Source organism: Coffea arabica, chromosome 4e (assembly GCF_036785885.1).
Source record: "Coffea arabica cultivar ET-39 chromosome 4e, Coffea Arabica ET-39 HiFi, whole genome shotgun sequence".
In the NCBI taxonomy this organism is placed as follows: domain Eukaryota; kingdom Viridiplantae; phylum Streptophyta; class Magnoliopsida; order Gentianales; family Rubiaceae; genus Coffea; species Coffea arabica.
The window spans coordinates 5,819,800-6,052,265 of record NC_092317.1 but is presented as its reverse complement, the minus strand read 5'-3'; the positions used below and the strand labels follow the sequence as shown (position 1 = coordinate 6,052,265).

The 232,466-nt window shown below is 35.9% G+C and overlaps 15 protein-coding genes, 3 long non-coding RNA genes and 1 pseudogene across 41 annotated transcripts; 12 read left to right on the top strand and 7 right to left on the bottom strand.

The window, feature by feature from the left end:
- Positions 1–11,229: 11,229 nt before the first annotated feature.
- On the top strand, positions 11,230–11,680 carry LOC113741857 (uncharacterized). The gene is made up of 2 exons (XR_003460738.2): positions 11,230–11,285; positions 11,388–11,680. It is a non-coding gene; the product is annotated as an uncharacterized lncRNA (long non-coding RNA).
- Positions 11,681–16,437: 4,757 nt separating this feature from the next.
- LOC140003933 (uncharacterized) lies at positions 16,438–23,584 on the bottom strand. 3 transcript variants are annotated; one of them, XM_072047384.1, is made up of 10 exons: positions 23,311–23,580; positions 23,023–23,145; positions 22,239–22,359; positions 21,003–21,131; positions 20,635–20,744; positions 20,366–20,549; positions 18,750–18,953; positions 17,643–17,873; positions 17,308–17,512; positions 16,438–16,810 (listed from the first exon to the last, which is right to left on the bottom strand). In XM_072047384.1, the coding sequence occupies exons 1-10, from the start codon at positions 23,331–23,333 to the stop codon at positions 16,707–16,709; spliced, it is 1,434 nt and encodes a 477-aa protein (XP_071903485.1). In that variant the 5' UTR covers positions 23,334–23,580; the 3' UTR covers positions 16,438–16,706. The 3 variants fall into 3 exon arrangements, with proteins under 3 accessions (XP_071903485.1, XP_071903484.1, XP_071903486.1); XM_072047383.1 differs by having other exon boundaries at positions 16,792–17,146; positions 23,311–23,584; XM_072047385.1 differs by lacking the exons at positions 22,239–22,359; positions 23,023–23,145; positions 23,311–23,580 and having other exon boundaries at positions 16,792–17,146; positions 20,993–21,133.
- Positions 23,585–25,160: 1,576 nt separating this feature from the next.
- LOC140003931 (transcription initiation factor TFIID subunit 2-like) lies at positions 25,161–43,287 on the top strand. 4 transcript variants are annotated; one of them, XM_072047378.1, is made up of 25 exons: positions 25,161–25,474; positions 26,806–27,139; positions 27,638–27,783; positions 27,883–27,949; positions 29,152–29,351; positions 29,435–29,588; positions 30,543–30,627; positions 30,707–30,798; positions 31,867–31,992; positions 32,112–32,165; positions 33,417–33,485; positions 34,313–34,410; positions 34,514–34,861; positions 34,956–35,043; positions 35,998–36,123; positions 36,213–36,269; positions 36,836–36,915; positions 37,004–37,046; positions 37,363–37,449; positions 38,004–38,093; positions 39,989–40,047; positions 40,129–40,219; positions 40,295–40,460; positions 40,586–40,769; positions 41,410–43,287. In XM_072047378.1, the coding sequence occupies exons 1-25, from the start codon at positions 25,359–25,361 to the stop codon at positions 43,019–43,021; spliced, it is 4,572 nt and encodes a 1,523-aa protein (XP_071903479.1). In that variant the 5' UTR covers positions 25,161–25,358; the 3' UTR covers positions 43,022–43,287. The 4 variants fall into 4 exon arrangements, with proteins under 4 accessions (XP_071903479.1, XP_071903480.1, XP_071903483.1 ...); XM_072047379.1 differs by having other exon boundaries at positions 25,234–25,474; positions 27,622–27,783; XM_072047382.1 differs by lacking the exon at positions 26,806–27,139 and having other exon boundaries at positions 25,234–25,474.
- Positions 43,288–68,354: 25,067 nt separating this feature from the next.
- Positions 68,355–70,048, bottom strand: LOC113741434 (uncharacterized). The gene is made up of 2 exons (XM_027268961.2): positions 68,804–70,048; positions 68,355–68,662 (listed from the first exon to the last, which is right to left on the bottom strand). The coding sequence occupies exons 1-2, from the start codon at positions 69,887–69,889 to the stop codon at positions 68,594–68,596; spliced, it is 1,155 nt and encodes a 384-aa protein (XP_027124762.2). The 5' UTR covers positions 69,890–70,048; the 3' UTR covers positions 68,355–68,593.
- Positions 70,049–91,344: 21,296 nt separating this feature from the next.
- On the top strand, positions 91,345–100,432 carry LOC113743000 (DNA mismatch repair protein MSH2). Of its 3 annotated transcripts, XR_011813517.1 has the most exons (15): positions 91,345–91,655; positions 91,757–91,806; positions 91,900–91,932; positions 92,879–93,952; positions 94,594–95,148; positions 95,216–95,326; positions 95,431–95,520; positions 95,608–95,679; positions 96,342–96,452; positions 97,122–97,248; positions 97,450–97,652; positions 98,488–98,637; positions 99,410–99,653; positions 99,965–99,991; positions 100,085–100,432. XR_011813517.1 is itself a non-coding variant. In XM_072047377.1 (14 exons), exons 1-13 carry the CDS (start codon positions 91,613–91,615, stop codon positions 99,608–99,610), a joined length of 2,820 nt encoding a protein of 939 aa, XP_071903478.1. In that variant the 5' UTR covers positions 91,345–91,612; the 3' UTR covers positions 99,611–99,653; positions 99,965–100,432. The 3 variants fall into 3 exon arrangements, 2 of the variants coding, with proteins under 2 accessions (XP_071903478.1, XP_027126854.1); XM_072047377.1 differs by having other exon boundaries at positions 99,965–100,432; XM_027271053.2 differs by lacking the exons at positions 99,965–99,991; positions 100,085–100,432 and having other exon boundaries at positions 99,410–99,848.
- Positions 100,433–104,714: 4,282 nt separating this feature from the next.
- Positions 104,715–112,453, top strand: LOC113742549 (uncharacterized). 2 transcript variants are annotated; one of them, XM_072047376.1, is made up of 14 exons: positions 104,715–105,211; positions 106,387–106,477; positions 106,581–106,665; positions 106,962–107,046; positions 107,943–108,012; positions 109,119–109,188; positions 109,607–109,652; positions 109,744–109,990; positions 110,085–110,290; positions 110,426–110,500; positions 111,140–111,212; positions 111,380–111,460; positions 111,863–111,942; positions 112,040–112,453. In XM_072047376.1, the coding sequence occupies exons 1-14, from the start codon at positions 105,096–105,098 to the stop codon at positions 112,116–112,118; spliced, it is 1,404 nt and encodes a 467-aa protein (XP_071903477.1). In that variant the 5' UTR covers positions 104,715–105,095; the 3' UTR covers positions 112,119–112,453. The 2 variants fall into 2 exon arrangements, with proteins under 2 accessions (XP_071903477.1, XP_027126205.1); XM_027270404.2 differs by having other exon boundaries at positions 104,724–105,211; positions 111,143–111,212.
- Positions 112,454–113,142: 689 nt separating this feature from the next.
- On the top strand, positions 113,143–117,698 carry LOC113742760 (uncharacterized). Of its 7 annotated transcripts, XM_072047373.1 has the most exons (6): positions 113,145–113,621; positions 114,036–115,114; positions 115,199–115,724; positions 115,910–116,102; positions 116,864–117,242; positions 117,339–117,698. In XM_072047373.1, the coding sequence occupies exons 2-5, from the start codon at positions 114,133–114,135 to the stop codon at positions 117,083–117,085; spliced, it is 1,923 nt and encodes a 640-aa protein (XP_071903474.1). In that variant the 5' UTR covers positions 113,145–113,621; positions 114,036–114,132; the 3' UTR covers positions 117,086–117,242; positions 117,339–117,698. The 7 variants fall into 7 exon arrangements, with proteins under 7 accessions (XP_027126511.1, XP_071903474.1, XP_071903476.1 ...); XM_072047375.1 differs by having other exon boundaries at positions 114,036–115,724; positions 116,966–117,242; XM_027270706.2 differs by having other exon boundaries at positions 113,146–113,621; positions 114,036–115,724.
- Positions 117,699–121,376: 3,678 nt separating this feature from the next.
- On the top strand, positions 121,377–122,989 carry LOC113742898 (transcription factor MYBS1). The gene is made up of 2 exons (XM_027270913.2): positions 121,377–122,057; positions 122,174–122,989. Exons 1-2 carry the CDS (start codon positions 121,636–121,638, stop codon positions 122,649–122,651), a joined length of 900 nt encoding a protein of 299 aa, XP_027126714.1. The 5' UTR covers positions 121,377–121,635; the 3' UTR covers positions 122,652–122,989.
- Positions 122,990–130,592: 7,603 nt separating this feature from the next.
- On the top strand, positions 130,593–133,296 carry LOC113742511 (putative receptor protein kinase ZmPK1; annotated as a pseudogene).
- Positions 133,297–149,842: 16,546 nt separating this feature from the next.
- On the top strand, positions 149,843–152,401 carry LOC113742510 (uncharacterized). The gene is made up of 4 exons (XM_027270338.2): positions 149,843–150,313; positions 150,431–151,678; positions 151,889–151,978; positions 152,045–152,401. Exons 1-4 carry the CDS (start codon positions 149,843–149,845, stop codon positions 152,399–152,401), a joined length of 2,166 nt encoding a protein of 721 aa, XP_027126139.2.
- Positions 152,402–156,882: 4,481 nt separating this feature from the next.
- On the bottom strand, positions 156,883–166,010 carry LOC113742645 (histone deacetylase 15). Of its 2 annotated transcripts, none has more exons than XR_011813516.1 (18): positions 165,809–166,010; positions 163,881–164,167; positions 163,580–163,756; positions 163,317–163,431; positions 162,988–163,064; positions 162,677–162,752; positions 162,477–162,541; positions 161,593–161,648; positions 161,301–161,424; positions 161,057–161,182; positions 160,865–160,915; positions 160,556–160,624; positions 160,347–160,455; positions 159,644–159,723; positions 158,575–158,628; positions 158,412–158,458; positions 157,787–157,958; positions 156,883–157,116 (listed from the first exon to the last, which is right to left on the bottom strand). XR_011813516.1 is itself a non-coding variant. In XM_027270532.2 (18 exons), the coding sequence occupies exons 2-18, from the start codon at positions 164,163–164,165 to the stop codon at positions 157,004–157,006; spliced, it is 1,824 nt and encodes a 607-aa protein (XP_027126333.1). In that variant the 5' UTR covers positions 164,166–164,167; positions 165,809–166,010; the 3' UTR covers positions 156,883–157,003. The 2 variants fall into 2 exon arrangements, 1 of the variants encoding a protein (XP_027126333.1); XM_027270532.2 differs by having other exon boundaries at positions 158,412–158,457; positions 158,546–158,628.
- A 1,175-nt stretch (positions 166,011–167,185) lies between these two features.
- On the top strand, positions 167,186–169,773 carry LOC140005971 (uncharacterized). The gene is made up of 2 exons (XR_011813515.1): positions 167,186–167,673; positions 167,937–169,773. It is a non-coding gene; the product is annotated as an uncharacterized lncRNA (long non-coding RNA).
- A 582-nt stretch (positions 169,774–170,355) lies between these two features.
- On the bottom strand, positions 170,356–174,425 carry LOC113741801 (uncharacterized). Of its 7 annotated transcripts, none has more exons than XM_027269433.2 (7): positions 174,187–174,425; positions 173,937–174,099; positions 173,607–173,700; positions 172,995–173,215; positions 172,488–172,711; positions 171,157–171,780; positions 170,356–170,891 (listed from the first exon to the last, which is right to left on the bottom strand). In XM_027269433.2, the coding sequence occupies exons 1-5, from the start codon at positions 174,244–174,246 to the stop codon at positions 172,605–172,607; spliced, it is 645 nt and encodes a 214-aa protein (XP_027125234.1). In that variant the 5' UTR covers positions 174,247–174,425; the 3' UTR covers positions 170,356–170,891; positions 171,157–171,780; positions 172,488–172,604. The 7 variants fall into 7 exon arrangements, with proteins under 7 accessions (XP_027125234.1, XP_027125235.1, XP_071903473.1 ...); XM_027269434.2 differs by having other exon boundaries at positions 171,590–171,780; XM_072047372.1 differs by having other exon boundaries at positions 170,356–170,882; positions 171,590–171,780.
- Positions 174,426–176,428: 2,003 nt separating this feature from the next.
- Positions 176,429–179,425, bottom strand: LOC140005970 (uncharacterized). 2 transcript variants are annotated; one of them, XR_011813513.1, is made up of 3 exons: positions 177,263–179,425; positions 176,908–177,025; positions 176,429–176,791 (listed from the first exon to the last, which is right to left on the bottom strand). It is a non-coding gene; the product is annotated as an uncharacterized lncRNA (long non-coding RNA). The 2 variants fall into 2 exon arrangements; XR_011813514.1 differs by having other exon boundaries at positions 176,908–177,445; positions 177,667–179,425.
- Positions 179,426–187,529: 8,104 nt separating this feature from the next.
- Positions 187,530–194,943, bottom strand: LOC113742575 (uncharacterized). Its single transcript, XM_027270439.2, has 9 exons — positions 194,653–194,943; positions 193,018–193,191; positions 191,686–192,082; positions 191,122–191,399; positions 189,972–190,040; positions 189,830–189,886; positions 189,200–189,252; positions 189,012–189,087; positions 187,530–188,827 (listed from the first exon to the last, which is right to left on the bottom strand). Exons 1-9 carry the CDS (start codon positions 194,697–194,699, stop codon positions 187,879–187,881), a joined length of 2,100 nt encoding a protein of 699 aa, XP_027126240.1. The 5' UTR covers positions 194,700–194,943; the 3' UTR covers positions 187,530–187,878.
- A 1,953-nt stretch (positions 194,944–196,896) lies between these two features.
- LOC113742708 (carbon catabolite repressor protein 4 homolog 3) lies at positions 196,897–202,079 on the bottom strand. 2 transcript variants are annotated; one of them, XM_027270625.2, is made up of 13 exons: positions 201,639–202,079; positions 201,365–201,528; positions 201,197–201,262; positions 201,033–201,085; positions 200,844–200,925; positions 199,574–199,660; positions 199,264–199,356; positions 199,145–199,177; positions 198,943–199,055; positions 198,077–198,188; positions 197,908–197,993; positions 197,745–197,829; positions 196,897–197,562 (listed from the first exon to the last, which is right to left on the bottom strand). In XM_027270625.2, the coding sequence occupies exons 1-13, from the start codon at positions 201,832–201,834 to the stop codon at positions 197,467–197,469; spliced, it is 1,266 nt and encodes a 421-aa protein (XP_027126426.1). In that variant the 5' UTR covers positions 201,835–202,079; the 3' UTR covers positions 196,897–197,466. The 2 variants fall into 2 exon arrangements, with proteins under 2 accessions (XP_027126426.1, XP_027126427.1); XM_027270626.2 differs by having other exon boundaries at positions 198,077–198,176.
- Positions 202,080–207,513: 5,434 nt separating this feature from the next.
- On the top strand, positions 207,514–210,425 carry LOC113743015 (ATP-dependent Clp protease adapter protein CLPS1, chloroplastic-like). Its single transcript, XM_027271071.2, has 3 exons — positions 207,514–207,732; positions 208,652–208,799; positions 209,944–210,425. Exons 1-3 carry the CDS (start codon positions 207,669–207,671, stop codon positions 210,203–210,205), a joined length of 474 nt encoding a protein of 157 aa, XP_027126872.1. The 5' UTR covers positions 207,514–207,668; the 3' UTR covers positions 210,206–210,425.
- Positions 210,426–211,021: 596 nt separating this feature from the next.
- Positions 211,022–216,668, top strand: LOC113742509 (actin-related protein 4A-like). The gene is made up of 12 exons (XM_072046797.1): positions 211,022–211,159; positions 211,302–211,393; positions 212,281–212,427; positions 212,516–212,589; positions 213,174–213,254; positions 213,650–213,668; positions 214,357–214,419; positions 214,518–214,580; positions 215,172–215,234; positions 215,539–215,603; positions 216,059–216,127; positions 216,218–216,668. The coding sequence occupies exons 1-12, from the start codon at positions 211,147–211,149 to the stop codon at positions 216,261–216,263; spliced, it is 795 nt and encodes a 264-aa protein (XP_071902898.1). The 5' UTR covers positions 211,022–211,146; the 3' UTR covers positions 216,264–216,668.
- Positions 216,669–223,043: 6,375 nt separating this feature from the next.
- Positions 223,044–224,946, top strand: LOC113742697 (protein ASPARTIC PROTEASE IN GUARD CELL 1-like). The gene has a single exon (XM_027270609.2). The coding sequence runs from the start codon at positions 223,185–223,187 to the stop codon at positions 224,667–224,669; it is 1,485 nt and encodes a 494-aa protein (XP_027126410.1). The 5' UTR covers positions 223,044–223,184; the 3' UTR covers positions 224,670–224,946.
- Positions 224,947–232,466: the final 7,520 nt, after the last annotated feature.

Sequence of the window (232,466 nt, the reverse complement as noted above, 5' to 3'; positions counted from 1 at the left end):
TGAGAAGGTTTACCATATTAAGCCTATATTGTTAAATTCTGGCTTTCAAGTTGGCCTCCTCAGCTAATCACCATTCTACTTCTCATGATTTTCGAAGGTCCAAGAAAGAGACCAGTTGTATTTCAGACACACTGGATTGGATGCTACATATGTTCCTCCCCACTCGCATCGAACAAATTCAATTGGAAAAGCTTGTTATTGATAGGTTTAATGGCTGCAAGTTGCAGATATCTTTTGCTTGGCGAAGCAACCATGAGCATTGCAGAACAGAGCTGCCTCTCTTCTCAGCCTCATCATCAGGGAAATTTTGCCTACACTTTTTTTTCAAGTCTACTTATAATCACACTGCATAGAAATTGAACCCAACTTTGAACCTTGGTTCCATATCCTTTCTATATCCCCAAAAGTTAGGGTGCATCTCATGAAACTGAAGTCTGAAATTTGAAATCTGAAATCTAAATCCATTAAATTATTGAATTGTTAAGTATTAAATTTAATACATTTGAGTGCATAACATATTCCATGATAAGTAAATAACTTATCACTTAATTTTGGAAGCAAGTTTTGCTTAGAAAATTTAGTATTATTTAATTAATTCAGATGTTCAATTTTTTGTTATCAAACGATATGAATATGTTAATATCTGATTCCATTAAATTTAAGTGCTAAACTAAGTTATCAAACAGGGTCTTATTCTTTATTCGATTTGTTCATGGACCTTTCATCCACCAAAGGATCGTTTGGATGAGGGGAAAGAGACCCAAAGCTGCACAAGCGATAGACAAAGTGTAGAAATTGAACCCAACTTTTAATCTTTGTTCCATCCTTTCTGTATCCCCAAAAGTTGGGCTTTGTTCAATTTCTTCCTCGTGAACAGTGTAGTAACAGTGTTGTGGGGATAGTGGACCACTAATTCAGGAAGATTGGGCCAGTCCATTGCAGTTAAGTGTGCTACATTAAACTAACCCAAAGCACCAATCCTAGAGCAAGCAGAGGCATGGGGTTTGATCGCATTCTGATATCTCACCTCTTCTCTTATTAGGCATTTGATCAGCTTATATCTTGCCCCATAGAAAATGATACCCAATTGCAGAATGATAGCCGCTGCTAACAGTTGAAGATTGGGGTATGCACAACCCCACCATTCGCATTTCCCGCCCCTCTCTTTGGTGGCGTCAACTAACGACAGGCCTAATAGGCTGTTATATACAACCATAAGTTGCACCAGCTTGGATGACATATCCATTAGTTCATCTTTGATACGGTTATACCTATCATGACACACTTTCGATCAATTGGTGATGCCTTTCAAGCGAAAGCGTATTACATCCCCACCTCGTGTCAGAGGTGGCAACAGTTCTTCATCACCTACTCCTCTACTGTTTTCTACTACTATGTCCGCCGCTAGTTACGGTGGCTGCGACAGTGTCGAACCCCTGGCACCAACTTCCCTGTTTTCCACGTCAGATGTCGACAGCAATGATGGTGGCAGCGTCGCATCCTCGCCTTCTACTCTACAGTGGCAGTGGCAGCCCCTCGCTCCTAAGTCCCCAATTGCTTGCCTTGAGACACATCTTTAACTATCAAATCATACTCATGGTTTGCTACATATTTTTGCATAGTATTGGAAAACGATCAAAATCCGCAACAAAATTTGATAGTATGCATATCCAATTGGCTTTGTAATGGTTAATCAAATTGCTGCTTTGTAATGGTTAATCAAATTGCTGCTTTGTAATTGTTAATCAAATTGCTTAGCCGTATTTGTACCGTGCATGGTATGTGAACTATCTACGCCCTCTAATGGAAAACTAAAAATTTATTCCTTTACTATAACAAGCCAATTTAGACCATCTGATGATAAATTAAAAATGAGTTAATACTGTGTACAACAAAGTAGTGTGCACATGTTGTGCACAGATGTGCACCATTAAAAATAAGCATTTTGTTCCATTATCATTAAAATCACTTCCAATTTTGTTCTTATATGTCACTACATACTCGTGCATGCATGCATGTATACATACATACATAAACATATATATATATAATACTATTTTTTATTTCAAAGATAGACTTATAGTGCACAGAACCAACTCCATTAGGGTTCTCTAATTTCCCATTAAATGTCCTATATGGACTTTGTATTATGAGAATGAGGGTTTAAATTGTTACAAAGATAAAATTAGATACAACTTTGAAAATCATGGACTAAAATAGTCATTTTTAATAGTGCACATGTGATTAACTTTGTTAGAAAATTTTAATTTTCCATTACAACTTCTAGATTAGGATTTTTTTTTTAATAAAGATAAGAGACTAAAATGATCACAATCCCAAAGATAGAGCTCCAAAATATCATGTCTCAAATACCATGGGGGTTATTTGTATTTTAGCACAGAGGTGTTTTGTATTTTACCCAATATTTGTTCAAGTTTCAGATTTAAAGATTGGAGGTGAAGTTGGTAATATAGCTGGCTCATTGAGTTATACTGTTCACGTATTGTTTGAATATTTGTTGAAGAAAAAATGGAATGGAACTGAAACTGAAGATGGGATTGTGAAGTGATTAAAGAGTTTTTAAAATACTCAAAAACATGCTATCCACTGTACACCTATTTACTTTTTAAGTGAAGAATAAAGACACACTAATATTAATGATCTAAACTTAGAAAATATAATAATATTTTTTAGGCAAACAAATATAATAGTTGAAATCCTAATGGTTAAAATATTTTTTTTTAGATTATAGAACATAAGTATAAGCTAACTAATATTTTCAAATTATAACAATTCTATTAAGATATATGGTTTATAATTTTGGCCCATTTCTCAAAATTTTCATACTACTAATTTTTGTAATATTATTTCATCTTGGATTTAATTGAATAACAAAATAATATTAGACAAAGAATTGCATCTTGGCAAGTATGAACACTGGAGGTGATTTTCTAAAAATCGCACCCTTCAATTTTCATCTTGGCAAGCATGCGCTTGGACAAAACCAACACTTGAATTCATGATCTTTCCAATTTTACAATGCCAAATCTGCCAATTGTATGCTTGCTTTAACAAGCTAACATAGACTAATATTTAAAATAAAACTGATTCAGAGTCTTCAACCGATACCAGATATGAGGGTAGTGGCTGCTGATATTTTTCTATTAGAATTATCAATAGGCAGTCAGAAAACATCATTCAACCTTAAAACACGATGTAAAAATAAAAGCCATTTCAGAATAACGTAATCAGACTCAACAATTTGACAGAATACTAATTATTCTCCAATCACATACCAATAAAAATGAGGGCTTTGCTTTCGAGGAGAGGGAAAGAGCAAGACACTTTAGAATTACTACTTTAAAGGGGAACAAATTAAACAAGGCGCTGGAGCATGCTTCTCAATTGATCAATGGAGTTTGAAAAGAGATTCATCAAAGCCATAGGAATACCATAAATGACTTTCTTCTTTTCAGCATCAGCCAATCATGCCAAAGGTCATCATTCGAAATAAAACCGGCAAGCTGGTGCGATGGCAAGCATGCTTCTCAAGTTCAGTCGCACCAAGAGATTCTGATTGTATTCCCGACCACTCTCGTGCAAAAATTGATTGAACCTGGCGAAAAAAACCAAGTACCCGGCGAGGAATATATATCTAGCAAGCCCGCGGAGGTACACGAACCTACCCTACCAGAAGTTTAACGTGCTCATTGAAAACTATTTCACCAGGGACTTTGAAATTCAAGCTTGCATCTGGGCAGAAGATCTAAAGAACGCAGAAGAAATTGTATTGACCTGTCCTAGAGGAAAGGTACTCTCCTGCAAGAAAGAAAGACGTGGTTGTTTCCCATAAGTCCAAATTAGCCAGATAGAAATCCTCGATAGAATGTTAGTTTCTGTGGTATTTCAAGGATTATAGTTGAGTATGCTTTGGCATGCAGGTGGTTTTCAAGTCCTTGGAAGTAAAATTATGGAGCAAATGGGACTACCCAACATATGGTCATGCGCCAGATTTTTATGTTGTTATATTTCTCCATCCCCAACAATTTTCATGGGAATTTTTGTCTAGGCAAAAGTTTGCTTGTTCTATAATTGATTTAACTTTTACTGGTAATATGTTCTATTGCCGTGAAAAAGGAATCACCCTCCAAGCAGTCATCACAGCAACTGATTAACAAAATCAAAGTAAACTTGCTTTTTCTGATTGATCAACCATTCAAGCCCTGCTTAATAAATAAAACAGGGAATAAAATTAAAAGAAGGTAGGTTTGCATATTTGGTTAAACTTCTCAAATTAATTGCTTAGATCAGACACTAGTTTCCTTTTCTTAACTTAATTTGGAAAAGCATTTGACGCCAATTTCCCCCTTTTTTTTTCCCAATTTGTTTGGTTTAGAGTTTTGCCACCACCCGACAGAGTCTATCAAGATTCAAGAGGGGGAAATAATGTACCTTGTAGTCAACTCACGTACCACCAGTTTTTGACAAATGTGCAATTTGTTAAAGCATTTGCTCCATTATTCTTAACCTTGACTACGGCTTAATTAATTTAATGGTTTGGCTAACTAGTACCTCAAGGCAGAGATCTTAGGCATTAATTATTATTATTATTTTTTTTTTTTTTTTGCAAATGAGAAGGTATTTAAATAAAAGGAGTGCAATAAATTTGAATCTGTACATTCACATAATAAGTTAATTGTAATGTATGTGTTTAAAACGAGTATGCATGAAGCATCAATTAAATAAATGTTTAATTATTTGTGCAGAAAGTTCAAACTATTATTATTATTTTTAGCTTCCCGTGACAAGACGTGCCGTCGCAACTAAACACTGCATGTAGTTTCCCGAATCTAATGCACATAATAAGTAAAGTGACAATCACACACACACGCGAATTAATTAAGTAATCAATCTGCATTGAATATATCAGATTGCATCTAAATAAACTATCCCGGAGAACATGTATGAATTTCTTCACATAATCACTAAAAAGATGTAGAGAGTTAAAGTAATTATCCAAATTAGTGACGCAACATCTAATGATTCGATGTGAACATCAGGTTGATAAATACTGTGTCTGAGATAGTAATACTACAATTCAATGAAGAAAATCAACAATATTCAGCACCCTTTTGCTCGGTGAGAAATAACAAAAAGGAAACAGTGACAAGCTCAATGGTGTAGTGGATTGGGACCAGTTGGAACAAGACGTTTATCAATACCATAAAGTGGATCGAGCCCGCTTCCATCATCAGGCGGCTCACGCTCGACCGCAATATGTCTATGATGATGATCACGACGGTGGTGGTGGTGGCGGTGATGATGATGAAGAAATGGGGTGAAGTCGAACTTGCCTGGCGCCATTGCTTTCCTGTTGTAGTGAGAGGTAGAAAATTGATGCATCTTTCCACTCTGTAGCCTGATAAAACTGGTGCTACTAGCCTCCCAACCGTGGAAAAGTAACAAGAGAAAATAGAGCCAAAGAATGATCATCAAGAAATGTCCAATATTCTTCAAAGACATGTTACTGAAAGAAGAAAAACAAGAGTTGAGAGGGATATATAGAACAAGCATGGAAGATATGGAATTAAGAGGGAATATAGACTTTGTTTCTTGTAGTTAAGGGGTAGCCTAAAAAGCTCAACAAGATTGACATATTGAATATTTGTTGTAGACTAGCATGAAAATTGATGATGCTGAAGATTGCTTCCATAAGACTCACATTTTGCACTTTTCGTTGATTTAATTCAAGGCTGGATGAGAAGAGAAGGGGTTAAGGGGGTAGGGGGGAGGGGAGTTGAGAGGAATGTGAGGTCCAAATGCTGCGGAGAGGGAGCAAATTGTCGACCATTTCTCCAATGAAATCATGCTTTCCGTTCAAGAAATGTAGGTGAATCAAGGGCTTATAGTCAAACATTGAATTGTATATATGCATGGGGAATGGGGATTAGGACGTCCAAATAGCTAAAGGGTAAATTGATGTAGTGCCTATTAGCCGCTATCCTTTTTTAAGTTCTTCAAGTTTGGTAATTCAATTTTGAGTTTATACTCGTTTGTCCATTTCAAATTCTACGAATTAGATGTTGAGTGGTTATCCATTCCATCTTTCTCCATCATGCTACAAGGAAGTAGTAGTTGCACGGTTGTTGGGTATTTTTTTTTTTTCTTCATGCCATTGTTACAATTTGTCAACGAGGCATTATGTCCTGCCTTCAAAGAGAAAAATTGTTGAGCATTCTGCTTTAATATATGCTAGTGACAGAAAACCAGGCAATTTTTCTTTCTTCTGATGTTTCAAATCATATTAATTTACAAAAGAATGAATCAGCCAGTGAAGTATACGTGAAAAGAAAGCTGGATTAGTTTTGTCTATTTTTAGTCTTTTTCTTCTATCCTCTTCATTTTTGGATCAAATTAAGAAGCTGCAACATGAATAAGTGGGGAGTTCTACAGCTCGTGAGTTAGTAGTTGTCCTATATTATCAATTTTTGACATTTTTTGAAAGGACAAAGTACGATGTTAATGGCCAGCAGGAGTATATACTCTTCAGTCCTGGCATCAGAAGTCATGTTTTGAAAATGTTAGCCTCCTTATTAATAGTTCTAGCTCTATATTTTGTTCAAGAAATTATAATTCATTCATCCTGGGGTAACAAGTGTGTGATTTAACAGCTATTTTTTCTACTTTTACTCATATAAACCATCAATGCCTGATTCAAATTTGTAATTTATGATCCAAGGCTCATCAGATGGACTTTCTAAGCGGAATTGAGAGTAAACAGATCTACTAAGAAGCTTCAGAAAATGAAGGGTTGCAAATGAATATTGTAGCCCAGAAAAAAAGTACATTGTTTTTTCATATTTTGACAGAAATTTTTAGAGCTAGGACTCTGGTTGACCTGCTCCCAAAACCTTTTCTTTATCTTTGTTTTTTTTTTTCCCCGGTAGCATTGACCCCAATAATTCCATAGACCTTTTGCAACCTCCCTTATATTTTATGTCAAAGTCCTGAATATTGCCCAACTCCAGCTCATAATGTTTCATTTTTTTTGTTCATGATGCAGACACAAACCCCAACATGCCAAGAACCAAAAACGTCTAAAATTGGTGGCTTGTACTTTTTAGTTTCTTCTCCCTCTCTATTTGTCTCATTCTTTTTGTTCGAGGATAATGAGATTGTGGGAATCCCATGTCTTCTGAAGTGATGGAAAAAAACTTTGAAATTTTTTAAGACCTTCTAGAACCCGAGATTGAAAAGACAGAGTTCTTATCTAATTCGCACAAAGGGGACGAACAAGGGGTCAAATTAAACATTCATTACAATCTAACAAGTTAACAAGAAGGGATAATTTCAGATACCTCCCTTGAGGTTTCTAACAATTACACTTATATACCCTCTAAAATTAAAAATTACACTCACCTCTCATCTAGGATAGATGTGACAACATGTCAGCACCAAAAGCCTCCTAATGACCAACTTGCCCTCAAAATGTTGTGGCTAATGTTGTTGCAAAAATGTGAGAAAAAAATTGCCTACAACAATAATATTTTTTTTATTTGCTTCTTGACGCAAGCATCTGCAAAAGAAAAATTGATTTTGTCATTTCTCAACTGTTATCCTGAGAAGTAAAATTGATTTTATTATTCCTCAACTGCCACTGAGAGGAAGAATGCCAAGTGTTAAAAATAGTATTCATTTTTTTACACTTGATCCATCTTATATACTGCCAAGATAGAGCCATTGTAACTTGTCTAGCCCTTCTTGCTTTTAACAATCAAAAGTGCAGAATTGTATATGCATTCTTTGTTGTATTGAGAGGATCCCTACTATTTTCATGCTTTTTTTTTCTCTTTTTTAATTAATTTTTATAAACAAAGTGGCAAATGTTTCGTTCAGAATATAAAGAGGGTAAAGCAGGAAAGAACTTGTGTGTCAGTGCCTTTTTCCCACTTTTTTAACTTTCTTTTAGGGACAGCAGCTGCAATGTTTATCAAATGTGTCCATCGAAGGGATGTGAGTGTAATTTTTAATTTTAGAGGGTATTTAAGTGCAATTGTCAGAAATATCGAGGGAGGTATCTGAAATTATCCCTAACAACAAAGATGAAATAATATATTGTACATGTTAATTTCTGATAATACGAAATGACGTTCTAATTATATTGTCTACTGCAGTTTCGTTTTAACTTTTAAGCTTTAACATTTCAATGCTACATGAAGTAGTAGGGAAAGTGCAATATGCTCGAAAAGCAGGTACTGGTAACGAATTTGTACCTCACTTTTATGGTTATAAATATGGATATTTTAGGAATTTTTAACTGGTGCAATGTTGATTAGAAGTTAAATTCACCTCCCATTTCCTTTCATATTACATGTGGATATTGCTTCAATATTTGATAGAATATTACCAGGGAATTAAAAAAAAAAAAAACTATAGTATCCTTAACGTAGACAATTTTTCCATTAATCCAATCCCTGTTATTACAATTGTGAAACATAGCTTTGTTTGTACGAGGGAAAAGAAATGAAAATAATAAAACAGACGGTTAAAAGAAACTTGGATCAATTTGTAGGAAATAAAATATGAATGCAAATTAAGTTGAAATGTATAAAATAATCATACATTTACAGATAGAAATTTGTATTGCTGCCTTTACTTTCAGTTATACGGTTGAAAACCGCCTGAATTGAAACAAAAGAAATTCTTTTATAAACTGTTGAGAAAAAAGCAATAAAAAACAATTTAACTAGTCCAATGTTAATTTCATAAAGTAAATCATATGGAACTTCAAATTCAGATTTCCACAAAACAAAACTCGAGTACGTGTCTCTTTATTAGTGATGGTTCCAAGAGTCAATTGAGGTTCATGCTCGTGTATGATTTGATGGCTAATACTGATAAAAGCTTTAATTGTTTACCCAAAATAATTTGAAAACAAAAAGAATACGATTTTTGGTGGTTTTGTAAGTATAGGGACCTAAACTATTAGTGGGCTCCCCTCATTAAAAATATTAAGTTTGAGATTCTAAAATTTCTCAATTTTTTAATAAATATATTGACATTCCCAACTTTATGTTTAGAAAAGTTCACACTAATTTTTTTTTTTTATAATAAAAAGTTTGGATGGATTTAGTTCCGATCATCACCATGGATAGGACATGTCTCCTGAAGATTACTCACAGAAAGAATTCTTACAAATCGCTAATCAACACTTTTCTCACATCTTATTACTGTCTCATCTATAACATTGTGAATCTTGCCTCTTAAAAAAGAGAAAAAAAAAAAGTCAGAAAGAGATATGATGATTCAAACATTTACCATAACTATTTCTTTTATTAATATAACATAAAGAACAAGTCATAATTTAGTATGACACTTCTGACTAAAATTTGAGGCCAGCAAGAATGTTGAATAATAGGAAACGAAAGCCCAACTCCTCAAACTGATCAGCTACACAAATACAAACTTCTTATGGCAACAACTTCACACATTAAAATTAATTGGAGTATCTCCTCCATTGATGATTGCCACTTTGCCCTTGGAGGCTCCCTGGTGCATTTCTGTCCTTCTCTTTTGGATTGAATTGTATTGCCTCTTTCATAGCCGAAAATAAGAAGCCGCCATTTACACTTAGCTGCAGTGCAACTGGAAATTAATATACAGTTCGAGAATCAGGTATTTTGACACAGTTGAAAGTAATGCATCAAGAACCCCCTAAGAAACCTTCTACAAAGGTAAAAATCTGATATCACTGGTCATACAACTTCTGTATAGCCTTATAATAAAAATCATAAATCAGAAAACCTTTACATGTACAGTTCTTAAAACAAGCATTCATTGGATAATAAGATTGAAACTCCAAAAATTAGAGTTCTTACATTCAAATCTTTCTTTTCCCTCCCCTTACTAACCACTGGGCCAATGGCTCAGTGGCCACCAGGGAGGGGCTTAAGTCCCTCTCTAAGGGTTGTAGGGGTGAGCATATTCGGTTCTTACCGAATTCATAACCGATTTCAAATTCAATTCGGTAATTTGAAATCGGGAATTTGGTAATTTGGTACAAATTCGGTACGTACCAAATTCACCGAATTCTAATATGGTATGAAATAGGTAATGAGATTATGAATTAGGTAATAACCGATTTCGCATTCCAATTCGGTAATTGAAATCGGGTACCGCATTACCGCATTCGAATTACCAAATTGGCATATAAAATTATATAATATATAGATAAATGCTATTTAGTATTAGTATATACTACTAATACTTTATTATATTATATAGGTAAATGCTATTAATAATAATTAGTATATGGTATTATCAATTTATCATCATATCATGTACTTATAATAATAATAATATATAATAATGTACAATATATTATTTTAGTATTTGTTAATTGTTATATGACTATAATAATACAAATATATAGTAATACATAACAATATAAGATAACTATAATACTTATTATTTTATACATGAGTAACATGACTAGAATTAGATAATAATTAACACATATGTCATATATGCATATTGCATAATACTAAATATTAAACAATAAACATAATTAGTAATTAAATTTAGATATTGGTAATTTGATACATCATTCATGTTTGAATTATTGAATATTTGAATGCGTAATCTCTAACTTGCAAGTATTAGTGCACTCTACATATTTAACTTAAAAATTCATATTATCTATTCACTAATCTTAATTCTTAAGACTTTAAGTATAGATAAGACAGCTAAGTAGTTAGCACTTAGCAGTGTAAGTGAATGCATATGAATTGCAAATGAATGTACTAGTGTATTGACTTTCACAATAACATGTGTAAGTAAATAAGTTTTTATTTTGATTTGAAATAAATTATAAGTTTGTAACTAATATAAGTTATCACTAGTCATTGTAATTTGTAAGTTTGTAACTAATAGTACTTATTATTAATCAGTGTAAATTATAAATTCATTGTAACTACTAACTAATATTGCTTATTATTAGTCATTGTAAATTATAAATTCATAAATTATCACCAATCATTGTATAGTCTAAGGTTTATTCTAGTTTAAGTTAATCACTTTTTATGTGTTTCTTAAATCATAGACTAAGGATTGTAGGTATAAGTGATCAAATAAATGCCAATTAAACCACAAAATGATTAGAACATAAGTAATGTGTTCAATTATGAATAAATTTGGGGATCAAATTAGTAATAATTTATAAATCATTGAGGATTCTAAATTGAATGTGGAAGAAGAATTGGAGGATCTTGAAGCTTTAGAATCTGGTAACATATTTCTTATCTATTGTATATGCTGATTATTGTAAAATTTCATTTCTCTATTGTTTTAAAGTAACTACTATATTTCATTTTTATGTTTTGTTGCAGGCTTGACTAATGGAGGTGCTGAAACTTCAATCACTCTTTAAAGATAATAGAAGTCTGGAACTAAATTATGTTGCAGTCAGTTTTCAGATTTTGATTTCTGATTTCTGGTTTCTGCATTCAGTTCATTGTGACTTGTGAAATGTGAACTTGAAAAATGTCTGTTAGTGTTACTTTGAATAACTTGTCGTTGTATTGTCTATTGGCAGTTGGTACTTGGTACTCCAGATTTGTATTTGATGGATTTTGGCATTTGTAATGTGTGTGTAATAATTTGGATGTTGATTTCCTTTGAATTGGTGTTGTAGGCTTGTAGCCTGTAAGTTTGCAATTAGAATTAGTTTGCAATTAGCCTCATAGCCTGTAAATTGTACGGAAGCAGCGTTGCAAACTTAAGCTGATAACAGGTTTTTTTTTTTTTTTTTAAATAGATGAATTCGGTTTAACCGAATTCATTACCGTTTTCAAATTTGAAATCGGTTTCGGATGAATTCGGTTATGCCCCAATTCGGAATTGAAAACGGTTTAAAATTTTACAGGTAGAATAACCGAATTCACCGAATTCAGTGCACCGAATTACCGAATATGCACCGAATGCTCACCCCTAAAGGGTTGTCCCATAGCACTCCCTTAGCATTCCCCTCCCCCTAGATTAAGATAGAGTAGGTTATACAAATGTATCGTTGCTGACAAAAAAAAAAAGGATATCCATACCTTACTGGAATTTATAATTTAAACGCCTAAAATTTGGAATTTTCAACCAAGATTGATAATAAACAAGCTCTACATAATTATAAAAAAAAAAAAAAAGAACACTTCAGAAATCAGGAGTTGCATATTTACATCATTCTTTGGAATCAACCAAAAACATAAAACAAAAATAGCACTAGTATTGGATTCCATTCTTTGTAACCAAAATTTTTTACAACCAAGTTTGTGGTTGACCCGCCCCAAAAACCCTTCCATTTATCTTTTTCAATCTCCTTTTCTTTGGTAGTTTTGCCCCTATTTCTACTATAGACATTTTCGACCATCTCCTTTTGTTTTATCTCAAAAGTACTACAAAACGTCCAAATAAAAAATGTTGAAATTTTTTTGTTGTTCGCGAAGACACAATCCCAAACAGGCCAACAAGCAAAAACACCAAAAAAGTGGCTTGCTCCTATTAGATTTTATCTCTTTTCTCTCTCATTGTCTCAGTCATCCTCTTTGAGGAAAATGGGATTTATTGGACTCTGTTTATCTTTATCCTAGGGAAGTGGTGGCATTCGACTTTGAAATTTCTGAAGAAACCCTCCAAAAACGGAGTTTAAAAGGACAAAGTTTTTGTCGGGCTGCCATGCGTCCCTATGAATTTGGTCACAGCATAATTTCTTAAACTAGAGGAATGATTAGTGTATTTTACCACTGGACATCACTAACCAGTAGCCATCATAAACAGCAACTTGACCTCTTCTTTTTATCTTTTACTTGTGTTTTGGCATGTTATCTGTGGGATGTTATAAGGACAAGGGACTAAATTAGAATTAGGTACTCGAGATTTCATGGATTACCAAAACCCATTGCTCTCTTCTTTAATCATATTATTGATCTCCTCTATCTATTTTTTTTTTTTCAAGTTGTGGGTTCTATTTTAATTTGTCCTATGCTTTGAGTTCAAATATTCTCCCACTCTATAGTAATAACTTTTTCAAGTATAATTACCACTAGTTTCTCGCTAGAATTAACCCTTTGTACACTGATATGGAATTTGAATGGAAATTTCGGAGACTTGGAAGTTGAAAGAGACATAAGTATAATTATAAAAACTTTTGGAGAGGCCAATGCAATTTAGCGAAAAGATAAACCAAGAAATTGACCCTTTCGGGGGACAGGACAGTTGCAGCTACAATCAATGGCATGGTTTCTTGCATTTTCTTTCTTCGCAATTATAGGATATGATCTGATATTTCGTTGTGGTTTATTCAGATTTTGGGAGTTTTCTTCGATACTACCAACTCGGCCTGCAGCAATCAAAAGCTAAGATTGTTTTTTTCTTCGATGGAAGAGCATAATCCAGTTGACATGTAGTGACTTGTCCCCTTCTTGGTGCTGAATATGCCATCCTTAAAGATTACCATATAAGTTCTGTATACTCAGATGCTACGTTTCAGACAAAGAGGGCACAAAAAACATCACCAACCAAAGTACCAAACCAAAACCAGAGCAAATGAAGCCTACTTCATCACCTACCGATGATGGTGTACGAAGCAGGAGGAAAACGTCGTCCAGAGGCCACCACCGGTACGTCGGCGTCCGCCAACGGCCATCCGGGAGGTGGGTTGCTGAGATCAAAGACTCCTTGCAAAAGGTGAGGCTTTGGCTGGGAACTTTTGACACTGCAGAGGATGCTGCCAGGGCTTATGATGAAGCTGCCAGAGCACTCAGGGGAGCAAATGCTCGCACCAATTTTGAGTTGCCTGAGAACGATGATGATGATTTGCCTGACAAGGGTGAACCATTCTCCTTTGAAGAAGCCTGCAGGACTGAAGAGCCTGAAGGCCTTGTTGGTGCTCTCAAGGCTAAGTTATACAGTGAAACCAACAAGACTTCCTTAGGAATACTGAATATCAATTCTCAGGCAAACACAGCTTCTTCGCAGCAGAGTACTCCTCAATCCACTGTCAATCTTCCAGTCTTTTCCTTCAATAACATCTCCAATGCCGCGGCCGCGAATAAGCCACAAACATCTGCTGCTCCAAGCTTGGCAAACAACATTGGATCATCATCTGTTGGGAATAGCATTAATCCAATGGTCTTAGGACATAATTATGATCATAGTTTGAGGCAGAACCATGATCAAGTTGAAGAAATGGTGCAAAATAATTCAGCTAGTGCTATGCAATGGCAAATAGGATCCCCGGCCTCAGGCATGATGTGGGCTAATAATCAGCATGGAGTTGCATGGGCAGCTCAAATAAACCATGTTCAAGAACAGGATCCCCTGTTCACTACTTCCACAACTACTAGTGCATGGTCAATTCCAAGTACAACAAGTCAATCAAGTGTTGAATTGCCTTATTCATTCCCTGCCAGTGGTTCAAGTGGGCAGTTGATGACAAGTAATACAGGAAATGTGGACATGTTACATGTCCAGGAGGTTGTGTCTCAAATGAGCGGATTAAACTCGGGAGTGGCTATGCCCTCAGAACAACAGATTTTGCATTGTGAAAATACCAATTGGGGTAGTGGTGTTAATGCCACTTGGGACCCTTTTCTTTACGTTTCCTCTGTCTTAGGCTGAAAAGAAATTAAGGGAGGAAAACCATTAGGTTGTAGCTTGACAATCATGAGTTAACCAAATTCTTTGAATTTTTATCCTTCTGCTAAAATGGCAATTCCTTCCTCGTTGTCAAGCCTACAAGTTTTTAACTGCTTCTTGTGATTATTTGTGAATACGCAAGATCTGTGATTCATTGCAACCCTTCTTGGATTTGTTAAACAAAAGACAAATTTGGTATTGATGAAATTGCAAAATTTGTGCTTCATTTCATAATTCAAGGGGTTGTGCCATTTTTGGCAAGTACCACAGACATTTCCATTTTGCAGCTCAAAACATATACAAGATCAATTGACAGTGACATTAAAGCTCTAAGGTGATTTTGTCTCGTCTTTGCTTCTGATGTTTCTGCTGTGAAGTCCTTAATTTATTGTACTCCCATAACGAACTTAATTTCTGCCTAAATAAGCCAAGCATTTTAGCAGTGAATAAAAAAGACAGAGTCCGATTTGACTGATTTTAATCCTACACCAATCTGCTTTTTGCCAAACTAAGTGGAGCACCATTAGGAATGATAAACATCAGCAGCAAAGTTCTCTTGAACTGAGAAAGTTTGAACTTTGGGATTATTTCTTCTGTTGTACAAATGAGTTCTTTTCTTATTTTTTTTATTTTGCATGCAGTTCTTCATTGATTCTAAAGCTAAGCAATAATTTGCTTCCGCCCACAAGAACCCTGTATTATAAGAGTTACATGATAATTTCTTTAAAGGGTCTTGCTCTTAATAAAGTTAAATTCCTCTAATAAAATTCTTCGTCCCCCCCAAAATTTTTGGATAGTGATTCTTCAAATTTTTTTTTTTTAAACTACACCAGGTTGCTTTCTCCCCAGATACAGGAAACAAGTTTTTTTTAAAAAAAAAAATTTGTGGATCAAAGTCTCCTGTACTAAAAAAGTATAAATTCTTAGATTGAATGGGTTCTGCATAAACTTTTGCCTTTTCTTTTTGGCGTGAAGCTGTGTTAAGCCAAGATATAACGCAATCTATTCTAAGGTAATGTATTATTTATTTAATAACCACCAAAAACTAGCATTGCTGTGACCAAGGTAGGTTTTCCCGATACTATCTTCTTGTTTTCATACATCTGCTGCCTTACCAAAGAAAACACACTTATCCATCAACGTATTCTCTCATTTAAATTTGCCAATTGTCCTTCTCTTTTGGAACTATTATGATTCCACGTCATTCACCATTGTTGTACGGTTGTCCTTAGAAATTCAAGTTCGTCCTAATTGTGCGTCATTTACCCACACTTTAATATTCGTATGGCGTACGTATTTGGTTGGAACTTGGAATGGTCAATTTTTGGCGCAGCCCGCTTCCGATTTTCGAACAATACAACCAAGTACCATTTTTCCTTTTGGTTTTAGTCTTTGAGCTCTATCATTTTAGGGCTTTTCCAATATTCAAAGTAATCCTAAACTATCAATTTCAACACTTCGGACAATTTGATTTGTGACATATTCTTCGAACAAATAAAAAAGCAATAGATTTTTCCAAAAAAAAAAAAAAAAAGAGAGAAACACGGCCATTTGTCGCTAATTTCCATCTATATTTGTACTCTTTTTTTTTTTAAATGAAGTTGAATTCCATGTGCAAAACAGAGTTGATACATGCTCGAGGAAAAAGTCACGTAAAATTTGTGAGAGAGAAGACGGTAGAACGTGAGATGAAGAAAGAACCAGGAAACATTTGACCCCAAGCGTTTGTATAATTCTACTTTAACTCCCGAGTTTGATTAATTCTGCCTGGCCAAAGGGCATCATATCACTCAGCTATTAATTGACTTGAAAAGTAACTTTTCTTGTTCAACATCATACCGACCTAACAAATCAACTTTCTCTAAACAATGGGTAGAATAGAATGTGGGTTTCAAAACTGTAGGGAGATAACGGATATGTTCGCTCAAGCACTGGGACTTCAGTATCATTTTGCCCATTTCCCTTTTTTACACGCCTGATACTACATCAGAATAAAAAAGTCAACAATTTTTTACAAAACATCAGCCTTCCTCCCAATCCAAGCCATCGTCTTCGTCATCATCTCCTGAAGCATCCGCTTGGACATTTAAGTCATTAACCTTGAAATTTTCGCTCGTCGTGTTGCCTGGGGATCGACAGTGTAAACCTCATTGACAATGGTAACCAGCAAAGGTTTACAAAATACCAGAAGAAGTTAAAATGCCAAATAATTAACACACAAGTGATTTCAACAGCATATGCATTTCAGTGGTGATGTCTAAAGTAACCAAATTTGGAAGATTAGAGCACTCTGGAAAGAATCTAAAAAGTTAGATCACGTAAACCAGCAGAAAGAATTAGAAAGGAGAGGAAATGGCTAAAAAGAGCAGGATATGAAAGCCTTTGCACGACTTTTTCTGGTACAAAATAATCTCACACAGGAAGACTTGTGTTCTCTTCCCATTGAATAACTTAATCAGATCTGCATCAAGCATGCAATAAACAATTTATTTATAGAAGTTTCACACTTTGCTTAAGGCAGTCATTGACCATGCCTAGCATATTATCTTCAGATAAAAAGCTTTAACAAACAAGTATCAGATATCCTTAGAATTTAAAGTAACAACTCGGAAAATGTTTTACCTGCAGGAGCTGCCTCCTCCCATTCAACGTCGTCTCCATCATCTTGATCATCACGCTTAGATTTCATTCCAACTTGTCTTTCAAATGATGTATCAGCAGCACCATTGGAAATACTAGAATTTGGCAATCCCTGTTCCCTGAGGGCAGCTTCTTGTTCATGTTGACGCTGGAGTAAAGCAGCATAATATGCTTTGAAATACTCGTCCTACAAAAAGTAACAAGAAAATTCAATTAAGAGATTAGGAACTTGAGAGAGAAATAGTGAAGCTTGTGCCAAAATTAATCAGGAGAACTGAGCCTAAATAAAAAAGCACCAGACTTTTCATTTTTCTAACCTGTATATTCTTCACGTCTGTTTCAGCTGCAGATTTCTTCTCATCAGATGATCCAGCAGGTGCTGAAGAACCATCCATCTTAGCCTCCTCCTTGACCTCGCCTCTTTGCTCCTTTGTAAGGATCATGCCTTGCTTAATCATCCATGGGGGCAAAACTTTCATAGGTTTACTTGCACTCTCAGTTTTAATATTCTCTCCTTTTTCTTCAGTACCAGAGAAATCAACTTCAACCTGCCAAAAACCATCCATAAGCCTCTCTAATTCCTAACTATTTTATTTTGTGTTTTGGTGGATTCTATTTTTTTTAGAAAGGAGAGGAGGGGGGGGGGGGGGGGGGGGAGGGGGGACAGGAGAGGGATGAACAACAGGTCTTTCCTGGTATTATCCCAAAATGTATATAGACCCTTCTCACAGGCTGCGTGCTAATGGAAGTGACCACAATAAGGACAACAGTCAAAGATTTGTCTCATTCTCTAAGCAACAGCAACAGCAACTTCTTGGACTTGGACAATAACAAGTACAGACTAATTTCCCTTGCAATATGCACCAGTATATGACATTCAAAAGGACTAATTTAATTCAAAAGGCTATGTTCTTTCAAAGATTTTCAAAGTGCAACTAGGCATAAAAGCAAAAGCAATCCAAATACAACTAAGAGCATGAACAAAAACAGCTGCACTGAAAAGTGAAACAATCTCCAACACATACTTGGGAGCTTGGACTTTGGAAAAAGACATCCAAATGTACTATGTTGATCAATGTCCTTGGATAAAGATTGGAAAACCACTACACACGCAGATATAGTCAAACTCCATTATGAAATGCATCAGGAATTTGAGAATGACTGGAGCAGAAGTGACATGTAAAGGAGCATATGGGGCCAAGGTATTCCTTCATTTTTGATGCACCATATTCTGATTTTAGAACTTTACATAACTGTATCTCCGTCCCTAGCTCTTTAATCCTTTCTAGTTTAGAAAGCCAAAAGTAAACATACATGAGCTAGGCTGCTTCATGAAGAACATTGACAACAGCAAACCCTACAAACCCCTAAAATCAACAAAGAACTTTTAACACATAAGCACACAGGTCGGTTTAAGAGGTAACCTTTGTGTCACCCAAAAATGGCATAGGCGTTCCTCCAAACCCAAGTCCCTGTCCAGATTTAGAGGGATCATTTCCATTAAGATCTCCATTTGCTGCCCGAGCAGCAGCACTTGCTCGAGCTTCCCATGCTTGGAGATTACCAAATTCAGGAACTGGCAAATCTTTTACTCTATTGAGTTGATCCATCAATGGCTTCAGCTGTGTCTGCACTCAGATATTACTATCTACTCAAATTACAGGAACAAGAAAACTAAATATAATATACTTAATAGAAAAGGGAAACAGCTTATGGAATATATGATTAAATATGAGACCTACAGAGAGACAATCAAATCCTTGGAAGTACAAAGCAAAATTTGCAACTAGGCATAACGGAAAGAATAAGCTAAAAAATGGGTGAAATGAAAGTATTAAGGACATCTCAAATCTAAAGTTACACTGTAGTAACTTCATATAAATTGTTGCTCCGAAATTACACCTTAATACCTTCATGGGTCCCTACTATCTAGACAAAAGACGGCATAAAAAACTTATAAATTGATGCCAAGAAAGGGAAAATCCACAACAGATACATTGTAAGTGAACCAGAATCTACATGTCTATATCCAATTCTACCCACTACAAAAAGCCAAATGATCACAGTGCCTGCATGTCTCTAGAATCACTAAGACCACTTCTTCATACACAGAGTGATTGCTTCAGGCAACAGCACAATGAAATAAGAATATTTTTCCATGACAACATAACTGTACAAATAATTTCAACTACACTCTTTGGGAAACAGACATTTGCCATTTGGGAACTAAGAAAGGTGTTTCACACTGTAAATCATGTTTGGAACACATACAAACGTACAATACTGCAAATGAATATAAAATAAAATCACTACTGTCATTAGCAGCATGTTGCATAAAGGGAACGTAAAAACCCACTCGAATATGTCTTTAAATTGCTTTCAGCATTAAACCCTCCTAAGAAACTCAGTTTCAGTAACCTCAACTGACTCTAATGCCCATGGTTCTTGATGTAATTAACCACCAGAAACTATCAGCAGCCCATACTTCAACCATTATGGACACCTTCTTTTAAGTGGATAAGTAAGAAAATCTATTTCTATCATAATACAACTATATATAAAACAATATTGACCTGTTCAAGCAAGTGAAAAGTTGAAAATGGCTTGGTATAGCGGCAGTGATCTATCCACCTTGTAAAAGACATTTTGCAACTCACACAATGCCAAATTGGCTTCAAGGTGCAAACTTAGTGCCAAATTATCCATCACTATGAGTTACTCTATAGGAATGAATAGGCCCCCAGATGTGAAGTTTCAAAAAGTGTACCAATCAAGGATCTTAAATTTCAGGTCTAACTTTAACTAACGAGCGCCGAGACTTAACAAGACTGTTTGCCTCTCTAAATATTGTAAAAGAAGCAGTTCTCTTACTTTACAGCAACTAAAGAAAAACAGAAAATTTTGCCATTTTCCAAAATTAAACCATTTGCAAACATATTGCACTAAAGGCATTAGATCCCTTCTACAACTCCAAAATTGCATAACAAGGATAATCAAATCACACCAGTAGCATGTACATCTAGCAAGCATGAAGACAAACCTCCATCTTTTTGAGCATGTCCTCTAGTTTATCACGTCGCCGCCTTCTTGCATTGTCGTCTCCATCTCCCATCTCTTGAGCAGTTAACTTTTCACTCTCTGCCACAAGTTCTCCATTGCAAATTTCACAGTGGAAATACTCATCAAGCATAGAAACCAGCCGCAGGGCATCCAAAGCATTATATCTGGATTTTGAATACCAACTGATTCCTCAAAGCCTTCAAGAAAATGTAGATACATGATTTTAAAAAATAGCAGCAGCTATAAAACCTTTTTCCACAGTTCGGACACACGTATTCCTGAACAGTATTCTTGTTATCTAGCTCATCCTTTAACTTTTTCCTCATGCGGTGTAACCTGTACCTCACAACATCGTATATCTGCAACAAAATCCTCACCTTAAAGTTACCCAACTAAAATCAATTCATTCATGATATGTTCTGTTACAGCCCATTACATCAAGTATATATATCACGTGGACAGTGTAGTTTTAACTCTTTAGTTGAAAAGTCCAATATTTAACAAAACCATCATCTGACAAGATAATGACTTATGCAATGGAAACATTGATGTATCAGTAAATGCCCATTTTAAAAAGTGGATAAAGAAAGAGACATTAGGTCCTCACACAACAGCACCTGTGCATAGTCCAGACAGCAATAAGAGTGGGTATGCATCTTAATTTTTTCATCTCCTTCTCTCCCATTGTGATGACCATCAGCTGTAGCAGCTACAGCAGCATTGTAAACTTTAGCACCTTTTGCTGTCTGTGCATTGTTATACAAGGAAAAACAACTTTTTCCATCAAAAGAAATGTACTAGAGAATATCAGTACAAATCAATCACAAGCCATCAGAGGCAAAGAACATCTACTATCGTTAAAATTAAGTTGCACATATCCAACAAAACTCGGGAACCATCATTTGGTTGTCTCTCAACAGAAAAGAAAAGCACCATATCCAATCAAAATATCCAAGCAGGTACCAAGCAAACCCAAATGAGAAAAGTAGAGGATTACAAGGTTTCTCAGAAGAATCTATACCTATGAAACTGAACCAAAATTACACTATCTTTTGAATCTTTTATAAAGTGGAAATTATCCTCTGAAGCACCTTAATATGAATCAGTCATGAGAACAAAGATGTCTACTGGTAGAAGTAATGAAATATTATAATCACAGATTCTCTGGGCTCTTTCATGATACTAAATGAATGCCAAGAAGCAGGCTTGGGCTTATTGGGAGGGCTGATTATCTGAGAGGAGACTGTTGGAGCTTGATATGCTGAAAGGGGACAGTCAATGGTTCTTATATTACTAGTTACCCAATAATTAACTAATGCCGAGAGAGGTTTTTTCAAGGTTCTGAGCTGCAAACTACATAAATATTAGGTCCAACAATCAAGATCCAAATAAAACCAAATGTGTTGCGGTTAGACATGAAAGAACCTAGGCATTTTCATATTCAGCGAATTCATTTTGCAGACTGTCACATATTGTTGATATCTACAATCTCCATCAGACAGATATGTGATTAGGAACAGCAGGTTAGAGATTGTTTTCTACAAGGTCCATAACTTCAGAAACCAAAGTGGCACTAAAAGGACTTGAGACATCAGCTCCACATTACAAGAAAGAATTCAACAAATGCCAGAATGCATCATGGAACAATAAGAAGACATTTATCCCAAGCTGAAGGAACGCGGTCAGACGATGCAGAAACTTTGGCAGCCAAAGCTCAATAATCAGAAGGGATATCATATATTTGCAATTAAATGTATTCCAAGGGTTAATTAACAATACCAGTAATATATTATAAGGCAAACAATAGAAACAATATAGAACTTAGGGCAAGAATTAAAAACTGGAAACCTGACCTCTTTCCTATGATCCCGTGTAACCAGCTTCTCTTCTTCAAAGAACCGCAAAGTCCGGCGAAGTTGCTTGGAATGCAATTTCAGATCCTTTGCCAAATCCTCTTCCCGTACCCATTGCCGCCTGGAATTATGTCGGAATTATAGTTAAAAAAATGACAAAACCCCCATAATCATCCAAACACACTACTCCAGACACCAAAAGGCCAGACAAAAAAGAGTAAAATGTGTTATAGGAAATACAATTGAATCAGAGATGCACCTCAAAACGTAAGCATATACACACGCAAAAGTAGATTAACAAATACAATTCCTACATGCCATGGAAATGTATATTGCTGAAGCATCATCTTCAAAGTGAAGTTTTAGATCTTTCATATCCAAATTGATATTAATATTTTACCTTGCTCGACACCATCCGTCTTAAGAATTACCCCTTACAATAAAAAGATAATTTGCCACCATGTATTCCAGACATAAATTGATTTTCGCATTCAGTTAAATTTTCAAGCTTTAAACCAACAGCTATACTATGACTCGCAGTTCAAAAACCACCAATGCAAACATAAAAATTGCGTTCACGATAATTCATCTAATCCAGGTATGCTGATATTGACACAATCTATTTAATTAACCAACACCAAGCTTCTAAATTTCCAGCACTTCTCAAGTTCCATTCTATTCTCAATCGGTATAAGCAACAATATAAACATACATAATTTTTCCGATCAAAATTAGCGGCTTGAAAGAAAATTTTAAATCAAATAACCAAAAAAAAAAAAAGAACCTGGTGAGAGCATCAAGAACCACAACAGCAATTCCTCGATTGTCACTTCGTCCGGTCTTGGGCTGATTATCTCCTTTCGTCGTTATATCATCATAAAATGCCCTAGCAGCTAACTTGACCAGTCTATCCAATTAAATTACAATAAAATTAAACAAATCGCATCGAAATTAAACCGAAATGAGCTATATAACTGAAAAAAGATTACAATTTTACAATATTATCGATCACATATGTGAGTTCATGAGCTCAATGGTTCTTGATTTACAGTTCGTAAGATATTCCTCTTACCGATTGAACGGCTCCACGCTCATTCTCGTTCAATTTAATTGCGTTTTATTGAAAAGTATCCGGTCATTATCCAGTAAAAGCTCTGAGAATTTGACGACAGAGGAAAGAGATCACCAGCTTGAAGGTTCGAGAGAACCGGGGTAGGATTTCTGGCTTTTTGGCTGCTGCTTTGCAGATTATGACTGCTGATGCGACTTGCTTGCTTCGATTGTTTTAATAAGGTAATAGTGTAAAACTTAACAGTTATATTATTACGGTTTAACACCCCCCCCCCCCCAGCTTGAACGCCTGAAGTATTCACACCATCGTGTGTTGCAGGCTTGCAGCTACTATTTTTGTAGCTTGTGACATGTTATTGGGTTATAGTTCTCGCTTTAATTGGATTGGATTAAAAAAAAAAAAAGTGTACTTCACCAAAGGTAAAAGTTACAATCACACAACATTTTAGAAGTAAATTTACGTGTCTGTTTGAATTTCATAATAAAATCCATAACACCTAAAAGTTGTCACACTTAATTAAGGGCAGTGCTAATCAAATAGTTACATCTGGATATAATCTCTAATATTGACAATCAATCCATTTCGTCTTATAAACGGGTATGACATTGTTATTGTTTCATTAAATTTTTTAACCTGTATAATACTTCTTGAAACAAATAACTCATGTGGATAGATTATTTAGTTTTAGGTTTTACTAACAGATGTCCTACAAGCACTCTCGTTAATTAGTACATCTATATTTTATCCAACTTACCATTTGATACACATACTAACAATTATCATTTTTCTTGTATTTATACACTTTTTCTAATTAATCCCTTTACATTTATACGCTTTCCCTAATTATTCTTATATTTCTAAAAATCTAACATATAAAATATATTTTAATAACTGCCCATATGGCACCCGTTACACTTTTTTTTTTTTGTCGACACAGGGGTGCTCGGGTCAATTCTTACGGAGCTCGACTAATCCCCTGCGGCCTGAGTCCCGCGTCCCAACCCGACCAAGGTACGATAAGTGCACAGGCGCCCCCATAGCGCAGTTTCGAATCCGGGACCTGAAGGTCCCAAGGAAACGCTACTATCATGTGGCTAAACCCGTGGGAGCTTTATGGCACCCGTTACGCAGACGGTTGGTTTTTATGATTAGCAATGAAAAAGGTAACACCGTTTTTGCTTAATGTGGCAAAATGATCAAAGTCCCATGTATTCACGGAATAATCAAAGTCTTTTTCATAATATGTATATTGAATCAAACTTTAGGTACGATACTGATACCAATATTGTTTGAACTCATCATCATCATCATTTAAAATGAAAATTATGCTTGCTCACTTGACATTTGTCATAATTACAAAACTTTATAACTTCTAAAACTACGACGCTGTTTCAAATTTTTAATTTTAACATAATATGTATTTTATATATCTAAATAGATGCTTATGTGAAATAAAAGTTATTATATTTTATGATTTCAAAATAATTTTGAGAGGTAATATCAAGGTGAATTGTTGTTGGAAATATAACATGTAGGTTTAATGGTTGAAAACTAATGCCAACACTAACGTAATTCTATAAACACGAACGAAATTTGTATTGCATTAAAAGCTAAATGACAGATGATACCAAAAAAAAAAAAAAACTAAATTAAAAAATTTTTCCCCCGGTTTGGATTTTATTCTTCAGAAAGCAAAGACTGTTTATCACGAGTCAATGCACCCGTGTACAAGATCCATGAAAAATCTAGTCGCAGATTTAATACCAAAACCAACATCTAGCCGTCCAGTAAATTATCTCCAACATTCAACGGTCAAGGTTAAATCACAGAGCCTAGGGCACAAACTTTCCACGTTGATCCAAAACACAGAGATACTCCCCTCTTCTCCTCTATAAATCCTCCCCCGTCTCTCCCACTCTTTTCAGAGCGAGCGAGAGAGATTGAATTCACAGTACTGTCTTTCTTTCTCTCTCTGAATTCATTTCATCACTCAAATTTTTGTTCTTTTTTTTTCTGAATCCTTCCAAAATCCGTAGATAAATGCTGGCATGGCGAAGCCCAAAAAGTCTAAAAATGAAGAGCAGAAACCTGATAATTCCGAGGCAGTGGTCAAGCACCAGAAGCTTTGTTTATCAATCGATATGGAAAAGCGTCGAATCTACGGGTACTTCTTTTCTTGAACTTTCCAAATTGTACGCTCATTTGAGCGATTACTGTTTTTGTACAGTAACCAGATTTTTATTGGATGGTGATTAGATAGTAGTAAATTTTATGGTGACTGAGTTAAAGGAGCTGTTTTGAAAATTGAGAAATGTAATTAGTGAGAAAAAGTAGATTTAATTCGTAAAAAGGTTGAATTTTGTTGGTCTCAAGTTGCAGATTGTTATTGCTGAAGGTACCGGCTAAATGTGGGAGAGTTTTTAAGTTGGTAGGGATGGAAGGTGTGATAGGCTTCGAGTGCTGCCACCTTGTTATATGTTCAATTGGAAGGAAGAAATTTGCTAACTTGAGTATGTTTACGTTGGAGATCGAATGATTTGGATGGTTTGGGATATTAAACTGATTGACAAAATTTAGGTGGAGATTTTGTGTAGGAATCAGCTGTCACTAGAGTGAAAGAAAATTAGGATGGGGGGAAGCTAGTTTAGTTTCTGGCAAGGTTTAGCCAATCAATTGGCAATTAGTTCAGTCTATTAATGTAAGTTAATCAGTTTAAAATTTGTTGATGAGATCAATATCCTACCCTTACCAGAACTTGTGGAGGGAGGTGCTAAAATGTAATGAAGTAAAATTTCTTCTAATTAGTAATTATGGGAGCGTGAATCTTTGATACTTAAGAGTCATTTGTTGTAATGTTGAAGCTTATTGTTATTGACCAAATACACTCGTAAAGTCATATATATTGAATCAACAGCATTAGAGTACAATGAAATTCCTATAGATATTCTTGGAAAACAATTTTTGCTGCTGTTATTACTTTTGGAAACAAGAGCGTCATTTTTTAATAGCTTGGGTGATAATGTGCAAGTAGTACTAGTGAGGGTATAGCAAAAGTATATTAACTTATAGAAACTCAATTTAAATGTGTTGATAGGATTTACAATTTCCGAGGTTTGCAGTTGGTGTTGGATCAGTTTTTATTTTTCCCTGCCATTCTGTGTACCCAATCTAGGGTTGTTGCCATTCAGGAGTCGGCTAAATACAGAATGTGGTCTGTACATTCAACAGTGGTAGTATTCTGGGTTTGCCTTTGAAAATGAGATTCATATTTGTGGTTTACATATTCTTTTGTTGTTCTTGGGTTGAGGGTGTGCATTTTGAGTGTATTTACAATTTAACGCTCTTTACTCATTGTGGAGTTTCTTGCTGTAATTCACTTTTAAGCGATGAAGAAGAGCTTTGAACCAAAATTATCGTATGCCGTTAATCCTCTTTTTCATAATGCATTGTTTATTGGAAGATGACTAGGGAAATATGGTTTCTGTGATTATTCAGTTACACTGAGCTTGAAATAATCGTACCGGAGAATGGGATAGTGGGTTTGCATGCAGATAATCTGGCAATCGAGAGTGTAACAGTTGATGGAGAGCCAGCTCATTTTGAAGTTTTCCCTCATTATCTAAATCTGGATAATGGAGATAGATGGTGCTCTGTCTCAACAGCTACTTCAGCTGCTGATGCAGCAGGATCTGTTTATCTATCGTCTCTTGAAAGAGAGCTGGTTCCTAATTTGCTGATAATGTGTAGTAAGTCTGCCAAGCCAGATGGGGAACGACAAGGACAAATAGAGCTTGACAATGAATCACAACCATCAGCTGAGAGCACTCAGGTTTATGACTAGTATTGTGAATTCCTTGGCTTGATTGTGTATGGAGATGAATTACTAAATGTGCTTTTATCATTTGAGGAGTCTATGTACTTGAATAAGTTTCATATATAGAAGCAATTGGGGACTTTCTATTGCTGTTCAATTTGCTTCTTTGAATTTTTGCTTTTTTTTTTTTTTGGTAGATCACTTGGTAACATACATACATGTAACTGAGTTTGTGTTGGTGACATTTCTACTGAATTACATCATTTCTTTCAAAGATGCTCTGAACAGAGAATTGGTAGTTTTTTTATACAAAATTGTTAATTCTGTTCCATTGCAAAATAATTGAATTGTTACGTACTGAGATTTGGTAATAATGTCCAACCCTTGCAGTTGGTGGTGAAATTTAGTACCCTTTCCATTCATGCTATAAGTTGATTGTTTCCCTTGCTTTTTAATCTTATGCGAAGAGGTTTACTTTCCTATGATTCCTCATGTAGGTTATGTTGAATGCAGAATTTAAAGATGGTTCGGATTGAGTATTGGGTGGAGAAAGCAGAAACAGGAATTCACTTTGACCATAATGTTCTGCACACTGATAACCAAATCAGGCGTGCCCGTTGCTGGTTCCCATGCATGGATGACAATTTGCAGCATTGCAGGTAAGAATGCGATTCTGATTCTCTGATCCAACATATGGTTGGTAATTATTGTTGTGAAATTTCATGCTAATCATTCTATTCTTTGTGACTCTTGTCCAGCTATGATCTGGAATTTACGGTGGCTTGCAACTTTGTGGCGGTCAGCTCAGGAACTTTACTCTATCAGGTGAAGTAGAACTCTATCATTTTGTTTTATGCACAGTTGTTACGAGATTCTTTTAGTTGTAGATCAGCTGATTTATTGGAGGCTCCATATTTATTGTGATTACTTCCCGTGGTATAGGCTTGAATTGATTAATGTTATCCAATTGTTCCAGAGACTGTTGCAAACTGTTGTTTCTTGTTGTAGGTGTAATGTTCTTTAGGTTCAGGGTCTTATCATTAATTTTAGTTGAAACAATAATACCAGGGCTGTATTTTGCTTCTTAAAACCTGCTAACTCCCTGATTGTAAGGTTTACGGTTTGCAAATAATTCAGTAAATAGGAAGTTGGTTGTCATTTGCAAGCACATAGTTTGCCATCATTAACAGCAATCAAATAACTTCAGTTCAGTTTTGATAATTGAAGAAATCTAGCTGACACATGAAAATTAGTTTTCCGTGCTTTTGAACTGTTTATGACCCTGTATCAGCTCTGGGCATCAGTCTCTTAGCCTTTCTTATTATGTTAGGCTGATTTATGTATTGACTCATATGTATTTATCATGACAGTAGCGATCTTTACATATTCTAATCCATGTCAGGTATAGGATTTAATTTTTGAATAGCATAAACAATGAAGAAGAGTAGAATTTTTACCATTGTTGTATTTACTTAGTTTCACTTTAACTGCTATACCTTTGGGTAATATCACTGTCTACATCATTGAGCGTTCAATGCGTTGGACCTGTCTCTCTTGATATTAGGGAAATGCAATTACTTTCTGATAGCATCCCGTAGCTAGGAAAACTTTTTAATTTCAGATAATTGTCACATATTTTTACCATTCATCCAACCTAGCAACTAATTTGCTCTCTGTTGAAAGTTAGAAATGATGCTAGAGAAGGGATGAACTTCTAGTGATGCAGGGATATCGGGCACTTGATACTTTTGGTAGATTTAAGTCATGAATTTTCATGCTTCATCAGATTTTGTTGCGCTAGAAAGATGATATATCTACATGGTCATTTGACAAGATCCTTGCATGGTCGACTTGTTTACATTAATTTGCAGAAGTCTACACTAGTTCTTCTGGGATTTTATGCACCAATTTTCCTCTCTTTTTATTGGGATTTGCTTTGAAGTGTCTTAGATGGATGACATGTAGTTTGTTTAGAGAGTTAATTTAGTTCATTTTTTTCAATTTTCCAAAATTTGTTTGCTTGGCAGGTCTTGAGCAAGGAGGATCCCCCACGGAAAACATACGTCTACAAACTAAATATTCCTGTTGCTGCTAGATGGATATCCTTGGCAGTTGCACCTTTTGAAATTGTTCCTGATCGCCACAATGCATTGCTGTCACATATCTGTCTACCTACTAACTTGTCAAAGTTGCAGAACACTCTGGGATTTTTCCACAGTGCTTTCAGGTAGTTTTTCTATTTTTTGGGGTGTGTCATGACATGTTTTGCTTTGTTGTGTAAATCTCCTAATATTTAGTTTTTTTTAACAGCTACTATGAGGAATACCTCTCTGCCTCGTTTCCATTTGGGTGCTATGCACAAGTTTTTATTGCTCCTGAGATGGCAATATCCTCTTTGAGTCTGGGAGCCTCTATTAGCATCTTTAGTTCTCAATTGCTGTTTGATGAGAAAGTCATTGATCAGGTATGACAATATGGGACATTGAGTTGTCAACCATTAGCATTAGCAATTAGCAGACTTGGCATGCCTAAATGTGGAGTTTTTGAAATTGGATGGTGTCTTATGTTTTGTGATTTTTCAGAAAGCATCAGAGTGTTGAAGCAACTGAGTGACTGTCTTGGCAAGGGACATTTGTTTTTATAAAGCGATGATAGTTTAACAAGTACAGATTATGCAAACTTGAAGAGAGTTGTAGAATGAAGTTGGGGCCTTTTTGTTGTTTTTGAACTATGAAGCTAAATCCTACTCATCAAAATGTTCTCTGTGTCAAAAGCATTATCAAGCCCTTTGCTGTACTTTTTGGTTGAGGATTTGATGATAATTTTGACTTGGTTGGATTATAGATCTATTTCTTGTTTCTTAATTTTAATTGGTACTTTTTGAACATTTTCCGTAGTTCCTCCAAGGAGGTCAAATAGACAACACTGTAGTAAAATCTACGTCCCTTGAGCTGGTTGGTTGTGTAAGTTGATCAATTATTACACTGAAGCGGAACTTCCAGGGGACGTAAGCAAATGCTACCTGACGTAGTAAAGGACTGCTTTTCCCTGATAGACAGCCTCAATTGCTATTATCAACATCCTAATAGGTTGTGAGCATTTTTATGACAATTTTTGAACCACTGATTGTCTAGTTTGACCCTTTGTGGTCCTGGTTCTCTGGATTTTCTAAAGCTTGTGATGTGTTTTGTGAACTGGTGGTTTGATTTGACTGATTTTTAAATCCCTAATTATACTGGATGTTGTTTGGACTTAACCTTGCTCATATGTTAATTATGAAGACAGAAAATCACATCTATTGGGTTATTAACAATCTCCCCATCAGTGTGCTTTCTTTATTGATTTTAAGTTGTGAATTATTCTTCATAGTTCTCTATGTTGTTTGCTATATCTGCTAATGGGTCAGAATTTTAAACAGACGATTGAAACCAGGATTAAACTAGCTTATGCTCTTGCAAGACAGTGGTTTGGTGTATATATCACCCCTGAAGCACCAACTGATGGTGAGTGTGTAAATGAGTTATTTCAATGATAATGATTAGACACTTGCATTTTGATATCGTTGCTTGTGCTTACCGTCAGATTGGTTGCTGGATGGTCTTGCTGGGTTTCTGACTGATTCATTCGTTAAGCGTTTCCTGGGAAATAATGAAGCACGTTATAGGCGATATAAGGTTTGCTTTCCAATGAGAATTTCGTTTTTTACAATAGTTATTGACCTTAGCCAATACAGCAACAAATTTGTTGTGGAGTACGGTCAGTTGTTTGAAAATAGTGGATTCAATCTTCTTGTAAGGGGTCATGATGAAAATCCTTGGAAAACTAGTTAGTTGTCTACTGCAATTTCTCACGTTCCTAAAAAAGCTGTAAGTTGTTTATTTGAATCATTTCTAGTGGTTCACCAAGGAAACAGGGTATGTTGGAAATTTTACTTAAATGTTATGGAATCGAAATAAATGCTCATTGATTCATGTTGGGGTGTCGGAAAATTTTTTTTCTTTGACATTAATGTTATTAGTAATTTCTTGTTACTTGCTCCCTCCATCCCATTGTTAATGTCATGTTTACTTTTTTGACATCCCAAAATAAGTCTCTTTCTAGTTGTCAACACAACATTTTATTAGCTTTCCCACTTTTGCCATTTGAAAAAGTAACTTTACCTGCTTACCAATGCATTCCTCATAATTTGGAAATTTTGAATTTGAGGACAACATTGTAAATTCATCCAAATCCTCCTCATCCACCTCACAGTGGTTACATGTTCCCCTTAAAAATTTCTTTTCCAGAAAAAACTTCTCAAATTATGGGATGGAGGGAGCTTTTTTAAGGTTTGTTTTATTTCGCAACAGAGATGTCCTTTTTCTGAAAGATATTAGTTGTTCAAATTGGGTGCCTGATTTTATTTGACGTATTATTTTTAATGTGCTTGATGAGAAATAGATCACTAAACAAGTTGTTGACATCCACAAGGCCTTGTTATACAAATAGATTCTGAAGGTGAATGTTGCTTTAGGAGGGTATTTGGCGTCTTATGAGGAACAATTTTTTGTACTCTAACCTAAAAGTGAAGATAGAAAGCCAAGGAGACCAACTCTTCATGCTTTTTGCTTAATAATAGCTCAAATCAGCTTATAGCTTATTTTAGGCATATGGTCCCATACTAGCTTCTGACCATGAGGTGTTGGCTGTAAGGTATAGTTTTCCATGTCGATCTAATATTGTCCTTTTTGCTTGACTTGCAGGCCAATTGTGGTGTCTGTGGGGCGGATGATAGTGGTGCAACTGCCTTATGCTCATCGGCTTCTTCAAAAGATCTGTATGGAACTCAGTGCTTTGGTTTCTATGGAAAAATAAGATCATGGAAGTCTGTAAGTTGTTATCTCCCATGATACTTGATAGTTGTTTGTTAGTTTTTTAGAATAAATTGCACTTGTTCTTCTGTTTCTAGCATCCCTATGTCTTGACGTATTATGTCTTCATGTTACAGGTTGCGGTCCTTCAAATGTTGGAAAAGCAAATGGGTCCTGAGTCGTTCCGAAAAGTAAGAATGTATACATCATTGTGATATATGTCTACTTTTGACTTTGTTCATGCTGAAAGACCTCCTTTTTTTTTTTGCGCTACCCTACTGGTAGCATCAATTAGAAACTAATTGAGATTAAAGGTTGGTTCTTGGTTCTAATCCCTGAAGTATGTGCTTTATTTTATTATGCAAGTTTTTTTATGGTTAGGCTAAGTGGAATATTAATGTCTTCTGCGCAGCAATTTCCTCTTTCTGATAAGACTGCTTTTTGTGTGGCTTGATAGTCTAGTTTTCTTTGGTCTTTTTCACAATATAGTAATTCATCATATTCTTTTAGTCATTTACAATTTTTTGTTATATTTTGTTAAAAATATATATAATTGGACTTTCAAGTCTAGTGCGTGGAAAGGATGGATATATCCTGTTGAAGCTTGTAGTGTTTTTGAGGCTGAATGTGCTACAATTGTTAAAAAAAAATTGACACTACAAAAAGTCAGTGGACAATTTCTCGTCATTTTTCAGATGTGGTTTTATATGCTCACCTTTATGAAGCTTGAACCAATCATGCATGAAAGAAAATTTTCCATATTGAATGTTGTTAGTTATGGGTTTTGATTGTAAGAAAAGGAAGGCATTCGTCAATTAAATACATTCTTTTTAAATTACAAGAGCTCCTCCTCCCACCTTTTTTCTTGGGGGTTGGGGTGAAGACCTGTGATAAAATATGTTGAACATTCTGGTTGCATTCTGATTTTTCCCAGTAAGGACAAAAGCTTTGTGTAGGGCCATAGTTTTTGCGTCATATAGTGGTTTCTTGTCTCTGTCTCCACTGGTGCACTGTTTTCTTGGATGCTATCTGGGAGAGTTTTAATTCCTTGATGTGTGGTTGTAAATAAGGTGCTGAGGAGATTGTGGGGAAAACTTATCAAATGTTCTTCAATCAATTCTTATGTTGCACAATTTTTTTTGGTTCTTTATTGTAGTTTTCACTTCTGGAGGTGGGTGATAGGTGCCTCATATCTTTTATTTCTTCTATTTATAAAGTAGTTATCACATCGATGCTGAAAATATACCACAAAAACAAGTATTTAACATGCAATATGCATGACAGCTGCTTTGTTGCTAGCTTGATTGATTTTGCTCATAATATCATAATTTGATCTTCTCATTTTTAACTGCTGATATACTTGCTTGTTAATTTGTTGGTTGAGCTGCATCAACTTGCCAAATATTTTTTTTACTTACATGATCAAATCTTTGTATTTGTAGATTCTTCAAGTAATAGTTGTCCGTGCTCAAGATACAAGTCGTCCTTTGAGAACTCTCAGCACTAAGGAGGTATTCATAATTATACCACAGTACCTAACCTATGTTATGCTTGATTATGATTTTCGAAATCTTGGACTTCCATATGGGAGATGCCAAAATAGACAATGTCTAGAGTTGAAGAAAAAGTTATTTGCCCCATCAGGGGAGGAATAAAGGTAATTTGAGTGGAGGAGAAGAGGTTGATTGTAGGGCTTAGCAAGAAAGACCAAACGTGGTTGTATTAGTATTTACTAATTAGCTGGGACTTAGATTAAAAATAAAGGTAGCTGGTGGTTGTTGGTGTTGTTTTATTCTATTTCTTTCCCGTCCGATGAGTTCTCTCTCTCTCTCTCAAATTTCTGCTTTATACTCTTACTGCTGGGGTGAGCACTAGATTTTTTTTCTATGGTATACGTATTTCTGAATTTCCTTGTCGTCGCCTCATTGGATATTGTACTTCTGCTTTTAAGTTGTAGTGCATCCATTTGAAATTCCTCCTTATCTTATTCAAAGACAGTCAAAGTTCTTCCTTTTACTATGTGTCACAGCCTACTCCAGCAGGACTGCTGATGCAACCAGATCCATCAAATACATCTTGGTTTGGTTTTTTGTTGTGCTGGCCAAATTGATCAAGTTGTATGGTAGAAGTTAGATCACAAGTATATTGTATTCCAGATATTTCTGTCAATTTGGTGTGGAACGAGTTAGGGTCTGAAAATCTGATAGTAGCATAGCAAAAGACATTAATGCTCCTTTGACAAACGTTCTGGCAGAATTTGTCTGATTCTTTGATAGTTTTGGTGGTTCTTCACTGATTATTCTAGAGTTGATGTCTTTCTTTCCAACGTGTATTGCAGTTTCGACACTTTGCAAACAAAGTTGGTAATCTTGAGCGTCCTTTTCTTAAGGAGTTTTTTCCTCGTTGGGTTGGATCTTGTGGCTGTCCAGTGCTTAAGTATGAATTTTATGGCTCAAATTTTATTTTCTACATCTTTGATGTTGCTTGTATATGATGATGCCTCCATTTGATATTTGTCCTCCTATTGTGCCATGGAAAGGATGGGATTCTCATATAACAAAAGGAAGAATATGATTGAATTGGCTGTACTGAGGGGGTGTACAGCTAGGCCAGATCCAACTGCAGCGCTTTCTAATGCAAATCCTGATTCTGAAAAAAGAGAGGGTGATGTTGGATGGCCTGGCATGATGAGCATACGAGTCCATGAGCTTGATGGCATGTATGACCATCCGATTCTACCAATGGCTGGAGATTCCTGGCAGCTGCTTGAGATACAGTGTCACTCAAAACTTGCCGCTAAACGCTTTCAAAAACCTAGAAAGGGTTTGAAACCAGATGGTTCTGATGATAATGGTGACTCTGTGCCAGCTTTAGATATACGTTCAAAGTATGTTACTTTGGATGATGGCATACATTATTATGTTAAACATGATAGCATTCTGTGTTGCCATGTCTCAAATGATTATTGCTGTGCTACGCAGTTCAGATTCACCCCTTTTGTGGCTGAGGGCTGATCCAGAAATGGAATATCTCGCTGAGATTCACTTTAATCAACCTGTACAAATGTGGGTAAGTTTGGAGTGATCATCTTTACTAGTTGCTCTTTTATTGATTAATATGTTCCATACTGGTGAATTAGCAACATTCTGAAAGCAATTTTAGTTTTGTTATAAGGAACTTTTTATGTTGGATATTTTTAGGATTGTGTCTACCATGGAATTTGTGTGTTCTTGATGTGTTTGGTCAATATTTTGAATTAAAATAGGGGGAAAATATTCTTTTACTTTTCACTTTTAAGTTTTTAAGGTCCTTATTTTATCTCTCATTTGTTGGTTCCTTGTAGTTCTTTTAGAGTATGAGTTTTTTTTTTTTGGGCTTTTCTTTCCCGGTTTGAGATGTCATTCAACTATTCCCTCATTGGTTGATCTTTGTGCAGCAGCAGTTGTATGCTTTGTCTTCAGTTCTTTCCAATAAGATAGTTTTGACATTATGAAGTTGGCAGTTGGATTTCAAACCTCATAATGAAGGCATTCTGATGTTATTCTATAACTCCATTATTTTCTTACAAAGTACCAAGTTTGTCACCTTCTATGATTCTTGATACTCTTTTTCTAATGGCAATCAGCAAACTTATCTTTTGAGCAATTAAATTTAAAAATTTGTTGGTTGTCCATTGAGACATTACCTACCTTTTTATTTTTGTCAAGTAATTAGCTTTCTTTTAATTTTCTGTGTGGATGCGATCTTTATACTCCCGACATGATTAGTGTGTATTGTTACACGTGTCAAAACATGATATATGTGTATTACACATGCATCAATAATACAGGGTCAGTCTAACCTCATGTTTACTATTGCAATTAAAGATGCTTCTTTCAAGAATTTTGTGTTTCATTCATTGTGTTGGGGTTCAGACTGGGAGATTGCACATTTTGTTTCCCGAGGCTTGAACTTCCTGAAGGATGAATGCTCCTTGCTCATTTTATGCTTATATTAGTAAACTAAATGTGCTCTCTTTTTCAGGTAAATCAACTGGAGAAGGACAAAGATGTTGTTGCACAGGCACAAGCAATAGCTATGTTGGAGGCATTGCCACAACAGTCCTTCTCTATTATCAATGCTTTGAATAATTTTCTTACTGACACAAAGGTTCTCTTCTGCTTCCCTTTGATAATCCCCCATTCTTTGTACACCCTTCTTTGTTCCATGAACTTGAAATTCTTCATTTTACTTTCAAGGCTTTCTGGAGAATCCGGATTGAGGCGGCATTCGCATTGGCTATTACTGCTTCTGAGGTATTGTTGCCCTCTTCTTTTTGCATCAAAATTGGAATGCTTTTTTTTTTAAAACTGATACAAAATTCATGTCTTCTGTGTTTAAATATCAAAGCATGTTTTAGAGGTCCAATCTCAATGCTGCTTTGTCCAGTCTGTTTGGTATTTCAAGTGAAGTTTCCTTTTTGTGGTCAGAAATCTGTCTGAGTAAATTTTCTTTAATTTGAACAAACAAGTTTTCTCTGCCAAGATCTAATAACTTTATGAAAAGCACTCATTTGTGATTACATCCATCCATCTGGGCCCAGGTTCTTCCAATCCAAGTGGTGAATAAAAAACTTTGGTGTTTGTTTATTTGTCATGGTAGATTCTTTAAATTTGTGTGTCCTCATCTGGGCAAAAGAGATAATTTTGTAAATAAATTAAAGGCCTTGGGTTGATACAAATTCTATGGTTGGTTCAGTCCTGGGAACTCATAAATGTTCCTATTCATATATTATAGGTTCTCTATCTTCTAGTTTACATTCTTGTGCATTTCTGACAAGTACGCATTGTCATATTGATGTGCTGTTATTGGGTATAAATAGGAAACGGATTGGGCTGGCTTACTCCATCTGATTAAATTTTATAAAAGCAGGAGATTCGACCCTGATATTGGACTCCCCAAGTGAGCCTCTTGCAATTCCTGCTTTTAGTTCTATTCAGTACTGCAGGAATCACTATAGCTCAGGCTTATGCTTTTCATTGCATTGCAGGCCAAATGATTTTCATGATTTTCAGGAGTACTTTGTACTTGAGGTAATGATATGAGGTAGGATGTGATTTGTGTATGATTGTCTCAGTGCTATTTAAATTCTTATATATAACATGGTGATAAATGAGTCAGGTTGTGTCTAAGGGAATTTTCATGATAACAAACTTAACCCAACTTTCCATATTTTTAAATGCATTCTTTGTCTTTGGTTCTCGGGCTTTTTCATAGTTGGTCTGAATATTCATAGTCTATATCATGATTAATGTGTCACTGCAAGTCATCTGTCCCTTTTTGTAACTTCAACTGGATTTACTTAATATCTGGACTTGACTTGTGTTTCATACTTTTGCGTCCTATCAGGTTATTCCATTAGCAATAGCTACGGTCAGGACAGCAGATAAGAAAAGTCCCAGAGAAGCTGTGGAATTCATTTTGCAGCTTTTGAAGGTAAAAACCTCTTTCATAATTATAAGCTATGGTCATCTGATGGGTGAGGGGGTTGTGGCCATCATGCTAGAATGTAGTTGAATATGCATAAATTGTGCTCTGGGTAATGAATATGCATAAATTGCGCTCTGGGTAATCTCTTTTTCTATGAAATCCTTAGATAGTATGCAACGTAATGCTGGAGAACTGCTATAAATGTTACTTGACTGCTATAACCACTTTCCTGGGCTGGACGCTATTCTGTATTAAATCAGTAGTGATCAATTTGTTAATGAAGTTTCACATATAGGAGGATGTATCTATCTGAAATTGTGAGACATTGTTGATGTCTTGCTGCTTGTACTTGAGATATACTAGATTGCTCGTGTTGCTATGTGTCGTGTTTTGTTGGGATTCTAGGTGTCTGATACTTGTCATATCTTCACATGTAAGGGGCATCTAGTTTTTCGTACTCCATTCTTTGACTTCTTGCTTAGTTATTTTGAAATTTTCTTTGCATCATGTGCATATACTTTTTCTGTTTTTCCCTTTTTCTAATTTTGGTTTCTGCACAGTACAACGACAACAATGGGAATTTCTACTCTGATGTCTTTTGGCTTGCTGCATTGGTTCAGTCCATTGGCGAACTTGAATTTGGGCAACAGGTGCTCATATCTTTTTTGTGGTTGTCTGTAGTTATTCAGTTGTTTATTTTTCGATTGATGAATTGTACATGTGATGCATATGTTTTTTCCTTATAGATATGGGCCCTGTTTCTGCCAATTATTTGCTCTCGACATAAGTGTGTGTATTAATTTATTTGTTGCTCTCATATGCCTTTAATTGCAAGTTCTTGTGCTTTAAGTTATTTTGGTAGTTGAATTTACGATCTAGCTGCCTATTTGCTCCTGTGGACATTGTTTTTATTAGACACGATATGGGTTATATTTAATAGGTAGTAGTGTGGAAACACTTCATTATAGTTAAAGATGGTTCCAATCTGGAAACCAAACCTGACTGGATTTGATAGATTTAAATCTTTTTCTACCGAGGAAATATCTCCGATTCGAGGCATGACAGGATACTGATATAATTGTACTCTTTGTCCAGCTTGGATAATACTGCCTTAGTGAACAAAATGCATTACAATGTGTACCTGTGGATTTGATCTAAGTGAAGATTACTAACTCTGGTGTTTACATAAAAGATCATTCCCCTGCCAACTTCTAGGACACTTGAGACAGTTATATCTGCTTTCCACCTTATTTGGTTTTCCCCTCATTCTCTTTTCTAACTTGAAGTACAAGATGATACTTCTAGAGGGTTTAGTATACTTTAAGCATCCTGTTACTACGCTGAAACCTGATTACTCGTGCACTTTGACAGTGTTACTGGTAGGCTTGTTTCCAATGCAGATTATCAAATATAAGAAACTCTAGAATCTTGGGGCTGAGCAAACTATTAGAAGCTCTACCTCTATTGGGCCTGGAAAAAGCTTATTATACTTTTGGTATTAAGATCTCAGATTTTGTGATCTAGATGTGTGAAAGTGTAAAGGTGACAATTTACAGCATGAACTTGACTCTTCTTCTATTTGATTAGTTCCTGTTAGCAGTGATGGAACAATAACCAAATTGAGCTCTAACTTGACTTTAAGATCTTTGAGAAATCACTGTACAGTGGAATGCATAAATGTGGCTATAGCATCACCTTCTTGGGGACCCAGAGAATTGACTGCTTCACACCATGTGCTAAGCTTTGTTGGTCGAGTTGCCTGTTCTTGAAGATATTAGTGCTTGGTTTTGCTTATTAATCTAATTTCCTGTTGCATTATTCAGGGATATAGTAGTCAAATGTGCAGAAAGCATGAGGTTTACTGCACCTCTGTTTAATTGGCAAAGAATCAATTGAAGTTCAAAAAATTGCAACCTAAATAAGTTAGCTGGGAAACAAAGTAAACAATCTCATAATTCTAAAAAATAATTGGATTGATGAAGCAGTAGTATATTTCATGTTTACTGCATGTGCTCTTTCAATGGTAATTTTCTCATATTTGCATATGCTAGTTTTGCTGGATTTACTACTAAGCTCTTTTTCCTCTCTTGATTGACCAAGTGGTTCTGTACTTTAATTCCAGAGATTAACCTGGTTAGGTAAACCATAAAATTTATTTCAGCTCCTATGTTATTTTATGTGAAGGCCCGGCATTGGTTTTCTTCAAGCATATTGGTTATGATGTACATTTGAATGACTACATTGAAGATTCTCTTCATCCTTGTTTGTCTGTTAAAATTTTTGAAAAGTGAAAGCGAATTCCAATTAATCTTTTACAGTTAAATATTTGGTGTATGTGAATTTGTGCCAGACTGATCTACTTGTTCACCTTTGAAGGCCTGCCATGATTTTCATCATCTTGAATTATGCTATCTGTGTAGATATGAAGGACTACATTGAAGATTCTGTTTGACCTTGTTTGTCTGTTGAAGGTTCTTTGAAGCATGATAGCAAATTCCAATTAATCTTTTATGGTTTAATATTTGTGTTTGTGAATTCGTGGCAGACTATAATCTACTTGTCCTCCCTTCTCAAGCGCCTCGACCGACTTTTGCACTTCGACAGGTGCCTTAACTCACTGAATACTGGATATAATCCTTTATATGACTCTGGGCTTCTCATTTGCTATGGAAAATGAATATACAGGCTAATGCCAAGCTACAATGGAATTTTGACTATCAGTTGTATTCGATCATTGACTCAAATTGCAATCAAGCTTTCAGAATTTGTTCCTCTTGTAAGTATTTTCCATTCTGATGTATATTTACTCTACAAACTAGTTATTCTTATGTTGAAATGCTGATTATTGCAGGATCGCGTAATTGAACTAATTCAGCCATTCCGTACTTTTAAGGCTGTATGGCAAGTTCGTGTTGAAGCAGGTAGAGCACTCCTTGATCTTGAGTTTCAGTCTGCTGGCATTGATGCAGCATTGACGTTGTTCATAAAATATTTGAATGAAGAATCATCTTTAAGAGGTTTGTATTCTTTCTAGTGTTTCAAGGTCCATTTGATTATTCAGTTTAGCATGTAGTGATAGTTGTTTGTTCTTTTAGAAAAAATAAATGCATAATATACCAAAATTTCTAATCTTACATCACAGGACAAGTAAAGCTAGGTGTGCATGCTTTGCGATTATGCCAGATGAGAACTGGATCTGATCCTGACAATGATGTAAAGAGTGATACTCTTGTGGCTTTGCTTCGCTTGCTTGAGAGCCCCATGTCATTCAACAATATTACCCTTCGTCATCACCTTTTCTGCATTTTGCAAGTCTTAGCTCGAAGGTTCGTATGCCTCATCCTGCCTTATCTTTTCTGAGCTTAGCAGATGAAATCTTGCCATAATGTGTCCAAATATCTCTGACATGCAGTTCGATGTGTTTAAGCCTTTCCAGATTATGGGACTTTTAAGTACATCCAACTGTACTTTAGGAGCACGTTTATTTTATGTAGTTATCTGCAAAAAATACATCTCAATGACTACCTTTTTTTTTGGTGGGAAAATGCCTTCTAATTATGTAGAAATGTTCCTTAGTTGGAGACACATAATAAAGGTGTGATGCTGATTATGCCCCATTGAATCTTAGAGAGACAAATGATATGCACTTGTCATTGGAGCTTATTGTATGGTCTGGAAAAAGGAGAATTCTTTGTTCATCTCAATAGCAGATGATAAGCATTCAATTGGATAAATGGATCTCCTTAGGTATTTAACTGAGAGTGGTGTCCCTTTCCTTTTCCTGGATAAATATGAGTAGCCTGGTCATCAGAACTTGGTAATTTTTATAACGCTAAGATGATGTTATTCTTGGATATGCTGCATTCTTGCTATATCTGGTTGCTCGCTATCTGTTTGAGGAAGAAAAATAGGTTACGTCATCAGCTGCTGCAAATTTAAGCCTGTTTCTGTTCATCACTCTATTAGGGCACCTACCCTTTTTGGGGCACCAAGGGATGAGACGCTGAGAATGGGGCATGCAGAAACTTGCAGTGAACTTAAGAACATTTTTGCTGCTCTTGTCAAACAGTCTAAGCCTCCAGAACCCTCTCTGGAGGCTCTTGACCTTGAACGTGATGGTGATGGTTCAGTATTTCCTGAGGCTTCTCAGGCGCGCGATGTTCTCTCCAATGGTCATGATTTGACAAAGGCTATTGATATTGCTGAACCTGATGGTCTGCTGGCTCCTGAAGCTAATAGAGAAGCAGATACTCATCTTGGAAACAATGAGCAGCGGAATCGAGTGGCTGAACTTGGAGAAAGTGATATTTTCCTGCCAGAACCTGCAAAAGAACTACAGGCTCTCTCTGGAAGTGATGAGCAATCAAAGCCAGTGATTGACCAAGCAAATGAGAACATGGTCATTGCCAAGGCCGTTGACCCACCACATGGGAACATGGTCATTGCCGAGGCCATTGACCAACCGCGTGAGAACATCGTCATGACTGAGGCTGCTAAAGGAGCAGAAACACCATCAAACAGTCGTGAACAAATGAAGCCAGTTGCTGAACTTTTGCACGATAATTTAGTTGTTGCTGAAGTTTCCAAAGAGAATGATACTGTTTCCAATGGTCTTGAGCGGAAGAAGCCAGTGTTCCGGTTTAAGGTCAAACATTCTGCTGCTTCAAGCCGGGCAGAGGATCCTGATAATGCAATTCTTGAAAAGTCTCAAGATGGGCATGCTGATGCTGATAGAGGTGCAAGCAGTTCTGTCTCTGTTGACGCACCTCAAAAAATTGTTGCTGAGACATTTAGCACAGGCAATCAGAACCTTGAGGATGTGAATTCGAGCCATGATGTGGGGTCTCGGGTAACTGCTAGCATAGGCAGTGCCAAACTTGCAGCTGATGATGTGAAGGAACTGCAGTGCACAGCTGATTCAAGCAAAGTTTATCTGGTATCACCGCCAGGTGATCACATATCTACGAGCATTGTGAAAGATGATCATTTAGAGATGATGAGTAACAAATATGCAAGTTTAAAATCTCTGACTGTGAATGGACCCGGTCCCGAGACCAGTTCTTTGGTCAAAGAGAGGGACAAGAAAAAAGATAAGAAGCAACATAAAGAAAAGAAGCGGAAACGGGATGAGCACAAAGGTCACCGAAATGACCCAGAATACTTGGAGCGGAAGCGTCTAAAGAAGGAGAAGAAGCGGAAGGAAAAGGAGTTGTCAAAGCTCATGAGTGATGAGGCGAAGGCATCCTCGTCAGTTGAATTGCAGAGGAAGAAAGGGATTCCAACAGGGATTAGTAGGGATGAGCAAGCGAGTCAAGTGGAGCACGAGAGAAGTAATTATGATAGTGAAACTAGGTCAGCTGCAACTGGTGGGGAGGGAAAGGCACCTCCGGTGGGTTCGTATAGGAAGAAGGACGATTCCGGATCTGGGGCAAGCATGCAACCGAACCCACCAGGTGAGACGAGTGGAGCAAAGGTGGTAATAAAGCCATTGGATAGTAGTGTAAATGCAACCCAAAGTAGTTCTTCGCATAGACTAAAAATTAAAATAAAGAAACGGACGCTTGAAAAACCATCATGAATGTAATCTAGTGTGAAAATGAAAAAGCTATTTTTTGTACTTTTTCTTCCTCCCGTGTAGTATGGGAGCAGGGCCCTGATTACATGAAGCCCCCACCTGGCTTATATATTCTATTCTCATCCCGTGATTATTGACGATTGTAACTTCGCTTTCCATGCAACATCTTAATTGCTTGGGAAACTATATGTAATTATTGGTCAGTGTCTATTCAATGCTAGATAAGTTTTGCGGGGGCTAGGGCCGCAAGATGGCGCATTAATTCTTCAGCTGATAATGCAGCCAGACATACTACTACACAATAGTACAAATGTTTTCGTATGTATGCATCCAGCCGCTGCATTTGCTCACCCTTTTCAAGTGCAGTACGAACATGTCCATTATTTACTACTAGTTCAAAGGCGCGTGTCACAAGTACATAAAAGGTTGGGGGCCCTGTTTTCATGCTTCAGCTGCTGCTTATCCGCCTTGCCTTTTTGCCCTCCCTCCCTATTCCTTCCTTTCTCGAACTACATTTGGAATGCGGGCAAGGACATAAAACAAAAGCGTGCTGCTGGCTGTGCAGAGAACTCTCCTACGTCCGGGCAAGGTTTCACATTTGCACCAATGTGGCGTGTACCTAACCTTTGATGAGAAGATGGTAAAATTATGGTTATGGTTTCAAAGTTGAACTTTTATTTCTCGCTGTAGAAGTACTTTTTGAAAAAGCTTGAAACTTTTGTGTAACAAAAAGAGAGGGACCAGAAAGAGCTTCCTTTAGTAATTTTTCTCTCTCTCTCTCTTTTTTTTTTTTTGTCCGATACACAAAAAGCGTGGTAAATTGAAGAAAGAGTTTAAGAGGTGGCTGTGGCTTGCGGGACTCTACTTAGTGTAGCAGAAAGATCCAGTAGGATTTCGCCAGGCAAATCAAAGGATCCCCATCCATCCATCCATCCATCATCCATGCATATCATAGGTTGTCTTTCTTTGTCTTTCTTCTTAGTGTTCTTGAATTGCACGCATCAATCAAGACCAAGACCTGAATAAGAGTAGAGATGATGGTCAAAAAGTAACAGCGGATATGTTTCTCCACTGGGTCCCACCTGTTCAACTCTCCTCCTAGGTACAACTTCAATGCTGCTGTCTGTTGGGGCTCATAAATCTGCTTTTGACTTTATCAAAAAATTAAAAAAAAAAAAAAGATTCTTATGAATCCGCAGCAAGCAACTGTACTTCGGTATGAAGCCCGGTTTAATCAGGAACTATTGATGGTCTTTTCCAAAGTTAATTAAGTAGTGGTCGAGAAAAAGAAAAGGAACAAAAAACCCAGCCTAGACGGAAAATTGCAAGTTTGGACACTATGTCGTCATTTTTATTTTTTTTTTCCCCCGGTTACTTAAACATCATACTAATGCTGTTCATGAAACTTATTCAATTTGCAAATTCGTTGCAGGAATTTGTTTGATTGCATGTATTGGACAATTTAACACTACTAACATCACTCGATTAATCAGCTCAGCTGGTATCGGAACTTGTCAAATCATTGAGCTTTTGCATTGTTTGCCAATTTGGCTGGATTGTACATCAGTTTCTCCGCCTCGTGTCCATTTTTTCCTTTCGAGTTGTTACTACTTCGCATGTAACTAAGCTAAATATTTTTTTTTCTTTTTTATCCTGTCTTGTAATTTCAGCAGAGGAGACCAGGAGAACGCCAGTTTGCCAAATTTCACTCATGGTCATGATCATCGTTAGACCCCTCCAGCCAAAGAAGAAAATCATTTCAAATTGTTTGACCGTTCAGACAAATGTATTCTTCTTGCAGCTAAAAGGCTCAATATAAAATGAAGGAAAATTGTTGGAATATACAACTTCTCTGTAGATTTTCTAGCACTAGGATAAATAAAATAGTTATTGAATAAATCTAATTATTAGGACTTGTTCTACATTTTTAGTATTTGGTTATAAAATGAAGGGAAAATGTTGGAATATGCAACTTTTCTGTAGATTTTTCTAGATTTTCTAGCACTGGGATAAAAAATATAGCTGTTGAATAAATCTAATTATTAGGATTTGTTTCACATTTTTAGTATTTGGTTATTTCTAGTTTATTAGAAATTTAAGAATTTTGTTATGATAGTTCGGGAGATTTGTTAGCGCAAGATTGTGTTGAATTGTTAACAAGTATTTTTTTGGTTAAGATTTGTTGGGAGATATTTATGGTTGATTTGTTATTCTACCTCTATAAAAGGGGAAATTGATAAGTGAAAAGAAAGCAATTTTTTTGTAACACTAACTTAGGTGTTGTTTCTTAGTTTATACCCTAAAATCCAATAAAGTGGTATACACAACCTATATTTTAAAGGCATGTGTTGTTTTTTGAGAGAATTAAAAGCATGTGTTGTTTTTTGAGAGATAGTGCATTCGGTGAGATTCTTTTATCAATTCAAAGCCATAAAATAGTAGAGATCTTTTTGTCAAATGCTTCAATTTTTAGTGGTGAAACTTAGCAAATTTAGACCATTAAATTTTGAACTTATTTGGTAGTCAATGATCTATGCATTATGGTGGAGACAAATTTTGTTTCATCACTAATTGAAGAACCAATGGGTAGATAAATTAGGGAACATAGAGTTGCAATTAGACAAAGATCCAAGGCCACTATCCACATATCATTTTCTGATGACTTGTGATTTGATTAAGAGTAAACTATTCTCAATTAAAATGAAAAGAGAAAGTTTCACTACTAATTGGTCGGATTTTGACAATTCTAAAGTGGAACATGAAGAAATCAAGAATTCAAATACATATAAAATTTAGGAGAAGATTATTGATAAACCAATCGAAGGAGCTTATACTCATGAAAAATCCAAGGATGATGGTGATGACAAAATTTGTGAATAACCATACAAAAGTTTTAGGGTTTGTCTTATATATTTCATAACAAGCATTGAGGGTGTTCCACTTTGAACCTATAAGAAACGTAATTTAGATACATTAAAAAAGTCATCTTTTATTTGGAATTTGGCATAAGAAGCCAAAAAAAAGTGATTTTTTGCAGGACTAATCCTCATCTTACATAAAAAGCTAAAAGAATAAATTCATTGCAATGCTAATCATCAGTTCCAAAAGTTCTTATAGTCCAAAACAAGGTTCATATATTTCACAAGATAATTCAAAATGTGCAACAAAAGTAGCAAGGAGAAGTGTTGAAATATATAATTTCTCTGCAGATTTTTCTAGATTTTCTAGCACTAGGATAAATAAAATAGTTATTGAATAAATCTAATTATTAGGATTTTTAGTATTTGGTTATTTCCAGTTTGTTAGAAATTTCAAAATTTTGTTAAGATTGTTCAGAAGATTTGGTAGTAAAAGATTATGTTGAGTTATTAACAATTATTTTTTGGTTAAAATTTGTTAGAAGATATTTATCGTTGGTTTGTTATTCTATCTCTGTAAAAGCGAAAATTGATGAATGAAAAGTAAAACATTTTTTTTATAACGCTAACTAAGGTATTGTTTCTTAATTTATGCCTTAAAAACCAACAAAAATTAAAAGGTGTTCAACCTTGCTCGGTAAAAGCTTGGAATAAAATATTGCTCATCGACCTCTTCTCATTGCATACCTTCTTGCCTCCCCCTTTTTCCCTTTCCTAGCGTTATCATAACAATGATTTGCATACAATGATGACCAGGGTTTGTTCTTAAATCTCAACCGTGTGAATCCAAGGCCCTTAATTACCGGACTATTAATACCCCCGGGCCTGAACATTTCCGTACAGAAGTGAGAAGCCAATGATGAACAACCTACGGTCCTAGACCGAGATGTGCAACTTGATCACGCAATTATACACATACATAATATCTCTCCTTTTTCTTGGGAAAAAAAAGCAGAAGAAGTACTGTATCCCTTTCTACACATCCCAAAAGCCACAAAAGTACAAGGGGAATAAAAGGAAAATAATCGGGATACTTCAATCTTAGGTTGCCTCCTGTCCAAGTGTCCCAGCTAGTATTCACAAAAACCCTCCCATAAGAATTTCTTGATCCAGTTTTTATTTTCTTCTCTCATTTTCTGAATTTTTTGATGTAAAGACAAGAAGAGAAGCTAGAGCTGTGCTGTGGTCGTAGCAGGCGGCATGTTAAGGAACAGTTGCACCATGCTAGCTGCTGCATTCATTGCTAAAATCTTCCTTTTGGGGATTTGTCGCTTTTCACTTCTCCCTTGATTACGCCCTGCACGGGATTTTTTTATTCCTTTGCCAGAATTCCATTTAAATACTCTTTGAGTCTTCTTCCCACGATCAACACTTGTTCTTTCAGACACTGAATTCATTCAATCAGTCATCATTTCTTCCTTGTGCTCTCTCTATCTTTGTTTCTTGAGGAGGAAAACGGCTGCGGGAATGGATGGATTCCAATAAATGGTGCAGAATAAGAGGTCTGGAATTTGTCTAGCTCCTTTATTCTCCAACGCATTATATATTAGATATAGCAGTTCTTTTTTCAGTTCTTACGGCCATTTTGACATGCCTCGATTTTTGTTTTTTGCAATTTCTCACTTGATTTCTGATAAAAATGCTTTAAATAAAATGTCTAATCTATATAGAAGGTTTTAACTTATTTATAGAAGGTTTTTATCTCTTTCTTTAAAAAAATTTAATGTCACTAGATGATTAGGTTATGCTTTTTTCATATTGTTTCCCAGTACGTTGCTTCGTCCACTTTTCTCAAAAGAAACTTTTTCCCCATTTTCCAGTGCATCAGAAATATATCTATACGGCTAATCCTAGTTGGTGCACTTCTGCCATAAGTCTAACCGCCAACTGAGTTAGGAATTTTGGGCTTATTAACCTTTTTCAGAGAGTTGATCATAGACCAGACTCGAAGTGCAGCTAGTGCCCCAGCTGGACTAATGTCATATTATGTGTGATAGAGCAGGCTGAATTTACAAGAGTAAGGTAACCTGATCCTGCTCCCTTTTCTAGCGTCTCTTCCTATTCCACTTTAAAGACTCTGCACCTTATCTCCCTTTATGTTACAAAAGCAATATATATGGAGGAGTGTTTTTACTTAGTATATCTAAAGATAATATCATGTCACTAGTCATTTTTATGTCTATAGAGCGAGTGACCACTTGTAGCAATGCAGCTGCTCATCAATGCTTAGTTTTCTTTTTCTTGTGTTGATTTGAAAATCACTCTAATGCCTATCAAGAAGGACAAAACCAACATTTGAAGAAAAACCAAGACACGGACTAGAGCGAAACTATTCTGATAGAAGAACAGCTTAAATCCATATATAGTAAGTTGATACCTGAAAATTTTTACGAGACCAAATACTCTACTTCTTTTTTTTTTTTTCTGTTCAAGTTTTAAAGGTTTTAAGTTTCCTGATAAACTGCTGAAAAAGGCACTAACGCATACTTGCTGCTCAGTTGGAATAGGCAATATTTGCTTTCGGCTCTGGTCTATTCTTTTGAACTTGAAAGATTGAAGAAGAACGAATTCATTCTTTCTGGTCTCTGATGGCGTTGACTATGTACACGAGTCTTACCATACTGAACATCTCCACGAATTTGCATTCTTTTATTGCAAAAAAAAAAGGGAAAAACCAATCAAATCTTTGGTGTATAGCGAGGGAAAAAACTTTTCAGCACGAAATCTTCCACAGTAGGGAATTGATGGGTATACTGTTAGAAATTTTTTTTAAAAAAAAAAAAAAAAACAAGGGTTGCGGTCCAGCCAACTTGCCCTTGACAACCCAGAAACCCGAAGAGTAGAAATCACCAAAACCAATTTAAATATCCAAGCAGAATAGAGAAAGGAACTTCTGGGTCACTAAGAAATTTAGATACAGATTCAGCAATAGCCTGAATAGTGTGCTTATATATGGGACCATGCCTAGATTTGTTCCCTCTGCACAAAAGTATATATAGCTTTTGTGTGCTTATGTATATATATAGCTTGTTTTCCTGAATATCTTTGGCTATCTATTCCACTGCCTAAATATAGCTAGGAATTCTAGTAGTACTATTTGCGTTGCTTATCTCGTTATGGCTATTTATTCATACTGCAGAAAGACAGAAAGAAAGAAGAGAAACCTGCGCACTGATTATTTTAGTTGATTTTGTCAGTTTAGTACTCTGCTCGGAATTTGAAGATGTTAGTATGCAATTCGGTATCTTCTTGGTGCATCTTTTCCGGTCCCTTTTTTTTTTTTTTTTATGAAATTTTCAGGTTAGGTTGAGGTAGAAGATAGATAACAAGTACTAGTATTCGATAGGTGTGCCTGTACAGCCTAGGCATAATTCCACGATTTGGCTACCCTCTAGTCCTTTTCAACCCTGATGAAACAAATATATCTAGACAGCTGTTTGTGATATTTTGAGCTTTCAGGTGGAAGAATGGATTATAATTAGTAGGGATAATTTCAGAAACCTCCCTTGAGGTCTCTCTAACAATCTCAGGAAGCTCCCCTTAGGTTTCAAAAATTACACTCACCTCCCTTGCTTTCACTATTTATGCTTCAAAATAGGCTCAATAGGTTACCAATTCTTTCAAATATCCTAAACTGCCCTTCTTGTCAAAAAGATAAAAAGGAAAAATAAAAAGAGCTTTGTCGATTCTTTTCTTCCAACACCAAAGCCAACAAACACTTTCTACCAAAAATAAAATTTTGGAAAAAAAATTCAACTATGATGATTGCCTTCTTCGAAGCAACGCCGCCACAAAAGCCAAGAAAACACCCCAATTTAAATCAAAATAAACTCCAATAATTCTAGCACTGAAAACACTACAAACCTAATTTTTGTCCGGTAGTCCCAACCCGACATTTACTACACAAGTCAATTAAATCCGTCACTTGGTGCTAAAGTAGATAAAACTTGACCTTCAATTTTACCCAAAACAAACACTACATCAACAATCAATGGCGCAGCTCTTTCGTTTTTCTCTCTTTACAGCCTCCTTTTTTTTTAACCACCTATTTCTAAAGCCCATCCATCCCTCAAATTCTTGACTTTTGACATCACTAAGTTTTATCACCCATAATCAGCCAATATTGGATAAAATAAATAGACAGAAAAATCAAACCCATTACACTTAGAATTAAAAGGACAAAAAGGATGAATCTAATCAGATTTGCAAAAAAAGAGGTGAGAATAGAGATGAAAAAAAAAGAAGAATAAGAAAAAGGAAAGGAGGAGGATAAATACGGGTACACGATGATAAATAGAATTTGGTCTTGAATTGGAGGAAAAATATTAGGTAGAGATGAATAGGTGGCATGAATTTAGCAAAAAAAGAAATGGAAGAAAGAGTAAGGTAGAAAGGAGGAAGTGTGAGGGAGAGAGAAAGATAGAATAAGTCAATTTTGATTTTTCTTGGAGTTTCTGAAATTTTCAAAATAAAAATGTCATTAAGTATCCTATATAGGGGTAGAAGAGTACTTTTGCAGCAATAGGGGAGGTATATGTAATTTTGAAATATTAAGGGGAGCTTTGTGAAATTATTAGAAATCTCATGGAGGTTTCTAAAATTATCCCTAATTAGTATACATATGTATCTTCTTCTTCTTCTTTTTTTCCGAAGAGTCAGACAATTAACCCCCCACAGCATAGTACTTTGATAATTAGACAATTTTTATGCTTTAGGAGTTACCAAAAGTTGGAGATTACCATGAAGAGGGACTGAAATTCAACACTCCATTAGACAATTATATACTTTGATATTTCATGCTTTAGGAGTTACCAAAAGTTGGAGATTACTATGAAGAGGGACTGAAATTCAACACTCCATGAGACAGCCATACATAGGTATTCCCTCTTTCTTTTACCTTTTCTATTTTCCAGTTATGCAAGCATTTTGATAAAAAATTCGACCAGTGATTATTTTAGTTACAGCATATTTTGTAAAGAAACTACTATTTTGACAGATACATACATGCACCAGTTCTTCAGATAAATTATAATTTTTTTTTAAAAAAAAATCAACATGGTGCTGGGTATATGACTTCCTTACATGTTTTATGAACTTTATTTTATTGGTGTTTTCTTCTTCATAACGAAGAATTTGTTGTGAAACAACTTTGGTTTAGAATATTTTATATTAAACTGTAAGTAGATGTCAAGTTTGAATCATTATGCCAAAGAAATAGAAAAAAATTAATTCACGATTTTTTTATTTTCAAAATTACGCTTGAAAAACAAAATTTACTGTCAATTATATGTTGCACCCCCATGTAAGAATCCTGACTCCGCCACTGCATACCAGCCTGCGGTCATGAACAAGGCTGAATTGCGGTCCTGGTTCTCTATATTTGACATGCTTTAATGTCAATGCCTTTGGTCTCTTCTATTTATGGTTGCTACAGATTTGTGCCAAGCCTGAACGTTAACAAATATGGTCCGATCTCTTATGTTCATGCAACTTCGATCGTTTGGAGTTTGTAGAAAAAGTCCCCAACTAGTGACATTTCAGAAACCAAAATCGCAAGATGTACAAATGAAACCTCAAACCATAAGGATGATCACTTTACCCCTATAAAGTATAGTCTTATTATCAATTAATGTTATTTTTTAGGTAATTTATTTCATCATTAAACCAACTTAGCGAGTTAATAAACTTTAGAAGAAAGTACCCCTCTTTTTGTATAATAAAAATAATAAAAAATTTAGAGTAACTCTTTTCTTTTTTAATATCAAGAAAAAAGTTAGAACATTAATTTCTTTCTTCTTGGCAATCTTATTAATATTGAAAAAAATAAAAAGGTAGGGATGGAGAAAGAGAGAGAGTTCAATTTTTTTTAAAAAAATATAGATACGATATTTTTATTATTTTAAAATTACGTTACTTTTCTATTTACCATCTAATTCCAATCCTAATTCTGACGACTTTAAAATAATACGATAATATTATTTTTTTTCTTATTTTCTTTCTTTGCAAAATCTATTTTTTTTCCTTCTCTCCTATCTCTTTTTCTTTTTCTAGTATTAATAAGTATGAAAAAAGAAATTTGAAAAAAATTCTTTTATTTTTATGTTTTTTTTGAACTGTTGGAGTGAATAAAAAAGAAGAATAACTATTTCTAATTTTTTTATATTTAATTATATATCAAAAAAGGGTATATACATTTCAAATTTTTTGAACATACTGGTTAGCTTAACAATTAGATAAAACACCTAAAAAATAATGTTAGAAAGTAAAACAATTGTACCACCATAATTTAAAGGGATAAAGCGATAATAGCAATGTAGTATTGCTATAAAATAAAAGAGTCTTTTATCCAAAATTTGTTAACATACTGAGTTGAATTACCTATGTGAATGAAGTGATTAAAAGATAGTTTTAGGGAATAAATTGATAGTAGTGATATAGTTTAAAAGGGTAAAATGATAATAATCCTTAATTTTTTATACACAATTACCATTGAATGCATGATAACTCATCTAAAAGGTAAATAGACACATACTTCAAGTATTAAATTTTAGGAAAGGTAAAATTAATTAGACAAAGTATATAAATACAAGGAAAAATAACAATTGTTAGTGTATATATATGTGTGTGTATATATATATATATACATGGTAGATTAGGTGTAATTCAATTTTATTAATTGGATTGGACACCCGTTAATATATAAATGTATATGTATATGTATATGTGTACACACATATGTATATATATATATATACACATATATATTGAGAATATTCAGTTACAGTAGTCGTGCACTAGAATAGTTGATGCAGCAACGGGATGATGCATTGAGATGTTGTTCAGCAAAATATTGGCTGCTATGCTTTTCCATTTTAGCCCTTTGCTATATTACGTTCTCCTGTAGTTCTACGAGATTAGACATGCCATTTCATTATCTTTCCTCCAGCCGAATAGACTCACCCATTCTATTTTGATAGTTCCATTTTTCTTTTTCATCTATTTCAAATTATAGTTCATATTTTAATTGAAAATATAGTTAGTTTTTAACTTCTCTAAAATATCTTTATTTAATATACTTTTCTATTAGTAACCTATCTTATTCAATAATTGCTTTAATTCATACCTTGAATGGTGCAACTTTTTACCAGTATTGTTATTGCAATTGATGTAAAGGTATAATAATTAGTCATACTCCTAATATTAATGTAAAAACATTTTAGAAAAATATTAGATTAAATTTATTCTTTCAATAAATTTAACTAATTTTTATTAAATAGTGTAAAAAAATCAAAACTATCAAAGTAGAATGGAGAGAGTATAAAATATGATAAAGATTAAAGCTTTTTTTTTTTTAAATCAAGCGGTAGTGCCTATACTAAAGGATAGGAATATGGAACTGAGCAATATAAAGCATTAGAGAGAGACACACCTAAAATACAGGGATAGATCATACATCAGCACACTTTTGGAATTTTTCAAGTGTAAGATGCGGAATTTAAAAATGCAATCTATAGTACAGGGACACTCATGGTGGCTAGTTTGACTTTGACAGGTTGGTTACTTAATAATCTAACTTAGGGTTAATTTCACATACCTCCCCTGAGGTTTTTGATAATTACAGAAAGCTTTCCTCAAGTTTTAAAAATTACACCTACATTCCTTATTTTCACTATTTAAGTAACATTCTAGGCCCAAAAAACTATACTTTTTTCTCAAAATTTCTATAATGCCTTTGAGTTACAATTCACAACAAAAATGTAAAGTAAAAAAAGGGTTCACAGTCTCTACTTCAGTTATCTTTACTTGTTATTACTATTACCTACCCATCAACATTCAAATCACTATTAAATAAACACTTATTTTTGTTCTAATTGGCCTTTTTTATCTAAATTTCTAATTCAGACTATTGTATCAATTATAAATGCTATATCAGATACTCAAAAACTTACCTACAATCTCATATCAATATCAGATTTTACTTAATATACAACACTATTCATCAATATCCCTAAATTTCAATTTCATTGCTGCCACCTTTTTAATACAAAATAATCTAAACTATCACTACTAATATCAATATCCAATATACTCCATTGGCACATATTTCAAAATTAATCAAATTCTCTCTATAAGAACAACATCAATAATTGTAAATAAAAAATAGAAACACAATATAGTTATAAATATATACCAAGAACACTTTTGTTTCATGACAACCATAATAATATAATCTATATTTAGATCCTATTCCACTTCCTATTCTTAATTTTTATTTTTTATCATTGTCACTATCTTCATCTCTATCTAATTTGATAATGAAATTAGCACTCAATTTGTCATTTGACAATTTCAATTTGGTAATGCTTATGAAAAATTGGAAACAAAAATGGGCGCAAGGAAACTATTTAATAATAATAAAAAATCAAGAATTGAGAATAGATATCAAGATATGTAAGTATTGGCAGTTTGGTGCGTATGGTAATTTTTTTAATAGCAATAGTACACATTTGGTTGAGACTAATAAATAAATGAGTTTGAAAGGAAAATAGATATAGAAGGAAGATAATAGATAATTAAATGGAAAAAACTGTAGTTTGAATTATTGGTTAATAATAGATGAGAGAGTTTTAATGGTTGATAGAGTTTTTCAATGAGTTGACAATTAATGAAAGGCATTGTTGTTTTTTTATCACACCAAAAGAAGCCTTTGTAATTATGTAAATTTCAAGGAAACTGAATGAAATTGTTGAAAATCTCAGGGGAGGTTTCTGAAATTATCCCTACAACTTAAGGTTGGAAAAATGAAAACAAAAATAATCCTTGTTAACTCCATTTAATGAACAACATAATTAAAGTTAACCTATGGGGTCAGCCCAATAGTAAAAGTAGTGCTGGGCAAAAATACTCAGTAACTCAAAAATCTACCATATTTGATCAAAAAATTAGGATATTTGATTCGTATTATTTGATCAGGTTTAAAGAAGGTTGGTTACCCGCTTAAATGCGCGGTGGGTTAAGGTCACCTAATTAAAAATCCGTGGATACCTGATCCACCCTACATATATATATATATATATATATATATTTTTATTTTTATACATATATTATAAAATAATATTTTTAGAGCTAAATAAATAATTTTATTGAACAAATTGTATTACAAATATAAGAGATCATAGTTTGTTTACAAGATTTATTTGTAGAGGTCATGATCTTATTTTTTTAGAAAAAAATTTAATTAATGTGAAATATATATTTAAGAAAAAGGTACTATTTATTTCAAATTTTCATTGATTTTGAATTCTTTTAATTTTTTTCCTTTTTCTTGTATTCTTTTCGCATGTATATTTCTTGGTGGGAGATTTTTTTGACAAAAAATCTTTATCAAATCTTAGATGAATATGTAATATATAAAATTAAATTAGTATAAATTATTTTTTAAAAAAATTGAATGATAAGTGGGACGGAGCGGATACCTATTGATTCGACCTTACTTATTCTATTGATATGCAAGGCGAGTATGGGTTAAAAAATGGCTGACCTGTAAGGTACAGATCGAGTCAGTCCAATGGTGCACTGAGCGGGTATCTGATCCGTACCCCCTCCCCCTAAATAAGAGAGTGGCTCTTAGAATTTTCTTGCTGTTAGATTCAAAGTTTGAATCCTATACAACTGTGGGTGGAAAGATTAAAAAAGAATTGTTAAAGTCGTTTGTGAAACCAAAAGTTAAGGCTTGGGAAGGAAGATTTGTAAAAATGTGCATTTAAGAATGTGTCCTTATATATTATAAACACTTTAGGAGCAAACTCTAATATTTACATAGATAATTTTAAAGTTGTAAAGGAGATCTTGATGGATTTATAAAATTTTTGGTGGAGGATTAGGGGTCAAAATCTGATTTTTATAATGATATAAGTGAAAAGTTCAATTATTTTAAAGGGCTACAAAAGGATTTCTGAAATCTTGGGGCTGCCCTCTTCTCACCCCCCCCCCCCTAGGGTAAAGTTAGGACTTCAGGGGCTCACGTCTTAAAAAAAAAGGAAAAAACTTAAAGCTGGTCAATTTGAGTGGATGTGATATTTTGGTGTTTATCCATAGAAGTTGCAGGATTCAAAATTACAACTGAAAATTCAATTAATAATTGCACGTTATTGATTACGACAATAACGCATCGCATTTTTTGTGCGTTAGGTTAAGGTACGCAAACCTCGTATAGTTTATTACACTTTAAACATTTGAGATTTTAAAAACGAAATTAAGATAAACTGAAATATGAATTTTCAAAATGTGGTAAATGGCTGATGGGACATACAAAAAATTTTCGATTAATATTTTATTGAAACATCTAGGTCGTCATAGCATAAATCTTCTTGTTATAGGAGTCCCTAAAATAAACCAGTTTGAATCAATTGTTTATTGGGAAATTAAAGGAGGCAATGCATCTTGTTGTCCTCTTTTTGAAACTTTTGTTCACTGTAGAAGATGCTGTACCTTCTTCTTGGGGGAACACAAAGGGTGCTGCGCCATGAGGGGCCTTTTTTTTTGTCTTTCTCACGTCTGGCAGCAGCAAAAACCTAGGATTACCACTACCATGAAAACCTGGATTAGAAATTCCATATCCCAACTTTGAATTTAGCATTTTCTTTCTTTGTACTGTGTTTCCAATAAAAAAAAAACCGTATTTTCTACTAACAGTTATCCTAATCGGAAAAAATGGTATGTCATAAGATCCTTCATTGGCTTCATCATCTTCATCATCTTAATTACTGCACAAATCCTGTGCATGGGATACTGTTGTTGCATTTCTGGAAATTAATAGATGGAATCCTCGAATTTTTCTTAAATTTGGAAACCAAAATGCACAGCCTTGAGCTGAAGTACCTAATTCCATACGTTAAAAGGGAAACAAAAGTACCTATTTAAATGATCAATGATATCTGCAGCAAAACTAGGTCAATGAAATCTGCAGCAAAACTGGTGGCCCCTTACCAATGGAAATAGAAATACCAAATTTGGCCCAGATCTTCGCTTATTTCATCTGTTTCTCTATTAGGTCGTTCAAAGCCCACACCTTCTTTTCTTTTCTTTTATTTATTTATTTTTTTTGGTTATAACAATTTCTATGGTGCTCTTCAGAATCTGGCTAACCCGACTTTCTGGAAAAAAAAAAAAAAAAAAAAACTTTGGCGTCGAATCTGGGTATAAGATTAAGGATGTTAAACCAAAAAATAAGATTGATCAAATAGCAAAATCCAAGTGATGGTTATATTCGGATCTGAAAATGTTTAGGGAAACAAAAAGCTCCTTGCCATGAACGTGCGGGCTAGTGGGATGGAAGCAATTTTACGTGCCGGTTGCGCCGGAATCTGAAAACCCTTTTCTTTTGCTATTCTGCTCTTACCTTATTGGCTGTTCTTGCTATTACTTGATGGAGATATGATGACAGATCAACTTCTCCTTCCATCTCTCGAAGGGTTTTTCTAGGTTGCTAAAAAGAAATAGCCAAAGGAAGAAAGAAAGTGCAGATCCTTTCTTACCGGGAAGTATATATCAGTATCAGGTAGGGAATAGGATTAAACATTTTTGGCTTTAGGAATATATATATATACACCATACTAAGATTCCTCCCTGTTGAAGAAGGAGGGTTGTTCGATCTGGGAATCTGGAGCTGCTTCTCCAAACTGTCTCTCTATCTCTTTTTCTCTCTCAAACATACACACGTGTCTCTCACGGGCAGGGAACAGAAGCATCTTATCCTCTTCATGTTTTAAGGTTCTTGATTTTTTTTTTTTTTTTTATTCTTTTGGGTTCTTCTTTTAAGCAACTAATCAAGACAGTTTTAGCGCTCTGGTAGGTCATGCTTGAAATTCAAGCCGCAAAGAAAAGAATTACATAGAAAAATTATACAGACCTTCTGGATAGAAGATAAGAGAAGTTGATTTTGTCCTTCCAAAAAAAGAAAGAGGAAATGATCTACATCTCCCAGAGGATTCCAGACACGTTAGTACTTAGAATGACGGAACAGAAACCTAGATGGATGGACAAAGAATAGGTCAAAAACCCTAAATTTGGACCCCTTTATTTTTGTGGTTGTTTAGGGAGGGGGACCAATAGGCATGAGATGTAACACATGGGGGACGAAAAGCTGGTTCCAGGCAAACATTAGTGGTTTTTCATCATGATGAACAAGTAGTACTGATGCTAGAAAGTAGAAATGACCAGTTAGGTTGGATGCTGTATAGCTTGATACAGTTGTAATTAATATGGTTGGAAAGAATGCTAATTCTTTCAACTCCAGTACAAGACTTTTGTTGATTAATTAAATTTTAATCCCAGATTAAACTCCAAAAGTCGGCAACTCTTGAAGCCAACCAGGGACTTAACTATCCAATCCAACCCCTTCCCAGGGAAAGAATGCTAATTCACGACTGCATAATATGCCATCCATCTGTTTTAGTCATGAGATCCTGGACAGAGTTTTTTCTTCATTTTGTCCTCCAATGTCCAGCTCTTTTTGCTTTGGAGGTTAACGAAAAGCGCTATTGCCTTTTAGTATTTTTGTCTAATAAACGGTTTGATTCTCAGTTACCCAAGGCTTTTCTTCCAATTCATGAAATGCAATAAATATAGTAGCATAATTTTGTGTGTATGTTTGCTTTTTCTACTCATGAAGCTGCGGTGATTTTCATCCACCAGAACATATTTTTTATGCACCTAGCTGCCCCTCAACTCAAAAGACGACTTGTTTCCTCCCTCATCAGAATATTGCTTCATCAGTTTTCTCTGGAACTAGTCTTCTTAATCAAGCTTTTCAGAACTATTCCTCTAATTCCACCGTGATAGCTGTCTTAAGTGTGATCTTCAGTTGATTCGAGCTAATAATATATAGTTTGAAAAAAATTTATAGTAACGACGCTCTTACATACTATAATACCACATACTAAGCATCTTCGTCTTGTAATCTACAGAATATTAGATACAAAGTCTGCATGATGAAATCCCAAGTTAGAAATGTGTGACATCAATTTAAACCAAGCCAGAAAATTTCCCTCCAGCCAAAGGCTACAACAAATAGTTACATTTAACGGAACTCTTCTACATCTTTAGGAGCAAACAAACTTTTACAGCAATATACCTTAAGAAGAAGAATCTGTTATCCTCCAGTACTCTCTCCAGTCTCCACTTTTAGAGAGAGCAAAAGATTCTGTTATCCTCCAGTACTCTCTGTTTCACAATGCTATACTACTCCTTTATGTGTGCCCTTATCACAGCAATCAATAATAATGTTCTTGTAACAGCCAACCTAACAGATATATAACTATATATATATAGACAGCAAGTGAAGGAATGAGTGCAAGAGGCTAGTTTTTAGTTTTTTCCAAGTGCTGGATATAAGTAATGGAAGTTTCAACTGCCTTTTGGTAACACTAAATCTAGGTTAGGTTTGTGCCTCCATATTTTGTTTGCTAACACTACATCTATAGGTTTATGCCTCCCATCCCTTTCAAGAACTACTCTTGGAACATCCAGACTACTACTCTTTGGTTTTGGGCTGCTAATGGTCCCCAGTCACTGATCAAACGTGGGCCAGGCAAAATGTCCAGTGGTGCGAGTTGAAACCCTCTATACAGGACAAAGCATGAAAAGATATCAGCTTTCATGATGGAAACCCATCCTGGTTCATGAATTTTACTAGCTAGGTTCCACAGGGAAACCCCAAAAAAAATAAAAAAAAAGATATCCCCTTTAGTTACTGTGTTCCTTTTTCAATTCGTACAAAGCAGAAGTTCACGGTCAAGAAGCAAAGGATCTATCTAATCTCCTCCTGATTTTTATTGCGCTTATGCCTAATTTAAAAGCGGCTTTACTCTAGATAATTGACTAGTATTAAGCGGGTAGACAGGGACAAAGTCTCAAAAGCAGCCACTAATCACCAATAGAAAAGCAACAACAGCAAAAGTTTCTGATCAACTAAAAATGAAAAACTATACAACTACTACTTCAAGTGAAAAATATTCAGGTCAAATCCCCAAACTAAACAAGTTGAGTATAAAAAAAAAAAAAAATTTCTTTTTTTTTTTTGGTTCAACTAACATCCCTTCAACCTGCAACAACAGCCATGACACGATATCACTTTCAACTTACATGGCCACTCCTTGTGCACAAAAAGTTTCTGATTGCGAGTTCTCCAAGTAAAGCACTCATCGATTCCATTGGAGTGTGTTTGGATTGAGATAGTTTGAAAAAAAATAATTTGCTTCACAAATCCCAATCACCTTTATATCTTTCCAATCATCTTTTTATCTCACATACATCATATCACAAAAAGTGCTACAGTAATTATCTCAAATAAAACATCCAAATAAACTCTTATCCAATTGATGATTTTGCCATCATCGATGAAGCAAATAAATAGATTAACAAACAATTATTAAAGGCAAAATTGCATGTCCGTTGATAGCTAAACCAGCTTCATTTTTAGATTCTACCCGATTCAGAAAACTAGCGTGTTTGGATAGGAGATTATTTGAAAAAATGACTATAGCATTTTTTGGTAATATGATATATGTGAGATAAAAAAAATAATTATGAAGATAAAAAGGTGTGTTTGTAATACAAGCAAATAATTTAGACCCAAACAATGACTGTCCAAACACTGTTTGCTATATAGGTCATATTAATTTTCCCTCTTTTTCATCCTGTCTCGACTTCAATGAATTTCTTAGTTTACATTTTCTTGTATCATCAATTGTAGGTTATCTATAGGATCATTGATCAAATTCATCCAAACTATGCTCTTGATAATGAAGAGGAATGGTGCTTTCTCTTTCATGGAATCATGTATTGCCTTCACATCAATCAGGTAGTCCCTCTTTATCCTTCTTGGGTCATTTCACTAAGAAAATGTGATCAAAGGTCTCATTTTTTCCAAATTAAAAAAGATTCTCTTCTTTTGGAATAGCTAATAGATGTGACTTCCAACCTCTGAGGATTCAATTCTCGAGCGTGGCCTCGTCTTGAATTATCAATGAGTCAGATAAGAAGTTCATCGAATCTCAGCCTCATAATACATATATATATATATATATATATATGTATAAGAATAATTAGGATATATATATAGTTGGTAATTTTTTCATCTGATCAAATTATGTGATTCTGGTGGGACTTAATCTGTCCACTTGAATATTCAGTCATAAAAATGAAACTAGCAATGCCAGTCATATAATATGTGGAGGGCCAATCAGAACTGCTTACCAAAAATCTTTAATGAGCTCAAAGTGGAAAATCTTATCTATACAAACATATTCTGATCTTAATGCGTGATCCATCAAAGATTACCGGCTTTTATATGAATCCAATTAGCTGATTCTTCTAGATGTCTAAGTCATTGCCATATCACAACAAATAAAAAATAAAAAAAAAACGAAAAAGGGCTCCCCTAAAAAACCAAGAATATCATTTAGGTAATCAAGTGATAATTACTTGAAGAATATTTGATTCAGATAATGGCTTGTTTGGATCAGGTTCAAGGATAATGAAGTTATGATGAGTTAAGATCCAAATTGAGGACATGTTGGTTGTGTTTTCCATTGCATTTTTGCGCATGTTCATGAAAAGATAAGTTCGCCTTTTGCTTACTCATAAATCATAATTTTACAAGAAAGAATGCAAGCCACACTTTTGAAGTCGAGACGAAGTTCAGAAGTGGCCACACAACCTTTCTCTGTCAAGTGTTCTGGGACATTATCCATATAGTTGTGTGTCGTGTTATCTCTGAAAAGATAAAAATAAAATGTATGCAATCAAGGCCGATGCTAGCTGAGTAACTAGTACCATCATTAAATTAATTATAAATTGGCAAAGGTTGTACGTGTCGACATACATAAAAAGAGGGGTTAATTCCATAAGGGTATCTTTTAACTATACCCTAAATCTCACTGTAGTACGTCTCTAAATTTCAAAATGAAATACTTTGGTCCTAAATCATAATAAAATTTGTCATGCTTGAGTTCCTAAAGTATAGAACTTGTCTATTTTAGTCCTTAAAGTAGAAAATTTGCCTGAACTCAATCCCTAAAGTATACCCATTTAGACATAAAATATGTCTCACTTTCTTGATAAATGCCACTTAAGTGACACGAATTTTACAATTTTAGGGCTAAAGTGTCCCATTTTAAAATGTAGGGATAAAGGTGAAAATTTAGGTATAATTGAAGGATACAAAATGAAATTAACCCCATAAAAAAGTTTCATAATAAAAAGATCTAGCTAGGAGAACATCGCTATTCCAAGAAATATATAATTTGTAACCTGCACTTATTATTAACTCTATTTTGCCACACAAATTTCAATTTATTAATCAATCATCTCTTCTTGAGAGAGATGAATTTCCTGATTTTTATTAACTTGTAAACCTAAAACGCTTTCACGGACTCATTTACTTGGATTCACATGTGGTATGTTTTTATCTTTTGCTAATTTTGTTCATGCCATGAAGTTAATTTCCATAATACATTTTGCATACATTTGAGTGTATCAAAATTAACCGTAGGTCAAGGATGTTACATTGAAATTTCAAAACATAAGAGTGCAAGTGAAATTTGTCCATATACTCCATGTACATAGAAAGATGAAGGATTCTACTTTAAAAAAAGAAAAAGAAAAAGAAAAAGAAAGGAGTGGTGCCTAGAACCGTTCATGTTAGCCCATTTTAGTATGACGCCATTATGTTGTGTTCATGGGACAAGTCCTTTCCATTCTGGTGATACGAGGTAATGGAGGGTTTCATTTTATAATGGAATACAAAGAATCCTAAAACCAAGCATTTCAAGAATCATTACTGTGTAGATTATACCTGCGACAATCTATAAGCATAATGTGTGGGGGATATTTTAAGACATTAGTGGAGTCTGTGTAACTACAATGGTCAATTATCTCATCCAAATTGATATCTATACTTATACTATATCTTCCTGTATATGACGCACGAGTCATGGATTTGTTATTAAAAACTTCTGTCATTATTTGTTATTCCTATTTCAGCCTTGCATAATAGAGTAACAACTAACCAAGTCTCATCTTCTATATCCTACATTTAAGTAACCATTGTTACACACAATTTTTTCTCACTTTTAAAGCTACAACTAGAATAAAACCTCTAAAAGTCTACCCATAACTTCTTTTTTGTTAAGTACAAAAACTACAGTCCATCTATAAGCCTAATAAAAATTTCAAATAATCATCAACAAAATAAATATATTTTCCTTTAAGAATTTTTTTAAATATGCACACACATAGTGTATGTCTTTCTTACTAGTCTGTGCAACACATAAAGCCAAAAGAGTGGTAGTTGGTGTACACAATTTTGGTCATTTTTTAAACTTTCAATTTTATCATCACAATTTTGACCCTCATCACCTAATCACATTTTCTCTTTATAACTACTTATAACCACCGTAATCTAACTATCAAATTACTATAATATTATAAGCCAAAGTTCTTTAACAAAAATTTATATCAATTTTATTTATGTAAACAACAAAGTTTTTTGTATAAATTAATTTATTTTAATTATTTCTAAATCACACACACATTAGGTGTACCCTTAACACTAGCATATATAAAATGTAAGCTAGCGTTAGATTGGTGTGAACAATTTTTGTCACTTTTCAAACATTTATTTTTACTCACAAAAAAATTAACTTTTAGCTTAACTACCTAATTATATGTTACGAAAATAACCATAACCAATTTTCATCCTAAGTGCCTAAGTGCACGTGCTAATGTAATGATCTTTAAACGTTATAACTAGAATTGCAAACGAACCGAGTTGCTCGTGAGCGACTCGAGTCAAGCTCGACTCGAGCTCGTTCAATATCGAGCTCGAGTTGAACGAGCTCGAGTTGAACTCAAGTTCAAAATATTAAGCTCGTTGCTCGCGAGCTCGAGTATATATATATATATATATATATATTTTTATTTTAATAGTAAAATTACATATATATCCTTAATATTTTATTATTTATTTAAAAATATTATATTATTTATTTTTTAAAAAATAAAATAATTATTTTGTATTTTTTCGAGCTCGAGCTTTAAATTGTCAGCTCGAGTTCGAGTTTAATAAAACTAAGTCAAGGCTCGGCTTGATTAGGCCAAAACTCAACTTGGACCGGCTCGTTTGCAGCTCTCGTTATAACTACCAAGATAAATATAATCTTATAGAACAATATTTAAAAAATCTAATTTTACTTTAGTCATGAAAAATTATATAAAGTTAATTTGCATAAAAATATTTGGGTAAATATAGAAAAACCCCTTGATGTTAAGCGAACATACAAAAAAAGCCCCATATAATTTCAAAACATACATTTCGATATCTCGTGGTTTGAACTAATTTAAAAAAGTGACAGAAATCGTTTGAATTAACGGGTTTGAAATAAATGCACTTCTTTTGAGAGTATTTGTATTGAAAACAAACAAATTTTTAGTTGATATACCTATTATACTCTTAGAGTTATAATACAGAAAATCCCCCTATGGTTAAGCAAATTTACAAAAAAAGTCTCTTATGATTTCAAATCATACAATTCAGTATCTCATGGTTTGAATTAATGTGAAAAATTGACAAAAATTATTTAAATTAACGTGTTTCAGGTTGCTTGACATAGAAAATAATTTTTTAAATCAAATTTTTAGCTGATATACCTATTAAATCCCTTAGAACTCATAAAATTTTTAAAAACAACCCAAAACTCCAAAATACAACTCTCCTTATTTCTATACATAAAATAAATAAATAAAATTTTCAAATAAAACTCACCTTATTTCTATAAACAAAATAAATAAATAAAAACTTTCAAATATAACTTACCTTATTCCTATGCATAAAATAAATAAATAAAAGCAAAATGTAACCATATGGGGCTTTTCCGTAGGTTGGCTTAACCACAAGGAGTTTTTTCGTAAGTTTGCTTAATAGGATCATTGTTAGAAGGTCTTTTATTACTTGGGTTAAAAACAAAAAAGCCCCCTGTGATAAACCTAATACACAGAAAAGCCCCCCATGGTTTCAAAATATACAACACGACCCCTCATGCTTTGAACTAAATTGTAAATGTGACGGAATCCGTTAAAGTTAACGGAAATGGACAAAATGACCAAAATACCCTAATATAATTAAGCAAAAGACAGCTCAAAAAAATCATTTGTTTTATTCTCTAAATAGAGAGAATTGAGGGTTAAGGGGTAGAATAGGTATATTTGATAAAAATTAAGTATAAATTTTTTTTTTTAGGTTCCAATAAGTCATTTCCGTTAAATTTAACGGATTCCGTTACCTTTACAATTTAGTTCAAAGCATGAGGTATCGTGTTGTATATTTTGAAACCATAGGGGGCTTTTCTGTGTATTAGACTTACCACAGGGGGCTTTTTTGTTTTTTACCCTTTATTACTTATATATATTAGGGTAATTGTGTCATTTCATCTATCTCCATTAGTTTTGATAATTTCCGTTGCTATTTCAAATTTGTTCAAATCATGATGGGTCGAAATGTATGATTTGAAACTATAAGGGATTTTTCTGTAAGTTAGCTTAACCACAAGGTTTCTTTTGTATTTTACCCAAAATATTTTGTTAGGTTGGACTCACATCGGGTGTGCTTTGAACATTAGTTCAATTTAAGTGATCTTCTATCCACACTTTTGAGTCTTAATTTCAAACCTATAAGTACTTTAATTTTATGGAACCATATGGTATTGTTAAGTATGTGGAATTAAGCTCAAGCAATTAAAATTAATAAAAGAACATTTATCAAGTTACGTGATGAGACATAAACCACATTTTATGGGGGAGGGCAGGGTTGTAACTTGTTGGGGTAATGATCAAGAAGCAAAGAAGTTGTTCGTTTCTTTGAATGTGTATCTCTTAATAAACTTAATGTTAACAGACTTAATATTAATGGAAAGACTGAAAAAACTTAAAATTTGAATATTGAGTGACATAGTTGCCGTGTGAAAGTACCTGATCTTTTTTCTTTTGTATTTTCATCCGTGAATTCCTCTGTAGATCTTATTTGTGGAATGGAGTACTTAATCTTTGATTTTCATTTTATACTTGAACTTTTGAGCATAAATTTAAAATATCTTTTGTGTTGAATCAATTGTGATTAAACATGTCCACGGTAGAAGTCACTGTAGAATATTATTATCTCATGAGAAATGTTCTTGTTTATCTTGTGGAACGCTTGATTTATTATTATTATTTTTTGATAAAATAGAAGTCAATATTAGTAATAAAGTAACTGAAAATCGTGACCAAGATGGCTACATTAATGGTAGAAAATATATAGAATATGTCACAAATATATCTAATATGAAATATCATTAAATTTAATAGAGTTACAAAATATAAAATATTATACTGTGAATTACAAATCATAAAATCTGATCAATTGCATGAGTTACTCCATAAGTCCCTCAGATCTGCTATCCAACTGGATCAAAAACTTCCTTTATAATTAAGCGGATGCATTAATTTTACGGCATTCCAGTCTCGCTCGTATTTAAAGTGAAGGCTGTGAAACTAAATCAGTTGTCTAAAGAGTGTCCTTCATAGTTATGATCATCCGCCATTAGCAAATTAAGTAATTGACCTTTTGTGATGAAAAATTAATTATTACCTATGTCACCAGAAGACTCAGGAAAGTAATCACAAGAATTATTCGAGATATTGGGTTTAGAAAAATAGAAATGCTTTAGACGCTATGATTTTAAAAGTTATTTATCACTTGTAACCACTTAAATTCTCAAATTAACATTATCCTAATGCTTTCGTGAGTATTTAACATTTAAAGCGATTATATGTGTCCATAGCTTTTAAAATTATACGCTACTAGTTATCTTGGGTTTATTAGCTAGTTTTGTTACCAGATGAGTAAGGAAATAGATATAGTTTACCTTTATCTACATTCAAAAGCAAATTCTTTTCCATCAACTGACACAATAACAACTCTCCATTCTGATTGGAATACTTAAACAACACACGGCCATTGAGAGATCAAATTGCAACAGGCCTCCTAAAATTATCCACACTTAAAGCGGAGAATTCAAATTTGAGGCCTAAATAACTATTCTAATTTACCAAATAGTAGCTAGTTTCTTTTCCTGAACTGCGTGGGTTACTTTAGGACTTATTGTTTGAGACCTTTAGTATTCAAGCCGATACTTTGTCAAGACAGATGATAAGCATTGTATGCGAAAGGACGTTTCCCTTTGTATGACTGATGTAAAAAAAAAATTGGAAAAAAAAGAAGGAATTTCCACCTGGCCCTGCATGTATTAGGATTCATTACCATTTACCACTAAGTGTATAATTATCATAATTTTCTTGTTCTTTTTCTGTTAAGTTGACCAGAATCATGTTATATTCAGAATATCAGGCAAATTCCAATGCTCGAGTACTAAGATATAGTCAAATGTAAGTGCCAATTAACTTCTTTTCACTCAAGTGATGTACATCTAAAATGTTTTGTATAATGATATACTACATAATATGTTTCATCCTGACTTCCTTTCAGTGTATGATCAACGTTGTTGCCTCTTGAGTGTTCATAAATGTGAAACTTGAGGTACGCATGAAATGCAAGAATTTGATTCCTTGTACATGCAACTATCAAACTTCAACTAAATCCTTAGAAATCCATTATCTAGATTTTCATTTGAACGATGAGAATCCTGTAGATAAGGAAGTGATACAACCTTTTCGATAAACTGCATGTCAAACAAACATGAAATTGCTCACCAAGTTTTAAGCTCTCTGTAAGTAGCATTATCTACCACATACTTAGGTTCTTGATTTTTTTTTGTTAGGAGTTTTTCTACATTCTTTTGCAGTTATATTACTCCATCACAATTATTCCATGCGTAAGATATGAATTTCACTAATCAAGAAAGACATTGTAGTTATCTGCTGAGGACTATTTTCCAAAACATTTGTAAATGCATGCATATGCCTATATCTAGTCGATCTACAGACACTGGATATGCGTTCCTTTTTTGGCCAAGCACATACGTGGATAAACTTCCATGTACATATGAAAGTCTTACTTTTCTTCGCATAGTACTGTTTTGTTGAGAATTTAATCAACTCTTCCCGTTAAAGAACAAATACTTGTTTCTGGTTAATGTGCACATGTATCATACATGATACCTTTTTAACTTACGTGTTTTTATTATATTACCTAACAAGTAAATGTCATAAATAACTTGTACTGTTTCTGCACAAACTTATCACTCCTCTTGACTAATTGTATAAGCATACTTGGTGCAACCAACTTGCATAAAATTAGTGTAATAACTGTGCATCATGTCCAATCAAAGTTGCAAATGAAACCCAAGTTTTGTTAGGTAAGATTTAACAACCGAAGAAACTTAGCTGATACTTTTATTTATGTACAGGCACCTTCAAGAGGATTCTTAAACAGGCAAATTACAGGTCAGATAACATCTTCTGATTGCACATGAAGAGTTCACACGAAAAACATACACAATCAAAATAACTAGGTAACAATGAGCAACTACCAATTTATGTTACAAGACCATCATAATGAAGCATCCGAGTTATTTTATTAATTGTTACCATAATGAAGTAGTCATCCACCTAGACTCATGTCGTAGGCCTCCCATGCTTTGCCACAAAACTGAAAGTCAGAGAACTGATGCTGAAAAAAAAGCATTAAGAGGAATGGATTAGTTGTATTCTTCATTCTCATTTAATTGCTTTGTGATCTATAATCTCAAGATGTCTAAGCGTAATTAGTTGACAATGTGTTATATAGCGAGACAAGGTTTTTAGTGCTTACCTCATTGGAAATTTCAGTATTTTGCTGATAGACGGGGATAGTTGATGGGTTCCAATTGCCTGTGGTTAGCAAAATCTCACCAGCCGCGTATTCTCTAGTCTCCAGAAGCCTTCTCTCATGAGGGTTAAGTTCTTCCACTTCAGTCAGTCCTTCAATGGAAGGATGTATTTTCTGAGCTGGGGTGCCTGATCCTTCATCCGTTTCAAAAGAACCCCAAGATTCCCTATCCCTTGCTGCAAAACATAACCTTGATTCGCCAAGTTTTCTTTTTTCTATTGTTCTCTTCCTTGCCCTTTCCCTTGCTACTTTCCTTGACTCCCTTGCAAGACGATGTAGTGCAGTTCGACGAACTAGTTTAGCCTTCTTCTCTTTCTTGGAAGAGGATTTAGCTTTCATCTTTACACTGATATTTGCCTGCTGGTTGTCATGAGTGGTATCTCGAATTGAATCTTCGATTCCAGATACCACTTCACCCTCAGAAGTAGAGGATACACTAGTGTTTGCACCAACACTACGGCTGTGCCTCATCCGTGGCAGGCCTCTCATAATCTCTTCGATTGCTGAACTTGACTGTCTCAGCAACCAGTCCACAGTTTTACTAGCCTTATCAAACCCCAAAACATCTTGCAAATCGAAAAACTTCCGAGCAACTGGTAGGGACAGTCTCATTCTTCTGTCCCTTGGACCATGAGCAGTATTGATCTTGCTGTGCCTATCTTTATTTGACAATCTCTTCCTTGTAACCTTCTCACCTGTGCTCTCACCATTTTTGTTCCAGTCTTGTTTTAGTCCATGTACAGGATCTGAATTTGGATCAGCCATGTGATTAACAATCTCAGCTAAGCTGTTCTCAGCTGTACTCAACTGTTGCTGATAGAGATAAGTGTCATCTAGTTGTTGCCATGGGAATTCATTGACAGCATCCTCATAAATGCATGGAGAAGCAAAGTGGAACAAGGAAGTTAGGAGAGGGTCTTCAAATTTGGAATTCGGGTTGATGTCACTGTGAAATAAAGGCCTATGTTCAACACTTTCCCAAGAGAAGGGTATAGGATTATGAGTACAATTGGTACTGGAAGGATACATCTCTTTTAGGTACACCAAGCCAGCTCTAGTGCTACGCTGTCTACTGAACTATATATTTTTTCTTTTTCTCTTCTAGTCGAATTCTAAAGGGCCAAGAGCTTGAGATCACTGCTCTTAATAAACCTTGAAAAATCTTCGCACTTTATACTCTTCTCGAATGGCTTTCTGCAAGAATAAATAATAGAATTTGAGAGAGACTGATCATGCACCTAATCGTGGAATTCTTTGTCTTTCTAATTTCGGTTGTGTTTGATCAGTGATGTGTGTGTTTAAAGAGACAGAAAAAGAAAAATACTTTCTTGACTCTAGATATGCTTCTATTGGGGCAAGAAAATGTTGAAAAAGATACAACTGCTTGAGAATGACAGCCTAAAACAAATAATAGTGTGTTTTCTGTGTGTGCATTTGTGCACTTATTCTATGCGTCTGAGGAGGGAGCGAGTAGTAGTACCTTCATTACATAGTTCTAGCAAGAACAGAATCTCATGAGAAAGATGATTTCTCAGTTACTACTCAATTAGGTGAGTTTTAGGGGATAGGAAAAGCACGAGGATGAGGAGCAAGAATGCACACATATGTGAATGCATCAGATAGACAAAGAGCCCCTATATATGCTGCTGTTTTCACTATTTTTAACTCTTGATCAAAAGTTGGCTTCTCTGTCTAGAATGTTTGTGGTAGTAGGCTTCCTTGACCATGAAAGAGATTGAAAGGGAAGCTACCACCAATATTGCTGGAAGGCAGTGGATAGGATCATATGCATTTCTTGTAATGTGATGCCACTACTTCACGTGATGATCGCAGATGATAGATAAAATGGCACAAAAAATCTTCCCCCTATTATTCCTCCAAAGCCCTTTTGCTTATAACCCTGAATAAAAAAGCTGATGATAATGATCCATTCGCATCGGTTCCATTTCTCTTCATCAAATTAAGACAAGAAGAAAGGGGCAAGTGAAAGAGAAAGGGACAGAGTACTGAGTGAGAAGTTTTGTGGGTTAGGGTTGCTTTTCCTTTCCTTTCATCACCCAAAAAAAAAGAAAAAAAAAATCTGGCTGTTGTGATGGGAGTAGAATTTAATACCTACACCACTCCCTTGAAGCTCCACGTCAACTATGTACAACCTAGACAAGGACAATTATTACTCAGTTTTGTAGTGATAACATTAGTGAGGGTCCAACATTGAGGTGATCAGGCCTGCCTGTGGCTGTAAGTCTGTATGCTTATGCTAGCTCCCTTTTGACTGGGGCGATAACTTCCTTCAGTTCTCTCCAATGTCACTTTCAATAAAAAGAGAAACCTACATCTCTATGCCTCTCTCTAGTCTCTTCTTCCCTCCTTTTAATCCACACATCTATCTATCTAAAAAGATGACCATATAGGAATGTTGTTATTGCTGTTGGATTGATGGATTCCCTAAGGAGAGTTTCCACTTTCCACTTTCCACTTTCCAAATGAGAGTTTAGTAGCATTAACTGTTGAGGCCACAATACTTAATAGTTTGCAGATATTTGGTCCCTTTTGGCTCGTGAGTTTTGAGGAAAAAATATTTGAAATATTCTAAGATTTATTTCTCAACTATTTTTTTTTTTTTTAATCTTACATACCTTTCATCATTATAGTGCTATTTTCCAACCAAAACTCTCAAGCGCTCCAAAAAAATGCAAATTCAAAACGGACCTTAGCTACTTGAGCAACCAATATAGCCTTTTGTCTTGGCATCCCACGCTCACACCCCAAAAGTTGCACTTGATCAAAGAAGTCAATAGGGAAATAGTGGCATGCTCTCGTGCTTGTACTTGCCATTGATATTTACCTGACCTAAATCAAACCCTAGCCAATCACACCCACTCCTCTTCAAGAAAAAATGAGGCGAAAAGGGGAGGGGTGGTGGTGAAAATGCTTATGGTCTCAACACAATTGAGACCAGTTGGCCACCACTCGTTTATTTCTATATATGCATGCCGCCTCTTCCTCCTGATGAAGTACTCGCAACAAAGTCCTAAGTCCTGCACAAGCCTGTCCTTTTTAAGACTGCCATTATGAGGAGGACCACAGCAAATTGTAAGTTGTTGGTTCTGGGGTTGCTTTCAAGGATTAGATAACCATGAAGAAGTTGGAAAAGAAAAAACCAAAAAACAAATGAGGGAGGACGATTGATAAAAGGTATCACGTAAGGATGAGTGACAATGAGAGCATATAAACCTAAAATAAGTGCTTTCATTTCCGCAGATAAAGAGCCATCATTAACATGTGTGTGTGCGCGCGCGCTCTTTGATGGTGCCAATGGCCAGCCATGGTCAGCGTCATATGCTTTCAAAAACATATGACTCGGTATATGCCCAGATACATCTGAACTTAGATACATATATATGCTTTCAGCTCTTAAGGGGATGCACCATTTTCCCATTCTGGCAAAGTGGCTCGTACATTAGCACAATAATGGCTTGTTCAGAATCCCATAATGGCACATACCTTGTAGTCTTTTTGCTTTCCCTTGCTTATACATGATATCATTTAATTAATTAGGAATTTGCTATAGGAAAAATCATTCAAAAAATGTGCCTCCCGTTTAGCCAATTTTTTCATCTTTCAATTTTAAAATATTAGATTTACATCCTTTACAAATTCAAATTTACAAAAATTTAGTCTCAACTTCAACTTTCAACTATTTTTTTAGTTTGAAATCATCGCGTGATCCATATGCAATAATTTTTATATATAAAAAGGTTAATTCCACTTTTTTTAGTAGCAAAAATGAATATGAATTGGGTTAAATCCTATCCTTTTTAGAGCTGTAAACGAGTCGACTCGAATCGAATATCTCATGTTTAAACTCTGCTCGTTAAGCTACTTAAACAAGACTCATGTTCGTTTGATATTATTCGAGTTTTAAATCTATGTTCATGTTCAACTCGTTAAACAAAATTCTAGTTCGAGTTTGAGGTCGAACTCAACTCATTTAACATAAACGAGTCGTTCGTGAACAATTAGACCCATGTTCACGAACAATTAAGCATGGAATTATGAATTAGGAATACAATATTGACCATAAGTTTTGTGAAACGTCAATTAGGTTGTTTAAATGTGCGAATGAGCTCGTATTCATTTGATTACATAACAAATCAAAATATTTATTTGTTGAAACTCTGATCATATAAAATTTTGAACGAGCTATTATTGAATACAAACGAACCTAAACGAGTCGAGCTAACGAACAACTCAATTCGTTTAATAGCTCTAATTCTTTTAGAGCAAAAATAAATATACATTAGGTCATTTATTTAACAATAAATGAGATCTAATCTTTTTGTCTCTAAAAAAATGATCATGTGTAGGTCACGTGATGGATTCGAGGTAAAAAGTGGTTAAAAATCTAGGTTATGATTAAATTTTATCGACTTGATTTTATAAGGAATATAAAGTTACTATTTTAAAAGTAACATGCCACAAAAGTTATTTAGCGAGATGTGAGATACGTTTTGAACGATTTTGCTTTATTATGTATACTCCATCTAGCTAGAAAAGCAATGAGAAATGAAAGTAGTCCATTTTCGAAACAATCATGGCCAAGATCCACATTAAACATTCCAACGACTAAGATTCACTTATTTCTTATTCCAAAACACTTCAATCAACCAAATGATATGCATGGAATAATGAACCCAAGCGTGATTTTGTTTTAATTTCTGTATGATCTAGGAGGTCATCCGACAGAATAGAATTCAAAGAGTTTTTTGTGAAAGTTTAGTGATTTACATGAGCACGTTTTGCTGTTTTAAAACAATAATAAAACCAGCATTTGCACATCTGAAATACTTAAAAATATTACCAAGAAAGCTAATCGACCATAGACAATTTCTTTAAAAACTTCATTCATAAAACAAGTTTTCCAAAGAACCAGGAATAACAAATATATTCTGACAAAGCTTCAGGAGAATATATATATATATATATATATATATGCTTCAAAAATAAATATTAGAGAATTCTAATGCTATATACATAATCCAAAAACATCACTTTGCGTACATGTCACACATACACTTAAACAGTGATTGATAGATAAAAGTATCCATTAGAAAAATAAGCCATGTAAAGAAAGAGAGAACTCCAAAGACAAAGCGTGCTATCTTCACTTAATTTGACATCCTAATCAAATAATTTCTTCATGTGTAGGGCTGCTGCTTTCTCCGACTTGTTTTCTTCCATTCAGGAATTATTTCTTCATTGGCTGAAAACATCATTAGGGCCCACATTCAATAAGATGTTTCTTTCATATGTAAAAGATCATAACAAGTTTAATCAAATCAAATGATGCAAAACTTTTATGTTATTTTGCTTAAAGATGTGATGGCGGTTAAATAATAATAATAATAATAATGGGAGGTCCCATTTGGAAATAGGCCTTTATCAACTCATAAATGTTGAAGTTACATCCCATAAGTAGTATTATGACACAAAATATGCGAAAAGAAAAAAGGTGCGTGTCTTTGTTGTTTTCTTTAGGCATAAAATAAGAAGGAAAAAAAAAAAAAAAAAAAGAGGATGGTTTGTGAGGGTGAAAAAGAAATCATTGTAGTAGAACAGTAAACGCACTTGAAACTGAGCTCTCCTGTAATGTTTCTGGCATGTGAAGCTTTTCAAGTATTTGTTGCATACCACAAAATGTATGACTGACAAGTGACAAGATGCATAAACAGTTTTGTTTGCTGTTAACTGCTTTTTCTTGAATTTGACTGACTCATTTTAAAACATCGATAAAAAACCATAATCAACAAGCAATAGGATGAATGGATGAAGATGTTGTTCTACTTCTCAATCATGAGTCATTAGTTGTAGGTAAAAGAGATGGAAAGTTCCACATGCTCATTAATTAATTAATTAGGTATAAGAAAGGTGGTGGAAAATACTCTCTTTTTTATCAGGTTTTACCTGCTCCACCCCAAATCTCCCCAAAAAGGAGAGAGAGAGAGAGAGAGGGTAAAAGCCAAAAACTCCATAAACAAGCACAAAGGGAAAGGAAAATGAAAAGGACCTAATAAAATTATTTATTAAAGGGGGAAAGGAGCTTGAGACAACTCCATAACTAATCCCTTGAGGTGGACCAAGTTATCATCAACAGTTGAAAACCATACGACACTTCCTTGTTAAAATCAAGCAAATAAAGAGTAGGCCAAATGCAGGGTTCCCATTTTACCTAACTCGGGACAGAAAGGATGGGCGTGTCAAGTGAGAAACCTGCCTGTTCTCAAAGACAATTTTGTTGATTTCTTACGCAGCCGTTTCATTTGTTTCTTGCAAATGCAATATGATGCCGAGAAATAGTGCAACTTCTGAAACAGGCCCGTACGCAAGAGCCCAGTGTCCAATAGGATAGAGTAGGTGCATAAATTTAACGGCGAATTAGGAATAGGAAAACAAAAATAATAGTAGTATGGCAACTGATCATCTCCAAGTTCATAATAACGATAACCTAGAAATGAAAAAAAGGGACCAATTTTACTATAATCTGTACTTGGTTTTGGACAGTTTCGGCAGTAAAGTTAAACTACAGCAGCACCGTAACAAAAACTCAGAAGTGAGAGACTTGCAGAGTATGATGAAATTAACTAATTCACTTGCTTCATTAGTCATATCGTTCAAGCAAGCAAAGAATGGAATGCATTCTTTCGACAAAACAGTTTGTCAAAATGCTAACGTGACTGAAATTTCACTCTGAATAATTGGGTTGTGTGCGTGCATATATACTGGAGTACATTAGGATTAGGGGCCGAATTTGTTCCAAGCTACAATCTAGGGACCAAGTGTCCGAAGTACTTTAGCTGGAATTCATTGAAATGTCTGAATTACAGATTTAAACAAAACAGGGTATCCTACGCCCCAGATCTTCTTCTGGGATCTCCATTTTCCACTAAGGCTCCGCTAATGGGGAAAAAAAAAACACAAAAGCAGCATTTTGGTATCCCATATCCGGCTAAATTAAGGGATCTGTACAAAATCGAATCTTAATCCGGGTATTATGTAAGTAAGTATTGAAATCTTGTCTTTGTCGATTGTCTGCAGCTAAGCCAAGGCAATTAGTACTGAAGATACACACACAGATATATATAAAGCTAGTGGTTTCTGTATTACATCAATGGCGTTGGCTTGCCTTTTCGTCTGTGTTGAATTCTGTTTCTGTATCTTATTAACATTTCTTTATTTATGCTTTCTTGAATCCAACCTTGAGAAGTATACCACTGCTCCCGGCAATCAGACCTTTCAAAGGATCGCTGTTTCCACCGTAATAATAATTGTCCCCCTCACCCTCAGTAACTTCCTTGCCAATGATGATCTTCACGATCACAAGTACAATTAGCAAATAAACAAAGAGTAGTTCGACAAACAAAGATTTTGATCTCGTCCAGGTTTTGCTTTAACTCCACCTCCAATTTTAAAGAAATTGTCCACTGGAACTTCATTATTGCCACTCGCCATCTCAACCCTCCATACAGTAGATGATGAAGAAATGGAAACTTGGAGTTTGATGATTAATGGCCATTGAACCAGGAAGGGAAATGGAGCTTTCAGGTTCAATTAATCGTTTCGACCAGGAAGCGGGCATCTGTTTTCTTTTTGGATAGACATTTTTCTGTGCTGAATTTTTCTTGCCATGAAAGTTCATTTTCCTTTCCGCACCTTCCTTCTGTTGAAAGGTTTGTATGTGATAATTAAGACCTTTTTCCGATAATGAGCTCAATTTGATGGGAGAGGCAACACTGACTGAAGAGTTATAATCTTCGTAAAAAAGGGAAAATTTGTACCCATTAGCCAACACCGAAATAATTGGGCCATCCAATCAAATGGATTCATCTTTAATGACTAAACAACTTCTTCTTCTTTCTTTTTCTTTTTCTCTGTGGTCAATACTGCGAGGTTTTTCTAAGTTGGCTCATAGAATTTGGTTGTGCATCCAGTAGAAGCATAAACCTTCATTCACCAAGTCATGGAGGCCCCATGGCTGGTGTTTTCATCTTGTATTAATTTCAGTGCAATGACATGGCTACAGCTTTGCTGCAATCTAATTGAACTGGTAATTTCCTCAAGAAAAGGAAGGAAATTGTAATGTCGTCTATCTCCGCTACATTCAACCATTAGGAATAATGTGTAATCTAAACTTAATTATTTCTAAGTAAAATTATGTGATTTTTTTTTTTTTGGGGGGCAAACCCTGCATGCAAGTTCATATATATAAGCAAAAAAAATGATAATATACTGATTGCACATTATGTGAATCTTTAAACTAATACAACTCAATATTTTTATCATAAAAAACTTTCAATTTCAAGATGTTATTTGAGCTCCACTCAATACATCTTTGTTTCTTTTTTCCTTTTTTTAAGCGTAAAAGCTGATAAGTACACCGAATTCAGAAGGACGTATAAGCAAAAACTAAAGTTTAACCTGTTCAAATCAAGCAAAATGAGGGGACTAAATGCAAGCATACTATTTTATATGGCTTGGGACATAAAGGGGTGCGGGCAATAAGGAAGAAACATGCCTGCCTATATGCACTTGGAGCTAACCATCAATAGTATTCTCAAAGAAAATTTTCTTCAATTTTCCGGGGCCTTGTCATTTTCTTTGCATTGTCATGTGATGCCGAGAAATAGGACCTTGTCATTTTCTTTGCAATGTCATGTGATGCCGAGAAATAGGACAAGTTATGAATCAAGCCTGTACACAAGAGACCATTATACAACAGGATAGGGTACAAAAGAGAATTTAGGAGGAATAGCTCCATGAACAAAATGTGACAATAACTCGGCAACTGATCACGTCTCCAAGCTTGTATCGAGAACCTATAATTGCCAAAAAAAAAAAAAAAAGAGTCTAATCCCATTTTGTTTTGGATAGTTTTGCCTGTAAAGTTAGCTAACTTCTATACCACTTTGACAAAAGTTCATGATAGCTGTGCAGGTATGGTGAAATAAACTGTTTCATTTGCTTAGTTAGTTGAATTACTTAAGAAAAATAATACATTTTAACATTAACTTGCTTATAAAAAAAATACTAAGTCATAAAATAGTTTGTCAAAAGGCTAACGTTTATGAATAAATAGTTGTACGTGAATGTTTATACTACTACATGTTTTGGGGGGGGGGGGAATTTAAGCAAGATTGAAGCCTATGGATCAAATGTCAAAAGTGGAATACTTAGGGTACAGTTGAAATTAATTAAGATATGAAGTACGAATTTGAATAAGATAGAGATACATGTAGATAGTTGTAGAAATTTATTTATGCTTTCTTGAATGCAACCTTGAGAAGCATACCACCAAGCCCCAAACCGAGACCTTTCAAAGGTCCGCTGCTCCCGCCGGAATAATCATCCCCATCACCATTCTAGACAACTGGATCTTTGATATCACGATTACAATCAGTTAATACGCAAAGAATCCGGCGAAAAACAAAGAAAGCGTAGGACCCATCAAATCTCCCAATTTTGAAGAAATTGTGGCTTAGTATCTTAATCTGATCGCGTCCAGGATTTGCTTTAACTCCACCTCCAACTTTTAAGAAACTTTTAGCTGGAAATTCAACATTGCTACTACTCATGTCCTCACCCTCCATAGAGTAGACGATAAGGAACAAAATTTTTCATCAGCAAATTTGATGCTTATCATAGAGGATTTACGTATAAATTTATCATCAGGGTTGTTGTCGATGGGGGAAAATGTGAGTGGGGTTATTTGGTGGTGATCATTTGGTAAAAACTTAATCTATGATTTTGTATTATTGGGAATGAGTACTTTGATTAACAAGAAATTGTTTACAAAATACAAAATGCATCTATTGGCACGTGTAAAGAAGAAATTGATAACAGGCAACAAGACGGAGTTGCATGTTAATTATACTACAACAAAGATTTGCACATACATTATTACTCATACAAACACTCAAATATATATGTTGGAGAGAAGAAATAAATAATCTTTATGATCACCACCAAATAACCCCAGTCACAAATAGAGAGTTTGGTTTAAGGAATGCAATATTGGCAAAATAAACCGAGTCTAAAATTTTCTATTTATTTATTTATTTATTTTATTGGAATTAGATTTTTAGTAGTTATCTGCTTTAGGAATTTGTGTTTTATTTGGTAATTTCTTATGCAAGTGATTTCTTCCTCAACAAATCTGGTAGGTTATAAATAGGATATTATTTAGACTATTTACTTAAGAGAGCCTAAGAGAATCTGTAAGGGGTTTTATTGTGATGTGACTTTCTTCCATTGTTTTAAGATATAATAATATTGTGAGTTATTTATTTCTTCTTTCCAACATATATATTTGAGTGTTTATTTTATCCATTCAATTCTGTAACCCCATTAATTATTATTAGAACCCCTATATATTTGGGTTCTATAGGAGTTCTCATTTAGCAACTCTTTAAATAAGGATAAATGTGACAGTCTCACCTCTCCTCAGGGCGAATCCTAAGGATTAGCGAACTGCCTGCCCAACTCTCGCCGGAGTTCAGTTGATTAATAAACCAGAAATCCAAGAAAACTAACGAAATATCTTCAAAAGCAAAGGGTACAACCATTTATAGAAATATAATCGCCTCGCCAACATCCCAAACTTAAAATATAAAGCTAAAAGTCAAACTTACCACTCCATACTTAATTTATGTAATGTACGTTGAACTTACAAATTCAAATTTACAAGAGTCAAAAGTACAGTCTTCTAAAAAAAAAGTTACAATCCAAAGTACAAGTTCAAGACAAAAGTTAAAGCTATGAAAGTTCTCGACTACAGTTCCATCCCAGATCTGTTAAAGAAAACAAAAGGAGTGAGGTGAGCTAAATCTCAGTGAGGTTCCAAATAAACATGTAAGCACATAGCCAATTAAAGGCGTAATATAAACAAATAAATACCATATTGTACTATAACAATTTAATCACAACTCAATTCAAGGATATGGATGGCTTCTAAAAGCCAAATCCACTTAAGCTTGATCATACGAGAATCTGTTGACTCTCCGTTAACATTTGCATTTAAAGGATATAATGTCCGTAGAACACCACTTTCTCCAAATCCCGTCCACCAGTCAACCCCTTTATTGGGCCCGAACACCTCAAACAGTAATTAGGTACTACTCGAATATACCAGATCCAGATTCAGTAAGTAGTTCTCAGGGTTTATCGGCCTTCTCGACCAAACCCTTGCTGGCTCAATACAACCGACTCACCTATGAGATTGGGTACCCAAACAGTCACAGTGGTTGATGGGATATCACCCAAATAACTCACGTACAGTCAAATATAGAGAAATCACATCTCATAATAGCAGTATATAGAGTTCCAGTGGAATCGAAAGAGGTCGAGTGTAATAAAATACACGCTCGCATCAAATTTGTCAAAACAAATGTTTAATTCAACTAGTCACAGATCAAGTATTCAGATATTTCACATAGACAGTTAACAGGCAATGGAACACTCACCTGACAAGAAATGCAGAATTCAAAAGTCAAATTCTGTGGTTACGTTCACCTCCGTTTCCCAATCCTAGGACAACAAGTGAAATCGTTAACATTCTTAGTTCATTTTCCAAGCCAAACGTAAGTTCAATAGGTAATCAAGTGGGTGGATAAATTGACTCACATCATCATGCAAGTTAGACCCAAAATGCAGTAAAAGGTCATAAGAAAACAAATTTGACAAGTGCAAGAAGATTGAGCAAAAGAAAAATCTCATTCAAGTTTAAAGTTGTCTTCACGGGTAAAACAGTCACCCCCGCGTAGTTTCAGAAAAACAGTCAATCTCACTGTAGAAAAGTCAGAATCATGTGCCATTGGTGGCGTTGGAAACTAGACTCAAAGGGCCTTCCAACAGTATAAAATTCAGACTCTAGTTCCTCTCCTATCAATACCAGTAGTCCGAAAAAGTTGGCTGATTTTTCTATTCTGATCAGTTCAAAACCCTAAAAAAGTTGTCCTATCTCTTCTTGCCAACTTCACTTGTTTTGGCTCAATATCATCCAATTCACTCTCCTAGTGTTCCTATATACCTAGCACCATTGGAGCTTAAAATACAACACACAAAATGATTAAAAGAACCAAAACAGTCTAGCCAACAAAAAGAACCAAAATAGTCCACTATTTGCCCAAAAACAATCACTTTACTTGCTTCATTTCCAATTCAACTCACACCAAATGTTAAACAAATATTTAGCCAAGTTTCTTAGATTGAATTAAGATGCAAAGAGCCACAAAAATTAAGGAAAAACTTCCACTTCAAAGCCGGTCAGTCAAGAGAAAACAAAACAGTCCATAAGTTCTCATGTAACTCCAACTTCCATCCTTTCATTAAAGCTAACTCAAACAACATTCAAAAGTTATCCCTAACTTTAAAAGGATCCAAAACATGTTAATACATCAAGAAAATCATAAACAAAGCTTAAACAATTAATCAAACACATGGCATGCTACACAACCAACCCTACTTCCACTTGTTTAACTCAAGAAATTTCACCACAAACAACCTTAACTCAACCTCTAGTTGCCATCAAAACCTTAAACACTTGATATAATACAATAAAATTAAGAGTTAAGGATCATATACCTCTCTTATGTGAACCTTGAATCACCCAAAAGCCCCCAAAAACCAAAGTTTCAAACTTGAATCACACACTAGACTTAAAGGTAGTTCACTCAACTAACCTAAATTCCTTCACTTTTAATTTTTACTCAAGTCAAGATAGGGTTTAAAACTTGTCGGGCTTTTGCTATACGTACAAATTAAAAAATCTGAAATACACCCGTTTTACTGCAAGTCTGCAGGTCAACTAGTAGTTTAGGGTATATATCGGGTGGATCCCACGAGGAAGGTTGAACAATTACTGGTGTTACTAAAACTTCTCTATTATTTAAACTATCAATGAATTATAAGAAATTAAACCTACTGAACTTATGCAAAATAACAAATGAAAACTCCTAAGGTTATGCTATCCATAACTACTCATGCAAGTGCTATATTTGGATCATTGAGTATTACTACTCTCTAAGCTAGTTATGGTGTAATTTCCTTATGCATATGAAACCTACTTTCGTAGTGAATCAACTATACTTATAACTAATCCATACCTATTCTCATGGTTATGAAATTAGCTACAAGTTCATTTCTTCAATGAAATTACATGAAATTAATCACTAAAACCACATAGGTGCACCTCTACTCTCGTGAGTGTACTCCCTATGTTTACCATTTCTTGAACCAGTGTTAAATCTCAATTTTCATTGCAGAAACAACACCTTAGATAATCACAATTAATGGTACCAGATTAATCATGATTTTAAAGAGTTAAAGTGCTAAATAACTTGCTCAAATCATAGCAATCAAATAGCCAAATAATAAACACTAGCAATCATAAGAAGTTCAGCCAAACCCAAGGCATAAACTTTAGAGACATATAAATAACATAAAATCTAGACTTGTATATTAACCAAATAATAAAATCAAGTACAAAAGATAAAGAGTTTGGAAGGAATGTAACCCTTGTCACATGAGTTCATTTCCTTGCCTTCTTTATCCTCCATCTTCCTCTTCATGTAGCTAATCATACAAGAAAGGATAAACTGTCTAAAACTAAAACTATCCTACACTAAGAAAAATGGAAGAACTACATTTTTACAGACTCCAAGCTTCTCCTCGTATGTCTCTCCTCTAATCTTGCAAGTTTTTTGCTATTTCAAGACAAAAGTGGTCAAGAAATGAGGCTTATACCTCCCTTTTACAGCTGCAAAGTGCTTGTCACATGTCTGGCATTACATGTGACTTGTTAGAGGTGAAATTAAGTTTTTCGCGTAAAGAGCAGCCTTCTCTGACCAGAATCCGGCCAGAAATCCGGCCAATTTTCGGCCGGATTGCTACAGTGACTTTTTGTGCACTTTCGGTTCAAACTTCACTGCTGCTCCGATTTTGCCTCAACTTCAACTGAATTTTTCTTGAAGATAGAAGCTGATTTAACTCTTGACCAAAACATAAAAGTTGTAGCCCTTTGAGTTATCTTTCCAATGCATCAAGAATCACCTCATTTGGATCTGTGTAGGCTGAGAAATAACCAAAATACCCTTGACTGTTCATTGCCCTGTTTTAGCTTCGACCAATAGAAATTAGCTACTGTAATTCGGCTTTTTGACTTTGAAAACCTCCAAACTGGATTCAGATGTTCTCACCAAAGTTGTAGATCTATCTCTTATCTTCAAATTGATTCAAGAATCATCTCAACCCGATCACTGTAACTCAAGTTATAGCCGAAATACGAAAATGTGTCAAAACTGTCAAAATGCACAAAATCCAAGTAAAAAGTGATAAAAATCTCATTTAATCACTTAAAAGCATTTTTCACCAATTATAGCAAAAATGATTCATTTTCTTCCAATAATATAACCAAAGTGACTAAAAATAATATAAAATGTCATACAATTATTACGTAAATTAGCCACTTATCAAAAAGTAAGAAAATGGAGTTTTCTTCTCTTTTCTTGGAAGCTAAGAGGGCCGGCCATCCTAAGGAGAAAATGGAGCCAAATTTGGTTTAAATTCTTCTAACTCCTTGGTCAAATAAGATGAATGATTAGGGTTTTGCCACTTGTCTCAATCTTGGCCATTCTCCCTCTAATCTTTGCCAAATAAGGTTGCTACCCTCCAAATGTTTTCAATGTTTAACTAACACCCCTAAACTATCACATAAAGTTCCAACCACAATAAAAAGGATATTTGGTCATAGTGTATGTGGTGAAATAAAAAAATACCAAGTCAAGGAAATGTGAAAATGGGTTTAGTCTTAGGGTAATGCAAGTGATTTAGGAAAAATTTAAATTTTTAAGTGAGAGTTCTCACAATAAATTATTTATAAACCTCTGTGATTTTACATAGTGTCAGATAACCCTTCTAAGGTTTTAAAATAACCATATAACCCATATGATTTTATGTAAAGCGAATAAATAGAATGCATAATCAATTACGGCGTTTATACCAAAAGTATCGTGTGACAAACTCTTAATTTCCATGTAACTCCCTTACAACTTATATAAATATTTGCTTTACCCCCTGTGATTGTTGCATTTATTCACGTAATCCCCCTATACTTTTATACTACAAAGTAATTAAGTCATTGATTGATTTAGCATTAAATAAGGGCACTATTGGTACTTAAATTAACGACGTTATACAGCATATTTTTCATCAAATTTCCCCTTTACGTAAAACTATAGAGGATGAAGTTGATATTTTGATTTGTTAGGGGAATTATGTGATTCTAGATGAAGGCACAGGGAAGTTATATGTAATTTACCCTACAAATAATTGATCTTCATCAAGTCCGCAAGTGTAGTTTGCTCTTTTTTCCACACCTAGAACACCACCTTCTGTGCCGCTGGCGGCTGCCATAACGTAATTGTTTGCGCCCGATCGGACTTCCACATCCAGAATAACATCTTGATTAGTTGCTGAAGCCAACGAGGAATTTCGAGAGAGAGTGGAGAGAATGGATGAAAAAAGTACTAGGCTTAGTACTACACTTGTCATTTTGGTATTTGATCAGTTGAATCTTGCTACTAAATATTTCGCATTGGGTTATCTATACACTTGTGATTCATTTACAATTGATAATAAATAAATAAATATATATATATATATATATATATATATATACTGTTAATGTAGATAAAATTAATTATTAACATATATTCATGCATGAGAATTGAATTACAAGTGGATCCGTCAAAAAATAAATAAATAAATAAATAGATCCAATTGCATGTAATAAGTGGTCAGTGACTTCTTCAAGTTACTAGTATGTATGGTTAGGGATGGCAACGGGGCGGGGTTGGAGCCCGTTGCCTATTAATTCCCCCTGTCCCCCGCCCCGTCCCCCGCCTCCCACTACCCCCGCCCCGCCCCGCCCCGCCCCGCAGGGGCACCCACGGGGTTAATAAAATTTTTTCTTCGAGGTTAATAAAATTTTATTATAGTTAAATTTTAATAAATAATCAAGTATTAAAATATCAACACATCATCAAGTTATTATGCATTGTAATTTTACAATTGAAACTCATAAAAACAATCAAACAAAAGTTATTTGAATACAATCCAACATGATGAAATAAATACAATTAAAATAGTTAAGTTTTCACTTTTGGTACAAATACAATCACTAATTCATTATTGTGTTTGTGCTTTTTTTTTGAGAAAAAATGTTATTCTATTAAGTGTAATTAAAAATTTAGTATAAATGTATTAGTAAATTTAGTATAACTAATTAATAAATTCTATTAGTAGACATGTCTAATTATTCGTATAATTGATAATATCAATTATATTACATACACTAATATACATTATATAATACATCTAACTAATAATATCATTATCATAAGTTTATAACTAATTAAATTACATATTATATATAATTATATCTATATATATTTATATATTTTTTTTTTGCGGGTGGCGGGGCAGGGGATGGGGCGGGGGTATACTCCCCCGCCCCCCGCCCCGTTTCTAAACGGGGGGAAAAATTCCCCCCCCCGCCCCCGCCCCACCCCCCGCCCCGAGAGCCCCCTGCGGGGCGGTTGCCCGCGGGCACCCGCCCCCGTTGCCATCCCTATGTATGGTGGGCTAAGGTGGGCTGGTTTCTTAAAACATGGAAACTTGGAGTTTTGATGTTAAATGGTCATTAAATTAGGAAGCTAAATGGAGTTTTCTGTCCGATTATCCTTTCGGTGAGGGACGGGCATTTGTTATCTTTTGGGATATACGCTTTCCGTCCTAAATTTTCCTTGCCATTAAATATCCTTATATCCTTTATATTCAAAGTTCTTACTTTGAGAGTTTGTATGAGATAATCAAGAGGCTGTTTTGGTAACAGGCTCAAATTGATGGGAGCTAGAGGCGGCACTGCCTGAAGAGTGACAATTTTCTTGAAAAATGGTAAATTTGTTGTGATTAACCAAAGTGTTTTCAACGACTAGACAATAGTTTTTTTTTTTTTTTTTTTTTTTGTGTGGTTCATAGCGTTCTAATACATTGGTAAGATTTTATGTCAAATACCATCAATGTTCTAATAGTTTGAAAAAAATTATTTTGCAAACGGCCCTTGACCTTTTGACATGTGAATTAGATAAAAAGCAAACAGTAATTTCTTTATATTTACCACCATCCCTTATATGAAGTTATAATCAAAATGAAAGATAGAGATATTTTTATCCTTTCATATATTAAAAAAAAAATTACGAGCAATGATGTTAACAAATAAAAGAGTGTCATTAAAATTTCTCTTTTATGGTTACTAAATGTATATGTTAAGAGTGTGTAAATGTGCACCTTTCTAGTCTAGAGGTGAATTTCTCTTCTTCTTAACTGATCTTGTGATCCAGTTGAGCCTTCCCTTCAGTATAGGTTAACTTAGAAGAATTGTAAATATTGTTTGGAAAAAAAAAAGGAAAAAAAAAAGGAGATGCAAGCTTATCGTTTTGCCTAACTTGGCACAGAAACGGTGGCAGTGATAAGGAAGAAATATGCTGCCTAAATATACTTTTGAGCAACTCATAGTGTCTGAAAAATAAGAGGTTCATTTCTAAGACAGTCTTTTCTTTTGTTTCGCGAGGACAAGTTATGAAAGGGGTCCGTAGGGGAGAAACCAGTAATTAATTGGGAAGAGTAGATGAAGTTAATGACAATATGAAATAGCTCCATCAATAAAACCTGACAAATAATCTATTTGACTTTCTTAATTAGTTGTTTTTGTAAAGGAAAAGAAAGGAAATTTTGACAGCAGTTCATTGACTAAAACTGTTCGTCAAAATGCTGATATTTATGAATAGTTAGGTTTATGTGAATGATTATACAACATTAATGGACAAGATTTGTTCCAAATTACAGTTACAAGGACCAAATATAAAAAATGAAACAGTCTGAGGGAGTGGTTGGAATTAATTCGGTCAAAATTAATTATAGATTAAATAAGATAAAGTATACTATTAGATAATATATAAGGTTTAACGCTGTCATAAGTCAACCACTCTCAAGTAGATTAATCGCTTAATTGAAATAAATCTTGGCAATTGTTCGGTTATTTGAAACAATTGTCGAAAATCTAAGTCATATTTGAGCAACATTTTTCTGAGGAACAAAAATATTTATCCATGTTTGCAACTACATCAAGGCTATTACTGCTAAAACTCACTACATATAGACAAACAAAGAAAGTTTCTTCTTTTTTTTTTGGAACAAAAGAGCAAGAAGCATTACTTTATTATGTCCCTTCGGAAACATCTAATGAAATTGCTTAGATACAGAGATTTAAAACAAAAAAAGGGATAATTACAGAAACCTGCCTTGAGGTTTCTAACAATTTCACTAGCCTCCTCTAAAGTTTAAAAAATTATACAAACCTCCCGTGAGATTAAGGTTTTGATAACAAAATTAGTCCAATTAGAAAAAGTAAACATTAAAAAAGTACTTTAAGGAGAGAGATGAAGCTTTTATTCCATAAATACCTCTTATACATGTATATAAGTCATATTAGTATTATTTAAATTAAAAATAATTAAAAGTTAGAAACAATTAATACACACATTTAACTACTCAAAAAGTTCACATTTAATAAATTAGATAATACAAATAAGCAACAAAACTACACTAATGATTACAAAATTTAGTAAAACAGATTCATCATGTTTTTAAACTTGATGTTTGCTATGATTCCTGTAATTTTGACTAGAAAAATTTTCAAATTTTGTCACTCTTTTCCTTCTTTTCTCCCTTATTTTTCATGAAATTACTTTAAAATTGTCTCCTTTATTTCCATAAAATTACTTTACAATTGTCACAACTTTAAAAGTTTCAAAAAAAATTGAAAGGAAGGAAAAGAAAGGCAAATTTGAAAATTTTTTTGTTCAAAATTATAAGAATCATGGCAAACATTATGTTAAAAAAAGATGATTAGTCTGTTTTGCTAAATCTTGTAATCATTAGTGTGGTTTTACTTATCTCTGTTGTCTATTTTATTAAATGTGAACTTTTTGAGTGGTTAAATGTATGTATTAATTGTTTCTAATGTTTAATTATTTTTATTCTTTTACTAATACGACTTATGTACATGCATAAGGGGTATTTATGAAATAAAAGTTTCATCTCTCTCTTTAAAGTACTTTTTTAATGTTATTTTTTCTAATTGGACTAATTTTGAGTGTGTTTGGATAGAGTATTATTTGAACTATTATTTGGAATAATTACTATATCATTTTTTGTGATATGATGTATGTGAAATAAAATGATAGATTGAAAAATGTGTTTATTTGGATTGATGATGTGATGTTTTATTTGTAAGCGAAATATTATTTGAAAAAATTTGCTATCCAAATACACTATTTGTTATCAAAACCTTAATTTCAGAGGAGGTTTGTATAATTTTAAAAACTTCAAGAGAGGCTAGTGAAATTGTCAAAAACCTCAGGGGATGTTTTTGAAATTATCCCAAAAAAAAAGGAAGAAGTTTCTATTTCACATGTGACGCGGTTGAAGATTTACTCCATGGACCTTAGCCTGCCTCTTCATCTATGGTCAATTGTAATGATGGGAAGAAAATAGATCACATAATAATCTAGATGAAAGTTTCTCTCCACAGTATCTAGAGGAGGGTATACCTTCTTTCAATTATTTTATAGGGAATAACTGAAATTTGACATTGACCATTCATTTGAACTGGTTACCCAAGACAATCTAGCTAAGCTTCCAAAAATTTCAACATCTATAACGTTGTCAGTGGTAGAAACTGGTTTATGCTTTCAAGAATGCCACTACCAGAGGTGCATCAACGAGCCAAAAAACCTCAATGCCCTGGCTGGATGGAATCATGGCCTTCACTGCCAGTGGTGGAGTTAGGATATTGTTACGGTGGAGGCACAATATAAATTGAGATTCTTTTAGTCTTATTAATTGAATTAGATAATAAAATCTACATGAAAAGTAATAAGATGTAGATTTATATGTATTTACTAAATAAAATAATATGATGTGAGATTTTGAATAATATGTTACAAAGTTATAATGACGTATTGAAAAATCCATCAGTTGATTACGCTCGTATTGATAGAATTATGCTTATATTTTTAGGCATCGTCAAAAGGTGATTATAATTTTTACAATTCTTCTACAAAAAATTATTATCAAATCAAATGTATATGTTTGCATACTAAGAGAGTTGTTTTAAAAAAGATATTCTACTACATAAAATGTAGATTTTTTTTTTCTCAATGGGGTTACATATATAAATTTTGAGGGTCAAAACAAAATTAAGCATTTTTTTAGCTAATGGGAATGCACACAAAAAACAAGGATACAAAACAAGGCAAAGTAGGACTCATCATAACTCGCAATTTTGAAACAATTGCTTAGTGCGATTATTTGATCTCCTGGTCTCAACACTAGCTCCATTCTGTAGATGAAGTACAAAATCTTCCTGCAGCGAACTTAGAACAGAGGAAGTGCGAACAAATTTATCATCAAGCTTTCTGTTGATAAGCGAAAATGTGACTGGGATGCCAGCAGCTATTTCCTTCATAACCCCTACATATATATACATGGCACTTCTTGATCAAGTGCACAGGTGTAGTTTGATCCTTTTTCCACATCTGGCGCACCACCTCCTTCCATCTGTGCCGGCGACTGCCATAAACACAATACCTCTTGAAGAATTTTTCAAGAGAATGCATGAAAAAAATTAGAACTACCTCTTGGCTTATTACTAGACTTGTCATTTTGATGCTGATGAGTTGATTCTTGAGTACTCTTTTTTCTTCTTTTTTTCGTTCGATGTTTAGTGCTTTTTGTTTTGCTTTGGAATATCTGAACGACTTGCTTTAATTTCTAGGCGTGCACGAATTAGTCAATTAGATAGGTGCTCCAAGGCAAAAATTCAAAAAAAAAAAAAAAGTGAGAAAGGTAAAATGCAAAATCGAGTTGCTTGTAAGAATTGCTTAGTGAAAAATATGGTACTTCTTACAATCACAAATCATTCTTAAAATTAATATGCATGCTAGGATAAAGTTGAGAGAATCCCTAAAGCATGGAAACTTGGAGTTTGAAGCTCATTGGTTATAAACAAGGAAAATGGAGCTTTCTGGTTCAATTTTCCTTTCGATGAGAAACGGGGCATTCGCTATCTTTTGCTTGTAATCTTACCTTCCTGAATTTTTCTCGCCATGCAGGCTCAGTTTCCTTTCTGCAATATTTCTTATCTTGAGATGTTCGTGTGAGAAATAATCGAGATCATTTTCCAGTCATAAGCTCAACTTGATGAGAGCAAGAAGCAACGCTGCCTCGAGAGTAATTCATCCTCCCAAAAAAAGGGTAATATTTGTTGCTACCATCCAACGTCGAAATCCATCAAACAAGCCATCCAATCGAAGGGATTTATCTTCAATGAGTGAGTGAACACTTTTTTTCATTTTTGTGTTAATACTACTGATTAAAGATGTTTGTTAATGTTACATGGGGCTGTTTCAAGTTTCCAAACAAAAAAGGCCTCAAAACCCCTTTTTTGGTTAAAATTCAGTACAATATGTTTTAGCACCTGATTTTTGACATGGCTAAAGCTTTGATGCAAATAAATTGACCTGTAACTTTCTTAGATTATGAGAGGAAAACCAATACGAACGAATTCTCTACATTGTATTTTTGTCTAGCATTGAATTTGCCACACAGACTAACTGAATTCTCTACACAGTTTTGTTTCTGGATGATATATTTTTGTTGGTAGCATCTTTCTTTTAATTAGGTGCTTCTTTGATATGGTTAGCAAGTTTATTAACTTTGTGGGAGGTGTAATGTCCAATAAACACCATAACAGGGGAAAGGGGAATTGTTGGTGAGGCCTAAAATTGACATAACGAGCTTTGGACCAATAACAAGAATATGCAATAATACGAGTCCTATGCTAGTTTGTAAGATACGGGAGGGATATAATATGAATTCATATGCTTAATTTTTCTAAATTTGCGTTTTTTGTGCCATAGTTTAAAAAGAAATTTACATAATATATATATATGCATGTAAAATTTCTGAATTATACTCGTCCTGTGTTTTACTAAATATGCGGCGAGTTTCATATTTTTGCATTTTTTTTTGTGCCAAATTTTAATGAAGTTTTGTCATTAAATTTTTGTTGTGCATCTATTCAATGTACATCGTAATTTGTTGTCAAAATACAGATATTTACTAATGCAACAAGCACATTAATGATTAAGCAAAAAATCTAAATGAAGGAGGAGAGTTGAGTTGGATTGTAAAGTAAGAGAATTTTAAGTCGAAAAATTCTAAATTTAAAACTTTTCAATTAAAAAATGTGGAAAATTTCATTGAAATGCGTTTAGAGTTAGTCAAGGGGTAATATCTATCGACGACGTCGTTTTAGCATAAAGTGGCTCAAAACGGCATTCGGTTCCGTCGAAAATCTGCACCCCCGGCGGCCTCCTCTTCCTCTCTATGTAAAGTGGAAACCCCGCGCGTTTCCTTCCCGCCAAATATCCTTCACTTAACCCAACACTAAAAAGCACACACTCCACACTCTCAAGAACACGCACAGAAAGTAGAAGAAGGCGCAGCCGAACCCTGTCCGTTTAAAGTAATTCAAAACGACAGCATTTCGGAAATCGCCGTTTTGTATCGGCAATAATGAATGACGAAGAACAAAGCAAGCTTCCTGAGTTCAAACTCGGTACTGATTTTACCATTTTTTGTACTTTAATAATCTAAAAACCCCTTTTTTCCTGTTTATTTGTTTAATATTTGGGTTTTTCGGGGTTTATTTTTGTGTAGATGCTAAACAGGCTCAAGGGTTTCTCTCATTTTTCAAAACATTACCCAGTGTAAGTAGTTAATAAATATTAATTTAGAAAGATGCTATGAAGTTTTGCTCAATGCCCTCACTCACTTGCCTTTTTTTTCTTTTTGGCATGCAGGATGCTAGAGCTGTTCGATTTTTTGATCGTCGGGTAGTTTGCTCCATCTCTTCTTGTGTGTCTTAATGCTGTTAATGTACAGACTTGTTAGATTGTTTGTGAAATGCTAACCCAAATTATGCAATTTATGGGGTAAAAATTGAATATTTTTTTATGTACTTTGATGATTTCGATTGAACTGTTTGGGTACTATCTAGTTGTTTGACCTCAAAAGGATTGTAAATTTCTTTGCTAACAGTTTAGATGCTTTTCGTGAAAGCTAATTCTTTTTCCTAGTCAGAACATTGGCGAAAAAGGGACTTTTTTTTGGATTAGCAAGTTGTGGTTTTGATGGAAAATAATGAAGAAGGGGAATCAGGAGCAAAATGAAAAGTTTTTTATTCTGAAGTGTGTTTGCCTTGTAGAAATTTCACCTTAGAACACATATCTTTTGCTTATGGTAAACAGGTGGTAATGACACGAGCTAAAACATATAATTTATATCTTAAGCTAAACTCCTTGCATGTAAGGGAGAGAGGAAGTAGAGAAAAGCTCCAGAACACACAGCTTTGGTCCGATTGGTTCTGTGGCTGATGGCTGATGTACTGGTGTCTAGAAATTCCATTTAGTGTTCTATGCTCATTTGTATAACCTTGTAGTCCCATTTTCAATGTCTTTATGTCGCCTGGTCAACTAAATACTAGAAATCTTTTCTTATTTTCTCCTGACATAACTCACCAAATTAATGTGTGTGTGTTTGTTTGATAAACGCATTCTTCTAGTTTTTAGAATTGGCTAGTTTAAGGGAAATAAAGGTTAAGTTGTACTTGAGGTTCGGTTCTTGTAAAAGGGAAAAGAGGAAGAGGGAGATTCTGTTTTTCCATGGTTGTGTCTTTAATTTAGTCACATCTGCATGCAGAGCAACATAGAGGTGGAAAAGATAATAAAGCAGCTGGTTAGATGTATGCAGTAATTTGTTGTTATTGTGTCTGTTATGCAGGACTATTATACAGCTCATGGAGAAAATGCGACTTTTATTGCAAAGACATATTACCACACAACCACCGCTTTGCGACAATTGGGTAGTGGTTCTGGTGCTATTTCTAGTGTCAGTGTGAGTAAAAATATGTTCGAGACGATTGCTCGTGACCTACTTTTGGAGAGAACCGATCACACTATTGAATTGTACGAGGGCAGTGGCTCAAATTGGAGATTGGTGAAAAGTGGAACCCCTGGAAATATTGGCAGTTTCGAAGATATTCTATTTGCCAACAATGAAATGCAGAATTCTCCGGTCATTGCTGCTCTTGTTCCAAATTTCCGCGAAAATGTATGCACTATTGGCCTAGCCTATCTTGATCTTACTAAGAGAATGCTTGGACTGGCTGAATTTCTAGATGATAGCCATTTTACGAATGTGGAGTCAGTTTTAGTAGCTCTTGGTTGCAAGGAATGTATTTTGCCTATAGAGAGTGCCAGGTCCAGTGAGTGTAAATCTTTGCTAGATGCATTATCAAGATGTGGCGTAATGATAACTGAAAGAAAGAAAACCGAGTTTAAAGGAAGGGATTTAGTTGAGGATCTCAGTAGGCTTGTCAAAGGATCTTTGGAACCAATTCCGGATTTGGTGTCTGGATTTGAAGTTGCACCTGGTGCTTTGGCATCTATATTATCTTATGCAGAATTACTCGCAGATGAGAGCAATTATGGAAATTATTCAATCCGGCAATACAACCTTGACAATTACATGAGATTAGATTCTGCTGCTATGAGGGCTCTAAATGTCATGGAGAGCAAGTCTGATGCAAACAAAAATTTTAGCTTGTTTGGTCTCTTGAATAGAACCTGCACTGCTGGAATGGGAAAGCGATTGTTGCACATGTGGCTTAAACAGCCTTTATTAGATGTAAATGAGATAAACTCGAGACTGGATCTGGTGCAAGCTTTTGTAGAGGATACTGGACTTCGACAAGACCTGAGGCAGCATTTGAAGAGGATCTCAGATATTGAGCGATTAGTACGCAATCTCGAAAAGAAGAGAGCTGGTTTGCTGCATGTTGTAAAACTTTATCAGGTGACTTCTGATTTGTTATGCCTTTTATTTCCAGGTTCCAACTACTCAGAGGTTTCAAAGATTGTTGTAGAGAAAAGAAAACATTTTTATTACTTGTTACAAGCTGTTTTTAAATATTCTCAAGTGAACTATCTGATGAATGTTTTAGAAACCCTTCATATAGTTGCTGTATGTGCATTTATCTCTACCCTACAGCTAAGTGCTATTATCTGTCTACCAAATCAAGTAGTATCACTTTATCGACCCAATCAGGACATAATTATTTGGTTAATTTGAGTACTTGTTTAGTATCTTTTATGTTTGAGTTTCCTTTTTTACCTACATCCTGCAAGAAAAGAATAAAGTTGGTCGGATTGCCTCTAGAAAGGTGATTTATGAGAGCAGAAAGGCCTGTAATGTTTTCATTCATGGAATTTAGACTTTTTAATCTGAAATGTTGATTGTTTGCAATATGATTGAATTCAAGTGGTATGGTGTATGGTATCTTTCACAGTAGTATATCAAATAATTAATTTCACTTATCTCATTGATCATAAGCATATGGTTTAAGTAATTATATTTTCATTTTGCAGTGCTTTGTTATTCTCTCAATAAGGTTTACATGTATTGCATTTATTGATTTTTCTTTTCTTCATTGTCAGTCAAGCATCAGGCTACCATATATTAAGAGTGCTTTGGAGCGTTATGACGGACAATTTGCTTCATTCATAAAAGAAAGGTTTCTGGATAAACTAGAGGACTGGACTGATGACCGTCACTTGAATAAGTTCATTGGTCTTGTGGAAACATCTGTTGACCTGGATCAACTTGAGAATGGAGAATACATGATTTCCCCTGATTATGATTCAACTTTGTCTGCCATGAAGCATGAGCAAGAGTCACTAGAAAAGCAGATTGATAATTTGCATAGGCAGATCGCTAATGATCTTGATCTAGCTGTAAATAAAACTCTTAAACTAGACAAGGGCACGCAATTTGGACATGTCTTTAGGATTACAAAGAAGGAAGAGCCTAAAGTAAGGAAGAAGCTCAATACCCATTTTGTTGTTCTTGAAACTCGGAAGGACGGGATAAAATTTACAAATTCAGAGCTCAGGAAATTAGGGGACCGGTACCAAAAGATAGTGGATGAGTATAAGAACTATCAGAAGGAACTCGTCGCAAGAGTTGTTCAAACTGCAGCAACTTTCTCAGAGGTATCTACTTCATACCTTATTTGCAAATTGTCACAGTTGGCCTGGAATCAAATTTTAATCGGTGCAGGTATTTGAGGGTGTGGCTGGCTTGCTTTCCGAGTTAGATGTGTTACTTAGTTTTGCAGATTTGGCAGCAAGTTGCCCCACTCCCTACACAAGACCAGAGATCACACCACCGGTAATGATTTATGTTTCATTCATGGTTTTAGTCTAGAAAGTGGTGAAATTTCTCTTTCTTGAGAGGGAAGAAAATAGGGCTTTTTTGACTGATTTTGCTGGCAGGATGTTGGAGATGTTATATTGCAAGGGAGTAGACATCCTTGTGTAGAGGCTCAAGACTGGGTGAATTTTATTCCCAATGACTGTGAACTAGTAAGTCCTTGAATCTAAAGGTTAGTGTAGTCCGAATTGGTCTTCTTTATTCAGGTTAACAACACCTGCTTTCTTGGGTCTTTCCAGGTTATGGGGAAAAGCTGGTTCCAAATTATTACAGGACCTAATATGGGTGGAAAATCCACATTCATAAGACAGGTGCTATGGTTTTATTTTTCTGCATCTAGTATCTCTTCTCTATGTCTCTGCATGTGTGTGTGTTTGTGTGTGTGAAAAAGTTGATTATCAGTATCATCAGAGGTTGGATGCTGAATTGTCAAAAATATAGGATCATACTTGCAAGGTTGCATGACCCTAACACGACCAGGGTGTAAAATGAAATTAGTCCGGCAAATACGTAAGCATTCTAAAATGCCATCTAAAAGGGATTCAGCTGGGCCAGGAGTCCTCTGTAGCAAAACCGCACCCTACCTCGCCCACCTTGTGTGGAGAAAGGAAACAGATTAGTCTAACCTGGCATGGATGCACAAACTTTTGTTAGATGACGTTCAATTGAGTGGTGCACTTTTTTCTGGAATGAAATGATTTGCAACATTATGACTGCAATATCAACAAGAGAAATAAACAGGAAATAGGGAAAGAAAAATCAGAGGCAGTGCTTATTACAATCTTTTTTGTCCATATTTGCAGTCCATGCATTTTGTTTATTGAAGACTGGTAATTAACTATAGCAAAATCTTTGGTTTTTAATAAGTTCTAACTAAAGGATAAGCCATGTTCTGAGCTTCTATATCCCAGGCAAATTTGGCTTCAAGCTTTTAACTCTAATAAAAGTTTCCTCTGACTATCTGTTGATGCAGGTTGGGGTGAATATCCTCATGGCACAAATCGGTTCTTTTGTTCCTTGTGACAAAGCTAACATTTCTGTGCGTGATTGTATATTTGCTCGTGTAGGTGCCGGTGACTGCCAGGTTAGTTGGCAGATTTTCTTTCATGGTAGAAAGAGCTGAATGCCGTTCTTGTTAGAATAGTTGAATTAAATTGTCTAAAAACATTAGGGAGAAACCTTGGTATTAAGTACTGTTTCCTAGAGTATCTGGTGAATTTATAGTTTGTCCTTCCATATCCTGATTTATAACCTAATTGGTGATGTGAATTGGACTTTAATTGATGCAGTATTTACTAGTTCTTTCTCAGCACATTAGTAGCTATTAAGTTTTTGATAGACTGTTAGATACTCCAGATGTCAAATTTAACCATTTTTTGGCTCTGGGGCTGGCTTAATCTGTTACAGGGCCAATGGTGAACTCTGTATTTGCTGACTTCAAAACCCAACAGAGAATGTACCTGTAGCCAGGCTTCTGTGCAAGTTCCAAATCATTTTAGGAGTTGTCTTGAGTTTTTTTAAATTAATTGATCGATAAAACCACTCAATTCTCCATGAAGTTCTTTTGAAACCTTGATATTTACTTATCTTATTCTTTATCCTGATGTTTTTGCTATTGGTGTTGATTTCTTTGTCAATAGTTTGTTTCAATGGCTCGAACAAAAAAGTAAATAAAGGGACGACTATGCTCTTTATTGTTTCAGAAGTCCTTAAGATCTTGTGTTTACCTGTCTTTCTTCTGTTACTTCAACAGCTACGTGGAGTTTCCACTTTTATGCAAGAAATGCTCGAGACTGCATCAATTTTGAAAGGAGCTACCAATAAGTCTCTAATAATTATTGACGAATTGGGCCGTGGAACGTCAACTTATGATGGATTTGGTTAGTTTTGTACTATAACCTTCTTATTTTTTTTTTATCTTTCAACTTTTGCACCGTCCACATTTCCACCCTGCACCTATTGTTTTCTTAGCATTTGAACTGCATTTTGTGAAGTTGGTAGTATCAGATCTTCATTGCTGAGTTATTAGTTTACCCTAAGTATGACATTTATTTTCATTTGCCTTTGATGTCAATGATCAGGCTTAGCTTGGGCCATCTGTGAGCACATATTCGAAGTGATCAAAGCACCTACGTTATTTGCTACTCATTTTCATGAGCTGACTGCCTTAGCAAATGAAACTTCTGATGATGAGCGTTCTTCAGACAACATTGCTGGTGTAGCAAATTATCATGTCAGTGCACACATTGATTCAGCAAGTCGCAAGTTAACCATGCTTTACAAGGTTGTTATCCGATCTTTTAACTTGTATTAACCCAAGGAAAACTTGGAATTTTATCGTGGATTTTATATTTTAAACTTTGTGGAAGGAGTGGAAACTGACAAGCTGATGGCTGAACGCACGTAGTTTTATCCTTTTGTGTGATAGTCTAATTGCAACCAAAGAGGGAGTACATATATTGTGGGCTGTCTTGAACAATGGCTTATTTTTTTTTTCCTAAAAGTTGGAACCGGTTCTGTAAGTGTATGAGAACCAATAGGGTGATTTGCTATCTGTGTTAAATTATATTGGGGGATGTGGGATTTTGAAATGCATCATATGATAAATGGACCAAACTGAGGTTGATGCGGTAGATATGACCCAGTACTTTTAACTCTCGTTGTTCATGAACAAGTTCAAAGAATCTCCATTGGATGGTTTATGCCTTCTTGAAACGGTTTGGGTGATTAGGATAAATGTGTCCTTGTTGTCGACCTCAATTTTTTTATTTAATGGTGATTCTTTTCTTTTGATTTTATGGTCTTCATGGAAGTAGTCTCTATGTTGGATCAGGGAAAAGATAATTGGTGTGTGTGTGTGTGTTTTTTTTTTCCTTTTTTTGATTGATGTGTTAGTTATGAACATGGCAGATGGTATTATAGCACTTTTGACCTAAAATGGGTGGATGTGGATGAAATTTTGTTATTCAGTGGTATTTTTTAAGTTTTTTGACTTCACAATAGTAACAAAAATTGGATTATTTACTTTTTTCACATTCTGGACTCAAGTTTTCATTCACATAAAGTGTTTGAATCTTCCCTTGGCAAAACTGTTCATTTTTTTACCCTCACATTTCCAGGTTGAACCTGGGCCCTGTGATCAGAGTTTCGGTATTCATGTGGCAGAATTCGCAAACTTCCCAGAAAGTGTTGTTGCACTTGCCAGGGAAAAGGCTGCTGAGTTGGAGGACTTCTCCCCAATGGCATTTATGCCAAAAGATGCCAAAGAGGTTTGTTCATTGCTTCTGATCATTCACATGTTGGTTCTTCTTCTGCTTCTTTATATGGCCTTTGATTATTCATCTATTAATATTATCTTCTTTTTATTGGCGTGGAAAGAGCTTGACTAAATTCATTATGTAGGCATGAGGTATGATATTTTATTTATTCATGCCTTAAAAGAAAATTAAGTACCTTTGTGTGTTACTAGGCAACAAAATGAGAATAAAAGACACTTTCAGGGTATCTATGGCAAGTATTTGAATTGTGTTGAATTCTGAGAGAGAATTATGCTCTCGCACAATGAGGTATAAAGTATTTATTCTGAGTGAGTCATTGGCTTCATTGCACATAAACTGGGCGCACTCTAAACTTTTTGTTGGCATTCAATGTTATTCATTCAGCAGGACTTCCCGATGCAGAAATTGCCTTAAAGAAAAATGTATTTTTTATTTACTAATCATAAGTTTGAATGAATCCTTGTGGTTACTTTCTATGCTGAGCAAGAAATATTAGCATTCTGATGCCTTTAGGGTTGAAAAGATAGTAAAAGATTAGTGTTTCTACTCATCAACCTGTAAATGAATTGTGTCTGTTGTGATGAGCTTTATAGAGAGCTCAATCATCAACTTGGGTTAAACTTCCGCTGTCAGAAATGATTTTCAGCTGGGAGAAACAATTTTATGGTCTTCATCATGAAAAGTAAAACCTAGACCAACTATTGTGTGGTACCGGTTGGGTCTTTCATGGAAATGATGCATTGGCAATCATGATGATTGACAGGGAGCCACTAAACGAAAGAGGGAGTTGGATCTTGATGACATGTCCAGAGGTGCTGCTCGAGCTAGCCAGTTCTTACAAAATTTCTCTGAGTTGCCACTGGAGACGATGGACTTTGAACAGGCTCTACAACATGTGAGCCAATTAAGAAATGACTTGGAGAAGGATGCTGTAAACAGTCGCTGGCTCCAGCAATTCTTTTAGTTCTCAAATCAAAGCACTTCTTGTGCAGTTATGGCGAGACTTGGTAAATGTACTGATTTTCAGCTTCCCTCTACGTCAGCTGTACAGAGTAATTGCAAGAAGGTCTAATTTTGTGAATGCTGCTGGTTAATTTATGTGAATTTTGCTGAGCTTTCATTGGTATGAATGCATGATGGTGCTCTTGGAGGCTGGTGGCGGATAAGCTCAAAATTTCTTGTGAAGCCTCTTTTACTACTAACCATTGTTTTTTATTGTGTCTACGTTTTTTCCTTTGGTTTTTTGGTCCTTGCAGCAGTGGACCAAATGCATTAGAAAATATGAGATGGTATTTGATTGGTGTAACTTAATTGCCAGAGGGGGAGATGTTATAGGTGGCCATGCGTAAGGCTCTATGCCTCTTTTAGTTATTATTGCCCATAACAAAAGAGGAAGGTTCCATTGTCACTCTCATGCCGGCTGGTTCCTGTGTTTCAGCTGCCACAACCCATGGGCCACATGATGGTGATGGAGATCATCTGAACAGCTGAAGCTTTATTTTCAGTTAATAATGCCTAAGAATCTAACTGTCCAAAAAGTCTCTTGCTGCATATTGAGCTACTTGAGATAATTGGTTTTCCAGAAGATAAAAGGAGTTTCAATTTCTCACGGGACACATTCCGCAGGAAAGAATTGTTGATTTTCTAATCAAGTTCAGAACATTTGCACATTTCTATGTTTCTCCATGTGGAAATGAATTGGGATAGGCTTCAATTGGCTCTTGAAGGAGGACTGATGTATTTAATAAGTAAAAATACTATTTAATGAGCATACACATTTATAAAATGTATGTGTTAGATATAGATTCGGTCATGTAAAAGGCTAGTTTTTACCAATATGAAATTTCCAGCTCACTAAAAGAAGTTAGTGGGCGTTAGCCTGCTGCTGCATGATTAAAAAGTAGGTTTACTAAAGTCCAAAATGGCTTTAAGATATAATTCTTTAAGTAACATGTAGAAAAGGTCATTTCCCCTTGTGAAAGCTACTTCCAAGAATCAGCCCAACAACCAAAAGATATTTAGTAAAATATTCATTTTATCATAATGGTGATCTCTTTTTTTCTTTCTTTTTTTTGTTTTGGGGGGGGGGGGGTGTGGTGTCTAATATGAGGATAGAGTGTTCTCGTGTTGTGATTTATTTCATTTTTTATTTGTTGGTCTAATAGAGACAACAAATGTTCGAGAAGACAATATTTTATTATTATTGCTTTGAGTAAACAAACGTATGTGGATGTGTGTAATGCCTAGTTTTAATCAGACAGGTAACGTATTTGCCGGCAATTACCACAAACTTTTTCAAGCAAAGCAAATGGATTGAAGGAAAGGGGTCTCAAATCCCAATATATGTTTGCTTAAACAGATAAAGGAGGTACTGCAAAGTCCTATAAGATTACGTTTTGGCAGCTCACATCTGCTGCTGATTTTAACTCAAGGCTAAAATGTGCTAACTGTGATTTTTTTTTTTTTTGTAAATAGGAGGTTTTGAATCCAGAATCTCCTATTTACAATCCCTCTCATCGAAAACTTTTATATCACTTTTGAAGTTGTTTTTTTTTATAATTATATCTAAGTGATAACGTTGTTTTTATTTTAAAAAAAAGAAAAGAAAAGAAAAGATAATGCTGTTTTTATTATCAGCATTGTTGCTACTGCATGGTATCAGCAATTCTATCATTTTTGGAACTCAAATAGCCTATCTTCGGGGAAAAAGAATAGACTAGCCATATTTTGTAGGACATGGAATGCAGGACATGAAACTAGTAACGCAATGTGTACTTTACAGTGTGTACTTTACAGGAATTTGAGTGGAGGCACTAAATCATGGGTTCTTACTAGAATTTTTTTTTTTTTTTCTGGCATTGCAAAAGAGTCCCAATCATATAACCAAACATGAACTATAAGAGGTCGGTATCATCGATCAATGGTTGGATATTTAGCATCAACATGAAGGAATAATGAATCTACTATGACTTAGTTACCTATGATAATTGCAACTCTGTACATTACAATGTGTGTACATGTTTAATTTGATTCCATGCAAAATTCAACTTTTGTATATGTATCATGAATTCAACGGTGATAGTGTATATACTGTGAATTTATATAAGATTTACTCTTTAATTAACCGCTTTATTTTTCATTTTTGACATGATATTTATGTATGCCTTTCTCACGGACTTAATTACGTTAAGAAAAAGCTTTATTTTGAAAACCAAAAATAGCTGTTTTCTGAATGACAAGAAAGTGATGGGTGAGTTAGTGGCTTTAAAATTCTTGAATGTCTTGGTCATATAAAGCTAACCATCAAAGTTCGGGAGCATTCCACATTCCACTAAAATCCCTTTATTTCTATTCAACTGATTGTAGAATCAACTAAGACAGTAGTGCTTGGTTATAAATCATGAAGTTTGCATAATATAAGTCAATCGGCAAAAGAAATACAGAAATAAAAAAATGTTTGCTATTAAGTACAAGTAAATCTAACTTTTTTTGCTTAAAAAGGTGAAGAAATATTCACGAATAATATCTGAAAAATAAATCTTACATACATTAATAGTATATACATTATCACTGTTGAATCTATGACATATATGCAAAAGTTGAATTGTAAATTAAAATTTTGCATTTTTGTCATTCATGTATATAGTACTAGTGTAGGAAAGATTCAACCATAGCTAAACTTATGAAAGGACATTTTTTTTCAATTGCTCATTTTACTTCACTTTTCGGATTTAAAAGAAAATTGGAGCTGAACTTAAGCCTTGTTTGGATTATAATTTTTGCATTTTCTGTGAACACATCTTCTAATCATTTTTTTACCTCATATATGTCAAATCGTTACAATACAATTTTTTACGAAAACTCAAAAAAATAACAATTCAAACGGGTTCTTAATTTTCAATCTCTTTCTTTTGTATCATACAGCAGTCCATCATCCAAAAATTTCGCGACGATAACATTCATATAACCTTATCTATCCCATTTTACAAGGAGAGAAATTCTAAAGAGAATGTGTAAGGGGTTAAAAAGTATACAAATCCGACTAGACAAAAGAAGTGCACTGTCACCTCTTTTGAATTTTTTCCATTGTATCCTATTTTACAGGAAGGGAAAGATTTAAAGAGGACATGTAAAGGGTTAGAATGTATATAGACCTGACTAGATCAAAGAGGTGTACTGACATCTTTTTAAATTTTTTTCATTGTAAGTAGAGTTCAAATCCCCGATTTATAGTCTAAAGAGATATTTAGTCCTTTTTCGGTGCCTATTGAGCTTTGACTAGGTGGCTAGAATAGAGGTTTAACTGTTGAAGTACTAAATTGGTACGACTGAAAAAGGTACTCCCATGCATTCATTAGGTTTTTAGTTCCGATAGTAATTTGTCAAAAAACAAGTACTGAAACATAATTAATACAGGAGCTAGGATGCAGCGTGCTGTAGGAAGGTGGCTGTGACGGCGCCAGGTGTAGGGCTGCTTTGCCGTGAACGCTAAGTCTTGGATAGAGACAGAAAATTATCGAAAAGGACCCAATCAAATGCGTCTTTGAAAAACCGACGCCGGCCCGTGGGGCTATGGGCCATCCCAAAGGTTTAGGGGAATGGAATGTCTATAAGTTTTGAATTTCACGTCTTATCAATTGCCACTAATACGTGATTTCTATTAAATTTTGCAGGTGCTCCGCCCCGTCTCTTTCTTCCTAATTGGCGTATGACCCAACAAAAAATCCTCTCTTTGATAGAATTAAAGTCTGTCTTTTTTCAATCATTTCGGTGGATAGTTTTCCTATTTTACTTCTTTCAGATTTTCGTCCTCCGTATTTTGGTTCCATTCTCGATTTTATCGTTGCGTATATTGGCAAACTTGATTCCATTGAATGTGTTGGATAAGGTATTATTTGAAATATTATTTAGAATAATACTTTTTATGATATAATGTGTATAAAATAAAGAAGAGCATTTAACAATATAAAAAAGTAGGCTAAAAATGTATTTATAAAATGAGCAAAAGTTGGAATAATACCTATGTATAAGAAAAGTTTCTGCTGTCCAAATCTATTCGATAATTGGTGTTTGGCATGGTCAAAAGCTGAAATCCTTCCTTTATAAAAGTGTTACTTAACATGGACTCCAACTTGTTTTGAAAAAAAAAAAAAAATTCCAACTTTTCATCAAATTATTATTATTATTTTTTGATAATGATCAAATTATTCTTTAAACTTTACTTTGGGTAGACTCCATCCCTCCAATGTATACCGTGACAAATTAACCCTTAAGAGTAGTTCTAAAAAATAAAAATAAAAATAAAAAAACCCTTAAGAGAGAACTAGCATAACATTGAATTTGCAGCTTATGACAAAATATCATGTCACATTAAAACAGCAATTCATCATACCTCAAAATAATTATAATCTTAATATAGTATCATATGTAATTCAAGTGTTAAATTATTTTAAAAATAAAATTAATTAAAAAAAATATATAAATGTAAGGAAAGATAATAATTATTAATTACGAAGAACTTGAGATCAATTGTTCTACTGCACATAGTGTAAGGAAAGATAATATTCACATAATAAATTAGATGTGATATAAAAATATTAATGAATACTCGTTGGACACTTGTAAAAAAAAAATCTTATAATAAAAGTTACCATACCCACATTTCACTATTTAAATTTGAAAAAAAAATTCACATCACAATTCTTTATAAAAGTTTCTATAACTTAACGTTATCCTTTCCAAAAATTAATACTCGTGCCCTGTATTAAAAAAAAATTAGGCCATAAAAAGTCGGATTTCTCCCATGACAAGAAAAGCAAAAGAGAAACTAATTAATGGCCATCTCCACAACGGCCAATTTGTATGCTAGCAAATAATAGCAATTACCATCTTCTTTAATACAGCGTATTTAATGACTAGTATTTTACAAAAATGGCGCCCGTTGTTTTGCAACCCAAAACTGACAGCAAGATGAAACAACGCACTAGACAGCAATTAGCAACTTACCATTAGATTGCACAATCCAAAGTGCCGAAGGAAGATGCCCCACCCCTTTAACGGAGATGACAAAAAATCTACTATCAAATCTTAAAATAAGCATTAAATCATCTTCCTCTTTTGTCTTCTTTAAACCCTTTGTTAATATATATATATATATATATATATATATAATATCTCTGCCTTTCAGGGCCACATAATACATTACGGAAGAATCCCATTAATAATTAATCAGTTTGGGAAGATTCACTGTCCTCAATTCTTATCCTTACCAGTTACTCCTGTTAACCCCAACAATCAAAAGTTAAAAAAAAAAACCCCCCTTTTTTTTTATCTCTTCGTATATTTGCTATGTTTATATAGTGGTATAATTCAGAGAGGTGTTTGGACTAAAATTTAGTGTGTGTGCGTGGGAGTGAAAAGGAGAGGGTCGAAGAAGGGAAGAAGGAAGGATGAGCTGGAGAAGAGTGGGAAAAGCTTTACAGGTGCTATCAGCCCACACCTTTCTTCTATGGTTTACCATATTTCTGGTTCTCAAGCTGGATCATGTTTTCTCCTACTCTTGGTGGTTAGTCCTTTTGTTTATTTTATTTGAGAATTTTGAATTTTACAGGATGAACAGGCTTTCGGTGTGGTTTGATTGGCTGCAGTTTTGTGCGTTTTTGGTTGTAAAGGGTGTTATGATTGTAAAATTGTGCGAAAAGTTTCAATCTTTTTTGTTAATATGAGCAGCTGCATGCATGTTTATTTGGGTAAAATTTAATTTTTTACTCTTTTTTGTTTTGAATTTTGAATCGTATTGCTATATTTTTTGTTATTGTTCTGGGTGCTGAATCTTTTGTTTAATGCATAATTTAATCGAACTTGCTCGGGGTTTAATTTTCATTTGGTTGTGTTTCAAAGGGTATTAGGATGGTAAATGCAATTACATGCAAGTTTATGTGGGGTAAAGTTGTGGCTTTTTTTTTTTTTTTTGGGTGTGGGTGCATGTAAATATGCTTGATGCAAATCAGGGAGGAAGAAGTAATATATGGCGAAAAGGGATTTTAAGAACATAATTGTATGGTTTCCGGGGGAAATTGGTTCTGCATTTCCTTTTTCTGTTGGCTCCTTGTAAAGCTAGTCCCTCGGCTATCCCCTTGCAAAATAAGTGCCGAGGTGAGGTTGTCTTCACATGAATATTAGAATTCACGGCTGATTAGCTGTACACCATGGACTCTAGGCTTGTGTCAAATTCTTATAAGGCTCCTGATAGAACTTTTTAAAGTAATAGACAGTTTTGCTAGGGTACATTGGATTTTGGTTGTACAACAGGCATTCATGGAATAACTTGGTTATCTGAGCTGAAAGTTGCTGTTTGGTGGTGGTTAGGACGAATTGTTCCATACTAAGACTCTCTTACGAGCCTTCTTATCTGAAGTGTGGGACTCAAGTTTTGATGTTGACAAGACTGCAGCTCTCTTTCTATATGTTCCTCAAAGGAAGAGTTATCTGAAAATTCGAGTTAACTTCACTTAAAGTTTTCTGTCTTTGGAAAAATGTTAACCTTATCAATCTTGATTTTTTACAACTCATAGTAATTTGATCATTCATCATGCAGGATCCAAAAATTCTAGAAGTCCAAATGCTTAAATTAGTTGTGGAATTTGATTGTCATGCTGGTGCATCAATATCTATTATGGATTGTTGGTGCACTAAAACTGTTGAAATTGTTGACTGAATTGTATGTACCCTATAATGCAGGTTTATCTTCTTCCCACTATGGCTGTTTCATGCAGTTGTAGCCCGAGGTCGCTTTTCTTTACCTGCACCTTCAGTTCCACATGATCGACATGTATGTCTTTGTGCTCTCCTATATTTTGGCAGCTACTGCAACCTTCTTAAACAAATTGGATTATGTCAGTATACTTACTTCTTTTTTTAAATTTTGTGCATAGTGGGCCCCTTGTCATGCCGTGGTTGCAACACCATTGCTTATCGCATTTGAACTGCTTCTATGTATATATCTCGAGAGCATATATGGTAAGGAGGTGAAGCTCTACTCTCTGATATGAAAATGACCCAGACAGTGAGACAATAGTAATAGTTATTTGCGATAAACAAGCTATGACTTTTGTCTTTTTAGTAATTTTCTCTTGTCCTCCCCTGATAATAGAAAAGACATTTTTCCCTGTAGTTGCTTCCTCTTCTTAGAAATTTCTACCTCGTGTTTACGAATTGGGATATAATGAAGACTTGGTTTGAGGAAGAATATAACTTTTGCACTGTCTTAAGTGTTATAGATTCAAGGTCTCAATAACATGTTATTTTTGTTTCAGTTAAGGGTTCTGCAGCTATGAATTTAAAGATTGTCTTCCTACCCCTCTTGGCTTTTGAGATTGTCATCCTTATTGACAACTTCAGGTATCTTAACTCATCTGATGTGCAAGTTTCTCATCCTTTGCTGTTAAGCTGTATTCTAAGTAAGGTATATTGTGATATCTTTGGATGCTTTAGTTAAAAAACAAACTACTGATTGAGTTATTTGTATTCTGAACAAATCTTTAATTGAAAACTTGTGTCTTTGTAAAAGTTGCATGATTTTGAGAAAAGGTGCTTCTGTGTAGGTTTCACAGGCGTTACTGAAAATGCTGAGTCTCGAATGAATACTTTTTCATAAAATTCCTGTGTATGGATGTCCTGATAAATTGATGTTGAATGGAGCATTTGATAAACAAAAGTAAGTGGAATAAAGAGCAGAAGATTGTTACTTCTAGGGTAATAATGCTGCTTGTATAAAAGGGTTGGACAGCTGGGGCAGAGTCAACATGAAGGATAGATGTGATGTTCAAGTGGAAAATTTAATGCTAGTCAGCAAAATAAAGTGGTTTTGCAATGGACCTGTCCCTTTCTGCTCATCTATATTTTCAAAAGTGACCTCTCTTGTTTTGTTTGTCTTTCTTCTGTTTCTTTTGGTTATTTTACCAAACTATCTTTCTAGGTTGTACATTTTTTTTTGAATTGTTAGATTAGCTGTTTTTTATAGGACTCATGATTCTGCCAAATGATCTCTTCCTAATTTGAGTTGTGTAGGAAAAATTGCTGTAATCATTTCTCTGACTTTGAATTCATTGAAGTATCCTCTAGGAAAACAGTTGAAATTAAGAAAAAAGATGGAAACAGTTGTTCTGGGTAAGATGCTAAAAAATTGCATGGGGCATAGGACAACAAATTAAGCTGTTATAAATGCTTTTGTTTTCTTTCTGCGTTGGCTTTTCCCTTGATATTTACAGGGCTACTACTCTTGTACCATGATACAGAATGTGCAAGGCTTTATTACCTGGAGATGATGAAAGCATGAGTGATGAGGCTATTTGGGAAACACTTCCTGTAAGTTAGATCAATGCTTTAGATGTGTCATTGTCATGTGACTTATGTTTGTGCTTATACTGTTCTTATTGCTTAATGGAAATTAAGCTGCCTACTATTGGCAACTACTCTTTTTCTCCTTTCATTTATTCCCTCCTATCTAAATTAACGGGGTCTATTGCATCTTATTGTTAATGATATATATATTTTCTGGTCTCAAAATGATTGACTACTGAGTTAAACTTAATAGCCTAGGAAAATTGAAAAAATTGAGGGTACATTTTGAAATTAAAGAAATATAATAATCTGATATTTTTATTGTTACCTTAAGTTATCCAAATTTGTGTGAGTTTTTATTCTCTGTCACTAGTAATGCTTGAATTCTGAGAGAAGCAATGAGGAGCTGCTACATGGGCTTCCTAGAAAGGACTGTCAAGATTTAATGAAGGGGGTATTATCTCATTGTTGGTGGAAGTAGGATAGACAGACTAGTAACAGCCTAATAAACATTATTAAAATGCCCTTAGAAGAGAACTTAAAGGATTTGTTAGCTGTTTTTTTAGATGTGGAAAAGAAACAGAAAATTGGAAGATAGAGTTTCTTTTCTTGGCGGGGCATTCGTGAGCATTCAGATATTCTGCTTGGCGGTGAATGTTTAATAGGTTTTTGGCTTTATAGTGCTGGCTTATGCTAGTTTCCTCAGTCTTTTTAACTCATCTTGGTGAAATTGGACCTATTGAGTAGAAATCAGCTAAAATATTGTCCAATTAAGGAGACTAATTCTTAATAGCTTATATTCCCAGTATGTAGAATAATAGACTGCAATACTGCATTACTTGTTAATGGGAGGGAAAACTGCAGAGGTTTATTTCTCTAGCAGTGCCTCTAGTGCGAAAACCCAGACAGGAAAAAATGCTTATTCTTTAATTTTGTTATCAGTCACTGTAGCTAAACCATGCAGAAATTGCGCATAATAGATCTGAAATTTTTTCAACCAATTGATTATTCACATTAATGAGCCTTTTCTTCCTTATATTGAAACTGTTTTTTATTTTTTGTTGTCAATATATTGATGCGCTAAAGATACAGGGATGAAATTTACTAAACAACACTTTTGTTGTTATTAGCACTTCTGGGTGGCGATCTCTATGGTTTTTTTTGTTGCGGCTACTGTTTTCACCCTGCTGAAGCTTTGTGGTATCTCTCTCTCTCTGTCTTTCTCTATCGCAGGCGCCACACACTTGCACCCACTCATTTTTACCGTTTGAGCACAGAACTTAAGGTATTTACCTTAGCATGAGCTGTTTTGGCAGCTTATCCTTTTGATTTGACTAGTTTACAGTTAAGAAATCTATGTTTAGGTTATCAAATAGGCCTTGACTGTAATCGATTTTTGTTGTCCAATATGAGTTCCTCAAGATCTGAAATTTCAATATTTGAAGAAATAAATTGCGCTATTCTCCCATTATGTAGTTTAACATGTTGATGCTGGAATCTGATACGTGGAAGGATAGAGAGGAGTAAAAAGTGATAACCATGCAGGCCAGAGTGGATAGTTTCATGTCACGGCGTAAGCCACTGACATTTATGTATGCCTTTTGGTTTACATTTGCAGGTGATATAGGTGCTCTAGGTTGGTGGGACTTATTTATAAACTATGGGTACGATCTTTACTTGGATTATGTACTTCTTGTTGTTGAGTTTCATGTAGAAGTTGAGTAACAAGGGTTGACCTGTTCTGTTCCTCTACAGGATTGCAGAGTGCTTTGCATTTCTTGTTTGCACAAAGTGGTCTAATCCAATGATCCATAGAAGTCCTAATGCTCGAGAAGCAAGTACATCATCAAATGTTGTTAGATATCTTGACTGGAATAGTGGCTTAGTGGTTTCTGAAGAGGACGATTCCAGCAATGGAATGTGTGCTCTCCAAGACATTGGTGGACACATCATGAAAATTCCGATTGTTTGTTTCCAAGTCCTTCTCTGTATGCGCCTAGAGGTACCTAACAATTTTGGATAACATTCTTCACGTCAAGATGACCCATTCCCTGTGATATCCTGCCAAGTAATCCACTATTGGTTCTTGAATTCAGGGTACACCTCCAGGTGCCAGACATATCCCTATCCCCATGCTATTCTCTCCTATATTCCTGTTGCAAGGAGTTGCAGTCCTATTTGCTGCATCTAGATTTGTTGAGAAACTTGTGATTTTATTACGAAGTGGAGATGAAACGGGCAGATATTTTGTGGTGACTTCAAAAGTTCGTGACTGTTTTGGTTTCTTGCACCATGGCTCAAGGTAATGTGCTAAGCTTCCCAGATGAAAAAGGTATTTCCTTTGGGAGTTGTATACTGCAGTAAAGAAGGGGAGAGAAAAGACACAAAGAATATATTGCATTAGTTCTCACTGTATGTATTACAACTTTGCAAGCAGGCTGCTTGGTTGGTGGTCCATTGATGATTCTAGTAGAGAAGAACAGGCTCGTCTCTTCCATGATGGGGCCTCTGGGTAAGAGTTTTTACATTTTCATTAGTAAGAAATAGGCTGGTATATTCTAGTCAAGAGATTGAATGAGTGAACTTATGTAAGCACGTGTCACTATACTTCTTATTACCTTGTTATGGGAGACAAGTGAGAAACTTGAGAAATATGAGTTCTTTATGGTTAAAATTGTGTTAGTTAGCTGGAAGGCTCAGTAGTATCTACTGGTGTCGAACTATGTGAGGTTCTCTGCCCGGGTTTATACTGTCATTCATATGAAGAAAAGCATATATAAATAAGTTAGCATCTCTCCAGCCCATAGCAAGCAAAATTTAAGGGTTGAAACTGGGGGGAGTATTGTATTATTTTCTCCCCTGCTTGTCAGTTTTTTATTCCCCTTCTTTGCTTTCCTCAATTAGGTTATTGCCTAAAAGGCATTAGGTTATGATACTCCTCCTTAAAGTGCCTTATTCTTCAAATTTAGGTTGGTATTGAACAAAAATTCAATCTCCATTTATATAGAACGGCCAGCCAAAGTTAGTAATATGCATAGAAAATGCAAAAGAAATGCTGTTAATTGTTGTATCAACTCTTCCACATGGTGACATCAAGAGTTTTAACATGTATGATGTCTTTCTTACAATCATTTACATTTTTCTTATGAAGCAGTTATGATACTTTCTGTGGTTATCCACCTGAGATAGTTAAAAAGATGCCCAAGAAGGATCTTGCTGAGGAGGTAAATTGCAACTGCCATACTATTCTGCGTGTTACCACTTGAATTTACTATTTTGACATTTAAGTGTGAGGTTTCTAGTGATGATTCCTTTACTGATTGTCTTCCATATTCTTTGGAAAAATATTTTATTTTATTTGCTCATCTTGTGTTATCCTATAATATTTCAGGTTTGGAGACTACAAGCAGCACTTGGGGAGCAAACAGAAATCACGAAGTTTAGCCAACAGGAATATGAAAGATTACAAAATGTAAAGTTCTCAGTCTGTGTGCTATCTTCTGGTTTAAAGTTCAACTGTGAGAATTTATATTTCAATCATAATGGAAGTACCATAAACTAAGTTGAAGATTGAAATAAGTAACAAGGTTGTTGAGAGCATTAAATCTTTAGGCAAGTAATACTATCAATTTTTCGACAATTTTACTTTCTACAACGCAAATGAAGTGGATAGCTTTCCTCCATTCCTGCAACATGTTTTAGTACAGCATTGTCTGGTTCCAATTCAATGATAAAACAGAACAGATACAACTATCTTGCCCTAACCTTCTATTACTTCTGCTGATCAAATACTTTGCATGTTCCTTTAAGTTGGTCCTTCTGTCATGTTTGCTTTGACCTTTAACACTTGGCGTACCTTTCCTTTATCGGCCAGGAAAAAGTTCTATGCAGGGTTTGTTTTGAAAGAGAGATAAGTGTAGTTCTCCTTCCCTGTCGGCATCGCATTCTTTGCAGGTATTGCACTTAGTGTTAACACTACAACCCAAAATCCCACTTCAGTCAATTTACAACTCTCTCTCTCTCTCTCTCTCATTATTCTGTTTTGGTGCAGCACCTGCTCTGAAAAGTGCAAGAAATGCCCTATTTGCCGTGTCCCCATCACAGAGCAGTTACCTGTGTATGATGTATAGTTCATTGCTCCTGCTCTAAACTGGTGGGAATTGAGGGTCGTCCAAATGGATAGACTTCTTGCAACTGAATGCTGCAGTTTTCTCCAAAACTTAGCAGGACGTGGTGTCGCTTTACTGAACTAACAGAAACGAGAGAGAGGGCATCTATAGATTGCAGTCACGTCTTTTTCATACTGTGATCTCTTATTGTCTTTCTTATGTAGATACTGATTTTTGTTTAAGAAAGTTGTAATTATAAGTAGAAAATTTTTGTGCTATTGGTCTCTCTTCCTTGTGAAATATTAACCTGTCAAAGCAAATTGAGTTGAAAATGTAGATTCACTCTTCAAGATGTACTCTCCATTGTTGGAACTTGGAAGGGTTTCCAGATCAGCTTCTTCCAGCGGCAGATGTTTATCTGGCCACTCATTCTTCTGCTCCGCGGGCACTGGGACTGCTTTTGTATTTGTAGATTGATGCCGTCTCACTAATTCATCATCCAAGAAAACGTACGGCGTTCGCCAAATGATTCTGTGGATTTTAAGACCTCCATGTGAACATTTTTGTTTTTGGAGGGGATATTAATATGAAAAATGTAGGATTCCATGTAGGCCTCTCAATTATGAGAGTTCTTCTAATGATTAAGTCTGAAATCTTGAGTGTTTTCCTTGGCTTGATAGGAGTCAATAAATGTTCTACATCATTCTAGTATGGAGAAAATCCAATGAATTCAACAAATTCTTAAAGCATGTACAAACGTAAAAAGACTTTTTTGGATGATGTAAAAGATTTTGTTTTGAGAGATTTAATTTTAAATATCAAACAAAAAAAGAATTTTTCTGTCGGAATAAACTGCAAATTCCAATCTTAATTAAATTTGATGTGATGAATTTTCTTCCTTTGTAACATAAACAGACAAAATAAACATACCAAATTCCCCTTGACCCAAGGGGATCCTACTCACATCTTTCCCTTTCATAATAGAAAGAAAAACGAAAAGGCCTCCAAAATTCTGAATTATAAAGCCTCTATTGGTTGCTTTTGAAAAAAAAAAAAAGAAAAAAAAAGAGCCCCTGCTGGTAAATCCACTAAATTCCCAGCTAAACGTAGCAAAAAACTGTGACAAAGAAAAAGAAAAATAACAAAAAAGGAAAAACATTAAAAATTCCAGACAACCGAAGTCCCTCTTCAATTACCAGTTTCGGGGAAGCCCAATCATACTCATCATCTGAATGAAAGAGACCCTTTCCTATTCTATTCTACTGAATCCCTTGGAAATCTTAAAAGCTGGATGTTTTGGTTAGATATCTCCACACTCCCCCCAAATATAAAACCTACATTTATTTAGCAACCTTCAGGGATCTTACTAGTACTCCTAAATAATCTCTTTAGACCCGCTTATTTTTTTGTGTTAAATTTGGTTTCTTGGGTTGATCCGGATTGTTTCTTGCATATTCGGCATCTGGGACTTCCTCAATAGAAGTAATTAACCATTAGTTGCTCGTCAATTTGGACAATTTTCAGGTCAGAACTAGATTTTTGTTAGCTTTCTTGTTGAATTAAGTTGGCTATTTTGGTACCTAGTTGCATTTTCCTTTTCTTTGTTTTGTTTTCTTTGAATTGAGGCTGAAACTTCATGAATTTATCTGGGTTTTCTGTATATTGTGCATTATTCAAGAAAGTTTGTTCCTTTACTTATTAATTTTCTAGAGTCCCACTTGCATTAAGTAAATTTCAACTTTCAAGCATTGCATACTAACTTGTTGGAAGATTGCATTTTGGTTACTTTTTTGTGAGGTAGCTGTTCGCTCTCATGGCTGATGTAATTTATTGTAAAAAGTTACTGAAGCTGGTTTTGACAGATTAATATCAAGCTTGATGTAGTCCTGTTTTTAGGATTGTTTGGTTATATTTGAATTTTTGTCCTTTCCTGTGTAGGTTGGTAAAATGAGGGATACCCTGCTCACTTTAATCTGAAAATGGGGAACACAGGGGTCGTTTGATATTTGGAAAACCATTCTTGGAGTAGCTGGAAATGAGTCGGTCACCGTCATTTCATGCAAGGTCAGAACCTGATGCAAAAGTCGATGAAAAAGCTTTTCAGCAATGGGCAGTTGCTTTTTGCATCATTAGATTTGATCTTGAGCAAGGGCAGCTCATTGAAGAGTGTTATCCACCAGGGTGTCTGACCCAAAATGAGGAGCTTGAAGTTGCATTTAGTTCATTCCCAGATTCTGTTTCACAACAATATAACCGCTCCAGCATCCATGACTGCATCTTCTTCTTTAGGATACGAAGGCAGGAGAAAATGCAGACGGCAAATGTAGTCTCCCATGAGATAGTTGAAGTAGATAACGAGATTGCATCACAAGATAATAAGCTTCTAAAGCTGTCTAATAACGCTCCAAGGTATTTATATGGATTTGTATTTAATAGGCAGAGACATGATGAAAGGTTAAAGCGAGGTGGCGAACAAAAATCGGTTGTAATTCTTTCCCATAGCCCATACTCTAGTGTATTTAGACCTTTGTTACAAATCATGGGCCCTTTGTATTTTGACATTGGGAAGAAAGCTCTCAACTATATTGCTGCTTCAGTATCATCTTGGGCTTCTCCTTTACCTGGTCAACTTATGGAGCTTCCTATTGGGAATGCCACGCTTAAAGTGCACCTGCCACCTGCTCATAGTTTACCTTTAGATGGTAGAATGTTCTTTGAAGAGTTAACTTCACCTATAGCTCCTTTTCTTCCTTCTAATCAATCTGTACCACAAGGTCTGTTCCATGATTCAGACCTTTTTGGTATATTTAGAGGGCTTTTGATGCAGCTTTGGAGGCTATGGGAATTGTTACTCATTGGTGAACCAATTCTTGTCATAGCACCTACACCTCCCCAGTGCTCTGAAGCTGTTGCTGGTTTAGTTAGTTTGGTCGCTCCACTTCTTTGCAGTGTTGATTTCAGGCCTTATTTTACGATTCATGATCCAGAATTTGCCCAGTTAAACTCACTTCAAGAAGGTGCAACTTTCCCTCCAATGGTTTTGGGGGTGACAAATCTTTTTTTCCTTAAGGCTCTTCGTAATGTTCCTCACATTGTTTCAGTAGGAAGCCCTGCTTCAAACTCAAATCGTCCTGCTATGTCTTCTCGGACCTCCATTGGCAAAATGCCTGATGGCCAAGATGGATTTGGGCTTCCACAACTTTCCTTGAAGAAGTTCACGCCTTCAAATTTCTTGAATGCCGTGAAATTGAGGAGGGATGGCCCTCTTTGCCTCATGACAGAACACAGAGAAGCGGTTTGGTCCACTTATACTGCTATTACAAAGCCAGACACATCTATTTTAAATAGGCTAATTGATGCAGGGATGTCACCAAGGGTTGAGGAATCAATGTCAGTTGTTAACAACGAGATACTCCGTCGGCATTTCTTGGAGCTCACTACCAACTTTTTAGCCCCGTTTGGTCCATATTTCAGGGCAACCACACCTTCTGAAGGATCATCTCCTTTTTTGGACCCCCCTCCCCTTCCCCATTTTGATAAAGAGGAGTTCTTAGCAAGCTTGTCAGCAAGAGGTCCGGGGAAGTTTCTGCTCAAGAGGATGAGATCAAATTGGCTGGATTTATACCGGTAAACGTAATTATGTCTTCATCTTTTGTAACCTGCTTATGGTGTCATCCTTGCCAGCTAAATCTTTGTCCTTGTTTTCTTTCTTTGAATACTCAAATACAGTTTATGTACAGCACATACTCTTGACTGATGCATTCAACATGTTGGTTCTAGCTGAGTTTGAGACAGTTAACATATCTCTGTAGGCGGTTTATGAAAGGACACAACTTTTTGCCTTGGTTTAGAAGGAAGCGTGCTGTTGCTGAGCAAGAACAGCTTAGGTTGTGGAGGCAAGTTAGAATGAAGACTGACATAAAAAAATTTATATCACAATTGTCAGAGGTGGAAATTGTTGATTCCTTCAATGCTATCGAGAGACATCTTCTTGGCGAACTGCAGGTAAGTGCATTTCTGCATTCAACAGACTCCTTGTCGTTAACTAATTATTTTTAACTGTATTGAAATTGAATCTTGTGCTAGTAAGCAATAGAAATATGTACTGCAGTTTTAGAGATTAGGATTATAGTAACTAATAGCTTTGCTTATTGAATATGATTATCTTTCTCCATTTCGCAAGCTATCTTCTTCATTGTTGTGGGGAGTGATGAAACATAAGAAACTAAACAGAGTACAGACCTAATCCGGACTTGGTTTGCCGCACAGTCTATCATGCTTGGGACCTTAATAACTATTTGTCCTTGCACATTTGCAGATAAAGAGTTCAAAAGACTTGAAATTTTACATGTAATAATTTTATACTGTTCTTGTGATTTCTGGCAATCCTTATGATAAATGAAGTTAAAGCTTGAGAAAGGCCTTGAATCTAGTGTAATTTATTTGACTTCCAAAAATTATTCTTTCAAACTGTTATATGAAAAAACATTTGTTTGTTTGCTAAAGGAGAATTATGATGATCCATGTGCCACTGTACAGTCTTTACTGGCTGATATAGCTTGTTTATCATGCATGTTGACCTTGTTGTAAGGCATAAACGCTCCCGAATTTCTTGGCTTTGTTATACGTTGATTACCCTTTGTATATTAAGCTTGATTTCATTTAGTTGAGCTAGACTTCATTAAGGCATTTTTGTTCATTTAACTTAATTTCAACATCCTACAGCAGGGCATATAACTTTGGTAAATTGCTTTCTTATGCCACAGCAGTCTGGTAGTGCTAATGCTAATGTAGACTCTGAGGCTGCTGCTCAGAAATTGAAGGGGGATTTGCTGGCTGTGTTTAACATGCTTCCTAAGGACGTGCAGGAACTTCTTCTTATGAATCCACACAGAGCAGCTCTTCTACAAGGACCTCCTGACTGCGAGGACCTTCCAAAGGAACCTCTTGTACAGAGTGCTGTTCTGTTCTCGAGTTCACCAAGATGACATCTGGAATATTTATTATTATTAGGTCAGTCTAAACGAAGTCAATGTCCTGGCCCAGTGCTGCAGGGGAGAGGGAGATGGTGTTTTCACATTTGTATACACCCTCATTTTGTTGCTTGATATGGAGTTCTGATTTGGAACATCAGTCTTCATCTAGGTTAGTGATATCACTTGAAGGTATTTCTTCTAATATATGGCATTTTTTAACATAATACACATATCACTTTTTCCTTTTTATTGTTTTTCTCTCCAGAATACGGTGGTTCAATTCCATTGGTATCGACTACGGCAACCAAAACTTTGGGTATTCATTCTTCTTAGAATGAATTGGTCTTGGGATGGACTTTAATCTATTTCATGAAGACCAGTTGGAACACAAGGTCGTCTATTTTTGGCTCAGCTAATCGAAAGAAGGCCTGCATGTTCTGTGCAACAAGTTTCAGGTTTTCTTTTGATTCATGCATTATTTTGTTTGAAATTGTGTATGTTCCTAGAGAAGGGCTCAACTTCAACTTACAACCAAAGGGTTGTAATACAAGCTAACTTAAAAGGGTTTTAATCCTTGGACTTTCTGAGAGTGGTTCTGATAATTTGACATGTCGGATCTTTTGAATATCTTGAGTAACTGTCATCATAAATGTGGTTTAATTTGGACAGTGGTAGACAAAAAAAAAAAAAAATTTGTAGCATACCTTTTGTGGCTGGTTAATTGTGACTCAATTCACATAAAAAATTTTATTCCTGGCCTAAGATGTCTTTTTTCATTTTTCTTTTGTTGGGGTTCTTTTCTGGTTCAAAGATTTACTATTAAGCTAATTAAATCTGGAAACAAGTCACATATCAATGGTCAATTTCCCAACTGAAGAAAATATCTTCCCTTGTAGGCACCACAACGTCTGTGCAAACTGCAAAGACGTGGGTAGACCCGGTCTTGTAGATCCAATGGTTCAAATTTTGCCACATTTTCAATACTTCAATTGGTGAAATGGTGCGACAAATTTCAAACCATTGGTTCTATATATATAGACCGGGACTACTCAAGTTTTCGCCCACCCTTTCTCGTGTAGGCCCTCGTATCTCATTGATATTGTTGTTCATTAATGTTGTTCTTTCTTTCTTTTCGCTCTTCCCACAAATTTAACTTTCACTTGCTGTAATATTTGAAATTTAATAAGAATGACTGGAAATAAAAATACTGCCCACTATGGGTAAACTAATTAATTGTTGTAGCACTCAAATTCTGGAATATTTGTTCACGAGAAAACTTAAGATGTCTTTCTTGAAAGTGGATCTATGGCACTGTTGATTAGCTTTTTGAGGGTTCTATGAGGTTTGTTTCTTTCTTCTTTTTTTGTTTTTGTACTTTCTTTTTGGCTCTTGATGTTGAGAGGCGGGGAAAAAGTTAAAAAACTGTTAAATGGACCACAATTAATGTGATCTTATCCCTAGACCACTTGAATTCATGATGAAGAGTAGAGTGGCAATTGACGGGCGAAGGTGACTCATTAAGTGCCTCCTCCAGAACTATCATTTCATATTCTAATAATACAACACATCAACAGCCGGTCCTTCGCCAATTCTGTGACTTCTTGGAACATCAATGGGACCTTTGCTACATAAGACTGTGAGGGGAGGGTCTTAGGACGAACACTTCTATCTCTCTCTCTCTCTCTCTATATATATATATATATATATATATATATATATATATATATATATTCTTTTAAAGAAGTGAGAAGGAGACGGGAGAATTAGAGCCCACAACTTTTACGTTCTGGGGTCTTAACTTTAATCACTAAATCAATGGCTTGGGTTTGGCCGGGTCTTGGGTTTGACATGCCTAGTTGAGGACCAAGTTCCTATGTAGGAAATGTCTTAAAATTTGACTACTTTAACACCATGGAAGTATGGAACACAAACTAGGAAGTACTTCTAAGTTTTTTTAGGGCATACTGCTAATAATATCAACTTAAGTAGAGAAAAATAAAAAAAAAATGAGCTTGACTAGCAATTAATATCTCTATTTGTCATTGTACTCCTATTTATCTACACAAAACGGGAACAAAAGTCATAAATGCTAAAGCATTTTCATAATTACTTGATATTCAGTAGCGATTTTTCTAACGCAGGAAACAAATCAGAAAGCGTCTATATATATATTTTAAAAAAATTGTGCATGGGATTCCTGATTTTGATCCAAAGAGAAAGAAAAATAGTCACAATATCAATAATTAGTGATGTAATGGTTAATTTTGGAAGTTGGTGTGGTAGTACGAAATGATTGATCGATCATGTTCATGTCCATGTGAAGTGTCAAAATGTTGAATCAAAGGTGAGCAACAACCACAATTGCCGAAAGTATCCGCAATAACGAGACGGTTGATAGTTACGGAGATTATTCGGGAAGCTCTCATTCGATTCTCTCTTCTTTTTTTTCTTTTTTTTTTTTTTTGAAATTTTCAGAATAATAATTAAACGGGCTGAGGTAACAACTTTTATACATTAATCCCATGACCCATTAATCCAATTGCACCACATGAATTTTTGAGGAGTACCCACTCTTTTTTTTTTTTGGTTAATGGTTCTTATACCATCCTATATTCAATTCTTTGCTGTTATATGCCGGACCTCAGTTTTTTGGTTTAAATATGATACAGTAGTGGTTGAGGTCCTTGATGTGGTCGTATTCCTTAGCATAGAAACTAGAGAAGGAGAAGAGGCCACGAATAGAAGGAACCAAAGTTCAAAAAGAGAGATCACTTTCTTCTTCCACACACAGGGACATGGGTAGTGACCCATGAGAAAGAATATTTTTGATATGTTTATTTACTACTTTGCTGAGTTCTTTGGGTAAAAATCAGCACCATTTCTCCCTCTCATATCAATCCTAGAGCGCGTAAGAAAGCTCCCCCAATAGAATAGTTAGTAGTATAAAAGACTGAAATTTGCAGATTGTCTAATTTCTGATTGTGAGTGCAAGAAGTTATCTTATCTTACAAGGTGGAAGCATGGCTAGTTTTCAAAGAAAACTTGCTACGTTGTTTGTGGACATATTTTTCAATCATATTTTTACCTCACATATATCAAATCGATACAGTAATTTTTCTATAAAAAGCCCAGAAAAATGCAATTCAAACAAGGAATAAGTTTCGTGGTTATCCAATTTTAGCTTATTTTCAAACTTTTTTTAGTGAATTGGTTAATCATTGACTTCTGGTAAATTGCTTGACGTCTACTCAAGATTGCAGATATCTGATTACACGAACAGTCCAAGAAAATATTCTCTGCAATAGTAGTGTGGCTCGAATATCAAATCATAAGTAAAACTTCAGACCAGCAAATTTTTGTTATATTCATCATATATTTATCTTAAACTAACAATAAAAACATGAATACAAAAAAAAAAAAAAAAAAAATTTCAAAAACGCATTTCTTGATTTGAACGTAGTAGTTAATACTTAATAGCAGGAATGAGCAATCTCTTTTGCTCTATCATTTCCCTTCATTCATATCCCCTTGCCATAGGTTTTCCTTTAATGCATTCCACCTTGCAGATGAAATCCCGACTCAATTGGCGGCTATAAAATACTAATATAAATGGCTGTAGATGATCACTCCTGCCTTTGATACAAAAACACGCATTGCCACGGAGCGTTTGTCTGAAAATAGAAAGAGTTTTGGGAAAAAAAGATTCTTTGGGACCTCACCTCCCATCTAACACCAATTTCTCTACTGCTCAATCATTGCGACTAGGCAGGTAATGAGTGTAGAAAAGTCTGAAATATTTAAAGCGACAAAACATGACATTCTTTCGAATTTTAACCGTCTTGCTTGCTTGCCTGCTTCGCTCTCTTTTTCTTTTCTTCTTCTCCTTGCAATCATTACAGTCGAGAATTCTTCCAGACAATCCTTGATGAAGGCATTTTACTTTCCTGCTAATATCATGATCGGAATGCCCAAATTGTGCATGGTCTAAAAGGAGAAGAATGACATTTTGAAATGGCCTTAGTGGAGGGGATGCCAAATAATAAGTGAACTGAAGAAAACCTTTCACTTGGTTTCTTGAGAAATCTTTTTCATACTGCCCTTGATACGCATACGCTACATGAATGACAGACAATAATGTGTAAAATTCTTTCACCGGATTGAGATGTTAATGGAGCTGCAAGTAGCCTGTAGCTATTTGCGCAAGTAATTTCTTGGTAGGGCTTAAGAGAGAGCGTGAGATTCTTTTTCCGCTTGTTCTTGGATGTGCAATTTTTTGGCCATGACTTTGTATGGACATGACAAATGAACCCATCCCTTCTACCTCACAAGTGGTCCTTTTCCATTTAATACAATGGTTCCCTATTCTTATCTTGCACTCTCTTTTACTTTCTTCTCTTATCCTGCCCACCTATTTTCTTTCCTTCTCTCCAACTCCCAAAAGAACCTCAGCTGAACAAAAGCATCAAGAGGCATCCCCACCTGCATAAAACTTCCCTACTGAACTTGAAAAACTAGTAAGAAGGCACAAAAGTATTATTCAGGATCTTCAAGCAAGAGGGATAATGTCTGCTTCTTCTTCTTCTGTAGTATGGAGCAGAGAAGAAGACATAGCTTTTGAGAGCGCCATTGCCATGCACTGGACTGGGGACTCTAAGGAACAGTGGGACAAGATTGCTTCTATGGTTCCTAATAAAAGCATTGATGAGTTGAAGCAACACTATAAAACACTTGTTGAAGATGTTGAAGCAATTGAAGGTGGACTTGTGCCACTTCCCAATTACAGTGGGGAAGAAGCTTCTTCGTCGACTAAGGACCATCAAAGCTTCTCTGCCATTACAGCTACCGACAGGCGTTCTAATTTTGGTTATAGGAGTGCATTTCCAGGATTAGGTCATGATTCTAGTGGTCAGGGAGGAGGAAAAGGAGGATCCAGGTCAGAGCAAGAGCGCCGGAAAGGGATTCCTTGGACCGAAGAAGAGCATAGGTATCATCATATACATATATATCCATCTAGTCTCATTCCCAAATTCTTGGATTGCAGCCTGGATGTCTGAAATATGGACTAAGGCCTACTCTCTTTGTATTTTTTTTTTATCTCAGGTTATTTTTGCTTGGTCTAGACAAGTTTGGGAAAGGGGATTGGAGAAGCATTTCCAGAAACTTTGTCATATCCAGAACCCCAACACAGGTTGCAAGCCATGCTCAGAAATACTTCATTCGTTTGAATTCTATGAGTAGAGATAGAAGGAGATCCAGTATCCATGATATTACCAGCGTGAACAATGGAGATGTTTCTAGTCATCAGGCACCCATAACAGGCCAACAAACCAACACAACCCCATCAGCTACTGTTGCTGCTGCTCTGGGACCAGCAATGAAGCACAGGGGACAACAAACTATGCATGGATTGGGGGTATACGGCGCACCGGTAGGTCATCCGGTTGTTGCTGCTGCTGCTGCTCCTGGTCACATGGCATCTGCAGTTGGCACACCTGTATTGCTTCCTCATGGGCATCATCCCCCTTATGTTGTGCCCCTTGCATATCCAATGGCACCACCTCAGCCAATGCACCAATAACACAGTTCCTCGCATATTTGGTTTATGACTTCATTGATACGAGGAGATAAATTCTACATCACTTTTTTAACGGACGGTGGAAATGGTGGCTTTGACGACCCATAATTGTACGAGTTGGGCACAAGAAGATTCTGTTCAGCAAACTAATACCCGCATCATATTCCTCGTATGTGTTGTACATATAGGACTCGGAAAAACATTTATGTATCTGTTTGGATTGCCCTTTTTTTTTCACAAACTATTTTTGTTTGTGGAGTCTATGCTGACTCCATAAACAACTGTAAAAACAACTCCAAAAACACACTCAATTACACTAATAAAAATAAAATAAGCCCTCATCCTCTCCCTTCTTCCAAACACCACCACCACCACCACCTACCGCTAGCAGCCACCATCCCCCCTCCCCTCTATACCCTCCTCCCTCTACCCCACCTCGCCCAACCCCTCGAAAACACCTTATCCATATGGATGTTCTTTGTTTTAGTAATCTTCATTAAAGATTCTATAAACTCCAATCATTCTACATTCCAGATCTTAAGATTGGTGCAATGTACTATAATCCTACAACATAGAAGACAAAAGCAACTTCCAAACCAGAGACGGAAGTAGCAGGAAAGAGTGTAGCTCTTCTACTTTCTCCAGTGATTGCCCGGGGAATTGGGGGATATTAACAAACAGAAATGAAGAGCGAATAAACATGTAATAATCTCTCCCTCTTTCTCTGAAGACAGACGATGCCTACCCCCAGAAGAGCCTCAATCTAAGTCGCATTTAAAATGGTCAATCTCAGAGCTTTCTTCCGTCCGGGGCGACATTTTCCTTGATGCCGAAGTACATCATGTTCACAAAGGAAGCCAAAACCTATTCAGAATCTATAAAACGATATCTAGCAGAATTCCCACAACTTTGTTGGATGGAAGTTAATTTACAACAAAAGCAAGGCATGTGCTTAATGAAGGACAACGTTCAAAAAGGAAATTCATTCCAAATATAATCCTATTAATAAGAAAATTTAATGCAATAAGGTTTTGTTCCTAATACAAAATCTCGATCTGGGCATTCCATACGCTCAACAATGTTAAGTGGCATTCATGACATCGTATTAACTTTTTTTATGACAACGGTCGTAATGGAAAGCAAACAAACCTAATTTCATTCCAAATCAAAGTCTATTCCAAATTCATATTCTGAATTACATAAAATACCTCGATGATGTTGTTATAATGGCATCCTTGTTTTGCAGTATTAACATGATTAATTATTCGATGACAAAAATAGTATTGGAAAGAAAAAAAAATGAAACGCTATACATATATACACACAGAGCAGCGTAGTCAAGACATTTGTTGAGGGGGGTGTAATAATAAAAAAAAAATTCTATGATCCTTATGGGAAATTATTCCCTTAATATCTGTCTCTTAGTGATAATAGCGGTTCAAATTTTAAATGATTAAAGTTGATGTAGTCTAAGGACCCGAAACCATTTTCCAGTGGTGCAACCAACATTAAAATTTACCCAACTCAGAAACGCAAACAAAGTAATATCACTACTATTAGCTAAAGTGAACATTCCACGGTAACACCATTAACGCAGCACAACTTTCTTTTTCTTAAGATAACTTGCAACTTCAAAACAACAAAAAAGTCTCCTAGTTGTGGTTAAATACCTAATATATAAACATAGAATATGTTTGACTCATTTGTAAGCAACACTCAGCATTAAGAGGCAACACTTCGCACTTAATCAATTTTCATCCGCCGGCGACACATCATACAGCACTTGGGGCTCAAGCTTCATCAGTTATGTCGTCTACGTCTAGCATCCCTGAATCAAAAGCAAGTTAGATACCCAACCAAGGTCACGCTGCAAGCCATTAATTCCAGGAGTTCGAAACAGCTAGATTAGAATAACATGGAAAATGTTGTTGGAAGTTAAAAAGAAGAAGAAGGAGAAAGAAGCGCAACAACAATGAATCAGTAAGCATAGAACATCTATTACGGCCGTCTAGTAAGGAGCCGCTTGGTTCATGTCTAGGAACAGAAGTGGAATCCAAATCAAATTACCTATGGAATCATTGCAATAACAATTGTTTTGGTTACCACATTTTCCGGAGTGGGAATCAAACTAGATTTCCTTTTTTTTTAACAATTTGTTTTCCCTTTCCTAGGAGTGTAAATGAGTCTAATCAACTCGAACACCCAAGTATTCAAGCTTGTTTGATTATTTTAATGAATTTGAAATTTTGTTCAAACTTGGTTTTTTTGTTTGCCGAACCAAGTTTGAATAAGCTTTTTGTCGAGTTTGAATATTATCAAACACAAAATGCTGTTCAAACTTGACTCGACTAATTGGCGAACTAAGCTCAATCAAGCTCTTATCAAGCTGAGCTTGATTCAAATATCGAGTAGTTTAGTTCATCTTTTAGCCCTGCCCTTCCCTCCTTGCGTGGTTATTAAGATACTGTTGCCTATCACCTCTAAGGGTAGCACTAAACCACATATGCACCTCTAAGGGTAGCACATCAAATGACACACATTGCCATAAGAAGCATAACAATGCCAAGCAACACTCTAAAAAGGTAAACAAAATAGTACAAGTTAAGGGCACTAGTCCAGATTTTTCTGGTTTTCTCATATGCATGAAAAAATACCTTATTTTATCAATCATCTCCAGCTGCGCTGGTTTGACAAGCCAACAACCTGATCGGTAGAAAATCACCTTTTTACCTCCATAAATCGGTGGTTGCAATACTCGACCTTCTCCTCCCACCTTACAAGTTCAAACTCCAGGTTCGTCTGTTTTGCGGTCAAATCCACAAGTTCGAAGGTTTTATCTACAGCGGTAGGGTCCTCCACCTTATCAAGCTGCCGTTCCAATTTCTTTTGCACTGCAAAGAAAAATGTGGAGATTGTCGCGCCCCATTTTTCGCGATGAAAATAAGTATTTACAAAAGATGAGATTTTTATTTAAAAATAAGTGAAAAATGACCTAGAGTGAAACTTTACAAAATACGACAGTTTGGACCTAAAATTTAGTCTAAAAGGATTTTTAAGAAATATAAGAGTCGCCACTTGATATTGAGTTTGGGTGTACCAAGTCACCCCAAAAAAATGTTTTTTCTAACAAAATTAAAATAAAAAGTAAATAAAATAAAATAAAACCCTTTTCGATAAGAAAGAATGAGTTTGGGAATCACGATTGAAAAAGGAAAGGCAAATGTTCAATCGACTCAAATCTAAGGCACCCTTTCAATCTATTCTAAACTAGTTGTGTGGTTTAATTAAAATTTCTCTAATCTAACCCTTAAATTTATTACGTTTGGATATTTCTTATATGGATGCAAAGCTAAATTCAAAGAAAATGTCGAAAGGAACAAATATCCATTCAAGATTTAATTGATATCAATCGTATTAATTGCGAAAGCCAAAATAATCCCTTGAAAGGGTCATGAGTATGCAAAAATGAAATTCAAAAGAAAAGAAAATTAAATTATATATAGATATAAGTGATCAAGGAAGAATGGATACAATATAATGGTTATGGGAGACAAAAACTCGTGACATAATTTTCTTATACAAAGATTAACCGGGTATTTAAACTAAAAGGTTATAATCACTCATTTCCCATATTTAAAGAGTAAGTCTCCTAATCTAAACAAGCAAATGAACTAACTTATTTTGCGATTTCTTAAATGAGATGTAATCCTAAATGATATGATTAACACATATAGAGGGTAGAGGATAATATAATAGAAAATATCATGCAAATGAGAAAAGATTCTAAAATAAAAATTATACGTGAAAACGTAATGAATGTCACACACAAGATGAATCTAACGCATGAACGATCTAAGGGTCTAGCGTTGGATTAACCCATTTCTAAAATTCCTTACTAACGTTGGACTAGCAAGTAAGCGAAGGAAAAAATCACAACTAGCATTAAACTAGTGTGGTGATGTCATGTATTAATAATAAATAGTAAAACAAATAAGGCATAAATTAAAACAAATAAACACATAAGAGCATGTAGCACGTAACACATAAACATAATATTTAGATGCAAAAATCCTAAGAAAAGCGGATAAAGCACATAACACTTAAGCCATGCAAATACACAAAACCTATCTATTACAGTGGAGAGTCTAACTACAATCTAAAATGGAGAAATATAATAAAATAAACCTATCTATCCTATCTATTACAATAGGGGACCTAAGTACAATCTAAAATGGAAAAATATAATAAAATAAATCTATCTATCTTACGTATTACATTTATCTATCTAGTTATAATTTCTCAAAAATATTACCTATCTATAATATCTTGAGATATTTAAATACCTCCCAAATAATTATAAAAATTAACTAAACAAATATAAGAAAATTTGAATGAACGTTTGAATCAAATAAATAACAAAGCATATAAAAATATATAAACACATAAGAACACATAGGAGCACATAAGAGCACGCAATTGGCATTGAAATGATAATAGGGGTACCTCCCTTTTGAAGTGGTAACTAAATGAAGTCAAATTGCCCTATTTTATACTTAAAATGAACAAAAGAATTATGGCACCAATTTAATTGAAAATAATAATAATACTAAAAGTACTAAATTCACATTAATACATCAAACATAAAAAAATTTAAGAACTTCTAAAAATTACAATCTGAACACATTCAAAAGTAACATAATTAGCTATTGATGAAAAGATATAATAGAGAGAGTCAAAATTCATTAGGGACTAAATTGCAAAAACAAAAAATTTTGGGGTTAAAAATATAATTTTTCAAAAGTTTAAGGGTCAAAATTTTAATTAAGATAAAGTTTAGAGACAAAAATACAATTAAATGAAGGGCCTAAGTGAAGGAAATTTAAAATTTTTTGGGCCACAGTAAAACTACTCCAAATATCAGGAGCTAAAGTGAAAAATTCATTTTTTGATTTTTGTAAGAAAAAGGGCATTGGGCCATTTATTTTTATTTGCTTGGACCGAAGTCATCCAGCCCGAAAGAAAAATGTGGGCTATCTTCATGAAACTAAAAACAAGTCCAAGTGGAGAATTATCTCAAGAGCCCGGACGACAAGCCCCAAAAATCAACTTCTAGCCCAATTGAAAATTAAGAAACAACCCCAACAAAAAAAAATGAAACAGCCCAAGTCTTCTTCTTTCTTTTTTTCTTGCTTTTCTCTTTTTTCCTTTCTTTTCTCTTTCCTTCTCTTCTTCTTCTTCTTTTTTCTTCTTCTTCCACTCCGGTAGGGCTGAAGCCTCAGCCAGGCAAATTTTTCGGTCACAAAATTTCATCAAAATACACCCCACTCGATTTTTCGTGTAGAATCCGTTTTTGAACTTAGTTTTTACAAAAAAATGAATCAAAAGTGGTTGAAATGCAAAAAAAAATAGCCCAATTTTTATTTTTTAAAATCACTATAACCTTCACAAAAAATCATAAAATTTATAGCAATACACTCCTTATGATTTTTACAATATAACTTTGAGTTGAAATCAATAAAAAGCAACAACAATATGACAAAATTAAAGCAAAACAGTCCAAAATAAAAAAAAAAAAATCCTTCAATGCTTTTTAGGCTCAAAAAACTCCAAAAACTTTGGATAACCAAACATTTTCGGACCTATACTAGCCTTTTGAGGAAATTGTCTCTACTTTTAAGTACTCGTATCTGTTTCATTCGCTTCATTTAATATAGCATTCCCCTTAGGGACTGGAAAATCTGATGCAGCGGTCCAGTGATTGATGACAAAAAACTCTGTGCAGTGAATGGAGAACTTATGTATGCCACAAACACAAGAATTAGATGCACTAGTCAATTTGTTTAACACGACATGTTTTTATCATTGGAAAAAAGATATAGATGCATAAATCAAAATTTATAACAGGAATATCTTGTTGATTACTTATTTATTTATTTAACATTTTTTTTGGGTGAAAAATGGTAAAGAATGTTGCACTTAGTATTAATATGTTTTCAATAGTTTTTTTTTTTTTTTTTTTTTGCATATGTCTATATTGTAACTGTGCTTGTACAAGATCAATCCATATTTGGCACTAGCTAAAAGAGGAGTTCAAGCATTAATATATAGAAATGAAAAATTAAATACCAAAAGTTTATAAATACAAGATAGAATAATAATTCTTAATGTCTGCATTCACATGGCAAATTATGTGTGATTTAAGCATAACGCATATCAATTAGGTACCAATTAGAAGAACCTATATATGATTCAATTATAGATCTGCCAAAATTGCTGGTCTTACAAAGTGGGTGGATCAGCCGCAATGGCTTGCTCTTTCATGAATCACGACCATTCAATCTCTGCTTCATTTCTGTTATCTTCGACAACCTCAAGCAAATTTATCACATTAATTAACTGCATTTCGGTAAAACGTTTGAAGACAAAATGTTGGACTTTTGAACAATTAAATCCTCTTCAGCCTCCACCCAATTAGATTCTTTGTTCTGATGGAGAAAGCTCAAAGAGGCTTCCATGGAAGTTGAGATGAACCACCCAATTAAATGAAAGGAACTTACCGAGGGGACAAGCTGGTGACTAGGATATGAATATGTTTCAAGTCCAAATCACGAATTGACAAAAATAAGAAAGCGAGTGTTCTGTATATTACATATGTGAAGTATATAAACTTCCGTATAGGGCCGGAGCTAGGGCTGCAAACGAGCCGAATCGAATCGAGTTTTGGCCTAATCGAATCGAGTCTCGACATAATTTCATTGAATTCGAACTTGAGCTCGAGCTCGACGAGCTGACAATTTCAAGCTCGAGCTCGAAAAAATAAAAAATAATATATTTTTTCTTAATAAATAATAAAATTTTAAGGATATATCTGTAATTTTACTATTAAAATTAAAAAAATATAAAAAATATATATACTTAAAATAAAAAAAAAATATATATATATATACTTAAAATAAAAAAACAATATATATATACTTAAAATAAAAAAAACAATATATATATATATATATATATATACTCGAACTCGCGAGCCGGAGCTTAATATTTTGATCTCAAGTTCGAGCTCGAGTCGAATTTGACTCGAGCGGCTCGATTCGTTTGCAGCCCTAACTGGAGCTGAACCAAGTAGTTCGGCTCGAGTTTGCGAGCTACTTGGTCAGTAGCTCGAGCTCAAAGTCGGTTGGCCAAGCTCGATCTCGAGCTCGAACTGCTCGTTAGAGCTATTGAGTCGAGCTCGATTTTGGAAATATAATATTCGAGAGTTCGACGAGCTCTATCGAGCTTTTTATAATATATATTTTTATTTTTATTATTGTGAAATGTCAATAATATCCTTTATTTAAAATTATATATAAAATATTAATTTTTATTACTTGAGGTTGATTAGACTTGATTGAGCTCGAATAAGCTCGATTGACCTTGATTTGAATTAATTACATTTAATTAAACTCGAATTCGAGTTCGAACTCCAGTTCCATAAATTGATGTCGAGCTCGAGTTCGAGCTCGAATTTTAAAAGCTTAACGAGCTCGATCTTAGTTATTTTGCCTCGACTCGACTCGACTCGACAACACCCCTATTTCCGTATCAAAAGGGTTTAAACTTCGCTCGACGGAGTAAATACGCAAATGATGCAACTTTAACCTTTCTCGTTGACTAGAAAGGATGACTTACCCTCCTATTCTATTGTACATTTGTACGATGATTCCCAGCTACACCAGTCTAATCAAAGCCCTGCCAAACTCTTGAAGAAAATCAATGCAAAGTGGCTTGACTTCCAATCTGCACAACTGCAACACGTAATTCCACAACCACAAGAAGTCAAGAAGCCATGACTTACGACTTACGAGAGACCACTCATACTGTCTATATATTCGTCTACTTTTTGCCATGTTTGTCCGCAAGATGTTTGCATGCATATACTTGCAAAATTACACTTCTCCAATGGGTCTATTCTTTAATGCTATCTTAATTTCTGTTTTAGCTCTGTCATTACCATTTTTATCATCCTCGAAAAGAACTAATAGTTTGAGTACAGGATCATCACTTTCTTCTCAAGATGTTCTGATTTCAAAGCCGCATGGAAATTTCACCGCGGGATTTTTCAGAGTTGGCGAGAATGCGTATTGCTTTAGCATATGGTTTACTGAGCTATATGATCATAGAAATTACATCATTGTCTGGATGGCCAATAGGGACCGACCGGTTAATGGAAAACATTCCAGGCTTTTCCTGCTCAAATCTGGCAATCTTGTGCTGGCAGATGCAGGACAGTTTACTGTTTGGACGAGTAGCACGCAATCGAACTCTTTTCTTCAGTTGCAACTCCATGACAATGGCAACCTTGTGCTGAGCAATATAGATGGCGGAAATCTTTGGCAAAGCTTTGACTGCCCAACAAACACGCTTCTTCCAGGGCAGTCGCTCACCCAAAACTCTGTTCTCATATCTTCCAGAAGCCTGACGAATTATTCTTCTGGATTCTACAAGTTATACTTTGATGATGATAACGTGTGTTTGGATTGTAAGTTATTTGCCCAAATATATTTGCTTACATCACCATTACAATTTTCAATACACCTTTTTATCTCACATACATCACATCACAAAAAGTGCTACAGTAAAAATATCTCAAATAACTTACAATCCAAACACACTACGTCCTTAGTCTATTGTACGATGGTCCTCAAAGAGCAAGTATTTCATGGCCTGACCCATGGAAACGGAGTTGGGACAACGGGAGGTCCACTTATAACAACAGTAAGGTTGCCGCTCTTGATTCATGGGGGAGATTCCAGTCATCAGATCAGTTTGACTTTATTACTGTTGATTATGGTCCAGGCATACAGAGAAGATTGACCATAGATTTCGATGGCAATCTTCGGGTCTACAGTCTTGATATGGCAAGTCGGAATTGGAAAGTTACGTGGCACCTCACTGCAACCATGCAAAGTTCATGGGATATGTGGGGAAAATAGTTTGTGCACTTACGCCCATGAGACCGGAAGAAAATGCACTTGTGTACCTGGATACAAGATCAAAAGCCAGAAAGATTGGGCTTATGGATGCGAACCAGATTTCCAACTGCCATGCAATGACAGTAATGCATCAGGTTTTCTTCTTCTCCAAAATGTTGAATTTTATGACTATGATATTGGTTTCTTTAGTAACTCCACTCTTGATAATTGTCAAAATTTATGCCTCAACTATTGCAGTTGCAAAGGCTTTCAATTCAAATTTGATAAAGATAATGGCTACTATAATTGTTTTCCTAAGGCCAATTTGTTCAATGGGTATCGTTCAATTGGTTTTGATTCTCCATTTTATGTAAGATTGCCCCCATCCATTTTAACCTCATTTGATCAAAATCCTCTTCAACAAACCAACTTAAAGTGCACAGCCGATGTTGTTTCACTCAATCGAGCATATCAGAAAAAAGGTCAATATGGGTGGGTGAAGTCATTCTTATGGTGCACTTTGGCAGTTGGGGCTTTTGAGATCATATGTTTCTTCACTCACTTGTTCAAAACCCGACGAGGATCTAGTGCAAGAATACAGGGTTACACTCAGGTTGCAACAGGATTCAGGAAATTCACTTTTGCTGAGTTGAAAAAGGCATCAAGAAACTTCAGCGTAGAAATAGGACGAGGAGGGGGAGGCATTGTGTATAAAGGCGTGTTGACAGATAATCGAGTTGCTGCCATAAAGTGTCTCAATGAAGCCAACCAGGGAGAAGCTGAATTTATTGCAGAGTTGAGTACTATTGGCAAGTTGAACCATATGAATTTGATTGAGATATGGGGATATTGTGTTGGAGGTAAGCACAGGCTATTGGTTTATGAGTACATGGAGCATGGTTCTCTAGCAAAAAAATTGCATTCTGGCAGACTTGATTGGAAAAAGAGGTATGATATTGCTCTTGGTATAGCCAAAGGACTTTCTTACTTGCATGAAGAGTGCTTAGAGTGGGTTTTGCACTGTGATGTAAAGCCTCAGAACATACTCCTAGATTCGAATTACCAGCTGAAGGTGGCGGATTTTGGCCTGTCCAAACTATTGAATAGAGGTGGGACAAATAAATCAACGTTTTCCAGGATAAGGGGAACTAGAGGCTACATGGCCCCTGAATGGGTTTTCAATCTTCCCAAAACCTCCAAAGTTGATGTTTATAGCTATGGAATTGTTGTGCTGGAATTATTAACCGGAAGAAGCCCAGTTGAAGGCCGTTCTATGGAGGAAAGCACCAGTGCAATGGAGCCAAGGAGACTAGTTACGTGGGTGAAGGAGAAAATGCACGAAGCTAATGGAAGAGCATCACAGACAGCAATTGCAAAAATTGTAGACCCTGCCGTAAGTGCTGAATTTGATGTGGCAAGGGTGGAAATTCTTGTTCAAGTTGCTCTCCAATGCGTAGAGGAAGACAAAGATGCAAGACCAACAATGAGCCAAGTGGTGGACACGTTGCTCCATCAAGAAAGTGATGAATGTTAGAACACATTTCACATACTTTTCAATGAGTTGTGATCATCTTAAATTGCTGACTAATATGTGTGTTAAAATTAGATATTTTATGTTCATATAATTTATATGTTTCCACCTTACTGTTGTGAACAAAATATTAAAAGTAAGAAATATTTGTCTTTCTGAATTTAAGGCAAATAGTAATTTACTTTAAATTACAAAGTAATCCTCTTATTGTTGAATAATAGAAAGAATTATGGCTTTGATCTCAAATGTTTAGGGCGTGAGCAGTTTTAGTTCATGAAGTTTAGATGAAAATAAATGTGGTCCCAAGTATTTCAACTTTTAAGCACAATTAATCCCATTGACTGATCTTTGTTAATTGCTATTCAAGTCTGGTCACGCACCGTCACGCGCTAACAACTAATTTTTTGAAAAAATTAATAAAATATATGGAAAAATGTTTGTTAGCCACAATCTTTTAATAAAATAGGACTAATTACCCACGCAATCACGTTAGTAATGGGTCTTTAGCTCATAATAGAAGAGCACTAATTACTCCAGTGTCGATCACGTTACATGGGTGAAAGATAAGATGCTTGAAACTAATGGAAGAACATCACCAACAGTGATTGCAAAAATTGCAAACCTTGCCATGAACAAATATTGAATTTCTAGTTCGAGTTACTCTCCAACTCATAGGGGAAGACCTAGATGCAGGACCAATGATGAGCTACGTAGTTGACAAGTTACTCCATCAAGAAAGTGAGGAATGTTAGAATGCATTTCATATGCTCTTCAATCAGTTGCAATCATCTTGAATTACAGCTAGTATGTGTGTTAAAGTCAGATATTTTCTATTTATGATTGTGGACGAAATATTTGTTATTCAATGATTTTAACGTAAATAGCAATTTCCTTAAAATACCGCATAATCCTCCTATTGTTCAATAATATCCCTATAAACTTTCCACCTTGTAGATTTATATAAGATGTAAAATGTTTAAGGAAATACCTCTACTTAACCCCTAGTGATATGAATAAAGATGCCTTTTAGAATGTGTTTGACTCTAAATATTTACAGAAACTAGGAAGACATGGGTATTTCTCCTCCTAAACATAGATAGGAAGTCAATTAGTGTAAGAAAGAAAGAAATAATTAATTCATAATTGTACTCTTCATTGTCTAAAGTTCTTTTGGTTCTTTTGGTTCTTTTTACCAAGCTATTTAGAGCATATATAACTGGTTATATTCTCCATTTACAAGAACAAAGGACAAAGAGTAGAATTTTTATTCTTTTTTATGGATCTGTCATCATTTTCCTTTTTAATCAATTTTTAATAGATCTATAAATAAATGCCAAACAAATATCATAACTTACTTGTCAAAGACCATATTATTTATAGTGGTTTAGAAATCATCATTACAAACTGTCAAAAAATTAAAATAAATTGTATATTATTAAATTAAGGCCAATTGAATAAATAAAGTTTTTAAGCTATAATAGGAAGTGGTCCCTTATTTTCTATTTTTAGAGTTAAATAGGAATCTGTTCTGTATTTGTGACTTATAGTCTTCAATTGATACAACTACATTATGTTCTATATTTTATAATACATGATAAAAGTTAATACAATAAATATTAGAAACATACATATAATTGTATTTTTTTTAGCACATTTCAATTTAATATCAACCACCTTACATGTGTATAAATAAGTATTTGTTATGTATTGTCTAAATTAGTAGATATTGTTGTCACACTTTATTGGTAGAAACTATGTGTTTCACTCCATAAAACACAAAACATCCAAATATCATCATCCATTTTGCAACTTATGCATGAGATGCTATACATTTGACAATAATAAATAAGATCTATTATACAACATATCAGAGTGTATAATAAATAAGAAACAATATATTTGTTAATGCATGTGTATTTTTTTCATATGTTTGTATGTTTGTTAAGATTAGTTGGGGCGAATTATGTAATAGGTACTGTTGATTGGTTGGGGTTTGTCAATTTGAAAAGCCTAAATCATGGTAAGGTTGGGGCTGGGGTTGAATTAGTGGCGGAGATAGGGGTGAAATTGGGTTGGCGTGGGCATTCGTTTGGGAATGAGGTAGGGACAGATTGAAATTTGACATGATCGATAGAAAATTGCCTTTTTACCTCCTTAAATTTGCAGTAGACAAGATCATAAACAAAAATGAAATAAAAGGGAACAAAAATTACACCGACTTAGAGAAGGTTCCGCTACGATCGTCAATTTACCTAGTTTTTGCTTTGCCGGTCCACATTTGGATTTTCTGGGAACTTTTTGGATTGTCTGAATGGAAAGCACAGGTCGGAAAAGGAGAGTGATGTCTTTTTCAATCTATCCAGAATGCATAGAAGTTTGGATTTAGTCATTTCTTTTGCCCTATAACTTTAACTAGGGTTTAGTAGCGATTTTGCTTTTCCTTTTTTTTGGTGTTTCGCCTTTGGGTAAAGTTACATGTCTGTTGTTGGATAACCAGTTTTGTGCTTGTCCAAAAAAAAAAAAATTGTTTACTGTTAAATATGATGATGTAGGGTTTTTTTTTTTTTGAAAAAATGCATCAGAGATTATCTGCATGTCCCAAAAAAAGTTGGAAAAAATTGTTTTTACACTTTACTTAAAAGTGCTTCTTATACAATAGTTAGGAATAGATACAAAAATAAATAAATAAATAAACAAAGAAGAAAAATCTAACAGAAACCAATATTTATCTTTTTATCATTTACAGATATTGCATTCTATGACACTGGTAACTCTAAAAGAAACAAGAAATAAAGAAGCAAACCATGCAAGGGAACAACACTAATGTTATAGTGGCTTATATCAGGTTTCAGGTTTCAATCACAGAGACTTGTAAACCAACGTTTTCCCAAGCCAAAAAACTATTTGTACTCGATGATTATAAGAAAGCAGCATTATATTCACAATCAGCTAGGCCCATGCACATATTGACCCCATTACCAGATTTGTAGAAGCCAAAGTACTCTTAGGATACATATACTTTGCTTGGAAATAATGTCGAATCAAATGGCCAACTCACTCAGAAAAAACTATGTCCACTTGGATGGCAGTGCATATACAAACTATTGGACATAGGTATTCATCACCTTGGATATATCGGTATTAACGTTCTTTTAGCATGGATTTCTTGAACGCAAAGAAGTGCCTTGAAAAAATTTTCATTAAGATCCACCTCTGTCAATGCATTTACCAACAAAAGCGATCAACCGATAAAAATCAAAATGATAAATTCAGAAAGTTGAGATATAGTTCAGAAGGCAGTTATTAGAACTAAAAAAATGAGGTTCAACTTATAGCACAGGGCTCTTAAATGGACAATTCATAGACACAAAGTGAGCATGACAACCTCTTTCAGTTGTTCAGCAATTTCCAAAACCTGATTAAGCCTTTCAGTGGTTCTATAAAATTATTAGTGCTAGCATTAGAAAGGAATAAAGCGTTTGCAGTTCGTCATGCAATAAATGAAAGATGATGATGTGCATTTTCTTCCTGTTTGTACTAGAAATTGGAATCAATTTAGTTAGCCTCTTGATACAAAGCTGCTAGAATGAAAAAATGTCAGTGTTATACAAAACATATCATTACTAAACTAAAAGTGTGAGTTGGAGTTGCTACAGTGCCATGGACCGGTTATCCGGTAATTATGGGTAACTTTGGTAGCTTTTGTATTTGTGCTTCAGGTGCGTGTTTGGTTTCTCCAACTAAGACAGTCCATCTTGTTTGTAATTGTTGTTGCTTCAACTCTACTGGTGAGTGGGCAGTGGGATGTGTGCAAATCGGTTTGCGGGAGCCGCACAAAGCTCTCTTGCCTAGGTAATCTTGTTAGCAAGCCATCTCAAAAGCAGCATATTGGATTTGTTTCTTTCTTCAATTGAAGGCTAGGGTTTAGCGGCTTTGCAATGTGAATTCTTCACTCTTTTGTCTCACTAATCTTCTGTGCAAGCCATCTCAAAAGCAACTTCTTTTTTCAATTGAAAGCTGCAGTTCCCTAATTTTGCAAGGTGAACTCTTCGCTTTATTTCTACCTTTTGGTGGTTTTGCAGGGTGAGCCCTTCACTCCATTTCCGCCTTGATCATATTTTCTTTGCTACAATGTTATTTTCTTGTCACGAGACACAATTTGCTTGTTCTGCTCTTCATGTTACTCCCTTTATAATTAAGGGTTGTATTTAACATAAATAATTGAGGTTACTCATTTTTGCTCAGTTATGATTGTAAGAAATATTGATAAAAGCTTAGTTTTGGTGCTTTTGCAGGCTTTTGCAAGGTGAACTCCTTGCTCTACTTTTGCTTGGATTGTATTTTGTCTGTTGTACTGTTGTTTTCTTGCTGCTTGTCAATTCCCTCTGGCTATTAAATTTGTTGGTTTGTAACTAGATTCTATGTGCATGGTTGATTATAAACTATTGGTGTTAAATTTCTTGACCTTACTTTAGAAAAGCAGCTGGATTTGTTTCCCTGAATTGGAGGATAAGCTTTTGTTCATAGCTGGTGCGAAGGTAGTAGTAAATGTAGCTCTTGAATTTGGTGCGAAGGTAGTAGTAAATGTAGCTGGTATAGTTAAGCACCCGATTGCTTCTTTTGCTTGAAGTCTACTTCAGTTGTAGCATAAAAACTACTTTCCACAATCCTGGAGCAAAAAGAAACATGTGACGAGATGCTTGTATTCCACGGGCATTACAACTAATTTATCCATCCAAAAGCAAGTAACAAGAAAAATATAGGCGGCTTTCTAGACATTTATTCAAACATAAAGTCTATTAGATTAGATGAGTCTATGACATGATCCAGAATAGAGCTTGTAACAAAAGCTAAAGAACATTAAGAAAACCTCTAATCAATAAACATCCATCATGAAATCTAATGACAATTACAAGTACATTGGCCAGGATACTAATCCATTCATACAAGAATTTTTCCATTTAGCTTTGAAGATACAAAATACATGCAACCTTTTCTGCCAACAAGAGAATAGAGTAAATAAAGCAAACAAAGCAGAAATCAGCTGCTACAAACTATGTGAAATTTTTTTATTAATAGGGGTGAAACTAGTTAATTGAAAGGGAGAAAAAGACTAAAGACAGCAAACATAGTATGCTTGCTTTATTCAAGATATGAGAACCTCAAGTTATTCAAGATATGCTTCCATTTTTCAATCATTACAGAAGAAAAAGGGGAAAAAAGAAAGGCCGAACTATCCTATTATGAGAGCATGTTTGCTTTATTCAAGATATGAGAACGTGAAGTTACATAATAGTTGTTTTTGATCATCTGGAGAACCTCAAGATCGCTAATTTGGAATGTGACGTAGTATGATGAATGAGTTTGAAAAGGTACCTGCATCTGATCATCTAGAGAGTTTAACATCAATGTAATTGGTTGCTGTTGTGGAATTTGCTAACTGCTGGCATCATTTGTATCTTAGATTGCTTTTCTATTGTTTGTAATTTCTGTTTGTCGTCATGGTTGCCATAAACTCATCGAACAAGAAGTCAGGAGGCTGGTTTTGCCTACTGTACTAGGCACTTGCAAAACCTCTTTCGGGATCTCAAGCATGACTGCATTTGAGAGATTAAACTTTCTGGACTGCACTTTCCATGATTTCCCGGGAAATTATATGTGCCAAAGACTATGGAAGAGAATCCATTGTACGCAACTTATCCAATCCACAGGAAAGCTTGGTGATCCCGTTAATTCGAGAGAGGCAAAAAATTGACTACGTGAATAATCTAACATCATTCTGGTAGGAGTTTAGTTTAAGCTTTGTTCTTATTTTGATTCAAAACATGCTAACTTGGAAGACAAGAGTGTTGTTTCTGAGGTACTTCAAGCAAAGCAAATTCAGGATATTGGAATTGTGGACCAAGATACTCCAGAGTATATGCATTTTCTCTTTTCCTCTAAATTTACTTAATGGTATACTTAGTAGCTAATATGCATTTACTAAGTGGTAGCTACTCAAATTACTAGACAATTTTTTAGAGTTGCAAGTTTGACATTTTTATTTATTTATTTTAGTGCACTAATAAATTGATTCTGCTTCAAGATGCATTGGACAGGGATCGTCGAGGTCTTATGAAGTCTGCTCATGGAGTATAGTTGTCAACTGAAAAAGGAGAAATGGTGACTCTGCCAATACACTGAAAGATGTAGTATCTTACCTAACCAAAAATGAAGAAAGCTGAAAGAACACCAATAAGAGCAATCACTTAACATATATAGACAACAAATCAAGCATCTGGTGCTTTGTTCATCATCAACGTTATTATCTACAGGCTATGACCAGTATTCCAAATTGTTCTACATTTCTGCTTCCCTAGCTAGAAGCCTACTTACTACCTTCCTGGTCATTTTACTCCTGACTATTTCACATGTACATTGATCACCTCAAATGGAGTATAGTACTTTTCTGGAAATTCTATGAATCCCAAGTACCACACAGAAGTTTGAACTGCTACAAAACAGTCAAGCCAAGCAATTCTGCATTGCTGCACCACCAATGTCCACCAACCATTATTGGCACTGATAGGCAGCATTTCTATGTGTTTATCCTAGGATTATATACTTGCTAATTATTTGCCGATGTGTGGAGCATGATTGGTGGAATGATGATGAAGTATCACTTGAAATTTGCTTTTTTACCCAAATTTTCATTGGAAGACTTCGTTGCTATATTGTGTATACTTAGTTTAGGAGTTTTAAGATGATTCTTTGATTCATCTGAATGCCTTTGTTGCATGTCCTTGTGTAGGGTTAATTTGATACTTAATTACTTGACTGCAGGAATTGATTAGTATTCAAGTTTGAACCTTAACCAAGTGGTTGATAAGATGACTAATCATGTACTTCCTCATCATAATTTTAGTTAGATTTGCTCAATAAACTTTGAACATAATCATTTGGATGAGTTTATAACCGTTGTTTTGCTAAATATTACATGCTTTGGTTAACTTTTGATTTAAGTTGATTTAAGTAGATCTTGGGCACTTTCGTGCACAGCGCGAGGGCCAAAAAAACTAGTAAAACTAAAAAAGAACCAGCAAAATTGACTCCAAATAAATAAACATAATTATTCGTGTAGCCATTATTCTAGGGTTAAAATAAAGGTGATTTTCTTCGTCTCTTCTTCTTGCTTTTCTTATTAACATAAACAAAGAAGCAAATACTATGCTTAACGCAAATAAGAAGCTTCCTTAACTTAACATGTAAAGAAATTGGCTAAATTGAACAATATTTCTTTTGCAAGTTTTAAATTATCCCCGATTTGTCTTACCAACACAAACTGAGCTGGGAATATACAGCATAATCATCTGTTGTACTTCACCAAGGTCCACAATGGAATGGCACAAAATCTTTAATTAGCAAAGCTTCTAAAATCAAGTTTCTATCTTTCCTCATCATCTTAATTCAACAAGATCTCCTTTTTCCTCTTGCAAAGAAAAACAAGCAAGGAAGCAAGCAATAAATCACTCGATTCAACAAAAGCAAAACCCCCCAAAAAGAAAAAAAGAAAGATCTAACTGGCCATGACACTTGAGAGAAAAAGTGTTGTGATTTTGAACACCGAGCTCAACAAGTCTAAGGAGATATATTCAGATTACACAGGGAAACTGAGCTGTAGTGAGTGAAAAAAAACAAAAGAATAAAAGAGTAGTAAGGGTTCGAAGTGGGGATGAAGAGAATCAAAACACTCAATTCAATCACAGAACAGAAAAGTCTGGCAATAGGATAGCATAGAGGGAAAGGAAATTAGAGTTCTAAAAAATGTATCAGAGTTTCTTTTGGTTGTTAAACAGTATAGAATTCTTTAAAAAACTACCCATTACACAACAAATACACACTTCCACACACCAATATATATATATATATATATATATATATATATATATATATATACAGAGAGAGAGAAAGAGAGAAGATCATCCTTTATTTTTAAACCATATGGAAAGTGTCAACTTTTCCATACTGATTCAAACCTCAGGAGACTGAGAAGGGCTAAGGGGACTGGCAATTCTTTTCCAAGAGGGGGGTGGGGGTGGGGGCTCTTCAATGGCAAGGGAAAAATATTTGTCCACACCGCAACTAAGACGGAAAAGCACAAAACATTCACTTGGCAATGATTCTAAAATGAAGTTTCTACCCATCCTCCTCAATTTGTCTCTCTTTGAGCCTCTTGTTTTGCTCCCTGCTGAGAAGAAAAAGTAAGGAAGCAAGCAACAAAATGCACAGTTCAACAAAAGCATAACCCCGAAAAGAGGAAAAAGAAAGATCACAATAATACTTGAGAGGGAATTCTGTAAATTTAAATATCAAGCACAACACGTCTATGTGGATATAAAGGCATACAAATTCACATCACACAGGAAACACTAGGAGGTAGCAAGAAGATACATACAAATATGAGAGATCGCTTGAGGTTCAAAATTTTAGTCAAATGCATGAGCCACTAGAGGCCAGTTACCAAATGTGCCACCTGGGCAGGAGGTGAGAGCATGGTGACAAAGCATTTTCTTTTACTTTTTGAGTTGCAAGAGTATCCAACGGCTATAGTGCAAACAACATGTTACACAACTGGATATAGTGAGAAATACAAAATGTTTGGATATCAGATTATTCGTACTTTAGTCAGTCGACCAGAAAAAGTTGTAAATTAGACACAACTAGGAAAAGAAAACTCCTGAAAAGGAACCCCAAGACAAATGAAGAAACACTCTATTTTTTCATAGACATGGTCAACTGGTTCACAAGCAATGCATACTACTCTAACAAGAAAACATAAGGGTATCCACAATGGTTTACACTCTTTAGAGTGTAATCCACATGCCACGTCAGTATTTCACTTTCTTCTCTTTTATTACACTTTCACTCACAATGGATTACACTCCACAAGGTGCAATAGTATGGGTCCACAATTAAATCAAATATTTATTTTAATAATGCATAACTCATATCTCATAAATAAATAAAGTAATTTTGAAAAATATGTAGGTGGAGGATACATGGGAATTGGATATAAAATATTTGGTAGATTTTGGAAATTTGATGGATGACTGGAAGTGGATAAATTTAGGAGAAATGCATAATTTTGCACATTTGTAGGAATACCAGAAAATGGGTAATTTGGAAAATTTTGGGGGTTTTAATTTTTTGAGGATGATGAATTTTCTATATTTGGAGCATTTAACATATTTGTAAAACTACTAAATTTTTCATCCATAATCACAAAATATTGAAATTTTAAAAAATTGTGCACAAAGGTTGAGGAATATGAGTGAGAGAGTAAAAGAAATAATAGAGTAGAATGGTGGGATATGAAAAAAAAAAGTGTGTTGTGTGTTTATATAGAAAATTAAGTTATGGCTGCCAGAAAAAATGAACATTGCAAATGGACTTCACAATTGCAAAAAATGAACGTTGAAAACGGCTAGTTTGCTGACCAAAATTTTTCCAATGACTAAATTTTTTAATGGGGTGGCCCACCCATTACACGCATCATCAGAATGATGTGAGTAATGGCGGCCGTGTAACCAACCCTAACATTACACTGCTTATTCCACGCGGTTAGAGATGCTCTAACAACAACACCAGCAGCAGCAGCCACCTAGCATAAGGTAAATGATACAGAAGAAGAGAGTGCCCCCACACAGAAGTTTTCAATTCTTCTATGCTTATTTACACATAATGCAGAAGCAAAATCGAGTCTTTCGCATACTAACAATTTCTGAAAACAAAAAAATGGGGCAGAGCACTGAAAAACCAATTGAGTTCTGTTTGATCCATAGTCATCGTCGTTGTCCCAAATCCAAACCCTGCCCTATAATCAACTCTGATTCTCTCGCTCACTCGCTCTCCTCTTAGGGATTTGCAATTTCAATATATAGTTAGGGCACCAAACCACATACTTGTAGCCCTGTAGTACCATAGGCACATTTTTGTTTTTTGCACTTTTACGCCTAAACTTTGTTTGTTGACACTTTACCCCTGTTTGATGTTTTAAGGTAGAAGTGTCCTGTCTGATATTTTAGCATAAATAAAAGTGTCTCTTACATATTAATTAATTTTTTATTACTTTTCTTTACCTTTTTTTCCCTAATAATAAGGGGATGGAATTTAAGAAGTGAAGAGGAGCATAGGAATTTGTTCTATTTTGTTTTTTTTTTCTTGTTCTCTTTTCTTTCCTGCAACCACCACCAGCAACTTCCATCTTTTACTATTATTAATTGTATAATATTTTTAATGTACTTGAATTTATTCTTTTTTACACTTAATTTTTTGAGGTAATAATAACCAGAATATACATATATATATATATATATATATATAAGCCACACGGAAAAACACACTTCGCCTAGTATTCAAATTATATAGATACAGAGCTTATAATTAATCATTCATTAACAGAATGACAAATAATAAGACCAAAATAAAAATTTAAAAAAATATTAGTGGCACTCTGTTATTTTTTTAGCGATACTATTCTTGAAACTTTTACTCATTTGAGAGGACTAAATGCTCGTACTTTTTTTTTATTTTGATTACTATCTTACAAAAATTAGTTATTCATGACTTAATTAAGAATAAGAGTACTTTTGTTAATTTCGCACAATCGAAAGGTTCACTGGAATTCTTCTAATAACGAAAAGAGAGGTCCATTGACATTTCCTAACCATACACATAGCAACAAAAATGATAAATAAAATTACTACTAGGTCTTTGTTTTTTCGATATTTGCTTTTAAACATTAAGTAATTATGCATTCAAATTTGTTTCTATATTTGTTTAGGTGATTGTCATATTGTATATGCTTTTCAAGTGAATATATTTTAAACATTTCTATATATACGGAAGATTCATTTGGGTGTATTTTTAAAGAATTAATTTTTCTTACACCGACAGTGTATACACTGTTAGCGTTGGATGAATGACAACTATGCAAAATTGGAATTTAAAATTCAACTATTGCACACATGTCATGAATCAAACTATTAGAGTGCGTATGGTGAAATTTTTCCATTAATTGAGTGTGTTTCTGTTGAGAAATACAAAACAAGCAACTAACTGGATGTAGTTCTTGTAAACATCGAAAATTTATAGAAGTTGATTGTAACTTAAATATATAAAAAAAATAAATAAATAAAAGAGTCAGACATCGGGACTTGTTGTACATTGCAAGAGATACTTTCAACTAAATCATAATTCAAGAACTCGCAAGCATCCAATTCATTCAAACTCCAAATTTTACTCTTATTTGATTTATTTACCAACTAAATTCACTATTGATATTTACTGCATTGAACAACTTCTATTTCTCTTATCATACGCACCTAAAGAACCAGACGTTCAAGAATCAGCACATCTACAGCCACATACGATTTTTTAGCATTCAACTTTAGCGCTACCTCAGCAGCAAACAGTGACTAAACAAAAGACTGTTAATTACGCTAGTACATCCAAATCAAAAGTTCAAAATAAGGAAACGTTATGTCTTGAAGAATTTAGTAATTTCTCAAGTAATATTCATGAATCTAGTTGTATAAATTTGCCATAATTTTTACTTCAGATGAGTTGATGTTAGCTCGTATTCAATTGGCAGCCTGTAGCCAACATAGAACCGAACCACTCGTTGCCGCTAAAGCAACAGCTGCTACAACTGTTGTACATCAAAACTTGAGGGAAAAGTTACGCTTACACTCCAAGTGTTGTTGCAAAAAAAAATCTGGATCAAGAGAACAAATGCAAATCCAGCCCCTTTGATTATTCAAACCGGAATGCTTATTTTGTTGTCAATTGTTTGATTTAGAAAGATGATACGTGGAAAGCCTTTCATTTTGATGACTTAAATGTGGTTCTTCTTTTGATAGAAATCTAAACACAAAGATCTTTCTTGGCTATTATTTTGGTGTAAAATATGGTAAAATATAGTAGCGTTATTTTGCTGGTTGTTATTTTGGCTGTGTAAAACAAGGTGATATTGAGTCCTTTTGTACGGATCGAAAATGGATGTTTTGGTTGCTGTCATGGCAAGAAATCTAAGGTTAATGTGTAATGTTTCGAGTCCACAAGTTGGCCCAACTTTTTAGCCGCATCAAGGTTCAAAATAGTTAACCTAAGTGAATTAATAGCTCATGGACTGGACGGAGACTTATATTCATGCCATTTCTTCTTCTCAAATTAGATGTAGGGTGGGTCTCGCATTCTCCCGCTTATAAGGCTTGTGTATCTTCACAAAATCCGGTCATAGTAAAAAATGTCCTTGCAAAACCTAGTGATAATCAAAACTGTCCACTTCATCAATCGTGCGCAATTTCTAAAGGTCACCCTCTCTAATATGACATTTAATTCTACAGACTTTAGAGGTTGTTCTCGTCAAACATGACACTTAGCTTCTTCCACTCCTTTACGTTGTCAAAATCATAACATCATTTGGACCCCAGCTCATCTTGCTTAAAGATAACACAAGATTCGCTCTGATATGACTGTAATGCGAGATTTACTCTGGAACCAGCAATGATGCGCGGGCGCAACAAAGTATGCATGGATTAGGGGTACATGGTGCACCAGTAGGTCATCTGGTTGCTGCTGCTCCTGGTCACATTGCATCAGCAGTTTGTACACCTGTAATGCTTCCTCATGGACATCACCCCCCTTATGTTGCATATCCAATGGCACCGCCTCAGCCAATGCATCAATACTAAAGTTCCTCACATATTTGGTTTGTGACTACAGCAAAAGGAGTAATTCTACTGTTTCTACATCACTTTTTAATGGACGGTGGAAATGCATATTTGGTCTTGTGAGCCATCATTTGTACGACACTGGCACAAGGAGATTCTGTTCGACAAACTAATGCCCGCATTCCTTGTCTGGACATACTGGACTCAAAAACATTTCTGTAGTGATCTAATACATGTTTTTTTAATTTAGCCATCTTTATTAAAGATTCTATTAAATCTAATCATTCTGCACTCCACGTCTTGAGCATGTTGCAATGTTTGATTCTTCAACATAAAGAGAAAAGCAACTTGTAAACCAGAGACCAAAAAAGCAGGAAAGTAAAAAAAAGACCACTGTCGTTCTCTTACTTCTCTAGTGCTTGCCCCTGGGTGGGTCTGGGATATTGCAAAATGGTATAAAGAGCAAATCAACATGAACAAATCTCTCTCTCTCTCTCTCTCTCTCTTTGAAGGCATCATTTTCCCCATATAGAGAGCTTGAAGTCAGCTTTCAAATTGTCTCTTTCAGAACTTTCTTCCGAGTCTGCTACTTCCCTAATGCATGCGCACTTGCTCTAATCATGTTTAGAATGGTCACTGAGGGTGCTCACCTCGGCCCTCATGGGAATGCCGAGGTGATCTCACTTCCTCCCTCACACGAGCACGGTCTCGTGCTGAATATGGCCCCTGATCTTGGGCAAGCCCCTGGTCTACTGCCTAGATGATCCCTGCACCTCAGACTTCGACATCGGCTGCACGCTGATGATGTCAAGCCACCTGACATCATCAGGGACCAGTGCTTTATCTGAAAAGCACTGATACTCCTAATGGCTACTACGTAGGACTCCCCGTCACCCTGCCCAGGCGGCTACAGTGTCAGAGTCAGACCTCCTGGCAAGGAGCAGAGCCGTAATGACAGAACATGGGTCCCACTAGCATGAGCCCTCTGTCCTGCCATCCACTCCCGCTCTATAAATACCACTCATGTACACTTAACAAGTAAGCATACTATTCATTCACATATACAATTATTTTTCTCTCGTTCTCATACTAACTTGATCGTCGGAGTGATCCCAGGGGAGAAGCCCGGCCATCTATTTCGGAGAAGTAAAGTCACATCACCTCATTCGAGAGAGGACTGATTCAGGTCTGTCTAGTTACCCACCAAAAATCACCTCCTCAATTGGTGCCGTCTGTGGGAACGAGATTACTGCTAAAATGAGATCCACGCACTCCAGAAGTTGAAGAGTCCCTTCGACCGGGCCTGGGCAAACATCGGGAGCCCAGCAAGATCGTATTTCTGAAGAACAAGGGTCCCCAAGGACCCAGCCCAACAACGAAGACGCCATCGCCAAGATGGCCGAGTTCGTGGCTGACAACCCGAACATTTTCGAAGAATTGGGGAGGTACTTCAAGAGGCAGGGGAAGGAAAAAGCTGAATCCTCCAAGAGGAGACCGACGAAATCCCCTGAAGTACCTTCCGGCGAAGACTCCGATGAGGGGCACCTCTCTCGGAGCACTTCCAGGCGCGCCACTTCCAAGGCGACATCTAAAATTGCCTCCATTTCCCGGGCGTTCTCCCGGGGTCTTCTGGGAAAATGAGCTGAGTACCCACCTCGGCGTCCCGGAGGTTTAGCAGCCGAATATCTGAGAGCTCCGCCCTTCACGGACGACATCAATGGGGAGATGGTCCCCCCAAATTTCAAACTTCCCGCCCTACGTTCCTACGATGGCCGAGGTGACCCCGAGGATCACCTCCGCGCCTTCCTCTCTGCATTTCGGCTCTACTGCGTCCCGGACGCCGTAATTTGCCGAGCTTTCCCAATCTTCCTGCAGGGGACGGCCCGAAAGTGGTTCTGGGGTTTAGAACCGAGGAGTATTTCCTCGTTAGACGAGCTGATAGATCGGTTCATCCACCGCTTTGTATCGTCTCACCCAATTACGAAAACTTCAGCTTACCTCTTAAACCTGCAGCAGGCTCCCGGCGAGTCACTGCGCTCATACGTGCAGAGGTTCAATGAGGAGAACGTACAGATACCTGATCAGAATTAGCAGGTAACCATAGCTGCCTTCAACAACAGGCTGATCGCGGGAATCTTCAATACCGAGATACACCGGGATTACCCCCGCACACTTCGGGAACTTTGGAATCGAGTAGATCAGGGAATCCGAAGTGAAAACCTAAACCGCATGAAGCGGGAGGCCCAAGCCACTCGTACCGGGCAAGATTCCCGGAGGAAAAAAGACGCCGGTCGAGTAGAACATGGCCCCAGTGGCTCGTCGACTCAATTCCGAGACCGCCGGAGTGTCTTTGATCGGATCGTAAAAGGCAGGTCGTCCACCTCAGACGCCGAGCTTACACCACTCAACTCCAGCCGGAATCATGTCCTGGCTGTGATGAGGCAGAATCACCTCGGCCGAATCCCTTCTGAAATTCCGGGGAGGAGAGATAAGAGAAACTCAAACCTCTATTGCGCCTACCATCGGGATGTTGGGCACGAGACCGAGGATTGCAACGATCTGAAGCGAGAGATCGAGAACTTGATCCGGCAGGGGTACCTGAAGCAATTCGTTCGCAAGGATGGAGGATTCAACCGAAGCGTCTCCCACAGGGAGAACAGGGGCCCCCGCCGAGAAGACAGGCGGGACACAGACATGAATTGCCGAGGCCCCGAGGACCGTAGGGAGGACAAGCGGCCTCCACGCGACGGATCACCGGTCTACGGCCCCAACATCGCCGGGGTGATCAACACAATCGCGGGAGGACCAACGGGAGGAGATAGCCAAAACTCCCGGAAGCGGACCTACCGCCAGGCCGGGATGGAGGTGGCCGAGCCGAGCTCCCGATTGTCCGAGGTCATCACCTATGGTCCCACGAACCCAGTCCCTGCCGCCTCCAGCAATCACGAAACTCTCGTGATCGAGGTCCTCACCAAAAACTACATAGTCAAAAAGGTCTATGTTGACCCCGAAAGCTCTGTAGACGTCTTGTACTACCGAACTTTCGAAAGTTTGAAACTGACCAGGGAGCAACTCACTCCTGTCAGAACTCCCCTCGTCGGATTCGGGGGACACGTAGTCCACCCGGAGGGTATGGTGTCCCTGATGGTGACTGTCGGGCATCATCCCCGCTACCAAACTGTACCCGTCAGCTTCGCGGTGGTCAAGGCAGATTCTCCCTACAATCTGTCAATAGGTCGACCCACGCTCAACGCCTTGAGGGCTGTGTACTCTACCTATCACCTGAGTTTCAAATTTTCGACACCAGCGGGGGTGGCCGAGGTGAGCAGCGACGTGAGTACTGCCCGCCAATGCTACCTCGCCACCATCCAGGCCGCAGTCACTCCCCGGACCGCGTCAAAGGCCGAAGAGAGGAGGCCAGCTGTTCTTTTCATAGACTGCATCGATCCTCAGAAAACGGGAAAGCCCGGCAGGCTGGAAGCCGGGGATGAGGTGGAGCAGGTGGTCTTAGACGAGGCGAGGCCTGACCAAGTGGTCCAAGTGGGGGCTGGACTCCCTTCGCCTCTAAAGGAAGAAATGATTCACTTGATAAAAGACCACCGGGACATCTTCGCGTGGTCCGCTGATGAAGTAGTCGGAGTGCCACCTGAGCTCATGATTCACCAGCTCAACGTTAATCCACAGGCCCGTCCTGTGAGGCAGAAACGCAGGCACTTCGGCCCCGAACGCAGCAAGGCCATATCTGATGAGGTCGACAAGCTCTTGCCCGCCAAGATGATCCATGAGGTCCAGTACCCCACCTGGCTGTCCAACCCCGTCATGGTCAAAAAGGATACCGGTGGATGGAGGATGTGTGTCGACTTCACCGACCTTAACAAGGCCTGCCCCAAATATTGCTACCCTCTGCCGAGGATAGACCCCCTCGTCGACTCGGCAATGGGACATGAGATCCTCTGATTCTTAGATGCCTTCAAAGGCTACCATCAAATAGGAATGAGTGAGGAGGACCAAGAGAAAACAGCGTTCTACACCGACCAAGGTGTTTACTGCTATACTACCATGCCGTTCGGGCTAAAAAACACCGGGGCAACCTATCAAAGGCTGATCAACCGCCTTTTCAAAGATCAAATTGGCCGCAATGTGGAGGCCTACGTGGACGACATTCTAGTTAAAAGTTTAACCACCTCGACTTTCCTGTCAGATGTGAGGGAGGTCTTCGGCGTCCTGCGGGACTCAAGGATGAAGTTGAATCCCAAGAAGTGCGTCTTTGGTGTCACCTCAGGAAAATTCTTGAGGTATCTGGTTTCCCACCGGGGAATCGAAGCTAACCCCGACAAAGTCAAAGTCATTCAGGACATGTCCCCACCTCGGAACCTCCGAGAAGTCCATAGACTGAATGGACGCCTGGCCGCGCTGAACCGCTTCCTGTCTCAATCTGCTGAGAAAGCCTTGCCCTTCTTTAAGGTGCTAAAGAAGTCTGATCAGTTTGCCTGGACCGAAGAATGCCAGGCTGCCTTCGACAAATTAAAATAATATTTGCATCACTTGCCTACCCTCGTCTCACCTCGGCCCGAAGAAAAGCTGTACCTCTACCTCTCCGCCGCCGACGAAGCTGTCAGTGCTGTGCTCATCCGAGATGAGGGGACCCAAGTACCGGTCTACTATGTCAGCCGGGCTCTCCGTGGGCCAGAGACTCGATATACCCAGGTGGAAAAACTCGTACTAGGGTTGGTCCACGCCGCCCGGCGGCTGAAACCCTATTTCCTAGCTCATCCTATCTCCGTCAGGACAGACCAGCCTATTCGACAAATACTGGTCCGACCCGAGGCTTCCGGGCGCCTCACTAAGTGGGCCGTCGAGTTAGGGGAGTACGACCTGTCGTATGAGCCACGCACCGCCATAAAAGCTCAAGCCATAGCCGACTTCTTGGCCGAACTCACCTTCACGGAAGGTCGAGAATCCACTTCCGCCATCGCCGAAGTGTCCACCCCCCACCTGTGGATGTTATATGTGGACGGATCCTCTAACGGGGATGGCAGTGGAGCAGGACTGCTCCTGGAGGGCCCCCAGGGAGAAGTGTGCTCGTATGCCCTCCGCTTTGACTTCCCAGCCACCAACAATGAAGCCGAATATGAGGTCTTGATCGCGGGACTCCAACTAGCCCGCAGGCTCGGTGCACAGCGGATCCACGTCCGTACCGACTCCGAACTTGTAGTATGCCAAGTTCTCGGTGAATATGAGACTAAGGATGAGATCATACAACGATATCTCTCCAAAGTCCACCAACTCACCGCATACTTCGAGTCTTTCGAAATCCAAAAAATCCCCCGCTCCCAGAATAGGCGGGCTGACGCCTTATCCCGGCTGGCTTCCACATCATTTTCTGACCTCAACAAGACCGTCTTAGTGGAAGTACTGAGCGAGCCGGGATACATGGAAGAGGTGGCTTGCTCTGTAAACTCGGGAGATACATGGATGAGCCCATTCATCCTTTTCTTACGGCAGGGAATCCTCCCCGAGGATCGAGCCGAGGCGAGAAAGATACAACGCAAAGCCGCTCGGTATGCTCTCCGCGAGGGAGAACTCTATAAACGCTCCTACCTTGGCCCGTGGCTGAGGTGCGTTACGCCCGAGGAAGGACGCCAAGTCCTCCACGAGGTACACGAAGACCTATGTGGGGCCCACGTCAGCCATAGGATGTTGGCCAAGAAGACCTTGCTCCTTGGGTATTTCTGGCCTTCCGTTCGACAGGATGCCCAAAATCTTGTTCTCGGCTGCCCATCCTGCCAAGTCCACGCCCCCGAGCACCACCAGCCCTCAAACTTCATGGTTCCAATCACCTCACCCTGGCCGTTTGAGTAATGGGGGACAGACATTATTGGCCCTTTCCCAAAAGCGGTCGGGGGTTATTCCTTCCTGGTAACCGCTGTGGATTATTTCACTAAGTGGGTTGAGGCCGAGCCTCTAAGGAACATCACAGGGCTGGCCCTTCAAAAATTCTTTTCGAAATGCATTATCTGCTGCTTCGGCATACCTCAGATCATCATCTCAGACAATGGGAGACAGTTTGCCGAGAACCCATTTAAGACTTGGTGCGAGAACCTCGGCATCAAACAACACTTCACTTCGGTAGGCCACCCTCAGGCCAACGGTCAAGCAGAGAATTTCAACTGAACTCTCTTGCATGGCCTCAAGACCCGACTACACCGAGCTGCATCATCTTGGGTGGAAGAACTACCCAGTGTCCTGTGGTCATATTGGACCACGCCGAGGTCATCCACGCAAGAAACCCCCTTCTCCTTGACCTATGGAGCCGAGGCTGTCATCACTGCTGAGATCCTAACACCCAACCCTCGGCTGGCAGCCTATGTCGCCGAGGTGAACGGAGAAGAGAGACAGTTGGATCTCGACCTCGTCGACGAGAGAAGGGACGTTGCCTCAGCTCGGGTAGCTTCCTACAAGAACACCCTGACCCGTTACTACAATGCCCTCGTCAAACATCGGCGATTCCTGCCAGGTGACTTGGTACTTAGAAAAAACTCGGTCAGCTGAGCTGAGCCGCAAGGGAAATTGAGCCCAAAATGGGAAGGTCCTTACCGAGTTGTGGAATCCAACCTTAACGGGTATTGTAAACTGAGCTACCGAGATGGCTCTCTAGTGCCGAGAACTTGGCACGCCGAGAATCTTAGATTGTATTATGCTTGAATATTTCATCAAGTTATGACCTCAGCAGCTTTGTTATTTTTCAATACAATGGTGCCACACATCTGTTATTAAAAAAATAAGGGGGACAAGCAAGGGACGAAGCAAGAAATTAAAATAGCCGAAGTGAGAAGAAATATGTTTCATTTAACGAAGAAAAGGCATTACAAAAAGATAACAAGACCGAGGTCAGGAATGCTACTAAGCAGTTCCCACCTCGGCATTACACTTAACCACCTACAAGCCTAGACCCCTGTCTCGGCTCCCTCCTGGCCAATTGCCTCCCCGGTTTCTTCCCCGCCGGGATGAGGCTCACCTCCTCAGTCTCCTTCGTGCACTTCGTCAGTCTTCTCGCCGACGTCGCCCCCAGCCTCACCTCCTCCGTCCTCCTCGAACACTTCGTCGAGCTCGGATAGCCACTTGTTGAACTCGTCCTGGACCTCAGCCAAGTTCCTTCCAGCGTGGAACCCGTCGGCCATCCGATCACACAATTCCTTGGAGTCTTCATTATAATTGGCGTTGTTTCTTAAAGACTCCAAGGCTTCGGAGGAGAGATGAACTGCGGCCTCGTCGATGGCCGACGTGAAGCCGAGCATGAAGCTCGGCCTCGTCAGCTGGACGAGATCCCCGATGAAGGTCTCGGACCTCCTGAAATCCTCAACTGCCGAGGTCCTTGCGCTCTCAAGAGCCTGTTCGTAGGTCTTCTTTACCTCCTCCGCCCTCTTCTGCTCTTCCTCCAATGCCGACTTGAAACTGTTGATAGTAGCCTCGGCCTCCTCCCCTTTCGTCTCGACTTCTTGAAGGCGTCGCTGAAGCTCAGACTTCTCGGACTCGGACACCACCAGTTTCTTCTTCAACTTGGCAATCTGATCTTGCAGCTTGCCGGTGTCTTGCTCCTCGATTAGGGCGCAGTACCGATGCGTCATCTCGGCCGCAAATGCCGTCTGGGAGGCCGTGGTCACCATTATACTTTGAATCAACTCGGTCGGGGACAGCTTCCTGGTGAACTCCACGTCCCTCGGCAAGCTTGATTGCATCACCAAATCTTGTGCAACCTGTGGATTGCTGCACCTATCGTTGACCTTCAGCGTCCACTCCGGACACCAATGCTCGCCGGAGTGGGACTTCTCTTCTCTGGGAAACACTGGGGGGCTATGGAAGCGGTTCCATAGTGAAGACCCCGTCACCGCATTGACCGGAGCCTTTAATTGTTTACCTCGGCCATGAGGAGGCGGGAGTGCCGTGGTCACTCCTAGTGGCACCCCTTCTGGCACAGAAGAGGTGGAACCCGTAGCTGCGGTGGCCGAGCTGCTTTGGGCTGCCTTGGTGGGGGTGCTCTTCTCCACCGAAGTCTTGGAAGACTGCCTTTGCGACTTCTTTTTGGGCGGATGTGCCGATGTCTCGCCCGAGTTCTTCCTTTTCGATCTCTTTGCCACCTCGGCTGATCCCGAGGTGATGATGTCTGACAATTTGGTCACTGCACAAGAAACAAATATTATTATGTGCTATAGCCGTGGTAAAAGGAAAGCCATGAAAGAAAAATTACAAGGTTTCTCAAGTTTAATGGAAAAGAAGGAAGGCTTGTTAGGGGGCAGTAAAGCTCGGCTCATTCCCCCGTCGACCAGCACGGCTTCGGGGTAGTCCCAACTAAATATCCGAAGTCCCGACCCCATCAACTTTTGGAAGGACTCCTCCTCGTGGTCCCCCACGGAAGGGTCGGCCTTCGATTTAATGGGCCTCCACCAAAATCCCCAAGGGAAGTCCCCGGCTGGGACGAAGATGAAGTCCCGTTTCCAGTTCTTTATCGAGGTGGGAGCCCCAATCACTAGCTTCGGGATGGTGTTGTTCCGGTTACAGATGTAGAACCATCCCTTATCCGTCCCCGTGCGCCTTGAGGGTATAGCATCGGCGGAAGAGATCCACAGTGGGGGTTACCTCTTGATGTCGGCACAGCATCTCGAAACCTACTAGGATGCGGACCGCGTTTGGGACGAGCTGAGTGATCCTTACGCCGAAGTGACGGAGCACGTCCCGGAAGAACCTTGACGTCGGCATCCTCAGCCCGGCCTCCAACTGTTGAAGATAGATGGCCACAGTGCCCATGGGGGGCTTCTCGGCCGAATCGTTCGGCCCGGGCAATGTGATGAGATACCCCGGCCTGAAGGGATATTTTCTTATCACCTTCCCGGCCCTGTCTCTTCCCACGCGGCTCCTAAGCATCGGCATCTTGCCAAAGTCAATGTTGACAGCGTTCCTTGGGGCAACCGGCTCCAGCACTCCCTCGTCATGGGGCATTGCAGTTCCGAGGTCGGTATCGTATTCGACATCGGAACCGCCCTCGCTCATCTCTGATGACTCTGACCCCGATGCTGTCCCGGCCACTTCCTCCTCGGCTGATTCCCCCACATCGGTAGGTGCCGACCCCGCAGAGCTGGACGAAGTCGCTTCTTCCAAGGGGTCCGACCCCTCCTCGGCCTGATAGCTCGGTTTCACGGTTTTCTTGTGGGTTTTAACTGTTTTGGCCATGTGTGAATGATGAGATGAAAAGAAAAATACTTACTGTTGACTACGGAATCTGACGAATTGGATGACTTCGGCTGAGATTTCGACTGGCAGGACTCACTGACCTCGGCGACGCTCACGGATTTTGCAAGTCTGAGGCTGAAAGATAAAGTGATGGGCCATGCGGTGAAAAGGACCCCCTATTTATAGGGATCCGGGGAGAATCCGAAAAGGCGGCAAGAATGCGAAAAGACGTCCACGTTTAAATTCGAAAGACATCCTCTCTCTTCATTAATGACCCGTCCTTTCAACTGACACTCTGCACGAAACGTCCCACTACCTCACGACGTGACCACTCTGCTCACCACGTCTTATCAACTGACCGGCCTACGTGTCGCACCCACGAATCGTCAGGAACAGTCTCGGGCCTCCGACCCTGTACGACCTCGGTACAGGGAAGCCTCGGTACCTCTAGGACTCGGAGCTTCTGAGGCTTGGGGGGCTTATTGAGGGTGCTCACCTCGGCCCTCATGGGAATGCCGAGGTGATCTCACTTCCTCCCTCACACGAGCACGGTCTCGTGCTGAATATGGCCCTGATCTCGGGCAAGCCCCTGGTCTACTGCCTAGATGATCCCTACACCTCAGACTTCGACCTCGGCTGCACGCTGATGATGTCAAGCCACCTGACATCATCAGGGACCAGTGCTTTATCTGAAAAGCACTGATACTCTTAATGGCTACTACGTAGAACTCCCCGTCACCCTGCCCAGGCGGTTACAGTGTCAGAGTCAGACCTCCTAACAAGGAGCAGAGCCGTAATGGCAGAACATGGGTCCCACTAGCATGAGCCCTCTGTCCTGCCATCCACTCCCGCTCTATAAATACCCCTCATGTACACCTAACAAGTAAGCATACTGTTCATTCACATATACAATTGCTTTTCTCTCGTTCTCATACTAACTTGATCGTCGGAGTGATCCCAGGGGAGAAGCCCCGCCATCCACTTCGGAGAAGTAAAGTCACCTCACCTCATTCGAGAGAGGACTGATTCAGGTCGGTTTAGTTACCCACCAAAAATCACCTCCTCAGTCACCGACACACTCCCCTTCCTTTCAAACAGCTTTTAAATTTTCTCTTCGAAATACTATAGAAGTTTGTTAGTTGACCCGAGGATCCAGGTGTAGCAAAATCCTAAGACGTGAAATAAAACTTCCCAAACCCAAGAAAACAGCTTTTAAATTTTCTCTGCGAAATACTATAGAAGTTTGTTAGTTGACCCGAGGATCCAGGTGTAGCAAAATCCTAAGACGTGAAATAAAACTTCCCAAACCCAAGAAAATGCACATCGACACCATGCTGGCCTATGCCCATTTGCATCTTCCAACAAGAAGCCAGAAATCTTCTACCCAAAAATCTAATGCAGCTTTTTCTTACACCTAATTCATAAATTAGAGGGGAAAAAAGCCTCAAAATACTAATGTCCCACAGAAGAAAGATAAAGAAAATGAGTGGCATAATGAGCGATACCAGTTCTGCAATTCACGAAGATCTTTGACAACTGAGCTTTCATTCTCGATAGCTAGTAACCATAAAGCTAGCAATAAATTTCATTCACTCGCTTTACATTGTTACAACACTGACTTCTTTTGCTATCAAAATATTTGAGATGAATTATTTGAACATAAGCAGTACGAATTTGCCTGCATTAGTAGAAAGAAATAGAAGTGTGCTGATCTTATAATCTACCAAATGGCATTGTCATAAAGGTTGATATATGAGACGGATTAGAGCAAGCACGTATGTAGGAGGGAGCGAGAGAGAGAGCGGTAAAATTCAACATAATTTGCATTACTAGGAATCCATTTCCACAAAACTGCACAACCCTAATTTAGGTACTGAAGAAGTTACAAAGACAGGTCAGACTACGAAACACATGTACACTTGGCACCTATTTCACTTTAAATTGAAGCTGCTTGGACAGCACACGATAGAATAACCTCTTTCGCCCCCATCTCCACCAAACAGGCACCACTGCCTTTCGTCTCCTTTTTACCTGCTTCCCTGTGAAAAATGCCAAGGACAAGCCATTGAAATGACGGACCAAACATCCACACAAAACACGAGATTGAATACCAGCAAGTCACCGTCTTAGATACACAAATCTGATTCACAACTAGACCTTGTTTCAAAATATATCCCTGCACCAATCTCTGTCATTTAATTATTTCACTGGAGAAAAGAACAGGTATTTTTGCATTAGCAGCATCTCTCTCCCTTTCTCAGTTTTTACTGTTGATCATCTACTAAACGTCTTTTCTTTTGGGTACAAATAGTTTAGCAGAATTAGACGTGTCATCTCTCTATTACTGCTTTTATGCACGTGCACCTTGGATCATTTGGTAGAAGTGTCTTTGTAGCAGGACCAATGGTACCACTATAATATGTAGAAGAGAACCAGGGGGACAACAGATACATTGATATTGATCAAAAAGAAATTGATCAAAAAGAAGACTTCACCCTGTGAAGAGGACACATTGCAAGCCACTGAGATACTAATTCCCTATTCCATGCCCGAATGCTCTAATTATCCACCTTCTCTTATATTGGTTTTAAATTACTTAACATTAGAACCAATGTATCCCAAAAGAAAAGTGCAAGAATACAACCACACATGAAAACAGATCTAAAACCGGAAGGCTGTTCCAAGATCTCAGGCAACAAACACACTAACCTGTGTCCTGAAAAGCATAAATTCCCCATCGTAACTGCAATTTCGAAAAGGTTGACTCTAGTGCAGGCCAATATTTTGTCTGAATTTTTAAAACTTCAAAAATGGTTCGCAACCCAGACTTGGAAGGAACAATATCATCCAAGTTGCACGCTGGACTTTCACCAAGCAAGACCTGCAATGTTTGAAGAAACTAAAGACACTCAAAACAGGAAGCAAGTAACGTATTAGAAAATTTAAGAAAAATATCTGGGAAGAATATTTCCACAGCTGAAGCTGAAAGCTCAATGGTCCAACCATCTTGTTCACCACTATCAGACAAATGAGCTCGCATATAAAATTAAACAAATACAAGCATGAACTACATCTTTTTCTTAGTGTCATTAATAACCTAGATGATAATGATAAATTATTTGCCTGAAAACTGTACATTCAATGCTATTCCAGCATGATGTACCTAGGTGTTAATTTCTCCAACCTGACATGTATCTACAAAGACAACTCCAAACACCCAGTTAAGGTGTAGATGGATTATAACAAAAGTAGAATGTGGGATCATATCCAGCGGCAAAGTTAAAAGCATAACGATTAACTTAGTTGAACCAGTACCAACAATAAGATAATTTACCTTAATAACTGCAGTAGCAGAGCATGATATTGAACGAAGATTATAGCTGTAAAAGTTACAAGTGTTCAAGATCAATCATGACATTCAAATACGTGAAAAAAAAGACACGAACCCATGAACATATAAAAACCAACCCGCCCTCAAGGATAACAAGTAACTTTCCACCAGAAAGAGCAGTCAGCATTTCTGTCATCTGTGCAAAGCCAGCAGGAGTCACCTAAGAAGATGAAACAATACAATCCAGTGAAATGATGAATCTTAGCCTACAGAAGCAATATCCTATCCTTTCTTGGATTCCTCGACTATAATTGCAGCATGTATTATAGTAGCATATGCAAAACCAAAAAGGCAATCAAGCAGCCAAGCTTTTGCACCACCACTCTCAATTAGAGTATTTGGCATAAAAATATTAAACATAAATAAATTATGAATTCTTTCCTTTTCCAGAAATGGTAAAATAAAACTTGTGGAAGGAGGATTTAGTGAAGTATCATAACACAGCAGGAATCTCCATTGAGCTTAGTATAAAGAAAGTGAGAGACAGAAGAACCTTCATCTTTTTGTCTCAATGAAAAAACTTTGCAGCAACATCATATGCCAAATTTCAGCAACTTTTAGCAGGTCAACTAGTACAAGATGTTGAACAACAAACAAAATAAATCCTGATTAAGATGAATGATTCTGAAGCCACCTATTTTTAGGAGAAATGAAACACAGGGGAAGATGGGAAAATGATTAACAAGTTTGAGCTGTCCCAAAAATAGGGGAGGCAATGTAGAGTAGTTTCAGCAAAAGAGTGAAGGTCTCCTATACAACTTGCCTTATTCAACAAAATTTGTCTACAGAGAAAAGCAACCAGTTCAACTAAACTTCAATATCTAAAATATGATACAAAGATCAAAGCTATCAGCTTGAAGCTAATGCACAGAAAGATGATCTCAATTGAAACACTATCACTGTGAGACACTTTTTTTCTTATTTTAAACACCGCCAGTTTCTTATATTCTCAGAGTTTGACTGGCCAGCTTAAATGCATGCTAATTTAGCATATTGGAGTATCCCTGCTATTTTGATGATTCTGAACAGATAAGATTCGGTAGAGAATGGACTAATAGCAAATTTTAATGTGGCCCACCAATCAGCAAATATCTATTGTTGCAGTAGCCAAAAAAAGTAATTGATTATGAAGGGTAAAACAAAACAGATAATTTTGCCAAGAGAATATTTCTTACATCACAACATCCAAGGGGATCACCCCTTGCAGCATCAAATCCTGCAGAAATGATAGTAAAATCTGGGGCAAACTCAGACGCTGCAATAAAGTGTATTTCACGGAATATTAGACGATTTAAGGAAGTTAATAATGGCAAAAAAAATGAATAAAATGTACAACAAGATAAATGTGTGCAAACTGATAAGAAGAGGAAAAGGCACAATTACATCCCAATTGCATAATGTGGCAACAATGAGCCAAACCAAAGAGAAGCCAAGGAAAGAAGTGGAGGCAAAAACAAGTTCAGAAAAACTTTGATTCACAATTCAACATAATCCTAATTGGTATTAGACATCCAAAAACATGGTACAATATATTAACTTCTCTGGACATTTTACTTTTGTACGAGTGTGGTTAATGAAAATAACATATAAACAGATGCTAACTAAAGTGAAATGGTTCCTTGAACCCTTATCAAATCTAAAGAGAAGCTTACTGGAACAAATATCCACCTAATTTATGCTGTAATGGTAAGAACATAGAGACAACTGTCTCAGAAAAGCTGCTAGGCAGTATAATTTCAAGTTTTAATCATCTTGATCAAGAATACCTAGTCCACTAACCAATTGATAAAAAATGCAAACAAAAACTTCTTAAGAGTTACATTAATATGCCATATACGGTCTATTTTAAGGTGAGAGACAAAGAATCAGGTTATCAACCTATAGGAATCACAATATGTTGAAATGCATAAATATAGTCTTTATCGCCAACTCCCCGGCGACTCCAAGGAATATTGACACAATATCCTTCTGCACCCATGGTACCAACCTACAAAAGAGGGTATTTATTTCATACAATTACTGGCAATTCAACAATTACTGCAAATGGAGAATGAGAGACAAAACCAAACACACAGGGAATCAAATACCTCATCAGCAGCTCCAGTGCCAGGATAGAACTTTCCACCCTCGTGTCTATGCAGGGACACATACAAAACCTACATAGAGAGTAAAAGCCTTAGGACCTCAAACACCCATCAAATAAGAAACGAGTAAGCTTCCTTTTAGGCCTCAAACCCATGAAAACCAATTATCAAAACCCAATAAAATAAGGCAACAAGTACAAAATGGAGTAAGATGCCAGATGGAGTCCATAAATGATAATTTTGAAACTTTATCTGGCCTCAACATGAAGCATAAAAAAGTGTAGAATCTCATGTAATCCAAGGAGGACTGACCGATTTGCTCTGATCAAATATCTCTTGAGTGCCATTTCCGTGATGTACATCCTGTGTGATACAAAAGAGAATGAGGGTTCAGTAAATCATAGCAATTGTATTTCCAATTTATGACAGAACTGCAGTAATGACCATTCAAGGCTTATTAATAGTTCAACAGTGCAGTATGAATTCAAATACAACTGCCCTTACCCAGTCAACAATTAAGACCTTCTTAGCTCCTGCAGCTTGGGCTGCTGATGCAGCAATTGCTGCATTATTGTGAAGGCAGAACCCCATTGCCTGTTTCACACCAGCATGATGACCAGGAGGCCGAACCTGCGATCATGAGAGAGATTGAGAGAGACACAGAGAGAGAGAGTGTGTGCTCATAATATTTTCCTGTCAGATTTGTTAAGTTCATAAAACATTCCCAATAAATGCTAGATGTCCTTACCAGAGCAAAACCATTTTTTGCACGCCCTGAGAATATAGTAGAAGCCAGATCAGCACATAAACCTGCTGCTAGTCTGGCAGCACGAGCTGAATGTTCGTTTGCATATGTATCAGGAGTGAAGTAACTGCAAGGTCCAACCCAGTAAAAAGAAAGTAAAAATGCAACACCTTCATAAACCCACTTAGGCTTAATATAGACGTGAACCAGCCCATGGTTGAATGCATACAAGAAAGAAGAGAGAAGTAGATCTGGGAAAGAAGAGAAGAACTTAAAAAAAAAAAAATCAACAAACCTGGCAAGCATACGGCTTGTGAGCTCCACAGCCTCAATGTTCTCTGGAGAGTGGATCTAAAATCTCCAAAAGGGACAAAATTAGCAACTATAATACCGTTAAAGAAAATTTTAAAACAATTAAATGAAAAAAGTTATTATTTCCCTCGCTTTTAATGTTCAAGATTATGCAACTACAGACACAGGCAACTGCTGTTATCAGAATGCCAGTTCATAGGTAACCTTCCACAAAGATTTTAACCAAAGTTCATGGATTGGCCATGACCATCAAATTCCAAATACTTGGCTTGATTCTTCCATGGGCCAAAAAAGAAAAAAAGGGGGGTAAATTCCACATACACCCCCTGTAGTTAACCGATTTTTAAGATACACTCTTGTGGTTTAAAAATGTCCACTTACACCCCTTGTGCTTTGGATTTAAGTCGAAAACAAAATGAAATGGACTCTACTAGTTAAAACTTAACCATACACAATCCTATATTGCAAATGATTACTTGTTTCTAGTAATATCAAACCTCAGTAAGATTTTTCTTTTGAAAATGCACCAAGTGAACATTTCCAATAGTGATAATTTAAAGTGTTTTTTAGATTGCAAACGTTGATTTGGAGGTATTTGTTGCAGAAAAATATTATTAAGTCCTCACATAATCAGAATCAAGTAACCGGTTGCACTATTGGAGTGCGTATGTGAAATTTCCATTAGTGAACTCCATTTCTATAAGTTTTCACCTAAATTCAAAGCACAAGGGTTGTAATTGGACATTTTTGAACCACAAGGGGTGTATCTTATAAACCTTAACCACAGGGGATGTATGAGGAATTTGCCCCAAAGAAAAACCCATGTAATAGCAAAAATGACACAGGGAGTTTGTCTAAATGTATTACCATTAGAAGTTCCTCTCGTGTAATCTCTCTAGCTAAAATTGGATGACATCTTCCAGGAAATATACCTAAAATAATGGAACTTTATTGAGAGAACTAACATGAATTGTAAAATTCAGTACTCCAAATCAGTGAAGATTTGAGCAAATTCCACATTTTCAACAATAAAACATTCAATAATTTGTATTACAAAATTTATGAACCTGCAGTAGCAAGGCTGGCAGCAATAGCCCGAAGACGATCTGGTCTTTCTGGATGCGGATGAGACTTCATTTCAACCTTTCAAATAAAGAAAGAAAGAAACAAACATATATGTCAGACACCGCAAAAAGAGCATACAGTTGGGAGAGAAACTTTACGTCACATCCACTGACATGATCCTTAGACTGGAGAATAAACAAGTTCTTGAAGATTACAAGGTAAGAGGAAAAGGAATGAAAAGGCATAAAGTTATTTTTCAAATTAAAAAAAAAGGCATAAAAATCAAAATGATTGCAAGGTAAATGAACTGTACTTCTGCATGCAGCAGCATCCTCTCATCAAATCCTACTGCAGTGGAGTTGTTTGGAGCAACATTCTGTGAACATGATCCTATATTGACAAGAAATTTGTGAAATTAATGTAACTCTTATGCTAAAACAAGACAATCATCAAATCCTATTAACAAAGTAGGAATGCTATTGCAAGTATTAGTATATGTAGTGAGATAACAAAAACAAGGTCACAAAACCCATATTTGACTCACAAGAACACAAATTATCAAGACAAGGTAATAGAAAATCCTAAACTACTCAGGAGGTTAAGGATAGAAATAAACATCAAGCAGAAGATCCAGAGAATAACCTTTGGAACTTTCAATTAATTCTGATCCGTTTGGATCAAGACTTTGCTCAGGCAAAAACGGAGAGGCATGAAACCCATGCCTAAGAATTCCAGATTCTCTATGTTCTCCACATACCTGCACAGAAAATGCCACGTTGAATCAAAAGCAGAAGCTACTTTGAACCCCAACTTGAGAAAACATTAACACATATACATTTCTCAAAGAAATAGAAATGGGAATAAGGATGAAAACATGTTTAACAATGTTAGCAGCTGAAGCATACATCACAGTGTACGACATCATCAAAGTTAACCATTGTACAGTTGACACAAAACCATTTTAAAACTTCGATGTTCTTCTCCAACGGATCCCAGTCACTATCATCATCATCATCGTCAAAATTATACTCTTTATTATAAATGTCTTCCAAAGTCATATCATTCTGCCTTTTTCCAGTTTTCTGCAGTAGATCACATAAAGAAAAAATTATCAGAAAAACCAGATGAGTTGATTAAGCAAGCAATGAGAACATAAATCGACTTTGAAGAGAACTTGTGAAGGTAGAGTCCCACTGTTTCACATACAGCTATTACATCTAGATGGGAGTTGGAATTGGAAGTAGCTGCTGAATCTCTTGTAGTGACTTCCAAGATGTCCACAGATTCTTCATCTGTATGGGTACGATTAGCACCAAATCCCAAAGAACTAACCTCTCCTAAACTTCCATTCAGGGGTTGACATAAAGTCTTTTCGCTTTGTCTGTGAAGGTTGTTCTCAGCTTCTCCATTTGTTAGATGATGATTAATTTGCAGAGTATCCGAGACCATCTTGTGTTCAGAGTTTATATGGCACTTATCCACCAATAACATTTCTTCACGAGAAGATAGCCATCAGTTAGAGAGATCCAAAAGGCTAAATAAAAAGGCACATAACTAAAAACAATACAAATAAAATGAAGATTGATAAGGGGAAGAGGAAACATCCATATGATCCAATTGAAGCAACCAACTATTGCATACACAAAACAAAAACAAGTGTCTTCTTTTTTTTTCTCCTACGAAACACCCAGATAATACAGAACAAGCCATGTTGAGTAGAGTCCAGAACAAGGTTCCCTCAGTGCTGGGGCTTAGAAAGGTCTAAACTCACATAGCCATAATGTCGACAAAAGAATCTCCTGTCTACATTCCCATGAATCCAAAATCCCCATTAAACACCTTTCTGCTGAACTAAACGACATTGATAACAAGTTCCACAAAGAAAATTAGTCAACGTAAAAAAGCTCTTGAAACTGTACAAGTTGAACCAAATAGAAAGAAATTAACCCCAATTGCATACATTTCAACACTGTAAAAGTTGAAGTTTTCTGGGGAACAATCAACCAAATTTAACCAAAAAAACTGACATCAAAGAGAAAAAACCACCAGTATGTGTACATCATCAAATGTGAAGGATATCAAGATAGAAGTTCTACACTAATTAAATACTAAAATTCAACCCAACTGAATTAAAGCCAATACTTCACAATTTCCTGGCATCAACTCAACGAATCCTTTAGCTGTATGTAATACTTTTGCAACCACACACCCATAAACAGGCTGTTTAGAGTAAAATCACACAGACTAAAAGCAATAATAAAAGACAAGAAGAAGTACACCAACAGAAACAAGGGAAACCAGGACGAAAAAGGATGTCTTTGCAGTTAATAGTATAGTAAAATTTTAGAATATGAAGTTCATTTTCCCAATAATTTCAAAATGTTGTTCTTAGATGACTATTTCTACGCCTGCAAATCTTCAATTTGAAACTGTGGTACCATCCTGTTGATGACAACAGCAATTACAATGTGAATTATCAACCAGTATGGGGTGACCATTGCAATGTGATTGACCTCCATCTGGTCCTGGTCTACAAAGAACCAGGATAAACTTAGAGGAAAAAGTTGGTCTTTCAATTTTACAGCATATGCTATTGGACAAAGAACAAGTCACAAGTTATCATATTCAAAAACTAGACAATAAAGCCTACATGTCCAAAAATCTACTTCATCAAATCCATGAATATACATTGTCCAGAAAAGATCTGTTCTTGACCTTGATTGGGAAGATAAAATCACTGCATCGGAAAGATATTCTATGCTCAACCAAAAGGAGTACTATTTCAAAACTAAGCTTGTGTACATTTCTCCTCCTTGCAACGTGAACTTTTAATCCTTATACCAATTTTACTCCATTGTTTCTACAGATTTACTAGCAATTTTTAAGGCATAAAAATCGAACCTTTAAAAATTAAAAGCTAGATACTTTGACAATCTCAATCCCACTCCTAAAGTAACACCAATAACCAAAGAAAAAAACCGAAATAGACCACAATAACAATCCAAATATCCAATTTAATACCTAAAAATAACGTCCCGACTGTGTGATAAAAAATGTAGATACATATACAAATATGTACGAATAGTAAAAGAAATAAGTAAAAAAATTAAATTTTAAAGGCAAAGAAAAGTTACCTCAGATAGCGAACTGCATGGTTTTGATGGAAGGCAGAGAGCTGAATGAGCTTCTTTAAGTTCTCCTGTCAATGTTAAAATCGCGTCGGCCGGAAGGAGAAGAGCCACGGCGGTGGATGGTGGTCGGGGGGCCGAGCGACGGCCTTGGATTGCAGCGATAGAGGTCGGGTGTGAAAGGTTTTAGGGCTCCTGGGCTCGGGCTACGGGAAAGCCTCATAAAAATGGTAAAAAAAGAAAATTAACTAACTAAATTAACTTTCGAAAAAAAAATTAACTCTTTTGGAGAATGGACTCGCATACTCAAATTACTATGTACATTTTTTTTTACCAATAAATTACTATGTACTTTATCTTACTTAAAATTTCTCACACAAAAGTAAAATTTAAGCTCCAATTGCACCTAATAAAAATTCGTCTAAAACAAATGAAATTGATTTTGAAATGAAGTTCAAATCTTTATCACATGATTAGAATGTTGGGCTTTATGGCAAGCCTCTAAAAAAAGAACAAAAAAATGAAAAATAAATAGAATTTGGGTGCCAATTCTACCACTATCGTCGCCCCTTAGTCTCCCAATTTTCCTATACTTTGTAATTTTACCCACAGGTTGTAGGACTTTCGAGATTTATCCCCTTGTCTTTGCTTTAGGCAATTTCAATTAGGTCCTCAGGATTAGATTAGGTGACTATTAGTTAATAAATTAATACTTCAATTTGTCAAATTAAGTTATAATTTATTTCATTTTCCATTTTTAGAATTGATGTAACTCATATGGAGCATGAGTGCATTTAATTATTCCTTCTTAGAATTGGTGTAACTCATATGGAGTATAGGTGCATTTAATTATCATAAATTTTTCTTATTTTTCTTTCTTTTCTTGTATTTTTACCTTAATTACTTTTTATTATTATGGAGTGTGACCGATAGGTGAAGAGTGTGTTATTCCTTAGCTTTTCCAAACGAAAGTTTTGGAACTAATCATTTTGTTTTATTTTATTTTCATACGTGATGCTTGTTTTTTATGCATTTAGATTTTACTTAAATGCACATCATGTATCTAGAAATAAGTTAACTCATTTTTGTCATTAAAATTAGAAGATCGAAATTAAACTCGCAATTAGTTTTATCGGGTGTAAGAAATGCTTGAGGGTAAAATCTTGATCTTTCCTTCCTCACAAATGTAGATTCCAATCTCATTTATTTGATTTCGAAGAATTTGGCGTTGTGATTCTAATTTGTATTTCAAAAATAAAAAATTACTCTTTTTAAGTAACTTGATACACCTAACTGAATACCGAGTGGCAATTCTAAATTTTTTAAAAACCTTTTTTTTTAAGATTCTAGTGGATCTAAATTCATCGCCTTTGTCAAGTCCTATTGTAGGCTCTTTGACTTTTCTTTTTAAGGCTGTTTGTCAAGTCCCACAAAGTTCTAATTGATAGTTTTTCAACCCCAACCCCTACCCCCATCCGTGACCCCGACCCCCGCGACCCAAACCCTAGCCTCAGCCCTACCTCTACCCCCAGGCATGACCAATGAACCACTTCCAAAATCACTATCTAGTGACCTTGGCCGTGTAGCTTCAACAACGGTCGTCTCGGGAGTAATCTCCACATTTTTTTGCAGTGCAAAGAAAATTGGAACGGCAACTTGATAAGGCAGATGCCCCTGTCACGGCAGGTAAAACCTTCGAACTTGCTGATTTGACTGCAAAATAAACGGACCTGGAGTTTGAACTTGTAAGGTTGGAGGAGAAGGTCGAGTATTGCAACCGTCGATTTGAAGACATCTGGGGCTTGCTTTTTGTAGCCGCCGTCTTCGCTATAGGTGCGTTCATGAACAGCAGCCGACGGGGACCAGATTAGGTACATTCTAAATTGCTTTCACTTGAAACAGTGTTAAGTTTTGAAATGTTAGAAGGACTTGGGTCTTTCTTGGTAGGTAAGTGAGGATTGTAATAGATGAACTGAATGCATCGTGTGGTTGGTTAAGGCTGCAGGTGGGGTGGTTTGGTGGCAAGGAGACCACTGAGGGAGTTTGTGGCGAGGTGGTTATGGAGTCTACTTTTTTTTATGCCTCTGTTCTCCGGTTTGTTTGTTTTTTGATGCCATATTCTCTGGTTTTGTAGGCTTGGAGGCGATCACCTGGGGTGTAGTGTACCATATATTTCAGGTGTAGTTGTGCATATTGCTTTGTTCAATTGTTGTAGATGGCAATGAGTAGTCCTCTTCCTCTGGTCCCCTCTTTCTGATTGGAATATAAGATCTAAATTGTGGGTTTTATTCATTATCCCTTGGCTTTTCCATTTTTCTTGAAGGAACTGATGTTTGATGTCTGCTCATTCTTACTGTAGTGCTAAGTGTCAAAGCTGTTTTGAGGTAGTTGTTTGGTTTGAAAAATCATCTTCTGACCTTTTTTTTTTGTTGATTATCCGTCATTCCTTGAAGTCTCTTTCTGTGTGAAGCTTAAATTTCACATAAATTTTAGTTTTCGTGGAATGACAACTGATTTTGCAAAAGACCATTGGTTTTTGCTTTTCTTATGTTGTTCACCTGGAACCAAAAAAAAATATATGCAAAAAAAATTTAGACAATAACAATATATTATTACCAACCACTAGTTCTTATCTATTTTGGTGTCTATTCTCAAATATCTCTTTAAATAGTTTATTTGCACCCATTTTTGTTTTCAATTTTTAATAGGTATTAACAAATAGAAATTGTTAAATGACGAGTAATGATTTCATTATCAAACTAGATGGAAATGAAGACAATGATAGTGATAAAAATTAAAAAAATTAAGGATAAGAAGTGGAATAGGGATTAAATAAATATTATACTATTATGGTTGTTATGAAAAAAAAGGTGTTCCTGATATATTTTTAACTGCATTTTGTTTTTTTATTTGCAATTATTAGTGATGTTATTCTTATAGAAAGAATTTGATTGATTTTGAACTTTGTGCTGATGAAGTATAGTGGATATTGATATTAGTAGTGATGGATTAGACTATTTTGTATTTAAAAGGTGGCAGGCATGGATTGAAATTTAGAAATATTGATGAATATTGCTTTGTATTAAACAAAATTTGAGATTGTAGGTAAACTTTTAGGTATTTGATGCGGTGTTTGTAATTGATACAGTGGTTTGCACCGAAAAGTTTTAGACAAAAAAGGGACATTAGAACAAATGTAAGTATTTATTTAGTGGTGATTTGGATGTTAATAAGTAAGCAATGGTGATGACAAATAAAAATGAATAAAATGGAGACAATGAACCATTTTTTTCATGCTTAATTTTGTTGTGAATTATAACTCAAGGGCATTATAGGATTTTTGAGAAAAGTCTAGCCTCTTGGGTCTGGAATATTACTTATACAATGAAAATAGGAGAGGTAGGTGTAATTTTTAGAACTTGAGAGGAGTTTTCTACAATTGTCAAAACCTTAGGAGAGGTATGTGAAATTATCCCTTTGATAATTAAATTTGGTTTATCTTGATAAGATATGCAATGTCTAATATACTTTTTTGTTTTAACAATAACAGTTATATAACTATTATACTCTAACCTAATTAGGAGGAGGAGGAGCATGGGAAACCGTGGAGAAAACCACTTGAAAGTGACAGTCACAATTAAGTGACAAGTGTATGGTTGGAGGCAAGAGTTGAACCTACCAAGACTTTAGACCAATAGCCTAACAAGCTGCTAGCCCAGTGTCTAGTATACTTGTGTTTGTAAAATTGCAACAATTACGGCCCATAAAATGAAACTAGGATGGCTAGCACGATTGAATTGCATTGAATTAAAGGCTGGAGAAGTAAAGCCGCCAAGATTTTTTTATGCTTAAGTTTTAAATCAGCTGTTCATATTGTTCAAATAGGCTATTAGAAGCAAAATGAAATTAATAGCTTGCAGCTAAAGACTGATGAGCGAGTAAATTTTTTGAGTCATTTCATTTTGGTTCTCTCCAATAACACGAAAAGTGCTTGTGTTTTATTCTGAAAGCCATTCACTGCTCATTTAAGATTCCTTTACATTGAGAATTTCATTGATCAGCAACGACGGTGCATTCAAAGGAATGTACTCGTTCCAATTACATCAGCAGCTAGCATTAGTGTTGTTACACAATATGTTACCAACAAAATCACCAGCAAGCAAGGAACTCATCCACCGAAATCCCAATTTTGCCTAGTTAAAGGTATCCTTCTCCAGTTTGCAACTACGTCCTTCCAACAGGCAAGAACAGCAGAAACAGGAATGTGCTGAAGTATTACTTTGGCTCTGTATGAATTAAGTGTTTTTTAGCGTATTTTAATATTCTAGTTCATTGTTTCCCTTTTTATCTTAGAAACCATTCCAAAATTAATTTGTTCCATAAACAAGTAAGGTTTAATAGAACAAACTCGATTTAAGAGAGGGGGGGGGGGGGGAAGCGAATCAGGCATTCATCTTCTGCAGATGAAACAAGAATTGATGGCATAATGAGATTAACTATTACTTCACTAATAATGAGCATCAGGTACTGAAAGGATCGTGAGTCGAAAAGAATAGTGAACACTAAAAATAAATAAATAAATCAATTCTTGTTGGATTGTCAGATGAATAAAAATCAAGAAAGATTCAAAATAGCACCAGAAATGGAGGAGCGGAGTTGCAAGCAGCCACTCCAACTAATCCTGCCAGAAGAGAAGCAACACAATACATCTTCCCATTATGATAAGCCTACTTCTTTGCTCTTTGAGATACTCTCCTACAACTTTACATCGACATCTTTTCTTACAAGAACTTCCATTGACTGAAGCACTGTTCATCTTCATATACTTTTCACCCGCAAAGTTCTTCCTCTAGGCACTATATATAAATATAATAGAGCAATGCTGCACTTTATAATTGAAATTCTAAAGAAGAAAAGATGGAGGGCGTCAATCCACAATTGAACATCAAGGAAGATCACAATCCTCCTCTTATAGAGGATAAATTCACTTTGGGCCCAACATCCACTCGTTTACTGGACGCACATTTTTTTTTTCAAGTTCTTCCCCCTTCTTCATTGATTGAAAGTCGCAAAGCTGATCCTGTATAGACTAATAATACATAGATTCAATCTGCCTGACCAAATTTACATACACATGTACTGAACATTTTATGAAACAACTTGGTAAATAAAGCGGCAAGAGTTACTCTGAAACAATTGAACAAGTGACTTGCCCTCAAAAGCCCACCTACAATTTTCCTTTTGAATTTTATTTTTTGCAATTTTTTACTCTGGGAAAGGTACTTACAACGGTATGCTGATGCATAAATTGAGCTTGGCACCTCAAATGCTTAATTACTGATCCAATCACTTACCAGTTACGAAGCTTAAACATTCTGCAGGGCAGTGCTAAATTTTCATTTTTTACCAGCTACATGATGGAAGTACAGGTCCCATGCTGAGTTTGCACTTCCCTACATGCAATTATCCGGGAATACCAAAAGCGCACAGCCCCAAAGGATCGAAAAGCACGTGATTATTGCAAGACAATACATGGTTCCTGTCTTTAATATGGCAGACAATCTTCCTTCATTATGTGCTTATACAACACCCCGTTGATTTCACCTACGAACCTAACCATTTCCTCCTCTTATCAAACTTCAAGCCATGGTTGATGAGTGAACAATTTTTAATGGATGAAAGGCAAATTAAAATGCTCAGTTCCAAGGAGACAAAACACAATACAAGCGGAGCTGTTGCGTCTTTTCTTTTTCCCTCTTGCCAGAAAAAGGAATTGTGTCAGTTTACCTTGGCTGCTAACTAAAAGTTGAGCTGAGCACCAAATTTCACAAAACTAGAATTCCTCTCAGCATGCACTGTTTCAGCATGGGGCTTGTACGTGCAACCATAAAATTTGTGCCCTCATACAACAGGTTCATGATCAGGAGGACAAGATTCAAGCATGTAAAAGTCAGCTCCTCCACATTCACTTTTTGCAGCTGCAGCATGTAGAGGGGGACAACAGAAGTGAAATTATAAGGTTTGTAAAACCTTGTGGAATAAGCAATTACAACTAAGGAGAGCTTTGAAATATTCCAGATCGTAGCCAAGGATTTTAGAACTGATAAAAAAAACGTGCAAGCAATTACAACTAAAAAGAGCTTTGAAATATTTCAGATCGTAGCCAAGGATTTTAGAACTGATGAAAAAACGTGCAATTTCGAACTTATGTGTAAACTGATCAAAGTTTAGCATTCAGATTGTGCATGTACTGTATTTTTCTTTAAGTTAGCAAACGGAAAAGATAGTGAGTAGACAATTTAACATAAGCAAAAATACCACAGCTTAATTCAAGTTAGAATAAGCACCATAGCTGTTAATAAAGCAAAGTGCATATCCAACCAAAAAGAATGAAAACTCTACAGCATTTCCACCTTGTACAGATTAAGAAGATGGCCTATATTTGTGCTCAAAATCTAAATAAAGTTTAACCCTCAACTTTCCAAATGACAGTTAAGATTATTTTACCCCGAAATACTTTAAGAACTAAACACATTTTCTTCCCTCTTCCTAGTATATACTGAAAATCTACTGATAGATGGTCAAACAGATATATACATCTCATGGTTTTGATAAACAACTTTCAATTCAGGAAAATTCAGCTGATAAGGAGTTGAGCCATCATGGTACATGATAAGGATTTTACCTTTTTACTGATGAAGTAGAGGAAAGACATAGGGCAGAGGTGAAGAAATGGAGCCAAACCAATAATGTCAATGAAAGATCAACTGTCTCCACATATCATGAAGAAAATTACCATAGATCAAGACCCAAAAGAAATTGCTGATAGCAGAGTTGCTTTTAACTCCTCAATATCCTTGAGCATTTTGTCATTCTCAAAGTTTCTAGCCTGAATCTCAACTTGTAAAGCTGCATCTCACCACAAATTGCAACACAAGAATAAGTGTGAGGTGACGAACAAGCCTAAACAGCACCAATGATAGTTACAGAATTTATAGAAGATTCACCAGCTTCATTGTGGAAGCAGAATTTGGCAATTAACAAGTTTAAAGAAGGCCATATCACACAAGGGTTTGTAAACCTTACTTCCAGCTTATTGTGTTTAAGAAAAACTATCAACAGATTAAAAAAAGAAAGAAAAAGGAATAAAAATGTGTAGCACAAAGAGAAAGAAAGAAAAAACTAGCATTACCAGATATAGAACCCTGAAGATCTTCAACTATATCTTCCATGAATGCCATCATTGAGTTTTTCAGAGCGTTATTCTTCTTATTCAAATCATCAATTTCATTTTCTAGCACTTGTTTCTCCTCCAGCAATACCAAAGCTCTATCATTTTCTCGCTTGCTGATTTCTTCCTGAAAATCTAGGCATACAACCATGAATTGTTCCCTGTACACAAACAGAAAAAGTCTTGACAGGGCAGTCCGCAACTTGGTGTTAGAAAGATAGACCATTAGAACTGCAGCAAGCAAACAAAATTGCACTTTGACAGACAACGGAATTCTACATAGGATTCAAATAGCCATTTCACACAACTTGACAACCCATAGAAATCGAAACAGCGAATCAGATACCTGCTATCAGAAAAATGATTTCCTACAGAAAAAGGTATAAGGGGGCAAAAGTAAAAAGAAGTTTGGACTTGTTTTTGGCAACATAGCTATACAAAATCAGGATATGCGACTATTTTGAAAGTTCCAGATTAGTTAAAAAAAAAACACAGTAAAGCAAACAAAGAACCTAATTTCTGATGTACGCCAACTTCTACTTGTTTTCCTGGCAGACACTTTCAGAGTATTACCGCTTGCTGTTCATTCTTCTCTTTATCTCGTTTTTCTTCATTCTGAGACAGCATATCTCATTTTCCAATACTTTCACTGAGCTTGTCGAATCATCTGGGAAACACAACACGGATGAAACAGTGCATCATTCTCCTAAAAACTATAGGTGTCAAAAAAAGAATTTTTTTCCCAATTATCTATAATATTGGAGTTAATTCGGGCAATATAAGTCTACTATTTGATCAGAAAAGTAAGCAAAATACTTAAATTTAATGTTTCCATATGCCGAAAAACAATTAATATAAGCTACTCTACCCTACTGATTTTTTTTTTGGTTAAGTAATTTGCACCTGTGACAATCTTCAGGCTGTGGATTTCGAGCTGTAACATGTACGCCGTTCTCATCAATTCGAGCTCTCGAGCAATTAAAGCGGTCTCGATTTCTCCGCACTTGACGATCTCCGATTCGATGTCTCTGGTGATCTGAATATTCTTCTCGATTTCTTCGTTCACCTAAAATTTGAAGACCAAATTAGAACAAATAATAATAAATACTAAATAAATTGTGGACATATATACATGCATGTATAAATGGCGTACATGATCAAGCATATCCTTGAGAGAGGAGATCTGACAGAGAATTGCACCTGAATCCTCCATTGCTCTCTTCCCGCGCTTTTTTTTGGTGTTTTCACTTCTCAAATGTGCCTAACACACAATTATTCGATTCGATTGGATTCGATTCGGGCGGGTCACATATAGAAATCATTTTCTGTTTGAATATTCGAATTAGTACATATTTTCTCTCACAGTTCTTGTCTATTAGCCATTGTCGGTTGTGTGTGCCAACCCATTTAACTGAATTTAGCCATACTCATCCATGAATAGATGGGTATGGGTATTTTAAATTTTTATATATAGGTATAAATGGATTACCTAATAATACCCATTTATTTGTTGGTTTTGTCTTATCATTTTATTTTCTCTTAGTTTGTTAACTTGCTCATTTTTCAGTATTACCAATTTATGATAAGTTTTAACTTCTTTTCTTATCTTTTCAAAATGAAATTTTAAATTTATATATAAAAAAAAATGTTAGGGGTTCAAAATTTTTGGATTAAGTTTTTATATTAACTTTTATAGTATTTCGTTCAAATTTTTATATTCTTATTATTCAATTATTAAATAATATGTAATTTTGCGACATAGAGTATGGATGGGAAAAAAATTGGTAATTAGGCTTATTGAGCATTATAAGTAAATATTTAAAACTAATAATATGTGCAAAGAACGGTATAAATTGATAATTTAGTTTGCAAAAATGAATTTAAATGAGTTTACAAAAAAGTTAAAATAAATGGGTTATAAATGGATAATTGGGTTACCCAATTCATTTTTTGACTTATCCATTTATACCCATCTAATTAAATAGGTATAAATGGGTTGAATCACTTATACCCATTACCCATTTTACCGAACCCAAACCCGCCCAAATCACCCATTTTGACACCTCTAATTGTGTGGCTTGATAGGTTAGGACTTAGGAGTTTGCTCAATTGCTCTGCATAAGTTGAACTCCTAATTTGAGGAACCGTTTGGATCGAAGGAAAAGATACTACAGTGATTAAAAAAAATAGACTATTTGCTTAATTTATTGTTAAAATATTCCACATGTCTTTTGTATCAATGTCTTTACTGTGTCCAGTGATGCCAAAAAAAAAAAAAAAAGGAATGAACTTGTAAATGTTATGGTTTAGATAAAATAGACTAATTGATTATTTAATTGTCAAAATACGTGCATGTTGTGATCTAAAGAAAAAAGTAAACTCAAACACGTTTGATTGTCAATTTACACTTTGAATTGCAGTAAATGGAAAAGCATGGATTGTAAATTATTTGAGATATTTTTATTGTAGCACTTTTTGTGATGTGATGTATGTGAGATAAAAAGGTAATTGGAAAAATAAAAAACTGTATTGGAAATTGTAATGGTGATGTAAGCAAATATATTTAGGGAAATAACCCACTATCCAAACAAACTCATTGTTATTTTGGTAGCATAAAGTTTTGGGGGTTAAATAAATTTATAAAATGTTAATCTTTTTTTCCCAAATAAATTTTTTTTTTTTTTTGTAAAATATACTAGTGAAAGCTTATGGTGAATACATATAATGCAACAATGACAAGGATACAGGGCAAAAGATCTAGAAAGAAGATGTTAGAAAACAAAGATGAAAAACGGATATCTTATGTGCATCGACCTTCCATTTCGAAGGAAGGATTTATGCACTAGTATATTTAATACTACAAAGTTGCTTTTTACATATGACTGATTACCATAGTGTTGTGTTTCTTTGAAACTAAATTATTGATTAAAGGATTAAAATAGTCAAAGATTCATTAGGTGAACTACCCTTTTGTGACCTTTGAAACTATTGAAACTTTTTTTTTTTTTTCGAATAATCATGTACACAAACTTAATACTACATACTTTTTTTAAATTTTGTTTTTTTCTAAATGGGAAGGGAAAAGATGAGAGCCCAATACTTTTAAATTCTAAATGCTCAATTAGATCGACCAAGTCCTCCTAGACAAACTTAACATACCTTAATATATACTAATGGCTTGTTTGGATTGCGGTTTTCCGTCGGAAAATTACATCGTTTTCCGTGATCACATTTCTCTTTTATCTTTTTTCTTTACATACATCAAATCGCTACAGTAACTTTTCCATGAAAAATCATGAAAAATGCAATCCAAACACAACCTAATTTCTTCGAAAAGAAGCCAAACATGATTAATAAAAATGAATATAACTTAGACACAACAAAAATATTTTCATGATTTTTGGTGTTTTGTTACGTTATAGCTTTGGAAAATCATTTCCCATACAAGTTGTTTTACATCGATCAGTGAAAAGCAAAAATTTCTGCAACTGAAATACTCGTGAAGTTGTTTTCCAACTTCACTGAGCAGTCCACTAACTGCTGTCATCTTTTCAATGAAGACAGAGATATTAATCAATGGAGACAGGAGGATCTTCATGAATTTAAAGAATGGCCTCAACAATACATCAGCAAAGGGTTGGTAAATGGAGATAAAATCTGCGAGTGGCAAAATAAATTAAGTTGGGCTATGCATTACAGCCCCAGTGTACGAGGACTTCAGCTCCTCACTTCTGACTAACTCAACAGAAATATACTCCCTGCATGCACATTAATAACAGAAATAAGCTATAGCAATGTATCCAGAAATATGAGAAATATTAATTAATCAAGAACAGGAAAAACAAAAATTCATGCCATATAACAATCAAGGGACCTCATTTTGGTTAGAGAACATGAATGTGGATGGAACCTTGGCTTCTTCCCTGGTGAATGGAGAACAGGGATGATTTCAGAAACCTCCCCTGATCCAGGCTTACAAATAGCATCAAGGTCTACACCAGACAAGGGTAAAATTGCGAGTGAGGGTTGCTTTTAGAACATGAACCAAGTTTCAGATAAAAAGAAATCACAATCCACAACTGCCCAGCTACAGAGCAATCATTTCTAGGAAGAAGGCAAAGATGTCTTTCTACAATGAGAAGCATAATACGAGGCTTTCGCCAAACGGGAACAGGACTCCCAACATCTGCAAAGTTTTAACAAATGCAAATAAGGAGTTAGAAGCATACATGAGGGGTAATTTGAAAGATTAAGAATCTTGATAGTGTATTGTGTTGTAAATACTGTCGGATTTTCATCATATGCCATCCAGCTTCGAACTTTGCTTCTGAAGACTTGTGCAGACACATTGAATTTGATTTCTCATCTGGGACAGCTTTTCTCCTGCCCAGTTTTGAACTTGTCGCTGGCTCCTGTAAATGAAACTTGGGAGATAAATGAGCAGATAGAAAATGGAGGCTACCTTGACAACAAACCACAATTTACTTGCTTCAATTCCTTGTCAAAACCTGGGCTCGTCAGATGCAATGTTTACAGTTCACCAACTTCTTCAGTCAAACAGAATGAACGGAATAACAGAAGTTTTTAATGCTTTAAGAACATAAATGCAGCATTAAATAGATATTGATTGGACCTCATTTGAAGCGTTTCACTTTTTTGAGCAGGCACCCTCATCTTTTTCTGGCTTTTCAATTTCCTTCAAGTGCAACATCTCTGAAACCAAAGAGAACCCACTGGCCTTTGCGGTGGGAAGAGGTACCCCAGTAGGCCTGCTACCTCTCTGCTTCCTAAAAATGCAACTTCCCATCCAACGACTCCCCTCTCCAGCCTTGCCCCCAACCCCCACACAAGAAACAAAAAAAAAAAAAAAAAACTCCCTTTATTCTTCCTTTCTGCACAATTTGAGCTTGGAATTTGTTGCTATCTACTAAACCCCAGAAAATTTTGTTACTGATGAGGAAACCTCTCCGTAGAAGGACTACCATGAATGCATCTATGCCATTTTGATCACTTGTTGCGAAGTTTGTTGTAGTACAATGCCATATTATATCAAAGACAGAGTAATACTTTAAGGTTATTATGGTCCGCTTTCAAAGAATGAAAAATTTTCTCGTCAAAGTAATGAGATTTAACAATAAAGGGGAAAGCTGGAATAAAACATGTTTTAGACCAAATTCACGTTTGATTTCTATGCCACAGTAGTACGTAGCACTGATGATCGATTATACCTATGCCATTATATGAGCATTTTTTTTAAAATTATTTTCAAAGAAGCTAAATTCTAACACCCTGCAATAGTCTGGTACTGATCTAACCTGGCTATGTTAAATTCATCACGATGAACATAACTTAGTAGTATATAAATCTTGGTATAACTTGTATATGTAGTGTTCTTGGGAAAAGAAGAATTATTGGAGGGATTCAACAGTTATAAAGATATTATCAATAGCTGTCTAAAAAAAAGGATAAATGAGTAGAACTGGTAAGAGTCTAGTTTTTCAGTATAAACCAATCGCTCTGCCTTCATCTTTCTTTTCCACACAACCCTTTAAAACATTTCTTCATCAGTTCCCAAATATTGAAGCCCCCTCGTATTTGCATTGCTGTTGGGGATATATGAGCTTCACTATAGTGCTGCTGCTGCTGGGGAAATGACGAGACCAGCTTGAATTGGAGGCTGCATTCGTCAAAATCCCTTTTTTCTGTATTAAAATTAAGCAAAGTTTTAACTCGAAAAAGAAACAAAATCATCCCGCTCGAGCCAGTAGAAAAAGTTGAAGTTGCCAGGGTGCACATTTGAACATGAACATGCAGCTTCAGTCTTCCCCTAAAAGGTAAAGGGGGTATGAAACATATGAATAATGATCTTCAGATTAAAATGACACTGCTATTTGAAACGTGATTGAAGACTAATTAATTCATTTTTATCAGCAAACTAAGATCCCAAGTAAGTCATTGCTATGAGCTTCGTAATGAGAACTTGTTCATGAAATGAGCAATAAATATCCTCTCTAGAAGCCGATATTAAGCCCTATGTAATAAAATTTCAGATGGACTACAGGCCAACTTTCGTCTATAACAAGCAGTATAAAGAGAATACGCAAGTAACATAACCTTTAAATTCCACCAGTAAAGCAACATAGAAACAGAAACATCGAATCAAGAAGTACTTGTTTCTTCGGCAAAAGGAGCAACTGTGTTCAAAAATACCATCAAGATATGAACTTGAAGTACATATAACTGTGGCCACCCAGGCTTACAAATGGCATCAAGGTTTACACCAGACAAGGGTAAAATTGCGAGTGAGGGTTGCTTTCAAAACATCAACCAAGTTTCAGATAAAAAGAAATCACAATCTACAACTGACCAGCTACAGAGAAATCATTTCTAGAAAGAAGGCAAAAATGTCTTTCTACAATGAGAAGCATAATACGAGGCTTTCACCAAACGGGAACAGGACTCCAACATCTGCAAAGTTTTAACAAATGCAAATTAGAAGTTAAAAGTATACATGAAGAAATACAAGGATTCTTAAAGCAAAATGATTCCTCAACAAATTAACCGAATATATTTGAACTGAAAAATATTGTTATCCTATCACTTTCCAATGAGGCCGTGAGCAGAGAAGTTCTATCAGGTCATTGATACAGTGTTAAGTGTAATTCTACATGCACTGACTTGTGTTGCACAAAACTTCCTTCCACCTGTGCTGTAAGCAATAGGAGCGTGAATACTCAGACCTCCCAAGTTTAAGTCAACACATAGATAGCGACTTGATAAAAAAGTCATTAGCTGTATAATCTTAAGTTGAGGTACAAATTTAGCATGAAGAACACTATCCAATGAACTCCATAGCTTGTCAATATCATAGACAGATGAGCTAAAGGTAGTTTCTAAGCCTTCAAGAGAAATGCATCAAAAGGCTATAAAGGTCACCTCTAAAATGATGTGCCCAAGGTAACATATCAAGCAGCAATAAGAACAGAAATTAAAAGGATGCACCATCCATCAATTGTGTGAAACTTCAAATTGTTTACGAGAACATCAACCGATGACAATGAGATAACAATTCAAAAGCAGAAACTTCGTTCCCAACACATGGTCAGCCGAATTATAAAATCACTATTATATAATTGAACCATTTGAATTCCCCAACCTTACTTTCAAGATCCCATGTAATTACAGATGTCTTACTATCAATTTTACACTAATAAAAGCACCTATAGCCGTGCTACTGCAAATGTAAAGAATTCACTTCTTTATTTGCCAAAGAACACGAGTGTCAAAAAGAACGTTCTGATCTTTATATGCTAAGCACAATTCACGAATCCCGACATGCTTTATTACTGGTACTTGAATAGCCCTCAGAAAAATTCTTGACCCCAATCAAGAACGGGCCAAAACAAGGATAAGATCAGAACCGAGAAAACATATACCAAAAGCTTTGTCATTCAGAAAAACTTCCATGAAATAACGCAGATAACAAAAGTGAGAAACTACACATATCAAACATGTCTTCCAAACTAGCTAATTTAGAGCTGGTGAAAATACTCTTCCACAGGACAACATCAAAACCATCTTTTTGTGTTCCAAAAGGAAAAGGATAAAACAAAGACAAAAGAAAACTAAAAGATCACTTTTTTAATTACATCCAGCAGAACAATGCTATAGGGATTCTTGAAATTCATTGGATTGCTCTGCAATTTTCTTCCTATTCATCTCTTCCTCATACTTCTTCAGTCTTTCATTCCACATCTCCTGATTAACCCAAAAGAGAGAGAGTAAACAAAGAACAGAATTGACATTGTTCAACATGACTTAAAAAACTTCAAATAACATAAACAATTAAAAAAAAAAAAGAAGGTTTGGGAGGTTCAACAAAACCTTGTACTTGAGTTCAGCAAGGTGCATAACATAGAAGCCAAAAATGCCACCAATAATGGTGCCTGTGATGATTCTAAAATAGCCCCATCTCGCTGATCTCATGACTCCTCTTCTTTCTCTGTTTTTCTCGTATATTCTCACTGCTGGCTTTCTCGTTGCTGATTGTTGAAATGTGAAAACCCGAAGGCCGGGCCTCTTGGCAGTGGTAGGAGTGGTAAATTTGGGCCGGTTTCGGTTGGTAACTTACAAGATGATATAAAGAAGGATAAGAAATTTTGCGCTGTATTTAGGCCCAAAGTACACGAGCCAAAAATAAAATAAAAATTTTACAGTTGGGGCATTATTTGAAATGAAAAAAAAAAAAACTCTACTGTAGATTTATTTATGAAAAAACTTGGATAATGTGGTATGTTTTTTCAGGGTCTCTTTAAACTTCAAAGTTTTAAACATCACCTATCGACTAGATCTGGTAGTGGCCCGCAACTAGGTTGCTACTAGTAAATCTATAGTAACGAATAGAGGGTGCGAAGAAGGGGAAAGGGAGGGGAGGGAAAAGGAGATGAGGGGAGAGAGAGGAGGAGGAAAGTTAGAAGAAAAAGAAAAGAACAAACAAGGAAGAGGGAAGGAAGAGAGAGGAGGGAGGGACAGAGGAGGAGGGAAAAAATGAAGGGTGGCAGGTGGTGGTGAGTAGAAATCTGAAGATTTGGGTTGATTAATCATTAGTTTTGATGATAACGCAACAAAATGATGATTTGAACTAATATTTTTATATAAAAAATGATTAAGGACAAGTATCTTGCAAAATGAAAAAAAGGAGAAAAATAAATAAAAAATTAAAAAGCAATATTGCCTGTCGGACGCAAGGATCAGATGCTCAACACAGTATTAGACGTCCGACAATCAACGCATATACATCGGATATTTCGATTGAGCACTTATCCCTCATATCGGACATCCGACACAAAAGCGATTGAAACTTGAACCTTCTGTTTACTATCGGATGTAGAGCAATTGGATCGAACGTTCGACACGTAGAATTGAGCGCCTAACAACTCCAATGGCTAGTTTTTCAACAACTAGTTTCTTGATCGTTGAAGAGACTTTTGGGATAAAATTTCCCCGCATATAAATACCTCAAGCATGAGAAGAAAAGAGATTTTTACCTACACAAAATATAAACTTTCTAGAGTGATTTTTGGATAGAAAAATATTTTGATTATTGTATATGTTTGCAGAAAGTTGGATTTGTTATATTTCTTAAGAAGAGAACTAAAACTTTGTGAAAGTAAGTCTCACTTGTATAGTAGCTCTTGGTTAGGTGGTAATAATTATAATATAGTGAGAGTTAACTAGGAAAGTTATAGAACTCTTTAGGGTAAAATACAAGAAACCTCTTTGTGATTTTGCGAAAAGACACCTTACCCCCTATTGTTTAGAAACCTCCACATAAACACTCTAAACTTCATAACTAAAATGGAAATTACCTTCTGAACCGGCTGACTTACCGGTAGCAGGTTGAATACCCAAAATACCCTCATTTATAATACAAAAGGAGAGAGAATCCCCACAATCTTGTCTAGTAAGCACTGCCCAATTTGCTTATAACATCTAGAGGAGCGAGGCTACATGAAAGAGTCCCTTTGAACTTGCCACTAGAAGGCAGCCCTTAACCTCAAATGCCATTGCCAGTGGATATACGGGGGGATGATACAAATTTGCAAAAGGAATGCAAGAGGAGATTGAACTGGCAAAAGCTACCTTGAACAAAGCCGCAAACAAAGAAGTTCCCGGTCAAAGGAGTGTCATCGTAAGGGTTGATAGTGATCCAAACCCAAAAGAAGTTGTCACCAAAGTAAGCACGGTGGCATTTATAAGCAGGTCGAATAGGTGGGGATTCTGTGGAGTCGATCCCTATCAACCGAATGAGGTAATAGGTGGGGATTTTGTGGAGTCGATCCAATGCCGTCTTTTGGCCAAACACTACTTGCCCCGCTTGACTTGCGCTATTTTCCAAACCCCCCTGGTGCTATAGTTACAGCCTACAAACCACACCCTGGTCCGCACTTCGTTTCCCAGGTGTTCTATCAAAGCAGACTCTTGAATTCCAGGTCTTGCATTTCTTGCCATTAGTTTTCCCCGTAACTATACAGCAAGTTCAGGACCGATCTCCTGCTCCTAATCGAATCGTACCATAAAAATCATGCTTTTCGTCTTCACACTGGCTAGCCAATTCTTCCAGCTGCCCGGGATTTTTTCAACTAAAATCCATGATCCATCTACGTGCTAGTCTTTGAAAAACCTACTCGCTGCCTCATTCGCAAGACGGCTCGTAGTGCCTGGTATTGATTCCAAGGGGAGAAGGAGGTTGTGATAGGAAGCTTTTTCTTCTAGGAGGGCGAGTCAAGAAATTCTTGAAGAAATGTTACAGACCAAGGGCGTAGCGTGTGTACGTGAAGTGAAAAAAATTACATGAATGCTATACGTAGAAGAGCAGCATACTGCTTTATCATCTTCTAGTAACGACCAGTTGCCTATGGATTCTTTTTCATCCTCAATCGCAGCAGAGCCATCTCTGCGCTTGAATGGTTCTCCCTAGCCCGATTTAGAGAAATAACTTTTCCTTTGCTTGCGAAAAAACTTTAAGTGGCTGGATGGTTGGTTGACAGGTGTCTAGCTAACAAAGAACTCGACAAAAACTAGTACAGTAGTGCCCTAGGCTATTTCAAAGGAACATCGCATACCGATCGTCACTAGGTCGCATACCCAGTTACAGGTCAATTTCCACTTTAGTTATGAAGTTTAGGGTGTTTATATGGAGGTTTCTAAACAATAGGAGAGTAAGGTGTCTTTTCACGAAACCACAAGGGGGTTCCTTGTATTTTACCCTTTTTATTTTAGAATATTTTCTCATTTGCATGATATTTTCTATTATATTATCCCCTACCCTCTATATGTGTTAATCATATCATTTAGAATTGTATCTCATTTAAGAAATCGCAAAATAAGTTAGTTCATTTGCTTGTCTAGATTAGAAGAATTACTCTTTAAATATGGGAAATGGGTAATTATAACTTTTTAGTTTAAATATCCGGTTAATCCCTGTATAAGAAAATTATGTCACGAGTTTTTGTCTCCCATACCCATCATATTGCATCCCTTCTTCCTTGATCACTTATATCTATATATACTTTAATTTTCTTTTCTTTTGAATTTCATTTTTGCATACTCGTGACCCTTTCAAGAGATTATTTTGGCCTTCGCAATTAATACGGTTGATATCAATTAAATCTTGAATGGATATTTTATCCCTTTTGACATTTTCTTTAAATCTAAGTTTGCATCCATATAGCAAATATTGATAAATTTAAGGGTTAGATTAAAGAAATTTTAATTAAACCACGCAATTAACTTAGACTAGGTTGAAAAGGTGGTTTAGATATGAGTCGATCGAACCTTTGCTTTTTCTTTTTTCAATCGTGACTCCCAAACTCATTTTCTCTTATTTTTCAAGATTTAGAGTTGTCTAAAAGGGTTTTATTTTATTTTATTTACTTTTTATTTTAATTTTGTTAGAAAAATATTTTTTTTGGGTGACTTGGTACACCCAAACTCAATACCAAGTGGCGACTCCTATTTTTCTTAAAAATCCTTTTAGACTAAATTTTGGACCCAAACTGTCGCATTCTTTAAAATTCCACTCTAGGTCATTTTTTACTTATTTTTAAATAAAAATCACATCTTTTGTAAATACTTATTTTCATCGTGAAAAAATTGGGCGCGACAATCTCCACATTTTTCTTTGCAATGCAAAAGAAACTGAAACGATAGCTTGATAAGGCGGAGGCCCCTGTTGCAGTAGGTAAAACCTCCGAACTCGCTGATTTGATCGCAAAACAGATGGACCTGAAGTTTGAACTTGTAAGGTTGGAGGAGAAGGTCGAGTATTGCAACCGCCGATTTATGGAGGTAAAAAGGCGATTTTCTACCGTCAAATCCCAATCTGCCCCCAACTCATCCCCAGACGAATGCCCATGTCAACCCAATTCCACCCCCATCTCTGCCGCTAACCCAACTCCAAACCCAACCCCAATCCTATCCCCATCCCAATCCCCAACCGCGACCTTAATTCATTATTGTATAGGTTTGCAGAAAGTTGGATTCATTATATTTCTTAAGAAGAGAACTAAAACTTTGTGAAAGTGAGTCTCAATTGTATAGTAGTTCTTGGTTAGTTGGTAATAATTATAATATAGTGAGAGTTAACTAGGAAAGTTATAGAACTCTTTAATTCAACTAAAGAGTGTTTAGGGTGAACAAAAAATGATCATTCTTATGTACAAGGTGGTTAACAACACCATCAATTGAAGAGGATATTAGATTGGAGTTGACTTCAAGTTTGGAAGAAATATGAAAGTTTTGATTTGAATTTCTATCTCATTCTTTTATTTTTGTTACTTAATTGTGCAATTTTTATTATTCTACATTTGTTTTATAATTGTGAATTTGTGCAATTAGTTGGAGTGCTCTTATTGAGTGAAAACTTGTTTTATTTTTTGTGATAAACCTTATTCACCCTTTCTTTTACATTGCACTTGAACCTTACAAAATCTTTAACAAATTTTTAAAAATACTCCAACAAATTTAAAAATTTAAAACATATCAAATTACATCTATAGTATCAAGTTTTTGATAAATAATACTATAGTAGACTATTTAAACAACATTTTCAAAAAAACCTAATCCATTCAGGCCCGAAATTTTCAACATAAATAAAATCCAGTACTTCCATACATACTCAGACAATACCTTATAAAAAATGAGGACCTAGTAATGTTTAATTATTATCAAGTTAGCGTGCCAACTTCTGGGTGGACCCAACCCGATTCATTTACATTTGTGTCGTTAGTAGATCGACTGAATAATGATTCATTTTTGTTCAAATTATATTAAACCTATCAATTTCAAATCGTATTTGAGTCGGATTGTCATGTCATACCAAAACTTTTCACCTTTAAAGATGGAAAGATAAGAAATGCACTTTCCAACTTAACGTGTTGAAGAAAGACAATTAACAATGAGGCAAATCGACTATCACAACCACTTGTTATCTTTTATAATTTCTAGAGATTTTGATTTCTCTTCTTAAAACAAATTATGAGTTAAACAAATATTGTTGTGTGAAGAGGACATAGAAAAGATTTTGGGTAGGGGAGGGTTTTTTAGCTCGAAATCAAAACAACATAACAGAACTTTCTAAATCTCAACTTGACAATTTCTGATATACACGACAACATGACTCGAATACAACCCAAAATTAATAGATTTTAACACAATCTAAATTTTAATAGGCCATTATTGGATCAACCTATTGGTGACATAAATGTCAGTAAGATAGGTTGGGTCAACCCACGGGTTGATCTAGTAGCCCGATAAAGTGCTTACTTTATAATAATAATTAAACACTATAGAGGCCATTTTGAATATTTAGTAAAAACTAACAACAATCAAATTCGGTTTGAAGATTTCAATTAGATGTTTTAAAAACTCACAGGTTTTATATCTTATATATGGAACTATGTGACTATATTTCTAAAAGATTAATTGGATTGCATTTTTCTAGAGAGTTTTTGGAGAAAGTACTTTTTAGGATGTGATATATGTGAGATAAAAGATGATTAAAAATGTGTAGAAGAAATATTCACAAAAAATGATGAAATTTTTCAAAAAAAAAAAAGGGTTATCCAAATGGGGCTGAATTTGTAACTTAAATTATGTCTATAAAGTTTCATTATTTATTTTTTTTGAATGTTTTGAAAATTTTAAAGTTTGTGTTGACTATATATTTCAAAAAAATTGTCATATATTTTAACAAGTGCAATGTTGAATGGATTGTATGATCAAATGAGTTAAAATAAGTGATTAAAATACTAGACTATTTCTAGCATAGATTACTAGGTTGATTTGACAAAATAATACATCATATGAAAACTATTTTAATCGTATAAAACATTTGATGAATTACACGGGTTAAGTTGGATCAACCTGTTAATAGCACAAGTTATGACATAACATGAAAATCTAATGAATGAGATTTTCTAACACGAATACAATAATTACATGACCTGACCATTACTACTAAGGGTTCTATCGAACTGAGTCAAGTTCGAATAGCATCATGCTCGAATTCGAGGTCGAACTCAAATGAGTACATGACATTAAACTCGAACTCGACATAATGGAAATTAAACTCGAGGTCGACTCATTTGAGTTCGAATAAATTGCAAGCCCTTGTCCAACTTGAGCTATTTGAGCTCGGGCTCGAGTTTTATTGAGTATTGTTTCATATAAATTTATTAAAATATAAATCCATAATAATCATTTCATAATTAAAATATACAATATATAAATAATAAATATTAATGTTCAAACTCAACTCATTATACTCCGTGTGAGTAGCTCGAACTCCATCTTAAATTTAGTTCGAGTGTTTGACCAAGCTGCTTGCAAATTAATGTGAGCAGTTTGGCTCACCAAAACTCCTTATTGCTTCCCCTACTTTTACGATTCTTCCAACTCAAACGGATGGTTTAAGAGAACAACTATGTCAAGCACTGACCAAAACAATAAAAACCTACCGCTCCAATTACTAAATATGTGACAATTACAAAATTCAAAATTAACACGGAAAATGTCTTCCCCATGGCATTACAATCGTTTAATTTCTTCCATCTAAGTACGTTGCATTAACTTTTAATACTCGTTCAATACAACAGACAGTTCCACTCCCCCATCAACAAAATAGACATGAGAGAGATTTCAACTGGTATGCACGGCGTCCTACTATCATTAATTCCAGTCTTCCGAGGATCTTCTCTAGGCAAAACAAAACTCATGATACAACATACAAGATGCCCTGACGCCGAGACACCAAAATGTCAGCGTCAGGCTGGTACTGCAATTTTTAATTAACTTGCAATTCCTTCATTCCATCTTTCTTCTTCGGTTTCAAAGATTTTTGCCCATTTAACTGCTTGGAAGAAGTTCCAACTAACAACAGTCGAGACATTACATAGGCTAAGAGCTCTTCACGGTGGGAAAATGTGAAATCCAAATGGGCATACTCAAACTCACTGTATGATACCTCCACTCCTGAATCTTTCATCAACCTATAATGCATTTTTATCATTGAAGGCCGAATTACCCTGTCCTTCCGGCCAGCAACGAGGTCAACAGGAACATCGATTAAGCTGTAATACTCCCCCAAATCCAATGGTTCCGGGGAACCATATACCTCCATGTTGGCAGCAGCACTCCCATAATCAAACATTTTAAATTTCTTTGCCCGCTTCATCTGTGCCAAATGAAGTGCCACTCGGAATGAGACACCTGGCATGTCATTCATATTGTAGTGTGGTAAACCCAGTACTCCCACCCAATTTGAACTGTCCCCGCCCACCACATAACTTATGAGTGTTTGAACCAATCCCCCAACTGCAGGTAAATTATGAAAATCCCTAGCCAACTTGTTCAGAAGCATGCGGAAAAACCAGGTAGGTATGTAAAAGGCCGGAACTAGGGGGGCCAGTATCGGGGCCAACACGAGGAATAGGTATTCCATCAATGTGAACACCACGGTGGAATCATGATGGAAGCCAGCTGGTGATAATAGGATCAACCTTGAAAGTCTGTGGGGCTTCTCTTTAATCCTTTGTGTTATTACGTACGTCAATATGGCAGCTCCTCCCAGGCTGTGACAAATTGCACATAGTTTGTAAGGCTGAATGTTATTTGTCCCTCCCTCCTGATCCGATTGGATACACTTCAGTTCAGAAACTTTAATCTCATTAATTTTCTCTATCATCGCAGGTATATCATCTGTACCATGCTCATTGATGGAGAAAGTCCAGTACCTGCAAATGTTTAGTAATTCAAATAATAAAAGGGCAGTCTCTGATTCAAGTACCATATATCTGCTTGAAATTTTACACGAAGTGGAAAAGATTCAACACTAGCTCTTTCTTTGTTAATGTAATTGTAATTTTAATGCACATCAGGGTCCCAGATGAATGAATATAATCTAAATGAGCCACTTACTGTCGTGAAGAGATACTTCTGTTTACATGCCCTCTGGAAACCAATCCACGAAGGTTCCCTAGGAAAACATCATATCCTGACAAGTGATGATATCAATATTATTCCCCACAATAAATGAGCTAAATTAATCAATACTGACGGGAGATTTGGAAGATACAAGTCCATAAGTAAAAGTAAACAGGGCAAACCTTGATCAAAGGCTGCAAAAGCTGGAGAACCAACAACACCATTGGACACCCAACTGCAAAGGGAAATAGTGGTTTAAAGACCAAGTTGAACAAAAGAACTACAAACTGCTCAACCAGAGAGAGAGAGCATGTGCCACTTGGAGTGGGAGGATTCACCAAGCATCTTTCATCCATATCTCTTAAAAACATGACTTAGGCACTTCCTTAAAATCCTATGTCAACAACTTCCCTCCTTCATACAATCTCGTCTAACTAACAAGAGTTTGGCAAATTAGTCATTGCTTCACAAACTCATTCAAAATACATCTTTTGCAATTTTGAGCAGAAGGTCTAATTTTGACAAAGCAAGACAAGAAAAACTTTTTTCCAATTGAAACTGCAAGGAAGGTATTATACAACTTTGTTTACATGAAAGTACAGGGAAGCATTTATAATTAGATTTGAGACATTTCTACCATACACTCCTGTATTAATAGCACATACAATCATGGATAAAACTCAAACTACCAAAACTCATCTACATGTTTGCACGTGAACAAAACTGATTGCTAAATTAAACTAGTACAGAGAGATTTTTCAACAGCAAGAAAACTCTTCAACAACATGAACCTGACTATAAATAAGACTCACCCCATTGAAGAATCAAATATGCCATGCTGCAGATAAACAACCTTGCGAGCATCTCGTCTGCACCAAATGATTGCAAACATGAGTCCATAAACCAGAATCTAAGAGAAAAAATATCTAGTGCTGAAGAGAGAAAAATCAGAACCTTGGAATTCTTTCCAGAAGAAGAACATATCCATCAGCAGTGACCACATGAATAGCCTCATAAGGATAGCTGTCACAGAAAAGAAGCAAATGACAATCAGAAGAAGAATGGAGAGCAAACATGACACGAGAGTTGGCTTCTAGAGAGCTCAATTCTAGTAAATTAAGGCATCACTCTTAAGGCATTCCTGACCCCTCTCAGGTCTCAGTTCAGTTCGCTTAAGAGTATTATAGGCTTCTTGGGTGGCACGTCATACTTTGAAAAACAAAGATCATGAAGAGGATTTAATCTTCACTATGACAATAAGTAATATTTTCTCAATAAAAGCAAAAGACAAAAAAAGATAAAATAACTTTTTGGTTCCTGAAACTCTAAACTAATGACGGAGCTACTAAGTATTGGATATACCAATAAGCATACAAGAAATCAGATCACTTGTGCATTCTCATAAAGAGCAATCCAAAAACTTCATGGTGCCGTTATAGCCTCATAACAAGATGCACCATGCTTATCTAGTGTTAACAATCTCAGCTTTACTTCCTTGCCATAAAGCCATAACCAAGACAGATGTCCAAGAAAGAAACTCACAACATATGAAAGCAGTATAAGAAGCAACAATAAAGATAAGAAGGAACAAGTGCAATCGATTATGTGATGATAATAACAACAGAGTTTGATGTTTGAGTGCACAAATTTTGCAACACCTTAGATCATGGCTTCAGTTACTAATCATTTTTAATCTTATAAGAGAGAAAAAATTCTTAAGTTTAATTTTTGGCACCAGGAGCAGGCTCATAAATCATCAACATGAAGTAATGCATGCACACAATCAAAGCACAATCTTCATAAAAAAGTTCAAGCTTTTTACAGGATAATAGAGAGGAGAAGTTTACAGAGCTTTATCTACAAATACAAGCAGAAGAGAGTTTCTTTTATTGGTTATAACAACAGAAGCAAATGCTTTTCTTTAATGCAACTTTTTTTTTCAATACAACTTTTAAACTCTGCATTTCCCTAAGAACAGGAACAAACAGACACATATGGCTATAAGGTATACATGATCACGAGGATAGTACATTGAGCAGTTAATTTTCATACAAATGCAGATTAAAAAGAAGCACCAGAATGGAGTAATCTCTATTATTCTTACCCAAGCTCAGTGATTACATCTTGACATGTCCGAGCATCTGTATTAAGGGAATGATCAAAAGTTGTCTTCCTTTCTGTCGGAGTAGGATCATTGTCTGCGAGAGTTGCAGTTTGAACTGAGCCACCTTGAGAAAGACAATCTCCAGAACCAGTATTTTGAAAATAAAACCATCTGATAACTCCTCTTAGAGTGTCGAATGGTGCAAGAAGACAACGTGCTGCCTTGTGGAAAATATCGAATATAGCCTCTATGGAGATCTCAAATGCAAGATGGAGATCCTATAAGAACATGTTGGCATATCAATAGCTATGTCCATAAAGGTTAATCGAGAAGGAGAAGAAAAACATGCTTAAACTATCTCATGGCAGACTTAAGCTGTTTTTCTTTGTAGTCATTCTTACGAATTTTGATGAGAAGCATTAGGAAAATGTTTTTATGAGTTTATATTGAAGAACTATAGATCTCCAGGTAAATACACATAGTCCTGTAATTGCTGACAACACTAATTTCCCATTTTCACAAAGTCAAGAATAGAGAGAAATTGTAAAGCTAATAGCATTGAACCTCAACAACTCCACGCCTTCGATCAGTTGCACGTTGAACAAAATGGTCCTTGAGTGTCTGGAGTCTCCTAGGCGAATGCAAATGAGAGGGTTGATGATTTCTTGGGGTACTTGGTGCACTATTGCTCCCATCAGAAGACAGACTAAAGAGCCAAAATGGTCCCCCAAACAAAAATTTCAAAGGGAGCAGAAAATACATGAATAGGCACCTGATCCAAGTCATCTGATGCCTATCATGCTTTCTGAAACTGCTTGCTCTAGAGGTACGAGAACTTTGAGAGAGTGGAGATCCAGGAATGTCTTCATAATATTCTTCATCAGATGAATTATCTAAGCTTGAAGTTGTATCAGAATCCATAGAAAGATTGTGGATGAACTGATTAAAAGATGACGCACCCCTGAATCATCAAGAAGATAAAAAAAAAAAAAAAGGTCAATAAAATTTATTTTGGGGGGGGTAAAAGTCAAAAGTTAAGATCTCCAACAACATCAACAGCAAGGTTTTTCACATGAGTAGTTCAAATTCCGGGCCGGGGGGGGGGGGGGCACAGAAATAAACAATGAGAAAAAACAACAATTAAATGATTTTCTAAAAAAAATGACAACTAAGCATTTTTAATCATCAAATCTTTATCCTCCAATACTTAAAGCATCCAAACTATAAAAGCAGTTCAGGAATAAAAAATTAGAAACGTGCATATGCAGCAGAAAGACATGTAGCAAGATTTTTTTTTTAATTTTGGGTAAGCTAAGTGGCAGGACATTTAGAACTTACAAAAGTGACAATTAGATTCAAAAGTACTCATTGAAAGAATAACCATGGATAAAGTTTAGCAATGCCACTATACTATCCAAACGAGAATTTCTTAGTACACAAGAAGCAGATATGACAAAAACAATAGCACTGTAAGTAAATTATTGCCTGATTTCCACTATAATTGTACGGTTCCAAAGCTTATACATTCCAGCACTATCACTAACATGTAAACTATAAGAAGTACTTAATGTTTGTCCAACTTTTTCTTTTTCAGTGCACTCAAGGTCCTCCTTCCAGTCATGCTATTGCCGGTTCATAGAAGTTTTCAAGTTCAGAATGAAGATGGGCCCTATGAAAAATAATAGAAAAGAAGCGAAAAAATATCCTTCAACCTAAGAGCAAAAGAATCCTCTGAACAAAAAAAAAGAAAAAAAATTCCATGTTACTTTGTTAACAGGTCTATGTAGGAGCATGATATAAAGTACGCAGCTAACTTTTGCAAGGCATATCACATACGAAATAACAAAGCGAAAAAACAAAAGACTTAAGAAACTAATCTGACGGATCAGAACTTACTCTTCCATCCAACGTGGGAGCTTAGGCGCACGAAAAGTTGGCCTGAGTTCCCAACCATGAATACCTTCGAGAATAGAAGCCTGCCCAGGTAGAATAGCCAGCAGAAGTGCTGACACTTCATTTATCAGCCTCACTATATTGTTCACTGACTCATAAGTAAAGGTCTTCACTGACCTGACCAAATAAAGATACCAACAGAAAAAATGTAAATGCTCTGTAGTTTACACAAGATCATAATGCTCAATTAAGTAACCAAAGGATCTTTATAAGCAACATATAAAAATCATGGCAGACTTGTCTTATAGAGCTGCCCAAAACAAAGTCATCCTAGCGAAACACAAGTAAAAGAGGTTATTGGGAAAAAAATTTTCAAATGAAACTAGTTTCACTAGAAAAGGTCCTGCACTAACTGGATCCCTAGCAACTAGTAGAGGCAGATGGAAGAGCATCTGATCCTGGATTAAAAAGTACAGGGAACTTTCAGGTTTCAGCTTTTCATACGTACTTAAGGGCTTTATGTTAATGTTTCCCTGCTCAAGACGATGTACACTATACCTATTCGAGGTCAGAAAAAGCACTAGATCATTTTTCAAAGTTCAAAGCTCACCCCCTCTAACTAAATTTTCTAGTTCCTTCTATGATGATGATATACAAAAGAGAAGTCAGAAGCATTTTCACGCGTCAACCTGAAACTGGAAAAAAAACCCATATGAGCCCACTTCTTCTGCTCTTCCTTTTTACATGTCATCTGAGTCACATGGTAACTACAATCTAAATCATACTGTTTGTTACCTTTAACTGACCTTTTTTCTCCAACTTTACTTTCGACTATCTAACCTAGCCCTCACCTGAGCCGAGGCATCATGCACTTTGCTGCATAAGAAACTCAACCTTTCTCCTTGCTTATACCACCATAAGCCAGCAACAGAATTCTCATATCTCTTTGCCACTGGATACATCAGTTCTTAGTTCCCAATAACTCTGTCACTACATCGCATACTCATGGTAATCCTACAAAACTTTCGCCCCCAAATTTTGATAGCATTAAATTCATCACATAAAATCCCTAAACCCTCACCCCTCGCCCAAATTCTAAACACATCCAACAGGGATACAACATATCCAATCTTACATAGTCAATGTGTAAAGACCTTTCCTTTCTTCTCACTGACACAAAATCGAGCTCAAGAGACTTGCTTCTAATTTTTTTTCCGGAACAATCCACACACCAAAAAATATATATATATCACTAGAATTACTTACCATTTTCCAAGTAATCCACAATCAAATAAGCTAAAAGCATACAGAAACAGTACAAATCATTTTTTCCACTTCACTAATCACATCTTCAGGCAGGAAAAATACTGAAAAACACAAAAATCAATACTTAATATCAAAATTAATGCAGGTAAAATAATCACGGCTCCATTAACGACAGATATCAACCAATAGTCAAAATCAAGCCGAAATACGGTGGCTAATAAACTCTTCCAGTAATAACTCAATCAAGAAAACAAAAAAAACATTAGCTCAAAAAAAAAAAAAAAAAAGAGTAAACGAAACAGAAATATAACTAAATATACATGTCTACCTATTAGAAGTAAAGAGCGAAAGAAAGAAATGGGCAGCACTCACTCTTTGGTAACAGCGAGGACGTTGTCAACCAATTGTTGAATCGGCATCGTCTCTTAAATCTTCACCTAACTATTATCAATTAATTCCCAATCTTGAATTAGGTTTAATTAACCTCGACAAGATTCAAAAAACTCGCATCGAAATCCAAGGGGAAATAAATCACAACAACCGCATCCAATTTTTTTTTTTCTCAAAGAAGGAATAAGCAATTCCTATATTTCTTCGTGAATATTTTTGAAACGTGGTGCAGAAGCAATTCCTGTCGGGAGTTGGACGAAATACATACATGCGCGGCAACCGCTGCCGTTTCTTGTCAGTGTCATAAAGTCATAGTAATTTTTTTTTTTTTTTAAAGTCATAGTAATTAGCAGTTCTTTTTTTAAAAAATATTTTGGAAGTCCACGCGGGGATTAGTTATGGGTGAAGGTGTTGCGCTGTGGATGATGGTGTGGTGGTGAGGTGGCGATGATTCACAAGTATTCGATTATATCTGTCTGCCCGGCTTGTTCTTCACTCCTTTGGGAAAACGTATCGGCCTTTAAATTGGAATCTTCTGTCGGTGGTTGTTGGATTTCTTTTTGGATCTTTTAGCCACTGCTCATTTGGATGCGTCAAATCACCTGTCCCAAGTGTTCCGTCCGTCCCCACCGTAACAGTTAAACAAAGACGAGACAGAATGGGACGGACGAAATTCGAGAGGGATGATTTTTCAAGCTTGGTTTGTTTAGATAGTAAACTTATCCAATGTATAGTAATTTATTTGAGATATTTTTATTTTAACACTTTTTGTGATGTGATATATATGAGATAAAAAAATAATTAGAAAGATAAAAAAGTGTATTGAAAATTATAATGATGATGTAAGCAAATATATTTGAAAAACTAATCAGCTATTCTTCGCTTGTATCATAAACACATTTTTCAACCAACTTTTTTATATTTTCAATCACATTTTTATCTCACATATATCACATCACAAAAAGTGCTATAGCAATTATTCCAAATAATATTTCAAATAATACTCTATCCAAACAAACCTGTAATTTGAGATATTAAGACAATGTTTGGATTGTAATTTTTCAAAATTTTTATAAAAAATATATTATAGCGATTTAATATATGTGAGATAAAATAATGATTGAAAATTACGTTTACGAAAAACGTAGAAATATTTTTGATAAAAATTTTCTTTTTAAACTATAACACATGAAAAGTTGAGGGCCTTTTTTTCGCCGTACTAGGAACTAAAAATTAAATATGTAATTAAACAATAGTTGGTTGAAGAAATGATAGCAGTGGTTAAAAAAATCAAGCTTGGGACACCTTAAACGATTTCGCTAGAAGATTCAGGGGTAGTATTTAATCATGATAATGATAATTATGTAAAATTTAATTTTTACACAGTTATCTATATTATATTATATACAAAGTTTGAGGAAGGAATTTAAAATTAACATTAGTATTAACATTTATCATTATTTTATAAATTTTCATTTTTACCGTTATAAAAATTATTTTTATTTTAACTACTTATAACTATCCATGACTATTTTTTATTTTAACTATTTAAATATATATTTTCAACATAACTATTCCTAAACATTATAACTAATGATATAAAATTATTTTACAAAAATTATTAAAAAATTATAAAATCAAACGCTAACAATATATACACATTTACTGTAAATTTTACTCTAACTTTAATATATCTTTTTTAGAAATAATTCTTCATATCTTTTTCCTTGACCCGATTGTGGATTGAAGAGGTTGCATTCAAATTCAAGCGGCCCAAATCCAGCGGAATCTTCTACATACTTGGCACTTAGGCTACGTTCTGCCGAGGATAAAAAAACACGAAGTTGTCTACTTTTATGGTCGGCATTTTCCCGCGTGGTGGTTCCTCGCAGTCGGTGACAGTGACATTGACCAAACAGGATAGAGACTAGAGATTTTTTTTTAATTTCTTTTTCTTCTTTCTATTTAAAAAAAAAAAAAAAAGAACAAGAAGAAGAGAGAGAGAGCACGGAAGCGCTGGAACGATAAAAGAGGCGGACGAAGCACTGATTACACGGTATTTGATTGTTGAATTAAGAGTTACTTCAAAACACGGCGCATGAGCCGTCGTTGGTCAGAAAAAAGTGCAGACTTTTCTTTTCCATCTAGAAGGAGCATCCACACATTTTTACTTTAGTACTTGGTTGAATTACTACTACATGAACGGATGAACAGCACCCCACCGAATAAAGGGACATATTTGGGTTCTTCTTTGCATATATATAATGTTCTCTTTGCATGTTTAGGACTGCCCAGTTTACCTGAATGTCTCCTAAAATTGATATACTCAAAGATGAAAATTCCGGAACTGAGGATGTAGCAGCTGGCTGCAAACTAAAATTGATACACTCAAAGATGAAAATTCCTGAACTGAGGATGTAGCAGCTGGCTGCAAATGATACGTTGGCTGGCTGTGGCTGGACAACTTATGATATCAGAAAATTGCTGGTCTCATTTTCATCTTTCGAACCTTGAATGAAAGCGAATTCAGAAACCAAGGGCAGGTGATCACTACCAAATTTCTGCAGAATACATAAAAATTATCGTCAAGTACCAAATTTCTGCCATGTCTTGGTAAACAGGATGTAGCAGCTGGCTGCAAACTAAAATTGATACACTCAAAGATGAAAATTCCGGAACTGAGGATGTAGCAGCTGGCTGCAAACTAAAATTGATACACTCAAAGATGAAAATTCCTGAACTGAGGATGTAGCAGCTGGCTGCAAATGATACGTTGGCTGGCTGTGGCTGGACAACTTATGATATCAGAAAATTGCTGGTCTCATTTTCATCTTTCGAACCTTGAATGAAAGCGAATTCAGAAACCAAGGGCAGGTGATCACTACCAAATTTCTGCAGAATACATAAAAATTATCGTCAAGTACCAAATTTCTGCCATGTCTTGGTAAACAATGCCCAATTCTACCATATTTTTATTGGACAAGAAGTAAAACCCATTGACTCGGGTTGATTTCTGAAGATTAGACGTACTTCATTCTCAAGGTTCTTATACAGAGCTGAAGAGTTCTCTTTACCTGGCATGGAAGCCCACCTATCTTCTTGAGGACATTGATTGGTAAAGTATCCATGACTTTGGTGGGTACAATACCATCAGAGAACCTACATAAACCAATAGAAAGATGTTCGACAAATTATTGCTAAACAGAATCACAGGTAAAAGTAAAGACCTTTACATACCACAAATAGTCAACTGTTCCAAGAAATTTTGAGTGGTATGATGTGGCCAAAGGTTCACCATTGGAGCTTCGTGTTTCTGCAGAACCCTATAAAGTAGCAGACTCGTGCATAGGTGGAGTGATCCAAAGCAAAGGTGGAAAAACTCTCTTCATGCAATAGAAACTCGTACCTTCACCATGGCATAGGAGCTCCTGAGCTTCAACGGATTTCTAATAACACGGCTATCAGTGCCTCCAGTTGCACTTTTGATCTCTTCATTTGTCCAGCTACTGTGCAAGAATCTGATATGATTGGCATTTAAGGATAAACACAGATATCTGGAAAGTTAGAGAGCTGTAACGTGACATTCTTCCTTTCTCTTCATATAGGTTCCAAATGTATCACCAAACGAAACAAGATGTAAGCATTTATCAAACTACAACCACAAAAGAAGCCTTAGACCTCCGTGAACATAAAGAAACAAGAGTTACTGAGACATGGAGAACTGCTGTCGCCTAAACAGTCCAAATTCGGGTATCTTATCTATGATTATGTTGACACAGGAAAGTGACAGCATGAATATGCTTCCACAAATTCATCTTCCTCCCCTCTTTCCTTCCTTCATAGGTAACTTATACAAAGGCATCAAATTGCCATTTTCAAGAGATGAAAAAGAGATATTTCAGTAGTCCTATTCTGCCCTAGACATGATGAATCCTTTCCTTTTGTTCAAGCTTTATTCTAGGATTCCAGTACATATTTGATAAAATTTCTCCCTCTGCTCTCCAGCTAACTAGTGTTGCTTTGCATAATTGTCAGCTTGATCAGTTATGACAAATAAATAAAAAAGAAAAATATATAAAAGATTATCTTAGACTATTATCAAGACGTGCAAAAGAAAGGCTGTTTCTTTAAGTGTCAGATCATAATGACTCTGCAACTCCATAATATGCCAAGGCAGGTTCAAGTAGCTTGTTGAAACTTAAGTAATGGAATAGAAATCATGAAATTTTATGTACCGTTACGTGAGATAACAGAAAAAAAAATTTGAATTACCTGTCCATCCATACAAAGAGAGAACCCTGTTCTCGTCTAATACCAAGAGCTTGAGTTGGACGGCAATTTTTCTGACCAGACAAGTCTCCTCTGTCATGTAGCATGATGTTCAACTGCAGCAGGAAATAAACACTACTTATAAAGCACTATCCAGTACATAAGTTCTGTATTGAAACGCAGAAATTGGACTCCACAATTTTACCTCAGATGACGAGAAGAATGTGTAGATTGCACTCTGTCAAGAAGTACAAGTCAAAATCATCAGTTAGTGGCTCCAAAGAGATGATACAAAACATGCATGATGGATTTTGTGCTCCAAACCTGGGGAGTGCTATTATAATCACCAGCGAGCACAACTGGTGTGTTTCCCCACTTCTTGGAGAGGATGGATGCCCTTGATAAAAGAAAACGAATCTGAAGAACAGGATAATACAGGAAAAAAGCACATCTAGGCATCAAAACAACTTTACAAGAAGCCATAGGTATAAAAGAAATAGCGAATTATTGCTCACAACAATTAAGTGATGTTTGATTACTTTTTAACTGTTTTCTAACTCAAGAGATGCACATAAAAGGATCAAGGATAATGGAGTAATTATGAACTCTCAGTATGCTATAAGGCTAAACTCACTTGACCAAGTTTTACATCCCCTCGCCTTGGATTGTAGAGCACATGAATGTTCCCAACAAGTATTCTCCTTGATTTAGCTTTGCGCATCTACCTGTATTAGAAGAAGTAAGACCAGGAAATTGACAGGCTAGTTGAGAATGAAAAATAATTGCAACTAGACAATTGCATATGCTGTATAACTTTTCAGGAACCTTGTCAACTTGCATAATAGTAACAGCAATCAAGTTCTACAGCACTCCTTCATCCAATGCCTTACATAGTAGGACTTCATTAAACAAGCTAAAATCTACAAAACACCCATTTCTTCCATGCAAACTAGAAACACAAGTGGAATCTTAAATAACTGAAGTGGGGCAAATCAAAGGGAAATAACTCTTTCTACTGTAATCATCATTTGAAAGACCAAACGTTGGGTTTCCAACTTCATGATAAAAGAGATTTTTTGCCGTTGTATAAAAAGAGTCTACCTTTTTTCCTACTCTAATTACCAACAGCAGGCTGCACTAGTGAAATATCTAGCAAAACTTAGATGAAAAAACAAAAAGAAGAAACTGATCTGGTTGTGCTGTTACAAGCACAAAATTCATCATCTAGCATCTGTAGGAAAGAAAAGTTCATTTAGTTGAGCTTTAGCCTTTGCTTGACACGAGTTTTGATATGAACAGTCTCGTTCTATTCATTAACTTAATGTATTCCTCTTGATAAGCAATTTTGAATTCTTTCTACTTATTGAAAAAGAGATAAAAACTTCAAAATGCACCCTAAGATTACCATAACATATAGTTTTGCTCAGTACGGAACCCCAGTATTAGCAAAAACATTGAATCAAATCACAGACAGGAGGAGACCATTGGGACAACATTGGTGACAAACACAAGTCAATGTACATATTTGATTATGTACAAGAAACCAAATCAAAATTACTCTTCTAGAATCAGGAATCAGAAGCTGCAGTACCAAGGGCCTAATATACCAGCCTTTTTGAAGATCTTCCTACATTTGCCCCTACCGTTTAGGACATTATCAACTGTGTGCTTGTGTTGGCAAGATTTATCCTTTAGACTACATAAATATAGAATTCGTTAGAAACAAGGAAATTTATCATCTCCAGCTCACAATGTTCATCTCATCCACATGACAACTGAGTTTTTAAATCAGCTATTGAAAACTGAACCAACTAACGCAGAACTACAAGTCACTACATAGGAACGCATATATGCTCTAGATAAAAGCTGTAAAACCATCAAATATCTCGATGTTAGTGCGTTACCTCAAATACAGAGACTTGAGCAACATTATCTCGGAGCCCATACTGCTTAAACTCAATGCTCTCTCCCTCTATCAATTGGAACCTAAAAAAGCATCGAACAAACCAAACTAGAGCATCAGTATCAATTATACAAATTTGCGAATCATCTTAGCATACGTAACAAACAAGACAAATAGCATAAATATTTACTTATCCGCTTTCCAAAACATTGCGCAACCATCAGCATAATCTCCAGTCCGCCTCTATGCAAAAAGAAAAAAAGGACATCAAAAATCATCCAACCAATATCAAATTCCCAATGAAAATATTCAATAAAAGAAGAGGAATTCAGGAAAGAAAAAAGGAGCTTTCACCTTATAAGAACCAAGGTACCCAGCTTTCTCCATGATGTTTAAGACATCAAAATATTTGTCCACCTCCTAAATTTTTACACCAATTGCAACAAATAAGTTCAGTTTGAGCTTTAGTTATCCCTTGTTTGTTCCAAATATAAAAACAAAAAGGAAAGCACAAAACTTTACTTGTAAACAAATGATATCAGGGTTCAAACCAATGAGCTCTTCGCATATAACCCTTTTGCGATAGTCCCATTTCAGGTAAATTGACGGAACATTTCTGTACAAATCCCAATGCTTGAAGGCATTTCTATCACCCAATATATTATACGACACAACGGTAAATCTCTCTGCAGCAAAAATTTAAAAACTTCATTCAGTTCCAAGAAAATATCAACCATCAAGAATTGATTTTCTAGTTAACTTCACAACCCCATATGAAACAAAAAGGAAAATGAACCTTCAGATAGAAGATGAGTTCTATTATTGTCTGCTGTAACCCACTGGCGGTCAGTATCAGGGATCAGCAGGGATGACTTTCGGCGGACGGGGTTGTACCATCTCCGGCTGTAGGATGATGACTTGGAGTTTGCTGGGCCCTTGACGCAAGTAAGTAAGAAGGAGGAAGATGGCGCCGCTCTAAGGCAGCAGCCCATTGATTGAAAGTAGTAGGGGTAGAAGCCCAGGTGCAGGAGGTAACTTTGGACTTTGGAGAGCGAGCAGTAGAGATAGGTACTATATTGTACAGTAACGTAGTACGATTGGGAGTAGGATTGAGTTCGTGTGGAGGTGGTGAATCTGAGCGCCAAAGTTAGTTGAAGGCGTTGCTTGGAGCTGGGGATTAGGGGCCAAAGTGCAACACCCTTGTAGACTAGTCTAATCCTAAGCAATGTATGCACGCATTTGAGCAATCCGTTACACAAATATCAACAAAAACCTTAGCATGGCCCTGTCCCGAAAGTAAACCTTTGTGTGGCCTTCCTAAACCGAACCAAATGTCTCACTTGATTGGTACTGGAATTTTTCTTTTTAAAAAATGATAGAAGCTTTTATTAATATATCAAAACTTTATAGTAGAGTTCAATTATCTTTATATAAGTGTACCTCGACACTTAAATAGTAAAAAAATCATTTTCTCATCTATTAATATGCCCTACTGCATATTCTCTAATGCTTTTATATAGATCCATACTATCGATATTTCTCACACAAAAGGAGTACAATTGAAACAAACTAGCTAAGTTATTTGTATCTTCCATCAATGTAGACATTCTAATGTCTTTCACCGTCCTTGCTCTAATCATGAAGATGAGCTGTTTGTTTCCAGAACTAACTCTAATTTTCCGCCATTGCTGCTCTTTTGCCTTGATTAATGCTAGTCTTACTGCTTCAGCTTCATCTTGCAGTTTCTTGACTGGTACTAGCAGTGGTAGTACCATTTTAAGATTTTCTTGTGCCTTTTGTGCCCGTCATTAGTAGTGTCATAACTCATAAGCAGCAGTGTTCTATGTTTGGTTGAACCTTCCATTACTTTGTTAACAATGATCGATATATTATAATCTAGGGATAATTTCAGAAACCTCCGTTGAGGTTTTTAACAATTTCATTTAGCTCCTTCGAGGTTTTTAAAATTACATGTACCTCCCTTGTCATTTAAAATGATAATACTACCCTTAAATATTTTAATGAACCTTTGTTTGGTATGCTTATATTTAGAATGACTTTTAAAATTATTTTTTTCATTCTTTTTCCTTCTTATTCCTTTTTATTTTAATTTTTTGCCAATAAAATTGTAGAACTACTACTATTATCTTTTAATTTCTATTGTAACAAAATGTCGAACTAGTGATTTTTTTTTATGAGTTAACTTTATACGTAATCCAATGTTTTTTTGCTAATTTTTGTTTTCTATTTTCTGATATTAAAATTAACAATAAATCAAACATAAATGACCCAAAATCACTACTAAATTATGATAATCCCACTACTCAAAAAATTCAACTCTAAATCCATTATTTTGACATTTTCTTTTCTATCGTATAAATCCAAATCTATAATAAAATACCATCAAAAGTATCCTATCATATAGATAAAATTATTATTATAGTTGTTTATCAAGTAGTAGGTATGGACATGAAAATTTTGACACATTTTCCTTATAATTATACTAGATAATCTTATAATTGTATAGGAAAATAAATTAAAACTCACTACACAAGGGCATTTTTGGATATTCATTTAAAAATTTGACCAAATCAATATTATTTTAAAATTTTGTTACTAAAACTATCAAATCAAGGGAGATAGGTGTAATTTTTCAAATTTCAGGGAAGTTCAATGAAATTGTCAGAAACCTCAGGGAAGGTTTATGAAATTATCCCTATAATCTATCTTAGTATAAATGACGCAACGTTTGTACATGATCTCAATATTGGTAAAGTTTCTCTCTTTTTCTGTTCTTGTAATACTAATTTATTCCTCTTTCCTCTCTATTTCTCCATCTTGTTCTTTCTTAATTTGATAATTCCTTATTCAATTCCATTACAACGGAATTGAGAGATTGGCACTAACTGCAAGATAGAGTTGAAACAATCTTTTATATAATTGAAAAAATATATATGTAATTGAGCATAAGACAACAAATAATAAAGGATTACCATTTTATGCACAGATAGTATAATAATTTTTTTTATACCAGCAACTTTAGATGTATGCTACATATGCATGATTTAAATTTCAAATTTAAATTTATGTTATGTAACATAATCTAAATCTATTAATATAAACAATATTATACACTGACAGTATATGAAAAAAGTTATTCAATAATAAATTTATATTCATTAATCAAATTTACAAAATCAAGATTTTAAACTGAATCTTTTACTATACACAACGAATCAACATCAAATCAAACCAGCTTGAGTGGGTTACGGTGTTCATCATTATATCTATTTTTATACATAAAGCATGAGCACGGTTTAGCGTTAACAAAATATGTTATTATTTTGAATTATCAAATTTACTTAAATTTACCATTATCATTAAGAGCAAAATGATAACAATTGCTTTGTTATCACATTGTCCTCTTCTCACATCAATAGTTGCTTTGACATAAAGTCGTTTCATTATTTATCTTTTTTCATAAAGTATGCATACACATATAGCGTGTTTTACCCGTAGTGAAAAAAATTTAAAAGAGATGTTATAACACTTCTCTCTTCTAGTCAGATCTATATACCTGTTTATCCTTTGCACAATTTCTTTAGGCTCCTTGCTCTGTAAAATATGATAGATTAGATTATAAAAATATTATCATTGTGAAAAAAAAAACATAAAGTGTGCCTCACCCATTTTAATTGCTAATAATGGATAGTACTAATTGGGGGAGTACATGCACTTTAGAGCAAAAAACCTCAGTGGCCATTAAACTATTGGTGGGATCATATTTTGGCCATCAAATTATTTTTTATTAATAATTGGCTATTAAACAATTTAATCCGTTAAGCCTTAACCATTTCATTGTTAATTGCTCTTAAGTTCTAAAATTAGCAAAACACGAGGTAATGTCCAGGACAAATTTGTGCAGCAATTTACTGACCCTAAAAGTCCGATACGGCTAATTTCAGAACAATAGAGGAGTTGCTGGACCTTCAGCATCTTCCACCGAGTCGCCAGCCAAACCCCAAGTCGCATCCCTCAGCGTTCCTCGCACCGCTGCCAGAGGAACCGCCACCACCCACCGGAAGGCCACTGTGACGGTCCAAGAAGATGAATTCGAAACTACTTCACATCCTTCCACCAGGACTCCCCGTTCAACCAGAGGACTGCCGGTTGCTGCAGCTGAAGCAGACGTCCCCCAAACTCCACTCCCGCCTAGCAACATAGCCAAGGCTGCTTCGGCGTGCCACAAAATCGAGCCCCACTTTAATCAAATTGAACGGGAGGGACACCCGGAGGATAATAATAACATTGGCAAGGAAAGGGAGCATCTTTCTGAAATCGCGGCTATTGTGCCAGCTACCTGGCAACGAGGTCTCAAGCATACACACAGTTGTTATTTACGAACAAACAAAGGAGTTGAGTTTAGGGATGGCAATGGGGCGGGTCCCCGGCGGGCACCCGCCCCGCGGGGGACTACCGGGGCGGGGGGAAAAAATCCCCCCCGGTTTAGAAACGGGGCGGGGAACGGGGGTATATTCCCCCGCCCCGTCCCCCGTTTAAAATTTAAAAAATATATATATACATAATTATATATATAATGATATTATTAATTATATTACTAATTATACATGTTTATTAATAAAAATTATTAACTATTTATACTAAATTTATTAATACATTTATATTAAATTTCTAACTACACTTAATACAATAACATTTTTTTCCAAAAAAGCATAATAACAATTTAGTGAATGTATTTGTATCAAAAACGAAAATTTGATTATTTTAGTTATACTTTTTTATCATATTAGATTGTATTCAAATAACTTTTGTTTAATTATTTTTATGAGTTTCAATTGTAAAGTTACGATGAATAATAATTTGATGATATGTTGATATTTTAGTACTTGATTATTTGTTCAAATTTAATTATAATAAATTATATAATAAATTTTTTTTAACCCCCGCGGGTGCCCCCGCGAGGGATGCGGGGCGGGGCGGGGGAAGTCGAAGCGGGGGATGGGGCGGGGGATGGGGGTAACTAATAGGCAATGGGGCGGGGGACGGGGGAAGGATCCCCCGCCCCACCCCCGCCCCATTGCCATCCCTAGTTGAGTTGTAGGGTCAGTAAATTGCTGGACAATGAGCAGCTGTTCACGCACTTTTCATAAGCCCACCTGCTCAATTTAGAAACTCTTTTGCCTGCCTCTATTTCTCTTCTTTGCTCTTGTTTTTCAAGAAATGGGGAGCTTTGAGCATAAAGTGAAGGAAAGGGCCAAGGAATTGAAGATCCTTTTCCAGGAAGGGGGGAAGATTGTTGGAGATTCATGCAAGAAGGGATGGTACAAGGTCCAGGACATTAGGAAGTAGTGATTTCAGGGATTTTGTTCTGTTTCAGCAAAAAATTGTTCACGTTTTCTTTTTCTGCTTCTGACAATTTTTTGGGTTAATTTACCAGTTGAGTTTTGTTTAGTTGTGGTAAGTGGTTTTGTTTAGGGATGGCAACGGGGCGGGGGACCCCTCCCCCATCCCCCGTCCTCCACTCCCCCCGCCCCGCCCCGTTTCTCCCGTGGGGTTAATAAAAAATTGTTATATAATTTTATTATGGTTAAATTTTAGCAAATAATCAAGTACTAAAATATCAAAACATCATCAAATTATTATTCATTGTAATTTTACAATTGAAACTTATAAAAACAATCAAATAAAAATTATTTGAATACAATCCAATATGATGAAATGAATATAATCAAGTAGTCAAGTTTTCATTTTTGGCACAAATACAATCACTAATTTATTATTGTACTTGTGCTTTTTTTAAGAAAAAAATGTATTGTATTAAGTGTAATTAGGAATTTAGTATAAATGTATTAATAAATTTATATTAGCAAATTTAGTATAACCAATTAATAATTTGTATTAGTACACATATATAATTATTAGTATAATTAATAATATCAATTATATTATATATACTAATAGACATTATATAATACATATAACTAATAATATCATTTTCATAAGTTTGTAACTAATTAAATTATATATTATATATATAATTATATACATATATATTTATGTTTTTAAAGCGGGTGGCGGGGCGGGGGTACACTCCCCCGCCCCCCGCCCCTTTTCTAAGCGGGGGGAAAAAATTCCCCACTTCCCCGCCCCAACCCCCTCCCCATTAGCCCTCCGCGGGCGGTTTTTGGTCAAGGATAGCACCCGCCCCCATTGCCATCCTTAGTTTTGTTACATGTAAAGGGAGTTTGGGTAATTCTTGTGGTTTTTTTTTTTACACGTAGCTTCTTGTGATAACTACTCTCAATCCTTGACCAAAAAAAATTATTGGACAAAATTATCCTCGGACATTGCCACGTGTAATGCTAATTTTAGAACTTAAAAGTAATTAACGACGAAATGGTCACGGGTTAATGGATTAAATTGTTTAGTGGCCAATTATTGATAAAAAATAATTTGATAGCCAAAATATGATTCCGCAGATAGTTTAATAACTGCTGGGATTTTTTGCCTTGAACTTTATAGGTTACTGAAGGGGCTTCCAGTAATTTTACCTTCCTCCTAGAATTTCACACATTGCGACATCGTTTACCCCTAGCATTTATCCCTTGTAAATAGATAAAACCAAAGGAAAATCAGGAAATAATTGTGTCCAAAATTAACACGAGCCCGGAGCCACCAAATATTTTAGAAGTGGAGCAGAAATTTTGTTGGCACCTGACTGAAGAACAATAATACACTGCGACTGCGTGTGTGTGTGTGTGTGTGTGTGGTGTAGGACGACGAGGCTACAGACAGAGGCCCATTAATGGAGACCACCATCTGCAGTCGAGTTGCTCTCTCCCCCAACCCGTTACTCCAGCCCAAACCCGGTATCCGAGCTCCATCTTCTTTCTTCTTCGTTTTATTCATCCTGTTATTGGGGTTACAACCCATAAGAAATAAATTGCTGGCTGAACTGAAATTTCTTTTGATTTTAGAACATGTAGCAACAGGGATGTGATGTTGGTTTGTGACAATTCTTGGTAAATGGGAACTAATAGTGTCAAACGAATTAAGCTGTAGAAGCCCGGTAATTTGCATGATGAATGTGGAATTTGCTTTGTTTTGTTAGGTAAGTGCTATTGGAGAAGGATTTTTCAGATGATAACTTCAATACTTAGATTTGGGATATAGGTTTATTGGAGATAAACTAATATAATCTGTACTGCTAATGTTATTGAATTTGCTGATTAAAAAGAAATTACTTGAGCATGCAATTGTTTAGTGATTTTATTGTATCACAATTCAGATGTTATAAGTTGAAATAGTAGTGTGTGTAGGTATAGTGAGATAGTAATTTTTTCCGTGTGGTTGCAAATATGGGAATTGGAAAGAATCAGACCGAATCTATGTCAAGCTGAAGCTTTGAATCTCGATCAGAGCCGCTATGGTTACTCGTGAGAATATAGATATCTCACTGAATCTAGGCCATGGAAAGGAGAAAAGTTATCTGTTGCATGACTTCTGAACATCTGTTAAAATAGGCCTTTCTTTTGTGAATACTTGCACTTGTTTCGTTTGTAGTGTTCTTTGTGGCTTGCAAACCTTTGGATACCCTGCTATGTTTTAGGATAATATTCTGGCCCCCTGTCCCCATTCCATCTTGTAATTTTGGTTCAAATATTTTTTCTTTTCTCTAGCTAATAAACAACCTCAGCAGCATCCCTATTATCAGTTTCCAATCACTGGGCATTTATGCTATTGGTGATTAATTTTTTATATGCATGCTGATAGTATTATGGTCCACAGGAGATAAATATTCTCTTCAAAAACAATGGAGAAGCAGGAGCAACTTTATGACAATGCCAATTGCAGGAGCTGGGAAAGGCGCTGGGGTGTTGGATAAGCCTGTCATAGAGAGAACAGCTCCTGGTCGTGAATCAGAATTTGACTTGAGGTCTGGTAGTTTAAACTTGTAACTTTTTTCCATGGTTCGGCAATGTTGTGGCTCTTTTTTTCTTTTGCAGAAGAACATAATTTTTGTTTCTCTCTTTATTCCATACTACTACTTTGACTTTTCCACAACAAAGTTGTATCTTGTGTTTCCGAGGTCCTCTTTAGCTCTTTCTCTCTCTCTCTTTAATGTTTTATATTAACTTGGATAATATATATATATACACACACACACACACAGTGAGTTGAACAGTTGTATACTATATGGGATAGGACTAAAGAACAAGACGTCTGACACTTACATAGAGCTGAGGGTTTTTAACAGTGTGGTGGAGCTTTCAGACCTGAGTAGTTTGGAATTTTTATTGGGCTTATATAATTTGGCATTCTTCTTGCTATTCATACCATACAGTGCACATCTGGTAGCACTTTCAGCTGTTTAGAGCTGGACTAAAAGAACTACAGCATAAAAAATCAAAGATGTGGTGGTGAGACTTGCTTGCTCTTCATTGACTGAACAACTTGGGGGGAGATGACGCTCTAAGCTGTAGTGGCTTATTTGCTTTAGTGAAAGTTCATTATAGTTTTTGTTGGTCCAAATCTATTTTGAGGTGTTCTCTTTTGCTTTCTATTCTCTACAACTAGCTTCAAGCTGAAAGAAACTGATCTGAAATGGTACTTTTAAAGATTTTTTTCCGAGATGACTGGCTTTTAAAAATATTCAGCATTGGCAACTTTTAAGCAAGGCATATTGTCAACAAGAAATTGTCGAAATTTTATGTATGATTGACAGAGTAAGAGCTAACCAGTGATATATTTATTTTTCTGCTGAAGAGTAACCATAAAATGTCTAGAAAGAAGAGAACAGCTTGAAGAACCTCTTATCGTTTCCTGCCATGCGATGTTCATTGTTGTTTTCATTCTTGTGGATACCTATTGCTAAAATTTCCCTCCCACCTCCCCCTTCTCCCATCAAACAGAGACAGAAAAAGAACAAATAAAAGGGACGGAAAAGTAAAGCCACCAAAAACCTGAATGAATTGGATGATGCCTTTCATTTTGAAAGTGGTGCATGATAGTTGAAATTGGTAGATTCTATAAACAATTAGGGATATGTTGCATGAAGATTACTCCACTTTGTTTTCCAGGAAATCAAGGAAAACGTCTCCGCCTTACCGGGTGCTACTGCACAATGACAATTACAACAAGAGGGAGTATGTTGTGCAAGTGCTGATGAAAGTCATACCTGGGATGACTCTGGACAATGCCGTGAATATCATGCAAGAGGCACATTACAATGGCTTGTCGGTGGTGATAATCTGTGGTCAAGTAGACGCAGAAGACCACTGCATGCAGCTGAGAGGCAACGGCCTCCTGAGCTCAATTGAACCTGCCAGTGGAGGTTGTTGAACATATCAGATTTCATTACTTTGGGGAGTTGTAATGGATCTGCATTACTAGGACTTGCACATGTATATAGAAGCTTGAAAGCTAGCATCTCAATCAGTCGACATGCACTAGGACTTTGAATCTGTAGACCAAGATGAGGGTATCAGTGCCAATATACCAGCTACCCTATCTTAATCTCCTCTCTATATGAATAATCTATTATCACCTCCCTTATTGGCCATTTGCTGCGGTTTATATGTGAGTAGTTGGTTCTGAATGAGGCATGCACATGAATATATATATTATGATTATGTATTTTCTAAATTCATCGTTGGCTGGCTCATTTGGTCCGTCTACAAAGTTTCTTTTTTTTGGGTCAGCAAACGTACTTTAGTGGAGACGTGAAAATTGAAGCCCAATTCTCTATATGGCAGTTTTTTCCAACTTGTTATTCTTGGATCTCAAAGATTTACTCCTAAAATTTAATTTTATCCCAGCCCAAAAGGAGAGAGAAAAGTATGGCTTGGTTTGGGAGTTTAGGGGAGAAGGAAAAGAAGACACTATGTAAGAAGAATGAGGTCATTCTACCAATACCATATTAATGGGGTCGTACTCATATAATTGTTATTTTGTTGCTTATAGTTAAAATTCTAAAATAGGTAACCCAAAAACTTTTTTACTTTTGGAAAAAAAAATTCTCTTTATGGGTAAAAAAAAAAAAGAAGGAATTCATCACCCCAATTCCTTGCCACTAAAAAAATCCTCAAAATTAAACGCACCGACCCGACCCGTTACTGACCCGACCAGCCGAAAGAAGACTCGCTATTGTTCTACGGCCCGAGTATTTTCAAAACCCCAACTAAAGCCCCCCTCGCAGTAGAGTACGAAGCTCGGAAAGCAAAGAAACCAAAGACCAAACTCCCCAATCAAATCGGAACTCCGCCCAATTTAGCCCTGCAACCATGTACGGCGGAGGTAGTATCGTTCTATCTTTCTCACTCACGTAGAACACACACTTACAGGCTCAGGCACTCGCTAGCACTGACTTCACTACGTACCAGTTTAAATTTGTTTTATTTATGTGCATTTTTCTCTGCTATGTATAAAAAAAAAAAAGATGAGGTATTAGCTATAGTGGTGGACTTAGGCTCACACACTTGCAAAGCTGGTTATGCCGGCGAAGATGCTCCGAAAGCCGTCTTTCCTTCGGTAAGCCACTGCTAGTAGTCTATTTCAGCTCAATATATTCGCGAATTTACTGCATTTATTATCATGATTTTGCAATGTGGCTAGAATTTTACTGTTCTGGAGCTGAATTTTTCTCCAAGTTTGAATTTTTTGTTTTACCTTCTTTTGCACCTGATTTATGTTAATCTCATTCGAGTTTCTTCTTAATGTAACCATTAAAGTTTGATTTTGATAGTCGTCGTTCTTCCTTTTCTTTTGGTCCTCGTTTGTTGGATGTGAACTTCTTACACTGGGAGATTTTAAAGGTTGGAACGTGGAATCATGGTTACAAGGAACTGAACCTACAGTTTAAGAAAAAAGAACTAACCATAGGACAGACCAACCTAAGAAGTTGATTGTGAACATGTACAGGGGGTTTAAGTTGTTGTGTTGTTTTACTTTTGCCATTGTGGATAGTGCTAATTTTTCTTCGATTTACTTTCTTTTGGCTCTTTAAGGAGAATTTTTTTGACAAGGCAGTTGAATAAAATGGATTTTATGCATGGAAGGAAAATTGAAGTGCCAACTTGCTATAGATTGCAAGGGGATCTATACTAAAGATTGAAGGTTTAAATGTCGAACATACGGCAGAATTATGGACTTCACTTTTCTGATATTCACCATATTGCTACACGAGGGGTCTTTGAAGGAAAAGGGTCTTGTTTTGGTAAGATGATGCATCAACTATTTGATCATTTATCAGGTTGTTACATTGGCTCTAGAATCTTAATGAAGACTTATCTTTATCGTGAACGTGAAGCTTGATGGAGATTAAATACAGGATAACTGATGCTTCTAAAACATACTGGTGAATGTAGCGTCTAATGGGTGCACAGTAAACAGCTGACATAAGATTTGTATTGTATAAGGTTATTGGATCAATTGATCAAATGGAAGTTGATGAGCCGGATAATCCAGACAAGAATTCTGGATCTGTTCCAGATTCTAAATCCAAGGCTAAGCGAAAGTTATACGTAGGATCCCAGGCCTTGGGATTCCGCCGGGATCATGTGGAGGTCAGTCAGAGGAACATCTTTTAGATAGGTTTTGGCTTGCACGTTCAACCTCTTTTCTTATTGAGCTTGTGATATTCTATTTTCTCAGGTCCTATCTCCAATTAAGGATGGGATAGTTGCTGATTGGGAAATTGTTGAAAGCATATGGGATCATGCCTTCAAGTAATCAAATTTGCATATTCATTTTGGTTCAAATTGTATTCTAAGCATATGGAATCTCTGTGCTGCATCACCTGCTTAGTAGTTACAAGGGATGCAACAATGGTTTGCTTACTAAATGGATCAGACCTTAGCAATAGGGAAAATTTATGAATAGCATATTGGCGGGGAGTAATAGCGAATTCAACTTAAATAATTTCAACACATCCAGCTCTGTTCAAATCTTTAATATTTTGATTCTCATCTTGGAGGTCCTAGATAACATATGTAACTAATCTTGTACTTCTTCTCATCGTCAGACTGATACCACTTTAGTGGAATAATTGTTTTCCTATTCTAGAATTCATTTAGATTTACTAGAAGACAGGAGAAAAGGGGAGCTTTTATGTGCTGGTGTATTGTCTTCAGCGATGGATAAATACATCCCATCCTTTCCATTGTCATGCACTGCTTGTGGAAAAATGTGTTTTTCCTTTTTTCTCTTAGTTGTGCATCTCCGCATTGTTTTTGAATGGTACAGCCATCTCTACCATTCAATGAATATTATAATTCATAATTCATACTATCACTTGCTTTGTCATTTGTAGGGAATGCCTCTTGATTGATCCTAAGGAGCATCCCATGCTGCTTGCTGAGCCATGTGCTAATTCTCAACAACAGAGAGAAAAGTGAGATGATAATAAAAAATTCAGAATCCCGCAATGGATCCTTCTTTAGTCCTTTATATGCCTATATGTTTTATTACTTGCATGACATCTCTCATACATGTGACCTGGAAGGTCCTTTTGCTTCTTGCTCCAAAAGATTAGTGTTACTAAGTTTCTAATATAGTGGTGATGCTTGATTTATAAGTTAAATTTTTCTCATATAATTTTGGGGGGTATGGGTGGATAAGTCTGTCTTTGCAAGGTAAGCTCTGGTTATTTTTGTCTCTCTTCTTTTGAGATTTCAGTCATTTGAGATGTATGTACTTTTCTTCCATTTCCCATTATTTTGAGAGACATAAGAAAGGAGATGGTGGTATTCCATGTGGCTGTCTAAACAACAATTCTTAAGTATGCAGATCTCTTAAACCATGCACGGTTTGGAGAATCATAGCTCAAATTTTTTGGCTCAACATGGATATCCTTTTCTTCGCCAGGCTTTTAGGACCTTTTTTTTTTTTTTTTTTTTTTTTTTTTAAACAAGTAACTTTTTATTCAATCCAAAAAAAACAGTTACAAGCGATTTCGAGCCTCCTATCCCTTACTCAAGTACAAATCTAAAAGCCGGGACTTGGGCAGCATCCATAGCAATACGTCCCCGAACCTGCCGCGGCTTTTAGGACCTTATTAATTGCCATTGGAAAATAAAGATGGTCTGAAAATGCACATCTAGCAAAGTATAAGTAAGTGCTTGTGGCAGTTTCCTGCTCTAGCCTTTAGGAGGTCTTTCTCATCATTTGTTGGAACATTCATTGTCCAATAAATCTTGCTTATAAAGACAAGAAGCGATGAGGTTTGCTGCTATATTAGACTTGTTTAGTACTGACCGGAATTGCCTAAACATATGCCTCATTGCATGGGCTACTTTTAGAGACCTTTATGCTGATGAGTTTAGATTAACTAATCTACTGTCTTGGTTCAAATTATCAAATAACTAGAGAAACAAATGATGCATTTTGACAAATGATGCTGATGAGTTTTTTTGACAAATGATCCATTTTGAATTCTCTTGATTGCTTTTGGTTTGATTTGAAATTCCATTTACTGACATGATCTAATCTGTCAGACTATTCCTGGTATGGAGAATTTTGCCGAGACTGCTCCTTCTGTTCGTGGACTGCCACAAATGGTAAATCCTGTCATTTTGCACTTTTATCCATGAGCTGGGGATCTAGCTACCATTATTCTCTTTTTACTTTTACAATATATCCTTCTAAAATTCTTCAGGTCTTGGAGAGCATAAATAAGTGTGATGTGGATATTAGGAGAGAACTCTTCAGCAGTATACTGGTAAATTTTCAACCCTTCAATGTGAATAAGTACCTTAATTACACCAAAATGTATAAGGCTGTTATCTAGACTTTTTTTTTTCTGTCGACAATAAATTATTTTTTCCCCTGTTGGTTATCAAAAATCTCTGCAATTTTAGTGAGGTAAACCTTGTATGTAGTGCTTCATCTTGCAGCTGTTCCCCTTTTTCCTTGGATTTCCAGCTTCCCATATATTCTCTTCATAGTATTTATGCATAATTGGCTGTGTCCCAATAAATTTGCCTCTCTCCACGAACTCAGACATCTTACTTAATTCCTACTTTTTCACTCTGATGATATTCCTATAGTAGCGGGATATTATTTTTTGTCCTTTTTTCAGTGCAGATGCACATCAAGGATTCCTGCTGTTATATTTAGGTTTTGCTAACTTCTTTTTAAGCTTGTTTTAGCTCAATGACTCTTAAAAGATGATGTCTTCCACTCAAGTTTCTGTTCTGTCCCCCAGATCATTGTATTTGCATAGTTACCTTTTGTGTTGTCTTTAGGAAACATATCTTGTACTTAGAAGAGTGGATCATATAGTATCTGATTTGATTTCAACCTTACACAGCTTGCTGGTGGCACTGCATCCATGCAACAGTTAAAGGAACGTCTGGAGAAAGACTTGCTAGAGGTAGGTTTTTTTCAGTCAGATTTCTGTATTTAAAAGAAAAAGAAGTCCTTGTTCTGGTACTCTCCCCAAAAGAGGAGAGGGAAAATAAAAAGGAAACTCAGAAGCCCAAAGTTGTGTGATGAAGGAAAAGATGAAAGAAAGGGAAGGAAGAAAAGATCAGATATGTGGCTATCTAGTTATTTCTGACATCAAATGCTTAATGTTGAGAGAATGCACAGCTTATTGCAACGTGATGATTCAAGTTTGTCCAGTGGTTTTAGTTAATGCTTGAGATTTTTCTTATGTCTGGGTCTACCGTTTGCAGGAATCTCCTCAAGCTGCTAGAGTGAAAGTTTTGGCAAGTGGAAATGCAACAGAAAGGAGATTCAGGTAGACTAACTTGCTTGATGGGAAAATTTTTTTTTTTTAAAAAAATGAAAAATGGAAATCAATGTGTTCTATCTTCTGCATGTGTAGATGGGTGGATGTAGATTGCTGTTGTCCTTTCCTTCCCATGTTATTTTCATTTCTTCAAGAACCAAATTTTCAGGTTGAACATTGTGAATTGTTACATAAATCGGCATCTCTTTGGGAGGCGGCTCAATAGAAAAGCCATTAGGTTACAGCATTGATGTTACGTGTCACTTAGGAATTCGCCATATGGAGAGGGTAAATCATGTTGGTAACTGGCAGATATGCTTTTGTTTCATTCCTGTATTCCTTGCCTCAGTGCTTCCTCCAAAGCTGCATGTTTAGACCAAATTGCTTCTGTTTTATGATTGAACTTGAAGAGGATATTGCATTCATGTTAGCATCCTACGCGTTGACTAACTCGTCGCATTCAGTGTTTGGATAGGTGGGAGTATAATGGCGTCGCTTGGATCCTTTCAGCAAATGTGGTTTTCAAAGTCTGAGTAGGCTTTTACATCCACTCCACCTTTGAATATTCAACTTTTCTCCTTTTTTCTCCCCATATTCAGTCCGTTTTGTCTCTTGATTAACAGGTTCGAGGAACATGGAGCTTCTTATGTTCAAAGAAAATGCCCGTAAAAGTACTTGACTGGTGCGGACAATTATCACATTAGACAGAAATTCATGGAGCTGACTTCACTTTGATTAGTTTGCTGACGGTATGGGTTGCTTGGTTTTAATATCCTGCTCTATAGGTGCCCAAACAATGTAATATATATATATATATATATATATATATATATATATATACTGTACCGCTCGCGGATCGTTGCTAATGTTGTACAATTACGTTGCCTAGTGGGTAGGCCTGTTAACGGTTCGGGTTCGGATCCATGAAATTATTGCTGGTATGGGTAGGGATTTAATTCCGTTACTCGGATCCGGATCAGGATCCGTTTTGTTAAACAAAAAAAATGGATCGGATACGGAATATAGTATTCCGACCCGTATTAAAGAATATAAATGGATTAATAATTTAAAATAGGGATAATTGCATAAACCTACCTTGAGGTTTCTGACATTTGCACTAACATTCCATGTGGTTTGAAAAATTACACTGACCTCCCCTGAGATTACTAATCTTTTGCAAATTTAGTCCAAACGATTAAAATATTATTTTAGGGAGTGAAATTAGAATTTTGTACCAGATTTGTCCTTTGTGCTACATGTCCAATGAATGACAAAGTACTATAAATCAATTAACAATTAATAAACTTTAAGGAGTATAATTTATGAGTAAACACGCATTACTCATTTAAAGTACCGACTCTTTACGGGTATTTTATTTTCAAACATTAAATTTATGATAAATATATCAATATTTGTAAGTAAAATTCAGAAAGTGTTACAGTAATATTCTTGCTAAAAGGAAATCGGTAGGTTATTTATTTAATATAAATTAAATTTTTTTTTAAAAAAAGCAATGGCTCATAAAGTATTAATTTTTTATGGTTTTCATCCATTACATGAGTAAAGTATTCGCTCTTTATGTGCATTTTATTCTGAATCATTTAATTTATGTTAACATAAATGTTTGTAACTAAAATTGAAAAAGTGTTATATTAATATTTTTACGGAAGAGAAATTAGTAGGTTTTGTATTTAACAAAAATTAAATATTTGAAAGTAAATACAAATCTGTATTTGAGCGCAAATATTTGTATTAAATTAAATGTTTGAAAGTAAAATATCCGTAGAGAACTGGTACTTTAAATAGTTACTGACTCTTTATGGGCAAACACGCATTACTCATTTAAAGTACCAGTTCTTTACGGGTATTTTACTTTCAAATATTTAATTTATGGTAAGTATATCAATGTTTGTAAGTAAAATTCAAAAAGTGTTACAGTAATATTCTTGCAAAAAGGAAATCGGTAGGTTATTTATTTAATATAAATTAAATATTTTTTTTTTAAAAAAATGGCCCATAAAGTATTAATTCTTTATGGCTTTCATCCATTACATGAGTAAAGTATTGGCTCTTTATGGGCATTTTATTCTGAATCATTTAATTTATGTTAAATACATAAATGTTTGTAACTAAAATTGAAAAAGTGTTATATTAATATTTTTACGGAAGAGAGATTGATAGTTTTTATATTTAACAAAAATGAAATATTTGAAAGTAAATACAAATCTGTAATTGAGTGTAAGTATTTGTATTAAATTAAATGTTTGAAAATAAAACACTCATAAAGAGCCGGTACTTTAAATAGGTAATGTGTATTTGCCTATAAACTATACTCCTTAAAGTTTATTAATTGTTAATTGATTTGTAGTACTTTGCCATTCATTAGACATGTAGTACAAAGGACAAATTTGGTACAAAATTCTAATTTCACTCCCTAAAACAATATTTTAATCGTTTGGACTGAATTTGCAAAGGATTAGTAACCTCAGGGGATGTCAGTATAATTTTTCAAACTACAGGGGAGGTCAGTGTAAATGTCAGAAACCTCAGGGGAGGTTTCTGCAATTATCCCTTTAAAATATGTATATTCATCAATATAATTTGATTAGGGTGATGTATTTGAGTAAAGTCAATTTGATTTCTTTTCTTATTTGGTTTTTTTTTTGTATTAGTTAGAAATTAGTGTATAAATATATATATTTTCTCATTTTTATTAGAAATTGTAAAATTTGATAAATTTTTTCTGGTAGATCCGACCCGAATCCGAGACCCGTGGGATCCGGATCCAAAATATGGAGTAAAAGACCCGTTGGATAAACGGGTCGGATTCAGGTCCGATTTTGTATACCGGATCCGGGTCCGGGATAATGAATTTCGGTCCGGACCCCGACCCGTTGACAGGCCTACTAGTAGGGATTATAATATCCTCCGTACGGGTTCGTGTAGCAACATTACGGTCGCAGACATTTTAAAACTTGGGGTGATTTGTTGCTGTCTTCCAGGAGTACTTAGTGAGAGAGGGATTGAATTTCTGCATGTTAAATTTAATAAAAGTCTGAAATGATTTGGTGCAAGTGCAGCTTTGGAAAGCTAAAAGCTATTTCCCCCAACAACTAAAAATGCACTAATGGTCATGCTCTGATTGCCACTGGCCATTTGGTCCAGTGGTCATCACCATTAAAGGTGATGCTGGAGGTCAGGGGTTCAATCCCTGCCTCCCACAAATTTGTCACAATTTGAGGGGTTCAATCTCTGCCTCCCACAAATTTGTTACAATTTGTGACGGTCTTAATTGACCTTTATCGATGGAGTCTTGCGACAAAAAAGTCATGCTCTGATTCCAACATCTAAGCAACTTCATTTTCTTTCCAATGCAAGTCAATATTCTTAATAGTTAAAACCCCTTCCGTCTTCTTCTGCTTTAAAATTGGTTTTGAGCATTCTTGGCTCTGGTCAAAGCTGGACAAACAAGAACACGTGGCTCTTCCTTAGATTGGCAAGTGTGGTAAAGTGGAACAGAAAAAATGCAACACACACACACACACATATATATATATATATATATATATATATATATATATATATATATATAATGCAAGGACATGGTTGGATAATAAAAGAAAAAAAGAACTAACTTTTTTTTGTTTTTTCTTTTTCGGATTATATGGGAGTGTTTGGATAGCAAAAATATCTCAAATTACTTGCATCATAAACACATTTTTCAACCACCTTTTTATATTTTCAATCATTTTTTTATCTCACATACATCACATCACAAAAAATACTATAATAATAATATTTCAAATAATATAATCCCTTTCTTGGCTATGGTCGAAGTTGGACAAATAAGAACATGTGGCCCTTCCTTTAGATAGGTAAGTGTTGTAAGAGGAACATAAAAAATGCAACATCTTCCCAAAAAAATATATACACACACGCACACGAGGACATGGCTTGATAATAATATGTTAGGTTAATATTTTTTTGAAGAAAAATATAAAGAGAATTAACTCTTTTTCATTTTTTTTAGATTCTATTGTTGATATGAATAATCACTTTCTTGATTATGATGGGAGCATGACATATAAGAATACGTGGCTCTTCCTTAGATAGGCAAGTGTTGCAAGAGAAACAGGAAAAATGCAACATCTTCCCCAAAATATACATACATATATATATATATATATATATATATATATATATATATATATGTGATGACTTGACAATAATCTCTCAGGTTAATATTTTTTCTGGAGAAAAAATATAAAATGGATTAACTCTTTTTTGCTTTTTCTTTTTTGGATTATATTGTTCATACGGATAATGACTTTCTTGCCTGCGTTACTGCGTATAGAGCTGTTAAGTGAATCGAGTAGCTCGAAAGCTCGTTAGAGCTCGACTCGTTAAGGCTCGAGCTTGGCTCGTTAATTTTGGTTAATGAGTCGAGTTCGAGCTCGAAACATGCTCGTTTAGTTAACGAGCCGAGTAAGCTCGGCTCGTTTGATACTCGAGTAGCTCGTTAGAGCTCGTTAATGAATGGCATATTTGTCATTTTAGAAATCAAAATTATAAAAATTAAAAATTATAGGTTTTTATTAAGGTTGATTTGCACGAGCTCGAGCTCGAGCTCGTGAAACTCGACTCGTTTGTGATAAACGAGTCAAGCTCGAGCTCGAGCTCGAGCCACATGTATATTTAACGAGCCGAGTTCGAACACATTTTAAAACTCGTTTTCCTAACGAGCTCGAGTAGAGCTCGGCTCGAATTAAACTCGAGTCGAGCTCGGCAGCCAAATACTCGGCTCGACTCGGCTCGATTAACAGCTCTAACTGCGTATAAGGTTTTCCCTTCGTTTCAATTTACTTCGCAGCAATGCTCTGAACACAGCCAACTGCCCTGCCATACTGCATTATTTGCCGATTGCCAATGATAGTCCATCCTTCAGGCAACTTGAGATCTCACTAAATTCAGTACTTACTGGTCTCCGCAAATGCAAGGTTAACCTTACCCAGACGTAATTTTTTTACAGGAATAATTTCAGAAATCTCCCTTGAGGTTTGTGGCAATTTCACTTAGCACCTTTAAACTTTAAAAAATCACTTGCCTTCCTTATTTTTAACTTTTTTGTAACATTGCCAACCCATTTCAAATATATTATTAAAAAAAACTCATTTGTAGGTAGATAATATAATTTCATTTCAGTATTGCCCTTCTCTTGTGAACCATTTTGTTGACATAACAAAACTAGTTAATCTCTTAACTTTTGAACACTTGGCCGATGTGATTTTTTAATTAGGAATTGCAAAGTGTTAACAAGGTTGAAAGACCTATTAATAATTTTCGTGTTAACAAGAAATATACTAAAAATTTAAAAATCAAAGTAATTTGGAAAATTCACAAAAGTTGCCTAAGAATTGTACAATGAAAATAATAGCAATTTTCACCTTGAAAACACCTCAAATATGTTTTTAAATTTATAGTTAAGAATTTTATCTTATTCAAGTTTTCAAGCCATTGATCTGGTCAAAGAATTATAAAATTCAAAAAAAATTGTACACAATTCTTAAATCCTTAATTTCATCCATAAACACTTCTGAATTAAAAACAATAATTTGTGATCTCTGAGAAAACCTCAAATGAGTTTGTGAACATAAATATTTTGCCTTTTTTATGATTTACAAGTCATCAATCTGGACAAGGAATTTAGAAAATTTTAAAAAAATTTAAAATTTTGAAAAGCTCCTCAAATTAACCAAAAGCACTTTATAATAAAGGAATAATCCTTTTTGACTTGAAAACACTTTGAATATAATATTAAAATAAATTTTTGGTACATTAAAATATCTAAGATTATACTGTATCAATCAAAATTTACACATTTGTACCGTTTGTTTTATTTTTAGCTTTTTATTACATGCTTTCAATTTTGAAAAAAAAAAAAAGAGTAAGCCAACAAAGGGCACATTTGGAATGAAAATATCTCCGCTATCCAAAAGATGAGTTTTTAAATATTATGTTTCATAATAAGTTGTCACTGTTACAAAAAGTTAAAAATAGGGAAGACAAATGATTTTTTTGAATTAAAGGGTGCCAAGTGAAAATTTTAGAAACATCAAGGGAGGTTTGTGCAATTATCCCTTTTCTAATGCATAAAAAAACTACGAAGATAAGGTAGCACTTTGATTCTCATCCGATGCCATTAAAAGGGGATGATCTATCAGAACATAAATTGGAAAACTTATGAACATGATTGTCTTTTTCTTCAGAGTTTGATTGCACATGAGTTTCCAAGTAAACTTGGAACGTGAACGATAAGAACATTGATCTATTATTAGGTACCATAACTTATCATCGAATTATCCATTTGGTATGTGAGGTCTCAAGTCTTCACCTGCGTGTGCTGCAATTGTGCATCACTAATCAAACAAATCGGCATCATTACTCGCAGTTCATGGGGTGCCCTGATGAGAGTTCTTACAGCACAAAAGAGTCAGCAACATTAACTACATTAACTGCAGTACAGCAATTCACTTCCAAAACTACCAATCTTGCAGGCCCTATACAGGTGGATCCATCTACCTCAAATATATAATGAAACAAAAGTAGTTAGAGAGTCAGTTTCCTTCCTCCAAAACTAAATGAACCATTGCTCTAGGGGCAAATTGCACATTCACTAAAATCTCTCGTGGCTTCAGAGAACTCACCACCACCACCACGCAAAGAGCCGTCAAGCATCACCATCATTTATAACAAGAAGAAGATAAATTAAAGATAGACAGAGGGAAGAGAGATCACTTGCACCAACCATCTTTGCACTCAACCGACAAGAAAAAAGATAAGAGCATCAAGTAGAAAGACTGTGAATAGCTCAAAAAGAAGGAATGTAAATAAAACAGGAGTTTCGACTCTGGAGTTTCTCTGCAGCACAAATAAAAAACCAGGCAAACAAAAAGAAGGGATTGCCAAGAAATCACGAAAGAACAAGAAGACAAGCTTTGCACGAGGCTTCATTAACAAATGGTTTGTCTAGATAGTGAAATTATTTCAAATAATATTTCGCTTGCATCATAAACATATTTTTTTACATATCTTTTTATATTTTCAACCACTTTTTTATCTCACATACATCACATCACAAAAAGTATTAGAGTAATTATTTCAAATAATACCCTATTCAAACAATTAGATCTCGTACTAGCCACACTTTAAATCAACAAGTTGATTTCCTAATCAAACATCCAAACTCGAAAGCTAAAATACTATTATAATCAAGGTCGAAAAATGAATGAAAATTAATCCATTGCGTTAACCAATCCCAATCCATGCATTACCACCAATACCCAAACTCCTGAAAAAGAAAAGAAAAAAGGAAAATGTCAAGAGGATTAACTTTAGAGAGCGGTTTCATGCTTCTTTCAAACTTTAAATGCTCCTCTTGTTCTCATCCTCAACAGGAAACAACCCTGACCTGAGGACCCCCCTCCTTTCCCTACCCCTCCTTTGCCTTACGTCCTTTACTTAAGCCCCATTCCCAGCTCTCACTTTAACTCACTCCTCTGAACCTATCAAGAACACAACAACGACGACTACATGGCTCAAACTCCAAGCCCCATTCTCTCCTTCTTCTTAGTTCTCGCTTTCTTGCTTTCCTTTACCTCTGTATCGAATTCCATTCGTGATCATCAACACAACAGCTACCAAATTTTTGATGTTTCAGCCGTTATCCAAAAAACCCATCAAGTTTTCACTCAAACCCCACAAGCCCAGCAGGAAGAAGAAGCTAAGCCTACCATCACTGCCACCGCACAACATAACTCTTCGGTTCTCTCATTTTCACTGCACCCAAGGGCTTCCGTGAAAAATCCGCAGCACAAAGATTATTCTTACCTCACGCGCGCCCGTATCGCCCGTGACTCGGCCCAAGTTAACTCTCTCAACTCCAAGCTCGAGTTCGCTCTCTCCGGCTACACCCAAGCGGACCTCAAACCGGTTCCGACCGCCATCCAACCGGAGGACCTGGAGACGCCGTTAACTTCCGGGGTAAGTCAGGGAAGCGGAGAGTACTTTGCCCGTATGGGCGTGGGTCGACCCGGTAGATCATATTACATGGTTATCGACACCGGAAGCGACCTCAGCTGGCTCCAATGCCAGCCCTGCGCCGACTGCTACCAACAAACCGACCCAATATTCGACCCGAGTTCGTCATCGACTTACCGAACCGTTTCTTGCTCTGCCCAGGAATGCTCGGAGCTCCAGATTTCAGGGTGTAGTGGTGGGAAGTGTATTTATCAGATTAATTACGGGGATGGGTCCTACACGATGGGGGATTTAGCTACTGATACGGTGTCGTTTGGGAACACGGGTTCGGTCAGCGACGTACCCATCGGATGCGGGCATGATAATGTGGGCTTGTTTGTCGGCGCGGCTGGCTTAGTTGGACTGGCTCGAGCCCCTTTATCATTGCCTGGCCGACTGAGAGCGACGTCGTTTTCTTACTGTTTAGTGAACCGCGACTCCAGCTCGTCTTCGACTCTGGATTTTAACTCAGCCCCACCCGGTGACTCAGTCTTTGCTTCGATGGTTAGAAACCCGAAACTTGATCTATTTTATTACGTGGACATGGTCGGAATAAATGTCGGCGGCGAGACCCTATCGATTCCGGCGTCGGTTTTCCAGGTGGACGGAAATGGGCGCGGAGGAATTATAGTTGACTCGGGAACGGCTGTGACTCGGTTGAATACACAGGCGTATAACGCGCTGCGCGATGCGTTTAAGAAGTACGCATCAGATTTGCCTTCGTCCAGTGGGTTCTCTTTGTTCGACACGTGTTATGATTTTTCATCTGTCGGCGGTTCGGTAAGGGTTCCAACGGTGTCGTTTTTGCTCGCCAGTGGGAAGAGGCTGTTATTGAAGCCGAGTAATTACTTGGTGCCGGTTGATGGGCGGGGGAAATTTTGTTTGGCATTTGCTCCGACGAGTTCACTGTCTATTATCGGTAATGTGCAGCAGCAAGGGACACGTGTCAGTTTCGACCTGGCTAACAGGCAGTTTGGTTTTAGCCCCAATAAATGTTAGTAGCACATTTGGTGCAAATATTTAGTGTTTAAATTTCAATCGTAATTATAAGCTGGTAATTGCAGATTTAAGGTTTACCCAAAAAAAAAAAGAAAAAAAGAAAAAGCTTTCCAGAATTAAAGTTGGAAACTGTGAGGAGTGGGGAGGAGTATACATACTTTAATTGTTAGTATGGGTGGACATTAATTGTGTGTAAATGTTGATGGACCAGTGGTGGATGGAAATGGTCCCACCATTTCCACCTATGAAATTAATACTGCAAGTTATAAATTTTGTAGTTCCTCGCCTCAGTAGTAGTTGCTTGATTTGCAAATGCACAAAAGATCTAAAATTTGATTGCAGAAGAGAAATTGCTTTTGTTGTTCAAATTAGAGAAAGAATACACATGAGAATAGATTTCCAACATTTACACCATTCACTTGTTTTGGCCTAAGCTTACCGTAATCTTCATGCTACTTGAAAAATCTCTTTTCCCTCCCTCGTGCTCATAAAAATTACTAATGCACTGTTGAGATTTCGGACCTCTTAAGCAAAAGAATCAAAATGGAAGAAAAAATAATAATAATAAAGCTTTCCCTCAACTTTGAGATTGTGCCATTATTATTATTATTATTATAATTCTCCATCCTTGTAATAGATTCTGTGACACATCAAAGACTAGTGCGATTATGCCATTTTTTATTTTTTTTTTTCAATGGTAGAATTCTTATAACCTAATTTAACCTAATCTAGAAGAAAGGGAGGGGGACTCAATGTGAGTCGAGATCCCATCGAAGAAAGCTAATTAAGTCTGCCACATAAAGTGGCAGTTAGTGGGAGGTCAAGGGTCTCTACCAAAACTGGTGGTGACTCTGGTGACCACCAGGCCTACAACTTTTGCTTTGCTAATCTCTAATATGGACACAGGACAGTGATGGAAAAAGAAGACGAGGACTTCTGATAACCATATATATATATATATATATATATAGATTTTTGTACACAATATTGTATTATTGTGAACGCCACAGCAACTTGGTACAATGAATTGCATTCATGCATTTAGCTTTTCTTTCGAGATGTTTGTATTAGTGTTTGTGAGGGAGAGTTCACATGAATTGATAGCGATGCATTACCTAAAAACAAACATTCCTATGATGTTCAAAATCTGTAGCAAGATTGGTGAGTATGTGGATGTCGTTATTATTCCCCAATACTCCCAGCATACACTATAATCATTGATCAAAGGTACCTGTTCAGTACTATAGCTTTGTAGTGGAAGGCAAATGATTCAATGTACTCTTTTTGTCTGTGTCACCTTTCTGTTTTGATCATATCCCATAACTTTTGATCGCCCAGAATGGCGCCAAGAAAACAATAATCTTTCCACCTCAATTGCCACGTGCACAAGATTCAAACTCTGAACCGGACAGACAGCAGGAAAAACTCTAAGAGCCCTTTTCTTTTCTGACCATTGGACAAACTCCATTGATTAGTTGGTATGGTTATTTCACTTTAAAGCAGGGAAAAGAAAGAAAAGGAAAGAACGAAATGACTTGAAAAAGTGATGCGAACTTGGTACCGGAGGCTTCGTATACTTGGTTGCAGAATTTGTCTGCAACAGAATCTAGTGAGCTGTGATTAACAGAACAGAAAAGGAGAACAGCATATTTTCTTTACTGACTGGCAAATCTTGATTGGTTATTAATCTGCAGAACATTTCTCAGTATATGAAAAATCATTGAATCTATCAAATTACACATAGAGACAGGATAAAGGGAGCGACTGATTAAGAATAAGAATTTGCAGGTTATGAAAATGCTTTCTTGGCTGAGAGAGAGAGAGAGAAGCTATTGTCATATTGCTTATTTATCAACCTGCAAACCTGTGCATGTGAGGGTTACGCAAGTGTTGTTATCACCGAAGGTGGATGGATGCCCATTTATTTCTGTTCTGTTCATATATGACATGACTCGTCTAATGTCTGTCCCTTTCTTCGTTGCTTTCACTACTACTGTATTTTTAGTGAACTAATGGGACCTAAAATTTAGAGATTGAATTATTGGGGATGCATCCCCTAAATCCCACTCCACTATTTAAAACCAATAAAATGATTTTGAAGCATTAACCAATTAAATGATGCCCAGTACTAGTAGGACCTGCTTTCTTTGTTGTTCTGGGAGTGCATTATTTTGATGTAAGAGCTTGATTCCTTGATCACTCCTTTTCTTCTCTCTCTCTTTTTTTTTTTTCACAGATTCGAATCACATAAATTCCTATGCTTCCCTTAAAAGAATGAAACTATTTATGTAGACTTGATGGGGTCGATAGAGACTAAATTTGAAAAGAATAAAGTAAATGTTTATGGCTTTATGGGTAGTAATAATCTCACTAGAGCTTCTTAAGCAGATCGAGAAAGGAAGAATGAGAAAATTAAAGACTTGTTTTATGACAAAAAAAAACTCTAAGCTAGGTTGTATTATATAGTCTTTTGCTTCCGAACCCAAAAAAATAAAAAGAAAAAGAAAAGAAAAGATTGTCAGTTTCAAATCTGAGCCACCAGCCATTTCCGAAGGGGGAAATCAAAAAAATTAAATAGGTCACATACTTCTTTGTTCCTCTTAGCTTAATTTAGTGGATCAGGAAGAGTGGCAAGAAGGTCGCATGTTCCTCTGAAATTAATGAAAGTAGTCAAAGTACACTTAGTACTGATACGTAAAAAAACTCCTTGTACTAGGCTTTAGCTTCCCTAAATGGAATTGACAAAGAACGTTGAGATTTTTCAGCTATTTTCCTCTGGTTGATTATCATTTTCTGAGCATTCCATCTAACTTAACACAAAGATAGAGAGAGAGAGAGAGAGAGAGAGAGAAGATTCCGCTGTCAATTTTCTTTCTTCCGGATTGGGGTGCTTGGGTGATTTGCTGCCCACCACTCATGCAACTGGGTCCAACTTGATTGTGAAACCTAAAAAATTTAATATTTGGGTTAATTACAATTAATCCCCTTAAGGTTTATCTCACTTTTCATTTTGTCCCTAAACTTTTATTTTTATCATTTAACCCTCTAATGGACAAAATCAACCTTTTGTTATTTTGATTTTTGATTTTTGATTTTCCTTTTTTTCCCCTCCTTTATTTGTTTTTCTGTTTTTTCTTTCTTTTCTCCTCCCTCCTTCTCAACCGAAAAGTTTATTTTATCTAAGGAGCACAAACCCGTCACATAGTTACCTCATCTTATTGATGACCATTTATTGCCATTTGTATGAGTAGATAACTTCTCCACCATTCTACTGCCTAATTCCCTTCTCCCCAAAATCCACATTTCGATCTTTTCGTATGATGCCATGAGTTGTAAATTGCAATTAATGATCATTAATTAGGTCATAAATTTATCTTGTGATGGTTTCTTGAGAATAAAATGAAAAGCTAGGATAGGAAGTAAAAAAAGCAAAAGAATTGAAGGTTCAAAAAATAGTGTCTTGAGGAAGGGGTATGAATATTTTGTGATCATTCGAAGAGGAGATAAATCTCTACAATTTCTCTTTTTTAGCTTCAATCACTGCGATGAGACTTCTTGTGAAAAAGCGAAAGAAGTAAAGAAAGAAGAAAGAGATAGAGAAAACAAAGGAGGAAAAAGGGGAAAGAAAAAATACAAAAGAGAGAAAAAAAATAAGAATTTAGAATAATAGAAAGGTTATTTTGTCCAATAGAAGTTAAAGTGAAACAGGAAAAATGTTAGAGAGCAAAGTGAAAAATATCCATGTTGTCGTGCATGAATAAGTAAGTATATTTGATTGTCTTTGTTTAACTTCCGTAAATATCTGATTAGTAAAGGAAATCAAGATTATCACCCATCAAGATGATGATTGACAAATGCATGCACGTTATATCGAGGATAAATCATGTATTGCTTTTGTTCTTCTACTACACAAGTATTGGAAAAAGAGAAAGTGCAATTGAAAGTCGGAAGTCAAAGTTTCACACGTTAAAATCTAAAATGTGAGATGCACATCATGGAAGTTGTTTTATATGAAAATGCAAGCTTGCTTTTTGTGACGCACATCATGTAAGCTTGTCTTTCATGATTCTGAATTTTGTACTTGATGCGACTGCCAAAAATCGCGATCCGAGCTGAGCTGCTACGAGCCGATTTGACTGAGAACGACCGAGCTGATAGAAGGTGAACGAACTGACCGACTTGCAAAGGGAGAAATGACGGGGCTTGGTTCCCCGGAATAATTCTGACGATCAAGTCAGCAAGAGCCGGAGAATAAAACTACAATGCAGAATACCGTAGATAGCCTACCTTGTGTCATCTTGTGGTGCTATATTTATAGGTTTTAGGGTGATAGTTTCCTTATAGGACTACGAGTCCTAGTCAAGGAGGAGTCTTTCTAGGGTTTCGCCCGCTAACTCCTAAAGGCTTGGGGGTTACGGCCCACTAAGCCCATCTGGCTAACTGGCGGCGGCCACGGCTAAGCTGACGCCTCTAACATCCGAACTGACTTGCCCGAGCTGCCATGCTGATACATCCGAACTAACACGTGGCCATAGATTGGCCCCCTACAGTACTTATTTTATTTCTTTCACTTTATCATAATTCTTATCGATGGAGAAAAAATTGTACTTACAAAAACTTTGAAAGAAAAAAGTTTGTTTCTCCTTTTTTTTTATTTGTCTATAAAACAATCAACATATATATATATATATATATATATATCAAAGAAAATCTTCCGATCAAGTGGACAGGTTTTTCGATATAAGACGTGGAGACACTGTATTGAAAAAAATTTTATGAACAACATATTAACCTGTCCAATTATACTGTTAGCTTACCAACTTCTTACAACCCTTTGTGCGATCATTCTTGCTGCAGAAATTATCTTCAATCTGCGGAGTTTGCATTCACCAAATTAGGACACTCTGGTCCATAACACGCAAAAAAAAAAAGTATTGTGGTAGAATGATATTAAATTTATCGTAATCTTGGGAAATTTTCAAAGATAATAAACTCCCTTGGATTATTATGGCATTCCAAATTGTACATTTGCCAATCGAAATATCCACCACTAAGGAAAGATGACAAATGTTGGGGCACCGGGGATCATGGCGGACCAACGCTTTTGGTTTGGACATCGCGTCAGTTCGTTATCCCCTTCAGATTACTTGGCCCGAAGTTCACATTACTTTTTCAAGTCCACTTGTCGGAATGTCAAGAAGTACCAGTACAAAGTTAGTGCAAGCACGGTCATATCATTCTTTTCTGATTTGATGATGAATGTTGCTCTCTGATTATTGATGGATAGATGCTACAGTACCGTTATCGTGTTCATAATGCTTTTCTTATTAAAAGTTACATCAATTGAGTTCTTTTTATCAGTTTACTTTGGCCTTTCCTTCAAAATAATAAAAAAAAAACTTTGGCCTTGTTTGGATTCCAACTTTTCTCTAAAATATTTCTTGTGAACACAGTTTTTAATACTTTTTTTTATTTTATTTACATCAAATCTTTACAATATATTTTTTTTTTCTATTTTATATAAACTAGAGAAAATTGCATTTGAAACAGACTCTTAATCACGACAACTTGAAGAAATTTTATGAAAGATTTTATAGTTGGGCTCGTTGTTTCGGCCCCCAAATAATTGCTAGCAAAACACTACTTTCATGAAACATAACAAGGCTGATTGGTTTCAGCCCAAACAAAATTTTTTAGGAATTGCTAATTTGCTATTTGGCAAAGGTTTTTAGGCATTGGTATGTGGCGATGTTTATGGTCACATGGTCTACAACCCTGTTAGTAGATCAGATTTATCCAAATATTTGCCTTGGCATTTAGTAGGACTCCATGTCCCTAAACATTGTTGATAGCTCGAGAGCTTGCTATCTTCATTTTAATTTAAAGTAAATTGGCAAAGACTTGTATAGATTCGACCCATCACTTGAAAATAAACCTTGTAAACATAAATAAATCACGTCACCCTTTTGCTTTACAATCTTCCACAAAGAATAAATCACGTTACCCTTTAACTTTACAATCTTTTCACAAAAAAAGTGATGTAATGATGTTTATGATCACATGATTTATAACCTTGTTGGTGGACCAAGTCTATCCAAATATTTATCGAGTTACGTTGAATCTTGATAGTTTTTGTGGATTTAATACTTGAGTTAGCTTTTCTAGCAAAATGAACCACACATACTCGGTCATGTCAATTAAGGTATATCTACAAGAAGAAAACCTCTCCATTATATTCGTCACAATTTGTCAGTTGCTCGTCAAGGAGAATTATACCCATCAAAACCTCCTTAACCCCCGAACTACCGAACTAGAAAGATAATTTTCTTACTATAGAGAGCTCTTTGCATAGAATTTATAGTTCTTCTAGTCCTAATTAATCCTACAAGTTATTCCTTAGCCTGGAAATATGGCAGTGCAACTAAATCTCGTGCATGGACTTCTTCTTTTGTCACTAGTTGTACATAATCGCACGCACTTTTTATTTTGTATATAGTTTTTCTTGAAAAATCTAGTCATTAACCAAATTATCTTTGCAGAAAGCATAAACGATCCTCGGGCAAGAAATTCCCACGAAGATTACAACTCTACAAACAGCATTTTTTCGTTTCTTTTTCTCAAACTGTTTTTTCAATTTCAAAACTTTTATGAATATCAATCTTTTGGTCAAAAACTCTATAAACAGCCAGAGCTTGTATATAAAAGGAAAAAAAATGAAATTCCAAATTCCTTACATGTAAAAGGAAAAGTTTGGTTATGTTATACAAAAGCCTCCCGAATATTGCACAGGAAACTTTTTACATGGGCCACATCCTTGTGTCCCACACCTCTTTAGGGAAAGAATTTGCATGTAAAGCCCTTAAAGAATATTGCTTTAATCCACAGCCCCACTTAACTTTAGATAACAAAGGCGTGATTACAGCAAAAAGGAAGTCACAGTAACCCTGCAGTCGAGCCACACAATTGCTCATCATGAAACTGCAATGTCAGTTGCCATTGTTGGCCCATCTACCTTGAAAAACATTTGTATGCGTTAGTTAGTCGTAGAGATGTCAAAATGGGTGATTTGGACGGGTTTGGGTTAGGTAAAATGGGTAATGGAAATAAGTGAGTCAACTCATTTATACCCATTTAATTATATGGGTAAGTCAAAAAATGAATTGGGTAACCCAATTACCCATTTATAACCCATTTATTTTAACTTTTTGTAAACTCATTTAAATTCATTTTTGCAAACTAAGTTATCAATTTATACCACTCTTTGTACCTATAATTAGTTTTAAATATTTATTTATAATGTTTAATAAACTTAATTACCAATTTTTTTTCATTTATACTCTATGTCACAAAATTACCTATTATTTAATAATTGAATAATAAGAATATAAAAATTTGAACTAAGTACTATAAAATTTAATATAAAAACTTAATCCAAAAATTTTGAACCCCTAACATTTTTTTCATATATAAATTTAAAATTTCATTTTAGAAAGATAAGAAAATAGACTAAAATTTATCATAAATTAGTAATGCTGAAAAATAAGCAAGTTAACAAACTAAAAGAAAATAAAATAATAAGATAAAACCAAAAAATAATAATAATGATGAAACAAAAGTAGTTAACATCATGACAAAATGAAAAATTTGAAAAAAAAAAAAGGGTGGGGGAAAAGAAGAGACTTGGGGTGAAGAGAATTCTAAATGGGTTAATTGAGTTTGATGGGTATTATTGGGTAATCCATTTATACCCATATATAAAAATTTAAAATACCTATACCCATCTATTCATGGACGGGT

Excerpts from the sequence above, each read along its gene's own strand:
- LOC140003933 (XM_072047383.1), bottom strand. The coding sequence starts at position 23,333 with ATGAGCGTGGAGCCGTTCAATCG. Across the intron at positions 22,360-23,022 it reads GTTCTTGATGCTCTCACCAG|GCGGCAATGGGTACGGGAAG; the intron begins GTTCTTTTTTTT and ends ACATAATTCCAG. Across the intron at positions 20,745-21,002 it reads GCTGTCTGGACTATGCACAG|ATATACGATGTTGTGAGGTA; the intron begins GTGCTGTTGTGT and ends ATTTTGTTGCAG.
- LOC140003931 (XM_072047378.1), top strand. The coding sequence starts at position 25,359 with ATGGCGAAGCCCAAAAAGTCTAAAAATGAAGAGCAGAAACCTGATAAT. Across the intron at positions 29,589-30,542 it reads ATGAGAAAGTCATTGATCAG|ACGATTGAAACCAGGATTAA; the intron begins GTATGACAATAT and ends AATTTTAAACAG. Across the intron at positions 36,916-37,003 it reads CCTGATATTGGACTCCCCAA|GCCAAATGATTTTCATGATT; the intron begins GTGAGCCTCTTG and ends ATTGCATTGCAG.
- LOC113741434 (XM_027268961.2), bottom strand. The coding sequence starts at position 69,889 with ATGTATCCTTCCAGTACCAATTGTACTCATAATCCTATACCCTTCTCT. Across the intron at positions 68,663-68,803 it reads ATACTGAAATTTCCAATGAG|CATCAGTTCTCTGACTTTCA; the intron begins GTAAGCACTAAA and ends CTTTTTTTTCAG.
- LOC113743000 (XM_072047377.1), top strand. The coding sequence starts at position 91,613 with ATGAATGACGAAGAACAAAGCAAGCTTCCTGAGTTCAAACTCG. Across the intron at positions 91,656-91,756 it reads GCTTCCTGAGTTCAAACTCG|ATGCTAAACAGGCTCAAGGG; the intron begins GTACTGATTTTA and ends ATTTTTGTGTAG. Across the intron at positions 95,521-95,607 it reads TTCCCAATGACTGTGAACTA|GTTATGGGGAAAAGCTGGTT; the intron begins GTAAGTCCTTGA and ends GGGTCTTTCCAG.
- LOC113742549 (XM_072047376.1), top strand. The coding sequence starts at position 105,096 with ATGAGCTGGAGAAGAGTGGGAAAAGCTTTACAGGTGCTATCAGCCCAC. Across the intron at positions 106,666-106,961 it reads ATATCTCGAGAGCATATATG|TTAAGGGTTCTGCAGCTATG; the intron begins GTAAGGAGGTGA and ends TTTTTGTTTCAG. Across the intron at positions 111,461-111,862 it reads AATATGAAAGATTACAAAAT|GAAAAAGTTCTATGCAGGGT; the intron begins GTAAAGTTCTCA and ends TTTATCGGCCAG.
- LOC113742760 (XM_027270706.2), top strand. The coding sequence starts at position 114,133 with ATGAGTCGGTCACCGTCATTTCATGCAAGGTCAGAACCTGATGCAAAA. Across the intron at positions 115,725-115,909 it reads AATTGGCTGGATTTATACCG|GCGGTTTATGAAAGGACACA; the intron begins GTAAACGTAATT and ends ATATCTCTGTAG. Across the intron at positions 116,103-116,863 it reads ATCTTCTTGGCGAACTGCAG|CAGTCTGGTAGTGCTAATGC; the intron begins GTAAGTGCATTT and ends CTTATGCCACAG.
- LOC113742898 (XM_027270913.2), top strand. The coding sequence starts at position 121,636 with ATGTCTGCTTCTTCTTCTTCTGTAGTATGGAGCAGAGAAGAAGACATA. Across the intron at positions 122,058-122,173 it reads TGGACCGAAGAAGAGCATAG|GTTATTTTTGCTTGGTCTAG; the intron begins GTATCATCATAT and ends TTTTTATCTCAG.
- LOC113742510 (XM_027270338.2), top strand. The coding sequence starts at position 149,843 with ATGAGTGAGGAGGACCAAGAGAAAACAGCGTTCTACACCGACCAAGGT. Across the intron at positions 150,314-150,430 it reads AAGCCTTGCCCTTCTTTAAG|CTGTACCTCTACCTCTCCGC; the intron begins GTGCTAAAGAAG and ends CCCGAAGAAAAG. Across the intron at positions 151,679-151,888 it reads ACCAGCCCTCAAACTTCATG|ATCATCATCTCAGACAATGG; the intron begins GTTCCAATCACC and ends GGCATACCTCAG.
- LOC113742645 (XM_027270532.2), bottom strand. The coding sequence starts at position 164,165 with ATGTTATTGGTGGATAAGTGCCATATAAACTCTGAACACAAGATGGTC. Across the intron at positions 161,425-161,592 it reads ACAAGCCGTATGCTTGCCAG|TTACTTCACTCCTGATACAT; the intron begins GTTTGTTGATTT and ends TGGACCTTGCAG. Across the intron at positions 159,724-160,346 it reads ACATATTGTGATTCCTATAG|CGTCTGAGTTTGCCCCAGAT; the intron begins GTTGATAACCTG and ends ACTTTATTGCAG.
- LOC113741801 (XM_072047370.1), bottom strand. The coding sequence starts at position 174,246 with ATGGAGGATTCAGGTGCAATTCTCTGTCAGATCTCCTCTCTCAAGGAT. Across the intron at positions 174,100-174,186 it reads TCAAGGATATGCTTGATCAT|GTGAACGAAGAAATCGAGAA; the intron begins GTACGCCATTTA and ends TTCAAATTTTAG. Across the intron at positions 172,712-172,994 it reads TCTTCAGGGTTCTATATCTG|CTTTACAAGTTGAGATTCAG; the intron begins GTAATGCTAGTT and ends GGTGAGATGCAG.
- LOC113742575 (XM_027270439.2), bottom strand. The coding sequence starts at position 194,699 with ATGCCGATTCAACAATTGGTTGACAACGTCCTCGCTGTTACCAAAGA. Across the intron at positions 190,041-191,121 it reads GATGTAATCACTGAGCTTGG|CTATCCTTATGAGGCTATTC; the intron begins GTAAGAATAATA and ends TTTCTGTGACAG. Across the intron at positions 189,887-189,971 it reads CTTCTGGAAAGAATTCCAAG|ACGAGATGCTCGCAAGGTTG; the intron begins GTTCTGATTTTT and ends CATTTGGTGCAG.
- LOC113742708 (XM_027270625.2), bottom strand. The coding sequence starts at position 201,834 with ATGGGCTGCTGCCTTAGAGCGGCGCCATCTTCCTCCTTCTTACTTACT. Across the intron at positions 199,661-200,843 it reads CTCAAGTCTCTGTATTTGAG|ATGCGCAAAGCTAAATCAAG; the intron begins GTAACGCACTAA and ends TAATACAGGTAG. Across the intron at positions 197,994-198,076 it reads GCTCCTATGCCATGGTGAAG|GGTTCTGCAGAAACACGAAG; the intron begins GTACGAGTTTCT and ends GCTACTTTATAG.
- LOC113743015 (XM_027271071.2), top strand. The coding sequence starts at position 207,669 with ATGGAGACCACCATCTGCAGTCGAGTTGCTCTCTCCCCCAACCCGTTA. Across the intron at positions 207,733-208,651 it reads GTTACTCCAGCCCAAACCCG|GAGATAAATATTCTCTTCAA; the intron begins GTATCCGAGCTC and ends TATGGTCCACAG. Across the intron at positions 208,800-209,943 it reads GAATCAGAATTTGACTTGAG|GAAATCAAGGAAAACGTCTC; the intron begins GTCTGGTAGTTT and ends TTTGTTTTCCAG.
- LOC113742509 (XM_072046797.1), top strand. Across the intron at positions 212,428-212,515 it reads TCCGCCGGGATCATGTGGAG|GTCCTATCTCCAATTAAGGA; the intron begins GTCAGTCAGAGG and ends CTATTTTCTCAG. Across the intron at positions 215,604-216,058 it reads GCAACAGAAAGGAGATTCAG|TGTTTGGATAGGTGGGAGTA; the intron begins GTAGACTAACTT and ends CGTCGCATTCAG.
- LOC113742697 (XM_027270609.2), top strand. The coding sequence starts at position 223,185 with ATGGCTCAAACTCCAAGCCCCATTCTCTCCTTCTTCTTAGTTCTCGCT.